This window comes from Nuphar pumila, chromosome 12 (genome assembly GCF_984573655.1).
Source record: "Nuphar pumila chromosome 12, dmNupPumi1.hap1.1, whole genome shotgun sequence".
NCBI lineage: Eukaryota > Viridiplantae > Streptophyta > Magnoliopsida > Nymphaeales > Nymphaeaceae > Nuphar > Nuphar pumila.
Window position 1 is genome coordinate 32,523,892 of NC_143260.1, and position 252,935 is coordinate 32,776,826.

The window sequence follows — 252,935 nt, forward strand, 5'->3', positions numbered from 1 at the left end:
CTGAAATTCTATTTTAATATATATATAAGCAAACTGAACAAACCGGTGGTCCCCAAACCCTATGTTCATAGAACCTAGGGTTTCTTGTGGTCTCCTAACCTCTTTCTCGTTGGCAAAATTTATAGCAATATTTTCGGTGATGGCTAGTTCTAGCGGCACTTAATCGACAACTGTGTGCACTTCATCTTGTGGTCCCCAATAGGTGGAATCCTTCGAGTTTATTCGGTAAGGTCATTTTTCAGTATGGTGCCAGTATTTGCATGTATGGTTCTAAGGTTTTGATGTAGTATTTTTTGGGTAAGATCATTTTTTTAGATTTAGGGTTTTGATGTGGTTTTTTTAGGATGACATAAATGGTTAGTTTATGGATCTAAGGTGTTTTGGGTGTATTTTTAATTACCATTAAGAATAAATCGATGAATATTGTTTGATTTGATTTTGGCTAGAATATTAAAGTTTTTTATTATTTAACATCAATGCATTATTTTTTATGTTTGTTAAATTTTATTTATTTATGTGTTTTATTTTTTAATTAATGTTAGGCATGAATCCATGAACATTACATGATTTTATTTTGGTTAGAATATTAATAGTTTTTTTTATTAATTAACATGCAAGCATAATTGTGATGTTCTAATATAGAAACTACATAAACCATAAACATAGATTTTTTATGTCTCGAAAGGATGGTTACCACTCTTTCCACGTACAAACGAAAAAAAAATGAACACAAACCTATATATATAGGTAAATTTGCACCTTAAAATAGAATCTTACATATTTTAAAGTCAATTGCATGCAAAAGTTCATCAATTCTGCAAACTTTTCATGATTTCTGCATCGAAAGTACAAATTTTCAACTACCAACACAAAATTATTGATGAAATTTATACATAATGGATTTTTGCAAGGATTGACAGGATTTTAATTTTATATTTGCAAAAATGTGAGGGATTTTTGCGAAGTTTGTCGAGAGTTTTCCATCGAATATTGTGCAAAATTAGTGATTTTCATGAAATAGTGTGCACATTTCATTTTTAGTGATATTTGTCGTACAATACGATTAGTTTTTGTTTAAAATCATTCTTAGTTTTTTAATAAAATAAATTATGCTAATTATTTATAATCTATTGACGATGATAATTATCGTCGTCAATGTGATGATTATCTATAATTTAGGAACGTCAATGTTAGTTTAAAGCCGATGATAAATGTCATCGGCTATATGATTTTAAGCCGATGATAATTTATCATCTATATAAGAAATATAGCCGATGATTTTTATCATTGGTTATATCCATTTCTTTAATTTTGAAACTAATATAGCTGACAATTCATTATCATCGGTATAAGAAATATAGTCGACGATTTTTGTCATTGGCTACATTCAACTTTTGTTTTTATTTATTTTTTCTTTTGAAACTAACATAGCCGAGTAAAAATCATTGGCTATTTTCTTTATACCGATGATAATTTATCGTTGGCTATGTTAGTTTCAAAATCAGATCAACTATTTTTCTTATAGCGATGATAATTGACTATCAGCTATGCTAGTTTTAAAATTAAAAAAAATGAACATAGCCAACGCTAAAACTTGTCAACCATATTACTAATATCGTCGATGAATATTTGTTGGCTATGGTAGTTTAAAATTGACGATAATGATCATCGTCTGATAATTGGAAATGATTGATTATTGTTGTAATTACATAGGTCAGAGTGGTTGATTATCGTCAATTTTAAACTACCATAGCCAACCTATATCCCTCTTAAGGGATTTCAGCGGGATAGGGTGGGCACATGCCAGCCCTCCCGTTAACGTGGCACGATCGCTAGTTTGAGCACATGACCACACTCCTTAAAAATTTGACTACAATGTACTATCGAGAAAGACATGAAGAATTCTGCCATTGTGTCATCCAACACATCTCAACGTGATCCGCCTTCCATTTAGGAATGGCAGTGGACCGGGTGATAACGGGGCTCCGCCCCGCCTCGCTCCGTTTGGATAGAGGATGAAGGGCATGAAACAAGGATGGAGGTGGGGATGAAGGTTAAAATCTATCCCCGTACGGGGATGGAGGTGGGGATGGACTTACGCTTTTCCCTGCCCCGTCTCAATCCCCACCTTTCCCCGCCCCGCCTCACCCCGTTTGAACCGGGAATGGAGGCGGGGATGAAGGTTCATATTTTGAAACGGGGCGGGGGTGGAGACCTTGTCCCCCGCCCCCGCCCGGGTCCACTGCCATCCCTACTTCCATTGCACATGTAAAAACATGTGCTACATATTTTATCGAGGTCTCTGCCTGTTCTTGAAGAGCATTGCAGCAAGTCACAGGGCCTTCACTTTTAAGCTCGTGACACTAGTATTAGATCCGCATGGTGGGACGTTGCAGGTTCAAAACCCCAGTGGGTATGTTCAATAATAATTGGTTGGGGTCTACCTAACCCCAACTTGCTTTTAGAAAAAAAAAAACTACAAATCAAGGATCCTCAAGAAAGTGTCTACCATTTTCCACTCCCTTGCTGGTTTTGAAAAGTCTGACTGGGCAACCCAAACAAAGAAACCATCCATTACTATTTCTCATTATTAGGTGTGTCAACGGGTCAGGTTTGGTTCGAACCTAAGACGAACCAGACTTGGAAAAGATTTTCGGGTATGATATCGTGTTCAGACCTGGGTCTAGTATAAGAGAAACCATACCCAAACCTGATAAGAACTACATGAGCCCGACCCGAACCATACCCGATAAAATAGTAATTTTTTTATCATTTTTACATTGGAAAATTGTGGGTCTTAATCGATGGGTGGGGCCGTGTCTGGTATAAAATTTCACAAACTATACCCCGTCCCGGGTCCATGTACTAATTGGACCTTCGGGTCCGGACCTGGGTCTTAATAGGGTCTTCTTATTTGTTACCATACCCGAGCCTTTTAGGGTTTGGTCCAGGTAAACCTGATCCGTTGATACCCCTACTCATTATAAACCCCAGATCTTATCAGGACAGAGGCACATCTGACAGTAATATCTTCAGATGTGCCTTGGATGCCGTTCATATATATGAGATGAATGACAACCCAAACACTTCATTTTTGTGCTCGTAGATGAATGGCTCTGAAAATTTTGGTGGGACCCATATGAGAGGTAAAGTATCCAACACTGGTATTTGGGTAGCCGTTCATCACATGGATTAGCGGCATCCAAGGCACTTCTAACCTGATTCCGTCTCTATACGACCGGCCCTCCACCTATTATTGATATGGGAATCCAGAACCGATCCGTATCCGACCCGTTTTCCACAATTTGCAGACTCAAGCTCAACCAGTCATTGCAGAAAGACCCAGACTGCCTGCGTCCTGGCTTGGAGAGTCCCCGTTCCAGTTCCCCAACCCAAGCGAGTCTCTCTCTCTCTCTCTCTATCTCTTTCTCTCTTACTTGCCCATAATTGCAAGGATGCCCTTGCGAACTTCTGTACCCGCGGCTGCAGAGCGCCCATCCTCCCCGTCGGTGGCGCGCTTCTGTCCTTCCCTCAGACGCCCCCCTCTCCTTCCCTATAAAAGGCCAGAGCGAGCCCTCCACCCCCCTCGATCTACTCCACCCAGCGTCGGATCAGAGCTCTCCTCCTCTCTTCCCTCAACAAGGTACAACGATTCTTCTGATCCCTAAACTGTCCCTCGTTTTCATATTTTTCGTTTTCGATTATGTCCCTGTATTTCCGGAAAATCCTCGATATTCCTTTGATTCAAGGGGGGAAGAGGAATCGGGGCATATTGGTTCTGCAAAATACTGAGAATTGTATTTCCAAGCGTTCGTTCCTCTCGTCCCTCTTTTTTTTCCCTTCTCGCGTTTGATTGATGGGAAAACGGTTCGTTTCGATGTTTTTTGTTTGTTTTCGCTGTTGGGGCGGACAATCTTGGGATCAGGGAAGAAGGTTTTGTTGGAAAAGAAAAACGTGCTAATAAACGGATGATTTAACGGTGTTATTTTTTGTTTTGTTTTTATCCTTTGTTTCTGCTTTATGGTCTTCGCTTTTATTTTGTTCAACTACGGTTTATTTATTTATTTTTAACACATAATTTGGGATTTTATTGATTTTATGAATTGGGTGTTCACCATATTTGTGTAAATCGAGATTTCTCTGGTGTCCTGTATTTAATTATGTTCAATGCTGTTTGTTTTGAGCTACCAGTTGGGATTTTATTGATTTTATGAATTGGGTGTTCACCATATGTGTGTAATTCGTGATTTCTGTGGCGTCATGTATTTAATCCTGTTCAATGCTGTTTTTTCTAAGCTACCAGTTGGGATTTTATTGATTTTATGAATTGGGTGTTCTCCATGTTAGTGTAATTCGAGATTTCTGTGGCGTCATGTATTTAATCATGTTTAATGCTGTTTTGGCATCATGTATTTAATCATTTTTAATGCTGTTTTTCTTTAAGCTATGAGTTGGTGTTTTATTGATTTTATGAATTGGGTGTTCGCCATGTTAGTGTAATTCGAGTTTTCTGCTGTGTCATGTAATTAGTTATGTTCATTGCTGTTTGCTTTTTTTTTTTAAGATATAAATGGGAATTTTAGTGATTGTATGAATTGGGTTTTTACAATATTAGTGTAATTCGTGATTTCTGCCATGCCTTGCCTGTATATGATGGCTGTTGTGAGCTTCTTCGATGTGTTTGATAAAGTTATATCTTTATGTTATAGAAGAAACGGGAGAATTCTTGCAGCAATTTTTGTGAATTGGCATCTGCTGTAAGCCTGTAATGGATCATCATAGATCATCATCCAATAACGTTGAGGATAATGTGGGCATTCTGGAGGATTTGCGGTGCAAGAGGTCAGATGGCAAACAATGGAGGTGTAGCGCATTGTCAATGCCAGATAAAACGGTGTGTGAGAAGCATTACATTCAGGCGAAGAAGAGGGCAGCAAACTCTGCATTACGTGCCAGCCTGAAGAAGGCAAAGAGAAAGTCCATGGACGATGCTGATGTTTATCTGGAAAGAAAGAAGGATGAATCTGATGTACCTATCGGAAGCACAAAGACGGGGCAGGAATACGTGGGTTCAATGAAGAAGTCTAAGGGGAAGTCTTCCAAAAGCCAGCTGATGAATTCTCCGGAGGTGGTACATGTGAAAGGTTCGGCTACTCGCACGGTTCAAAAGTTCAGTGAAGAGACGCCAAAAGATGCAGTTCTGAATGATGATAACCAGACTAAGTTTGTATACACTTCGGGGTCTTCATCAAGAAGCAAAAGCCAGAAGAGCCTTATGGGAGGGGCTTTTGTGGTGGGTGCTTCTCTTTTTTTTATTCTATTATTTTTCATTTTACCATATTCCACTGAATAATGTGCATTCAATCTTTAGGAGCATTCTGGAAGAAGCACCGAGTCGTCTGGGGAGGCTAGTGGGCAGACCTGCCATCAGTGTCGAAGGAACGACAAAGGGAGGGTAATCTGGTGCTTGAAATGTGAAAAGAAAGGTTATTGTACTAGTTGTATTTCTAAATGGTAGGTCTTAGTTCGTAAGTTTAGATTGTTCATATCAGTTTACAGATTTGGTGGCATTGTTTGCCTGGTACCTGTTTTGATTGTGTTTTTCTACAACATAGGTATCCTGATATTCCGGAGGAGGATATCCAAAAGGCCTGCCCAGTATGCCATGGAAATTGTAATTGCAGAATGTGCTTATCTGGAGATAATCTAATAAAGGTACTTTTAGCGACCGAGTGAATTCTCATGATTGATTTACCATCTGTTGCTTAGTTGGATGATGGTGGAATATGGCTATGCAATGGGTTACCCTGTTTCATTTTCCATAAAGTAGTAGGTACTTAATGTTTTGTTTTGATTTATGATTTCAGGTCAAGATACGTGAGATAGAAGCAAAGGATAAGCTGCAGTATCTCCACCATCTTCTTTCATTAGTCCTTCCGGTGCTTAAGCGGATTCATCAGGAGCAGTCCTTGGAAATGGAGATTGAGAAAAGGATTCAGGGTGTGTTAAAAGTTAAAACTTTCTCTGAAATACGTGAATCCTCTTCCTTGTCATGGCCACTTACTATGTTTCTTTGTTCTAGGAGTTAATCCGGATGTTCCCAGGGTGAGGTTAAGTGTAGATGACGAGCTATGCTGGTACTTCATCAAGTTTCATGTGTACATTTCATATGTGCCTGTAGTTTAGAAATTTGACTAACCCATTTGTGTTTCTGGACAGTGACTGCTGCAGCATGCCTATTATTGATTATCATCGGCACTGCACAAATTGTGCATTTGATTTATGCCTAAATTGTTGCCAGGATCTCAGGAAGATGTCCCAAGTTGATGATAGAAAGGAACTCGCAAAAGGCGATTTGACTGAGATAGGAAAAGATGAAGGCACCATGAAGGAACCTCCTGAACCACATGGAATGGCCACAGGGCAAGAGCAATCTTCTATGTCTATGGACAAGCATGTGATTAATTTACCTCACCTATTTCCTGGTTGGATATTGAATAGTGATGGCAGTATTCCATGCCCATCTTCGGAATGTAGCGGCTGCAGCTATCAGTCTTTATCTCTGCAGCGAGTGTTCAAGTTAAATTGGCTTGTCAAGCTACAGAAAATTGCTGAAGAAATTATTAATGGTTGCAAGATCAATTCAATGGAAGATTCAAACTCATGCGTTGCTTGCTTGGGGGATTGGTCACCTGAAACCAATAGTTTCAATGATAAGGTCTGCAAATCAGCACACATGAATGATAGCAATGACAACTACTTGTACTGCCCATCATCTCAAGATATAAATTCTGAAGGTTTTGGTCATTTTCAAAAGCACTGGGTTAGAGGTGAACCGATTATTGTCCGGAGTGTATTCTCTAGCTCATCGGCTTCCTCCTGGGATCCAATGGATATATGGCGGGGCATCCGTGAAACTGGAGACGAGAAACTGAAAGATGGTAACAGAGTTGTCACGGCCATAGATTGCTTGGACTGGTCGGAGGTATATATTCTTTGATGCCCTCTTCTGGTTAGGAAATTATGTGCATCTGAGCCCCCCCTATCATGATTGTCTCATTTGATGGCGCAATAATCTTGTTCAGACCTTTGTGTGCATCTCATAGTCACCTATATCGTTTAAGTTATTATCTCGGCGAGGATATTTCTCGAAGAGATTTTCAAAAGTTGAAAATTCTCGGGGAAATCCCAGGTCTAAAAAATTGAAAAAATATAAATAACAACAAAAAAGCTAAGAAAATAATAAGTTTTGCATTCTTTTTCTTCCAAAAATATAAAGAAACACGTTTTAAAGGTTTTAAAATATAAAAGAAACAAAAAAATGGGAAATGCAAACTTAACAAAAAGTTTTTCCCAAAAAATATCGTGATATTATTGCGATAATAGTGCGATATTTTGTCTTATGATGATATTTTGAAAATATCGCGAGATATTACCTTTAATATTGGCTACCTTAAAATATCAGTATTTTTCACTATATTTTCGAAATATCACCGATATTGGTGAAAGTGGTGCATCTACACCAAACCGCTTTTGACCATAATGATTATATATGGTTGTCTAAAATCTTCGAGAAGTTCTCTTGTCCTATCTTCTGATTTCTTCTTGCTGAATAAGGTATCAGTATTATCAGGCATGATCAGACCTCCAAATTCCAATCAATTTAATTTTTGTTCAACTTCTGGCACTTATCATGATAATTACTTGGGTAATCTTTGTAAAACTACTATATAGAAGAGTCATGTATGATTCTCTTGATATTCTAAGAAAATATATAAGTAATACGTGACAACTGTTCACATAAAAGGGTTCTCTCTTCCTGCTGCCATGATGGATGACAAAGTCACCCTTACACTTATGGATCTTTGAATCCAACTAGATCTATGTTTTGGGTAGGCTGATCCAATTGAACCCTGATTGAACAAACATATTGGCATTGATTGAAGTTCACGATGTAATTTGATGGAAACGAAACTACAAACCAACAGAAAATAATAACCTACAATAGCTTCTTCTATAATCATAGGGAAGCATAAGTAGCCAATTATGCTTGCCCATTAAGAAGCAGATTAAGTTGATGGAGATGAAATGAGCAACCCACAGATTAAGTTGCCTATCAAGAAAAAGAAGAAGAGAAAAATGGTGTATACATTGCACATGTCGCCTTCAGATTAAGTAGTCACTTATTCTTCAACAGAAACACACATATACACACTCACCAATTTACTTTATGTTGTTGAATTGTCACTCGTACTTTATCAACCAAACTGTATTTATGCTTGTATGATAATGCACAAATATGCTATGAAACTTCTGCTGGGTTGTAATGGTATCTTTCCTGCTGCAGGTTGATATTGAACTTGGTCAGTTCTTTAAGGGCTACTCTGAGGGACGCATCCATGAAAATGGTTGGCCGCAAATGTTGAAATTGAAGGACTGGCCATCTTTTCGAGCTTTGGAAGAATTTTTGTTATATCAGAGAGCAGAATTCATCAGTTCATTGCCCTTCCTCGAGTATGTTCATTCCAAATGGGGTGTTCTTAATCTGGTAGCAAAGCTGCCTTCAGGATCATCGAAGACCAACTTTGAGCCTAAGGTTTTTATTTCTTATGGGACATATGAAGAACTAGGAAGAGGTGATTCAGTGACCAATCTCCATGTCAATAGTGATGATGTGGTAAGTGCCTTTTTTTGCTTTTGAACCATGTGATTAGTGTTCCTTTCAGGGAAAAGAAAAAAAGTCATTAATGCACAATTTGTTACTTTCACTGTGCTGCTTTATCTAGAGAGTCCTGGATTGTCCATTTCTTGCTGACATCTATCATTATCTTTAAATATTCATTTCCAAGGTTGCATGGACCTGCCCTAAAGGGTTTGGTGTAGTGGATGGGGCCTAGGCCGCAAGGCGGGCGGTCTAGGTTCAAATCCCATGGCTGTCATCCCTTGCACAAGCCGAAGCGTGGCGACTTCCTAGGGGCAAGGGGTAAGCCCACAGAGTTTTATGCTGCCAGGACAGTGATCATAAGTATGGCAGGCAGAGGCAGTGCGGCTAGGTCTCTGATCTTGGGGGTGGTTTCTCCGTGTAAATATTAGAAAAAAAGGTTGCATGGACCAGCAGACTTGTTTTGATGGTTACTTGCAAAAGTTTGTTACTGGAACTTTGATCATTAACCATCTGATGTCATATATGTAAAAAATAAATGATGTGGGGGTAGAAATACAATTACTGGAGCTGCGAAAACATCTACTAAATTGAATTTAAAATTTTGGATTATTAAGAAAATGACACCTTGTGTACAATTTGGGACATGCAATTGAACTTAGAACTGAATTTATGAATATCAATAGAAGTGCCACTTTTCTTCATTTTGAAACACCCTGGTGTTAAAACAAAATGGGATGCCGGAAATTTTAGCACATGCATTTCTATCTAATTTTTTTGGTCAGAATCTCAATAGTATTGTGTCTTATTTTCTCGGGTGGAAAGATTCATGATATTCTTCTTCATACGCATATGAAAAAATGACACAGCACACACTCTCTTTCTCACTCGTGCTGGGAAGTTTTTACATTTTTTCTGTTCTTTAGGTTCATCTATTGATGCATACATCTGAAGTGAAATTTCAAGGATGGCAGAGGGCAAAAATTGAAAAGATACAGAAAATGTTTAGGGCGATGGATGCAAAAGATAATTCAGGGGAGGGGAAAACTTCTGAAGCTACCGAAAGTCAAAATGAGAAAGAGAAGTCAGCTGATGGGGTGACTCCAGAACAGGGTAAACAGAACCGGAACGTCTCTGATTTAAATGTGAAAGGAGTTGAGGTCATGGATGACCGTGCAAGTCATGGGTTCAAAGCCAGTTCAGGTGAGAGAACTGATGCTTCAGAAAAGCCACATGCTGAAGTTCGCTGGGAGGTTTTTCGTCGACAGGATGTCACTAAGCTGAATGAGTATTTGAGAGTTCATTGGAAGGAATTCAGAAATCGTACTCTGTCAAATGATGTAAGTGCTGACTCTGGTTTTGTTTGTCATTTGGCCAAATTCATATGGTTTTGCTTATTACTCTAATTATTTTTTGCTTTTCACCTGTATCTCAGATTTTGCATCCTATCTATGATGAAATAATATTTTTGAATGAAGACCATAAGAGAAAGCTCAAGGAAGAATTCAGTAAGGATATTTTTTTACATCTGTTTTGGTTGCTGCATTTGAGAAAGAAACTGTTCAGAGAATTATAAGGATATTGACATTTTTTCTTCTACTATATAGGATAAAGAAATTTTTTCGTCATTGACTTCTGCTTCATTTCTGTTTGTCTGAAATTAAGGGAGCGACCTTTTTGTGAACTTAGGCAATTCTGTTTCATTATTTATCCATATATTGCATCTCAGAATTGATGCAGTGTGTTGTTCTCTCAGATGTAGAGCCATGGACATTCGAGCAACATGTAGGTGAGGCAGTTTTCATTCCAGCTGGGTGCCCATGCCAAGTCAGGAATCTTCAGGTTAGGTATCTTTGATAGTCTGAGCCTACTGCAAGAATCTCTCATTGCATAGGAAATTCCTACTAAAACTGGTAATGATGTTACTAATGCAATAGATAAAATGGTTTTCTTTTCTATTATTGTTTCTTCGTTGATCAATCTCCACTCTCCAGCATATAAGTGTGTTCTATACATGATTGAGCAACCGGACCTGAGTTTAGATGTTGTAACTAGCAAGAAATATTTCATACATAAGTTAAATTCAATAAACCATTATCTGGACTGAATCTGCATAGGTGAAGAATCCATGAATTGGACATGCTATGCAAAATTTTGCATCTCTTCTTGTATCAAACTAGTTATTGTGCCTTTTTTGTTTGGCATGGCCTTTTAGTATTCTTTGTTTGAATTGGATATTGAGAGTGCCAACAAAACAAACAGGGAACATTGCTTCCTTCTGAAATTTGAATTTTTATCTCTTGGTCTAAAATTTTATGACTTTATTAGGAGTGTTATTTCTGTTAGGATCAACTAGTTGGTTTTGTTGAAAGAAAGGTAGTTCTTTTTTTCCCATCATTGAATTGTTTTCAGTGGCTGGTTCCATTAAAATAGGATAAAAAAGCAACTGCCTTCATACACCAGTCATGAACTAGTTGAATTGTTTCCAAAGAGGGAGGGAGGGAGGGAGGGAGGGAGGGATTTTTTTCGACCTTATAAAGAAATTATTTATGTTTCATCTAGCCACTTGATGAAACTTGTAGATACTTTGCTTATAAGCTATCATTTGATGGAAGCTATGCTTTGAGGAGTTTTATGATGCCATACCATATGCTGAACATCTAAATCTTCTTATTCAAAATTCAGTCCTCCGTTCAACTGGGCTTGGAGTTTCTATCCCCTGAAAGCTTGCAAGAGTCTGTTAAGCTGTCACAAGAAATCCGTTGTCTGCCAAAAGATCATGAAACCAAGAAGCATGCTTTGGAGGTTGTATGCTCAGACAGCTTGTATTATATTTTCTTTCTACTTTGTTAACTTTGGAACTTTATTTGGTCATCTGTAATATTTTTCTCTTGTTGTTTAGGTGGGGAAAATGGCATTGTATGCTGCCAGTTGGGCTATAAGAGAAATTCAGAAGTTGGCACTTGATCCCAGGTTAGCAAGCACTTTCCTTTTCTGCAGAAGCGAAAAAATAGACATATTTTGTTATGTTTTGCACGATGAAAAGTACTTAAAACAAGTTTTAATAAACATTTCAGGCTCGATTCTGATATCCGAATCGAAGACAGAAACCTTACATCTCTAGTTTCGGGGAACTTGGAAAAAATCACAAAACAAAGACAAATTACATGCAGCTGAGCTTTCATTATTTGAGTTTGCTAGTGCTTAACCTTATTGGCAATGTATTATATGTAAGCTGATAATCATGATGGTATTTTGTAACATAGATTACTTACTGTTGATGTATGATATATTTCTTTATGTGGAAGTTATATTGGTGAGAAAATTAGTACAGTGCTTGTGAAGTTGGCTTTTGATTTTGAAATCCTGTTGGTTTTATTGCTTTTCCTTCAGCAAAAACATGGAAAATAATTTAAAAAGTTTTGTTCAGACTTAAGCCTAGAAGCCTTCACACACCTGGCTAGGGTGGTAGTAATTGCTTTGAGCATGTAAATGGTTCGGGTTTGTGTTGGATATCCAACTAAATGCAAATCCATGTGGTTAGCTTGTTATGCAAAGCTTGTATCCAATTACTAATCGGATTGGAACTCAGTTGTAGGACTTCCAATCTAAATCTGAATCTGAGTCCAACTCAAAATCCAATAAAATCTAACCAAGTTACATGTAAATATGTATATGATTAGGTTTGGGAAATTACCCCAAAAAAGCCAAATCATGACAGTATAACACCATTCACCACAGATCTACCCTGTGCCAATGGACTTAAACGGTTTGGATTCAGGTCAGATGCTGCCATTCCAGTACTAGGTCCGGCTAATCAGATGATGGTCAAGTGGATTCGGTTTTCGATGGTGAAAAGCTCCTACTAAATCCGATTTTTCGGATTCTGATGGTGAAAAGCTCGTAACCTCATACTAAATCTGATTTTTTACATATAATTGGATTTGGATATCTTGTCCGTTTCAGTAAGAAAAGATCAAAAACCGTATCTGCATCTGATTATAACCGGATATAGGTTTGGCTTACCAAATCAGACTAAATGAACTCGGATTCAGTTAGATATGGAATAAAATCCAATCCATTGACCATGCCATAGAATAAACGCATACAAAACCTGTATTTTTCAGTTGGAAATACAAAGTTTGGCATCTATTTTTAAACTGACTTGAGCGTTAGGTAATCACTGTCATCATATTCATATCATTTCTTTTAAATGAGGGTTTTGTCAACCTGTCAGATCTTGTCATGCATCTGACCCGACCCGGTCATGAAGTGTCGGGTATGGGCATAAAAGTGCCGACTGATAACCTCAACCCAATCCAAATAATATGCGGGTTTGGTTTGACCCAATGATTTCTCTTGGCCCCAGAATCTAAGATCTTCCGTTTTCGGATCAAATCCTTGGATCTCAGATTCGAGAATTCAAACTTCTTATTCGGGGCGTGGAGTTCGGGTCAACCCGGTATCCGATGTAAACCCTTGACGTTGACATCCAGAGGACCAGACAGAAGATTAAAATAGGGCAATCCGCAAAAAGCTGCAAAACTATCAGCTATTTACAAAAGCAGCTGAATCATTTGTTTATTACATTCAACTCCTTATTTTAAATTTCACAAAATAACGTTTTTCTCCTTCATGGAAATGAGATGAGCCGCTGGTGGCTTGGCTCATAAAGAGCTTGTTCAAACTCATGAAATTGGCTGACAAGCTTGCACACCAACAACCAATGTGCATCTAGTCTCGGCTAGTAGAGACTCGTTTATTAATAATAAAAATATTTTACATATGTTTTATATTTTAAAATGAAAATGGTTAAAGTGTATGGCCTAAGTTTAGAGCTTAAAATGTTAAAGTTTATTGTTTACAAGTTTGAAACAATTTATTTATTTTGCAAATAAGCTAGTTTGAGCTTGGCTTAGTAGGTTTAGGGTACAAATTCTATTGTTTATATATATATATATATATATATATATATATATATATATATATATATATATATATATATATATATATATATATATATATATATATATATATATATATATATATATATATTGTAAATGAGTTTGCTCATGCAGATCATTTAGCTCGGACTTCTCATGAGCTCAAGCTTAGCTTGGCTCGACACAAGAAATGAACCAAGATTGAACACCCTCTGTTCTGTTGGTTTAACTCGTTTATCAGCCCTATTCATGATAGAACAACTCAACTCATTCCTTTTTTATTGAAAAAAAGAAAAATCATAATGACGGCATTTTGCTCGTTGTTTGCTAAACAAAGTTCAAGCGTGCCTTGGAATAAGAACGAAAAAGCAGGCAGCTGAATGTAATAACTGAAATGCTAGTAGCCTTAATAAATATCTCGTGAATTATGAGGTTTTTCGTAAATCATGTAAATATTAACATAAATTATTAATAAATTATAAATAAGGCAAGTATCGCGGGAGTTGCCACGCTCGGACCTCTTCTCTCTCTCTCTCGATTGCTGATCTCTGCAGGAGAGGGAGGAAGCAATGGCGACGGCGAGGGCGAGTTCCGGCATCGCCTACCCGGAGAGGTTCTACGCGGCTGCCACCTACGCGGGCTTCGACGGCGTAGGCGGATCGCAGAGCAAGCCCGCCGCGATTTCCCGCTTCCAGAACGACGTCGCCCTCTTGCTCTACGGTCTCTATCAGCAAGTAAGCAATCACGATCTCGATTCACTCTCTTTCGATTCGTTTCTCGGGAATTCTACTCCGATCCGCCGTTTGATTCGTCGAATCTGCGTAGAAATCCTTTATCGCGGCAGATTGCTTGAGATTCGCGGCGCTTGAGATTCGCGGCGAAGTCGTCGGGTTTCTAGTGTTCCTGAGGTTTTTATCCGTATTCGTTGCTGGAATTGGTTGAGATCTTGGATCTAGGAATTGGATATGCGTGAGATCTGGGGGAAATGACGAAACTTGGAGTGTTGTTTGTTGAATTCTGCGGTGTTCTTGTGTTGGAGACGCGTGTGGATCCCCATAACTGGATCTCGCATTGGTTTTGGTGTTTTTTAGGGTTTGCGTTATTAGAAATGTGAAATTGAGTTCCATTTTCTTTTCCTTGTACTTGCAGGCTACCGTGGGACCTTGCACGATTCCTAAACCAAAGGGGTGGAGTCCCCTTGAGAGCAGCAAATGGACAAGGTTAGTGTATGAAAGGATATTCATAATCATGAAATTCTGCTTTTGGTTTTATACGTCTTTGTGTCCGTGTGATTTAATGTGCCTTTGTGCGTTTCTTCAAATGCATGACTTGTTGTTTGGATGTGGTTAGCTGTGAACTTCGATTATAAGTGGAACAATTCATTCTGATTAACTAGTAGAATCATATGAATTGGTATTTTCTTTTTTACTTTTTATTTTATTTTATTTTCCAAGTTGCTTAAAATCCATGAAGTGATGATGTGAGGTGTGCTTCGTCACAATGATACGGGTACGACCCGACACCCAACGTGGGTTTGACTCGCATGTGCGGAAGTTTTTTTTGGAAAATAGGAAACGAGGATATGGAGATTTTTTATTTTTAATCAAACTATTTTTTGACTTTTAATAGTTAAAGCATATTTTATTGAAATGTTTATTAAAAATAAAAAAAAAATGTACTAAAAATATTACAATAATATTCGTATGTATCCGTGTCCATGTCAGCATGTTTGGTCCTGTCCCCAGGGGCACACAGCCAAAATGGTATGTCCCTATAACATAGGAGGTCATGATCAGAAACTGGTTCTCTTGATATCTAGCTGACACGAGATGAAAAAATGTAAAGAATCGAACTCCACATGGTCAAACAGAGTCTCCATACTCCACAGCTTGCAGTTTCACGATAGCCAATTTGGTGATTTCATTTTCTTTTTTTCTTCTCTGCTTTTAGTATGGCGAGGGTTTCAATGAGTTGTGACTCTCCCTCGTGTCTCTATGCCATAGCTAGTGTTGACTGGTGGGTCTCATGATCCACTTGTTTTAAAAGGAAAACGACTACCCAACAATTCTCCTACAATTGTAATTGTATCATTCTTCACTGCATATCTTACATATCTCCAATTGTTTTAAACGAAAAATGACTAGTCAGGAATTCTTTGTCATGGACATGAGCCATCAACTCTCACTTGGACATAAGGGTCTACTGCCTATACCTTGACATAGTTCTTGAACTCCCATATAGCTGGATTATGCTGCTTTGTGGTATAGTGGCTGGTCATGGGATAGTCCACACAATCTCTCTCTCTCTCTCTCTAAATTTCTGGTATGCAACTAAAATGTACAAAGTCAAGACTTCAAGATGTTAGAACATACTAATATGCAACTAATATGAATGTCATGGTAATGGCTAATTATGAAAAAAAATGGGACACTTCAATTTGAGTCAGGAGTTATATCATTGTTAGAGCATACTGGAAGTCATGAACATATTGTTAATTGTGTCCGAGACATGTTTTTAACCATGTCCAGGAAGTGTATTGTCTTGTGAATTATTGTTGTCAGGCTCATCTTGTGGCCACACAAATTCATGGCTAAGTGAAGTGTCCATGTGACATAGGTGGAGATGAATGGTAGCAGCAGTGGGGGATCCACTTGTCTCATTAGGGTTAGTTTTCCTCTCTCACTAAAAGAAATCCTTATTTAGCTGCCTTTAAATAGGCATGCATCCCTTCTCTTGAAACCAAACCCACTTTTTTGGTTGAAAACTTGAAAGGTTCTAGCTTATCATATCGAATGGTTGTTCCAATCTACTTTCAACATAAAGGAAGGGTTAGCTGATTGGAAATGTGTTAAAAATGGGATTTGTTGGTCTTAGGTCACCATGAGCTTCAGACATACCTCCTCTAATCTGCATCATCTGTCCTCTAAATTTTGTAATATAATTTCTAACCACAAACTTAGCATTTCTGTCTGACAAAATTCACCATCTTAAGGAACACTCTTCCCATCTTAGAAAAATTTAGAGCACTTCAGAAACCTTTAAGGTTGTACTATCACTCATGTTTATCTTGGCTAATTACATTTCCAGCGGTTGCATTGGGTGGGCGTGATATGCATATGTTTAACAGGAGCTGGTATCTCCAGAAAATTGATCATTGGCTGGGAACCCATTTTTTGTTCCTTAACAAACTTAACACCTATATCTTCACGTGTTATTGGTTGGTATTTTTAAAGGAGCTTTTAGCATCATACCTTTTTGGGGAAAGCTTTTAGTATCACATTCAACAGCGAAATTTTGTTAACAGTATTATGTGTTATGTATTATGAACTTGGAAAACTACTGTCATTTGATACATTTTTATAATTCCCCTTCTTGCATTGAATTGAATCTTTGTTTAGTTCTTTCTTTCTCTTTTTCTTGTCTAACATATGTTTCTGAATTTTATTATGTAAACTTTCCTATGGAAATTTACTGTTGATCCTTCACAAGAATTTCCAATTAAGGCTTTTCTTTGTTGATCTTATGCACCCAATGCATGTATGTATGTGAAAAGTTATGCTTTTGTCATTCCTTATCATTCTTGTTATGTCCTTTGGAATATTTTAAAAAATTACAATTTCCTTACAGCTGGCAAGGGCTTGGAAACATGGCACAAACTGAAGCAATGCGCCTCTTTGTAAAAATCCTGGAGGTTGTTATTAACTACAATTCATGCATCTTTCCAGATTTTCTTTATTTAAGACAGCTGCTGACAATATGATCTGTTTCTTACTGTAGGAAGAAGAACCTGCTTGGTATTCAAGAGTACCTGAATTTGTCACAGAGCCTGTTGTGGATGTGGAAATGAATGTGAGTTCTGAAAACTTTTTGGGTTTTTCTAATATTTGTTTCCCCATATTTCATGCTATATTTGCCATGACTGCTTACCAAGCACGACTCTACTGACTTGCCTGTGTTCATTTATTGCATAAGTGTTCTCTCCATGATAGTCTCATTATCTTCCTCTGAGAAGAACTATCTTGGTATAGTAAAGTTGTTGATGCCATCATTTAACCTCATGCTGAGTTGTTTCTTTACGGTCCTTGTGTAGTATGATTTGCATTGTCATTCATGTTTACTTGTTTACAGTCTAATCCGGTAGGTTTGTTTTGGCCAAACAAAATGTTCCCTACCACTGCCATAGGGATGCTCATTTATGATATTGTATAATTCAATTGAGTGAACAGCCTTAGATACCTGATGAATGGTTCCTTTGGTACCCTAACACTCCCATAGGGATGCTCATTTATCATATTGTATAATTGAGTTGGAGACTCTTGCCAACAACTCCTTGCATGGTTCTATTGATGTTTCTCATATGTTTTTATTTTTTACTGTGTGAAAGATTTTCTACGATTCTACTTTTTCCTGTCCTGATGGTGAACATATGTAGGGCGTCTCAAGGAGCTCCAGCAAATGTTATTTTTTTATGCTTTTTTTTTGTCCTTTTCTCTAACACTACAGTCCATTGTTCTGTAGGTTGTTGGTGTGGTTTTATATTTTATATAAATACAATCTTCTTAAGCTCCATTTGTAAGTCATTATTTTTAAATCTGGGCAGTGCACTTGCTTCCATAATGCCTGCTGCATAGCACCTTCTCCACCACCATACTTGCTCAGGCACTGTGTATTTAAGCTACTGAATAACTCTTTCTAATGAAATCTGATTAGTTAGTAGATTCTGAAAATGTAACACGATTCATATGGGTTGCCGATAAAATGGCTTTTCAAGTGAAAGTTCAATTAATAATTTCTAAAATTAACTTGTTTTAGCTGCTTCTATTTTCTATATTCATTCCTGTTTTCCGTTGATCTTTTCTTTTGTGGATATCTGCAGAATCCAAGAACAGAACCAGTCACGTCAAATGGAAACTCTGTTGCAGAGCCAAAGACCATTCCTGTAGAAAATGGGGCTCTGGAGACACAGGATAAAGATGTTGTTTTGGAAGGATTTGGGTCCGTTGGGGTTTATGACAAATGGGTAGCACCCTCAATATCTGGTCAACGCCCAAAAGCTCGATATGAGGTCCGAACACAAAACTAGCAACACGATGTTAAATTATGGTTATGCCACTGTTTTATTCTATGAAATTATTTTGTAGTTATACCTATTGAGTTTTTCCTGCTGTTTTTTTTCAGCATGGAGCTGCTATAGTGCAAGACAAAATGTACATTTTTGGTGGAAATCATAATGGCCGTTATCTTAACGATCTTCAGGTATCCCTTTCCATAATGATTTGTACCCATAATGCTGTAATGAAAGAAGTAAAACAATGCAATAGATTGCCTCTTATGGGCTTACAAGAACACAATAGCAAAAGCACAAGAACCTCTTATGGGTCAATACAATAATATATGCACATAAACCACTCACGGGCCAAAACACAATTAAAAAATATAGAGATTTTTTAGAAACAAATGCTTGAGAAAGCATCAAAATACAAGGGGAACTCCCTTATTTATACACAACACACACATTAAAGAGCCATTGGGACCTTCCCCAATGGCTAAAAATACAGAAGTTGGGGAGGTCCCAACTACTCTAAATACCTATTACCTAAATGTCCTCAGCCTAATATTTAATTACAGGGTTATCAAAATAAAAGGAACAATAATAAAAGACCATTGTGCCCCTAACGGGCATAGCCTATTACAAAACTGTGAAAAAACTGAAATACCCTCAATGACTATTTTCTATTACAGCACTGTAAAAAAGGAATATATATATATATATATATATATATATATATATATATATATATAGAGAGAGAGAGAGAGAGAGAGAGAGAGAGAGAGAGAGAGAGAGAGAGATGGGTAGGTGCTTAATGATATGTGCTTAATGGGTTTTTCTGTTCTTCTGTTGTTTTTTTCGCAGTTCCGACCCCATAAATGTGTTGGGCATGGTCGATTTACGAGGAATCTACACCTGGATCATGTGTTTTCGATGAAAAAAATGATATTTGGAGCCTCAAAAATTTACAAAGATTTTGGACCTTTGATTTTTCGAACCTTATAAAAACCCACCCATGTGTCGGAATCGAACACTTCAAGAGCTGATCCCTATAAAATCAAGTACATATATCACATATGTACGGCCAAAATTTAAAAATAAAATGAAAAAACCCTGAAAAACCCATTAAACAAGTATCATTAAGCACCCACCCCATATATATATATATATATATATATATATATATATATATATAATGTCACCTAGGTACGCCGGTATGGGTGTGGGTACGAGTACAGAGGGTACTGTTAGATTTCACTAGGATCCATCACACGTGAAAAGTGAGATGAAAGAGAAGGGGAGGAGCTGCGGCTGTTACGATTTCCAATAATGAAATCATGACCTAAAACATGTATATATATCATTCGTTTACAGTATGGGTTGGGTCTGATATATTATCCAAACATGGAATACAAAATAACAAATACAATAAAGAATACACAGACAAATAGACTTTTTCACCCCCCCCCCCCTCAAGTTGATCATGGTTTTGAACCATGAACAACTTGCCTTTAAGTGTCCAAAAACGATCCTTGGTCAAGCCTTTTGTGAATATGTATGCAACTTGTCTTTCAGTGTTAACAAATTCAGGCTCGGTCTCCTTTTCTTCAACCTTTTGTCTCACAAAATGTTGATCTATCTCAATGTGCTTGGCGACTGTGATGAACCGGATTGAATGACATGTTGATGGCACTTTGATTGCCGCACAACAAGATAGATCGAGATATCACTTCTCCTACTTTAGTTAGCAAATGTCGGACCCATGTGACTTCAGTAGTAGCGGCAACCATGGATCTGTACTCAGCCTCAATACTTGATCTAGCAATGGCCTTTTGTTTTCTACTGCTCCAGGATACTAAGTTTCTTCCAATAAAGATGCAATATCCTGATGTAGACCTTCGTTCATCTGGATCCCCTGCCCAATCTGCATCACACTATACAGTAATCTCGCGCATGTCCTTGCCAGATGGTTTTGGAGAGTATATCAATCTATCCCCAACTGTGCCTTTCAGATATCTGAGTATCCTTTTAGCAACCTCCATATGCCCAGTACGCGGTTCATGCATGAACCAGGACACCTGATTGACTGAATAAACAATAACATGTCGAGTGAATGTGAGATACTGTAACATCCCTATTAGGCTGCGGTATCTGGTGGGATCCTCACACAAGTCTCCATCACAGACACTCAGTTTTTTGTGAAGAATACTTGGAGTCCCTAGAGGTTTACAATCCTTCATACCTGCTTTGGTTAGAACGTCCATCGTATACTTGTGTTGGGTGAGAGTCAACCCATCAGCTCGGCTATCAACTTCAACTCCAAGAAAATGCAGGGCTCCAAGGTCTTTTATTTTGAATATCTGACTCAGTAGTTTCTTTACTTCTTTGATATGATCCTCAGAGTTTCCTGTGATGACAATGTCATCAACATAAATTAGCAATAAGGTGATTACATTTTGCCCTCTAAAGATGAACAATGAGTGATCTAGTAGGGAGTGAGTAAAGCCATGCTTCTGAATCTCAAGAAAGAGGTTGTCAAACCAAGAGCGAGATGCTTGCTTTAGACCATAGATAACCCTTTTTAGTCTGCATACATTTGTCTTACCATCTTCCTCATAGTATCTAGGTGGTTGTTCCATGTAAACTTTCTCCTTCAAATCTTCATGCTAAAATGCATTCTTAACATCAAGTTGACTCAGTGTCCATCCATGTTCAACAACTAAGGAAAAAATGATTTGAATTGTTCCCATTCTCACCACTGGACTAAAGGTCTCATCATAGTCTTGTCCTGTTTCTTGTGTGAAACCCTTTGTTACGAGTCTTGCCTTGTATCGTTCAATGGTCCCATCTAGTTTATATTTTATTTTGTAGAATCATTTGCATCCTACCACATTTTTATCAGGCGGTCTGGGAACAATTTCACAGGTTCCACATTCATGCAAGGTTTGCATTTCATCATTCATGGCTTCTACCCATTTCTTAGAAGTGGTTGCCTGATAGTACATAATAGGTTCACCCTCCTTGTTGAGAGTAGTCAAAAAGAGTTGAAAATCTATGGAGAAATTGTTGTAGCTGTTAAAATGTAAAACTGTACATATATGTATATATAATAATATTATATTATTATATATATATAAATACATTTTTCATTTCTTTCTTTTCTGTAATTTTTTTCCTTTATTTTTATTTTTTGTCTTTATGTCATCTAGTTCAGTTTGAACTAGAATGACTGTTGCTAGTCAAGTCCTGTCCAGACTTGACTAGCAATAGAGTTGTTGGACTGACAGAGTCCAACAGCTCTAGCTGTTGGACTGACACATTCCAACAGCTCTAAATAGAGCTGTTGGACTGTGTCCAACAGCTCTATTGAGTCCTCTTTCAGCTGTGTATATAAAGGGGTGCAGCCCCTCTCTTGTATTTCATTCCAATGCTTCTTAAGCAATTGGTTTTTCATATCAATAAAGAATACATTTTTTATTTTTATTTTGTTTCAGTTATACCCTTTTTAAGGGTTATGCTTTAGTGTCATTCTTGACACTTGCCCTTGTTAATCTAAGCTCGTGTTTCGAAGATCCCCATTTCATTGCATGGTATCAGAGCCGCGGAAGTACTAAATCTTGAGGAAAAGCTGCCTCGGTTTCCGTGCCCGTTTGCAAAAGTGTTCGCCACTTGAAGAGAAGTGTTTTATCACTTCATTGGAGAAGATTTCACATCTTGTTGTATTGTTTTTTTTTGTTTTCTTTCTTTTTCATTTTCCTTCTTGTTTCTCTTCTATCCCTATTCTTTCTCTCCTTGTAATCGATGGATGACAATGATAAAGTCACCATCATGCCTATGAAACTAAGCGATACGAACTATGTAACATGGGCTTCAATCATGAAGCACCATATATGGGGAAAAGGCTTATGGGGGATTGTGGATGGTTCCGATTCGGAACCTAAGCTATCTCTTAGTAAAAAGGAGGGAGATAAAGAGGTCCCTCTATCGGAAGAAGAGAAAATCAAGGCTATTGCCTCATACGAGAAGAAATGGAAAGAATGGAGAATATCTCATGCGAAGATAATGTCATGGCTTATCAATAGCGTTGACATTAAAAAATGCTCAAGTCTTGCCAAATTTGATCATGCCGATAAGGCATGGGAATACCTTAAGAATATGTATTCCCTTAAAGATATTGCACACGTGTGCAACCTCCAAGAAAAAGTTCGAATGATGACACAAGGAGACAAAACTATTCGTGAATATTACAATGTGTTGTCCGAACTTTGGGAAGAACTTTCCCTTTTAGAACCAAAGTGGCATTGTGCCGAAGACATCGAGCTTCGTCAGAAACAACTCGATGTTGAACATTTTTACCAGTTTATCACTGGATTAAGGCCGGAATTTGAAACCACTAAATCGACCCTACTTCACCGGGGAAAAATTTCTTCTATTGTTGAAACTATTGAAGAGTTAACAATGGAAGAAAATCGTCTCCGGAAAGGTTCTTTAAAAATTGAAGATGATTCTGTTTTAGCCGTGTCTTAGACCAGGGAATCATGTTCGATCATATAGGCCTCCTCACTTTAACCGACAAAATGGTGACTATGATAAAAAGAAAGTTATTTGTCATCACTGTCATGAACCGGGACACTACAGGCCACAATGTCCCAAACTTAAGGAGCTGAGAGAAAAAAGAGCTGCAATTGCTGGATCGGAGCCTAAAGATCAGGATGCACCAGTTTCCCTGGCCCAACTAATGGAGATTCTTCAGCCTCTCATCAAAGGTGTCTCTTTCTCATCTGAAGCTTCAACCGGCGCAACAGCCTCATCTTTTTCTGATCTAGGTAAAGTTTCTTGGCTTCTTGACTCTGGTGCATCTTTTCATATGACCCCAAATAATCAAAGTCTATCCAAATGTGTTAAAAATAAAACAAGTGTGTCAAAGGTCTTTACTGCTGATGGGACTTCTCTTGAAATAGAAGGAATAGGAAATTTTGAAAAAAATTATAAAACAAAAAAATTTTTTATTCCAGAAATTAGACATGTTCCTTAATTAAATTTAAATCTTTTATCTGTATCTCAAATTTCTGATTATGGGTGTAATATTTCTTTTTCTTCTCATGGTTGTTGGGTACAGGATCGCCAGTCAGGCAAGCTGATTGGGGAAGGTCATAGAGAAGGACTCTATTACATGGATTTTTTGGAAATGCCGAAGAAAGCTTTTTGTTATAATATTCAAAAATAAGAGTTGAAACTGTGGCATAAGAGACTTGGTCACCCACATTATAGCCAAAATCCAACATTTTCCAAATCTAGGGAAATTTTGTAACTCTGAATCAGATTGTAAAGATTTTATTCTCGGCAAAATGAAAAGATTACCATTTCAGAACAGAACATTTTTCTCTTCAAGACCACTTGAATTAATACAGTCGGATGTTTGGGGTCCTGCACCAGTAATTTCTAAAGGAGGATTTGTTTACTATGTTATTTTTGTCGATGATTTCTCCCGACATACGTGGATGTATTTTCTCAAACATAAGTCTGAAGTATGTTCATACTTTCAAACTTTTCATAATATGGTTAAAAACAAGTTTCAAAATGATATTACTATTTTTCGCACAGATTCAGGGGGAGAGTTTTTATCCACAGATTTTCAAAATTATCTTAAATTGCATGGCATCACACATCAAAGATCTTGTCCTTATACACCTCAACAAAATGGACTGGCAGAACGAAAACATCGCCATATTATAGAAACCACTAGGACTTTATTAATAGCAAATCAAGTCCCGAAAGACTTTTGGGCAGAAGCTGCCTTAACTGCCACCTATCTCATTAATAGGATGCCATCTTCTTCGTTACAAAATATCACTCCCATTGAAAAACTTATGAACATTTCTCTAGACTACTCTAGACTAAGAATATTTGGGTGCAAATGTTTCATATTTACTGACAAAAATGATAAACTTTCCCCTCGTGTGATTCCCTGTGCCTTTTTAGGATATGCTGAAAACCAGAAAGGTTATAGATGTTTTGACTTCAAAAATAATAAATTATATGTGTCTAGAAATGTTTCCTTTCTTGAAAAGGAGAGCTTCTTTGATTTTAGAAAATTAAAAGACGTCACTGAGTACTCCTTTTTGCTAGATCTAACATCAACATCTGATGAATATGACCTTAACTGTAACTTTGATGATGATCAAAGAATTATTGATCTTAATGTTGGAAATGAAGAAGTTCATAGAGATACTAGTATTCAATATTCCAGGCGACAAGAGTCTAATCCTCCATGTGCACTTGAGAAATATTCTAACATTCCAACTAGACAATCATCCCGAATCTCGAGGCCTCCAGGAAAGTTTGTATCATACGAGTCTTTCTCACCCACATATAGGGCAGTTATTGCATTAATTCACTCATATGAAGAACCATCCACATATTTTCAAGCAAAAAATGATATCAAATGGATAGAAGCCATGAAAGCTGAATTAGATGCACTTGAAAAGGCTTCTACATGGAATATTCAAGATCTTCCTCCAGGGAAGAAAACTATAGGATGTCGATGGGTTTATAAAATTAAAACCAAGAGTGATGGTACTCTTGAAAGATATAAAGCCCGTTTAGTAGCCAAAGGTTATGCCCAAGAATATGGGATTGATTATGAAGAAACCTTTGCTCCGGTGGCTCGTATGACTACTGTCCGAACCTTAATTGCCTTAGCTTCTATAAAAAAATGGTCTATTTTTCAAATGGATGTCAAAAATGCTTTTTTAAATGGAAAGCTAGTGGAAGAAGTATATATGGAACCCCCTCCTGGTCTAAGTATTCCTAAGGGTAAAGTCTTTCGCTTAGAAAAAGCTCTTTATGGACTTAAACAAGCACCAAAAGCTTGGTATGATAGGTTTAGTCGTGTTATGATTGATATTGGTTTTCAATTCTGTTTAACTGACACTGCTTTGTTTATTAAGAATTCTGATGCAGGGATCATTGTGCTTCTTCTCTATGTGGATGATATGATCATCACCGGAAGCGATAAACAGGGAGTTGAAACAATCAAAACACTTCTTAAATCTTATTTTGAAATGACTGATTTGGGCTTGTTGAGATATTTTTTAGGCATTGAAGTTGCTTATTCTCCTAGAGGATATTTATTATCTCAGACTAAATTTGCTTTTGATATTGTTTTCAGGTCTGGTATTACTGATGATAAGAAAGTTGACACTCCAAAAGTTGTTAATGCTAAAATGAAGATTGATGATGGAGAACTTCTTGCAGACCCTACTCCTTACAGACAGCTTGTCGGGGCACTTTCCTATCTATCCATTACCCGACCAGATATAACACATGCTGTTCATACAGCAAGTCAATTTCAACATGCTCCTACTTTTGTTCATATGGGAGCAGTCATGCGTATTATCAGATACATTAAGTCCTCTCTTTCACGAGGACTTTTCTTATCTTCCTCCTCTTCTCTTGATTTAATTGCATATACTGATGCTGATTGGGGAGGTGATCCCAATAACAGACACTCAACCACTGGCTTTTGTGTCTTTTTAGGGGAATCATTGATCTCGTGGATGTGTAAAAAGCAACAGAAGGTATCTCTCTCATCCACCGAAGCTGAATACAGAGCCATGGCAACCACGACCATGGAAGTAGTTTGGCTTCGACGACTGCTTGCTGACATGGGAGCTGAAGCAACAAAGGCTTCACAAATGTGTTGTGACAACAAAAGTGCGATCTACATTGCCAGTAACAGAACATTCCACGAATGCACCAAACACATCGAAATGGATAGTCACTACGTCTGAGAGGAATATCTACACGGGATAATTGATCTGCCATATGTCACTTCAGAATATCAGTTAGCAGACTTCTTTACAAAGCCCCTCGCTGCTCCCCGATTTCACTTTCTCTTAGACAAACTTTCGCTCATTGTACCGTAAGTTTGAGGGAGAGTGTTAAAATGTAAAACTGTACATATATGTATATATAATAATATTATATTATTATATATATATATAAATACATTTTTCATTTCTTTCTTTTCTGTAATTTTTTTCCTTTATTTTTATTTTTTGTCTTTATGTCATCTAGTTCAGTTTGAACTAGAATGACTCTTGCTAGTCAAGTCCTGTCCAGACTTGACTAGCAATAGAGCTGTTGGACTGACACAGTCCAACAGCTCTATTGAGTCCTCTTTCAGCTGTGTATATAAAGGGGTGCAGCCCCTCTTGTATTTCATTCCAATGCTTCTTAAGCAATTGGTTTTTCATATCAATAAAGAATACATTTTTTATTTTTATTTTGTTTCCAGTTATACCCTTTTTAAGGGTTATGCTTTAGTGTCATTCTTGACACTTGCCCTTGTTAATCTAAGCTCGTGTTTCGAAGATCCCCATTTCATTTCACTAGCTAACCCACCTATCAATAGGATGCCGCATGCGACTGGACCTCCTGACGTCAAGGGTGTGTGAGGAGGTAGGTGCAACCTCTTGAGCCCGATTTAGGGGTCCTGAAGCAGCCGTTCTTTGTCTGGTGTAGGAAATGCCCTTGTACCTTCCCGATTCCAATGGTGGTGTTGCTTCACAACTCTGTGATTCCGATGTACCAACGATCTTGGGACTCTCTTCTTCGTGTTGCACACAGTCCGAATGACATTCTTCATTCGAACTATCAAAGAGCTCTGAATTCAGTCAAGGGTAATAAACTTCAACAACTGAGGTAGAGGACATGTCACCTGTGTCAATTTTATGATCGAAGTTCAGCTCATCAAAAACAACATTTCTCAAGATTTTGATGCATTTGCTAATGGGATCATAACATCTGTATCCTTTGTAGTCATCCACGTATCCCACAAATCTACACTTCTGAGACTTATCCTGAAACTTGTTTCTTAAGGATTGATCAATATGCACATAACAAATACATCCAAAAACACGTAGGTCATGACAATCAGGATGAATTCCAAAAAGGCAGTGATAAGGAGACTTGTTTTCTAAAACAATCATGGGCAGTCTATTTATCACATGTACAACAGAATGAAAAGCTTCTGACCGCAGATTGATGGGAAGATGACTGTCATGAAGCATACTCATCGCACTTTCAACAATATGCCTATGTTTGCGCTCAGCAATCCCATTATGTTGTGGCGTGTGTGAGCATGACACTCTTCTTTCTATCCCATTATTTTGAAGAAAAGAAATGAAGTCACTGGACGTGAACTCTCCTCCTCCATGACATTGGAAAAATTGAATGGACTCGGAGAATTGATTTTTTACTGAGGATAGGAAGTTCTGAAACAAAAGGAAAACTTCAGACTTATTTTTCATGAAGTATATTTAGGTGTATCGAGAGTAACTGCCAACAAAAATTAGATAGTACTTGCTTTCAGATCCAGAGATGACCGGAGCATACCCCCATACATCAGAACATATTATCTCAAAAGGCTTTAAAGCTCTCTTATTAATGGAACACAAAGGTAATACATGACTCTTACATAAAAGACAACTGAAATACTTTTGACTTCTCTCTTCCACATTGAGACTTTCTTTTGGAATAAGATCATTAGAAACAAGTTTCTCAATAAAATGACTCCCACAATGTCTTAAACGATTGTGCCATAGAGAAGGTTTATTAGATTCAGAAATACTAAGAACATTTTCAGAAAGACATAACTCTAATAGAGACTTCAAATCCGGGTGAGCAGGACAAGCCGAATGACGTGGGTCTTCTTGAAAAACATACATATTGCCTTGTCTCTTTCCTTCAACGAATGTTTCCCTCGTGCGAAGGTCCTTGACCTGTACAGAGAAGGGAGTAAATTCGATTGAAGCATGATTATCATCAACAAGTTTAGAAACAAAGACAATATTTTTCTTGATATTGGGAGCATGAAGGACATTAGAGAGTTCATGAGTAAAATGTGACATGGGGAATGATAGACTTTCCAATATGAGTAACAGGGTGGGAAGATCCATCTCCAGTGACAATCATACTTTTTCCAAAATAGTGAATAGATTTGAAAAGTTTACCTGCATCACTGGTCACGTGAGTTGCTGCCCCAGAGTCAACGAACCAAGTTTCTTGTTCATTTTGCTTTAGATTCAATCCGGACAAGACATATATTAATAACTCTTTTATCGCTCCACTGTCTTTGGTGCTGCTGGACTTCCTTTTGGATGTTGTCTGATGGGACTTTCCTTTATTTTCAGGATTATGCCAACAATTCGCCTTGATATGCCCCCTTTTGTTGCAAAAGAAACATGTGGGAATGGGTCTTGATCCCTGAGTAACGGTGGGTGTAAGAAGTAATCCACGTCCCCCGTGTCCATTTTGCCCTTGTTCTCCTCGCCCTCGTTCTCAACCATAAGTCATTCATGTGGCAAAGACCTCTTGGGTATTCATATGAGTGCGATTATCCTCAGAAAAGCCTTTCAGAGTGATTTCATACTGAATTAATTTAGCTCGAAGCTCATCAAAGGTGGGAAGAGCTGGCAAACACAATAATGAAGTAACAATCATGTTATATTCTGATCCCAATCCACTCAAGGTTTGTTGCACCATTTCACTGTCGCTCACAACACATTCTATAACCGCAAGTTGATCTGTGATGGTCTTCATCTTGTTTAGATATTTCATGATAGTCATGGAGTCTTTTCTCAGTAGCTGAAATTCTCTCATGAGAAAAACCATTCTTGCTTGAGAAACTTGTGAATATGTCTGAACCAGTTTCTCCCAAAGTTGCATGGCTGTGCAATTATCAGGAATTGCAATAAGTACCTCTTGAGAGAGCGTAAAGATAATGTATGCGACCACTGACTGATCTTTCTTTTCCCAGTTGAGATATTTTGCATTTTTGATATATACACAATTGAGATTGCCCCTTTGTCATCATTCTCTTCTCGCGCAACGAATTCCAGTGGAGCTAAATCGATTCCATCCAGATGACCTAAGAGACCTTGACTCCTTATAAAAGGAATGATTTGTCTTTTCCAAATTAAGAAGTTTGAGGTAGTCAATTTTTCAGAAACAAGCTAATTGAGAAAACTCGAAGAGAGACCTGTATGAGAATAATGGGGGGAGTCCATAGCTTAAAAGTTAACAAGGTATTCACGAGATGCACAGTCCACTACTTGAGAAACTTGTTAGTCGTCCCTTCTTACCTTTTTTTTACGGCTGTGATAGATGCAGGAAATGGAGCAGATCAGCTCACGCTGAACAGACTTTAATAAATCGCAGATGGAAACTATGCTGGTTCAAGAACAAAGAGTTTCGTGAATATGGAATTTGACAACAGGTGTATTTCATGCACAACGATTTGCAGGCACAACGACATACAGGCCCAACGATTGCAGGCACAATGATTTATAGACATAACGATTTATAGACACAACGATTTACAAGCACAACGATTTACAAGCACAACGATTTGTGGACACCGTGATTTATAGGCATAACGATTTCTAGACACAACGATTTGCGTGATTCAACAATCAAGAAATATGGTATTCCAGATCGGATACTGATGGATGATCAGATCCGATTGTTTCAGACAAGGTTTGACAGAAATAGGAATTGCGGGACCAAGAGTATTTTCGATCAGATATGAGTATTTCAGATATGATAATATGATGAAGTGCGAGACAGAGAATATTCACGATCAAGAAAAATTGGGATCTAACGCAATGATTGAATATTTCAAATCTGACGCATGTACACAATCAGATCTGAATATTCAAGACAAATCGTGAGGCGAGAATAGAAAGAAGAACGGGGAGAAAGAAGAAATGTAGCCTTTTCTGGTCTAACGCAGATTCACGTCAAATCTGAATACTCAGACACGAAAAATAGTAGAGGAGTAAAAGAAAGAGAGAAGAAGAAGATGAAAGAAAAGTGTGGAAGAAGAAAACCTCTTGATTGGATGCATGTCGATCTCTCAGGTCAGACCTTCTGGAAGCAGCTTCGAAGCCCTAGATGGATCTCTGCTCTGATACCATGTTAGATTTCACTAGGATCCGTCACATGTGAAAAGATAGATGAAAGAGAAAGGAGGAGCTGCGACTGTCACGATTTTCAATAATGAAATCATGACCTAAAACATGTATATATATCCTTCGTTCACAGTATGGGTCGGGTCTGATATATTATCCAGACCCGAAATACAAAATAACAAATACAATAAAGAATACACCGACAAATAGACTTTTTCAGGTACAACATGGAAATTCTAAAAAATGTAGGTACGGGGACACAACTAAATATATACTGAAAAATATATATTATATATCTAAAATATATACTGAAAATATATATTATATATCCTTTACCTGTAATATAATGTAGGACATGCAAAATGTCGTGTCCGGTACCCATACCCGTGTCGACATGGGCACGACACCCAAAGTGTCGTGTCATTGTATCTTAGGTATGTACGTACAATATGGAATCAATACATACGTGTAGGTATACATATATGCATATATCTACAACCCAAAGTGTCGTGTCATGGTATCTTAGGTATATATGTACAATATAGAATCAATACATTTGTGTAGGTATACATATATGCATATATCTACAACTTAACAAATGCATCATCTAGATTTTTGTATAGAGCAGTCTGGCATATTGCTTGTTTTCTGTGTTTAAGGTTTCTAATTGCTGGTTGAAGCAATCTCCATCCAAAGTTTCAAATTGGCAGTACACTGATGAAATTTTAGTGTAGTTTGGTCAGCAATAGGAAGCATTAGGAAGTTCTAGGTGGAGGGTAGTACGAAATATGGATTACCCTATGGCTGAAGCATCTTACATTAATTTTGCTTGTTATGTACTCTTTGTTTTGAAAAGCTTGTTATTTGACCAGATTTGAGGGATTATAGTTCTCATGTGCTAAGTTCCTATCAAGTTGTGACAGGTTCTGGACTTGAAAACATTGACATGGTCCAAGGTTGAGCCTAAGGTGGCAACAGAATCTCAAGAATTTTTATCTCCTGTGCCTTTAGCTCCTTCTGCAGGTCACTCTTTGGTATGTAATATGAATAATTCTTTTCTGGAAACCTTCTTCCGGTTATTGCTCAGGCAATTCATTTGATCAGTCACCACTGAGCGCTGTCCAGATTTCTTCTAATGTATATTCCCATTTTGGTTTGGAATGGTTAATATTTTGAACTTTTTTTCCCCTGAAGATAGCTTGGGAGAATAAACTTCTTTCTGTAGCTGGGCACAGTAAAGATCTTTCTGAAACTGTAACAGGTAGCAGTCCATCCATATTAATTTATTTTTGTTTCACAAATACTTTCAAATAACTTCCTCTCAACTTGGTTTTTATTTTTTCATGGCAGTAAAGGAATTCGATTTGCAAACATCTACCTGGTCATTCTTGAAGATATATGGGAAGCCTCCGGTATGTAAGGGATTGTAGCCTAGATAATATGCAAATATGTTATCAAAATTTCAATCTAGTTTAACAAGGAATTCTGTTAAAAAACAAGTGAATAAATGATTTTTTGAAAAACAACGTTTGTTGGGTTTGATTCAGAAGACAAAAGGAATTTATGCTGTGCAGAGTTGATGTTAATGGTCTTTCCTTTAATACTCCAGGTGTAAAAGTACCACACAAATTGTTCAACTGAAATTCCTTGATTTTCAGAAATTGTTTGCACCAGGAAACCCAAAATTTCCTTTCTGTGATCTCTGTTTAGGACTCATTTTTTTTCTTCAATTCTTTTCCTTTAAAAGGGCCAGGCCATCTGACTTTCTATGCAGTATCATGCTCTGACACTATCATAGTTGTTGACCAAGTGAGACATCCTTTAAAATGAAGAATGTTGTTTGATATTCCTTTCCTTTCAACATGTTTGTTTTAAGTTTTTATCTTCTAATGTTCTATGTCTTCCTCCCAGGTTTCCCGTGGAGGTCAGTCTGTTACCCTTGTAGGATCAAGCTTGGTCATGTTTGGTGGTGAGGATCATAAGAGGTCTCTTCTAAATGATCTACACATTCTTGATTTAGAAACAATGACCTGGGACGAAGTAGATGCTGTGTAAGTTCATTCACGGAAATTATTTAGACACTGAAATGATTTCTGGCTTCTGCTAATTTTCTAGAGATCCTTTATATATGTACACTTGTCTGTTTTGCATGATTCTGGAAGGACCATTACTAGGCTTCCTCCCCCTTTACTGTCATAACTCGAGCAGTGTAGGGCACTGGAAAATGCCACCCATATTGGTCTCTGACTTCACCAGTGCTGGAATTGTGCTAAATAAGTGAAAAAGCTTCCTTCCTCTTGTTTTAAGAGCATCGTGTGGTCAAGTGATCCTTGACTGCATGGTTGGTGTCATCCATGCAAGCTTTTTGCATCACTGACGGCAGAGCTGTACTGGAAAAGGCACACACATACACATGCCACACTACTTAGATTGGATGTTAAGAAGTTTCTCAACTCGACCAGAAAGGAATAAGGTTTATATACATTTTCATTATGTTATGAGAAGGGGTCATTCAATTGTATGAAAATAGATACAGATGAATCTCTGCATCATTACATTCCATTTAGGATTAGGAAGAGGCATAACAGAGCCTACTTGGAACTTTTTATTTCATGTATTACAAATGCAGAAAAATGCACTTGTTGACTCCATTCAGGGCAATACATTGATGCGGTAAATTGGTCCAATATATGCCATGCACATTAGTAACAGGATACATGCACACTTGCATACAATAAAGTTGGGGAAGGGCAGTCTAATGCAAATTTGATCGGCACTATATTTTTTTTAAATGGTGTTAGTATCATGTCTTTTCTTTTCTTATTTCTGTTAGGAGTTCTTGAAGCTTTGTGGGAATATAATGAACATTAGATGGAGAGATACAGATCTTTTCATTTACTCTTAGATTAATTTTTAATGAAAAACAGCTGGATTGTACTCTCTCTCTCTCTCACACACACACATGCACAAATGTTGGACTCTTTAAATATATCATAAGCTAACACACAGATTTTATTTTCTAAACTTTGAAAAGCCCATCACCTTTACTCTTTAATAAGAACCCTCCTTTAGGAGGGTGATTTGGCGTGCATGTGTGCATTCCTCTGTGTGTGTGTGCTTGTTTGCATGCAGTAAGCTTCACAAAAGCAATAAACAGATTACAGAAACTTAAAATACCACGTAAATATTCAGTCATCAAGTCCATTCTTTGCATGTGCCTCATGCACCTATTTTGTATGCTTAATGCCAAAGGTGCATTGTCATTGCCTACTAAGCCATATTGTAGGATTTTTATGTACACTAGTTGTTTTGAAAACTTTTATACATGCAAGTGGAATAATTCAAAATTATTTAATTCTTTATTTGTAGGGGGATACCTCCTTTACCAAGGTCAGATCACACTGCTGCTGTGCATGCAGAGCGTTACTTATTGATATTTGGTGGTGGCTCACATGCTACATGCTTCAATGATTTGCATGTTCTTGACCTGCAGAGTGTATGGGACATTTACTTGACCAGCCATAATTCATACTAAGGAATCTGTAGAAGAAAAACTTTTTTATACTGGTTTTGTTGCAGATGGAATGGTCAAGGCCAACAGTACAAGGTACTATCCCAACTCCCAGAGCTGGGCATGCAGGTGTAACTGTAGGAGAAAATTGGTTTATAGTTGGTGGAGGAGATAATCAGAGTGGTACGTCTTTGAACTTGACCATTTAGGCTTTTGGTAGTTGGTCCTTTCTTTCTCGGTGCTTTTATCTGCTGGCAATCAAACCACATCCACACCTTGGCTATGCTAAGTAGCTGCCTGAAATATCTTGATGGTTCTTTCTGTTAAATGGTGCAACCAAGTTTATAATTCCTAATGTGATTATTTACAATTCAAGAAAAATGTCCTTGTTGAATTTACAATGGAATCATACTGGGCAGTTGCGTTTTTATAAATAACTAAATGAGACAAATGATACTATGCTGTTTAACTTGAAGGAGCCATATGTTACTCTATGATTCATTAAATTCACTTAATTTAAAGGGTTTGCAACATACTAAATGCTTTTCCACTACTTATGAAGAATCCATTTCCAAGGGAAAGTTGAAGCATTTCTTTTTTGGAGTTAATATCTATACATGATTGATGTGAAATCTGTGACATTGGGTGTCTGCGTCAAACATGCACACACGAACACACAATGCACCCACCAACTGTCTCCCACCAGTTGGTGGCTGGAGAATGGTGTTGGCAGTCCCCTGGTTTCAGAAACTATGTTGCTGACCTATATGTCGAATGTGTATATGTATTCATATTTCACTGGGTGACCTCTTGGTCAGGAACCATGAGGATGTAGGAGTGTAGGGGTATCTAATTGTTTGCAACATGTTGCATTCTCTCCAGAACAGACTAGTGCCACTCATTGATTTCAACTTGTCCTGTTAAGAGGGTAACTTTTTGGACCAACTAAACAACTGTGGCATAAGATGGAGTCACTGAAGGATATGATATGAGACATTATGTTAAATGTTGGTGACGGCCCTGGTTTTATTTCAAACATCTTGGCAACTTTGGCTTTCATAAATTGGAATGCACTTTGTATTGTCAAGCATATCATCATCCCAATCTGGAGGTGTATCTTATTTGGTGGGTGTGCCTCTGATTCTTTTCAGGTGCTACATATGGGTGGTTAGAAATACAAGATAGAGATTTATAGGGGCATCTGCATCATACGCTACTATAAACATGGTCACTGGATGCACCTCTTGTATATATGCCTAAGTAGTTTTGTTATTCATGCAGTTGTGGATGCACCAAAAGCACATCAGAATGCTACTCTCCAAAATTGCAATACTTCATTGCTCTTTATCTCCTGGAATTGATGATAACCTTGCAGGTGGTTAATTTTGCAGGGGCCTTAGAGACGGTTGTTCTAAACATGTCTGCACTCACGTGGTCTGTTGTGACTACTGTTGAAGGACGTGTCCCACTTGCAAGTGAGGTAAGATCGGTTGCCCCTGATGCATGGTACTTTTTTGTATAGAATCATTGTTGGAGTAAAATTAAGGGATGTGGAACCAATAGACCGGTCCATGTATATTTAGTGTTACATAACATAGATATCTTGTAATAACAAAAACACTCCTAAAATTTTCATATCCTATAGAAGCTTTCCCCGAGGTTGACTACAAAAAAAGAGGAAAAAGACTGAATTTCTTCCATGTGATATTGCCACCTTCTGCATCTTTTTCAAATGATAGTCTTATTCCAAAATCAGATCTTGTGGCAAATTTGTCGACTTCAACAACCAAAGCTTCCCAGTTATGGTAACATCTTATTTGTCTCACAAAAAAATCTAGCAACTATAGCCAATAGTACTGGAAAAGTAGTATCTTCAAATTGCAAATAAGTAAAAAAAATTTCTTTTTCATAATGACAAGGAACACCATCTTATTTGTCTAATGTCCAAGTGACACCTAAATCTTTGAAACAAATTGTCCTGCTAGTTCTTCCTGATAGCAGCCTCAACTTTCTTCATGCAGTTTGCTAATCATCACCTGTTGGTTGTTGCCAATGTCTGGATTTCATTGTGTTGAAGGGTTTGAGTTTGGCTGTGAGCTCTTATAGCGGGGAAGACATTCTTATTTCATTTGGTGGATATAACGGGCGTTACAACGATGAGGTAAATCATGCGATAATATTCCTCTAATAGCAAACCTCTTTTTAAGGGCATTTTAACATGCATCCTCTGTTTTGTTAGGTTCATGTTCTTAAACCAAGCCATAAATCAACCTTACCATCAAAGATGGATGCATCAGCAACAGATAGCGTTGCTGCTTTGCTTCCTACAACAAATGCAACAAGGGATGTGGAGTCCGAGTTTGAAACTACTCAAGATGGAAAAATACGAGAAATTGTTATGGACAATGCTGAACTAGACACTCTGGTAGTAAGATGTTTCATGCATAATGGTTTTTTTTTTTTCAGTTGGATGGATGCTGATAAACAAATCATACTGGGTTTACTTCCAAATGATAATTCCACATTAGCTGAAATATGTTTTCTTCCAGAATGTTAGCAGTGAGGAAACTGGAGAGCGGCTCATTGCAACCCTCAAGGCCGAGAAGGAAAGTGTAGAGGCAGCTCTAACCAAGGAGCAGTTGTTGACCCTCCAGCTGAGGCAAGACGTGGCAGAAGCTGAGATACTCAATGTAGAGCTTAACCAGGCAAGAAATTTTGCTTTTCTGTGAAGCTGTACAAATTGAACACATCAATCAAATATTGGAACTTCATTCTGATCCTTGCTGCATTATGCAGGAACTTCAATCTGTTCGTAGTCAGCTTGCTGCTGAACAGTCAAGATGTTTCAAGCTCGAGGTTTGCACTTATAGCATTTAGATTTGTTTTTTCCAAATATGTTGTGTGATGGAATGTATTGGCTGAATCTATATTTACTTGCAGTATAAGCAAAAACATACCCAAATATAGCTGAAAACATAAAAGTTTATAGATAACAAATCTGAATGTGGAAACATATATTACATGGCAATAGTTGTTGTCATGAAGAAAACTCGAGACCATTGATTGTTTTTTCAAAAGTTAGATGTATACAGTAAATAAACATCCTGATTTTAATTTCAAAGAGTTTCCGGAGCTTCACAATTAAAAATGAGGATCTAGAAAGGGTAGTGTTACTAGAAAATTAGAACGCTTGGTTCTTACGTTCAGCAATTTCCATCTATTTGCCAGCCATTTAACATGAGTCCCTAATTCTGTATTAATTATTTAGTTCTTGTGATCTCCCTTGTTCTGATGATGTGCACCACCTTCATGCTTATAATTGTCGTATGTTGCATAGCCAAACCCTCCAAATTCACTATAATACAGCAAACAAATATTATTCAGTATGGTTTCCTCTGATATGATCTTATGCTTCACCTTATGCAATTTTCAGGCATTGCCTGTTCATTGAAGGGTTTGCCATTCCATTTTCGAAAATCATTTTTGGGTATAAGTAATATCTTTACGTAGAATGTGAGGCATGTGAAGCTAATGCTTTGCGATAGTTTGAATAAACTAGTATTCTGAAAACATTGGAAAGTCTGGCTCCTTTAGATTTCAGGAATCCAAAATAAGACTAGAATACAGAATTTGTTGTTTTAACCATGTACCAGTTATGATGAGGAAAGCCTCTCTCTAAAGGTTTTAGACTCGCTCATTACTAAACTCTCATTTGGTTGAGCAGGTTGATGTGGCCGAGTTACAGCAGAAGTTACAGTCCATGGAAACATTGCAGAAGGAAGTAGAACTGCTTCGTCGACAGAAAGTTGCATCTGAACAGGCCGCCTTGGATGCAAAACAGAGGCATAGCTCCAATGGGTTGTGGGGATGGATTGCAGGAACTCCTCCCGATCAAAAGTCCGATGCTTGACTGTTTTTTCGGCTTCCTTTTTATAAATATACATGTTTCTGTATTCACTTTAGATTTTCATGTAAAAGGGAAATAAGAGTAACCCATACCTTTTTGTTTCTTTATCCCCTTCCAACCCTTTTTGTTGTCTTAAAATTTGATTGCATTTTCCAGATACAGCAAAGCAATTGTGGGAATATCGTAGGGATATTTGACTTTTGATTTCTTAATATGTTGTAAAATTAATTTAGATGAACCTGGCAGATGGTATATTTCGGAGTGACATGAGCATTTAATATATGTTTTTTTTTTCGCTCAATTATCTTAGGCAATTGAATCCCACACAAGGTAATCAAATAGTAAAGTCAACAGAACAAAAAGACTCGGATTTTGAGAAGTAGAAGGCACCGCTTGAAAGACCAAACAAAACGCCATTATTCTCGTATGCGTGCAACCAAAGTTGTATGGCCGATCAGAATCGTATCGGCCATTGAATCATTTGGCCAAGGATTCAGACGAATCAGCTCGATTCTCAAATTAAACAAATTGATTAGGCCAACTTTCAACCAGCAGATGAAACAATATTAAGTACTAGTTTATAGCATTTTTCCGATTTAATTGAAAACAAAAACAAACTGGGTCAGTTGCGAATCAAATATTTACCGATACGGTATGCCAGGTTGATTTGCAACGATACTAGCAACATTGGTAACAACCCAAAGTCGATACGAAGCACGGCTGATTCAGCTTATTTTTCAAAAACGCCAAAAAATTGTTAACAATAATTTTTAATATTTTACTGACACTTGTCATCCCCTGGTTGAAAACTGGATTTCGGTCAGGGGATCGAAATCGGCAGATTTCCTGAATGGCTTTGAAAATCGATTTCGGGGCCAGTACCGATACTGACAACATTGCATGCAACAGAGATATGTGGAGCTTTACCAGTTTGACCGTTTAAGGCAGATGTACATTTTTTATGGAACAGTAGATCTCCCAATACATCCTGATCTCTAATTGGTCGAATGCCTAAATAATTGTCGCTTGAAGCAATACAAGAAATTGATTGTTTTTATCACATTGTTCTTTAAGTTTTTTTTTTCCTCCAATACATCCTGATCTCTAATTGTTCGAATGCCTAAAATAATTGTCGCTTGAAGCAATACATGAAATTGATTGTTTTTATCACATTGAGCTTTAAGTTTTTTTTTCCTCCAATACATCCTCAGCTCTAATTGGTCGAATCCCTAAATAATTGCCCCTTTAAGGCAATAAACGAAATCGACTGTTTTTTATTACATTGAGCTCTAAGATATATATAGAGAAAATAAAAATAAAACGGGTGTGGTGGAGATCAGGTTCAGAGGTGTACTCATAAGCATAGTGACAAAAGTAAAAAAAAAACTGCAAAATATTCGCAGCCAAAAACTAGTGAGAAATTGATTTTTTTTTTTAAATCTCATGTTTTTGGTGCAAAATCTTGGCAATATTAAAAATATAAAAAATACAAGGAAATATAAATAAAAAATATTCGAAAATAAAAATCACATTGTTTTTTCATGATAAATACTCGATAAAAACATACACTGTGTTTAAAATGCGATATTTATGTTTTCGATGAAAAACTTGTGAGAAATTATAGTTGTGAACTTTCGGGTATTTCTCGCAATATTTTCATAAATCTCGCGCTATTTGTCACTATGCTCACAAATTACAGCACCTGCAGGTGCTGCTTTAATTATTGAAGGGAAAATGCCCTTGTAAATTCCCTCCCAACCTTCTTTTCTTTGAGATCCTACTCAGCGCATCCCACATGTTGTTCTTATATGCTTCTTTCTCAGCTCGTGTCCTAGTCCTTCAACCTGCAACAACAAATGGTAAATAAAAATGCTGCACCTGTGGAAATAATTCATCTCCTGTTATTGGAGAAAATGGACGAGCCTTTGGTGCGGACAAGCATGCTGTATCGATGAACTGAAACTCATAGGTGTAAGTTGTTTCAACTCAATCTGACCTCACAGATAAGTTCAGCACAGTCAATTTATTAAGATCTCTGTTTTTGGATTTATAACCCGAAGAAATCGCACTGGGCACGAAGATCGCTCTTGCGGGCTCAGCCTGCGCGTAAAACTCCAAGGCTAGGACCCCTGCCCCGGCCTATGCTACACATTGGCTTGCACAGAGGGGCAACACCCATGAGAATCAAACCTTTTCAGCTAAAAAGTACCTTGTTAAAGTCATATGAATTTGGTGCATTTACAGATATGGATTTTGGAATCACCAAAAAAACTGTGCACACACTAGATTTCGGTGATTCAAAAGTTGACCATCAAACAGACCGTGTGGATCATAACTGTAAAGTCCGAGTCACTTAAAAATATGTGAGAAAAAAAAATAATGCTCATTTCAACTCATTGATACCGTATGCACGTCCGAACCAGAAACACACACACACACATATATATAAAAAATCTGGTGCTGCCCCTTTTCTGGTTCAGACTTTCAAAAATAGTAGTTTTTTAAAGTTTTTTATCACATCTAACACCATAGATGTGATCTATAGGTTTTCTTTAGTGGGAACCAGCTTTTGAATCACCAGAATCTGAGAAGCAGATTATGTCATTTCTAAAATGACTTTAAAAGTTATTTTAGCGTTCATTGTGGGTTTCCGATGAACCATAGCTTGTTTTTTTTGACCTTTTCTGTACGGCGTCGCACCGTTAACTATTTGAATTATAAATAATAATAATAATAATAACAGTACGGTCCTTGAAAGACTAGACGCCTTTTGGGGTCCGTCTATCTCTCCCTTCTCCTTCCTCTTAGGGATGGAAGAGGAACGGGGGCGGGGGACAAGGTCTCCACCCCCGCCCCATTTAAAAATCTGAACCTTCATCCCTGCCTCCATCCCCGCATGGGGATGAATTTTAACCTCCATCCCTGTTTCATGTCCTCCATCCCCGGTCCACATGGGGGCGGGCCCCGTTTCCCATCAGTCTTTAGTCATCCCTTAAAGGAATTGGAATGGGCCGGGGCGGGAAAAGCGGGGCGATGCAGGGTGATAGATTTTAACCTTCATCCCACACGGTGATAGATTTTAACCTTCATCCCCGATTCAAACGGGGCGATGCAGGGTGGAGACCCGTTGTCCTCGGGTCAACTGCCATCCCTACTCTCTCTCTCTCTCTCTCTCTCTCTCTCTCTCGTCCCCACCTGCCCTTCCCCTCCCTCTCTAGCTAGCTAGTTTTCTGTTTTATCTTTTTTCTTTAAAAGTAAAAAAAAACGTGCTTTAACTTTTGAAATATTACAAATACACGCTTAGTAACAAAGCAATTCTCAAAAGTTAGGTGCATGTTTGTTCTGAAAGTTAAGCGGGTGTTTGTAAATAAGTCAAAAGTTAGTCATGATTTTATAATTATTATTATTATTGACGAGGAACCTTCCTAAGGACACATGTCACTTAATGAGCTTGTCTCTCTGCCGGTAGTCGACCGGCACCCATGCGCACGGAGACTGACCGGTGAAAGCGATGAGGTACATCTTGTCAGGATTGGGGTTCGATCTAGCTCTTCAACTCCAGCATCTTCAAGGCCAGGTGTGCTCAATCCCGGTGTAATTTACACTTATTAATAGAGTGGTTTAATCTTAGAACAGTTTGCAGTAATTCGTGGTTTGATTTATGTGGATCACATTAGAGTTGCATAACTTTTACTATATGATTAGAATGTAATAATTCAACTTTGGGAAAGAGTCCTGTGTCAAGCTGAAGGCCCAGGATCGAATCCCTCTGTCACGTCCGGCGGATCTGCCTAACCCCAGCTTACCTTTCAAAAAAAAAAAAAAACAGAGTTACGGTGCGTGTCATGGAAGACACTAGTGAAACATGTCATGACACGTTGACACAATTATCTAGAGGAAGAACTTTTGACACGTCAGCAGATAGGGGATCAAGATGGCATCGGCTGGGCCCATCATTTAGGGGCATTTGTTTTATGAGAAAAAGGCCCTTTTCCCATGGTAAGTGAAACAAACGCCTCCATATGATAACGGAAGGTCCCCCCATGGCCTTGGCCTGCTTGAGGCCCATATTTTCATATGAAAACCCTTCCATAGGTGTCCCCTAAGGAAGTATTTTCTTGCATGAAACTGTGGGGTCCATAAGGGCGCTAGTTGTTTCTTGACGGGTGTGCATTTCATACAAAGATCTGAAAAAATAGTTGTTACTGCTACGGGGTTCTATTCTATGAGCATGTTTGGTTGACACTAAGTGAGAATCATTATCCCACAATGTTGAGAGAAGAAAATCTTCCCCACTTCTCACTTACAAGCAAAGTAAGAACAAGAGGTAGATTCAAAATCACACCTAGGGTCATTTCATTTGCTTCTCATTTCTCTGTTTGGGAACTCATGTTAGAAGAAAATGGGTGATAAGAGTGGACTTGTCAACTATATCTTTGAGAAGTACCAACGGGGGCCTTGGGGTGGTTGGCAGGCGCTGTCATTGCACGTCTCCTTGTGGTGGGACGTTGCAAGTTCAAAACCCAATGGTACCACGAATAATAACTGGTGGGGGTCTCCCTAACCCCAGCTTGCCTTTGAAAAAAAAAACTTCACATAGGAGTTAAGAGTCACGTCACGTGTGGGGGAGGTGTGACTGATAATCTTACAAAAATCACTTTCACCAGGACCTGTTTTCCAATTGACTTAGAGAAAATAGACCCCTCATTTGGTTAGTCTTACATGAGAAAGTGTTCATTTTTTAATATAAAAATAAATCTCTTTCTTGCTTTCTAAATGTGTCCTTAGGATTTTTGAAATTTTTATTATCAACTTTAGAGGTGCTTTTATATATATATATATATATATATATATATATATATATATATATATATATATATATTGCCTACCACCAGTCTATCGAACTTTTGAAGGGTCTTTTCTATTATTTTATAATCTAACCATTCAGATGTGATCTACACGTTTGATTTTATATGAATAGACTATTGGATCTTTTGATTCCGGCACACATATAGATCTTTATAAGATTTAAAAGTTGATGGTATATAATTTTTATGAATATTCAATACTTAAAATCATATTTTGTATAAAAAAACATGATCCAAGTATCATTTTCTAGCAAATCAATCATGCCAAACACATTAGGGTCAGATTTGCAAAAAATAACTCAAAAACACTTATTTAATGGTGGTAGGCATCTATCACTTTTTTATATATATATCAATGCAGTCAATTATGTCTCTTCTAGAAGTTGGTTAGCTTCCTCTCATTTTGTTTTAGGATTCTTCTTTTTTTAGGTTATTTGTGGCATGCAACTCCAACAAGATTTTAAAAAAAGGGAATCGGTCACTATTTTGAACTTGTTCATTTTCATGACTCCTTAATTGAGACCCAAAATAAAATGCATGACAAATTTGATTCCATTATACATATTGAAATAGAGTCATACAAAAAGTATTCAACTACCCCTCTTCAACTCATTTTGATCTGTTGCTATGGTTGGTTAGGGAGACTGCCATATATATATAAGGGGATTGAAATCTTAATCCAATCTAGAACAGTCGAAAATTACAAAACCTCCATCCTAGATCCAACCCATTTGCATCCTTACTTTATAAATTATAATGGCATGATCCAAACTTTATAAATTAATTTAACTTCAAGCGATAGTGACATTTAATCTAATCACATGGTTTGACTTTGTTTGTCTTGATAACCAGCACCCGAAATCCAAGAAGTCAAATAACTTGTAAAACTAACCCCCAACAATAAAAGTGAAAACAAGGTTGAGTTATAAACATACTTAGCAAAGCTCCGTCAAAATATTTCTTTATCGATAAAGCTTTTTAAAACCAAAAAAACAGTTGAAACTCCATCCTTTTGTGAAAATTACAGTTGAAACTCCATTCTTTTGTCAAAATATTTCTTTATAGTTGAAAATGTTTAGAACACAAAAAAATTTACATTAAAAAACAAATACTTTTCAAAAAATACTCAACAATGGTTCCCATTTTATAGGTTCTTGGGTTTGGATCAAGTCTTAAAATCTCATATATATATATATATATATATATATATATATATATATATATATATATATATATATATATATATATATATATATAGAGAGAGAGAGAGAGAGAGAGAGAGAGAGAACTGAACATATTAGGCCTCATTTTTACTTCTGCCTCATGGTTTTGAAGTGTTTTATGATAGATTGGAACTGTTAGATGTGTTTATCATGCTCGATTTAGTGGGAATAGACTCCCGGATCATGTTTTTCGATAAAAAACATGTTTTTATGAGCCAGACTGGTGCCTTCATAGCAATTGATTTTGGATCACTGGAAAAACCTGTATACAGGTCAGATTCCAGTGATCCAAAAGCTGGTTTCCACTAAACAAAACCTATAGATCACATCTATGGTATTAGATGTAAGAAAAAATACCAAAAAATGAAATTTTGAGAGGGCAGAATGAGAAGGTGGACAGCATATATATATAGTAACATGTATCATCAAACACTTAAATTGTTTGACATAGTCGGATGATTTTGTGCTGCTGATAACTTGCGCGATCAGTGGCGCAAAATTTTCTTGATCTGAAAACAGTTTTTAGTAACGATCTTGACCACCGCTAAAGTCCTGGAGAAAAAATGTTTTTAGCTGCAGTCATGACAGTCGCTAAAAAGACTTTTTTTTATGTGCAGCACGAGCATTGTGACGGGTTTTCCTATATATATATATAGTGGTACATGATTTACATAAGTTTGAGCTCTAAATGCAAAATTTATCCTTTAGATCGTGTTTAACATGTTTTATTTATTATTTTCATGTGTTAAAATGGATTGAAATGTGATGTTTTGTATCATTTCTAGATTATCTTTATTTTCATGAATTGTGATCTGTTTTGATTATCAATTCACCAATATATATATATATATATATATATATAGTTGGTTTTAAGCTATGTTACAGGTTACTCAATTCTGTGTCACGTCCCCTGTATACTATTCTCAACAGAAACTGCACAAAAATTATATGTTCCGTATCCTTTTAAGCGTATCCATGTGAAGTAGATTTTAAGTATGCGGTCCCATTTTAGGTATCTCGGCGGACTCGTTGAACGCTGTCCGCTGTGTCCATATACCTATGTTATTTTCGTTCCACCCCACCCCCGTTACAAAAAGAACATGGATGGAAGAATAAAGTTGCCTCGACGGGCACGCCTCTCTCTCACAGGAAGGGGCACCCACATGGCTTCCCTGTTGCGAAGGACGCAGAGAGGATGTCGGTGGCGCGCACGGCCTCCCTCTCCTTCTCCGCTTCCCTCCGGTCCTCCTCATCCAAACGCGGTGATTGTACGCTTCTTCTCCCACCGCTACCACTCAATGAGAGAGAGAGAGAGAGGAGAAAGAGAATTTATAGAACTTAGAAAGGTTTGTTGATTTGAGTCCTTGCGGACGCTCGAAGAGAAGAAGCTCTCCTATGGCATGCATGATGTTGATAGATTTCGGCAATAAGTCTGATTGGTGCGTTTTCTATCCCAAATTGAATGTGACATTTGCTCATTTTCGAGTCCTTTTATCTATTGTTTTCGGGAAAAAAGAATGGATTCGATTAATGTTTTGGAATTGGGTGCTCAGGTTCGTCGAAGCCAACCCAAAAGGCAAAGTCCCGATGGTGAAATTCGAAACCAACCCGGAAGGCAAAGTACCTGTGGTTTTTGTTGTTCAACTGTTTCAATTTTTTTCACCTACCTATGTACACCATTTGTTCGATCAAATGCTTCTGTGAGGAATTTCATTTGTCTTATCACAATTTTTTTGTTTCGAGATGACTCCTTTGAAATTGGCTGTAATGTTAGAAGAATACAAAGTTACCTCATTGTTCTAAAGCAATTGGATGTTCTCGCACCATCTTTTGTATCAGGTGTTATCTTGAAGGTCCAAATGAAGCTAAAAGGAGAGAATTCTGTGATGATTATATTAGGTATAATTGTGGGTTAGTTGCACCTAGAGTCTGTAAGGATTTATATATTAGCAGAATGGGAATACAAATGTCATTTTTCTCTTCCATTTAATTCTGTTATCAAATATGATTGCCATTCAGAAGCTAAGTAGCAAATGCAATGTGGTGTATAAAGATGCTTAGGATGTGAAATATTGATCAGCTTGATGTGGAGCACTGGATAACCTTCTAATAGAAATATAAACAGTTAAGACTGAATCCCCATGGCTGTAAGTGAGATCACAGTATCTTGTGATTTGCTAGTAAGTGAGGACATGTAACACAAAAATGAAAGTAAATGATTTGCTAGCATGATAGTATGTATGAAACAGAGTTGGTTTTTGGCTTGATCTTTTTTGCTCAGTTTTGATGAATTTGAAGCTTTGGTGGATTTTCTCTTGTTGAATTGTTGAAAGATTTTAAAAGATTGAATTTTTCTTTGAGTGAAGGGTTCATGCCATAATATTTCTTTTTCTGTTATCAACTTGATTTCTTTTAGAAATTTGTTGCATCCTCTAATGAAATTGTATAATAGCATCTAGTTTTTAAAGTGGTATACTAATAACCATGTTTTTAAACATTTTAATATACATTTTTTTAATATTTTAAATATTTTTCAGTTTTTAGATCCAATTCGAGATTTTAGATTTTAAATATGTTTTTATGTAAAATAATGGGTGGATAAGTAATCCAACCTATTATCCATGATTGTCCAAGTTGTTCGCACTTGGTATAGTTGTTACAGAACAGAACCAGTGTGTTATTCCGTCTTTTTTATTCTTTTAGGCCAATCTTGGATCCCTATCTTTCACAAAGAAAGAGGAACCAAACTCAAAGAGACTGGGCTTGTCAAAGGACCCCTCAAACCGAAATATTATGAGCGTCCTATAAAAACCTAGGGCGCCACCCAACGAGCTGGCCGGTATGGGTGGTTAGTCTTCACTTGATATTGACAACCATACAGTAACAAGCATATTGCGAAATATCTAAAGGATGAGTAACCAGTTCGGATTATGTTTGTCTGTAAAAGTATCCAAATCAATAGAATAATCACATAACCGGTTCCAGGATTTTGATCAAAGTTGAATCTGAACCTCACCGTATTAGGTAAACGATTCAAATACTGAATTTTCTGTACCCCGTAAGATTTGATGACTCAACGTGAACCAAAGTCCAGACCTCTCACATTAAGATTTGGCAACCTAAAAACCATACCCTATTACAAAATGGGTCCATTACAAAAAGGTTGAGCTCATAATTTTTACACCCAACTGGCCCATTTCCTGAAAAGGTCTAGGTTTTGTTTGTTCCAACCCTACCCATGCGTCAACTGAGCATAAGTCAGATCAGCTCTACACGATGCGGATTCTTGAACCAAGTTGGCTGTACCGGACCCGTTTACACCCTTAACCAGTTAACCCCTGACCTCACCACACCAGGTAGGGCTTTATATCTATCAAAATATAACACAAATTTCTTACCGAAAAAAACACAGATTAAAGAATCTAAACCAAAACAGCAGTTATCCATATTAATAGAAATCCGTGAGATCCAAATGTCAACCATGTTCACCTAATAGATCCAGAGTCTCCTATGTACACAAGCACAAGCGAACAACCAAATCAAAGGGCGGAAAAGAGCGTGAGGGAATCGTTGCCCGATATCAGAAGTCAAACCCGGCATCGTAGCTGGACTCGGCCGCGTCGGATACCATGTCGCCGATGATCAGCCCGCCGAGGGCTCCCCCCAGCAAGCCCGCTCCCAGACCCAACCCTAACTTGTTCTTCTTCTGCGGCTGCTGCTGCGCCACCGGAGGGTACCCATATGGCTGAGGCGGCGGGGGCGGGTAGCCGTAAGGCGGCGGGTATGCTCCCGGAGGAGGAGGAGGCGGGTATGCTCCCGGAGGAGGAGGAGGCGGCGGGTACGCTCCGGGAGGCGGAGGAGGCGGGTACGCTCCGGGAGGCGGAGGAGGGTAATTCGGTGGTGGGTACCCTGCCGGTGGAGGAGGGTACGGCCCCGGTGGTGGGTATGGCGCCGGGTACGGCACGGCGGAGCCGGACGCCACCGGGTACGCCATCGCCGGAGCGTCCGCCTTGGCGGTGGACGGTTGAGACGCTGGTGGCGCTTGGTAGGCCGTGGCGGCGGCGGAGACCCGCTCGCCGAATTTGTAGGAGAGGTTGAGAACGCCCTTGGGCTTGCCGCTTGGGGTCCGGACCTGGTAGCTCACGAACTGGGCCGACTTGGAGTCCACCGACTCGAGCAGTTCCTTGACCGGCACGCTGACCTCGCCGACGTCCTTGTCGCCGAGGGCCTTCTCCGACTTGATGAGGAAGTGGAGGACAAGGCCGCTGCTCCGGGCGGCCGACTCGTCGACGTTGAACCGGACGGTGAAGTTCCACGACGGGTTCTTGCCGCCGTCACGGTCGACGGGGGTCTTCAGCTTGTGCCTCGGGTCGTTGCTCAGCCACGCCACAACGTAGACGTCCATCTTGCCGATGAGGTTGACATCCTTGATGTCCTTCGCGGAGATCACCGTCAGCTCCAGGGGAAGATACTCCATGGCCGTCGGATCCTGAAATCGAAATGTCAGAAACGGATCTCAGCGACGACGGACTCAATATCGCATCAAAACAACGCCGGAAAACAAAGAAACACGAAATCCGGAGATATCGGCCGGATCTTTTATCATTTCCACCGGATAAAAGGATAAACGTCCAGAAAATATGTGAAAAAGGAAGATTTCGACGAATTTAGCGCCGGAGCGAACTTATCCCAAGGATTTTTCCCGTAAAACAGCCGGAGAACGCGAAACTCCCGCGAAATTCAGGGAATTCCGTTCTGGATAAGCTCAAACCACTCAGATCCAAAACATAATCTAAAAATTCGTCACAGAATCCTAATTTTTCGCTTGAAACACTTCAATCCACCAAAATTTTCCCAAAAAAAACTCACCGAAAGGAATGAAAACACGAAGACCTTCAAGAATCTGACCGCGCAGAGCTCGGAAACCAGAAAATTAAAGAACTAAGGTTTCTTTTCAAAGGAGAAAAACGGAGAAGAGGTAATTCGTTACTCTAGACGAAGAGGGAGAGGTTCTTGGGCAAAAATTTTGCAGGAAGAAGAGAAATCAACAAGCCAGAAGAGCCACGAAGAAAGAAATAAAAGAATCTATACAAAATCGGATGACGAAAACTGAGGATTCAGAAACGAATATATATAATTATATATAGTGAAAATAAACAGAAGATTTGGAAGAAACTGGAAATTTCGCACCTCGATCGTCGCCCTTCTCGCGCTTGGGTTTACTTTCGCACACCGTGGGGGAAACGCGTAGAGGAAAACGCCAAGAAAGAATAAAGAAACTATATTCTTCGGATCGAAGGAGAGGGACCCCACCGCCGATGAGAATCCGAATGGGAGAAAAAAAACTTCAACGATATTCTTTTGGAATCCGTAGCCCACCCTGGCCAATATGTAGCTCCCCCACTACCCGTTCACGTCCTGCAAATGCCAAACAACCGAGGTGGGTCTACATTTTCCCATGGGCTGCGCCCTTTTAACGTGAATGAGCTTTCTGAGGTGTCCTTTTGGAAAGTGTTTTTCTCATGGAAAATGACGGTTTCCTGAGGGGAGAGCCTTCCCTTCCTACTACACCTTAATTCCAAAACAATTGGGGTCGGTGACATGAACAAAAAAAGAAAATTATTTTGGGTCTTCCACATGAATCCTTCTCCTCCAATCATTTTTATCTAATGCCATGTCCTCGGTCAGGTTCAAAGCATTTGTATACTTTCCTATCATCTCCATCTAAGTCTTCTTAGGTCTACCTGACCTCTTTTAACTAATATATTTTTCCATTTCTCCATCCTTCTAACTGGAGCATCATTAGGCCATCGTCGAATATGTCCAAACCACTGTAAACGATTCTCTCATCTTATTTTCAATGGATGCAACACCTACCTTCTTATGTATTTTCTCGTTTCGAATCTTATCTTTTATTGTATTTTCGCACATCCGTCTAAGCATACGCATCTCAACTACACTCATTTTTTGAATATGATGTCTCTTGGCAGCCCAACATTCCGTACCATATAGTAAAGCGGGTCTAATTGTCGTTCTATAAAACTTTCTCTTCAACCGCAATGGCATTCTACGATCGTACAACACCCCAGTTGCACTTTTCTATTTCATCTACCCAATCTTTATCCTATGATTTACATCTCCATCAATTTCAACATTCTTTTGAATGATAGATCACAAATATTTGAAACAGTCATCCACCGATATTTCTTGCTCACCAAGCTTCACTACACTCCCATCACTACTTCGTTGCTTACTAAACCGACATTCCATATATTCTGTCTTACTCTTACTCAACTTAAAACTTCTTGCTTCCAATGTCTGTCTCCATCATTTTAACTTAGCATTAACCCCAGCTCTAAACCTACTTGAGGTTAATAAACACTAATAATATTAATAATATTTGTACTTAATATCAATTTAATAAGTAAAATTCTATCACCCTTCCTACGGACCTCAACTACATTATTTATAAACTCATGACTAATAACAATCTCTACTTCATTTCTATTCTTATTTATTTGTGTATACCAAATCTTATATATCATTTTTGTTTTCTCACCTACCCATTTGGTCTATTGTAGACAAAAAATATTCATCTTTCTCCTACACATAACATCTGCTAACTCTACCAACTTACCAGTTAAATACCCTATGTTCCAAGTGGCTAGCCTAATTTTATAGTCTTGAAGTATCTTTTTTATCCCCACCTATCCAACAAAGTGAGAGAACCCTTACCTATTTGACACCACACTGGGACGCCGATGTGACGTGTCACTTCTGGGCGACGACCTAGCAACCCTTGCCCATTTATCACAGCCTCCAAGCCTATAGAGTACAGTGCGTCGCTTAGTAAAGAAAAATTCTCATATTGGTTCATATTCATAGGGTGTGACTAAGTTTTTATGCTTACTGTCACTGGCTTAACAGCTCGTTTGCAATCTGAAAAAATATTTTGAAGAAAAAAACAAAACCGATAAAATTTTCATCCAGAAAAAGAGCTGGATTTCCTCACATCTGACTTTTTGTTTTCATTAAAAACAGGCCCAATAGACAACTAAAATAATAAGGTTAATCGGAAGCCCAGCAGGACCCGATTAGGGCCTGACAGGCCTGACCCACATCCTAGCCAGAGCCCGGCCCATGTCACATAGAAGTGGGCCTGGGTTGGGCTCGGATCGGGCACTTTAGGCCAGACCCAGTTAACGGACCAGGGCTGAGCTGCATTTTGCTGCCCAAACCCAACCCGTTACAGACCGAGTGGCCGACAGCCCATCATGCAGCAGGCCCAGCTATCCCTGCTCATATCTGATCCCCCAGATAACATAAACCTAGATGAGTCTAACCATACACATTTCAATAGAAGACCTCGATTTTCTTGCAGAAACAGTTTAGTTTTCACGGCGTCAACGGTTTGGGTTTGGTTCCGACTCAGGTGAAACCAAACCCGTCGGAACCAAACCCAGACCAGATTTGAGATGATGGTACCAATCAGACCCACCATAAGAGAAACCACATCTGTATCCTATAGGTCTTACATGAAACATACCCGAACCATACCTGATAAAATAATATTTTGTTTATCTTGTTTACATTAAAAGATTACAAATCTTAGTTAGAACTCGGGTCAGGCACGAGTCTGGTAATAAATTTTACAAACCATACCTGGCTTCATATATTAATCCGACCCTTCAGGTCCAACCCAGATTCTAATCAGACCTTCCTATTTATCACTAGGGGTGGGCAACCGGCTTGGCAGCCCGATGGGCCAAGCCCACCCAGCCCGCCACGATTTTAGGCCTGGGCCAGTTAGGTAACGGGCCGAAACCTGGCCTGTTATATATGTGGTTCGGGCTCGGTCTAGCCTGATCGGCCTGAGTTATTTATTAATTATTTTAATAATACAAAATTTATTTAAATTAACTATTACATAATAACTTGAATAAATATTATTATTTACATAATTGGTTGCATAAAAACTTGTTATTTGTTAATTATACTATTTACCTAATCAGTTTCATGGAAACTTGCTATTCTCTCATTAGCTCATAATTTCAGTCAACCATTTATGCATTTTAAGATTAGGCCAGGCTGGACCCTACCGGCTTAGCATTGGTCCATTGGGCAAATGGGCTGGGCCATGAGCTTCTCTTCAAACCAGAGCCTGTTAAGAACAGGGCCAAAACTCAGCCTGGTCAACGGCCTAGACCAGGCCGGGTCAGTCAATGTCCTGGTCCATTAGCTGGCTGGGCCAGCCCGATGCCCACACCCATTTATTACAAAACCCTGACCCTATAGGGTTTGGTGCGGATCGGGTCCAAGTAAAACCCAACCCATTGACAACCCTAGTTATGTGTTATGCCGAGTTTTGGTATTTCATTTGGGAAAATGGGTTTGAAATTTTCCAACAGAACAGGTGGCTTGCAAGTTTAGGAAGAAATTCTCTCTCTGACAGACTTTGAACATTCCTCACCATGCCGTTCTTTGAATAAATGGGGATCTACTCGTTGACAGCTTGGGGTGGGCATCGGACTGGCCCAGTCAACAGACTGGCTCTTAACAGGCTCAGGTTTGAAGATAAATCGGTGGCCCGACTAGTTGGCCCATGGGGCCAATGTGAAACCCGGCCTGGCCCAATCTTAAAATGCATAAATGCTTGACTGAAATTATGAGTTAATGAGAGAATAGCAAGTCTTCATGCCACTAATTCCTAATTAGTATAATTAAATAAATAAATAGTAATAATTAACAAATAGTAAGTTTCCATGTAACTAATTAGGTAAATAATAATAGTTATCCAAGTTAATATGTAATAGTTAGTTTTTAAAAAATTTATATTATTAAAAAAATAATAATAAATAACTCAGGCCCATCAGGCTGAGCCTAGCCCAGGTATATAACAGGCTGGGTTTCGGCCTGGTAGCTAACAGGCCCAGGCCGAAAATCATGGCCCAAACCCGGCCCGGCCGGTTGCCCAGCCCTATTGACATCTTGAAAAGATCATGTGCAATATGATTGCACAAATACTTGTGCAGTAAGCACATGATCACCCTCCATCTTGGGGGCAGGGCCTGTTAATTGTGGGCCCTAGGCCAGATGGAGGGGGCAATCAGGTGCTTAATGCCAGTATTGTGAGAGGCGTACGCCTCAGAGGTGAGGCGCACGCTCAAGGTACTGAGGCGTTGCTGTGATGCGCCCCTCATCAACCTCCGACCAGTTGTGACCACCGACCACCGGAGTTGCTGTGCTGCAGCTGCTGCTCAGTCTTCTCCGACCACCGGACGACCGGAATATCCTTCGCTTCCGTACCAGCTGGGCGCGTGGTCCTTCTCTTACTGCCTCCCCTCCCACCGCTTCACTTCCATACCAGTTGTGAGAGGCGTACGCCTCAGAGGCGAAGCACAGGCTCAACGCCTGGCTTCGCCTCATCGCATTTAACAACCTTGCTTAATGCACAATTTTTTTGCCATGTGATTACACTCAATGCAGACTCGTTGACAACAGCCACGGGCCATGGCCCATAATGACAGGACCAGGGTGACGATTTTTATGGTGGTAAAGATGATCCACCAACGGGTCTCCACGTGGTTGGTAGGAGCTGTCAGTGCACATCTCCTTGTGGTGGGACATTGCAAGTTCAAACCCACAGTGATACCCTAAAAAGTAACTGGTTGGGGTATGCATAACCCCAGTTTGCCTTTCAAAAGGTAAAAAAAGATCAGCCAATCTACAAGAGCTCCGCAACCGATAGGGGCGACTTGTAAATGTCACAAAGTTGACAAAAGGTCATGAGCTCGAAACGAGGAGTGTCCCTTGTCACAAGGTCAAAGCTGAGTGTACTCCCCAGGCAGGTAAGAGGACATCAAAAATGTTACCAACCGGAGGCCTGTCAATATATGGTTTTACCTGGGCTCCATGCAGCTTTCATGATTCAGCTGATTTTGCCATTCAACATAAAGTTGAACATTGACATGCACTTTTTTTTTGAAAGGCAAACTGGCGTTAGGCAAATCCCTACCAGTTATACAACTATACCATTGGGTTTTGAACCTGCAGCGTCCCAACACAAGGTGACGTGCACTAGCTGATCCTACCAGACGAGCGGATGCATTTTAGATATACATGAAACCATTTGTCTGAATCGCCAGTTAAGCAAACAGATTCGATCACAGCGCTACAATTGGCATCATCATGCCAATTGTCCTTATGGCTCAGTTTAGGGGTGCAACACAAAGGACTGGACTTGCAAGCATTGGTAGGTGCAACCATACAAGTGTGTGTGTGTGTGTGTGTGTGTGGGGGGGGGGGGGGGGGGGGGGGGGGGGCGAATATTTGGCCTAGCAGATATGAGCAAAGCCTAATTTTTTGTACGTTGGTACCCGTTTGTTCAACAGCATGCACAACGGTATCTGATCACTGCTCAAATAGAGAGCACAAACACACAGAAGAGGGAGATCACTAATTCATAAATTGTACAAGATGTTATACTCCTCTGAGGGGATACAATAGCGATTTTATTACATAAAAGCGGTTATATGCCCCTTCAAGGTTCTCTCAGATTAAAACATGTGATGCATACCCAGCACTGACACAGATACAAAGGGTGACACGGCCATGGTCTTCTACCACTGGCCGGCTCACATGAACCGGTTCACAAGCCACGGTTCGCAGCATCACCATCGTCCATTAATACATCAGTCCGCAGCATCACCATCGTCCATTAATACATCAGTCCGCAGCGTCACCATCGTGCCTGTTTCAACGAACCACTTCACAAGCATTGGTTTCATAGCATTACCATCACCAGCACTAGTTGGAGCACCTTTATTTGGATTCAAAGAGGGTGGTATGGTACATATCCTAATGTGATCTTGACATTGGTAACTATCTCGTTGCATTTTAACAGAAGGCTTAGCAGCTGATGCGAGATGTCTATGGAGGCTTTGCCTTCTGCTACTTGGTTATGTTGATAGTGATTTTGGAGGGCTTCTCTTGGAAAGGGGAGAAGAGGAGTTGGAGGAAGCGGAGCAAGAGGAAGAGGAGGAGGAAGATGAACCATTTTCGCATTGTTATTAAAATCCAATGCAACAACAGGTGCTCCATCTGCACTAGAGGTACCACCTACTGACTGCTCACCCCTAATACCACTCTCTTCACCACCCAACATGAATTTTACACGAGGGCTCTCCTTTACCATACCACCATTCCCACCAGCATCTTCTGATGAAGGCTTCTTTAGACAAGACTTCAGCTGAGTGACTGGATATTGCCTCCACGCCACCGACCTCGGGTCGCCAAGAATTCCTGCACCGGATCTCAAAGGGACCGTATCGTCGTGACCGTCATCTGCCTGTTGCTTGACAAAATCAAGCTTGGAGCCCGTCCCGGAATCGTTCTTTGATGCATTGACCTCTTTCAGGCTGTAACGCACACCCTGGCCAAACAACGCACTGCGTGTTACATGGGCATAAGCAGCCCGTGCATCGGACTTGTACTTGAATACCACACGGCAGGTGCCAGACCGGTAATAGATCCGCATACCAGTGAGATCCAAAGGGCCAAATCTAGCAAATCTGGCTTTCAACTGTGACTCAGATGGTAGTGCCGTTTCTGATGGGAACTTCAAGTTGATTGCTGTGGGTTCAGGTACCCTGGGTGCTGGTGCAGGTGGTCTCCAGCCAGGATCTAGCTTGCTGGGCTTCACTGCTGTGGTTGTACTTATCTCTTTCCTTTCCCCCTGTGCTCCTTCTGGCATCTTCTGGATGGGTTTCCTGTCTGGAAGAGCAGCCTTCATATCATGTGGTTTCTTGAGCTTCTTCACAGGCACATCAGACTGCTCTGAGAGACTCCGCTTCCGAGCAGGCTTCAGTGCATCATTGGTTTTTGCTGCCTGCACCTTCAAATTGGAAGATTGATACCTCCCAACCTCATCACCAGAAGCACGAACATCTACAGCACCATATGCATGTCTAACAGATTTATGTTCTGGAGTTTCCATGCCACCCGCTGACTGTGTCAAGCCTCTACCCACAACATCAGGGGAAGGCAGCACTAAGCTCTTCTGATAAACCTGGGACCGGAATCTAAGGAATGCCTGCCGTATAGTCGCAGGACCATTGCGTTCAATTCCATGAAACGGATCTAAGGCTAGAAATAACAGGTCACTGACCAACTCACATAGATTTAATTGATCACCATATCCTGTCTCTGACTTGAAGGAAGTACTAGCATTAACATAAGGACTATCAAGGCCAACATTTTCACTCTTCAGTTGTAGATCGTGTTGTATCAGTGAATTTTCCAGGGAAAGCAAGTTGTTTTTGGCCACCTTCTCAGGTGCAATGTCGCATTTATGGAACTCTGCATGCCTTTGTGGATGATTTTCCTCTACATCCGCCCTCTTGTTCTTTTTCTTCTTTATTTTAACCTCAATGCCATCCAAGTTCATGGCATCAGGGCCGCTAACCTTGAAACTAGTCTTCAATGGTCGCTTGAGGGAGTTGGCCGCCTTCATTTCTGCAGCCCCTGCAGAACCACTCAGAAGAGCACCAGGTTGATCTAATTCTGATGTGTTTGTTTCAGTGGAAATCCCAGGCATAACAGACGCTCGAGCATCCACTATCTGGTTGGTTGCAGGCTGACCCTCTTGCCGATAACTTGCATCAGAACTTGGAGTTACAGATACAGCTGCATGCCTTTGCGGATGATTTTCCTCTACATCCGCCCTCTTCCTCTTCTTCCTTTTCTTCTTTATTTCAATCTCAACGCCATCCAAGTTCATGGCATCAGGGCCGCTAACCTTGAAACTAGTCTTCAATGGTCGCTTGAGGGAGTTGGCCGCCTTCATTTCTGCAGCCCCCGCAGAACCACTCAGAAGAGCACCAGGTTGATCTAATTCTGATGTGTTTGTTTCAGTGGAAATCCCAGGCATAACAGACGCTCGAGCATCCACTATCTGGTTGGTTGCAGGCTGACCCTCTTGCCGATAACTTGCATCAGAACTTGGAGTTACAGATACAGCTGCATGCCTTTGCGGATGATTTTTCTCTACACCCGCCCTCTTCTTCTTCTTCTTCTTCTTCTTTATTTCAACCTCAACGCCATCCAAGTTCATGGCATCGGGGCCGCTAACCTTGAAACTAGTCTTCAATGGTCGCTTGAGGGATTTGGCCGCCTTCATTTCTGCAGCCCCCGTAGAACCACTCAGAAGAGCACCAGGTTGATCTAATTCTGATGTGTTTGTTTCAGTGGAAATCCCAGGCATAACAGGCGCTTGAGCATCCACTATCTGGTTGGTTGCAGCTTGACCCTCTTGCCGATAATTTGCATCAGAACTTGGAGTTACAGATACAGCTGCAAACCTTTCTGGCATACTTGATGAATCCCTAATTGTAGGTGCAATACTCTCAACTGGGCTGTGGTTTTTTACCAAATCTTGCAGGCTACCACTTGTCATCTCCCTTTCCTTGGCATTGCTTCCGCAACTATTGGCCACCTCTGCATTGATCATGGCTTCTGCACCATACCTCTTTTCTCCAACCAGCTTTCTATTTGGTGCATCAACTGGAATCTGAGTAACCATAGCTGGAACTTGGTTATGGTTTTGCTTGACCAGAGCCAGCTTTTTCTGTCTATGATGTTTAGGATCTCGTGCTGGCGGCTTCATGTGACATTCTGAGTGGTTATCTTTTTGCTTAACCAGAGCTAGCTTTTTTTGTCTATGATGTTTAGGATCTCGTGCCGGCAGCTTCATGTGATCTTCTGAGTCACCCTGCTTTTCTGTCATCTGTCTATCCGACATGCTGGCTGAGATAAACTGCTTATCCCCTGGCATCATTTTATCAGGAATCCAACTAGCAGTAGGACTGACACTGTGCTGTGGTTCGACAAGAGCCTGCCCTTTTTCTTCATGGGAAAATTGCTCCTGCTGCTCATTTTTTGGTAGAAACGTATGTGGCTTCTCCTTAAGAGATGGGAGTCTCTGTTGGAAAATGAACTCAGCTCCAGATGAATGTGAATTTTGGGTTTCCTTTTCAGAATGTTGAGCAACAAGATTCTCCTTGAAGGCAAGTTTCTGATCATTTGGTTCATCCCTTCTCTTGAATAGATACTTATCTTTCTTTGAATTCTTGGGTTTAGCAGGCTTTGAGGACCTACTCCTCTCGGTCAAAGTTTCAGCAATCACCAAAGGCCCACTGAGGGGAGCTGAACAAAATCAAATACCAGAAAAACATAAAGAGCCCATTTGACTAAAGAAGGCCAAAAGGCAAAAATATTGATAATAACTAATACTAACAGCAGAAAAAGAATCAGCAAGCACACAGCAGTATGCATAGAAAAAAAGGGATTTTGTCTTGCAAGTTTGTGTCATCCAATGGTCAAAGCCTTCCAAAAGCTACCATGAAGGGAAATAAATTTATAGAAACGATCAGGATCAAGCAGACCACACATGCACAGCAGTATGCATCAATAAAATCAGGTTAAGCCTCTACTATACAATGACTAAAGCATTCCAAAAGCTACCATCCAGGGAAATAGATTCCTAATACAGTCGAGGCAGCAAAAAATTGGGCCTATTGCATCATGTTCAGACTCAGAGCAATATGAAACTTATTGCCATTTTGATTCAGAACACCCATGGAAGGCCAAAGAATTCACTTGACCCAGAGTTGGTTGTGATGTAGTATCAAGTCTGACTTGAAACTAAAATTGGGAAAAGATGAGGAGCACACCAACATAATGTTTCCAGGGATGGATCCAACTTGGATAAAAATCAAAAGTATTACAACCTAGAAACTTCTAGAGTACTGCATTTGTGTGAGACAAGTTAGTTTTTATCTCTTTCAGAACCTTGCTTACCTTTCTATATTTATCTCACACATTACCAGTAATGTTGCAGTTGCATGAGTTTGGCAGAACCTATACTTTATCTCATCCCAACATGGGGTTCAAAGTTCAAACACAAAATCTCCATAACTATCAAAAGCTATCATAGGTACATTTAAGCATGAAGAATATAGTTAACTCCAGTTTTCCTTTGAAATTAGTTGACCACTCATTCAACCATTAGGGCCAAATTTACCATCAATATGTGGAACTTGATCTACCAAATAGAATACTTAAACCATCTAAGCATACCAATAAAAATATAAAACATGACCTGCAAGCCCTGATTCACATGTACCTTTGCCCACAATCCTTTTAAAATTTTACTTTGTCCAACAAGCCACAATTATTAATTATTTTTCAAGGCCCAATTCCTTCAATTTAAATTATTTTTTCAACTATAAAGAAAAACATATCCTACTTCATATTGTCAATTGAGTACTCATCTAAATAAGCTGGTAGAAAAGTATAAGAGATCCAACCCAAATAGTAACACATTAACATATATATATATATATAATTTTAAGTACTTTCTTATGTTAACAATATTTATCCAACCTTTAATGAAACACTATCTTACTATGCTTTGCCTTCACGAGAAACCATGCTTACAATTTACAAAGTAGGAACAAAAGTAGGCAGGATGGATGAAACTTGAAGCAAACTCATTGTGACCAAGAATTATATCAGGAAAATAACCTATTTCAAAAACATATACGTAAAATATTTATTATGGATCAGGAAGGATCTGCAATCCATTTTACCACATTTGTAGCCAGGGTATTGTTAGGAAATTAGGATAAAGGCAAATCAAAATATGAATTAGATCTTACTTCTACGCTTTCTATAAAGTGGGTTCAATCTTGGATTTGAATCTAGCTCAAGAGAATCGAAGACCCAAATCAAGATTTCACCAAAAATTCATAACAATAGACCAGTAAAACAGGTTGTCTCTAATTATTACCTTCTTTTATAAGTAAAGGGTATGCACCTATGTAGTAAAAAGTGCTGACTAGGCACCTAGTTGGGCTAGGCATCAGGAAACCTAGGAATCGGTCAGATTCCTAGGTTTCCAAAATTAGGGTACCATTTTGGACAACTAAACGTCTAGTCGGCACCTAACCTGCCCTCACCTAGGCGCAAGGGAAGTAATCTCTCTCTCTCTCTCTCTCTCTCTCTCTCTCTCTCTCTCTCTCTCTCTCTCTCTCTCTCTCTCTCTCTCTCTTGTCGCCCACCAATGTTGACCTCTCTTTGTTGCCCTCACTTGTCGCCCACCAACCTTGACCTCACCCACACCCACCGTCGTCGCCCCCGCCTCCAAGTACGCCTTCCCTCTCCCTTCCCCCGCCTCTTCTTCTCTCTTCTTCTTCTTCTCTATGTTTATCTTTCTCTCTCCCCATTCCTGAGCATCCTATGCATCTTCTTCTTGAAAAGATGTCACGACTGGGTCTAGATCTCAGGATCCATACCCAATTCGTTTTTATTTAAACACATGCTCATTAATGGCAAGTGTTGTAATTTTCACACATTATGTAATGGGTATTCTTGTACCCTAATTGTTGTATCTCTATATAGTTAATGAAATGCAACATCGTAGACCCTAATTTGGGTTTTGTGCAGCCACAGCCGACTCTCTCTCCTCTCAGCTTCTGTCCCTGTGAACGTATGGTGGAATACCAATATCTAACATGGTATCAGAGCTCTAGATCCATCCTTGAAGATCACGGTCACCTTATGAGCATCCAGCCAAGGCTTCTTCTTCTCTTCTAAGGTACTTTCCTATCGGTTCATCTCATTTCTTCTCCTTTTACAATCCAAAAAAAATGATTTTGCCCATTAATCACCCATTCTCCTCTTCTCTTGGTTGTTTCTTCCCTCATCTTTCTTTCAAAAATTTGTTTGACGTGTATTTCTTTCCTTATCATTCTTTCTTTCATATTGCCTGAAGATCATTGTTCTTTCTCATAAAAATTTGTTTAATGCTGCACGTATTCTCCCAAAAATTAACCTTTCACGATCGCGCAATATCGGATCTCATATTTGCGTGAGTCAAACTTGTTTTCTTCTGTTTGACGTTAGAACATATTCTGATCTGGATACAGTCTTGTTCTCTGTTTGACATCCCTTTGAATTCTTTTCTTTTCTGTTTTGGATTTTATCATTTAAAAATGAATACACATTATTCTCATAGCAAGTGCTTCTAACTGATTAGATTTTGTTTTTCCTCCAGAACAGTGCTTTCCTTGTTGCAAAGTTTTTTTTTGTCACGGGTCTGCTTAAAAAAAAAGGTCGAGCTCTCTGAAATTCGAATATATGTTCTAAATCTTTGTTTTCTTTGCTCTCAAGTGAATTTTCTTTCTGACCCCTAAATCTCCTTGGTTTTTCTTTTCCATCGACTATGGAGTCATTTTCTTCTTCTCAATCTAGCCTTTCTTCCAATTTTCTCAGTCAGCTTGTGTCTGAGAAACTAAACAATTCCAACTTACAAATCATCTCATTCATAAGAAGTCAGGATCTTTCTGGGCATCTGGATGGCTCTGTTCCTGTTCCTCCATAGTTCATATCACAAGAGAGAAAGAATGGTGAGGGTGACACTTCAATTAACTTTGTTAGAAATCCAGAGTACATGTCCTGGATGAAGCGAGACCAGGCGTTGGTTGCCTACATCACTTCCACTCTGTCTCAGGAGGTTCTTGTGGCAATCCCAGATGACTGCTCAGCTATGCAGTTATGGCATCATCTTGTTCAGACGTATTCTCAAGTTTCTCAGGCTAGAGTTTTATTTTTAAAGAAAGAGTTTCAAATGCTGAGAAAGGACTCCATGACTGTCATGGAGTCCTTAAACAAAATGAAGACTATCACGGATTAGTTGGTCATCGTGGGTTGCACGGTCAGTGACAAAGATATGGTGCAACAAACTTTGAACGGATTGGGATACGATTATCATATGATGGTTACTTCTTTATTGTGTTTGCCAAACTTAGCTACATTTGATGATCTTCGTGCTAAGTTCTTACAGTACGAGATAACTTTAAAGGAATTCTCTGAAGGTATTCACGCCCCTATTGGAGCACACGACGTTCTTGCCACAGGAGTTACCTATGGTCGAAGACGTGGCAGATATAAACCACGAAAAAGAGGAGGTCAAGAGAGAAATGGACAAGGACCTCATAGAATATTACCTACTCTCAGTACGGCTCCTAATCTGCAAAGGCAAAGGACAATACCTACCTGCTTTCTCTGCAACAAAAAGGGGCACATCAAGGCAAATTGTTGGTTTAACCTTCAAAATAGAGGAAAGCAATTGGAGACAAGAAAGGGCACAGATACATTAAAGAATAGTAGAGAAGTCAAAGAGTTGTTATTATCCGCATTGGCTGAATTAAATATCAAACAGAATGACCAAGGCACTTGGTATGTTGATTCGGGTGCAGCTACTCATGTCATTGGTGATGCTGGTAAGCTCCTCAATCATGTTCCTTGTGTTGGTAGAAATAGTATAGTCACCGGAGATGGGTCTCACTACCATATTTCACACATTGGAAATTTTGTAATTCCTATGTCCAACTCTTCTCTTGCTCTTTCAAATGTCATCCATGCTCCTAATATCAAGAAAATATTGTTTTTGTCTCTAAGCTTGTAGATGACATTAATGCTTCAGTTGAGTTTACTCCTTTTTATGTTCATGTCAAGGAACTTCACACAAGGGAAACGTTCGCTGACGGAAAACGACAAGAGAATATGTACGTGTTCCAAGAGAATCCTTCCTCTCGTGTTCAACCTGTTGATTCCATCTTGACACTCACATCATCACCTTCAATCCCTCCTAAGAGTGTTTTTAATCTTTTTGAATATATAAAGTCAAATCTTTGTCATGGTCGTCTAGGTCATTGTAGTAGTAGTTTTATTGATAAGTTTGTTTCAAGTAGTCTTATTCACGAGTCAAGTCTGACTTTGAGTGTCGATAATAAAAAATGTTCTAGTTGTCTTTAGTGTAAGAGTCATGTTCTTCAATTTCATTTCATCAATAAAAGACATTCAAGACCATTTGAAATTATATGTTCTGATGTTTGGGGTCCCGACTCCAGTTCCTTCAATGTCTGGCACAAGATATTATCTCATTTTTGTTGACAGTTATTCTCGATATACATGGATCTTCTTTAATGAAAAGTAAATATGAAAACTTCAAGTTATTTCAGAATTTTCATTGAACAAAATCAATTCTCTGAGAATATTATTTGTTTTCAATGTGATGGAGGAGGTGAATTCTCTTCAAATGACTTTATTAATTTCATCCAGACAAATGAAATAAGTAGGCAGGTGTTTTGCCCTCATACACCTCAACAGAATGGGATTGTTGAACGGAAGCATCGCCATATTATCGAGAGTGCAATGAGCATAATGCATGATAGTAATCTTCCAGTTACCTTCTGGGCATAGGCTTTTCATACAGCAGTTTATGTCATAAATCGATTGCCCATGAACATCTTGGAAAACAAATCATCTCATTACTCCTTGCATGGTATGCATCCAAATTATCATGATTTGCGTGTATTCGGGTGTGTATGGTATGTTCATGTTGACAGTTCAATGCGGCACAAGTTTCAGAATAAAGCCTTAAAGTGCAGATTTGTGGGGTACGTTGATGATTACAAAGGACACAGATGCTATGATCCCATGAGCAAGCACATCAAAATATCCAGAAATGTTGTGTTTGATGAATCAAATTTTGATCATAAAGATAACACTCCTGAGATTGAAGTTTACCACCCTTGGTCGAACTCAGATTTCTTTTCTAGTATTGATGATGTTTGTTCTTCAGAATGTAATCAAAGAGATGAGGGAAACGTGTTTACTGCTACGCAAAGGATTCAGGAAAGTATGATTTCTGAACCACTATTGGCCCCCGACAGGTATAAAGGCATTGTTTACTCTCAACGTAAGAAAGAGATACTCCCCAACTCTAATCAAAATTCTTCTTCTGTTTCCATTCAATCACCTGCTCACAGGAGGTCTACCCGGCCTCGACATCCTATTGATAGGTGGGCTAGCTATGAGAACTTCACAATGGATTTTCAACTCTTCTTAACCTCTTTGGGCAAGGAAGATTAACCCACAACATTCTATCAAGCAATAAATTCTAAGAGATGGATCCGAAGAAATGGAGGCTCTTCATGAATGTGGCACTTGGGATATTGTTCCCAGACCACACAATCGAAATGTGGTTGGGTCAAAGTGAGTGTATAAGATAAAGTATAAGTCGGGTGGTACTATCGAGTGATACAAGGCTAGACTGGTTGCCAAAGGCTTTACACAGGAGCCAGGACAAGACTATGATGAGACCTTCAGTCCGGTCGTGAAAATAGGCATTATCCAAATCATATTATCATTGGTTGTTGAGCACCAGTGGACTCTCAGTCAACTGGACGTGAAAAATGCATTTCTACATGGAACTCTGAAGGAAGAAGTATACATGGAGCAGCCCACTAGGTATGCCAAAGGGAACTCTAAAGAATACGTGTGCAGGTTAAAGAGAGCTATATATGGTTTGAAACAGGCATCTCGATCTTGGTTTGACTATGGCTTTAGTCAGTCTCTTCTTACAAGATCTTTGATGAAGAATACCATGACTTTCAAGATAATTTTTTAATTCACTTGAAAGGTATTCTCCACCAGAGTCAGTTCTAAAAATTTTTAGATCCCCATTGAATTGATTTTTAATCATCATATGATAGGTTTTAAAAGTCAAAAAAACTTCATATTTGTGTTTAAGAAAATAAATCCAACAATATCTCATGTAGTCGTCAACAAAAATGACATAATATGCAAAACCTCCTTTTGACAAAACAGATGTCGGTCCCATAAATCCGAATGGACGATTTCAAAAGGTCTTATTGTAAACATAGGTCTTTGACAAAAAGGTAATTTTTTCATTTTCCCAAGTATACAATTGTTACAATTGAAATCACTTTACATATTCTTTTAACAAACGGTAAATGAGAAATTTTTACAATATTTGGATGTCCAAGTCTTTTGTGCCACACATTAATATCTTTTTGTTGGACAACATAACAAAATGTGTTCTTTAGAATTTAAAGAGAATCGACGTAGTAAAGATCGCCCTTCCTAGAGTCTTCCCCAATCAACCTCACGGACCAGCGATCATGTATCGAACATTTGTTAGATGAAAATTTTATATCACACACATGATCCGAGAGTTGAGAAACCAAAAGTAAATTTAAATTTAGTCTAGGTATAAATCTAATTTTTGGAATAAAAAGCCTTGTTTTCAAAATTTTCAATTCCTTTTACTTCAAGAGAAGTTTCATCTGCGGTTGAAACAAAGGATATGGAGCGATTATTTGAGTAATCAGAAAAAGAACTCATACTTGGGGTCATGTGAAATGAAGCACCCGAATCTAAAAGCCACGATGTCTTACCAGGAGGTGAAGAGGTTGACATGATGGCTCTGAAAATAGCCCATTTGAGAAGAGGTTGAAGAGCATCCACAATTCGTTGCAATGAGAGAGCTTCATTTGAAGATGATGAACACTCTTTTTTTGAGGTTGGGATGTGGTAGCCATGGTTAGCAACTTCTTCCATTTTGGACATATTGGCTTGATATGCCCTGGTTCCTTATAAAAGTGGCACATGAGCTTGCTATAATCCTTTTTTCCTCCTTGTCAGCTTGAACTTTGGTTTTGATTCTTGAAATGAGGAGGCTTGTAGGTCCTTAAATTGCTCCCCGGCCTTGAAACAACATTAACACCTTCATTTTCTTCATTATTGGAAGGTGTTGTTAGAACACTTGGATTATTCTTACTTATTCCCCACTTAGTTTAGTAATTACATCTTCAAGAGAGGGGGAAGTGAAGGCGGATAGGAGAGATGATCGGATTTGTTCAAATTCGGGCCTAAGCCCGTTCAAAAAATTGAAAAACGATCTTCTTCTAATTGCTTGTGCTTAAGCTCAATAGCCTCTTCGCTTTATTTGGGTTCAAGCATGACAAACTCATCCCAAATGGAAGACAACTCCCCGAAATACTCTAATAGTCATTTCATTTTGTTGAAGGTTCAAGGCCCTTTTTTAAAGATAGTATTTGTGGGACAAATCCCTTGAAGTGTACATTTTTTCGAGGTATTCCCACGCTTGAGAAGCTTTCTTGAACTTTATAATGTTGGCATTGATTCTTGTCTCCACGGACGAGAAAATCCATGAGAGGATTTTGAAGTTCCTTATCTCACATTCATTCATGTTTTTTGCTATCCTAATGGATCCAAACTCATTTTGGTGGAACTTTCATTTCAGAGGAACCTAATTTTAGCTCAGTTAGGGCAGCGTTTTGGCATCTTTCCTAGTGTTGGCCTAAGATAGAACCATAGATGAACTATTATTAAAAAAAAATATTTTATTTACTGATCTAGACATGTTAAGGTTTGAGCCCTCCAAAAGGTTTGACTTTATAACATTATATGTAATCCAAGATGACAGACAATAGCATACTTCAAAAACCTGATGAAACCCGACAAAATATACAAACTTTAGACCCAAAATAAGCAACAAAAAGGGGCCTCCATTCACCGAAACTAAAATTAAACAACAGACACAATCGAAAGACTCGAAACCAAAAACCTACAGGCTTATATAAGATAGGAACAGGCTGGCCATATCATGCTACAAAAAGGATCTCCAAATGAAGTCAAAGCATCACAGACCCTAAGGACAACTCTAGGGAATTTACAAATAACGGTTTTTTTATTTCTCCCTTCTGGACTTTGCCATCTCTCATTCTCTCCCTATCTTTATTTCAAAGGAGGGTTCCTGATCTTTGTTACACATTATTTTATCCCTTTATACAATATAATACATAGTCCTATCTGCATATAACCTTTTAGACCAAGAAGAACACTCCAATTATTGTCCAGGAAACACAGCGGATGCTGGTCCAACACAAAGGCAGCTTTAATGTGATATTTTTAGTAATTTATAAGTCTGAATTGCTCTATTTATACAAATGTTCCCCTTTCACGGCACTTTAAAATAAGACTAGCTATAACTTAATGTAGAAGCATTACCAAGGAGCAATAAATATTAACAGAATGTAAGAGGAATTGTTGACAAGAACAACTAGATGTGATAACCAGAGAAAGCACCATTTACTCACTACAAAAAGAAATTGTTGCTACAACCACCTTTAACCCTCATCAAGTTCATTAATTAGCAAACTTATACAATTATTATATAAGAAAGTTAACATTAAAAATTAAAAGACAAATGCAACTATTGGTTAGAACAAAGTTTAACGGTTGCAAAAATTGATGACAATGAAAAATGGAAGGTAAATTCCTACAAACAACTGCAAAATTTGTTGGGGATGTCCATTCAAGACCCAAGCTGATGGAACACGAGTATTCCAATCACACACACACACACACACATACACACCAGAAGCCAACAGCAGTGAAGTATGTGAATTTTCCTTCAGAAATTTGCATTCTGTTCGGTTTCTCTTTGATGGTGTTCACTACCAGTTCAACTCTTATTTTATTTCAGTTATGTAAGATTGCTGGAAATTGTAATTCACTTAGTTCTAATTGTATGATAATTTCAGGCTCAGGTGTTTTTTTCTATTTTAACAGTGTCTGCTCCGTGAATTTGTGTTTTTCAAGTTAGCATCTTCTTGCTTCCCCGCGGCAGGGTGAAATGTTATTGATGTGAAGGTGTAAGATGTACTTGAGATGTTAGAAAAAATCTAAGATGGTACTCTGGTTTTTTAGGGCCCACTTTGGTAATCTTCTAAAAGGCTCCAGTTTGGATTTGTATATGCCATGGTTGATGGTTCCCATATTTAGGCATCTTTGAAAGTTGTTACTTATTTCTCTGTGCTTCATGGTGAACTCTCTCTCTCTCTCTCTCTCTCTCTCTCTCTCTCTCTCTCTCTCTCTCTCTCTCTCTCAAGTATGCACAGTATACATATATATATAGTAAGTGGTAGTTGCCTAATACCTATTTGAGCCTACTGCCAGCCTACCAGGCTTTGAAAGGGTTTTTCTATTTTTTCTAAAATCTGACCATACAAATGTGATCTACATGCTTGATTTTATAGGAATCAACTCTTGGATCATCCGATTCCCACACGCAGTTAGGCTTTTATAAGATTTAAAATCAATGGTCAAAAATTTTTAAAAATATTACAACAACAACAAACACAACTACGCATTCATCCCAAAACAATTGGGGTCGGCGATATGAACCAAAAAAGAAAATCATTCTGGGTCTTCCACATGAATCCTTCTCCTCCAATCATTTCTATCCAATGTCATGTCCTCGGTGAGGTTCAAAGCATTCATATCCTTTCCTATCACCTCCATCCATGTCTTCCTAGGCCTACCCCAACCTCTTTTAACTAATATATTTTCCAATTTCTCCATCCTTCTAACCGGAGCATCATTAGGCCTTCGCCGAATATGTCCAAACCACCGTAAACGATTCTCTCTCATCTTATTTTCAATGCGTGCAATGCCTACCTTCTTACGTATCTCCTCATTCTGAATCTTATCTTTTATTGTATTTCCACACATCCTTCTCAGCATACGCATCTCAGCTACATTCATTTTTTGAATATGATGTCTCTTGGCAGCCCAACATTCCGTACCATATAGTAAAGTGGGCCTAATAGTCGTCCTATAAAACTTTTCCTTCAACCGCAATGGCATTCTACGATCGCACAACACTCCAGTTGCACTTTTCCATTTCATCCACCCAACCTTTATCCTATGATTTGCATCTTCATCAATTTCTCCATACTTTTGAATGATAGATCCCAAATATTTGAAACAATCATCCACCGGTATTTCTTGCTCACCAAGCTTCACTACACTCCCATCACTACTTCGTTGCTTACTAAATCGACATTCCATGTATTTTGTCTTACTCTTACTCAACTTAAAACCTCTTGCTTCCAATGTCTGTCTCCATAATTCTAACTTAGCATTAACCCCAGCTCTAGACTCATCAATCAAAACAATATCATCAGCAAACAACGTACACCACGGCACATTTTCTTGAATTGATCTCGTAAGCTCATCCATCACTATAGCAAATAGGAAAGGGCTTAAAGCAGATCCTTGATGTAACCGAACCGTTATAGGAAAATTGGTTGTCACCCCTCCACAAGTGCGGACATTGGTTACTACTCCTTCATACATATCCTTAATTATACTAATGTACTTGAGAGAAACATCTTTCTTCATCATTGTCCACCAAAACGTCCTTAGGTACTCTATCGTATGCCTTCTCCAAATCAATAAAAACCATACGCAAATCTCTGTTCCTCTCTCTATTTCTCTCAATAAGTTGTCTAAGAAGATGTATAGCTTCCATAGTTGATCTTCCAGGCATAAAACCAAATTGATTCTTTGATATCATGACAACCTTCCTCAACCTAGACTCAATCACCCTCTCTCAAAGTTTTATAGTATGACTCATGAGTTTTATACCACGATAGTTTGTGCAATCTTGTATATCACCCTTATTCTTATATAGAGGCACCAAAGTACTCTTCCTCCACTCATTAGGCATCTTATTTGTCCACCAAATCTTGTTAAAAAGATTTTTCAGCCATTCTAAACCTTTCTCTCCCAAGCATTTCCAAGCCTCGATAGGTATACCATCTGGGACAACTGCCCTTCTTGATTTCACTTTCTTAAAAAAAATTAAAAATATTCAATGCTTAAAATTTTATTTTTTTATCTGAAAAAACATGATCCAAGTGTCATTTCCTAGTAAATCGACTATGTCGAACACATGGGTCAGATTTGCAAAAAACAACTCGAAAAACCATATTCGCTGGTGGTAGGCTCAAAAAGTGTTAGGCAACTCTCTCTCTCTCTCTCTCTCTCTCTCTCTCTCTCTCTCTCTCTCTCTCTCTCTCTCTCTCTCTCTCTCTCTCTCTCTCTCTCTCTCTATATATATATATATATATATATATATATATATATATATATATATAGGAAAATGAAAACCTACAAAATGGGCAGCGTGCAAAATGAAACATGATACTGGATTTTTGTTTTTTGTTTTTTTGTTTTTTTGAAATTCCGGTCCCATAGATGTGTTCAGCATGATTGTTAGAATTTGTTCATGTTATACAAAAACTTTTTAATAACTAAGTCACATGGGTACTATGTGCTGCACTTCTATTCCCCCTAATTGCATCTGTGTGTGCTATTTTCAAGGGAAAACACCATAAATCATTACTAATCTTGTTGTTGTATTTATGTTATATAGTTTAACAGCAAAACTTTCTCTATAAAGGAGAGGATAATGGTGCATTCGGACATTCACAACCTAGCAATTTGCATAATTCTACATAAACAGACACATCTATGTCCATGTGCATGAATATTTGTTTGAGCATAAAGCATTCAACATACTTCAACATAAATGAACACGCATTTCAACAAAACTGATAGTGTAAAAACGATCCATCATCAGTTTCTTACATATGAACTTAGCTAATATATCATATGTTGCTACTAACAGTAAAAACTAATAATTTTCTCACTTTTATTTCATGACTGTCACTTCTTCCTATTTGGAATTACAGAAACTCAATCATTATAAGGAACTAGCACTATCTAAGAACAAACTCACAAATTTAATTTAAAAAATTGGAACACAAATTTGTACCAGACATAGGCACCTATCCACCAGTAGTAAGGTGGATAGCACCGGGAAACATATTTTATAACCTCTTGAACCAAAAGAGTACTAAATCAAGTTAGCTCAGATCAACAGACAAACCAACCCAAGTGAGAGCTAGATTGGGGTAAGAGCAATTTATACCCATTCCCAAACTTTATAACTACTCTCTCTGCATAAGTATGGACTTCAGACCACATGCAAACTATAGGGTTTCAAGCAAACAATCCCAACCCAACAGCAAAAGTAATACACAATATATATTGGCATTTATGCATGTGTGTGCCTGGTGAATAAAGGTCTTACTAGGAATATACCTCTAGGCACTCTCACAGCTTCATCCAATGACTGCACTGAGGCTTGTGATGGGCGTACTGGATTAACCCCAAATGCCTGTGGATAAGTTTCATCAAATTCCACGAACATTGCTCTTCTGTATGCAAGAATTGTAGCAACAGATCTTATGCCTTCAATAGTTCGATGTTCACCAGATTGAGGCATAAGTGCCATTTGCTGCACAAAAGAAAGAAACGCGACTGGCCTAAAGCTGTCTCTAGCATCCTTTATTTGTCTCTCCGAATAAACCCCCCCTGGCTCATAGTCAACAACATCCACTGCGAAATATCCATCTACAGCTGAAGGACGAAAAGTGTTTGGATTCCGACAACAGCAGGCTACACCCAAAGCACACCGCCTACTCGCCTCGTCAACAGCCTCCTCGACAGCTTTCATAAAATTTCTAGAGCTAGTCTGCTTAGACTTTTCATCAAAATGGGGTTCAAAAGGTATTAGCTCAGCAGGATCAAACCATCCATAACTGCTATCACCAAAAAAGGCAACCAAGAAATGACCTTCTCTCTTAGTTCGCCTGACAGATGCAGATGCAGATGCAGATGCAAACGCTTCATTGAAGATGTGCCCTGGCCACCATGGATGGGATTTAACCTTTCCCCAGACCATGTCCCCTGGTTGGAACATATGGGAATTCAAATGAAAATTGTTACCACCATCTTCCTCTTCATTGAACTCATAGTCTCGTTCACTGCCTGACAAATATTTATGTCTCGTATTCTTTGGCATTTCCAAACCAGATTTATGGCTGACATTACCCATTTCTCTAGACCGGAACTTTTGACCTGCTTTCTTCAGTTTTTCCACTGACGTTAAGTTTTTTTGGCTGGATTTCTCCAAGGTCTCAGTTTGACCAGAAGTTTTCATAGACTCCATCGATTGTATGCTAATTTTCACCTCTGATGGTGTGATTTCTTGATGTTGAACACTTGACAGAAGTTCCCTGCCGACATCAACTTCACATTTAGTCGACTGCAACTTTTCATCAACACTGTTTCCGATGGTTTCTTCACGAAATTTATTCAACCTGGAAACTTGGTATGAATCTACTCCTGCTTCCGCATGCCAATCCATGTTCTCATCCCCTTCTAATGAGGCATTTTCACGACCACAATGGTTCGATGGTAGCACCTCTAAATCACTCCCACCTAGTACAACTTGATGAACTCTATTCCCACCATCCAACGACGTGCTTTCCTCATTGGGGCTTTTGGATGACAACTCCAGCTCGAGAATACTTCCGACTTCTCTGGACTGGTCCATGCATTCCTCTCCTTCTGATGAAACAGATTTCAGGACACGACTAGCTGACGGCGGATCCCATGCTAAATCACTTCCTTCTATAGCATGCTCCATGCTATCCCCTGGTCCGAACACACTAATCCCCGAGACAGGATTCTTGGACGGGGAATCATCCCGGCTACCGTCGCTTCCAACCTCTTCAAGAGATCTCTGACCCATGAAATCTTCCGATTCGAAAGGCACGTCCCCTCGATCGGAACTCTCCGCGGGGACCCCCTCGTCAATATCATTTCTCATTCCAGAAGAAGCTACCCCCTCGCCTGACGCTGCTGCAAATTCTTCCAAGCGTTGGGACAAATTCCCCACACCGCTAACACCCTCTTCGCCGTGCTCGAATCCGACACCCCCATTCGACAAACCATCCATCTCTGAAGAAACCCTAGCTCTCTCGAGCCCAGTCACGTCATTCTCGGCAGCGTCATCATTTTATCCCGACATGTAGCCAACCCAATCTTTCCAATGCCTCTCTTAACAACCTTCCTCTCCGCACGATTCTCAGCCAACCCCACTCCAATCACCCATCGAATCCATGAAGGAATCGGTCGATTCACAAAGACCTCATAAACCCAAACTATTAAAAAGAAACCCAGAAAAAAAACCCGAAAATCAACACTCAGATGTAGAAAACACCAAAAGGTAAACGAAAACCGAAAATTGGAAACACCATCAATTAAACGAACAATCGAGGAGGAAACCCTATTTTCCCCCAAAAAAAATGATAACTACGGAAAATCTGAAAGAATGAAGGAAAGCTTAAAAGAGTTGGGGTTTCGAGGAGAATACCTCTAAGACGATCGTGCTGAAGCAGAGCTTCTGGGGAACCCTCGATTCGACGAAACCTTCTTCCCTTCGGATTTGGAATAGAAAGATAAGAAGGAGAAAGGAGGGAAAGAAAATGGAATGCAATAAAATAAGAAAATTTCAAAAAAAGGAGAGACAAAAAAAGGCTAGGGTTTCGACCGTCTTACTGATTTGGCCTTGTCGAAAGAGATAATAAAGGGACGACAAACGGGTCGGATATGAACAGTACCTTTCTTGACAATGACCCGGAGAATAGGCCCGGTTTCAGATCCGAAATTGCGTCGGGTCTTATGTTGAGATCCGTAACAGATGGACGGATCATGGGTGGTACCCAACAAAAGTTAATGTTGTTTGTATTCTTTTCTTTTCTTTTCTTTTCTTTTTTACAAGTCGTGGTGTTCTTTTTTTTGCCCCAGAGAGGTTTGGCATAGATCTGTAATCTTGGGGGTGGTTTCTCACAGTAAATATTAAAAAAATTTGTGGTTTATATGTTTGACCAAAAAACACTTTGTTATGCCTAAGAAGATTTGCCATGATCAAATACTAATTTATCTTAACAAAAGTTTGTTAGAAAAAATTCCACACTACCTAAACGAGTGTTTGACTGTGAAGACAGCACTGTCCATTGTGCATCATTTGGGAAGTGCAAGGAGCCCATGCACCCACACAAAAGTTGGTCGTATGGGACACTACATCACGCATGGCCTTTTTTTTGGTGTCCAAAGAAGTTTCACCCTCTCCTTGGAAGAGGGTGTCCAAACACCCATTGACACCCTTGAAAAAAATCAAAACAAAGAGATTGCATGAACAGCCTTGGACAAGGTCACCATGCAGACACAATAGGACATGGTGAATTGTCCATGGCTGTTTGTGAATCAAATGCGCCCTGAAAGATGAGATCAAAGGTGTTCTTGCACCAATTTGCTCTATAATTTCTTCAAAACTAAAGCGCAAGTTATGCTTGATTGGATGGTCATTTTTATATGCATCAACCTACCAATATGGGTTGTATACGTAACACCTAAGATTTTTTCATAATTTTTTTAGAATACTACTCAAATCTGATTTGAATTTGAATTTAGGTTTGAATAATTACAATTCAAATATTTGGAATTATATTTTAGTATTTGGATCTGCAAATGGATCTCAGCAAAAATTAAAAATAAGATTCATGGGTGGGAAGCTCATTGGGTGTGGGACCTTCTTGGAAAGGGAGTCCAAAATAGGATGGACTGAAGACAAGTCAAGGTCAGGGTACATCCTTACCTACTTTCCTAATTCTCCTACTTAGTTTAGTCAATAAGCTTTTCTTAATTAATTAGAAAACTCATAAAGCTAAGATTAGCTTAATTATATTTTCACTGCATTGGGACTCCTAATTAGTTAGAATTCATAAATTAGTAGATATCCTAAATAGCTAAGATGGTTTAGAAGGTTTCCTTGATCAATTCTAGAATATCACGAGGAAGCAATATATAGTAGCATTTTCCCTCGTCTCTATCACATGCCCCTCCCCAATTCTCTCTTTATCTTCCTCTTCTCTTCTTCGTGCCCCTCTCTAGTGAAGAATGGCATTAACGTCTAGTGTAGCTGCATGTTGGTGCACCTCGTGGGAAGGAGGATCGGCCAACCCTTGCGTACGACCATCATTGTCTAGGTAAGTATCCATTGGTGGTGCACCTTGCGATTTTTTTTAGTTATCGATCGTATTAGTCGATCATATTCATGGTTTGAGTTGTTTTTATGTTTGGGGTCTAATGCATGGATTGTACCTTTTAGGGGGGTGTCAACGGATCAAGTTTGGTTCAAACCCAGGTAGAGCCAGACTTGGACCAGATTTTGGAGCACGGTATCAGGTCTAGACCCGGGTCTAATCGGGTATACTATAAGAAAAACCGTACCCAAATCTGATAAGAACTATGTGAATCAGACCCAAACTATACCCAATAATTTTTTATTTTTTTTTTCATTAAATTTTTATGGGTCTAGGTCTGGTATAAAAATTCACAAACAATACTCGGGTCCATGTATTAAACGAACCTTTGGGTGTAGACCTAGGTCTTAATCAGGTGTCCTTATTTGTCACCATACCCAGACCCTATAGGGTTTGGTTCGGGTCAGGTTCGGATAAACAAGACATGTTGACACCCTTAGTACCTTGGCCTTGGAGGGACACTATATATGTGTGTTAGGAAAGATCTCTTTCATGTTGCACAGGTGCTTCCAAAAAGCTACGCTATGATTTGAGCTTTGTTTTCGTGTGTAGTGTTTTAACAGAGCAAAATTGCATTAAGGTACAAGATTTTTATGTTATTCAGCATATACGGGTTGTAACATAAGCTAATCAAACATTGAACCTTGTTTTATGAATTGTGTATCAAGGATCTACGTTGGATTAAATTTTTAAAACCAAAAACCAACTTTCAAAATAGAATATTTCAATTTATAGTAAAGAGCAAATGAGTTCTCTTTGAAAATGGTTGAATTCGGATGTTAGATTCATGTATGTGTTTTATTTTTGTATTTACAACATAGTTGTATACATGAATTTGGTACATTCTTGATGGGTAAAAAATTATTAGATGTGTTTTCTTAATGTTCTTGTTGAAATTATGTTCTTATTTGCTTTTTGAAAAACTGTACTTTTTTCTATGTATTTTGATTTGACCAGTCAGTAAGATGAATTTGTTTCTCTCAACCGTAAACTCATAAATCCTAAAAATTTGTGACGATGTTTAAGACATGAAAGTAATCTCAGTTCAAATCTTAGGCTCAGATGAGGATTGAGAGATATGTCTTATGCAAGTAAGCACAGTTTTTATGTCCTGACACTAAATATGTGGAGATAACATATTTTTATAAAAATTATCTTTCATAATGCTCAAGATTTGTGGTTGAGATCTTAAGGTATGTTAGTGTAGTTATGGAAGAACACATGGTTCAAATCTGAAAAACTTAGCATTTAATTTGTTTTGTATGATTTATAATTGTTTTTTTTATTGTAGAGACAAAATTTGACAAGATTGTTATGTAAACAAAAAACAATCTTTAATTTTTGGTTTGTAATGAGTTAAGATATGGGTTTTTACTTGTATGCATCATAGTCTAAATCATTTAGTATAATTTATGATAGAATTTGCAATGATAGGTAAATTTTGTGTTATCAGCCCCGAATTATGAGATTGTATTTGAATGCATGAGATGGTTTCATAAATGAACCAGACAGACTTTGTGACATGTTGTTCAGCAACATGTAGGCCTATTGAGTTTGTGTGCTAGTGTAATATTTTATTGAAAAATATATTGAATATAAAGTTTAGATTTTGTCATAATGCATAGGATGGATGCCATATGTTTGCACACACCGGCACATGATGAGTATATTACTGTGTTTGAACGGGGAGATTGCAAAAATGAATGTTGCATGAGATGATATGCATGTTTGAGCTGAATATGAAGCTCATATGACATGAGTGCATGCTAAAAAAAATTATAATTTTAGGATTGTTCTGTGTGAAAAGAACTCATAAAAGTTAAAGATATAAAAGATACTCACATATTATGCTAATTTGTCTCCTTGGTTGCCTTTTGAGAATGTGGGATCCTTAAATAGCTGTCATAGAGGATATTGTGGTGTTGAACTCCGTGGTGTTGTTTTTTTCAAGAACATGATATTGGGGCTCATATCATCAAGCATGATAGTAGAGGACCTTTTCTACCATTGAGATCTGAGAATGATGTGATTAGGCTTCAACTGTTAAGCATCATTGGTATACAAAGCAGTGTCGTCTAGGGTAGTAATTCTCTGACTGTGGTCATCTAAGGTGGTGATTTTCGTTGGTGGCCCGAGAAATATGTGCATATCATGTTAATAAAATATAAATTATTTGTGGGTGAAAATACCTATGGTATTGTCTTGTATTTATTTTTTTGCATATGTACAGTACCTACAGAAGGATCAAGAGAAAACTTGAATTAATTGCATGTAGCATGTTCATGCATTCAAATGTAAATGTCAATAAGAAAGATAAAAGTTACATCACACATTATGTATTCGTTCATGTACTTTATGTGATTGTAAGGATATTTGAATTGTCTTACATACTTTATCATTTTTTTAAGGTTGATGTTTATTAGATTGATGCTTTATATCATACCGTCGGATTATTTAAAATTTCGTACGAGAACCTTGATTCTCACCTATTGTTAATTTTTTCTCAGGTGATGTGACTCAGATATAACTGAGTAGCATGATGGTGGGATTGAGAATGAAAAGGGTAGATCTATTGATTATATGGTGCGTGTTTTTAAACATTGTGAACTTAATTTGAAGTTTATTAAGTTTTTTTTTTAAGTTTAAACTGTTTTATAAATTAGAAAATCACAAACTTCTTAGAATAGCTACTAAGTACAAGACTAGATCATCTATAAGATAAAGTATCTCACGAGTCTTGTCTGTTTCTCCACCTCTATTGAAAATAGTCTTTCACTTTGAAACAATAGTTAGAAATGATGGGTTTTTTATTTAGACCATGTTTGGAAACTAGCAGCTAAATAGGAGTTAATGCATTTGGTAAAACTTTGTCAAACTACCTTGTGGTGGTCATTTGGAAAGTAGTAGCTAGGATGGGTGTTTATGCATTTGAGATGGGAAGTGAGGTCCTCTCACCTTTGTATTTACACTAAATTATGGAATCCATAGCTACCACAATTCTCACTTCCTCATATGACACTTTTTATCTCAACTATTAGTTTATTCTATTTTGGTGAAGGTCGCTCTTTCTTAACAAGATATCCCGTATTTTTCTTTTCTTGCACCTTTGCCTATGGGACCACCCATTCTCTCTTCACCATGCATGTTTGAAATCATATTATTGTGTGTATGTTTTGCATTTCTATGTTAATTTGATGGGATTAGAATGAGCCACTTTTCTTTTTCAATATTTTAGAGTATTAAAAGGGTGTTTATTATTTTAAAGTAATTGAAATGATATAATGTTATTTAAAAAAAATGGTATAGTGAAAATAGTGGCATGGGTTTTCAAAGTTTAGGCTAGTGTTGCTCATACACTGTTTTTTTATTTCAAACGCTGTTTTCAATTCTTTTAATATTGTTGGCATTTTAACACATTTTTTAAATTTTATTTTGTTTATGGATGTCGTGGTGTTTCTTGTGCCCACAACTCAAAGGGTGGGTTTTTTTATCAACCCCAAGAACTGTGATTATTCATTTTATTTCTATCTTTATTTTTTAATGTTCAATTTTTTTTGTAATTATTATACAAACCGTAATTAAAACAAAGTAAACCACAAGATAAAGAGTTGAAAATAACAAGAGAAACACAAAATTTATATGGTTTGATACTCATGCCTATATCAATATGCAAAAGAAGAGCAAAAAATCCACTAACATGATGCAAAATATAATGGTGAGACACTGAGTTGTCGAAACCCTAATCTCCAATACACCAAAAAACTCGTATACCTAACTATCAAATGTGACAACTATATATATGGTGAAGGGAATAAAACCCTAGCCAATAAAAAAGAGAAAATTATAAAACTAGACATGTATGATTCCCCCACCACCACCATAAGCCTAATTGAAATTTTTTATATTACGATCACTAAAATATTTTTGGATAATATGTATGGCCAACCAACATAACAATAATAATATATGACAACCTAATTTCTCTTTTGTATATGGCTCAGCATAAATGTTTTTTTTACCAAACACACATTTATTCTTTATTTATTTTTTCTATGAAATGGACTTCAATCATCTAGTTTATCTTTATATCACTCGGTTTGGAAAAAAGGTATTTTTTTCTTTAGTTTTTTTACCTTTTTAACAAACTATTTATAAATTTATATTTGTTTCTATTATCATTATAATAGATTCAAGATAAACTTCATATATTTGTGGTTCGGTAAAATAAATAAAGTTGTCTGGTTGGCATGTTAATGTATGTAAATATATGATGGTTTAGTTGCTTTAAGTTATGAATGTTCTTTTGGTTGTTTAGTTAACTTTATTTGATCAATGTTTCTTATGTGAAGGTGGTGTTTTTTATTAGTTTACGTAACATATGTCCTCTTTTTGTGAGTTTTGATATTTGTTTATGTTGCAAATTAGATTGCTTGATTGTGTCTTTTTAAATTTTTCACTTTAAATGGTACATGTGACCACCTAGGGTTGGACTATATTTTATATTGTTGAAATTAAGGTTTTACATTTTCTCAATTCTTTAAAGAAAACAATGTTACTTGTTTTTTTTTAGTTTTTTTTAATTAATTTATTGTATACAAAATCTTTGAAGAGTGAGGTGGTTTACTTTATTAGCACAAGAATAACATATAAAATAACTTATCATATTTTTGTCTAGCAATTTTTGCAATAGGTTAGTTTTCTCTTTTCTTTTTCTTTTCTTTTTTACATGTGGGAATTTACCTAATCTTTGACAAAAAAAACTTTGTTTTTAAGGTTATTTTTTGTATTGATTTACTCACATGAAACCAATGTTTTTAAGATATAAAAGATATATAGCTAATTTAAAGTAACTTCATCTATGTCAGTTGTAATTAGTTTAGGTTCAGATTGATAAAAAAGTGGTTATTGTTTATAGTGACATGTTTGGTAAATGAATCTTACAAATTTTACTCATAAATCTCATCTATTGACCCGATGAAATGAACAAACCCATCTCTTATTATTAATTATGTCTCTTGTCCATATTAGATTTTTGTAAATCTTAATTAAAAATATTTCAACTTTAATAACCTATATAAGAAGTTGTGTCACATTAAAATTTGGTATAAATCGAGTCCAATATTCATTTTTCTTCATTAATATCATTGTTGTAGAAAAGAAATATCTTGTTCAACTAAACTTCATAAAACGGATCTCCCATTTATCAATAAACTAACAAGGTGTTTGTAAAAGTTTGAAATTTTCTCCAAAACAATCTTGCATACATAAGTGCACCATTAATTTATATAGATAATGTAGTTGTTGAATTGAACAAAATATGTGCTTCATATTCTATGCAATGGTATTACCTTGTTTTAATAAAATATATTAATTATGATATTAATGTGTAAGAATAACTGTTTTGTTTATTAAATAGATAAACATTTATTGTAAAATTTTATTTATCCTATACCAAGAAGAGAACTTCATTAATATATACCAATATGCATTATAGCTGCTAAATGTGTAGATAATATATAAAACAATATGCATATATAATTTTATATTAAACTTGTAGCACGACTTATGGGTTTTTATAATGATATAATAACTTAAAATGACGATGATTGGGCTAACTAACCATTTTTTGTGGCTTAATGCCATTAGGTGTTACAAAATTTATGCACGTAAGTGCACCATTAATAGATCTAAATAATTTAATTGAAGTGAAGTCATAGACAGAGTCACATGTGGGCCAAGGTGAGCAAGTGTCACCTTAACCCTGAAATCCCCATAAAGGGGTTTAGGTTAGGGTGGGTAGTGTCACTATGTCTCAAATTATGTGCCTCGCCATTCAATTTAAAATAATTTAATGTTGGACACATACTATGATTCAAAGGTTTTCATAATACTAAGATAACTTGTGTTGATGATAATTGAACTTCTTCGAGTTACTTCTAAGTGACTTATTAGCATTAGATGACATAAATTTTGAGATGTATATGTATTACTACTAGATAAAAATAATGTAATTGCAATGTGTTGAACAAAATGTGATGGCACACATTAATGATAATATTTTGTTTTAATAAGATATATTAACTATTTTTTTTTATTTTGTATGTTTAAGTTATGACACATTTTGTGTTTCATTTTTGTCTATCAAGGAAAGAGCTCTACTAAATAGTTATTTTCAACATACGTCATAGTTACCAAAAGTACAATAAATGCAGAAAATAGTTAAGAAATTAAAACAAGAGTAGCAAAAATGGACACAAAAGAAATGTGATAGTAAAGTATTTGTTCATACAACTCCACTAGGGAACTATCCAAAAAATAGATGATTCGGTTACCAAGTATAAGAAATCGATTAATGAAAACAAGGTTGACAATAAGAAGATCAAAAAAGAGGTGAAATCTATTGCTTCTTTTTTTAGTCCCAGCAAACTAGACCCTCTATGGATGGTAGACACTTTTATCAAGTTTTACAAATTTGTATTTAAATTTTAAAAGATAATTGTTAACACTACAAAAAAATAGTTGATTAGCGACGGAGTTATATCGTCGCTACTTAGCGACAGATTAACGAGAGAAATGAATCCATCGCTATATTTGTAGAATTTTACGAAACTAGCGACAGAAAACATTCCCTCGCAAAATCCGTCGCTAAGTAGCGACGGATTTTGCGAGAGAATGTTTTGTCGCAATAAATACGACAGTTAGCGACGGAATTGCGACGGCTAAGATTCCGTCGCAACATAGCGACGGCCTAGGCGACGAAATATTTTCTGTCGCCTTTTTTGTTTTTTGAATTACGATGGCTTAGCGACGGAATTAATCCGTCGCTAAGCCGTCGCTATATGTCGCATTACCCCTAATCCCAGCCCTCTTTTTCCTTTCTCCTTTCGCTGCTCCCGCCCGCCGCCCTCTCCCTCCTGCCGCCCTCTTCCTTCCGTCAACCTTCCGCTGCCGCCGTCGCTGCCCGGAGCAACCGCAGGTACGTAAATGGATTGGAGGTCGACCCCCTGCTTTTTCCGGCAGGGGGTCGACTCTGCCAGGCGGTCGACCCCCTGCGTTTTCCGGCAGGGGGTCGACTCTGCCAGGCGGTCGACCCCGGTAGGTGGTCGACCCTCTGCCGTGTCCGGCCGGGGGTCAACCCTGGTAGGGGGTCGACCCCCTGCCGTGTCCGGCCGGGGGGGGGGGGTCGACCCCCCGCCATGTCCGGCCGGGGGTCGACCCCCCGCCGTGTCCGGCAGGGGGTCAACCCCGGCAGGGGGTCAACCCCTTTTGATGTCCGGCAGGGGGTCAACCCCCTGCCTTGTCCGGCCGGGGTCGACCCCCTTGCCGTCTCCGGCCAGGGGTCAACCCCCTGCCTTGTCCGGCAGGGGGTCAACCCCTTTTGATGTCCGGCCGGGGGTCGAACCCCTGCCGTGTCCGGCCGGGGGTCGACCCCCTGGTTTCTTGCTCTTTTTTTTCTTTTTTCAGAAATTAGGGTTTTTATTTTATTTTTATTGTTTAGTTTTCTTTGATTTTCATTGATTAGGATTTTTTATTTTGATTTTCATTTATTAAGCAATTGAATCAAATTTCTTAAATTAAGGCTATTTGTAGTTAATTTAATTAGGGTTTTTTATTTGATTTTGTTTTATTAGGGCTTTGAATCAAAATTTAAAAATTAGGGCATTTTATAGTTAATTTGATTAGGGTTTTCTTGGATTTGATTAGAGCTTTTATTTTTATTTTCTATGATTAGGGATTTGAATCATAATTTTTTTAATTAAGGATTTTTAGTTAATTTGGTTAGGACTTTAAATCAAAATTTTTTAATTAAGGCTTTTATAGTTAATTTGATTAGGTTTTTTTTATTTATTTAGAGTTTTTATTTTTATTTTCTATAATTAGGGATTTAAATCACATTTTTTTAATTAATACTTTTTAGTTAATTTGATGAAGGATTTTTTTGTATTTGATTTTGGCAGGTTTTTTCCTTGTTTGATTAAGGTTTAAATTGTGGCTTTTTTATTTAATTTTATGGTTTATTTTTCTTATAGTTTATGATGTTTTGGTTTATTTATAATTTATTTTCTTGTATTTTAAGGTTTTATGATTTAATATGGTCGAATAATTTCATGGTGACTTCATTTTAAAACATCATTTTTTTTTGCAGATTTCTCAACAGAACTTGCTTGTGCCCCGCCACCCGTGGTAAGTAAGTGACAAAAACAATGCAAATCGGGTAAATACCCGTGGTGAGTAAGTGATGCAAGCGCATCACATGTTATTTAATTTATTGAATATAACACTTTATTGTTCACACACTCACTTAGTTGTTGATATCTATGACTACTTTGTTGGAGTTCGGAGATCATGCTGAGCATGATTTTAATGTATGAATATGGAAGTGTTCTTATTTTTGGAGTACGGAGTCCATGCTATGCATGATAGTAGTTAGTGGGATATTGAAGTGTGTTTGCTGCAGGTACATGTTTGATATTTGTTTGATATGAATTATTTCGATGTATTGCAATGTTTGATGTGATTGTATCCATGCTTACATGTAGTTACTTTCAATTTGATTATGTCTTCCATGTGAAATTGTATACTGAAAGCATGCTTCAAATGAATGTATCGTGTCATGAATAGTTTGCACATGAAAATATTAAGTTATCAATGCATGCATCATAATTCTTGTGATTGTATGACATCATATATTGCATGATAAATTTGATATTTTCTTCATCATAGTATTCTGATGGTTCTCTTTTAACTGGTTAGGATACTATTCGTAACATCATACGACAGAATGACTGCAAACCGTGAATGGATGTACCGTAGGATAGTAGACAATGAGTTATCGCATGAATATATGGATGGTGTCGACAGTTTTATTGAATTTGCAACGGCAAGTGTCAGTACGGTAGATCCCACAGGTCGGATTAGGTGTCCCTGCAAGATTTGTAAGAATAATCGATTTGTAGAACCTCATGGCGTTAGACATCACCTATACAGGAAGGGTTTTGTGAGTGATTATCAGAACTGGACGTTTCATGGAGAAGAATTTAGAAACGATTTTGATGCACGGGTGAATGTGGTGCACGATAATCCATATACGAATTTGATATTTGATGCTGCAGGAACAGAACTGGGTTCTGCTATGAGTTCTAGTGATGTAAGAACTGTCGTAGATGAAGAATCACCAAACGATGCAGCTAGTAGATTTTATGATTTACTTAGAGATGCTGATGAGCCACTTTGGAACGGTTGTGAGAGTCACACTATCTTGTCTGCAGTTCTTCAACTAATGAATTTGAAGTCCGAGTATAATTTGAGTCAATCATGTTTTGACCGTTTGTGCATGATTGTGAAGAGTATGTTGCCTAAAGATGAGAAATTGCCACAAAATTTCTATCGTGCGAAAGTTATGGTCAACGCTCTAGGTATGGGTTACAAAAAGATTGATGCTTGTCCAAATCACTGCATGTTGTATTTCAAGGAGCAGGAAAACGACATATCATGCCCGTCATGTGGGCATCCTCGGTTCAAGCCAAAGACAAGAGGCAATGGTAGCACGAGATCAAAGGAAGTTTCATACAAGTCGCTCCGCTACTTTCCTATCACTCCTAGATTGCAGCGATTGTATATGTCTTCAAAGACAGCTAAACACATGAGATGGCATGCAAATAAAGTTCGACACGATGAAAACAAGATCACGCATCCTGTTGACGCTGAAGCTTGGAAGCACTTTGATCGTACTCATCAGAACTTCGCAATGGAAGTGCGAAATGTTAGACTCGGTCTATGTACAGATGGATTTAATCCATTTGGGGGTAGATCAACTCCATACTCATGCTGGCCAGTATTTGTAACTCCATACAACCTTCCACCAAGCTTGTGTATGAAACGTCCAAATCTTTTCTTGTCTCTGTTGATCCCTGGTCCGACCTCACCTGGCCAAAATCTTGATGTATATCTAAGGCCATTGATTGATGAATTAAAAGTACTGTGGGATGACGGTGTTACCACGTATGATGCCCACAAAAAACAAAATTTCAACATGAAGGCCGCTGTTCTATGGACAATCAGTGACTTCCCTGCATATAGTATGTTATCTGGTTGGAGCACACATGGGAGGTTGGCTTGTCCGTACTGCATGGAGGATTCCAAAGCTTTTAGATTGAGGCATGGAAGGAAGCCTTGCTAGTTTGATTGCCATCGTCGATTTCTACCCAGCGATCATCCGTTCCGACGTCAAAAGAATGCATTTACAGCAGGCACAACTGAAATGGAAGGTCCATCCTCAAGATTGTCTGGCATAGAGATTTTAAGAAGATTGCGATACTTTCCAAATGTATTAACAGATGCCCGCAGTCCTACACCCTTCCGTGGATTTGGGAAGGAACACAATTGGACGAAAAAATCTATTTTTTGGGAACTACCGTATTGGCCGACCCTATTGATACGACATAATTTGGATGTGATGCATGTAGAGAAAAATGTGTTTGATAATGTGTTCAATACAATAATGAATATTAAAGGAAAAACGAAGGATAATCCGAAGGCCCGTATGGATTTAAAATTAATATGTAAAAGACCAGAATTGGAACTCAAAGAGTATAATGGCAAAGTACTGAAACCAAAGGCGAAGTACGTGCTCGGACCTGATCAAATAAAACATGTATGTCAATGGTTGAGACAACTGAGATTTCCAGATGGATATGTCTCTAACATTGCTCGGGCTGTGAAGATTGACGATGGATAGTTATATGGGTTGAAGAGCCATGATTGTCATATCTTTATGCAACGATTGATACCCCTAGCATTCCATGATATGTTAGACAAACCTATATGGGGGGTATTGTCTGAGTTGAGCGGATTTTTCAGAACATTGTGCGCATCGGAGGTCATTGTATCAGATGTAAAGAATCTCGAGGACTCTGTCATCACCACTGTTTGTCTGTTAGAAAAGATATTTACGCCAGCATTTTTCGATGTTATGGAACATTTGATCATACATCTGCCATATGAACTAAGGGTTGGTGGCCCTGTGCAATATCGATGGATGTACCCATTTGAAAGGTATATGTTTTTTTATATTTGTCTCTTTAATGACAGATATTTAAAATTTGAAATGTATATTCTTGTCAGATGCATGTTCGACCTAAAAAAAAAGGTTCGTAATAAAGCAAGAGTAGAAGGCTCTATTTGTGAGGCGTACACTTTAGAAGAGATTTCAAATTTCTCATCTATGTACTTCGAACCTCATATTTCAACACGTTACACATGCCCGCCCCGTAACGATGATGGAGAACAAGTAACTGTAGCTGACAAGCTGTCGATATTTCAACGACTTGGGCATGCATTTGGTAGTTGTCGATCAAGGCTATTGACAGATCGAGAGCAAGATGCAGCACACATCTATATTCTTTTTAATTGTTCAGCGATCGACCCATACATCGAGTAAGTATATGTATATGCAACTCAATTATAAATCCTTTTATGTTCTATATGTGGATACATGGCTCGGTAATATAAGTATTTGTGGTTTGCAGACGATTTGATCTGGAGTTGCAAAGCAAAGTTTCACATCTCACTAATGCAGAAGTACAAAAAGAACGTGAAACTAAGTTTGTGGAGTGGTTGAAACAGTTGGTAAAGAAGCTAACATAAATTTTGTACTTATAAACAACACTAAGTTACTTAATTGATCGTGATCACAATAATTGTTTATGTCTGTGCGTAGGTTCGCCATGGTGATGTTAAAGATCAAGGAATATGTGATTTAGAAAATGGTCCGACCAAAGTTGTGCAATGCTACAACGGGTATATCGTAAATGGTTATCGATTCCATACAAAAGACTACGGTATAAACAAATCAACGATAAATAGTGGCGTGTGTGTCAAGGGTAGCAGCTACGGTGAAAATGAACATGATTACTACGGTGTTATAGAGGAAATAATGGAGTTGACTTACTTAGGCATGAATAACAGGGTTACGGTATTCAAGTGTCATTGGTTTGATCCAACTGCAACAAGACTCGACAAAGCTTCAGGCATTGTGGAGGTGAATCATAAATCCAGGTTTGGAACATATGAACCATTCATATTAGCCTCGCAAGCTCAACAAGTTTATTATACTTCATATCCGAGTATAAAAAAGTCAGATAGAAATGAATGGTGGGCAGTTTGCAAGGTGAAATCCAAACTATACCCCGAGTATGATCAGTTACAAGAAGATGAGTTAGCTGAAGACAGTGATTACTATCAATCAGATGATGTCTGTGACTTCGCTTATGGTCACGATGTTGCGCATGATATGCATGTCATATCTCCATTGGCTGATGAAACATTCATAGAGGAATGTGATCCAAATGATGTACCAAGTGGATGGGCAAACAATGAAGAAGAAGAAGAAGAAGAAGAAGAAGAAGAAGAAGAAGAAGAAGAAAGTCAAACTAGTGACGAGGAAGAATTCTCAAGCTAGTGAAAAAAATCTTATACTACAAACCTCTATTTAAATGCATTGTAATACTTGATGTGAGTTGTATTGCAATACTTGGTGTGAATGATTAAAAATTTTATTTCAATGTATTGTAATACTTGATACGAATGATTCGAATGCATTGTAATTTATCTGAATGTATTATAATTTATGCAATTAACGAATGATTTGAATTAGTGCAATACTTGATGTCAATGATTTGAATTATTTGAATGCATTGCAATGCTTGATGTGAATGACTTGAATGCATTGTAATACTTGATGTGAATTATTTGAATGTATTGTATGACATATGTTATTTGTTAGAATATGGTTCGTGGAGGTTATAGTGGTCGCTCATCCAGTAGTAGCCAGGCTCAACCTTCATCTTCACGGGCTCCTGTGATAGGTATATCATATAACTAATTAGATGCTTGATTAGTTCAAATGCACATTCTGAGAACTTGGTGTGTATTTTTTTACAGATGATGTTGCGCCTGTATACGACCCACCTACACCAGTTGATCGCACAAGTCAACAGCCAACACAGGAAACAGGGTCTTCACAGGCTGGCACAAGAAGACTCATTCGAATAGTGTATATCGATAATCGACCGTAAGTATTTTGTTTTCAATTATTGCATATCTTTTAAATATTTTATATTGATATTTACTGTATAACAATTCATGTGCAGCACGAGGTTTGAGCCACAAGAAGTAGTACGGGAGATTAGGAATTCACTTCTTCAACATCTACCAGGACCAGTTGCTCAATGGAAAGAGTACCCAAAGGAGGTATTAGACAGATTGTGGTCCTCATTCATGGTATACAGTTGTTCCTCATAGTTAATGTGTTTCATATTTAATTTATTTAAGCAATGTCTACTAACTTTCTGAAAATATTTGTAGGCTTCGAATCGCTTTGCAACTACGGTGGAAGAAAATGATGCAAGGAAGGTGTGGCAGAAGGTGGCTGCCAATCGATTTGCAGACATGCTGCACACTATGAAGACTGCAGCAAAAAAAGCATCTGGCGTAGTAGATGATCCATTACTGTGGAAGGGCCATGGTCCTATTACTATCAGGAGAGATTACTGGGATGAAATGTGCGATATGTGGGCGGGAGATGCATTTAAAAATCGCTCTGCGAAGGCTTCACAAAATCGATCGAAGATGCCCGAAGCCCATCTACACACAAGTGGATCTAAGACATTTGGGAGCCACCTAAAGAAAATGGTAACTCATCAATATATAATATTAATTTTATAAGTATAGTTGCAAATTTGTGTACTAAATCTTTTGTCATTTAACTTCGCAGGAAGCAGAAAAAGGAGGCAGTGTACCATATAAGGATGTGTTTGTAGAAACACATAAACGGAAGACCACGGGAGTCTTCGTATCAGAGAAGGCGAGAACGACAACGGTATGTATTAATTCTATTAATAATCATTGCAATATATATGCAAGTCATCATAATGTTATCATTAATTATTAATGAATACTTTAAACATTATTTTGTAGGAGGCATATGAGCAACAAATGGTAGAGCGATATGGTGAAGACGCTACTCAGCATCCATCATTTGATCCTACAGCATGGGTGACTGCAGCAGGTGAACCCAAAAAAGGTCGCGTGTTCGGGTTTGGGAGTAATATGAACACTTCACCAGTTATTGGTTCTTCCAGTTACGGCTCACCAACTTCTTGCGCCGACATAAGCTCCAAGCAACCGACTATTCTTTCCGGTGATGATGTACGCGAGATCATTAATGAATCACTGAATAACTACTTCCAATACACCGTCGCCCCCTTTCTCCGAAATGAGATCAAGGCCGCTGTTCAGGATAGGGGATCTTCGATTCCAGGTCCCTCTCAGGTATAATCACATATATAGTTTTTTTGACTATCTTAAAGCACATCTGAGCATGGTAGAATCACATATAGAGTTTTTCTAGATGCCTTAGAACACATATGAACATGCTATAATCACATATTCAATTTTTTTACTGCCTTAGCACACATATGAGCATGATAGAATCACATATATATATATTTAACTTTTTGTCTGTCTTAGAGCACATATGAGCATGATAGAATCACATATAAAGTTTTTTTGATTGCATTAGAACACATAAGCATGCTATAATCACATATTCAGTTTTTTTACTGCCTAAGAACACATATGAGCATATTATAATCACATATTCTGTTTTTTGACTGCCTTAGCACACATATGAACATGCTATAATAACATATAGAGTTTTTTAACTGCCTTAGAACACATATGAACATGTTATATATCATTTATGATAGAATCACATATAAAATTTTTGGCTTTGCCTGCCTTAGAGCACATATGAGCATGCTATATTCACATATTCAATTTTTTTATTGCCTTAGAACACATACGAGCATGATCGAATCACATATATAGTTTTTTGCTTGCCTTAAAGCACATCTGAGCATGGTAGAATCACATATAGAGTTTTTTTATATGCCTTAGAACACATATGAACATGCTATAATCACATATTCAATTTTTTGACTGCCTTAGCACACATATGAGCATGATAGAATCACATATAGAGTTTTTTTATTGCCTTAGATCACACATGAGCACATGATAGAATCACATATAGTGTGTAATTTATTTCATTATATTTTGTTTATCAATACTGACTGTTCTTTTCTTGTGTAGGCTGCTAGCGATAATCAGGGTAGTGGAGCTGAAGGGACAGATAAAGACAATGAACAAGAAGACGCACAAAATCTTGGCGATGATTATAGGACTGTGTTGAAGAAGTTCTATTTTTTTTATTTTTCCTAATTGTAATTGTTGAATTGTAAATAATTAAACTTTTTAGTTTTAAGGTGGAACGATTAATTATTATAGATACTTGTTATATGAATTTTTTTGTGTGGTTTGTTTTTTATTTACAGGAAATATAAATTGTACAGGAAATATAAATTGTACAGTTCTCCGTAATTAATTTTTAAATAAATTTTTTTTGATTTTTTTTCGTTTTTGCGACGGATTAGCGACGGATGATTCCGTCGCTATTCATATTAATCTAGCGACGGCTTAGCGACGGAATTAAATCCGTCGCCACGCCGTGGTCGCCGTTTAGTACCGGCGGATTGGCGACGGAATATAGCGCTCGTTATTCCGTCGCAATTAGCGACGGACTTGGCGACGGAATAATTCCGTCGCCAGTTAGCGTCGAAATATTCGCGACGTAAGCATACTGTCGCCGCGTTGTCGCTAATCCGTCGCTAACATGGTTAGCGACGGATTAGCGACGGATTAGCGACGAAAGGTGGTCGTCGCTAATCTACTGCTCTGTTGTAGTGTAACTCTAAAAGACCAACATGTATTTTCAAAAAATAGTATTCTTGCTAAGAACATTTTGGTAATTTCAATCAATTGAATACATTTAGTAATGCACAACAAGTTTAATTGTAGATAAACCATATATATGTGTCATTGATAATTTTGGTTAATGTAATTGTGGATCTATAACAATAGTAGTATATTGTTTTAACAAACGATTATAACTATTTATTTATTTTTATATCAATAATGTTTTTGTTTCAATTTAAGACGCATTTATGCATATTTATAATTCTTATACTATAATTAAAGATCAACTAAATTATAATTTACTAACCTATATCAAAGTTGTTGAAGATAAAACTAATGTAGAAAATAATATACCTAAAGGGTTTAATGTTGAACTTTTAAGTTTTTCTAGTGCTATAGTAACCTGGTTTGAATGGTGACCGAACTTGTTTCTTATCACTTTTCGTTGGCTTAGCATAAATTTTGTAGATATAAGTGTATTGTTAACACTATTCATTCTCAAAATGCAGTGGATGTCACTAGGAGTCATATTTGAAACACTATTCATTCTCAAGAAGATTCTCAGGATTGGTACAAGTTTGTTTGAGCTAAAAGAGTGCCACCTAAGGTGTCTTGGGTGGTTTATCTTGTCTTTGTCACTACAAGAAAAACGATAATTAACAACAAAAATAATCCGTCGCAATTTTGTGATAGATTAGTTACAAAAAATTAGATATTCCAAAAATAGAATTAGTTGCGGAATTTACGACAGAAAAAATATGTCTTAAAATCCATCGCTAATTAGCGACAAAAACGTTCTGTCTCAAACTTCATCGCAACTTCACGATGGATGATCGACAAAATTTTCCTGTCGCTAATTAGCGACAGATTTTGAGACAAAATTAATTTGTCGTTAATTTTTTATGTAGAGCGGCCCATCTAGAGCACAAATTTAACTTTGCAAAACTGCTCTCTTCCCTTTTTCGACGACCGCCCCCCCGATGCTCGCCATCTCCGCCCCGTTCTCCGGCGACCCACCGACAGCTCCCTCCGGAGACCTTGTTGGCCACCTCCCGTTCTCCTCCCTCAGTCGTTCCCCCTCTCTCGCCCCTTTCCCTCGCGCGAGCCCTCTCTCTCACTCGCCGCATTCTGACCACCCACTGTTGACGACCACCACTCTGCGTTCGACCCTCTTAGGTGATCTCTTCACCCCTATTCGTTGTCTTCTTCTTCATATTCTTTCTTCTCATCTCTTGTCTGTCTTCTCCATCCTCGTGTTGGTCTGCAGCTCACCGTCAACCCCACCCTCTCTCTCCGGCAGCCTCGTCGGGCATCCGACTCCGGCCGTTCATCTTAAGTTTTCGTCAGGTAGGGGAGAAGCCCCTGACATTTCAGAGTTCCAACAGGCAAGGGCTTTGCCCTTGCCTCTCTGTATTCTGTCAGGCAAGGGCGAAGCCCCTGCCATCGACTTGGTCAAATTGGGAGGGGCAAGGCCTATGCATGCTCTGATTTTCGGCAGGCAGGGGCCTAGCTCCGACCCCTATTATCCCTTCGGCAGGTAGGGGTGAGGCCCCCTGCTGCCTTTGGGTTTTCGGCACGAGGGATTCACCCCTTGCCCCTTTTCATTTCTCTGCCCGACAAGGGTGTGTCCCCTGCCCCTTCTTCTTCTTTCATTTTTATTATTTAGCATGCTAATATATTGTGCCTTCGCAACTCGCACAACGGAGCCACACACACTCTGCAGCCTAAGACCTTTAGCTCATATACTCGAGACGTGTGCAACCCCGAAATTTCCAAGGTAGGAGAAAGCGGATACAAAAATGCTAAGAAAAATGTACACCTTTAGCTCGTATATAAATGTGCATTACAAGTGCGTAGCAAAGCAAAATACGTGATGCTTAATGCTAAGCATCACATGCAGCTTAAAATGTCATGCGAAAATAAACAAGAAAAATGCAAATGCAAAAACATGCAAATCGAGTAAATATCTATGTTGAGTAAGTGACGCAAGCACATCACATGTTATTTACTTTCTTGGATACAACACTTTTCTGCTCACACACTCACTTAGTTGTGGATATTTAGGACTGTTTTACTCGAGTTTAGATAATGGGTCTGATAACTTCATCTTGGATTGTACTACTCGATCATCCCTACCATATGAGTGTTCTAACATGTTTATTACATATTTTAGCACCAAATATGGAGTTGAGATTAGATCTAAATACCAAAAAATATTTAAAATTTGAGTAGTTTGAGAAAAAATAAGAATGAATATTTGTTGATATATAAATGCTTTAAACAATGTCATTATGAAAGTTTATAAAAATAATTTAGATTTTAGCCCCGAATATGGAACTCAAGCTAGAACTAAGTAACAAAAAATGTTTAAAATTTGAGAAAAATAAGAATTCATAATTTTTATATATAAATGCAAAAAATAGAATTAAATCATTAAACCCTAAAATACAAGAAAATAAATCATAATTAAACTAAAAATCCTAAACTACAAGAAAAATAAACCATAAAATTAAATAAAAACTTTAATTCAGACCCTAATCAAAGGAAATAAAAAAACAACCCTAATCAATTACAAGAAAACCTTAATCAAATTAACTATAAAAGGCCTTAATTAAAGAAAATTTGATTCAAAGCCCTAATAAAAAAATCTAATCAAATAAAAGAAAACAATAATCAAATTAACTATAAAAATCCCTAAATTTAAAATTTTGTTTGGCATGAAAATTGATGTTTTTTATAAAATCTCATATTTTGGCAAAATCTTAGCAATAAAAAATAAAATATATATTTTCATAATAAAAAATATATTTTCATAATCAAATATAAATAAGAATACCCAAAAACAAAATCTCATGTTTTTTCATGATAAATATCTGATAAAAGGAAAAATTATTGAAACTCACTATAAATTAAAAATATCACAAGAAATTACTATTTTTAACTTTCAAGTAATTTCTCATGATATTTTCGCAAGATTTTCCTAAATCTCGTCAGATTTGTCACTATTATGGTGAGCAACCCTAACCCTTCTCCATGTTTACATGATTCTCTTCTCCTATTTCTCTCGTGGTTTCGATTTAGTTTTTTTTTTTACCTTGTTTGCCCTATGGTACGTTGCAAACAAGTAGGATCTTAACACGATTGCGATCGAATTGAAAAAAGTACAAATGGATATAGGTCAAGGACACAAACTCTTTGTGACAAACTATTCAAATTATGAACTTGCTCATGTCGATCCAATAGAATCTAGATAAAAAATGAACAAATTAAAAAGTAAACTCGGATTCGATGAGACCTACTTAGTAATGTAGAGACATTAACACATTTGCCATAAATTTACTTATTTAATAACATTATGTCATACATGTGAATCACAAAAGGTTATTAGATAGTGAATGCATTATTAAAAATAGTTTTATTTATTAAAACAATAAAAATAGAAAAACATGCAAAAATATAAATTAATAAATGCTATGTATAATTTTACTTATATTCCATTCACAAAGACTTTGTGATGCAAAACAAAATCTTTGATTCTCCAAGAAAACTAGTTATGCTACTCCTATGCATGAAATCAAAAGAAAATAGGAAAACATAAGAAAATTACATAAAATTCAGGATAATAATAATTTTAATCATTCAACTCCAACTGTCCATCTACATAACTCCTCATCTATAAATGGATGAGTTTCTTTAATTCTAATTCAAGTAAACTACCTTATCTGATATCCTTTTAAGAAGAAAAACTTATTCTAATCTAATGAAATTAGGATATTGGATCTAATACATAAATTCAATATCGAGTATAAATGACTCAAATGCAAAATGATCCAAATGATAAAAGAATGTCCAAAATATAAATTGGATCTTAATAGATTTTTATGGACCCGTGTCTTATGCTATGATCCTGCATCATTCTCCCCGGGTTGGAGAGGACTTGCCCTCAGATTTGGATCTCTCTTATGTTCCTTCCAATCCCTTTTCATCGGTTATGAGCCCATAATATGAAAATGGATATCATTGTTAGTCCACAAAATTAATAGATCGAATTATTCTTTTATGTGTATGGGAGACCGAAATATTCTTCCCGAACCAACTATAGCCATATGGGTCCTGATACTGATATGGATTGAATGTTTCTAAGGCTGGTTTGATCCAATATGAAAAACTTCATGAACCAATGATCTGGACGTCTTGCTCTAAATGTTATTGTCATGTCGCCCCAAATAAATTCAAGGCCTCAGGAAGATCTCTTGATCCCAAAACTAAGAGACTTGGGGTTTGGATAAAAAAAGAGGTAAAGCTCAAATCCAAATAGGAGTGAATCGCGTTATAAACTGGGTCCATTGAATAGCGATTTGGGATTTGAGGGCCCGAATCATTATGTATGGTGATTGGCCAGGTCCGATTAGGACCTGAACTGGCCAAAACCAATCCCGACCCGGTCTGGTGCTTAGAGACATCATGTTTAGCAGGTGTCACAGAGCCAAACCAGTTCAGGGGGTCCAAAGGGCTCCCTCCCTAGTTGGGAACACAGGTGGAGGCACCCTCCACCGCCTCTAGGTGGGGTAGAGTTGAAGCCTCCTCTTGCAGCCTGGGGGGGGGGGGCATCGGTAAGTGAGTTTTGCCCGACGGACGATCGTCAGTCGGGATCCCACCGATGATGCATTTTTTATCGGTGGGGAGTACTCCTCGATGAGGTCAACGATGGAGGCCCCCTCCACCGCCCCTGTGCCATCGTCGACTGCACCGCTTCTGTTCGGTAGGAGGTCGCGCCTGACTGGATCGAGCCGGAGAACAAACTCTAGTTGATATCCCACTGGCGATGTGTCTATCGATGGTGCACTATTGCCAATCGATGGTGGGGGAATCAACCACCACCTCACTTGCATCGACATCAACTCTGGCAGGAAAGGGAGGCACCAACCAGATGGATCTGGCAGACAAGCGAGCATCGACCGGTTTATCCAATTTAAGGCTTGCCAACATCAATTGCACCAAACAAAGTCAAAGAAAGAATTTGTTGGACCATTAGAATATGTTAATTGGAAATATGTGAACTGGATTATGGAACACCATTTTCATGAGTTATTTTTATTTTATTTTTAAAATTTTATGATAGAAATTATAGTAACAAACTCTTGGAACATCTATTTTAAGACTTGAAAATCAGGGGCTTAGAATTTTTATAAATATTTAAGCATAAAAAAATCACATTTTTTCATTGAAAATACATGATCCAACAGTTGATTCCTAGCAAATAGACTACCCCAAATGCCTATGCAGGGTTGGGTTTGCAAAAAAAAAAAAAGATGCCTTGTTCACCTTCCTGTTCACATATTTCGAGTTAACATGTTCTAGTAACACCAATTCGTACACATAACATTTCTTAAAAGTTAAGGTATATGAACCATGAGGTTCAAACTCAATAACCAATGTGATTTAAATAAAATATTATAAAATTAGATTCGAGAATATAAATTTTGCTTTTCATCTAAAAAACAGATATATGAAGACACGTTTTAAAAAGACAATTTCCATTTGTTTCCAAAGATTTGATGAAGACATTACAGTTAAACTCTAACTCAGCACGACTGGACCCAAAGGCGAAGCGGGGGGGGGGAGCATGACTAGGTTGTAGCCCAGTCCTGCCTCAGAAGCCGGGTCGGACTCGACCTAGATCCGAACCTGGTAGGGTTTTAAATCAGGGCCCGATCTCTTCCTCTTTCTCCCCCATCTCTCGCTCCCTGCTTGCAGCAGTCGATGACGCTGACAGAATCCAGGTACATCGTCTCTTTGTCCCTTTGTTTTCTCCCTCATCTTTTCCCCTCTATACGTGCGTCGGGAGGTCGGCAGGGAGCCGACGACTGCTCCCTACTGTGATTCCCCTCTGAATCACGATCGTCGAGAGGCTGACAGTATTCAATGTATGTTTTATCATCCAGTTGCAGAAATTGACGAATAATAACTTTCTAGGCTTTTTCTTTCTAAAATGTTATGGTTCATACATCTAATATTTGACCTGCAATATTTAGATTTCACTGCTTTAGTTTGCTGGATTACTTCCGCCATGCTATGTAATATTGAGAACACTTTACATTTTATAGAGTCGGCGGTGAAGGCAGGTATTTTTTTCAATCTGATGTGATCTGTTATCTTTTAATCACTTCGCATTTTCATTTATTGAAAATGAGTACATGTTTCAAGATAATCAGATGAATTTGCCTTGATTTTTAATGCCATTAAAAAAAAATTAGAAGTATAAATGTTTGTTGTTGGTTGGTGGCCTCTCAATTTGTCTTAGCCAGACGTGGTTTTGGGTTCATTCCCATGCTCATCTGCCAAAGAAAAAAATTAAACAATGGCTGTATTTTTTTATTACTGTTACTGCCTTTCAATTTGATGTTTTTTCTGTAGACATTATGAGTTGTGTAGTTATAATGTGGTGCATATTGGACATAATCCATGCCTGCTTGGATTAACACATGCAAACATCATGTGGGGTGGCCCTTTATTAGGCCATCCTGGTATAGGATCAAAATTCACCTGCATTAAAGTCCACTATTTTGACCCCGCATAATTCTAAGATCAATCTTGTGGGCTTTAGATCAATGGTCTGGGTTCAAATTAAGGATTTTAAGATATGAGGTTCTCAAGAACTGACTGTTGGTCTAACCCTCTCCCATGGAGCCAAAAATCTTGTCATTGAAAAGGGAATTTAAATATCTAAAGTGAGGACTGAGACCCCTGTTTGAATGGTTTGGATCTCTGTGCGAACCCCAGATAGTGGCCCGTTGTTGAATCTATAATCTGAGGTATTGAAATGCTTTCACAATTACCCTAAACAAGGAACAATCAAATACAGTCTCCCATTTTTTTCCATTACCACCTTCCTCTTAGATTCTTCTTCTGAAACTGGATTTGATGATGACCATGTGTTTGCCTCTGTGGCCTATGTTCAACATGATCCAGTGTTCTTGGAGTCACATGGAAAGTTTTATCACATGTTGTTCTAAGTAGAATGTTTTTGAGCAACTTGTTTTGATGTCTTTTTAAACTTAGTAACTAACTTCTTTTGAAAGTTCACCTATTTCCTGTTGACCTACACTTTCCTTCGTCTTAATGCAGTAGTAGAAAATCATCGTGGAGGAATGAGCTAAACGTTTAAGCTTCTCTCATGGCCAAACTTCTTTGTGTTGTTCCTTTCCACCTTTAGCTCGAGTTGCCAGACAATTGGGATATCTTTTTCCTCTATATCTGAATATGTACTTGCTCAGCTCAGGCGAGATTTGAAAGTGGATCGGTACTGCTCAAGAAAGTGGAATCTGTAAGTATGGCTATTTAACTTTTTTGGCAGTAAGTTGCAAATGTAATCTGAGTTTTTGTTGAGGCATCGTGCAAAATCTTTCTTGAAGATCTGCCCAAGTAGATGTCTTGATTCTTTTGGTAAATACATGGATATAGTAGGGATGATGTTTCTCTCACTTTTGGTGTAGCATGCATATACACATGCGCAAACGCTCGCACACTCTAAGCCTATTGTTTGCTTTGATTGAGCTGTCAGCTCTGCTCATTGGATTTTAATTAAATCAGTTGTTGTCATAATGCAAGCTGAAAGATTGTTACTCGCTACTGCTTTTATGTTTCTGCATGCCTAACACTTATAATTGTTGCATGGAAAATTCTTTAAATGTCATACACTTACTGATTGCTCATGTAATATCTTATTTATTTATAGAATTTGAAATGGAAAGAGGATACTCTTCGAGCACTAAGAAAATAAAAAACTTGTTATCATTTTTTTTCAAAGTTCGACAACTCTTCAGATGGACAAGTCGAGGAAACTCCAAGTCCTACTCCAACCATTCCTTTATCACCTGAGCATATTACATCTCTGAATCCAACTTTCGAATCTGATTTTCATATTGAAAGAGATTCGGGTAAAAGAAAGCATATGTGTGATCACCCTTTTAATGAAACAAATCGATTTAGACAGGCTTATCTTAGGGAAGAATCTTTTCAATCAAAACTTGCACAATACCCAAGTAGACAATGTGGTAAACAAGTGCGTCGATGTCAAGAACATTGGTATGATAAGTTTCGTTGGCTAGAGTATTCTCCGACAGAAGATAAAGCATATTGTTTTTATTGCTTTCTTTTTCTTGATAATAGTCATTCTTCAAATCTCTCAACATTGACAATAGTTGGGTTTAATAATTGGAAGAGGGTTAGTCAGGGAGAAAAATATGTTTTTCTTACCCATGTCAGTTCTTCACCGTCTTTATATCATAATGTATGTGTAAGAAATATATATATTTTGATGAGTCTGGGTCATCACATTGATATAGTGATGAATGTTGTATTCCAAGAGGAACGTCAGAAAGCTCGTTTGAGAGTAAGAACCTCAATGTTAACTCTTCAGTAGTTAGCGCTCCAAGTTTGCACATTTAGGGGCCATGATGAATCTTTATCCTTATTGAATCATGGAAATTTCATTGAACTGGTTGATTATTCTGGAAAAAGGAATGCAGATGTTGGTAAAGTTGTTTTGGCTAATGCTCCAAAAAATGCCACATAGAGTTCTCCAGATATCCAGAGGGAGGTTTTGCACATTATGGCAAACCGAGTACAAGGTATGATTCATAATGAAGTTGGAGATGCACCGTATTGTATCCTTTTTGATGAAGCACGAGATGCATCTAAACAAGAACAAATATGCATTGTATTGAGGTTTGTTAATGAAGAGAGAATTTTAAGAGAACGATTTTTTTGCAATTAAAAGTGTTAGTGATACTACCTCGTTGAATCTGAAAAATCAATTTTCTGATATTCTTAGTAGTCACAACCTTCAAATTCATAATATGCGTGGATAAGGGTACGATGGTGCTAGTAATATGCAGGGTGCTTGGAATGTGCTTCAAGCTTTATTTCTGAAGGATTGTCCTTATGCATATTATGTTCATTGTTTTGCGCATCATTTGCAATTAACATTGGTTTCTGCCGCTAAGGATGTTTGTGACATTTGGCAATTTTTTTCTCATTTGGATACTATTGTTAACATTATTACTTCTTTGTCTAAGCATGTTGATGAGTTGAAAGTTGCACATAGAAAAGAAATTGAGTATTTGTTAGAAACTGGGGAACGGTCGACAGGAAGTGGGGCTAATCAGATTGAGAACTTGCATAGAGTTGGAGCTACTCATTGGAGTTCTCATTATGAATTTGTAAAGAGCTTGATGGATATATACATTGCAACATGTAAAGTATTTGAGTGCCTGATTGAAAATTCTCCAAGTGCTAGATCTCAGACTGAAGTTGATGGTGCATACACTTGCATTACAAGTTTCAAATTTGTATTTGTCTTGTATTTGATGAATCAAATATTTGCAGTTACTGATATTCTATGTCAAGCCCTTCAGAAGAAAAATCAATATATCTTGACTGCTATGAGATTTGTCTACAGTATAAAGATTGTGCTTCAAGCATTGAGAGAAGATGGTTGGGAAGAATTTCTTCAAGAGGTAACATCATTTTGTTCAACAAATGATATTTGCCTACCTAACTTCAGTGGTTCATATATGGTTGGTCGATCTCGTGGTCGTGAGTATCCCTCAGTTGAGCATCACTATCATTTTGATGTTTTCAATAAAGCTATAGATTTTTTGTTAGTGGAGTTAAATACTATATTTAATGACACATCAGTCAAACTTCTTTCTCTCGGTGCGACATTGGATCCTAAAAACTCATTTGAATCCTTTAATATAGCTGATATTTGCAAGCTTGCAGAGAAGTTCTATCCTCAAATTTTTACACCACAAGATATATTTTACTTGAAAGTAGAGTTACAACATTATCAGATTGATGTGGTTTCTGATCCTCGATTTCAAGTACCTATTCTACCTGATTTGTATCAAAAGTTGGTTGCAAGTGGAAGGTCAAAAAGTTATGTCATGTTAACTAAATTATTTCGTCTTGTATTGACATTACCAGTTTCTACGACTACTACAGAGCGAGCATTTTCAGTGATGAAGCATGTGAAGACAGAAATTCGTAACAAAATAGACAATGGTTTTCTTGCTGACTGTATGACATTATACATCAAACGAGAATACACTATGACTTTAGTTATAGATTCTCTTATAGATGAATTTTATGTTGCGGGTAACCATCGGGGTCCATTTTAGTTGGTACTTTTGTATTTTGATTTATTTTGTCATAAATAAAATTTATGCATTTTTATGAACTTCATATTATCGCACCAATGTTATATATTGCTGTTAGATAATGTTTAAGAACTTTCCGTTGAGGTTGAGAAAGACTTCAACATATAGTTTGATTTGTCCATATGAAATAGATTTTTATTAATAATTGTAGCCATTTTTTATTTTATCTCACAAAAAAAAAATCGGGGTGCCCCGAACCCCCAACTACTGCACCGTTTTTTTTTTTTTTTTTGCTACACCCCTGTTCCCCCCCCCCCCCCGGTCACATGAACCCTAGCTACGCCCTTGGCTGGACCTCCAGTGGACTTAAACCCTTCAAAGCCAGGTCCAATCAAACCCGGGCCTGACCCAAACTTTGAAACTGAATCGAGGTCAAAACCGAACTAGATCATGACAGAGCTTATCATGCCTGGGTTTGACCATTTTACTGAAGATCACCAACTACCTATGTCACAGGGACACACCATTATGGTGGATTGTCTCTAGTGGCATGAGCGAACACTTGGACACTAACACGTATGATGAATATTTTTAAAAAATTTCAATAAAAATATATTTTAATATTAAAATACAATTTTTTTTTTTGCTACTGATTAAACATTTTTTAAAATCTGTGTCCTCGTGTCCTATGTTTCATTTTTTCCCAAACTTTCAAGTCAAATTAGCATCACGCTTCCTCATGTCCATTTGTCTTTGTGATATAGCCAATTACCCACACAAATCGCAACCAGCTGGATCATACCCATACAGACCCATCCATCACCACGAGCCAGGGTGCAAACGGGTTGGATTCTGAACGGATCTTATCTGATTCGAATTTGAATACAAAATGCAAATAGTAGATCCGAATATTGATCTTAATTCAAATTAGATCCGATGAGGTAAGGTTGAATCTGAATCCGAAATACATGTGGTAACACTGTATCCCGAATAGTTGAAAAAAAAAACTATTTACATGTTAAAAGGAAACAAGATAAAATCACGATTTGGATCAATTTTACATCTAACTTAAAACTCTGATCAGAATCTGACCCAAATCAGAAAGTAATCCAAATGAACATATCTAAATGCACATCTGAATTTTACTTAAAGGATCGAAATCCAAAAATAACAGGTTGGACTCATGTCAGATATCCAACCATATTTGATATGTTTGCGGCCCTACTATGAATCCACAATTAAGGGTGAGCATTGGGCTGGTTAGGGATGGCAGTGGACCGGGGGAAAGCGGGGTCCGCCCCGTTTGGACCAGGGATGAAGGGTATGAAACGGGGATGGAGGCGGGGACGAAGGTTAAAATCCATCCCCGTCCGGGGGTGGAGGCGGGGATGGATGTGCACTTCTCCCCGCCCCGTCCCCGCCTCATCCCCGCCCCGACCACTTTTCCCTGCAATATCCCCGCCCCGCCTCATCCTCGTTTGAACCGGGGATGGAGGACGTGAAACGAGGATGCAGGCGGGGGTGGAGGATAAAATCTTGAGGCGGGGCGGGGGTGGAGACCTTGTCCCCCGCCCCGCCCCACTGCCATCCCTAGGGCTGGTCCAGCCTGGCCCATGCCCGTTTAGAGCTTGGCACATCGGACTTTAAAAGAGGGCTGACCTAGAAATGGTCCTGCCCATTTATTGATAGGTCGGGTCTTGACCTGGTTCTTAAAGGGCTCCGGTTTGAAGAGGAGCTCATGATCCAACTCATTAGCTCAATGGGTCAATGCTCAACCGGTCAATCCAGCTTCGCCCAAACCCATCTGTAGGTTACTTTCAATAAAGTTTATAAATTAATTTTTACAATACCCAAATTAATATATTAAAAAAAAATTAATACACCTATCTAATTATCTTTTTATTTATCATATAATCAATGCAACTAATTAGGTAAATAATAATAATTACAAAGTTAAGATGCAACCAACTACTAAAACTTTAATTACGTAGCTCAATCTCATAAGGTCAGCCCTATGTCCCGTGGGTCAACCCAAGCCCGGCCCATTTATATAACGGTCTGGGTTTCAGCCCGATAGCTAATGGGTCTTGGCTTAAAATCTTTACCCAAATACGGCTCATGGTGAGCCGGATCGGCTTGGCCCACAGGGCCGCCAGGCCCATTGCCCACCCCTATCCACGATAACCTTCTCGGATAAAGATCTAGACCCGATCCGTTCATTGAAGCAGGCAACCAACCAAGGAAAGGATCTTACCCTACGACATAGACGTCTAGGGTTCTAGCAGCACTACATAACCTCAGTGGATTAATCCTGTCCATCAGTTGGACGGCGAAGATCTAGATATGACAGATTTCAGTGATAATCCATATGATATGATCCAGTTCATAAGAGAACTCTCGATAAAACCAGGCGACACTTCGACGACGCCAACGATCGATGGCGACTCTCTCTCTCCTTTCCTCCTCCCCTCCCTCGATTCCTTGGTCTAACCCTAACCGGGATTCTCTCCATTTTCCGTCCGAGGAAGCTCCCGCCGGCGACCGGATAGCCGCCGGAGGAGTCGGAAGAGGAGGAACCGACGGCTACGATGCCTCGGCATCTCCGGAAGGTCAGGCGATCGACGGCTCGAATTCGGCGGTGGAGGCTTCCTGGCTCTCGATTCTGTCCATCTCCGCCATCTTCCCGTCCTCCTCCAACCCCAATCCCAGGAGGTCGCCCTCCTCCCTCTTCCACCTCGGCTTCAACCAGGACGCCGGCTGTTTCTCCGTCGCCACATACTGTGGCTTCCAGATCCTCAGCTCCGACCCTCTCACCGAGACCTTCCGCTGAGACTTCGACGGAGACGGCGTCGGCGTCGGCCTCGTCGAGATGCTCTTCCGCTCCAACGTCTTCGCCCTCGTCGGCGGCGGCCCCTCTCCGCTCTACCCCCCGACGAAGGTCATGCTCTGGGAGGACGACAAGGAACGGTTCATGGCCGAGCTCTCCTTCTGGGCCCCTGTCCGTGGCGTCAGGCTCCGCCGCGACCGGATCGTCGTCGTCCTGGAGCACTGCATCTTCGTCTACAGCTTCTTCGACCTCCGCCCGCTCCACCAGATCGAGACGATGTCGAACCCCAAGGGGCTCTGCGCGGTTTCGCAGTGTTCGACCTCCGCCGTCCTCGTGTGCTCCGGGTTGCAGAAGGGGCAGATCAGGATTGAAAATTACGGGTCGAGGAGAACCAAGTGCATCACGGCGCACGATTCCCGGGTGTCGTGCATCGCCCTAACGCTCGACGGGCAGCTGGTGGCGACCTCCAGCTCCAAGGGGACGCTCATTCGGATCTTCAGCACCGCCGAAGGGACGTTGCTTCAAGAGGTAATCATGGGTCGGAAGAGAGTTCTCTATTTTTCTTCTTCTTCTCTCTCTTTCAATGCTCATGATGTTTATGCAATGTTCAACTGCTAATATCGATACCCATCATTGAATTGTGATTAATTTTGGTTGTTTGGTTTTAATTTACACTCACTAAGACAGATATATGTCTCTCTCTGTGCTTGCGTCGGGTATAAGCCATAATTGCTTCGTTCTATGGCAATTCGCAAGTGTGCGTCGAACTGCTGTGAGATTTTCATTGTGGTCGAATGTGTATCCTTAGTGGGTTGAATTGAGTTTCTTTTCTCGAGAGAGTAAATTCACTAGTACAACTGGATATTTTTTCAGTGGTTTTGTGCACTCTGTTAAGTTCTGGTACGAGCATGCTATTTTAGCCTTTCAATTTAGCTCGATTTTCTGCACCATGGAACCTGAGAGCATGGAAGTAGTGGACAAAGACCTGGATTTTGATAAGCTTCTTCGTTTCACAGGATAGGTGGACAATTTGACTGCAGGTGGTTTGCTGCAACAGTTGGTACATATTTCTGTATTGATTTGTAGAGAAATATTGGTGAAGTGAACTGCTATTTATTTGAAGAACATATCGTATCAGGGGGATGAGCTGAGACTGTTGGAAGCATCCTGCCATTGCAATTTATGTGCCTCCACAACTTAGATTGTTATTTTAGTTCATCGTGGTGAGGGTGAATAATTGGTATTTCGGATCATGTCAGTCAGTCATTATTTACAAAGGTGCTCATGTGCATATTTGTCAAATTTACTGTACATGGGAACACTGGGATGAATACAGCAGGTGATGTCAAAGTCTCTGATGATTATGGAAATAAACAAGCGGGAATTTCTTTCTTTTGTTGCGATGATTATGGAAATAAACAAGCGAGAATTTCTTTCTTTTGTTGGCTTTCATGAAAATACAACGTTGTTGTTTGTTGTAGGGCTGAACAGGCCTTGGTTTAAGTGGCATGATCTTTTTTTGATTTGGTTGCCATCTGGCCTAGTGATTTATGAAATTTAAGTTTCAAACTATCACCTTACTGCCATGCTCTGTATTTGTGGCAAAGCTCGCTTTAAATATAAGACTTTAGTGGCTGTTACTATTAGAAAGAAAAATGAACAGCTTTAGGGATGCCTAGATAGCTAAATGAGACTTAAACTCACATTTTAGTACTGATAAGATAGAACAGCATGCTAAGATGATGGCAGTAAATTCATATGCAGGGAGTTAAATTCTCGTAAGAAGGTAAGAGATTGAAATATTATACTCTTAGTTGTCAACAATGGTGCCTAGGCTTATGGGTCTAGGTGGTAGGACTCTATTTTCCACCTAGGCTACCTAGGTGGTGCCTAAGCTGTCCCCACCTAGGATGCAGGGACAAAGTTGCATTTTTTTAATTTATTTTTCTCATTCCTTTCTTTCTTTCTTTTTTCCTTTTAACTCCTGCCCTAAAAACTTTTTTTTTGTTCTCTCATTTTCTTCTTCTTTTGCTTTTCCTTTTTACCTTATTATTATTTTTTCCTTGTTTTTTTCTTCTTCCTCCTTTCACCCGTCCGCCTTCTCTTTTTCTTCCTCTTTCTCTTCTTCTTCTTATTTCTTTTTTCCCTTTTCTTTTCTTTTTTCCCTTTTTTCTTACTTTTTTTAAATTTTTTCTTCTTCTTCCTCCTCTTGCTCCTCCATTCTCTTCTTTTTTGTTTTTGTTGTTTGCATGTCTTTGACACAACACACACATCTATAAAATCTATTTTTTCAATTATCTATTTATCTATGTCTATATATATATATATAGATATGAGAACGAGGTTCATCCTGTCCCCTTTTTCCTATGTCACATGGCTACGGGTACGAGGGTACGACACAACAATTTGTAAAATTACGGGGATGGGGACATGACTATATATATGTCATTGTCACATATATCAGTGATATTTTGAAAATATTACGAGAAATACCGATATTAAAGGTAATATCTTGCGATATTTTTAAAATATCGCTAGAAGATAAAATATCACGATATTATAACGATAATATTGTGATATTTTTTTAAAAAAAACTCTTCAATTATTTATTTTAAGTTTGCATTTCGTATTTTTTAAATTTTTTATATTTTAAAACATTTAAAACACGTTTCTTTATATTTTTGAAAGAAAAATATGCAAAACTTATTATTTTCTTGTTTTTTTTGTTGTTATTTATATATTTTCAACTTTTTAAACTCCCAAGATATTCTCGAGATTTATCAACTTTCAAAAATCTCTTCGAGAAATTACCTTTAACGATACAAACAAATATTATATATATATATATATATATATATATATATATATATATATATATATATATATATATATATATATATGAAGAGAGAGTTTGGGTTTGGATCTTGCATTGATCCATATTAAGATCCATGTTAAACAGAAAAGTCTATAACTTTTAAAAAAAGTCTTTTTTAAGCTTCGTTGATCATATATTATAAAGGGGGAAGGAGACGAGGAGGAGGTACGCCCCCCCCCCTCTCTCTCTCCTTCTCTTATTCCTCCTCCTGCTACTATCGAGTGTGCGCGAAAGTGAGGGTTTTGACACGAAAAAACAAAAAAACTTTTCTTCTTCCTCCTTTCCTTTCACTCGAGAGAAAAAAATGGGTATTAAAAAATTTAGTTTGGGTTGGACCCGACTTGGAGTAGTGCGGGACCGGCGTAGCCGCACTGCATCTGGTACCAGCATCCGTGTCATGTGTTGACATGGGTACAACAACAAAAGTGCCGAGTCTATGTTACATAGCCTTTTTCTTTTTTTCACCATTAAGACCCTCCAAATATCAAAATTTTAGGTGTTTTATGCTCAATTTGAACAATTAGATATGTTTATCAATACTTATTTATTGAGAAACAAACTTTATTTCAAATTGATTTGTTGTAAAAATGTGAACATTTTATCATGAAATTTTAGTACGATATCAACAGATGATTTTTTTACCTTTTTAAAATACACATTTGAGCATAAAAATGATTAATCAATTACATGTTCTCTATTAAGCAATAATCATAAACACATCTAACGGTTCAGATCGAGCATAAAACATCTAAAAACTATGATTTTTGGAGGGTCCTAACAATGACCTCTCTCTCTCTCTCTCTCTCTCTCTCTCTCTCTCTCTCTCTCTCTATATATATATATATATATATATATATATATATATATATATATATATATATATATATATATATATATATATATATATATATATATATATATATATATATATATATATATATATATATATATATATATGGGCAACGGCTGGGCCGGGCCAATAGCTCCGTTTGGGCTGGCCCGCTGGGAAAACTCGGCCCACGTCTTGCCCGTTAGGGCCATGTGCCTAATCGGGACAGGCTTATTATATTATGTATAAAATACATATTTCATGTTATATACATTATATATGCATATACACATAAAATATATACACACGGGCCAAGCCGGGCTGCGGCCCAACCCGTGTCGGCCCAGTTCGGGCCGAGCTTGTGCCTAATTTGTAGGCTCGGCCCATCGCCCACCTCTCTCTCTCTCTCTCTCTCTCTCTCTCTATATATATATATATATATATATATATATATATATATATATATATATAGTAAGAGGATGGTGTGCCCCAAGTTTTGGTGTATGTTCAATATTATGCAAATTCATGAATTTTACGATATGTTACGCTGAATTACACACTTTATCAATAGTTACAATCATATGTTACTAAATTTAACTATTTGTTGTAATATTTTTGTTTTTCTTGATGTTTTATTTTTTTGGTCCTACCTATGCCGACTACTCCTTTTAGGGGTCTTCCGCCTATTAAAATGTAAACTTGTAAACATATATATAATAATATTATTATATTGTTTATATATATATAAATAATATTTTTTCTTTTTCTGTTTTTTGTATTTTGTCATCTAGTTCAATTTGAACTAGAATGACATAACTAGTCAAGTCTTAGTTAAGACTTGACTAGCAATAGAAGTCCCTCATTCTCTCCCTCTCTCATACCCCCTATATATAGGGGTACAACCCCTCTTGTAATGTAGGTAAAATGCTTCTTAAGCTTTGCTTTCTCCTTGTTCAATAAAAGAATATTTTTATTCCTTTTATACCCTTCTTAAGGGTTATGCTTAAATGTCTTGTTAAGACATCATTTCGAATCTCAATTCGTGTTTGGAAGATGATCATCTCATTTCATGGCATCAGAGTCGCATAAGTATTAGACCTTGAAGAAAAGCTGCCTCGATTTTTGTGCCCGTTTGCAAAAGTGTCCGCAACTTGAAGAGATGTGTTTTATCACTTCGTTGAGAAAGATTCCACATCTTGTTGTATTATATCTCTTTCTTTTTCTTACTTCTCTTCTTGTTTCTCTTCTATCCCTATTCTTTCTCTCTCCTTGTAATCTATGGATGACAATGATAAAGTCACCATCATGCCTATGAAATTGAGCGATACAAACTATGTTACATGGGCTTCAATCATGAAGCACCATATATGGGGAAAAAGCCTATGAGGGATTGTGGATGGTTTCGATTCGGAACCTAAGCTATCTCTTACTAAAAAGGAGGGAGATAAAGAGGTTCCTCTATCGGAAGAAGAGAAAATCAAGGCTCTAGCCTCTTACGAGAAAAAATGGAAAGAGTGGAGAATATCTCATGCGAAGATAATGTCATGGGTTATCAACAGCGTTGACATTAAAAAATGCTCAAGTCTTTCCAAGTTTGATCATGCCGATAAGGCATGAGAATACCTTAAAAATATGTATTCCCTTAAAGATATTGCACACGTGTGCAATGTCCAAAAAAAAAGTTCGAATGATGACCCAAGGCGACAAAACAATTCGTGAATATTTCAATGGTTTGTCCGAACTTTGAGAAGAACTTTCCCTTTTAGAACCAAACTGGCATTGTGCCGAAGACATCGAGCTTCGTCAGAAACAACTCGATGCAGAACATTTTTACCAGTTTATAACTGGATTGAGGCTCGAATTTGAAACCACTAAATCGTCCCTCCTTCACCGGGTAAAAATTCCTTCTATTGTTGAAACTATTGAAGAATTAACAATGAAAGAAAATCGTTGCCGGAAAGGTTTTTCTAAAACTGAAGATGATTTTGTTCTAGCTGTGTCTAGACCAGGGAATCATGTTCGATCTTATAGACCTCCTCACTTTAATCGTCAAAATGGTGACTATGACAAGAAGAAAGTTATTTGTCATCATTGTCATAAACCCGGACACTACAGGCCACAATGTCCCAAACTTAAGGAGCTGAGAGAAAAAAGAGCTGTAATTGCTGGATGTGAGCCCAAATATCAAGATGCACCAGTTTCCATGGCCCAACTAATGGAGATTCTTCAACCATTCATCAAAAGTGCCTCTTCTTCATCTGAAGCTTCAACCGGCGCAACGGCCTTATCTTTTTTCGATTCAGGTAAAATTTCTTGGCTCCTTAACTCTGGTGCATCTTTTCATATGACCCCAAATAATCAAAGTCTATCCGAATATGTTAAAAACAAAACACGTGTGTTAAAGGTCTTTATAACCGATGGGACTTCTCTTGAAATAGAAGGAATACAAACTTTTGAAAAAATTTATAAAATAAAGAATTTTTCTATTTCAGAAATTAGATATGTTCAAAAATTGAATTTAAATCTTTTATCTGTATCTCAAATTTCTGACTATGGGTGTAATATTTCATTTTCTTCTCATAGTTGTTGGGTACATGATCGCCAGTCCGGCAAGCTGATTGGGGAAGGCCATAGAGAAGGAAGACTCTATTACATGGATTTTTTTGGAAATGCTGAAGAATATTTTTTGCTACAATATACAAAAAATTGAGTTGGAACTGTGGCATAAGAGACTTGGTCACCCACATATAGCCAAAATCCAACTTTTTTCGAATCTAGGAAAACATTTGACTGTAAAGATTGTATTCTTGGCAAAATGAAAAGATTACCATTTCAGAACAGAACTTTTCTCTCTTCAAGACCACTTGAATTAGTACACTCGGATGTTTGGGGTCCTACACCAGTAATTTCTAAAGGAGAATTTGCTTATTATGTTATTTTTGTCGATGATTTTTCTCGACATACGTGGATTTACTTTCTTAAACATAAGCCTGAAGTATTTTCATTCTTTTAAACATTTCATAATATGGTTAAAAACATGTTTCAAAATGATATTACCATTTTTTGCATAGATTCAGGGAGAGAGTTTTTATCCACAGATTTTAAAAATTATCTTAAGTCACATGGCATCACCCATCAAAGATCTTGTCCTTATACACCTCAACAAAATGGGCTGGTAGAACGTAAACATTGCCATATTATGGAAACCACTAGGACTTTATTAATAGCAAATCAAGTCCCGAAAGACTTTTAGGCAGAAGCTGCCTTAACTGCTACCTATCTGATTAATAGGATGCCATCCTCTTCTTTACAAAATATCACTCTCATTGAAAAACCTATGAACGTTTCTCCAGACTACTCTAGACTGAGAATATTTGGGTGCAAATGTTTCATATTTACCGACAAAAATGATAAACTTTTCCCTCATGCGATTTTCTGTGCCTTTCTAGGATATGCTGAAAATCGGAAAGGTTATAGGTGTTTTGACTTCAAAAATAATAAATTATATGTGTCTTGAAATGTTTCCTTTCTCGAAAAGGAGAGCTTCTTTGATTTTGAAAAATCAAAGGAAGACACTGAGTACTCTTTTTTGTTAGATCAGACATCAAAATCTGATGAATATGATCTTGACTATAACTTTGATAATGATCAAGGAATTATTGATCTTGATCATAATGTTGACAATGAAGAAGTTCATAGAGACACTAGTATCCAATATTCCAGGCGACAAGGGTCTAATCCTCCACGTACACTTGAAAAATATTCTTACATTCCAATTAGATGATCATCCTGAGTCTCGAGGCCTCCAGGAAAGTTTGTGTCATACGAGTTCTTCTCACCTACATATAGGGCATTCATTGCATTAATTCACTCATATGAAGTTATCTACATATCTCCAAGCAAAAAATGATGTCAAATGGATAGAAGCCATGAAAGATGAATTAGATGCACTAGAAAAGGCTTCTACATGGACTATTCAAGATCTTCTTCCAGGGAAGAAAACTATAGGATGTCGATGAGTTTATAAAATTAAAACCAAGAGTGATTGCACTCTTGAAAGATATAAAGCCTGATTAGTAGCCAAAGGTTATGCCCAAGAATATGACATTGATTATGAAGAAATCTTTGCTCTTGTGGCAAGCTGAATACAGAGCCATGACAACCACGACCATGGAAGTAGTTTGACTCCAACGACTGCTTGCTGACATGGGAGCTGAAGCAACAAAAGCTTCACAGATGTGCTGTGACAACAAAAGTGCGATCTACATTGCAAGTAACAGAACATTTCACGAATGTACCAAATACATCGAAATGGATTGTCACTACGTCAGAGAGGAATATCTACATGGGACAATTGATCTGGCATATGTTACTTCAGAATATCAGTTAGCAGACTTCTTTACAAAGCCTCTCGCTGCTCCTCGATTTCACTTTCTCTTAGATAAACTTTCGCTCATTGTACTGTAAGTTTGAGGGGGAGTGTTAAAATGTAAACTTGTAAACATATATATATATATAATATTATTATATTATTATATTATTATATATATATAAATAATATTTTTTCTTTTTCTGTTTTTTGTATTTTGTCATCTAGTTCAATTTGAACTAAAATGACATAACTAGTCAAGTCTTAGTTAAGACTTGACTAGCAATAGAGTCGTTGGACTCTAGTCTAATGGCTCTATTTAGAGCCGTTGGACTGAGTCCAACGATTCTATTGAGTCCCTCATTCTCTCCTTCTCTCATGCTGTGTATATATAGGGGTACAACCCCTCTTGTAATCTAGGTAAAATGCTTCTTAAGCATTGCTTTCTCCTTGTTCAATAAAAGAATATTTTTATTCCTTTTTATTTTCTTTTGTACCCTTCTTAAGGGTTATGCTTAAATATCTTGTTAAGACATCATTTCGAATCTCAGTACGGTTTGGAAGATCATCATCTCATTTCACCACCTAGGCTTTGACTAGTGTTTTTGACAACTAAGATTATACTAGAAAGACATTGGAAGGAAATAATATGCTGAGCCCCTGGACTTCCTGCGTGAGGTGCAGCATTCATGTTTCATTTATGTAGAAATCATAAATTATAATAGTGCTTTAATCCCAATCTAAATGTACAACCAAATACTACTCCATAGTCCATACCATAGCTAATTCAATCAAACATACGATATATATACAATTATTTATGTAGATGCTATCCTTAAGTGGCTCCGAGAATATACCTGGAACTGGGATGATCTGAACTGAATCTTTTTCTGGGCCCTGTATCCATTCTCTTCTATTAAGAGGTGCTTTTGTGCTGCTTTGAACTTGTCCTTTCTAGTTATAATCTCATTTGTTATTAGAGGATGGCGGTGCAAAAGCACTCCTAGTTATAATCTCATTTGTTATTAGATGAAAAAATCGTCAAATCAAAAGGGTGCCCTTTGGTTGAAAAGGTCAGTACCTATTCAAACTCTGAAGCCTAATTACTTCATGCAGTAGCCTAAAATGGCATGGATATGCCCACTAAAAGCATTTGAGACTAGGATAGTATATGATCAACTAATATATGTATTTAAGAAAAATCGACCCATAACTGCTGGTTCTTTTTAAATGAAAACGTTTGGCTGTCCTAATACCCTTGTCAAGGCGGTTGATAGTAAACAACATGATAGGACATGACAGAGGGAGAAAATGAGTTGGGTATGTAAAAATGTATCTACTAAAATCATTTTTGTAAATATAAATATATATTAATATATATAGAGATATATATGTACATATAATATATTATATATATATGTATCTCTCTATATATAAATTTATACCTTTTTATCTTTTACCCGAAAAGGGTATTTTTGTAATTTTCTATCTTACGCATATTCCATTTGGAATATGTTGTAATTTTCTTATTTATTTTTTTGTAATTCTTTTTTTACTTTTTTCTTTTTATTTTTATTATTTAAAGTGCATTGGGGGTCCCCCAATAGAGTCGTTGGGGCCCCCCAACGGTCACAAATGTGACCGTTGGGGGCTCCCCAACGACTCCTTTGGGAGCCCCTCCTTTGCACCGTTTGACACTTGTATAAATAGGGGTGTTCCCCGTTTGTAATCCCTAAGCTTGAGAGTCTCAAGCATTTGCTCCTTTTATAAAATACATGCATTGTTGCATGTTTACTATTTTTACGCTTTTTGCGTATTTTGTTAAAGTGTTGTGAGAGTGCTTTCGTGCACTTCTTTTATAAAGTATTTATGCTTGTATGCGTATTGTCTCTTCATAGACAATTTCACATGGTATCAAAGCAAGGTTGGTGATAGAGGATTGTGGATCCTCTTCTTTTCAAGTGCCTCAAAAAGTGTGCCTTCGGATCTTTGGAGGTTGAAGTGGTGGATCTTGCTTCTCAAATATTTTAGAAGAATCTTGCGCAAGCTAACATTTGGAATATTGTGTTGGTACGCCATTTCTCCCTTTCTCTCTACTTCATAATGGGCGAAAAAGAGTCTCACTTTACTATTGGTTTCAAATTAAATGGGTCCAATTATCATATTTGGGCCGGAAACATGGAGGCTCACATAAAAGGGAAGGGGCTATGGGGTTATGTGCAAGGCACGATTCCGGAACCGGAACCCAAAATAACCGTGGTAAACGGAAGTGAGATCAAGATTCTTGAAGGAGAAGAAAGGGTTAGAGCTCTTGAAGAATATTCTAAGAAGCACGATGAGTGGGAAATGAAGAATTTCAAGATTCTTTCTTGGTTTTTTTCATCCGTTGAAACTAAGATTAATGCCAACATTATTAAGTTCAAAAAGGCATCGGAAGCTTGGCATTATCTTGAGAAAATGCATACATCGAGGGACCTATCTCATAAGTATTATCTTCAAAAGAAGGCTCTCTCTCTTACTCAAGATGAAATGACTATTAGGGAATATTTTGTCGATCTTTCCTCCATTTGGGATGAGCTTGCCATGCTTGAACCAAAATGGAGTGGAGAAACAATTGAACTCCGTCACAAGCAACTTGAAGAAGATCGGTTCTTCAATTTTTTGAATGGGCTAAGACCCAAATTTGAGCAAATAAGGTCTTATCTTCTATCCTCTTTTACTCCTCCCTCTCTTGAAGATGTACTCACCAAATTAAGTGGTGATGAGACTCGTATGAGCTTATGTAAACAAGGATCAAGTGTTCTTGTGGTTCCTTGTAATCATGAAGAAAGTAATGAGGTCAATGCCGTATCAAGACCCAGGAACAATGTAAGAACCTATCGTCCCCCTATATCTAGTGATGATGATGTATCATTGAATCATAATGAGGAAAATGATGGTGACATTGGTGAACATAACTCACTCAATGAACAAGAAAGTAGATTTTCAAGTGATCCAATAACCTACTCTCGTAGAAACCAAGACACCTTTAGAAGTGCTATTGACCAGGGTTACCGGAAGCGCCTAGCTAAAAGGGGAAGCGCGCTTCGGAAGCGCGGAACGTCGCGCTTCCGAAGCGTGGGGGGAAGCGCGTCCCCCTTTTTTGGGAAGCGCGCTTCCCTTTAATGGGGGACGCGTTTCCCTTTAATGGGGGACACGCTTCTTTTTAATGGGAAGCACGCTTCCCCCACGCTTCCCCTGTTTTTTTTCAAAATTTTTGTATTTTTTATTTTTTATTTTATTTTTTTCGCTTCCCCCTCGCTTCCGAAACGCTTCCTATGTCACTTCCGAGATGCTTCCTAGGTCGCTTCCGAGACACTTCCTGAATCGCTCCTAAGTGGTCCCACGCTTCCCCGCTTCCTAAAATTTTGAAAGTGCCTCGCTTCCCGCTCCCGCTTCCTCAACTGGCAACCATGCTATTGACCAATATAGTGAGCTTGTTCCTACTATCGATCACCGGAGATCTGAAAGGAATAGAAGACCTCCAACTCGTTTTGTTTCTTTTGATTCTTTCTCACCCCGATATAGGGCTTGTCTTAGTGCCATTCACTCTTATTTTGAACCAAGGAATTTTGAAGAAGCTAAAAAATGTATAGAATGACAAGAAGCTATGCAAAATGAACTTAATGCCCTTAAAAGGGCTGAAACTTGGGATTTTCAAACTCTACCCATAGAAAAGAAAACTATAGGTTGTCGATGGGTTTTTAAGGTTAAAACTAAGAGCGATGGATCTTTGGAAAGATATAAAGCTCGTTTAGTTGCAAAAGGGTATGGGCAAGAGTATGAAATTGATTATGAGGAAACTTTTGCCCCTATAGCCTGAATGGTTACAGTTAGATGTCTTATTACTATTGCATCTATTAAAAATTGGAACATTTTTCAAATGGATGTGAAAAATGCTTTTTTAAATGGTGATCTTAACGAAGCAGTATATATGGATGCTTCACCAGGCATGGAGATTCCTAAAGATAAAGTTCTTCGTCTTCGTAAGGCCCTCTATGGTTTGAAACAGGCCCCCCAAAGCCTGGTATGACAGGTTTACCAGTGTAATGCTGGAAAATGATTTTTCCTCATGTTATACTGACACTGCTCTATTTACTAGAAGATCTAATGCAGGAATTGTGATTTTATTACTCTATGTTGATGACATGTTAATTACAGGTGATGATGTTCAAGGAGTCAAGGGTATTAAGTCCGTCTTGACTTCAAAATTTGAGATGTCATACTTGGGTTTTCTGACATATTTTCTTGGAATTGAGGTTGCCTATTCGCAACGTGGTTATTTTCTATCTCAGTCTAAACTTGATTGTGAGATTATTGACAGATCAGGAATTTCTGATGACAAAGTATGCGAAACTCCAGAAGTCGTGGGATAAAAAATGAAGATTGATGACGGTGTTCTCCTAACCGACCCTACTCCTTACAGGCAGTTGGTAGGCTCTTTAATGTACCTTAGCATTACTCGACCCGACTTGTCACATGCTATTCACATCGCCAGTCAGTTCCAGCACGCTCCTACTACCGTTCATATGAGTGCTGTCCTTCGCATCATCAGATATTTGAAGGGAACAATGAATAAGGGAGTATTTCTATCTTCTTCCTCTGAATTAAAATTGCTTGCTTATACTGACTCAGATTGGGGAGGTGATCCTAGTAACCGTCACTCCACCACTGGTTTTTGTGTTTTCTTAGGTGAATCTTTGATCTCATGGCGATGTAAAAAGCAACAGAAGGCCTCTTTGTCATCCACTGAAGCTGAATATAGAGCCATGGCATCTACCACCATGGAAATTGTATGGATTCGACGCTTTTTGGAAGATATGGGAGTGGTTGTCGAAGAACCAACAAAGTTATGTTGTAACAATAAAAGTGCAATCTATATTGCCAAGAACCACACCTTTCACGAGCGAACAAAGCATATAGAGATGGACTGTCATTATGTCAGAGAAGAATACTTGAAGAAGGTTATTGATCTACCATACGTGACGTCTGAGTATCAACTTGCCGACTTCTTCACAAAAGCTCTATGTTCGCCCAGATTTCATTTCCTTCTTGACAAACTTGCGGTTATCACATCGTAAGTTTGAGGGGGGGGTGTAAAAATGTATCTACTAAAATCATTTTTGTAAATATAAAAATATATATTTATATATATAGAGATATATGTACATATAATATATTATATGTATATGTATCTCTATATATAAATATATATATTTATATACCTTTTTATCTTTTACCCGAAATGGGTATTCTTGTAATTTCCTATCTTGCGCATATTCCATTTGGAATATGTTGTAATTTTCTTATTTATTTTTTTGTAATTCTTTTTTTACTTTTTTCTTTTTATTTTTATTATTTAAAGTGCATTGGGGGTCCCCCAATAGAGTCGTTGGGGCCCCCCAACGACTCCTTTGGGAGCCCCCCCTTTGCACCTTTTGACACTTGTATAAATAGGGGTGTTCCCCGTTTGTAATCCCTAAGCTTGAGAGTCTCAAGCATTTGTTCCTTTTATAAAATACATGCATTGTTGCATGTTTACTATTTTTACGCTTTTTGCGTATTTTGTTCAAGTGTTGTGAGAGTGCTTTCGTGCACTTCTTTTATAAAGTATTTATGCTTGTATGCGTATTGTCTCTTCATAGACAATTTCACAGGGTACTCCTAGATCTGATACATATATCCCACTCTGTGTGTGTATGTGTGTATGTGACAACAGGAGAAAATATGAGTTGCAATTATATAAAGTGCAGAATATATCACCTGTGCAAATATATGTTTAATGTTATCCAAATGAAGTGAATGGATGTTTTTCAACATATAAGAGCAACTGCAAGGACCAAGGCTGAATCAGCCTAAGTTGGCCGAGGTGACTGTGAGCCTACGCAGCAGATGGGGCCAGTCACAAGCAGGGGTTCATGATGGGCAGCGTGCTTATCCTCATCTCACCAATGCGTTTGCAAAAGTAGACCAGAATGAAGACGTATGAAAGGGAACAATTCACTGTGTTCGACCCGGAATATATATTATTTTATGCCCCAAAATATATTCATAGCTAACAATAGCCTGACTTTTTAATCTTACAAGTTTGTATTTGTTAAACTTTATCCCAACATTCTTGTCTTGTATTGCAAATGATTTTGTAGATTACTTGAAAAAAATATGATCTTCATTTTTAATTTTAAGTATATTAATTACTTAAATAGACCCCATTTTTCACATTGACACGAGTTTCAATATGGAGAGAACATTGCCTCTCACCAACTTCCAAGTCCATTGTAATCAAGTTTGACTTAGTCCATTACCTCTTACCAAGTCCATTGCGATCAATGTGGTTGTGGTCAGGTCAAACTAAATCTAGACCCTAGGATGCTAGGGCCTATTCGTTCTGTGTTACCTTGATCTAACTCGGGTGACTGCTCATTGAATGCAATCTATAAAGATCTTGACAACGATATAAGTTCAACACAAGCCAAAGGCTGCTTCCCCTCAAGTTAATAGCCCTGGCTCTGCTAGTGTTACTATTCTAGCTGTCCATTTCTTGGGGCTGATGTGTCTTATTTCACATGCAGTTGTGCACATGCAACCTTACCTGGAGCTTCCGATTGTCTTATGAAATAAGTGCAGCTATTGTCATACAAATCATTGGTGTGCATCTGTAGCTTTGGGCTGGTTTTAAACTAATAGCTGATTTAATGCTTTGTGCTATATCCAATTTCTGTTGTTGATTATTGCCCCACTCGTATTCATCACTTTTCTGCTTTCCCATTTTATCCTTTGTTATTTATTGATATTCTTTCCTGGGGAATGTAGCAGATGAGGTCCAGAGTGTATAATAGTTCTTTTCTATGTCTGATATCATGATTTATTTATATCCAAAATCAAGGTTCGAAGAGGTGCAGATCGAGCAGAGATATACAGTCTGGCTTGCAGTGTCCAGCGACAAGGGAATTGTTCATGTTTTCAGCATCACGATTAATCAAGGATCACAGGAGCAGGAAAATGCATCTGTTCCAATAACTGATGCTAGCCTTGTTCCAACCACTGGCCACAATCCTAGTTCATCCCTTTCTTTTATTAGAGGTAAAGTCTTTTTCCTTATTCCATGCTTATTTTGTATCCTGTGAACTTGTTTTATTGGTCTGCTGTAGAATATGGGGATGAACACAAACTGGTGTTCTGAACTGCAAAAGATGCTAATGGAAGGCATACAGTGTTTCATGAGCCCCATGGTTTCTTCCGGCATCTGTATTCAACTTTTTTCTTTTTCTCTTTCATGGCCTTTTTTTTGTTAAATTTAAGTGTTGGTGTGAAAATTTCGGGCTTTCTCCTCTTATTCTTAGTTTTCTTTCTTTTAGGTATTATTTCCTGCTGCAATATTTTTTCCCTTTCTACCTGCCACTGTTTTAATTCCCTTCTAATCCTCCCTCACAGCTGTGTTCTTGATGGTTCAATAGAATGAAAGTATTCTGGACCAGAATTGTAATAATATGAAAATGGTTTTGGTTAGGTGTATTACTAATGAACATGTTGGTCTTTAGGGATGAATTTTGCTGCTAAACTATAATTGCATCATCTGTTTTGGAGTTAACAAGAATAGAAAGTAGAACCTATATGCTTCTACTCGGGTTCCAGTTTGCTGGGGATTTTGTAATTTATTGGGCATGCTTACTGTTCAAATCCTTGTCTGAGTTTGATGCTTTGTCTAATGGCCATAATTATTCTCTGTTCGCTTCTTGTAAGTTCATGTACATTTTTAAAGATTTTGATGATCTCATCCTTCCTTTAGGTGTGTTGCCAAAGTATTTTAGTTCAGAATGGTCCGTTGCTCAGTTCCGTTTACCAGAAGGATCCAAGTGCATCGTGGCTTTTGGCCACCAGAAGAACACTCTAATGATTCTTGGCCTTGATGGGAGGTAAAGGGCTACTGCTGAACATTTTGATTTCTCCATTGACATGGTCTGGTTGATTTTGAATGTGATTGCTGGAATCATTAAGGTTTGCATATTTCTTCATTGAGGCATCTGGATCAGACTCTAAATGAACTTAAACTTTTGACTTTCGTTCCCCACCCAAGTCCATTGCGATTTGGGAGCTTTACCTTGACCTTGCAGACTTCTTCAGGGCACATACTTGGCCTTAAATCTACGTCTCATTTTTTTATCAATTGCTTTTACTTTGAAAAGCTTGACGATTTATCTGGCACATTTCAATATTAGGTTACAGCAAGTCTGTTGGTACAAGTGAGGTTCCAGTGTCACCAACCGGGGCTCCACTTGTATTGTAGGAGCAGCTAGTTCACGTCACCTTGTGTTGGGACGTTGCAAGTTTGAATCCCAGTGGTATCATTTTATAACTGGTAGGGGTCTGCCTAACCCCAGCTTGCCTTTCAAACTATGTTACCGTGACACGGCACTTAGGATGCCGTACCCATGTCGACACCGCTACTGGCATCTGGACATGGCATTTGCCTATATTATATTTTCAATATATAATATATATTTTAGATATATTTTCAGTATGTATTTAGTCGTGTCCCTGTTTCCACATTTTTTGGAATTGCCGTGTCATACCCTCTATACCCGTACACGTACCCAGGTTACAGCTTAAAAAAAAAGTAAGGTTCCAGTGTCTAATTTTGTGATATCAGTGAGAACTATTCATGCATTAATCAACCTGAAATCTGTGATGACATTCAGGAGATGCTCAGATCCATAGTCCAAGTGGAGAGGGCCAAAATATTCACTAAGACTGAGAGCTGCTTATATATATATATATATATATATATATATATATATATAGAGAGAGAGAGAGAGAGAGAGAGAGAGAGAGAGAGAGAGAGAGAGAGAGAGACATAACTTCATATGAACTGGGCGTTTTTGACACTTTTCCCACAAGTCCAACCATGCAGATGTGTTAAACATCATCATGGTTCAGATGTTAGGAATCTACACTTGAATGGTGTTTTTTTTATGAAAAATAATGATTTTGGAGCCTTAAAATTTATGAAAATGGTGACCCCTTATTTTTTTTATGCCTTAAAAGAAGCTGCTCATCTGTCATACTTTAACGATCGAAGTGCCGGTTCTTATAAAACCTATCACATGGATCACATCTATACGGTTAGATTTGAAAAAGAAAAAGAAAAACCTGATAAAAACTTCCAATGCACGTGGCACTCTCTCTCTATCTCCACGCATACACAGACAAAAAGACAGTGATCCTCTTTCCTCTAAGAACGACTATAAAGAACAGGAAAACACGTATCTAATCTACTGATGAACTTGTATTTCTCTGCAGCTTCTATCGATGTCAATTTGATCCTGTTGCTGGTGGCGAAATGGTTCAAATGGAATTCCACAACTTTCTGAAAGGCGAAGATGCCTCGTAGTATCTCAAAACATTGGTAGTGTCCCTCCATATTTGCCTCATGTAATATGCTCTCTAGCTTGCTAGTTGCCGTATATGACTGTAAATGGGTTTTTCACCATCTTCCATCTGATGGATTATCTGTAAATATGATTTGAATATTGGACCCACTCTCCCCTCTGCTGAAGGAGGGACACTAATTAACTTAATTGCTTAACCATTTATAAAGTACGAAAATTATATCTGTAGGTGAGCTTTTAGAGTTTACAGTCAAAAGTTTCTTCAGTGGGTATTAATTATACAGGGATGCTTCTAGTATGGGTTTTATTGATTAATCGTACTGAACTTTTTTTTTTCAACATATAAAGCTGGGGTTGGGCAGGCCCCTACCTGTTTATTAGAAAGAGTTTCATAAATTTACATTGGGGAGCCCTGCAAGGCTCATATTACACTCGTCTCACGGCAGGGGCCCTACGGGTGCATTCCACCTGGGCCACTACCAAACGAGTGGGCTATGGTGGTCAGTTGCCGAATGGTTCTGGAGATGCGGCCTAGTCTGAGACACTGTCGGCTGCCTTCCGGCCAGCGGGACTGATCTCCGGTCATCCTGCTCTCCTCTGCCCACACAGCATTAGGCATGAAAGGGGAAACACAATCCATTTGGGTCACGATGGAACGGGTGCCCTGTGGTGGGCCTTTACCCACTAGTTCTGTAGACGCTGGTCTCGCCTGTCGCGTTGCCGGCTTCCCTGCCGTTCAGTGGGACTGATTTCTGACCGGCATGCTCTCCTTCTGTATCACTAGATGAGCCTGTGGTGGTGAGGTAACGTGAGCGGTTGACCGCTTCACCATGTTCACATTGCCGTCCGCTGGTGATTAATCTTACTGAACTTTCATCTACATCCGGAGGATTGGATTAGTATGTTACCCTCGACCGTGCTGACTTCTTGATCCAAGTAAAAAAAAAGTTTAGTGATTGAGAAAAAAAAAGTGATATTTACGTGAAAAACTTCTTGATCCAATTTGCCGTTCCTAATGATAAACTAAGGGGAATCTACATCTTTGGGTTCCAACTCTATTAAAATGTATGACATTTTGAAAATATAAAAATAATGTCCATAGTGTCAGAGTGGTGTTGTCATGTTACAGTGTGTTCCATGGACGTCAACAATAACCTGCTGTCTAAATGGTGTGTCACTCTGACATACATCTGAACCATCAACCCTTTACTCAATATCTTTTTTTTTTTCAAACAGATCTGGGTTATTAGGTCCTCTCCCTTTTACAAACAACCTTTAGGCCAACACAGAGGCCTGATCAAACTATCAGTTTTTATCAGTAGGGTTCGAACTTGCAACGTTCCATCACATGGTGACCTTTCTTTTTTTCTTTTTTTAAGAAAGGCAAGCTGGGGTTAGGCAGACACCTACCAGAACTCATTAATATATCAAAAAATTGTTACAGGAACTATAGATCCTCCCTTGCAGGATACCAATCTGGGGGGGTGATCCTTCCATGACTTTATGATTCCCCCTAGCCGGTTTTGCTAAACTACGAGCAATATGATTAGAAAAATTCCTAGATCAGTTTTTATCTCCTGTGGGATTGCTTGACCTCCCGCCCTCCCTTCAAAAAACTTCAAAATGTTGTTCCTGCTCTGCCTGACTACAGAATCACTTTCGCATCTGGTTCAACCAGCTTGAGTATCTCACTCCATCCCTTCTCCTGAAGAGCTTCATCCTTTGCAGAGCAACCTGCATACCATTAATATGCCACAAATAGAAATCAGCATCCATCCTGAGTTCGGGGGAAGCCAATCACATGGTGACTTTGCACAAACTGCTATTTACAAGATGGTCAGAGCTCCTGCTGGTGTCTACTCAATATCCTTATACAAGTCTACAATAGCTACACGAGATGAACCAAGGTTTGTTGAATTGAAGTTGACCTTAGGTGTTGGTCCCCACATCCTCACGAACCACATATTGGCAGGCCTATGGTTGACAAGACCCTTGAGGTCACTCAACCCATGGGAGAGTATACCCAAGGGATGTTGCTTGTGAGTTTCAAACTCGAAACATCCCATCAACTTGGAGATGTTCACAAGTTGTCCCTACCAGATGAGGAGCTCGTTAGGGCTATGGTTTCTTGTTACATGTGATTTATGATTTTTTTTTTTTTTGAAAGGCAAGCTGAGTTCAGGCAGACCCCCACCAGTTACACAACATACCATTGGGTTTTGCACTTGCAACGTCCCAACACATGGTGACGTGCACCAACATCTCCTACCAAACAAGCGTAGGGATGACAGTGGACCAGAGGGAAATGAGGCCCCTTCCCGTTTGGATCGTCGATGTAAGTTAAAGTCAAAACCCATGTGGGGATGGACTTACGTGTTCTCCCATCCTGCCTCATCCTCGATCCTTATTAGTAAAATAATTAAAATACTCTTCGACGGAAAGTGTACAAACGCTAGAGAGTCTCTTGCCTCACCTTGAGGGAGGGGTGTCCACATGGGGATTCGAGCTCAGGGTAAGGAGAATTCTAAACTTATCTTTAACCATGAAGCTGACTGGTGGTGTTTGGAGTAATATTTAATCACTAACTTTTAAGCTATGTCACAGGGACACGCCATTTTAGCTGTGTCCCTGGCAACACGAGCGGACATGCCAACACGTATGGCAATATCTTAATATTTTAAAATACTATTTTATTATATTTCCAATAAAAAGTCATTTTTAATGCTAAAAAGTTTAAAAATAAATTTTTTATTGGTTAAAAGTAAAAAATTGTGTCCTCGTGTCCCATCTTTTGAGAAAAGCTTCGAACTTTTGAGTTGAATCCGAATGCGTGCTTGAATCCACAAATCATTGTGACATAGCTTTAAAAAGTTATATAAGTGGGTTTAATAATTCATAATTTCATACTATAGATAGCCTTTTTAATACATTCAAAATAAGAACATTTCAAGAATGAAATATGAATGCCCATAAGCACTCCCCTCATCTGGTTGGGGCTACTTGTGGATGTCACCAAGTTGATGGGACATCACAAGTTCGAAACCCATGGACAGTGTCTCTTGCCTTAAGGTTGAAGCTGGGTGTAATTTGCAGTGGGCAAGGGGGGACCTCAAGGGTTTTACCAACTCTAGGCTAGCCAAATTGTTTTATGATAGATCTGAACCATTAGATGTGTTTAACATACTCGATTTAGTGAGAATCAATAAAAAAATGTATTTTTATGAGCCAAAAAAATTGGTGCCTTTCTAGCCATTGATTTTGGATCATCGAAAAAACCAGTATATAGGTCAGAATCCGATGATCCAAAAGCCGGCTCTCACTAAACAAAACCTATAAATCACATCTATGGTATTATGTTTTCCTATGTATATAAGGACCTGTTTGAAAACCCGCAGGGAGGGGAGGGGGAAGTTTCACCCCAAAATCCACGCTCTTATTTTCCAAAGAAAATATTGGACACACTTATCGGGTTTCAAGCCAACTAGTGAAAATAATAATAATAATAATAATAATAATAATAATAATAATAATATTTTAATGAGACCCTCTAAATGTGATCTACCTGCTTGATTGAGCAGGTAACCGGCCTTAGGTCATGGATCTTTAGCGTCTACGCAGGTTTTTCCAATCGAGAGTTGAAAAATCAATGGCCTATAAAATTACCAATATTTTACCCATCAGAAATTAAGTTGCACTTTTAATTCACAAAAACACGATGAATGAGTTGAGCCTTTTTAAACTGATCATACCCAACACATCTATGAGTTCAGATTTAGTCACCACAGCTTGACTTGCCTTACTAGTTTGAACTAAGAGGTTTGGAACGGGGAGGACAGCTAATATTTTTCCCTCTTAACCACCATCTCACTCTTTTTCGACAGAAAAAGCTGGGGGTTAGACTGACCCCTACCAGTTATACAACCATACCAATGAGATTTGAACTTGCAACATCCCAACACAAGGTGACGTGCATTAACTGCTCCTGCCAGGCAAGCGGAGCCCCAATTGGTTTAACCACCATCTCACTTTCACACTTCATAAATTGCTTTTGCACATTCTTTATACTCTGGTAAGCAAGATTCTAAAAATCTATATTTGTTCTGCTTAGATATCAGCTGGGTCCAAGGGATTTACCATAGAAACAATGCAGTTTCATACTTTAGTAGCATCTATTTAAGACCTTTTTGTGTAAGTTCAATGGTATGCCCCTTCAGAAAAAAAAAAAGGTGCAGTTTTTTTTTTGCAGAGAAACCTCTCTCAGGATCATAGGCCTAGCCAGGCTCTGCCTGCCATACTTACAGTTGCGGTCTTGGCAATGTAAAACTCCATGAGCTTACTCCTTGCCCCTAGAAAGTCGCCAAGCTTCGGTTTGCGCAAGGAGTGATACCCATAAAATTTGAATCTAGACCACCTGCTTTGCAGCCTGGGTCCTATCCCACTACGCCAAACCCCTTTGAACTTGATTGTAAAGTCAATTTCACTCGAATCTATCACGTTCATATCACATACTCCTTGTCGAAATATTTTTAATCATTCTAAAACGAATATAAAAATAGCACACCATTCTTATAAAAAATGCAGAAATACAGAAATACTGTTGGCAAGTTTCCTGGCAGACATCATGTTCAGGGGAAGCATATGCTCAAATAAATGTTTTTCTTTTTTTTTAAAGGCAAGTTGGTGTTAGGCAGACCTCCACCAGTTATTATTCAACCTACCACTGTACTACTGGGGTTTTGAACCTGCAAAGTCCTACCAGAAGGAGACGTGCACTGACAGCTCCTACCAACCACGGGGAGCCCTTGGTTCAAATAAATGCTCTTTATTGATTTATTGATGAGAATTAACAAAAAAAAGGGCCCATTTGTCCTTAAAAAATGTAGTACACTTTAGGTAAGTTACCCATCATGTGGACATGAAAAACTCAATTAATTTTTTTTTTGAGGAAATGGTCCTTTTTTTCTCATGAAAATGGTCCCCATGAGTTCATGTAAATAAAAAAAAAAACTTGGGCAGAATGCTTTACATAGTAAAAACTTTCCTATGAAGATTATACAAAATTATTTTTTATTAAGTTAATTGTGTGTTTGGATGCACTCTTAGAAATTAAAGATAACCCCATAATGAAATATTGTGATATTGGGCCTTATTGTACTTCTCTACCATTCACCCTTTTTTTGTTGACAGTTTGTAATGCAACTTTAATTTTTTTAAAGGCAAGCTGGGGGCTTGGCAGACCCCTACCAGTTATACAACTATACCATTGAATTTTGAACCTGCAACGTCCCAATACAAGGTGATGGCAGTATCTGCTCCTACCAAACAAGCGTGAGCCCCCTTGGTAATTCTCATTCTCATGTTTTATTTTATTATTTTATTTTTTGAAAGACAAGCTGGGGTTAGGCTGACCCCAACCAAAACAACAGCTGCCTCATGTGCCAGAGGGATTCGATCCTGGGCCTTCAGCTTGACTCAGTACCCAGCTTACCACATGGGATACCACCTTGGTCATTCCCATGCTTTATTGGTCACCCATACTGCTCCGTTTTCATACCCCCTCTTAAATCTTATGATGCAACTTGTTTTGATTAAATCTGATGTTATACATCAATACATGGATCCGGCACCGTAAACTTAATAAGAATTGATCCTTGTGCTTTGTCGATCATCCATTTTTAAATTATCAAAAAAATCCTAGTGGGATTTAGGTGATTTAAACGTAGATCTTTCCTAAATGAATGACATAGATCACATTTATAGAGTCCGATTCCATAAAAAAAAAAAAACTTGAAACAATGAAATCTGAAAGGGGAGTATGAATATAAGAATGACGTGGGATGAGTGAAACCCATTTGCCCAATGCTGTCATTGAATGGTAGTAATCTTTTTTTTTTATTCCTTAAAAGAATAATCAATCTTATCATATTCTTGTAACACGTAACACACAAGATGAGATCCGATTTAAGCTCCAGGATTTGGTTGACTCTTAGCTGGTATTAGACTAAGCATTTTTGCCCCACGTTTCTCTCTCTCTCTCTCTCTCTCTCTCTCTCTATAAATTGGATACCCAAGTTAGAAGATACGTTCTATCTTCAGGCGAGGGAGGTTCTGCAGAGAGAGATATATATAGAGAGAGAGATGGGTCTGAAGGTGTATGGGATGCCAATGTCTACATGCACAGCCACGGTTCTGGCCTGCTTGGCCGAAAAGGGCCTCGACTATGAGCTCGTCCCAGTCAACGTCCGTGCTGGTCAACACAAGCAGCAGGCTTACCTCTCACTCAACGTAATTACAAACCCCTTTCTTGCTCTCCTTAATAACCAAGCTCTTCCTTCCTTGCTCCCAAAGGTGTTTGGCCTAGTGGGTTGGGACCTAGGTCGTTAGGCAGGTGGTCAAGCTTCAAATCTCGTGGGTATCACCTGTTGCACAAGCCAAAGTGTAGCGATTTCCTGGCAAGGTGTAAGGCCACAGAGTTTTACGCTGCTAAGATAGTGACCATAAGTAAGGCAGTGGCTAGGTCTATGTTCCTAAGGGCAATTTATTGGTGTAAATATGAAAAAAAACTCTTACTTTCTTGGACTGTATCATTTATATATTTTATCCTCTTACTTTTGATGATAACCTAACAATCTCTCCCTCTCATTGCAGCCATTTGGTCAGATTCCTGCCTTGGAAGATGGTGACATCACACTTTTCGGTGAGGTTTTATTTATTGAATAGTTGATTTATTGGTGGCACACACTCTTGAATCTTGAATTACATGCATCTGATCCCCCAAAAGCAAAACCGCAACATTGAGGTGGATCTATTTTTTTTATATTTGCACGAACCACCCTAAGAATTAGAGACCACCCTAAGCAAATTTATAGTTTCATAAGTTTGGGCCATTTTTTAAATCTTAAGCCATCCTAAATCTTCATGAATTGTGAGGCCTCCATTTTTCAAAACCTTGAAACTAAGTTGAATGTAGTGGTATGTTTGACACGATTAAACCTACAAAGATATTAAAAAGACTTTGTTAAGTCCATCTGTACCGTGAGATCTAACAATTAGAATAAACAGTTGGTATCCGAACCACACATCTATTGCTCTTTACATTTGTATCTTGCAAACCAAGTTTTGATGCCAAAACATGGTTTGACACCCAAAACCAGGTTTTCAATCTGGTTTTGGGTGTCATCCAAAGTCCAAACACTACCTAAGGGGACAACCACCCCAAAAAAACAGTTTCCAAAATGAGAATGGGGTTGCGTGGTTTTTTCACAAACCAGGTTTTGGATAAAACTGGTTTTGTTGTAACCCAAATAGATACAAAACTCGGTTTAATTTCTAAATCTGGTTTGACATTTAAAACCAGGTTTTTAACTTGGTTCCAAGTGTCATCCAAACACACCCTAAATTTGAACTGAAAGCCCATAGGATAATAGGCCACCCTAGCTAGGTCAGGTCTTAGAAAAAAAATTGCGCCCACGGCATATGCCCATATAAGGTAGAGGCACAGATGGATAAAATTGGGTTGGATCCTGCCCAGTCTTCCAATTCACATCTGAATCAGAATTTTGTTCAGTCGACTTGAATCCAAATAAGACCCATTAGCATTGAATCTAGATCTGAAATATATATGGTGATTCCAGACCTGGTAAAAAAAGACCAAAATCAAGGTTTTTACAAGTAAAATGCACAAATGGATCGGATTTGCAAGATGCAAATGCCATATAAGTGGCACCATGGCACTAGAGGTTTGAATGTTGGATTATTTTCACATGATTCACAGCTTTCTGTTTCATGATATGGGATATCAATTGAAGGAAAAACATGCTTTGAATATACGGCACATGTTTGACACCATTTATAATGGTTTAATCATTCGGGATAATATTGGCTACATTTTTTTTTTTTGAATTTTAGTCGAAGAAACCACCAGACCTAGCCGCACTGGTTCAGCCTGCCATACTACAGTCTCTGTCTATGTCGGCGTAAAACTCTGAGGGCTTACCCCTTGACCCCAGGGAGTCGCCAAGCTTGGGGCTTACGTAGGGGGTGACTCCCATGGGATTTGAACCTAGACTGTCTGTCTAATAGTCTAGGCCCCATCCCACTGCATCAAACCCCTTGGGTCTATTTGGCTACACTTGTGGGTAAGGAACCCTCTAGTAAAAAACTGTAATAATTTTTTTGATGTTTTTTTTTTTCACATCTGACCCTTCAGATGTGATCTTCATGCTTGGTTTACTAGAAATCAGTGCTTGAATCATGTTATTTTACCAGGTATATAAGATTTTGCAGGGTTGAAAAATCAATGGCCTATACTGTACTAAAATTTCAACCATCATAAAATTATATTTTTATGTCAAAAAATATTTTTAAATATTAAAACCATTTTTTAAATCTATAACCCAAAAAACCCGCACCCGGCACGATGACCTGATCGCGCCGGCTCAGCCTGCCATATATACCTACAGTTGTCGTGCTGGCAGCATAACAATCAGAGGCCAGGAACCCTGCCCCCGGGGCCTATGCTATGCATATTGGTTTGCACACAGGAGTGATGCCCATGAGAATCGAACCTTGACTGCCCGTCTAGCAGCCAAGGCCCTACCCACTACGCCAACCCACCTTGGGGCACATTAAAACCACTTTCATATATTGAACATGCAAAAAAAAAAGTGCCTTAATGTCCTACTTTTTTGTAAAAATCACAAATTCGTGTCTGAAACCCGTGTCGCATCCTGCATCCGTACTTGACACACAACTGTGGTCTTGATGGACAGAGTCCAGAGCAATTACCATGTACATAGCACACCAATACAAGGACCATGGGACAGACTTCCTAAGGGCTGCCCCTGCTGAGATGGCCAGTGTGGGAGTGTGGAGTGAAGTTGAGGCTCACCATTTCTACCCTGCAATCTCCCCTCTGGTCTTTGAAATCATCTTCAAACCGATGTTTGGCGGGACGGCCGATGAGAAGGTGATCACGGCGCAGGTCGAGAAACTCGGCAAAGTGCTAGATGTCTATGAAGAGATCTTGTCCAAGAGGAAGTATTTGGCTGGGGAGTTCTTCTCCCTTGCTGATCTGCACCACCTGCCTTACACTCACTACCTCATGGCCACTCCCCATGCTGGCCTTGTTACTTCACGAAAGCATGTCAATGCTTGGTGGGAGGACATATCATCTCGCCCTGCTTGGAAGAAGGTATCAGCCAACATGAAGTTCTGAGGAATTGAAGGTCTTGTGTTAGCATATTGGAATAATGTTCATAACTTAGATGTGATCTCTATGTCACTTAGGTGTGACTTAGTTGGAAGGTGTTGTTTTCCATGCCTTGGTTTCTTTGTTTGTGCTTTCTCAGTAATGTTACCCTAATGTTAGTTGTCTTTGATGGTGAAGCTAAGAAGGGCCCAGTTTATGTTTTGGGTCATGGGATATTAATCTCTCTCTCTCTCTCTCTCAATTCTATTTTCACATCATACAAACAAAAATAATTTTTTTTGAGAAAAATTCACTTAGGGGATAATCATAGTTACAAATCTCGTGATATTTATGAAAAAACTTGCAAAAATTATCACGAGAAATTACTCGAAAGTTAAAAATGGTAATTTCTTGCGAGTTCTTAGTCAAAAACATAATATCACATTTTAAATGTGATATTTATGTTTTTATCAGCTATTTATGCTGAAAAACAGCATGGTTTTTGTTTTTAAATATTTTTATTTAGGTTTCCTTATAAAATTATTCTTTTATATTTTAAAATTTATTTTTATTGGCAAGATTTAAAGAGAAAAATCAGTTTTTCATGAATTTTGAGCTGCCGATATTTTAATGGTTTTAACTTTTGTCACAATGGGAATAACCTTTTCCCCCTAATTCCAAATAAAATCATTATGTTTCTAAAGTTTGAAATATGGACCTGTGCTTCACTGGAAACTACCAAAATAGGGACTACATCTATTTGACCTTTAACCCAGGTTAAATCACCACTACAAGAAACCTGTGGATTAACGACGACCTAAATCAGTCGCTAATCCGATGCTAATTCATCGCTAAACAGTTTAGCGATGGATTAGCATCGGATTAGTGTTGGATTAGTGATGGATTAGCGACGAAAATGATTCATCGCGAGTTTGCCACTATTTTAAATTAACGATAGATAATATCCATCGTGAGTTCTTCGCTATTTTAAATTAACGACGGATAATATTTGTCACTAATCCGTTCCTAAATTAAAAAAAAAAATTTCTCCCTGTCGGACAATATTTTGGCAGCAAAAGGCCGGACTTGGACCGATTCATCGACGGCGGCGGAGGAGGAAGACGACCCACCACCAGATCCCAGCAAGTCGTACTCTCTCGGCCCCAAGATCTCTGTTTGGGACTCGTAGAGGTCGGAATGGATCGCCTGCCACCCACATTTCCCCAATTTCGTCTCGTCCGGCAAGCCCAGGGTCCTCGTCACCAGCTCGTCGCCGAAGGCATGCGAAAACCCAATGGGCGACCATTACCTTCTTAAATCGATCAAGAACAAAATCGATTATTGTCGCCTCCACGTCATCAAGATCTTCTACAACATGGCCCTCCTCGATGCTGAGATGGTCGGCTTCTGGGCGAAGCTCTCGTTGATTCAGAAGATCCTACTCTTGCACCTGGAGGTCGAATTCCTCTGGTGGATGGACAACGACGCCATGTTTACTGACATGGTCTTCAAGCTCCTCTGGGATCGCTACAAGGACTCCAATTTGGTGATGCACAGGTGGAATGAGATGATCTACGATCAGAAGAACTAGATCAGATTGAACACCGGTAGCTTCCTCTTGCCGAATTGCCAGTGGTCATTTGACCTTCTCGATGCCTGGGCTCCGATGGGGCCGAAGGGGAAGATCAGGATGGAGGCAGGAAAATTGCTCACAAGAATGCTCGTTTGGGAACAGTTTAATTCTCACATCAGTTTAAATTTCGAATGAGGGAAAGAGGAAAATTTTGCGCCTTAGGTGAGACGGTTTAAATCGAAAAGTAGCGACAGAATTAATGAGAGAAATATTTTGTCGCTAATCTACAGTTTTTGCAATGAAATTTTTTTGTCGACAATTTGTCGGTAATTAGCGATGGATTTGAGATGGAATTTGTACCGTCGTTAATTTCAAAAATATTTCAAAGATTGGCGACGGATAATGTTCTCTCGCTAATTTATGACGAAAGAAATTCATCGCAAATATTTATCGCTAATCATGGTTTTTCTTGTAGTGCAGGAGTCAAATTCTAATAGTAACTTTCGTTATTATAAGAGTTCAAACTGTTCACTTTGCTTTGGAGATGAATGATAATTTTTTTATTTTTAAAGGGCAATGCAAGAAACCAAAAAGGAATCACGTTTTCCAAAGATGATAGATTTTACCTAAGTTCCTTATTTGGCTGTTTTCAGGAGAAGCGTGGTGCATACCTGGAATTTCAAAAAAAGTATGTCCAACTTTTCAAATTATATGAAAAAAATTGGCGCATAAATCAAATTTTCTCAATTTTTTTTTCATATGGGACCTTCGCATATGTCAAATTTTCTTTTCATACGATTTTTTTTTCTTACTTCAAAACGTGGCCTAAAATGCTCTTGGGAGGGAAAAGCAAAATTTAAAAAGAAGTGCCAAGTACACACAAGTGAATTATGAGCAAAATAAAACATGAAAATGTCTAAATTATATAAAATTGCAAAAAAAAAAAATTTAAACTGATTTTCCATATAAATATCATAATCTGTTTAAATAAACTGGTTAGTTTGAATATATCCAATATCTTCAAGAATGTGTCACTCCATAATCTTAGAAACATGAGCAAATATTGCTCAATCTATTTCATGCACATTGATTATCTAGTTGTGAAGAGAGCTTCTTTTAATGGCTAGGCCAACCCATTTGTGCCCAGAGAGGATCTGGTACAATGTAATTGCATACTTTTAGTGTGCTGCTGCACCTGTTCACCTTACACCATTGCCGGTGCCTCACAGCTGACAGACTGTATTATAAAGATAAAGGGTAATCAGCTGCAGCATCACACTAAAAGTGTGCAATCACATTGCACTTGATCCTCCCTAGTTTGTGTGGCTTCTGAGCGAGACCACAGTTCCAGTACACATTAGTTCGGGAAAAGTACTTGCCCACGCTGAGTGCGTGAACAAATAAGAGAATCACAGGACTTTGTAAAAGGCTGCTCCCCATTGAATGCAACATTAACTGGGTCACCTAATGAGCCTGCCCCCCACGCGAGTTAAACCCGGAGTGGGTTCACCAACACCTAAGCCCCTCATGGAGGTCACCAATTTAAGGCACCCACACACTTGGTGGGAGTTGAACTTGGGATGAAGGGGTCAGCACCTTTTCCTCAAACAGGCTACCACTACGGCGACTACAAAAGGATTAATGTATTAATAGAAAAGGGTTTTGGAAACTAATGTGTATTGGTAGCTAGTGTGCTGTCACGTTGTGTTGGGACGTTACGTTGCAGGTTCAAAACCCAATGGTATAGTTGTATAACTGGTAGGAGTCTGTCTAACCCCAGCTTGCCTTTAAAAAGAAAAGGTATTGGAAAAGACCGGTAGCAGGTCAAAACGTGGTAGGTAGTTGATGGACCATTATAGCAGCCCTTCTACCGTTCAAAACCATGCTCGTGTGTGCATAAATATCACGATTGCTAAGAGTCATGACAGACATTTTTAGAGAGAGAGAGAGAGATGGGTCTGAAGGTCCATGGCATCGCAAGGTCGACATGCAGCACAAGAGTGCTGGCTTGCCTTGAGGAGAAGGGAATCGAGTACGAGCTGGTGCCTGTGAACATGGCTGCCGGTGCCCACAAGCAGCACCCTTTTCTCTCACTCAATGTATCACTACAACCCTCCCTCCCATTTTCTACCTTGATCTGTTTATTGTATTTTTTTTCCCTTATCACACCGGTAACCCGAGGTCGAATCACCAACCGCGGCTCTGGTTGTCTGGTAGGAGCAGCTAGTGCACATCACCTTGTGTTGGGACGTTGCAAGTTCAAATCCCAATGGTATCGTTGTATAACTGATAGGGGTCTGCCATGAAGAACACGCACCATGCCAAACGCTGGACGTGGCGGACGCACGTTCCAGGAATGGTGAAAGACCATTCCACCTCCCCTCGAACGGGGTGGGGGGGAGAGAATGTTGGTAACACGGTTAAAAAAAATCCGGCAGAGGGGATGTGCATGCAGACGGGGTTGCCCCGCCATCCTCGCAATATGTGGTCCCTTGCAAACATTGGACACATGGACTAGCGGGACAATTTTGAAAAAGCATTTCTGGGGGAGTTCCACCCTAACCCTAGAACAGGGGAAGACAGGACAGGGAAGACACTTAAAAAAAAAAAGAACATTTTAGTAGTGTCCACCATCCTTGCCTAGGGCTGTCCTCGAAGGGCGTTTGACTAATGAATAGTGCTGGATAAGAACACCTTGTTTAATTTGTCTAGTCTTGTTCTGACCTTGTTTAGAACAGTTACAAGGTGTCCTTGTCTAGCATTTGCATCGAGCACACTATTGTCCATGTGTCCTGCGCCTGATTCATCACCTTTTTTGTGCTCGTTCCTCCCTGTTCCGTCGAAGGAGGGACATCAGAGGATTATGTTTTTGTGTCCGTGGGATGCACTGAAAAAAAGCGTCCATACTTCTCACATTTGTGTGAGGGCACGAACATGCATGGGGCCCACGTGCTATTTTGTCCCATGGATGGACGGGGGACAGCGATGCAAACGCTTCAGTAACTAGTGGCCTCTATTTGGCTCAAAGAGTTATCTCAAGAAATTATACATGTTTAAAATCTTCGCCTTTCTTATGCCATCAAAAGCTCAAGTCTGCTGCAAACAGTTGAACCAAGTTAGGGACTTGGGCTCCTTGAGATTCGAGAGGAATGATAACTGATATTTGTTTTTCTTTTTTCTTTCTTTTTATTAGCCGTTTGGCCAAATTCCTGCATTTGAAGATGGCGATCTCAAGCTTTTTGGTAAGTTATTTCTCAGCCATAATGTGTTTTGGGTGTATTATTAGGAATTTCTAGATTAGAACAGTACCCTTTACTTTCTGTCATTAGCTTAACAAACCATGCTTAAGTTCGCTTAAAAAGATGATCAATTTCTTAAAATCCAGCATTTCTAGTAAGTACAAAAGTTGGACTTCATGAACTTAGGGTGCGTTTGCTTGTCACGGAAGAAGGTGCCGTGGCACCGTCTTTTTGTGGAAAACATATCAGATCACCCCTCACCCGGAACTGAATCCGTGGAAAGGGGGGGTCTAACGTGTAAAATGGTGGCTGATTTCCGCGAGAAAATCAGCTCCCATGTTTGTGTTTTGCATTGTGGGGCTAGGGGAAATGGCATGGGCGCCTATGCATTTTCGCAGAAAACCCCCTTTTTCCATTACATGCAAACGGGCTCTTAGTCACAGCCACCCTGGCCAAACATGGATAAGTGACAACGAGTAAATATCCTTTATAGGACCACAGATTAATTTCTTTCAGCCTAAAAGGTGACCAATTTCTTGAAAACCCAACATTTCTATAAGTAAAACACTAGAGTTCATGAACTTGGTCACTGCCACATTATGATAAAAAATAGCCAAGTATCACCAAATATATATGCCATGTCCACCGACTTTTAGAAAATAAGCATAATGGAATATTTACTTGCATGCCTCGTTCTTAAAACTAGTGTGACTAATGTCGGCAATATTTTGAAAATATATATCACAAAAAAAGAATGATATTTTAGGTTATCGTTTTATATGTCAAAATGTCGTTATACTTTCAAAATATGACAATATTTTCAATAAAACACAGATATCATGATTTTATTGTCACATGTACACTTTTGTCTTGATGTTTTTTTTTTTTTATGAAAAATGGTATATTTATTTTTTATATACTTATAGTTTTATTTCTTCTTGCAAATCTTTTTTATTTTTTAATTAATTTAGTTTTGCTGATAAATATGTATAAATATGAAAATATTATTATTTAGCCAATTTAAAAGCATTTATCACCATGCTTAAAACCATATATATTCCCTTGATTTCATTCATTCTGAGGCCAACCCTTTTGAGTAGAGAGCAGTTATGTCATATTGCATATAACCCATCTTTGGCCATATTCAATCCCCACCTCACATCTCACCTGAAAACGGTGAGATGTGTGAGAATGGGGCAAACATGGCCCTTCATCAAGTGAGACATGCAGTGGTGATGAGATATAAGTTCATATACAATACTGCTCTCCTCAGAACCGTGAGATGTGTGAGAATGGGGCCCACATACACATCCCATCCAAATGATCCCATTAATGGCCTCCTTGGAAACCGTGAGATGTGAGAATGGGGCCCACATTATATTCAATCGCTACCACACATCTCACATTTCCCAGTGGCCCCACGTACACTTCGATTAACTGAGATATGCGGTGGTGATGAAATATAATGTCATATTGTATACAATATGACCATAATTAGTTTGGGGTAACTAAAATATGTTTACCAACCAAATATGTTTATTGGAATGAACCACCAAGATTTGTATAAGTTTTTTTACTTTTTTTTCAAAAATTTACAGTAAGGATATGATCATGTAGATGCTTGGTTTTATAGAAATATAGACTCTTGGATCATCCAATTAGGATGTATAAGAAGGATCTTTTAAGGGTTGAAAATCAACTAATTTTCATAAATATTCAAACATAAAAAATCTTATTTCTTGATCCGATTACGATGATCCAACAATCGATTCCTAGCAAATGGACCACACCGAATGCATTTGCATGGTTAGATTTGCAAACAAATCTATGAAAATTAATCACGGTTCATGATACCATACAACATATTTGGTATTCCAGTTTCACATTAGTATGGTGCTTAAAATTTCAAGCAATGTTGTCATTATCATTACCAATAGGCTTGAATTGTCAGATTCCTATCGTATCTTCAGCAAATTTATACCGAACTGACCTGAACCGGAAGTCTAAAAACTGGTCAAAATATTTTTCAATATATTAAATATTATTTTAATATTTTGTAACACGTGTCTTTTTGTGGTTGAAAGTTGGCCGATTCAGGATCCGAGACAATTCTTACAACATTGATTTCAAGCCCTACCTTGTTACTTCTCATGAGCTTTCCTTCCTATTTGTTGGCTAATGAAAATTTGCAAAATTGAAGTGAATTTGTGACATATATGTATTGGTGTTTACAGAGTCAAGGGCCATCACAAAGTATGTGGCACATAGGTACAAGGACAGTGGGACAGATCTCCTAAGGACCAACCCAGTAGAGATGGCTAATGTGGGAGTGTGGTTGGAGGTTGAGGCTCACCAATTCAACCCTTCAATCTCCCTCTTGGTCTATGAATCAGTAATCAAGCCATCCATGGGAGGGACAACTGATGAGAAGGTGATCACGGCGCAGGTCGAGAAGCTCGACAAAGTGCTAGATGTCTATGAAGAGATCTTGTCCAAGAGGAAGTACTTGGCTGGGGAGTTCTTCTCCCTAGCTGATCTGCACCACCTGCCTTACACTCACTACCTCATGGCCACTCCCCATGCTGGCCTTGTTACTTCACGCAAGCATGTCAATGCTTGGTGGGAGGACATATCATCTCGCCCTGCTTGGAAGAAGGTATCAGCCAACATGAAGTTCTGAGGAAAGGGCAGTGTGTGTGTGTGTGTGTGTGTGCATTGTCGCAACGCATGTGAAAACGCACACTCATATATGTGTATGTGTGTATCTGCATGCATGTGTAAGTGTATGTAATTCTTGATGCAGCTAAGCAACTTGGTTGGTTTACTGTTTACCCTATTTGGTTTGCCATGTACAACAAATCTAATGGCTCAGACCACTCAGGTGGTATCCCATGTGGTAAGCAGGGTCCTATGCCAAGCTGAAGGGCCAGGTTCGAATGCGTCTGTCACATGTGGCTTAGGAGTATATTTCCCACATTGTACAGCAGGTTGCGACTGCTTGAAACGCTACGTCAAACAAACAACGGCTTCACTGCCTTGTTCAGGAACTCCGTTGCCCCTTGCACCCCTTCAACCCCAGCTGGTTGTTCTGCCTGTTTCCATCCAAATCAGCAATGCCCAACCAACATAGAGCGGTAGAAGGTGTGTGTGTCCTGCCTAACTGACTTAATTTGCCCTCAACCATTTTTTTTAGGTTTTTTTTTTTGAAATTAGGATTTAATATTTTTATAGTTAATTTGATTTAATATGATTTGATATTTTTATGATAATGTAATATGACAATTTTTAGTTTCAAATTTTAAACAATTTTTGTATAAAATTAAATCAAACCCTACATGTTTTTTTAGTTTTAAATCCTATAGGAGATTTAAAACTATCCGAGTTTTAAATCCAATCCAATCCGAGATTTTAGTCTCAAAATATCAATCAAAAAATGGTTTGCATATTTGTTTTATGATTGTTTTATTTTTTTCATATTTGGATTCAATTCATAAAATCCATAATAAACTTGTTAAAACATAGATATCGATGGGTGGATTGAGTCGTACTATAAAAAATGAAGTTATCTAACCCATTATCCATGTGTGTTCATGTTGTCTAAGCAAACATTGAATGTTGTTCTGTCTGTTTTATTTTTCTGTTTCCCATCAAACAAACCCTAAAGTCCTCTGGTTCTCTTAAGGGAAGTTTGGTGATGTCTCTTGAGCCTTTTATATATATATATATATATAACTAGGGGTGACAATGAGTCGTATCTGGTTCTAATGCAGGTAGGTCCAAACTTGTATCTTGACTTTGATCTGATCCCAAGTCTAGTCAAGTCTACCATAAGAACAAACAAACCCTAGGGATTACATAAACTAGACCTAGTGAAAATATTTTTTTAAAACTTTTCTACATTGAAAAATCAAGAATCCTAATTGGAACTCGGGTTGTTGGACTCGAGTCTCATAAACCATATCTGGCTTCATATTGTAATGGAACCCTTCGAGTACAACCCAGATTTCAATCATGACCAAACCCTAACCCTATAGGGTTTAGGGTCCAGGTCAAACCCCACCAACCGACACCCCCATGTGAGCACAAAGATTCCTTTTTTATTATTCATTGTTTCCAATATTTCTTTTTCTTAGCAGTACAGAAAAATATGTGAACTACATTTTATTATATGATTCAGTAAGTCACAAGGATTGGTTCATCAACGAGTGCTGGTAATATTAATATCACATTATCTATGTGACCGTCCGTACATTAGGCAATTTACAGCTATACGCTGCTAGGGGGTGTCCCAACCCTTATCAAACTCTATATCTGATATTTATGAGAAACCATCAATCATTTACTTACAAAAACCACTTTTTTTTATCTGATATTTATGAGAAACCATCAATCATTTGGTTATTACATTCATCTGCCTACTTTATTATGTGAATCCATTTCAAACACCCGCTATGAGTCAGCTGATAGGGATATTTACAAAAAAACATGATCCATAGGTTAGTTTACACTAAACTTAATATATAAATCACATCTCGAGGGCCAAATATGCAAAAAAAAAAAAAAACTGAAAAAAATATATTAAAATATTACATTTTTTAGTAAGAGGTTTCTTACCCATCAAGGTAGCAAACATTATCCAAAAAGACTTTATAATATATAAATAAATATATATGTATACATAAAGAAGGCATGTAGTTGACTGTAAAGTGAAGTAGCTTTCTGAAAATATAGATGAGCTTAGGGTGTTCTCTGTAATTTTTGCTTCAAAAGAAAAAAGAAAGAAAAAGATAACGAGAGAAAAAGCGAGAAGCATCTAGAAGAAGCCAAAAGGATCTATAAAAAGAAAGCCTTGGCCCCAGCTTCCTTCATCCTTCTTTCTTGCACTCAAAGAGTCCCCTTGTCGATCGTGCGGTCATGGCTGAGCGCAAGGTGTACGGAGCCACCCTATCGACGGCCACGATGAGGCCTATCGTCTGCCTCTACGAGAAGGATCTCGACTTCGAGTTCGTAACGGTCGACATGAAGGCAGGCGCTCACAAGCAAGAGCCCTTCATCTCCCTCAACGTATCGTATCGCTTCCTCTCTCTCTCTCTCTATGCCCGTATCGGGACTCGGTCTTATTTCGCATCTTCTTTGAACGTTCAGCTCCGGATCGGTCGATAGGCTTTCGACTCGCCGTTGCATTTTTTCGAGTCTCGTCTGCGAACATAGACGAAACGGATCGCGATTCGGTCTCCTTGATCAGTCTCCCTTCTCGCTCCCCTTCTTCCCGCTGCCACCAAAACTCAGGAATTTCCTAAAAAAATCCTAGAATTTTGAATTTCTTATTTTTAGTTGGGAGGAAAATTGAGGAAATTTCAGGATTTTGATCGCAAAAAATCGAGGAACTTTTTGTTTAACGAAATGTTTACAGCTGTTTTGGAATACCCAAAAACCTGAAATTTGTGGATTTCCGTTCAGATAGAAACATACCCAATTTTTTTTATTTTTGAGGGGGGGTTGTGTGATGTTTCTTTATTTCCTAAACATTGTTTTTGTATGAGAAATTGAAAGGTTTATGTTTGGTTTTGTCAGCCGTTCGGACAAGTTCCAGCATATCAAGAAGGCGATATCGCGCTTTTCGGTAAATATTCTATTCTCTTAACGCAAATCATGATTTCTGTGGGGTTTGGATCTGTTTTGAACTTTTTTTTTTGTACGCGACCAAGTTCGTGAACTCATGTGTTCCTATTTGTAGAAGAACCCCAAAAGCATGGGAGTGCACGAACTTGTTCAAGTTTTTTTAGTGAATGATAATAAATCTAGTTAGCCACTTGCATTAGCAGAAGCCCATGAACTTGTTCATGTTTTTTTTTTTTTGAGAATTATCTTACGTGTTCAGTCAACGAGTTCACGAACTTGGTCGCGCTCGACATGATTCCCAAACATGTCTAAGAACTCATTGCCCAACAAACAAGTTGGCCAGTATCTCAATTTTCTCCGCTTTGATTGGACAGTTTTGTTCAAAATCTTTGAAGTTACTGATAGAAGATATACTCGATGGATTCTTATTTGGATTTCTTAAATTGTATTTGGATATTGAATCCCTCGTTATGTATTAAGAATTTGGGCTTGTTTATAAGTTTTTTTTTTTTTAAATATTTTCACGGCTAAACCACCTTGAAGATCAGTCCAAACGGGGTGAGGCGGGGCGGGGTCCGTTTTCCCCGGGTCCATTTTCATCTCTAGTTTTTTTTTGGATTATAATCGAAAAAATAAGATTTATGATGGACTTTAGAGCACTCTTGGAAGTGAAAATTTGATAAAAACTGTCTATGGAAGAAAAAGGGTACAGTTTTTCTAATGGTTTCTAATGAACCAAATTTTTCTCACATGAAAAAAAAAATAAGGGCTCGTTTGCAGGTAGAAAAAAATTCAAAGAAAAAGAAAATTTTCCTTATGAGAAGTTTTTATACGAGGACTTTTCTTTATAAAGAAATTTCTTTTTTGTATGACACTAGAAAATCGTATTGCAAAAATATTAACAAGGGTCTTTATGGAAAAAATTTCTCCATCTCCAGAATGGAGAAATTCTCCTTTCAAAATCAGGGCAAAATGAAAAAAAAATCTTTAGAAAATCTTCTATTTTTTCGAAAAAATAAAAAAGTTGCCACTTTTCCTATACAACTTGCATGCTTTTTTTTATCGGGAAGGGTGTTGCTTTCATAGTGACAAAAGTTTTTCTTGCATTTTCAATCTTCTAAACGTGCTCTTACTAGGCTTTTCAAATGAAAAACATGTGAAAATTTGCCAAGTCTCTCTCTCTCAATTATTCTGTAAAACATTGATTGTATGCAATAATTTAAGTATCTTTTTTATTTCTTTATTTCAATATAATATTAATTTAATCATAAATTAGCATTCAGTAATTCGTAGTTTGTTCGTTCTTTTGTGCATTTCATTTATAGTATTGGTATACAGTAGTTCGTAGATCGTAGCATGAAAGGCTATCATAACCCGTTTGACATTGGTGGGATACTGTAGAGTCAAGGGCCATATCCAAGAGCATAGCCTACAAGTATGCAGATAAGGGCACCGAGCTCATCGGCAAGACCCCGGCTGACTCGGCCTTGGTTGGTGTGTGGATGGAAGTGGAAGCCCACCAGTTTGACCCACCGGCTTCCAAGCTGATGTTCGAGTGCATCTTCAAACCCATGTTCTTTGGAGCCCCGACCGATGAGGCCGTGGTTACAGAGTATGAGGCTAAGCTGGCCAAGGTCTTGGACGTCTACGAGGCTCGTCTGGCCAAGACCAAGTACCTCGCCGGGCCCGAGTTCAGCCTGGCCGACCTTCACCACCTGCCGGTCATTCACGTCCTCCTCAAGGTCCCCAAGGCGGTCGCACTCTTTTCCTCTCGCAAGCACGTTGATGCTTGGGTCAAAGACATCACGGCCCGTCCATCTTGGCGCAAGGTGGTTGAGACCTACAACTTCTGAGCTCAGTTTGGACTCAAATAATGGTCAGATGCTGTCTCACCAGTAGGTGTGAGGCCTTAGCCACTGAATTGGAAAAAGAAAAAGCTGTTTGGGTGGGTGGGTGGCTTTTTATTTGGTCAGATGTAGTTGCTTAGTAGGTGCATACTAGCTTTGTGTGCACCAGCCTTATGATATTATAATGTGTTTGGTCTAGAATCTTGTGGCATGGTTTCTTATTTTATTCGCTTGTTTATTCATTTATAGGGATGTCAACAGGTCAAGTACCAGACCCATCAGGGTTTGTATACTCGAACCCGCCCATATAACAAACAGCTAGGTTCAGGTTCGGGTTTTACTGGGTCAAGGAAATGGAACCTCAAACTTGGACCCACATAATTTTAAAAATTTACTTTTGATGAATACATGTTCATTTGGTTCAATCCTGAACGAACCATTTGTTTAACCCATGTTCTTTGGAGCCCAGCCAGACTAGGCCGTGGGTGCGCGAAGCTGGTCAAGGTCTTGGACACCTACGAGGCTCGCCTGGCCTGCATATTGATCAAGAATCTTATTCGGGTTGACTCTATAATTATTCAAGTCAACACTTGTCATGCTTATACCCAAGAATTTGGGTTCGAAGTGGGTCAGTTACCCGACACAAATTCGAACCATTGACAGCCCTATTCATTTAATTAGTATGAGTTGGGATCTGGGGATTGTTTAGCTGCTCGCTTATGTGACATACAAGCCAATCACATCTCCAGAACTGATGAACTGAACAGCCAAACCAACATCCCATGCATGCTAACAAAGTGGAAGTCACTTTGCCAAGTTTCAGTTGTGCATTACATCTCCAAACATGGCTTATATCTGTAATCGTAGCCACTTACGTGTATAGTCATATTTGAAAGCAGCAGTGTGGTGGTTGTGAAGGTGTTGAGTTGAATACCCCGGGATCAAACCCGGCTGGTGCATGAGTGTATTCGTAGTTTTCAGAGGTGGGTCGCGTAAGTCTGGGTGGTCATCGGGCCCCATCGAAAGGAGGAGTATTGTCAAGTGAGAATCGCAATCACAGCATGCACTCATCATGTTTGTAAAAACTTGAGAAAGTGTTATTATTATAATTTGTGTTGAGTAAATCTAATTTTCACACGGCATTGCAAGCATGCCCAAAGCTTCTTGAATAAATTGCAAAAATGCTTTAATTAGCAGGGAAGTTGTGATGCAGGAGTGGGAGTGAGCCACCACCATGTAGAGAGGATCCTTTTGGATCTATTTTTTATTATTTTGGACTTTTTGTATTTACTTAGTTTAAGATCTTATTTAATATGGGATTTATCTCAGATCCATAATGGTTCTTGAGTCATGTTTGAGTCATAGTTTCATATTAGATCTATCTTAAAACTATAGTAGAATTAGGGTTGCTAGTGTTTTCCTCTCTTTATTATATATATTCATTGTTGAGACAGCAAGAGAAAAAGATGTTGAATTACAGAGTATTTTTGTGTTATTTTCTTTAATTTTATGTTAATTTTTTGTTTTTCGTAGTTTCATAGTTGCAATAGGGTGTCAATTCGTGATGGGATAAGGCGCCATCTTCATGTCCACTGCATCAAGTTGGTAGAACCAGCTTGAGTGGTCAAGACCAACATTGTTTCAACTAAGAATTGTGCTCTCTCTTGTGATATGATTCAAGAAGTTGGGATAGTTGCCTACTTAGATCCATTTATACTGGGCTTCTGAACAATTTTTGTCATGTTTTTTCTCAAATCTGGTCATAAGATGTGTTTTGTTTTACATGCTTGATTTTATAAGAATGGACTCTTGGATCATTCAATTCTGACAAGTAGTTAAGTTTTTACAAGATTTGAAAAATGATAGTATACTATTTTCATAAATATTTATGATGAAAATTCAGAAAATTTTAATAAAAATATTATTAAAGTAGTAAATCGACTATGTCGAACACACCTGAAATGTTAGATTTGTGAAAAGCACCCCGAAAACCTCTGTTTGCTCATGATAGACACCTACTCCCACTCATCAATCAGGTTGCTTATAATATCGTTCAAATAAGACCAGCCAATGGTTGGACCTCAGCCAAGAAGAGCTTTTTGTTTTTATTTTTATTTTTATTTTAATTATAGCCAAGCTTGGAGATAACCCCATTGGGATTCGAACCAGAGCACCCTCGGTTATCATAGTGTGACTTAGGGGTGGGCATCGGGCCGGCCCGCCAATGGACCGGGCTGTTGACCGGGTCAATGGGTCAGGTTTTGGCCCAGTTCTTAACAGGCTCGGTTTTGAAGAGAATCCCCGTGGCCCGGCCCATTAGCCCAACGGCCAGACCTGGTCCGACCCATTAGCCCAACAGACAGGCCTGGCCATTTGTAGGTTATTTTTTTAATAAAATTAAAACAATAATTCTTAAATACCAAAAAAACAAATAAATGAAAAAACATAAAATTAATAACTAGTAACAGTTACCCATTCTTAAAATTAACAAAAAAATGAATTAAATGTAATAGTTAATTTATAAAAAATTTATATTATTAAACATTTTAATAAATAACTTAGGCTGGCTGGCTCGTAGGCCGGGCTGGGTTTCAGCCTGGTACCTAACATGCCCGGGCTTAAAATTATAAACCAAACCCAGCCCATAACAGCCCCCGCCCATAACAGGCTGGGTCTGCTTGACCCATCGATCGGGCTGGTTTGCTCACCCCTAGTGTGACTTGAGCATCCAGCTATCTCATTCAACCCTCAAAACTAGGGGTGGCAAAATCTGACCCAACCCGTCAACCCGCTTCTTAGCCGGGTTAGGGTTTGGCTTAAACGGGTTAGTGTCATAAACGGGTTGACCCGTTTAACCCATTTATTAAATGGGCTGTGTTCGTGTTAGGGGTATGCCATTCCGCCAACCCGTTTGACCTGTTTAATAAACGGGTTAGGCGGGTGGGTCAACCTGTTTACACAAACCCGTCAACCCGCAACCCATATATATATATATATATATAAACTTATTTAACCCTAACTCCTAACTTTGCACTTTAGTCACCCACCTAACTCCTTCCTACCCAGCCGCAGCTGAGAGCCCTTCCCTCTCCATTGGTGGTGTGCGCCTGTGCGGTTATCGTGTCTACGTTATCGGGTCGACCCGTTTAATAAGCGTGTCATCATGTTGTGTAATCGTGTCGTGTCGACCCAACCTGTTTATTAAACGGGTTAACCGTGTTGTGTCGGGTTACCTGTTTAATAAATGGGTCATGTTCATGTTTGCCACATCCGACCCATTTAATAAATGGGTCGTGTTCGTGTTGAGGTATTCTGACCCGCCGACCCAAAGGATTCCCACCCCTACTCAAAACTAGTAATGAATATGTGAGACATGAAACAGCAGATATAATAAAAAAAAGATACTTGTAAAATGTTGTCTAATTTTAAAACGTGATGCTTTCATCTCGATATTAAAATAATAAAATGTTTTTTAATGTTTTTATGCTATTTCCTTTTATCCTCTTTATATAAGTTGTATTTATATATGCCAATAATTTTCCAAGATTTTTTTCAAGAAAAACCCAAATCTTCAATATATTGTGAAGCCCATAAAACCGCATTTTCCTTACATGGTTCCTCAACCATCAAACTACACCACCCAAATCCAAAGTCAACCAAATATCAACTTAGCTCTTCCTAGGTCCTGTTTGAATTGCAGGCCGAGGTAAGTAGAAAGAAGGAAAATTTTCATTTAGGGCAAACTTTTTTTTATAATTCTAAATATGGTCTCTACTTTCCTGAAATTCTAGAAGGGTCAACACCTATCATCTTGGAAAACGTGATCCTATATTGTCCCTTAAATTTTGAAAAGCACTCGTTCATTCTCCATAAAAAATTTGGAAAATTAAAAAATGCGCCGTATCTGGTTTTCCTATATTCTCCCTTAAATTTTGAAAAGCATTCGTTCATTCTCCATTAGATAAAGTGAAAATTGCGCATCCGGGGAATCGAACCCCGGTCAGTACCGTGGGAGGATACTATGATACCACTACACCAGATGCGCTACTTGTTCTGACGATCTTGTTAATTAATATATAATACAAATAGATGCGGTTTCCACATTCCTGCTTAATCGGCGGGGGTGTCAATGGGTCGGGTTTGATTTGGACCCGTCCTGTACCAAACTCTATAAGATCAGGATTTGGTGATAAATAAGAAGGCCCAATTATAATTCATGTCCGACAGAAAGGGTCCAATTAATACATGGCGCCATGTATGGTTTGTGAAATTTTATACCATACCCAGGCCTGACCTGAGTTTCAATTAAGATCAGCAATTCTTAAATGTAAAAATGATAGAAACTACTGTTTTACCAAGTATGGTTCATGTAATCCATATAGAATCCGGGTATGGTTTCTCTTATGGTGGGTCTGATTAGACCCGAGTCCAAACTCGGTACCATCATCTCCAATCAGGTTTGGGTCTCGTTTTACCTGTGTCTGACTAAATCAAAGTAGACCCGTTGACACCCCTATTAATGGGTTTTGGCCTATTATTCAAGAATGCAAACTAATTTCAGCTTTCTAGTTTAATGGGTGCATCCAAGGCTCGAAGCACTACCCAAAAGTCAGCGCACTTTTTTCTTTCTTTGTTTGCATTTACCTCAACATCGGGTCTCGGGTCGGTACCCAATAGACTTTTCCAATGTTGTCCCCTTTTTTTGGGTGTTTTTCTCACATCTAACACCATGCATGTGATCTGCATGTTTTACTTTGACATGATCCTCTCTCTGATACCAATATGATACGATTATCTCCTGAGCTCTGCAGGATTCTATATTGAACTATGCTAAACAATTATAAAAATTGAAGAAAAAACTAGAAAAATGCAAGAAAAATCACTAGAAACAAGAAAATAACTAAATTCAATATTTCTAACAAACTTTACTTTTAATTGTTCATATACTAAAGTTTCCTCATCTATAAATAGATGAGATTTTTTCTAATTCTAATCCAAATAAATTTCTTAATTTGATAACCTATTAAAGATAAAACTTATTATAATATAATAAAATCTAGATATTAAATAGTCTAATATTTATTACAAATAAATCAAATACTAAAAATGATTCAAATGATAAAAAAGTCTAAAATATAAATTAGATCTAAATGAATCCTTATGAACCCTTGTCTTCTGCTCCACTGCTGCATCAGATTACAAAGGTTTGTTCTTATCCTCGATAGTGGCTGGCAACAGAAAGAAAATCTCACTTTTTTAAGAGGGATAACTTAGGGAATTTTATGGTGGCTGTGGTAGCTTGTTGCAGAGGTGACATTTTGATTTCGGAACTGAACTTACTGGAGATGATATTCAACCTTCTAGAGATAGACACAACCAGATGGCTTCTGTAACAGAGCCAGTAGGATTTGTTAAGAGCCATGTGAGGGTGCTTGAGTCAGCACCTAATATCCAGACCTTTCTCTTGTTATGTTGTCATTTGAGAAGTAGGATGGGAGATTGTGGAGGAATAAATCTTCAGGGTGGGATACACAGGCTGAATGCAGAATATTGATGTCAAATTTTTGTAGAACCTTCCCTTTTTTTTATGTATATAAGTTAATAAAAGAAGGGGCTTAACCCCCAACACTTTTCTTATAGAAAAAAAATAAAACGTAAGATAGGTTAAAGCAACAATAATTAATTTGAAAAGCGTATGATCCTTCTAAAAATGTTCAAAAGTTATTATTTTTGAATTACACCATAAAGACAGACGCCTATTTGAAAAACTACCCCCCCCCCAAAAAAAACTTAAAATCCAGCTAAATGGATTCGGGTTGCATGTATATTCGATCCAAGATACTGAAGTTCTCTTGAAGGGAGACCCTATTTAAGATGCCCACGCAGAGAGAGAGAGAGAGAGAGAGAGAGAGAGAGAGAGAGAGAGAGAATGGAGGGAAGCGATGAATCCGTCTCGGTCGATCGAGTTCTCGCGGAATTAGTGGAGATGGGATTCGAGTTGCAGGCTGCCCTCGACGCCATTGAAGAAGTTGGTCCTCGTCTCGACGATGCCTTGGACCGCCTCCTAATGCCTTCTCTTCCTCCTCCTCTTCTTCCCAACGCCACCAAGCCTGCAACTCACGGCGACCACCCTCAAGAAAACGTCGCCATTCTTCATTCCCGCGATCCCACAACCTCCCAACAACCCCAAGAACCGAAATCACCGCCATCACCTTCTTCAGCGCCTCGAAGTTTTGAAGAATGCGACAATCTGGAGACGAATTGGGAAGAGAGGGCGGCCGTTCTTTTGCGCAGGCATTTCGGGATTTCGTCCCTCAAGCCGTTCCAGAAGGAGGCGTTGCAGGCGTGGGCATCGAATCGAGACTGTCTTGTTCTCGCGGCCACTGGATCAGGTTTCGCTACCCATTACAGTTCATCCTCCTCCTCCTTCTTCTTTTATTCGTAGGTCTAATTTGTGGTTTGTGATTGGGTTTGCACTGTTTTATTTTAGTTTCTAATACGATGGTTGTGCGCGAGTTTTGTATATCGTTGTCCTACATTTCAATCTATGGTTTCTGATAGATCTGCAGGTTTTTTCAGTGTCGTATTATTTGTTCTTGGTTTGATGGTTGTGCTTCAGTTTGGTGTTTGCTAATGATAATCCTCTTAATTTGTAGTTTCTTGTTCTTAGTTTGATGGCTGTGCTTCAGTTTGGTGTCTGCCAATGATCATCCTCTTCATTTTAGAAAATAGTTTCTTGTTGGTTATGGTTGTTGCCGGTGGTGTACTTTAGTTGGATGGTCGTGGTTCGCTATCGTGCAGTCTAATGTTTATACAACCAGGTGAAATAATTGATGGCGTGGCCATGGTAGTTTGTAATAAAATTGTCACCAAAGTGGTCTGTTATTCGATAACTGCCATAAGGTTATCAAAATTCTAGTGCGAGTTGCCAAATCCAGAAGTTTGTGGGAAGAAAAGAAAGCTGAAGTTATAGCTCTAAGCAACCCATAGTGTCGATTTGGATGTGTTTCGATCTAAAATTTGTTGTATTTTCTTTTGTTTGGTACCGTCCCAAATGTGAATATCCTTCAAAAGTGCGTGATGCTTTATAATCTTTATAGTTTCTTGACTTGTTTGAAATAACAATGTTGAATGCAATAGGATAACTGGACAAGGGTGCCCATGTGCAACCTTACAAGGGTTCATCTTAGTGGAAGGTGTTGGCTGATGTTGCACTGGCACATGATAAATAGAATCATTTATGTCATAGTTCAGGCATATATGTTTAAAGAAGTGCGATTCTCTATATTCTTCTTTTTCTTCCTCATTTTTCTCTTTAGATGTCATCTTTAAGTTTGTTACCCCAGCTTGGGTTCTGTAGCAACTGTTGTCTATGAGACTATTGCTGCTGCTGCTAACTCCACCACCATCACCACTACTATTATTGCTATGAGAATGATGATGATGAAAATGACATCTATAACTGCTATTTTGGTTGTTGGCGTCATTTAGTTTTCAGGGTTGTTGAAAATGTCCTAATCAACTTGATGATATATGCAGGAAAATCCCTTTGCTTCCAGCTTCCTGCTTTACTGACCAGTAAGGTGGTTGTAGTTATCTCACCTTTGATCAGTCTGATGCATGATCAGTGTTTAAAGCTGGCTAGCCATGGAATTTCAGCTTGTTTTCTTGGATCAGGGCAAACCGACACTAGTGTGGAGCTTAAAGCCATGAATGGCACATATTCCATTATTTATGTTTGCCCTGAGACAGTGTTGAGGTTAAATATTTGCATTTTTGCTTTTTGCTTTTTGCTGTTCTGTTCCTATATTGTTGAGACAGATTATGATCTGTTTTTTATTCTCCTGCAGATTAATTGAGCCATTACACAGGCTTGCAGAAAAACGTGGTATAGCTCTTTTTGCTGTTGATGAAGTTCACTGTATCTCTAAGTGGGGCCATGATTTCAGACCCGATTACAGGTTTCTGGTTTGTTCTTTTTTTAGTGCTTTTGTTTCATACTATATGAAAATGATGGAGCTTACATTGAAGATATGATTGATGTGATGGTCAGACGACTATGCGCTCTGAGAGATAATTTTAAGGCGTGCAACTTAAATTCTGTTAAGTACGATATCCCGCTGATGGCATTGACTGCTACTGCTACGATTAGTATCCGCGAAGACATCATAAACTCTCTACATATGTCCAAGGATATAAGGATTGTGCTTACTTCATTCTTTCGGCCAAATCTTCGATTTTCAGTAAGTTTATTCTTAGTTTTGCATAAGCTGCTTCACTCCTTTTACCAGCAATGAATGAAGACAAACATTTTTTGTTTGTCTTTTTTTTTTCTTAAAAAAATTCTACTTCCGCATCATTAAGAAATAGGATACACCTGCATCATATATTGAGTTTTCTATGCCCAGTTGAAAGACAGTATAACCAACATAATTAGGTATGAACTGAATTACCTGGAGAAGATATCTCAGATACATGTAATCTGATATTTGTCGTAAGCTGATGTTAATTGCACTGAAACACAGTTTGCAGCAAGAAGCTACAAGCAACAATATTAATCTTCATGAAGATGCTAACATCCTATACTGAATGCATTGCAGAATATATTGAGCTTAATTGACCCTTAATGATGAAAAGAGTGGTGTGAACTTTCCTTTTCATCCTCTCGCATCCATTCTCACCAATAGTAGCAGCCATCAGATGTTTGCTTTTAAATAGCTACATTTTGTTGTCATGCAAGAAAAAGTGTGCACAAACACATGCATAACAGATGCAGATACAAGCATGAATGTGCACATGTACACACACACACAGAGGCGCGAGTGCTTATGAGTTGTTACTCTATGTAAAACCTGTGGGGCTTATAGTTCTATTCAGTACTGAGGATTGTTTTTGTGCTCGGTGGTTAGCTATCACCTAGATACACTATGTACAGCGCCTAATCTCTTCTGGGTCTGTATTCTGTGATTGTTCTACTTAAAAACTATTTCCAGCATAAACATAGTAATTTTGTTTATTTTAGTGTTTATTCTGATCTTGATACCTTTGATTGCCATATCGATATTTGGAATTGCACATGTTTGTTCTGTTGTATTTATATGGTGATTGATTGCATCATAGCAACTTGTGAATCTTTTCTGTCCTATGTGAACAGGTTCAGCACAGTAAAACGTCCAATATATCATCTTATGAGAAGGACTTCCATGACTTAATCGATAATTATTCTACCAAACGGACAGGTGGAACTTTGGAGAAAAAAGAATCTTGCACTATTGACCTTGAGAAAGTTGGAGATTTATCTGAAAACTCTAGTGAATATTCAAGCAGATCTGATGTGGATTATAGATCCTCAATTCATAGCTACAGTGATGCCGAATGTGATGGATTTATGGTGGAAGTTAGTTTATCAAATGATGCTTTGGTTAATGATTCAAAGGAAAATCAGATGTCAGTTGAATACCTGGAGGATGAGCTAGACGTCCATAACAGTGTTGATGACATGGATGGTATTGATTTTTTTAATCAAGTCCAGGCTTTGAAATCCTTTAATTGATGAACTGTTCAATGAAATCATCCTGATTGATAAACAAAATTGAAATTCCATAACTTGCTTTATAAGGAAGATCTTTGAAATTTCACCTTATGTTCATGCTTTCAGTTGTTTGCGGTGAGTTTGGGGCTCATCCAATTGCTGCATCAGAAACATCTAGACTACAAGGAGAGTCTATGGTTCATGAGCCTTTAGACAAAGGTCCAACTATAATCTATGTGCCTACCAGAAAAGAGACAATAAAACTTGCAGCCTATCTTTCTCATTCCGGTGTAAGGGCTGCTGCATATCATGCTAAGGTACGCAATGTTATGCTTGCATTGGAAGTTTTTAGGGAACGAGTCAATGACATTTAAATTGCTTTTTTTGTTACTTTACTACTAGGAAATACTTGTCAGCTATCATACTTTCAAGTACCATTTCAATTTTGAATGCCAAGACATAAAGTGAGCCAACAGGAGCACATAAGACACTGGTGAACAATTTTTTAAGTTTGTTAAGCATATAAAATATGAAATGGATTCAAGTGAACATTTTATAATCTTAACATATAAAACTTCTGGGATCAGCCATTGGATGATAGTACTTGATGGACTGTGAATTGGATTTTGTTCTGGATCCAGATCCAGTATGCCATCCACCCATCCAACTACAGGATGTTACCACTTGCAACTCTGGTGGCATGTGCAGGGGTTAGGGCTGCACAACGAGCTGAGCTAGCTCGAGCTTGGCTTGTTTAAACCTGACTCTGGCTTGTCCGAGTAATTAAACGAGCTGATCTTGATCAGGCGTTCGAGCTTGATTGAGCTCGATTAGCCCGATTAAGATCGGCTAATAGAGATATATGGGAACTACTTTTACGATATGTAGTATTTTTGTTGACTAATAATCATAAAACTTACCTTTAGCTAAGTGGGTAACGTGCATGTGTGAGGTCTTGGGTTCAAATTGCGCTCTCTACACAATAATTTTTTTTTTAAATGTAAGTTAGTGTGTCTAGAGCCGAGCCGGGCCTGAGCTTGAACTCGAGTCGATTTTGTACATAGCCTTTCAAGCTCGGCTAGATTCAAGCTGAGCTATGTCACATGGGTGCGGGTGCGGGTGCGGGTGCGGGTGCGACACGGGTGCGGCGCAATTTCAAAAATTTTGGACACGGGGACTCGGCTATATATATATATAAAGACTCGGTCAAAGTTGTGCCCATTAGGGGACAGGTGATGAGTTGTGAAGGCATTCTGTACACTTTCTTCATACAGGAATAATTCACTTTTGGGCACTTTCTTCATACACTGTAATAATTCACTTTCTTCATACAGGAAAAAACCACAAAAACTTGAGTTGTGCCCATTCTGTACTTAAAACTTGAAAGTGTACAGGTTTTTTAGTTGTGATGGGTTTTTTTCCTTACAGCGGTAGCCCAGAAAATTTCAAAAAAAAAAATTTCAAATTTTTTTTTCCAAAAAATGGACCAAAATGACCCTGGGTGCGTTGACCACACCCAGGGTCGGGTTGACCGAGTCCGAGCCGCACCCGTGTCCGCACCCGTGTCGGTGCGTGTCGACGCGGGTGCGGCGACCTTGGAGCCGAGTCCGTGTGACATAGGAGCTGAGCTTTTTGAGCCTGAGCTTGGCTCAAGCCCGCCTTGTGTGAACCCCTAGCAGTGGTAACACGCTGCTTGAGTGCAGCGGCAACCAATGGGTTTGTGTGCCATTGGGGGCAAGCTCGGTGTGAGCAATGGGCAGTGAGGGAACTGGAGTGCACATGGGCTGCATTGGCTCTCTGGGTAAAGAAGAGTGTGTGCGTGGCACCAAGCCGTGCTCAGTGGGAATGTGCGTGGAGTGGTAGGCCACCGCCATGAGTGGGATGAATAAGATAGAAGAGATGGAGTTGTGCCAAAGGAAAATCTTCACTTCAAGGGGAGGTGCCTCCAAGAGTTCTTCTCGTAGACAATTGACCCATTATACTATCTCTAATGGGGTTATTTGGGCCCAACCCCGATATTGGACCTCCCGGATCCCAAACCCAATTTCTTAATCCTTTAACTCTCATATATGCAATTTTAAGCCTCATGTATATGATTCTAAACCTTCTTTGGGTGTTACTGGCCTCATGGCGAATCTCAACCCGGTATCCTGAGTTTAGGATGGTAACAGGTCCATATAAGGACTCATGTTTGGACATGTGTTATGTGCTGGCCATGTTTATGCTGCATGTTTCCCTTAGAAAAAAGGTCTTTCATTAATTTTGTGGAGAATTTTAGCATATTCAGATTTTGATTGGGCAGGATATCTCAACACATGATGATCCACATCATGGTATTGTGTTTATCTATGTGACCACTTAGTTTCATGGAGCAGCAAAAAGTAAAGGATGGTAGCTCACTCTAGCATGGAAGCAGAATACAAGTGTAATAGGATAATGGTTGCAATTAGTTCAAAGATTGCTGGTATGAGGATGAACTTTCTTGGGGTTCATATCTTCAAATTAGATTTATATTAAGAAACAAGAGTTTCATAGTTATTTTTTAAATTCAGTCCAGTACAATAACATTAAATATGCTAGATAATCATTTTGTTAATGAAAAATTACAAACTCACATGATATATTTATGGAAGGATCAAGTTGCTGATTTCTTGACAAAATTTTTAGTAAGTGCAAAGTATTGGCCTTTAAAAGGCCTTGTGAGGGGTTGTTGGACTGTATGTTGATGGCATATTTGTAATAGTGAACACTGAGAAAGTTGTTTGCATTATAACTAGTGAGGCAGTTATATAATTTTGTGATGAACTGTCCAGGTTTAATCCTACAAGGGGGCTAGGATCTTCGCTGCCCAAACTCTGCTTGTTCTCCTCCCCTCTTCTTTCCTTTCTTTATTCACAATTTCTCTGACCTATGTTTATGAATCAACACTTACTGCATAACACAGCAAAAATGCCATGGAAACAAGGAAAGAACACACTCATCTAACATTAACTATGAGATTGATCTTGGTGCTTTGTTGTAAAGAGGTTCATTCTAGTATTCTTGATCCTATTCTTTTGTAATGCAGTTGAAAATGGTGTTGAGGATCAATTTTCCTACCAATGGTTATGAATCAACAATTTAATGCAGTTCAGTGACTGCTAATCTCATGTGCAATGGTAGTGAATACTGATACTGCAATTACATATCAAACTCCCCCCTGTTCAGGTGACTATAGTCAGAGACCCAAAACCTGAAACTCGAGTAATAAAGCAGTAACAAATCCAAACATGAAATATCGATATATGAAGTTACTGTAATTATCTAGCGCTTGATCAACATGGCAGGCTTCTCTTGAATTATTCTGTAATCTTTATTGAAACTGCTTTTGGACAACTGTTGTTAGCATTTAAACCTATAGTGAAATGATTCCCATCTAGTCAAATAGTCAAGTTAACAAGTGCTTCTTTATGCAGCTGCCAAAACGACACCTGAGAAGTGTCCATGAACAGTTCCATCAAAACAATTTGGAGGTAAAAAGGCACTTCAGAAATGGGAATAGACTTCCCCATTTATGTTTCAATTCCATGTTAGATTCCCTACTTGACAAGTTTTCCATTTCCGTTTTATTTGCTGATATTTTTTTCTAAAAGCAAAGGATGCAAAAACTGAAATATGTAGTTAAGTAAACTAGTGAGTCGGTTATTCCATTTATATGATGCATGTGACCTTGTTTGAGTTAGTCACTTTTGTAAAAGGATTAAAATTAGCTAATAAGTCTTCACAATCTAGTGCGGCAGTTCTTGGAGATGCATCATAGCATAATGATGATATTCCATGTTCTGAGTAAGACGCTCTTATGCAAAAAAATGATGATGTGCAGTACTGGCATCTCCTTCCTTTCCATCTTAAGTAATTTTGAGCTCCATGAAGGAATTTGCGATTCAAATGGATCTCATGGAATTGACACAGTTTCTTATCCTATGTTAATTAATTATGCCAGTGATAGGTTGATCTGTTAGCTGTTTCTGCTCTGACTGCTCATCAGTTGCTTATTTTTCCACTATATAGAGATTCATGCCTTCTAGTTTGACCTTGATATTACAATATTTTCTACCTATTAACATTGCTTTGTTTTTGCTATATTTTTGTTGTTTAACACACTCGTTTACATGTTCTTTCTTTCTGTTGTTTGTGTTGCATGGTTTTGTGGGATTTGCAATGCTTTCTTTGAGAAAATTCCAGCTTTTAAACTTTGTGCAAATTCTTTTGCCATCACTTGAATCCAGCTTGTCTCTTTTGGCTTTGTTGTAGTGAATTGACATGTTGAGATCCGAAAATTTGTCACCTAGAAGTCTGAAACTCAGTCGCCAAATTATTGTTGCTGACCCATCTTTTTTTACCAAGCTACAGGTTGGTTGGATTGCAGACATCCATGGTTTGCTGTCCCTGGTTTTTTTCTAATTCATTAAAGAAAAATGTGAATTTACTCAAGAGGTGGCTGGTTTGAATCCTGTCCCCCTCTACAATGCATTTCATTTTTTTTTCCTTTATTGAAGTCAGTCAGCTTGAGCTGAGTGAGCCTGACTCGAGTTTGCTCTAGCTTGACCAAGTCGAGCTCAACCACCCTGGGCTTGCGAGCTCAGCTTATCTGCTGCCCTAGCAGTGACAATGTTCTTTTGAGGCATATAGACCTCATGAGTCTATAACTCTCCAAGGTGACTGCTTTAGGACAATTTCCCATACTGCCTTTTTCTCTTATATGTAAAGATTTTAATGTTATCAAACTGGATGTTCCCTTGCCAGTTAGCATTCATTTATTTAGGGAAACCATAGAAATGAACCAACTACCAAACACCTTCCCAGAAAAGATTACTCTTTTTTTGTAGGTTCGTTGATCAGCTTGTTAATTTAATAGTACTTAAAACAGATCCTTGAATCTGCCTTGGAGTGAACCACCAAAGGTACACTCGCACTCCTAAAAATTCTGATAAACATAATAAAATATTTAAAAAATGAGAAACATGAGGTTCTGTTCTCCATTTTATAATGGATTTTTCTCCCCTTCTTGTGAAGTCATTCATGGTGTTAATGGATTTGAAATGGAATCCTATGCAACAGAAGTTGTTGCCAATTTGACCTGAAAATACTAATGAATTTCTTTCAACATAATATTGTATGACAGTATTATATGCTATCTTCTTTCGGTTGAGTTTTGTTTATTCTTGTCTAATTGTGGTTGTGGCATCCCGTTGGTAGCTCATAGTATTCTTGTTTTTGAATTCATATGTCAAGTAGGGAACAGTATCTTTGACATTAATTGTCATTTATCTAACTTTGGCTTTTCATTTGCCTGAAGTGAAAATGGCCCTGCCTTTGTTTTTCTTTTGATACATGTTGTGGTCACATTTGATACCTCCAGTCAGACATGCTTGGGTTTTACTGCAGCATCAATCTTTTTACTTATTTCTGGTGAAAGACAGTTTGAAGATTCATACTTTTATGGAAGTTCATTTCTGATGCAATTCATTATTCAATATATTTCTCCCTAATTGTGATGAACAAACTTAACCACAAAGATGTGTTATTTTCAATTTCAGGTAGTTGTTGCTACTGTAGCTTTTGGAATGGGAATTGATAAGTCAAATGTTCGTAGAATTATTCATTATGGTTGGCCACAGGTATGCTTATGATATTCTTTTGCTCTTTTTCTGTATGTTCACTTCCATGTGACTTATTCAATCAAGAGAACACCTACTTATACTAATTGGAGGTTTAATAGCTTTCTGATATGTTCAACTTGCGAGTAATTATGCACTTTGTCCTTTAATATCAAGACTTATTTTACAGTCTTATAACTATCACACTAATACTGCAGTTAAGTCAACTGCAATTGGCGTGTCATTAAAGTTTTATTTATTAATTTGATGGGTTAAATTACTCTTCTAGGTTCCATAAACTAAAAAGTTTCCTTGTGCCCATCAGATAAACCGTTGCTCTATAGAACCAGGGGAATTCAAGTCAAGAAAAAAATATTAAAATTTCTTGTTGGTCTTTGGCACCTTGTCTTCTTATTTTATTCTGGGTTATTTTCCAGGCCTTCCAAGCTAAAATTTAATCAGAAAAGCTATAACAAAAAATGTCAATCTTGGATCATTCACAAGAGTATCCATGACTATATATTGCTGTCAAATCAACTTCAGGTAAACTAATAACTCCATAATTTTTTCAGAATAGACACTGACCTTCCCACTGATGCACCAAGTCCGCTTTCTATAGATTTAATTCGCTGTTGTTGAGCATGACATATGGTACCAATGCTTTCTCACCATTGTTTAGAGTCACTGTTGTTCCTTCATGGAATTAGTTGCTTATTCTTGTAATAATGAGCCTTGTATTTGGTGTTTTCATGTCAACATGGTCTTTAAATCCTTAAAAATTACATGGTTATTATCTAATATCTTTTAATGGGATTTCTAGAGAGGTTTTTAGTTTAATAAGTCAATGATGGTAATCATGGAGATGCCAGTTGGCTAAAAATCATTTACTGTCTCTAGTAGAGTTCCTTTCCTTTGTCTTATTTGACATTATGTTGTTTTTGCGGTTCTTTTCCACTTAGGTCTAACTGTCAACATTTTTTTATGGTGAATGTTCTTAAGATTTTTGTAGTTTCATTTGTGAAGAAGAGAAGTGGATTTTTTTTTCGCAACCTCTGTTTCTCTTTCCTTAGCTGTCAGCATTTTGTTTCATAGGGAATGCTCTTGACATTTTGTAGTTTCATTTGTTGAAGAAGAGAAGTGAAATTTTTAAGTGTTTAATTGTTTTTGACGATACGGCTATTAGTTTGTGAAAGATCTAAACACTTTTATGTTGCCTCTAGTAGTTAGAAAGTGGAATCTTTCTGTGAAAATCTTATATGTTCATGCCCTTTTCTCGTTATGCCACTACTATTGCTTTTGCAAGTATTGACAGATGGCTTCTTTTTTCTCATTTTATCTTGGAAATCTAATTCATTCTAGAGCTTGGAAGCATACTATCAAGAAGCAGGCCGGGCTGGAAGAGATGGAAAGTTAGCTGATTGCAGTAAGTTTGTGACTTCTTTGCTTACTAATGATTTTGTACATACATTTACATTTATAGATGGATAGAGTAGGTACGAAGTACAAACCATCATAGGTGTGACTTGGTATGGTCCGTATGGACAGACATTTCCTTCGTGTGTTTTTGCATCAGACCCACAGATGTGTTCGACATGCTCCATTTGCTAGGAACTGACAATAAGCATTATAAAAGTTTTTTATTTTTTCTATCCTTCTTTCATGTTATGGTTATTTTGTGTCTTGGGTGCTTACGAGCAGCGGTTTGTTTTAGACTACATGAAAATAGTTGGTTTAGTATTGTTGGATTTTATGTACTGTTAATTTTTATGGAGTCTCTCCTTTCATATATGGATCTGAGGTTATTCTTAGCTCATTCTCAGTTAGTCTTACTATTCATGTTATATGTAGCAATAACTGGTTTTGTATCATTGGGAGTACTCTGACATTCAGTATGTTCTATTGGTAGCTTTATATGCTGACCTGTCAAGAATACCAACGCTGCTGCCTAGTAAAAGGGATAAGGAACAGACAAAGCATGCAATCAGAATGTTGACTGACTGCTACAGGTATGTTGTGGTTGCAAATAGGGCTGTCAATTGGTCAGGTAAAGCAAGGCCACAGGCCTGAGGACAACCTGATGTTGGACTTGGATCAAACATGCCTGAGATTCTAAAGGTCAGGCAACAAGGTCTGATTATCAGATGGGCCTGGGCGTGGTTTGGGTGTTATACAGCAGTTGCACCTCTGAGCTGAAACCTGATTTATATCCATTCTTTTCTTTTCTTTTTCCCACAAATTATGCATTTAGTTTGGTCAGCTCTGGGAGCCAGACCTGGACCTGGGCCTTTTATGGGCAGTTAAAATTCATATTCGGGTCCATACTTGGCTGGACTGGCTAGAGTATGACTGTGTGTGTGTGTTGCTCAATTTTTAGGTTTGAACAATTTCAGATATGCGATGGGCACCAGCTGTTGCCGAGCTAAGACACTTGTGAAGTACTTTGGGGAAGATTTGATTGGTGATACATGCCATTTGTATGTCATTTACCGTTTAATTGCTTGTGGAAGAATTCATTCTTGTTTATGGCTATGCTCTTATGTGAATAACCTATTGTTCATAGCTTATGGTATTTTTTGTGTGAATGCTTGAATGTATTAGGAACAACTTTCAATAGCTTGTTATAGGTAGAAGTTGTAGGCTGTTTTTTAATCTTCTGAATGTGTGTAGTCATTTCATTTTTCAAACAAATGACCTATGACAAAAGTTGCATTGTCTTGAAAAGCTCTCTGCTGTTTTCAACATGCACTTTTTTTTCAATATTGGATGTCCAAATGGTACATGATTTTTAGTTATATGATGCCAAAATCCATGCTATTATATAGACCAAGCATACTCTGTATCTGTGTGTGTGTATGTCTGTGAGCATGTGCATGTGTCTGTGCATGCACGCACGCACCTGCATGCACCTTAGCATATTGCATCTTGTATGGTCTATTGTATCTTTGTTTACATGAGATATGTTTTTAGACTTATTGTTATGTAACACCAAGCACATTATAGGTGTGATATTTGTGTTGGGGGGCCTCCCAGGTTGCAGAATTTTAAGGAGGAGGCAAAGATCTTTTTACAGGTTTTATCTTCATATTCAGTGAGTATTTTATTCATACTATTTGACTGTTTAATTTGAGTAATCTTTTTTCCAGTATTCACTATTTTCCTTGAGAAAGATAAATGTAATCTGATCTTATTGCTGCTATTTGTCTATTTGTTGATTATGGAAACTCCATCCCTGAATCCTTTTATAGCATCTTCTATCCAATTTCAAATATAACGAATGATTTAAATGTCATTAATCTTTATGCTTAAGCATCAAGAGAAAATGTATTCATATTGCTAAGACATTTTCAAATGCATAGTAGGAAACATTTATGTTTTTTCTGTCTGCCATCTCCAAATTTTATGATGAAAATTTCAAATGTTTGATAAATAATTTTTTAGCTCAGCTGAAAAAACAATTGTAAATTTGGTCCTTGGCCTTGGTTTGGCAAAGGTTGATTATTGACTTGTGCGGCATGATTATGGTTATTTAATCTAGTAGAAAAGAAAAAATAATAAATAACAGAAATATTAAGAAAATTGAAGTTAATGTAGTTTGTATAGTAAAATGGAAAAAGTGGTCTTACAAGTTATAAGTACGCTCATCCAATTTGTATAACATAAAAATAAATAAGGAACAAAAAACTCACTAGAAAGCAAAACTGAAAAACAAATGTATAATGCATGATTTCTAGTTGCCCAAGTTGAAGTTGACTAAGGGATGAGCCAATACATGATTCTGCCTAAGCTTGGCTTAAAATGAAAAAAGTGGTCTTACAAGTTATAAGTACGCTCATCCAATTTGTATTACATAAAAAATAAATAAGGAACAAAAAACTCACTGGAAAGCAAAACTAAAAAACAAATGTATAATCCATGATTTCTATTTGCCCAAGTTGAAGCTGACTAGGGGATGAGCTAATACATGATTCTGCCAAAGCTTGGCTGTGTCATTATCGTGTTTTTACAAGAATCAGTCAAAACATGGATTTACTGAGTCAAATTACGCGTACAGTCCACTATTTTGACATATTCTCCTTATGAAATGAAAATACTGCATCTAAATTTCCAATTTTTTAACCATTATGGTAGTATAACTCAGTTTAAATTTTCATTGTTCATCACTGAGAAAAAATTTCAGTCCTAATAATGAAGATGCAAGAAGAAATATTTTGTTGCAGGAAAAATGCTTTACTTGTCTTATATGATGTGCCAGAATTATGTTTACTTGAATTTTTTTTTGTAGAAAGCAGCATGTGCTATTTGATTTTCTTCTTCATATGGTGGGGATTCATGTGCATGTTGTTTATTTTCACGTTATCAGATTCACTCATTAGCTTTCAAATTTAACGTATTGCATATGCATGATATCAACATTTATGCATATGATACAATTTTCTCTTCATGGTGAAACACTGGAATTCCTTTTTTTTTTTCTGCATATGCTTTTCCAGGAATCTCACAGTGGTGGAAATTTCATGCATAAATACTCAGTATCTTATAAAGTTAAAAAAGGCAAACTGTTGGAGAAGGCAAACTTCAGGATGGTGATTGCTAGAATACAGGAGCAGGTAATTTTTTCATTAGCCTTTCTTGTAATGCTGGGCTACTGCACTTTTCTTGGGGAAAAAATTAATACCATAGATGTGGAAGTGTTTATCTGTATTCTGAAAATGGAATCTTATGATATTGGTGGTCTAAAGTTTTGAAGTAGAATCTGTATGATACATGAACATGATTGCTTCAAACAAACTTTATTGTCCTGAAATCAGTAGTACAGAATGGTGAACCATTTACTTCATGTAAAAGTTTTCTTTTGCGTTCATATCAAAGTTATTGATCCATTTTCTTTAAACTTGTAAATTCTGTTTAATGAGTAGTAGTGGTTTATATCAGATGGTTATTATACTTGCAATTATTCTAGAAAATTAGGAACTCGGTGACATTTATAACATAGCTTATGGTTAGGATTCAACAACAACAACTACGCCTTCATCCCAAAACAATTGGGGTCGGTGATATGAATCAAAAAAGAAAATCATTATGGGTCTTCCACATGAATCCTTCTCCTCCAATCATTTTTATCCCATGCCATGTCCTCGGTGAGTTTCAAAGCATTCATATCCTTTCCTATCATCTCCATCCAAGTCTTCTTAGGCCTACCCTGACCTCTTTTAACTAATATATTTTCCCATTTCTCCATCCTTCTAACTGGAGCATCATTAGGCCTTTGCCGAATATGTCCAAACCACCGTAAACGATTCTCTCTCATCTTATTTTCAATGGATGCAACACCCACCTTCTTACGTATCTCCTCGTTTCAAATCTTATCTTTTATTGTATTTCCACACATCCATCTAAGCATGCGCATCTCAGCTACACTCATTTTTTGAATATGATGTCTCTTAGCAGCCCAACATTCCGTACCATATAGTAAAGCGAGCCTAATAGTCGTCCTATGAAACTTTTCCTTCAACCGCAATGGCATTCTACGATCGCACAACACTCCAGTTGCACTTTTCCATTTCATCCACCCAACCTTTATCCTATGATTTACATCTCCATCAATTTCTCCATACTTTTGAATGATAGATCCCAAATATTTGAAACAATCATCCACCGGTATTTCTTGCTCACCAAACTTCACTACACTCCCATCACTACTTTGTTGCTTACTAAACCGACATTTCATGTATTTTGGCTTACTCTTACTCAACTTAAAACCTCTTGCTTCCGATGTCTGTCTCCATAATTCTAACTTAGCATTAACCCCAACTCTAGACTCATCAATCAAAACAATATCATCAGCAAACAACATACACCATGGCACATTTTCTTGAATTGATCTCGTAAGCTCATCCATCAGTATAGCAAATAGGAAGGGGCTTAATGCAGATCCTTGATGTAACCCAACTGTTATAGGAAAATTGGTTGTCACCCCTCCATAAGTGCGGACATTGGTTACTACTCCTTAAATATCTTTAATTATACTAATGTACTTGAGAGAAACACCTTTCTTCATCATTGTCCACCAGAGAACATCTCTAGGTACTCTATCGTATGCCTTATCCAAATCAATAAAAACCATATGCAAATCTTTGTTCCCGCTCTCTATATCGCTCAATAAGTTGTCTAATAAGATGTATAGCTTTCATAGTTGATCTTCTAGGCATAAAACCAAATTGATTCTCTGATATAATGACAACCTTCCTCAACCTATACTCAATCACCCTCTCCCAATGTTTCATAGTATGATTCATGAGTTTTATACCAAGGTAGTTTGTGCAATCTTGTATATCACCCTTATTCTTATATAGAGGCACTAAAGTACTCTTCCTTAACTCATTAGGCATCTTATTTGTCCGCCAAATCTTGTTAAAAAGATTTGTCAACCATTCTAAACCCTTCTCACTCAAGCATTTCCAAGCCTCGATAGGTATACCATCTGAGCCAACTGCCCTTCTTGGTTTCATTTTTTTCAAAGCCTCTGCAATTTCTTTCTTTTGAATCTTGCGCATGAAGTCATGATTCATCTTATGAAAATGAATGGAGAAGTCTCAAGATCCTAAGCATGACTTCCATTAAATAGCTTATCAAAATAATCTTTCCATCTCTCCTTAATCTCCTCATCTTTGACTAAAACCCTTTGCGTTTTATCTTTGATACATCTAACCATACCCAGATCTCTCGATTTCCTATCTCTCATCTTTGCAAGCATATAAATATCCTTCTCTCCCTCTTTGGTATCCAACTTGTCATAAACCTCCTTATATACCTTATTCCTCGCGTTTCAAACTACTTTTTTAGCTTCCTTCTTTGCTATCACATACTTCTCCAAATTCTCATTATCACGACTCTTACTTAGATTTCTATAACACTGTCTTTTAACCTTAATAGTTAATTTGACATCTTCGTTCCACCATGGTGTATCCTTACCTAGCGGTGCACTACCTTTAGACTCACCCAATACCTCCTTAGCCACCTTTCTGATGCCACCCGCTATCTTATTCCACATTGATTCTGAATCCTCCTCGAGACACCAATCAACTTCTTTAACTACCTGCTCTACAAACATTCCTTGTTTAGCTCCTTTCAGTGCCCACCACTTAATTCTAGGATCTATCCTATGTCTATCCCTTTTGCGGCATTTTCTAATTTTAAGATCTAAAATTAAGACTCTATGTTGTGTAGCTACACTTTCTCCCGGTATAACCTTACAATCGATGCAATAACCCCTATCTCTCTTTCTAATTAGGAAAAAATCTATCTGACTCGTATTAACCCCACTTTTAAATGTTACTAGGTGAGACTCCCTCTTCCTAAACCAAGTGTTTGATAAGATCATATCATAGGAGAAACCAAAATCTAAAATCCTTTCTCCACTTTCGTTTCTTTCTCCTATACTATAGCCTCTATGGATACTCTCAAATCCATCCCTACTAATGACTACATGTCCATTAAGGTCACCGCCGATGAAAAGCTTTTTCTCCATAAGATATCCTTTGTATTACTTCATCTAAATCTTCCCAAAATAGACGCTTAATGGAATCATCTAAACCTACTTGAGGTGCATAAACACTAATAATATTAATAATGTATGTACCTAATACTAATTTAATAAGTAAAATCCTATCGCCCTTCCTACGGACTTCAACTACATTATCTATAAACTCACGACTAATAACAATCCCTACTCCATTCTTATTCCTATTTATTCCTTAATACCAAATTTTATATCCCAAAGGTTTTATCTCTTTTGCTTTCTCACCTATCCATTTGGTCTCTTGTAGACATAAAATATCCATCTTTCTCCTACACATAACATCTACTAACTCTACCAACTTACCAGTTAAAGACCCTATGTTCCAAGTGGCTAACCTAATTTTATGGTCTTGGACTATCTTCTTTACCCCCACCCATCCAACAAAGTGAGGGAACCCTTGCCTATTTGACACAACACCCGAGCACCGGTGTGACGCGTCGCTTCTGGGCGACGACCTAGCAACCCTTGCCCATTTATCACTGCCTTCGGGCCTATAGAGTACAACGCGTCGCTCAGTAGGGAACGTCTCGACAAAATTCTCGTATTGGTTCATATTCATAGGGTGTGACTAAGTTTTTATTCAAGATTTTGGAAATTTTGGAAATAGATAGCTTGATCCTCTTATATTGATTAGCTTTCCTTTACTAATCAAGACATGGGCCAAAAGGTAGGTTGCCACTCTACATGAACAATATTCTTGGTTTGACGAGCAGGTTGTAATAAAGCGATGTTTGGTGAAATGCATTATCCAAAAATAATCCTTCCTGATGCTGTGATAAATGTATCCTAATTGGCAACATCTGGAATTGGATGTGTAATTGGAAGTTCAATGGTTCCCTTGTGAATTCAATTTTTTTGGCCTGACCGTGCTGTCTTGTATTGGCAAGTGACATGAAGTTGAGTATACAATTATTATGAGATTTAACTCAGTGTGGCAATGATTTACCAACCACTACCCAGCAATTGTAAAGGACTGGACACATTGCACTAACCTGGCCTATATTCTTCATAATCCATGCAGCCTGTTTAATTTATTATACAGCATTTGAGATGCATTATTTTGCTTAAAAGCTGCATCTTTTAGCTGTCCAATGTAACATTCTTCAGGTTTTTTTAGTGGTCTGTTTTGAAGCAAAACTGTGACTATCAGAAGAATTGAAAGGCATCTAGGGGATATTGTGAACTTTGTGTGGTGTAATAAGTTCGTACTTGGATGTGTTTGCCCATTGCTCATTCTCTAGAAACTCTTCAAACTCACCATTCACAAGAATGGATGAGGACAACATTCCTTCTAAAACGGAGAGCTGCTTGGTCCTCACTTTGGGAACGTGAATCTGCATAGAGTATGAAGAAGTGGTTTGCCTTTTCAAATTTGAGACTATCTATTGCATGGTGGGCTACATCGAAAGAGGGAAATAATAAGATATTCAAAGAGGACTTGGAGCATTCTCTTTGTGTACATGCTAAATGAAGAATGTAATTATTTGGGCAAACAAATGGTTGGAGCAGGCAAAGTTTGGATCATCTCATGCTGCATTGGTGGGCCTTGTCCTCCTTTGCAGTATTTTTGTACTTTGTCAGAGTAAAACCTTGTCTCTCCTCTCTTTTATGCCCTACTATAAAACTCTCTCTCTCTCTCTCTCTTATATATATATATACACACACGCCTACATGTATGGATAGATGTACATATCTGAACAAATTATGAGCTGTAGTAATTTGTCATGTGCAAAAGGAGCCTCTTTATGTTAAAAAAGGAGAATCTCAATGATATCTTTGTAGGTGAAATGCTATTTATGTTGATTTTATAGATTAACAACCTCGACTTAAATTTCTTGCCTTTATATATCTATCTATATATATATATCTATATATATGTTTGATTCTATTGAAACTATTATGATAAACCTCTATTAATTTGAGTATGACCTAAACAGAATGGAGGACTGCTAAAAGATCGAGTATGGTGGAGAGGTCTTGCTCGTATTTTACAAGATAAAGGTTATATTAGAGAGGGAGATGATATGGTATGCATTTTGAATACCTCTTTTTCTTTTCCCATATCAGTGTATAATAGTTGTATAATTGATATTTCTTTGTCTGCATTTTAAAGGATAAAAGGTAAGGTATTCTGTGCTGGTCTAAGCCTCTTGTTGGAAATTATGCATAGTATGTCTTTGTATGGAAGTGCATTCTACTTCATATTGACTTAGCAAACATTACTTGTACCTGTTTCTGATCACCATATGTCTAGCTTTGTGCTTCTATTAACTTAAAGCAGCAATTTTTGACCTTTCACTAGTCTCCTGGATGCAGTCTCTTGGTCTCCACTAAATTTCCTGCTGATCTGTCTTTTTATTACTGCATTGGCAAAAAGTGTGATCACGTAAACCAACATTGAAATAACATCTATTAGCATTGTGTAAGCTTGCTGTCGATGTAATTTACGGTTCTCTCATAGGAATATCCATAACTGCTGTTAATTTGCATGTTAATCTTTATGCAAACCAGGATTTTGAATGTTAGTAGCTCCATGTTTCAGAGTTACACCGTAATCGAACTTGAGTGCAGTCTCTTCATTCAGCATTTTGAGATTTGAATTATTCTCCTTGTTATGCACAAATAAAAAAACTTATAGATACAATTTCTCTTACTCTTGGTTAATGTGCAATATGCAATTTGTGCAAGTGCAGCTCCGAGTGTCTGTGAACTACCCAGAATTGACTGCCTTGGGCTTGAGTTTTATTTGCTCTGAAACAGAGCCAGCGCTGTATGCTTACCCAGAGGCAGACATGTTGCTGGCCATGCAGACGAGACCACATAATCCCAGCACATCTGAATGGGGACGAGGTTGGGCAGATCCAGTGATTAGGCAGCAACGCCTAAGTCGAAAAAGGGGGAGGAAACGAAAGAGATGCCCAAGAAAACGGCGTCAAGATCTTGGCTCTGTTAGAGGAAGGATCACAGCAAAGCTATTGAAACACAAGCATTAACTCAAGAAACACAAGGCATTTATTCAGTGAAGGAAGTATCACCATAGAATAGGTGATATGATCAACCCCTCCTTGCCTCATACATCTTCACAGGTAGGTGGCACCATTGCATACCATTGAGATCAACGTTCACGGAACACATGTAAGGTTCTTCAATTGGTTTCAGTGAAAATATAAAAAAACATTCCATTCTGTTAATACATTTTTTTTTTCAAAATGCCATCCATATCTTAGTTCTGTTAGAGGAAGGATCACAGAGAAGCTATTGAAACACAAGCACCAACTCAAAAAAACACATTTATTCATTGAAGGATTTATTATTGCCATAATATATGTAGATGATATCATCGGCACTTCCTTGCCCCATGCATCTTCACGGGTAGGTGCCACCTTCACTGCTGCTGAAATACCATTTTGGATCGAGGTTCACAGGTCATAGGTAGTGTTCTTCAATTGGTTTTATTGAAAATATAGAAAACATTCCATTCCATTAATAGAGTTTTTTTTTTTAATTAATGTTACTATTTTTTATTGGTTGTTGTGTATACACTGTTCTCTTGTGGATGAACTATGGTGCAGGTTAATTCTTCCATAAGTTCGTACCAATTCTTTTGGAAACTATATCAATGCCTGTTTAAACCTTCACGTACTAGTACCAGTACCCGTACTCTGTTCCCTTCTTTGAAACTATGATGGGGAAAACTTTCTTGCAAGGTATTTAAGTCTTTCAATAAGGTCAAAGACTCTCCCTTGTGAGGCAACTTTGACACCATAGTCACAAATGTAAGCCATTATTTAAAAATCTTGCAATTTTATCACGAAATTTTCAAAACCGATCTCCTTAACAAAACATGATATTTTCAAAATATCATGTATATTTAAAATATCTTAATTTTATTGCAAAATTATCTTGTCAGTATTGTGATATATGTAGGGTTAATCTAATATTAAAATAGTTTTATTTAACATCATATTGGTTTAGTTTTATTAAAATGATTAAAATACCTTTAAAAGAATGATATTTTTTTAAATGTATGGTTATTTTTTTAGTTTAAAAAGGTAACTTTGGTAGATTCATAAAGTTGTTTGGGAAAAAGTGTGTAACTTTTCCAATTCCCTCTAAGTTGGAAAGACTTCTAATAGTAGAAAAAAGTAACTATGTATTTTAAAAAATACCGTTCTTTTAATAGTATTTTAGTCATTTTAATAATGTTGCATCCATCTAATATTATATATTAGTTTAATGTTATATATATATATATATATATATATATATATATATATATATATATATATATATATATATATATATATATATATATATATGTTTGCTACCCTCATGGGTGAGGCGAACCTCCTATTGAAAATTATATAATATTTTTATTTTTTCAGTTTTTTTATCCAATCTTCCAGAAACTGACCTTTGGATCATGTTTTCCTGATGTATGTCAGGTTTTAAAAGGGTTGATAAATCAACTTCTTAAAATGTACCAAATTTTCAAATCTCAAAAAAAATATATTTTGTCCAAAAACTATGATCCAAGACTTGATTCCTACTATTTTGGTGACGCCTAAAACACTTATGAAGTTAGATTTTGTGAAAACAACCACCCTATGAGTTCTAACTAAGGGTAGAGGTGGGCACTGGGCCAGGCACTGGCGGAGCCAGGGGTGGACGGTCGCCCACCCCAGAATTAGAAACCAGAAAAAAAAATTCTGTTGACGATGTTAAAGAAAGAATATGCGTCCATGTGTGTTTTCTTCTGACAATGGTTGTGCTAATCTTTTCCCTTAATTTTTTTCACCTATTGAATTGTGTAAAAACCGCATAAGAGATGGGTTATTAGTTCGTGGGAGTTGGAGTTCTCTCTTGTGAATATTCAACGAAGGTCTGTGTGTTTTTCCCCCCACCTTCTTTTGTCATTTGTTCTTTGTGAAACAGTGTAACCTACGTTTATGGGGAACCCGACTCCACTCATCCCTATATCATCCTCTGTGGTCATAACTCCCTCTGGGATTGGGATCTCATTGGTACTGAGTTGTTTTGATCAATCTGGCCCTATCGATGGGTTCAACAGGGTTGATTTATTAGAAATCAATCTTTTGATAGTGTTTTTTAACAAAAAAAAAACATGATTTTCAATTTATTTTGACAGTGTTTTTTAACAAAAAAAATCATGTTTTTATTAATGGTTATTGATTTTTGAATCAGCAAAAAGTCCTCCACATAAGTCGGATTTTGTCTATTCAAATGTTGATCTTCACTAAATGGATGATGTAGATCACATACACAGGGTCCAATTTGATGCATCGGTGAGGTCCTAATGACAGGAATGGTGATATGGATGACTGGAACCTAAATGTGGTTACGGGTGCCATGCAAAATACTATGCTTGCTTCACTAAATGGAGGAAAAGAGGGATTGAAAGTGTGTTGTAACCTGGCCACGGGCAGGCCGATGCCATGAAGGCCCTCAGAATGATGAAACCAGATGGTACCATCAACTTGATGGCCATCGCCTTTTCCGAACATGGAGGCCGCTTCTAGAAGAGCATGTCAGATTTATCACTCACAACCAAAATTTCTTCTGACGATGGTGGGCAAAAAATTTCTGGCTCCACCACTGGTCCGAATAAATGGATTGTCCTTCAAGACCATAGCATTGTCCCCGAGACCCGAAGTCTGCCTACCCAACGAAAAACTTCTGGCTCCGCCACTGGGGCCAGGCCGACACAGGCAGGCCTGGACCAGCCTGTTATTATATATATTGTATATATAATACATTGTATATATTTTATAATAGGCCCAGCCGGGTTAGGCCCATGGTCTAACGGGCGGGCTGTGGGCTAGGGTTTTCCCAACAGGGCTTCGGCCTGATGCCCACCCTTAACTAGGGGTTCCTTTTTCACGGGGGTAGCAAATGTTATCCCCCTATGATATGTATATTAGACATTTTAAATTACTGATATTTTCTCATAATTTTCTTGAGAAAAAGCAACTTTTTTAAATTTATCGTGCGAATTTCTTTTGCCACTAAAATCCCATTAATGAGATTTGTGACAATGTTTGACACTCCGAATTGGATCGAAGTAAACTTGCCCGATGCACCGCAACGATCCATGGCATTGCCCAAAATTACCTTGACTACTTCGGGAAGGGTATTTAAGTAAATTTCAACTTTCAGTCGTTTTCAAATCGTGGAACACTTGAGTGTCTGTGTGCCGTTCCTACCACGACGCTGGCATTGCCCAAATTATTTGATATCTGGTTTTTCTTTGAATTACGAAAGTGCCATCTACAGCTATCCAAAATGCTGCGTCAATTGTTGATGGCAGTCGATTAGGCATCTGATTCATTTGGGTGATTGGGAGCAATGTTGTCAGTATCGGTGCTTATAGGTCGCCGATACGCTTCACCCCTGAATCGGTTATTTTTTAATAAATGTGAAAACTATTTAAAATTAGTTTTCTAATATTATTTTAATGACACAATACTTTTTTTATTTTTTGACTGATTTAGAATGATTCACTTTAGTATGAGTATCGGTATCACCCGATTCACCTGAATTGGTTTATCAAATGATACAGGACCGATACTGACAACCCCATTTTAATGAGGTACTTGTGAACATGGTTATGTCGACAGGATGTCACGGGGTGGTCCCCTCCTTTTCCCCAAGGTTAAATCTGAGTGTATTCTTCAATGAGGAGGAGATCTCAAGGGTTTTACCAACCGGAGGGCAGTGATAGGGAGATTTTATTTTCCCTTGGCCTAACAAAAAAAAAGTTGGCATTTGACACATATCAAACTAGTTTGATATTTGGTAGCCATGCAAGAACGTAACTAGATTGCAAGAATTCTTCAACTTTGACTAGTCATTGTAAACACCTCAATTTTAACCAATTAGTTTTTTGAAAAAAAAAAGCTTTCTTTAAAAAAATTCATTTTTAAGTCAAAATAAGTTTAAGTGAAATTTTAATCGTCAAAATAACATTCTTTAAGAGTTTTGACTAAAAAATGAATTAATATAGAGAGTCTTAGGTTTCAAATAAGACAAAAAATAGGCCGATTCAAAATTAAAGTAAAGGGCTATGACAAAACAAGGTGACACGTCTTATACTACAAGGTGGTATCCCATGTGGTAAGTGGAGTCTTGTGCCAAGCTGAAGGCCCAAGTTCAAATCCATCTGCCACATGCGACTTAAGAGATATCTAGTAGGGGTGTGCTTAACCCCAGCTTGCCTTTCAAAATAAAAAAGATGACATGTCTGATCAAAATCATGTTAAACACATTTTTTTACCAAAAAATATAGTTTGCTTTTGAACTTAAAAGAAAATTTAAAATAAATGATTTTAGCTTTTCAACAAATAAAATTGTGTCAATTTGACACTTAAAAAAGATATGGTCAAAACAATTTTTTTGATAGATTACTTGATTTGAAATATAAAAATCCAAAAAATTTATATTTTGTTTCCAAGAAACTTTTTGAAGCTTCGTCTATGCTCTTAGATTCTTATCTTTTTAGAAAACCCTATAAGCCACCTAAAAGTTTTCGCTTTTATCTTAATGATAAACCTTCTTAATTGCTTAGTGATTGCTCTCACCTTAAATTTATTAAACTTGATTAGTATCGTGTTGTTGAGTTCCTAAGTTAGGTAACTCCAAGCAATAAGATTTAACATATTAACAAAAAGCAATCAGGAAGAAAACTCAAAATTTCAGCCAATAAGATTGTGTCACATCATCAAAAGTTGAATATAGATCTTTGAACTCAAAATCTATAAGATTGAAACCCAAATTCATTTCAAAATCTATAAATAAAACGGAATCCGCCCTTCTAGTTTAATCATCTAAAACTAAAGTAAGAAAACCTTGTTGTATTGAGAGTCTAACTCAACTAAAGTGTCTTCACTATGTTGAACAAACCTGCCAAATATAAGTCTAAATCACCTATCATAGAATCTATTATGCTATATTCAAACTTTCCTGAGCTCATACCATGTGAAAGTGTTGTCTATTTCATCTCTTCATCAAAGTCAATGTCGTAGGAGAGCTACCTAAGCCCACGGTGAGTTCACTTATGTCTTATTTTTATTTTACTTATTTTATTTAATTTATTTAGAATGTGGTTGTCTCTAATTTTCATATATTTGCTTTTGTTTGTGCTTTTTCGAGCATTGGTTGTGCTTAGCACCATCAACCTCAATTTTTTTAGGACCTGTGTAAGAAATACTAGTCACTTGCAAGTTAAATCCCAACTATTGAAGATTTTGAAAATTTTGGAGCAGTTGATCCTTGTTCAATGAAAGAGGTAAAACCCTCTACTTGAAAGGCGAACCCTACATTCTTTTGCATCTTCTAAAATTTAAATTTGTTTTTTAATCCAAAACCCTTTTTCAAATTTATCCTTATTTTTTGAGGATCCACAACTCTTGAAGCCGCTTCAACCTGCAATATAATTGCAAATGTTGCTAATATTTTGAAAACATTGTGATTTATAAATGCTGATATAATACCAAAATGGCGTGTTATTTTCAAAATGTCACTTATTTTGGAACATCATGATTCTATCGTAACATTAATATGATGACAAGTTTTTTTAATGTTTATTGTTATATTTTGTTTACATATGTTTTACATCCTCATATGTGAAAATATTTTGGACTTTTTTTATGTGGGAAACAGATTTTTGTGATAAGGGAGAAACAAATAAATCTTCTGCGATCTAACACAATCCGTAGTGGCAATTTCGTTAGAAAGTGATTCGGCTGAGGGCTTTTTGGGCTCGCACCCTTTTTAAGTACCCCATCGCGAGTCTGAACGAGGAAGACGCCAGGAAACCGCAGAGAGAGAGAGAGAGAGAGAGAGAGAGATGGCGGAAGAAGGCCGGGCAGGGGAGTGGGAGCCGCCGCCGTACGGGGCGATACTGGTGGCGGTAGTGGGCGCGGCGGTGGCGCTGCCGATGATCCTGGGAGACCCGAGCTCGGTGATTGAGGCGATCCAGGAGATGGTCAGCCCCACGGCTATCCTGCTCGTTCCACTCCTCCTCCTCTTCCTCATCCGGTTCCTCTCCTCCGAGCGCTCCGCATTTCTCGGCGACGTTATCTCCGCCGCCGGCGAGCCCAACTCCATCCACCGAGCCGGCGGATCCCCCGTCGGCATCGCCATCGTCCTCCTCGTGCTCCTCCTTCTCGTCTACTACCGCTCCTTCCTCCTCGGCAGCGGCGGCGACGGCAACGGCGACTAGTTTCCGGTGACTCTCCGGCCGTCTCTACGTCATATGCCTCGCTTATCTCCTTGTCGTCGTCTTCTAAACGGTATAATTACGAAAGCGCCCCCCTACGGCTCTGGGTTGGCCGTGAAGAGAAGTTAGATTACTGAAATAGCCCTGAATTTTCTGTTAAGGGTGGAGAGGATCTTCAGAATTTGTTGGACGAAAATGCCCCTGATCGTTCGGTGTTCCTGTGATGTGGAATTTGGATATCGTTATTTTTTTGGTTTGTGGATATAAGAGTGTTTTTCTTTTAGTTTTTTCTTCTACTTTGTGGTAATATAAACGGTTTGGGTGCAACAGGATACCTGACCCGAATTAAGTCTACTAAGTTGGTTTGGTGTCCAAATTTGTATCCTAATAATAATAGAATTTCCGTTTGGTATTAAGTTTTGCATTCAAACCCAAACTCTAATAGGACTAAAACCTAATTCCAACTAAAATCTCTCCTGGATTAAGTGTAAATACCAGTTTTTAACATTGTTGTGAGAGGCGTGCGCCTCAGTACCTGAAGCGTACGCCTCAGAGGTGAGGCACGCTCAAGGTACTGAGGCATTGCAGTGATGCGCTTAAAGTAAATATAAAAAGTTTCTAACCCAAATCTGGGATTTCTGGGTTAGAAGCAGCCATGTTCACCATAATAATGATGAAATGTTTCACTAGTGCGAGGCGTTTAGTGTGATGCCACACATATTTTTACGATATTTTAGATAATACCATGGATACTTGAGAGTCTCATGTTGTGAGAGGCGTACGCCTCAGAGGCGAAGCGCAGGCTCAACGCGTCGCTTCGCCTCATCGCATTTAACAACCTTGGTTTTTAAGTTAGTCAGATCCGGGTTTGGTTTTATATTTTTATCCGAATCGGATTCCGAGGCCGATTAAGTTGGGCTTGGCAACTGTTTACATCCTATATGGTATATTTGCAAGAAAAAAATCCTGAAATTAAAACTAGTTTTTTTTTGTTGTCTGTGTGAACTGTGAGGGTTTCTCTCTCTCTCTTCTTTTCTTTAAATTGCCATGTACCTCTCCAAGAGCCAAGAGCGTGTGTGGGTCTTGCTGTATCATTTTGTCTTTGTTCAATTTATGATGATGCCCTCCCCGGTATTCAGGGGTAGTTTAGTAATTCATAACTACCCAGCAGGCTTCGTTTTGATTGGAGGATGAGGATTCTCTTTCTTTTCTAGATCACGCCAATCGTGACTAAGTTCGTGAACTAAAGTGCGTTTTTTCTTTTAATGATGAGGAATCCCAAACGAGAATCGGGTCTAAATGGGTCTGCCTCCCCGCGGGTAAACCTCAGATGAGATCACCGACACTCAAACCCGCCGGTAAACCTCAGTTGAGGTCACTGACACTGAAGCCCTTAGGAAATCCATCAGTTAAAGGCACCTTCACACCTGTAAGAGTCGACCCTGAGATGAAATGATTAAAAACAAGTGGGTCGCGGGTCTGTCCCTGTGGCCGACTTTCTCAATAATGCCACTCACTCACACTTTCTCAAGTAGGTTGCAACCGTGCCCTATGACTTACCTGTGTTTCCGTCCATGATTTTACGGAACAATAGTGTTATTGGACTAGATATTTAATACAAGAAGCCAAATAGGTTGATTAGTTAAAATAAAAAGGGAAAAAAAATTGAACTGAAAAACTTTTATGGAGGCATTTATTTTCTTAGAGAAACAAATAAGATATCCGGACACATTGACATCGTTATACAAATGTTGTTAAAATTGATTCACTCGGTAAATTATTTAAAAAAAATGAATTGAATTGAATCATCTTGAATTGGCCTTTTGAGCATCAGATGACACATGCCATTTAAAAATAAAAAAATGTTACAAATTTTAATACCTTTAAAAATATTAAAAATAAACTGAATTGACCCCTTTTGAATCATCTTTAGGCCAATTCATCCGATTTTGACAACATTACTTTATACCACCATGATAAAAAAAAGGAATTTTTGTTTCTAGTAAGACTCACATGACATGATTTAATTTTCGATAATCCAAGGGATAAATTTAGCAGAAATAATTTCTAACACCAAGTTGTCATTTACATCCTACAACTTTCCTATTTCAAGAGTTTTTATATGTTTTTCTTAACTTTGACTGTCAAAATGTGTTTTAAATTTTTTTTTTTAAATTTATAACGCGAAGAAACCACACCCAGCACAAAGACTTGGTCGCGCTGGATCAGCCTGCCATACATATAATTGCTGTATAAAACTCTAAGGTTAGGATCCTGCCCCCAAGGCCTATGCTATGCATTGGGGATTGCCAGAACATGCATGTTTATATATATATATATATATGAAAAAATGAAATATGTTTATTGGTATGAATTGAGATTTTCATAGTTTTTTTTTTTCAAATCTAACCCTGCAGATGCATTCGGCGTGGTCCATTTGCTAGGAATCGACTATTGGATCGTTGTAATAGGATGAAAAATATGATTTTTATACTTGAATATTTATAAAAATTCTAAGCCATTGATTTTCAACCCTTAAAATATCTTTCTTATGCATCTTAATTGGATGATCCAATAGTCTATTTTTATAAACCAAATGTCTAGATAACATCGGTACGGTAAATTTTTTGAAAAAAAGGTAAAAAAACCTATAAATTTTTTGGTTCATACCAGTAAACATATTTGGTTAAACATATTCAGTTATCATATATATATATATATTATATCACATATATATATATATATATTAAATTTATTATTAGATAAATTAAAGCTTATTAAAATAACTAAAATACTCTTAACAAATATCATTTTTTAAAATGCATAATTACTTTTTTAAGGTATAAAAAGTAAGCTATTGATTCAGTGTCCTGTTAATAGCTAGTCTAGTAGTCTAAATAATGTCCAAAAGCATGCAAAAGCATAGAAAGCTATGTGGTTGCTTAGTAAATGGCAGACACTCTTTTAGTAGAGTTATATTGGCAATATTTTTTTCTTTTAAATAATGAAGATGGACCAACATTATGGCTCAAACATGCTGTAATAGGCTGAAAGATTCTACCTTGACCTTGTTTTGGTGTTTATGATGTAAAACCAGGGGCGGAGCCAGAAATCCTAATGTGGACACACACACACACACACACACACACACATATATATATATATATATATATATTGAGAGAGAGAGAGAGAGAGTAAAGGGTAGGAGACTGTCGGTGATCTACATGCTTGATTTTGTGGGAATCAATGGTGTACAAATTTTAAAAATAATCAATGCTTAAAAATCATTTTTTCCTCAAAAAAACATTATCCAAGTATGATTTCTGAGTAAATCGATCATATTTGTAAGGTCAGATTTTTGAAAAATAACTTGAAAACCATATCGAAACTCGATAGACACGCAAGAGGCACAAAAATGTCAGACACTTACTTTTCATATATATATATATATATATATATATATATATATATATATATATATATATATATATATATATATATATATATATAGAGAGAGAGAGAGAGAGAGAGAGAGAGAGAGAGAGTTGGGGGGAGGGGGGCAAGGAGGGCACAATATTCAGGTCAGGGTGGGTACTACCCACCCTCACCCAAACAGCCTTATTGGGGATTTTCGGGTCAGGGTGGGCACTAGACCACCCTGGCCAGTATATAGCTCCGCCCCCAGTAAAACTCTACCAGTCTCTCTTCTTGCTCACCACTAAGAACAGTTTCTATTAGCTTCAACCTTACGACAAGAATCAAGATGTATACCTCAAGCATTGAACTTATGTCACCCTTCAACTTGAATGCCTAAAGCTGACCCACTTAGTCAGGTGTGCAGAGCCCTTGTGAGCTATTGGCAAATCACTTTGCAAGCATGTGTATACTTTTTGGTGCAATATTGATCCACAATGATAAGAGCAGGTCCAGTACTCGGCCATGTACCTTGCAAATGTACTCGGCCAAGTTTATGGATGCTATGCATAGCGCCCATTGATTGGACCGACTAGGTCCGATCATCGGCCCTTCTCTCAACGATGACCTGATACGTAATTACCAAATTCATGAGTGTCTCACATTGATCTCTTATCATTGTAGTGTGTATAGATCCATGTTGACTTTTGGTTGGTTCGCTTTGCTTGAGCCCACTTGCACTATATCATGGAGAGGGGATCCAAGTAGAGCTTAAGTGAACCGTCTATGTGATACAGCCAATCACATGACAGCATTCCATGTGGGGCCTATAATTTGTTGTTGTGGGCTTACCACAATGAACAGGATAATTGCTTGAATCTCACAATATTCAATATCGAAACGTAGACATACTATAAATGATTTGGACAACAAACTTAAATTCTTGGCTCGCTTTGCTCTCTCCATTGCTTGCTTTTTTTAGGCTCGGGTTTGTAATCCTAGATAAGCACAGAAAGGCATCCTAACAGACCGAGAGATTTGAACCTAGAAATTAAATTAACTTGGAATTAAAAACTTAAAAAATAAAACAAATAACAAGAAAAGAAATAAAGCTAGATTTGATCAATCTCCAATAAACTAAATTACTCATCCTCTCTAAAGTATGTATAACAAAAACTAAATAACATATCTAGATAACTTCATTGATCTAATGCTTGCTTCATTTGTCCTTCTACACACAGTAACACCCTCTGGACTAGGCTTTAAGCAATTTCAGCTCGACTAGGCTTTAAACAATTTCAGCTATGAACTAGAATCACTGTGGCAATTTAGATATGGACCCGGATTTTGAACCACTTTCTTATGGATCCAAAGTATCATGGATACATGATGATTATAAATTTAAGATTTGACCTGCTTTAGGGATCCAAACTGGTTCACAATACTCTAGATATCCTGACCACTCGATTATTATAAAGATGGACCTATGAAACAAATAATGGTAATATGTTGAAAATACAAACATTTGATTCTCTATTATTAATTTTTTAGGAAAAAATTTCAAAACAACACCTAAAGTTTGAGTGATAATAAAAAAACATACCGAAGTTTTCATTATTGTCAAAAAGCACCTAAACTTAATCATGGTTAATTAAAGAAACCTAGGGTTTACTTCCATCAAAGTTGTGATTAATCGTGTGTTGTAATTTAGGCGTGTTTTTTGTTACCACCAAAATTTTAAGTGTGTTTTTGAACAATTTTCGAAATAAAAAAATATTTCTTTGGAGGCAACTTTAGCCTGTTAAGTCAACTTGGGTTAAACCAAGTTAAATTGATGGAAGTGTTTTTTTAATTAATGGAGCATAATTCTAAGTGTGTTGTTAACAATACCAAAAGCTCAAGTCCTATGTTACAAGGATTCTTCAACTTCCCCTCGTGTCGTGTCCTCTTTGTATAATATTTTTAATAAAAATCTACACAGAAATGGCTTGTCTCATGTCCTTTTACCCGTGTCCTTGTGACATAGCTTAAGTGTACTTTTGATTATTGGCAAAACTTTTAAGTGTTTGACAAAAATATATATTATTCTATATACTGATGTTTTACCAAAATTTCCCACCAAAAACAAAATTTCGTAGTCATCACAAGATTTTCCCGATACTGGGTTTGCGTCACTCATTTCTAAGGTCAGATCTACCTGGTTAGTCATGGATCGGATCGTGACCCGATTAGGATCCATTTAGGAAACTTCTCAATACTCGCTGTAGTAGCATCCATGTAATTAACGGAAGTTTTGGGGGCATTGTCTGAGAAGATGCGTGGTTTTGAATAGCGTCCGTGAGCGGGAAAGCGAAAACATTCTCTTCAAAAACAATAGATAAACTAAAAAGACGTAACTACCCTTATTTAAAATAAACAAAAAATCCTCAAAATTGATCACCTAGACCGGATACCTCTTCAAGAATCCGATTATTTATGCTGTTTTCAGAGGGTATTTTCGTCACAATACTTTATACGAGCGAGGGAGAGTTTCCTCTTTGCTCTGAGAGAGAAAGAGAGAGTTTGATGGCGGAACCAGAAGGGCCGATGGATGAAGAAGAGGAATCGAGCGTACCCATGTCGAGAACTCGCATCCTGGAACTCCAAACCATCGTCTCCGACGCGAATGGCGACTACCCATCTGAAGAAATCCCCTCAAACCCCGCCTCCCTCGTCCACTCCCTCTCCCTAACCATGGATTCCGGAGGGAAGATCGGTCTCCTGGCCGCCGACGTCTACCTCTCCCTCCTCCTCTGCGAGGACTCTCCAATTTACACCCTCTTCACCCCCATCGCCTTTCTCTCCATTCTCCGATCCCTCCGCCTCGCCATCAAGCGCCGGTCGGACGCCCAATCGAGCCAGGCCAATCGGAGAAACAACCGAAAGAAGAGAACGGGCCCCTCGTCTTCTCGCGCGTTTCTGGCTCCCGACGACGAATTCGAGGCAGAAACAGAGGAAAACGAGGAAATTGAGATCAAAGATTTGGTTTCGGTTCTTGAGAAGTTGGATTCCGTCGTTGGTCGAATCAATTTGGAGAGGTTCCCTGACAGCTTGAAGTCTTTGATTGATGTACTCGCGCAGGTATTGGTGGCAGCTGCCGACCTTGAGGGCGAGTTTGCAGGCAAGGTTAGGAAATCGTCCACGAGCCGACTTCCTTTTGCTGCGTGTGACCGGTTTTCCGATATGTGCTTCAAGATTTTGATTCGAGCCTTGCACCCGCAACACGGGGACAGGATGAACACTTGCGTGGATGTGTTGAAATCGCTCTCCCCGCTGCTCCTTTATCAAAATTCTCAGGTTCGGAGCTCTGCAATCCAGTTCGTGACATCGAACTTGATGGAGATAGCCGGGGAATGCGGAGATGTCAGGCGAGCGGTGGTTTCCTTGCCAAGGTACTTGGCAGTGAAGGCAGAGACGGACAAGATCGATTCACGGGCAGTGGCAGTTGATTCGGTTATGAAGGTGATTCGGGCGCTGGGAGCGACTGAGCAGTTGGAGTTCGCCGGGTTTGTTGTTAAGATGTCAATGGGAAAGGCTCGATTGAGAATCATGGCCATCGATCTTATCGTTGCAGTACTCAGTGTGTTGCCTGATCCCCTGGCGATCAGAGAAGGGTGCTCAGAAGGTGCTGATGCAAGATTGTGGGGATTGAGGTGCCTGGAAGCGTTGGTAAATCGGTGTTCGGATAAAGTTGCAGGAATTCGTGCAAGGGCATTGTCCAATTTGGCCCAGGTGGTGGAGCTTCTCTCAGCCGACATAAGAAATCGAGCTCGACTGCAGGAAACTTTGGTCTTTGGGAACGGCACGAGGGCAGCTCCAAATGTCCTGCAGAAAGATAAGGTGGGGAATTTGAATTTGGAGTTGGGGAAGCAGGGCTTGTTTTTCAACACGGAGACAATTTCTCCAGATATCGGTCCGGGGCCTACACCGATCACGCCCGGCACAGGCTGTAGAGATTTGAGTTTGTTGTTGAGGAGGAGATGCACAGATGAGAAGGCTGCTGTGAGAAAATCGGCGCTGCTTGTAGTAACAAAGTCCACTGCTCTTCTTGGAAGGGTTGTTGATGAAACAATGGTCAGAACTATTGGACTTGCTTGCTCTGATCCTCTTCTTAGCATAAGGAAAGCTGCCCTTTCTGCGTTATCAGAGGTATCGTTTATGTCTTATTCTCATTGTCTATATTCTCTGTTTCTGTAATTCCTACTGCATTCTTCCCGATTCTGAACTCTTACTTGGTGGGTCTCCTGATGTATGCTTTGTACTCCTCCGAGCAATGGATATTCCTAATGGCTTTTCTGCAGAACTTTCTGATGATTTTGTGGTTGTTTTCCTTTTCTTTTGCTCGGCCTATCTCACGTTGGTATCATATTTATTGGGCCCGGCCTGAGACTTTGATCTTAACTTGATATACCTTCATTTTCAATGACCCATTTGAGGTTCTTTCTTTAAATGCCTGTTGCCTGCCGATGACATCGCAGATGAAGTACAGCATATAGTCAGGTTTAGGTTAGAGACCCGCAACTTGCATGTTTAATGGCTTTGACACTGGACGGTTCCAAAATAGATAATATTGTACCGGATTAATCAGAGATGCTGGATTCTTATTTTTTGAATCATGCTATGTCAGCCATGATTTTGCATTCATAGTAGGAGTGTGTCTGATTGCAGGTTTTCAAGAGGTTCTCGGATAACTGGGTGATAACTGAGTGGCTTCACTCTGTTCCTCAAATGATATTGGACAACGAGTCTAGCGTCCAAGCCGAATGTGAGAATGTGTTTCTGGAATTGGTTTTGGATCGGATTTCCAGGGTTGCTGCTGCCAGTGCTAGCAGTAAGAGGGCCAAATGTTTGAGTGAGGAAGCAAATGCAAGTTTGGAATTGGAGCTGGAGTCAATTTTCCCAGAGGGTGTGCTGTTTTTACTGAAGGAAATGAGTGATGCTGAGGTGTCTTCAAGTGTGAAGAAGGTCTGTGCAAATCTTGGGAAAAAAGGAAGGCTTACTGCTGCCGTCGCACTTGCTCTGCAGAACATCATCACCACGTCGGAGTCTCTCTGGTTGAGCAGAGGTCTTGGTGTTGAAAAATGGGTTGCTCCCTCTGGTGTATGGATGCTTCTCTCAGTAGTCTCAGAATTCCTCCCTAAGGCTGTGGGTTGGAAGTTCCTGCAACACCACTGGCAGCTGCTTGACAAGCCTGCCGATGTACAAAGCAACAATTGTGTCACCCCTATGCAAAATTGCAGAAATGAGATGATAGATGAATCTGATTTAATGCCCATTTCTTGGGCTGGAGATCGTGTGTTTCTCTTGCAGACAATATCCAATGTTGCTGTTGAGTTACCTCCCGAAGCCGCTGCCAATTTGGCACATGACTTGCTTTCTAGGCTTGAGGCATTTGATATGCATCCCACAGAGGTAGTTTGCAAATTCTTCCATGGATTTTTGCTCTTCTTTCTTCCGCACAGTTTCTGATGAAAGTTTTTTTATTTTCTTTTTCTCTAGACATGAATGTTGAATTCATATTGTGATTATTGAAACTGACAACCATTTGATAACTTTCAGTGGGATACATGAACACTGATAATACAAAAATACGCCTGTTATCGTTCACTTTAGGAGCCTAGAACTTTTGGTGAATTTACTACTTAAATTTTGTTAAAGGTTGATGCTCATGTGCAAGCTCTCAGAACCTTATGCAATCAGAAGTCTGTGACCTCAGCAGATGGAGATAAGCTGGTCTCTAAATGGGTAGAACAGCTGCTTTCAAAATCCCTAAGTATTCTTGAGAACCATCTTTCGGAGGTATCAGAAGCTCGCAATACTGGCGATTGTCAAACTCCATCTAGAAGTAGAAGCAAGAAGAGTAAACACAAAGGAAAGAGACGATTAGGAACTTCCAATTCATCTTTGGAAGCTGTTACTGCAGTTTTTACTGTTGGCTGCCTCGTTCTGATCTGCCCTTCTGCAGATCTGAAAGGTACCATCCCATTGTTACAGACCATCATCACTTCTGGGAACTCTGAGCGTAGGCCCAAGAATCTTGCTGGTTTGAACTTTTCAAAGAAGCAGATTTCTTCGTCCTTGTACATCCAAGCCTGGGTGACGATGGGGAAGATCTGCCTTGCAGATGACAAACTAGCAACGCGTTACATACCTTTGTTTGTCCAGGTTTGATTCTTGATCCCTCTTTTCTCTCTTTGTGTCTTTCTGCTTCTTCCCCCTTCATCTGAAAAACTAAATGGTTGATTTGTTGTGCTTCAGGAGCTTGAAAAAAGTGATTCTGCACCTCTTCGGAATAATATTATGGTGGTGATGACTGATTTTTGTGTTCGGTATACTGCACTAGTTGACTGGTATATATTTGTTTGATATCCTGTCCATATCACGATCTTTTTGCTGAAATCTTAAAAACAATATTTAGCAGAGGCGTATCCTGTAAATTCAAATATCAGTAGGCTTGATTACTTCTATGTATCATGGCATTATTGCAATGTTATCATGATAATGTTGGGTGCTTATTTGTGCCCCCAAACTTGGGAAAGCAAAAATTCTGCACTCAGAAAGAAGTTTGATTTTACTGAACATAGCATGATCTTTTTGCTGAAATTTTAGAAGTGACATTAGTTCAGGCATATGCAATGCTATTATGACGACGTCAGACGGTTATCCTAATTTTGTTCCCAAAATCTTGGAAAATTTTAAAAAATTATGTTAAACTTTGTGAAGACCTATCCAAGAAAAAAGAAGAAGGAATCCTTGAAATCTCTTTGGATATTCACTTGCTGAGATATTCCTTACAATGACATTTGTGACATATGCTTCTCATTGTTGCATTTCAGTTTGTATTTCCTTTGCATGCAGCTATATCACAAAGATAACCAAATCTCTTCGCGATCCCTGTGAGGTTGTTAGAAGACAGACATTCATTCTGCTTTCCAGGCTGCTTCAGGTTTGTTATTGTCCCGAATAGGAAAAGAAATGTTCAGTATCTGAGATAAGACCTCCATCAGGTTGGATCCACATTATTCATCATCACACACAATTTCAAGAATTTCAAATGCCGTTACAACCTGACACTCAGACTGGGTCTATGACCATTACTAAGACTTGGGCCATATTTGGCCGAAGTACCTGACTATAGAATTTGATCAGTGCTCTCTTCATTGGTTATGTTATTATGTACTGGTACCTTTAGTCTTCCTATGACACATGGATACGGCTGTAGATACAGGGACATGACCATTCTTATGGTGTTGCCTATTATCAGTATCACAGAACCAGATAGAGTGTAAAAGAAAAAAATGGAGCCAACATACATGAAATTTTGGCTTTGCTTGTTAGATTATCAGGCAGGTTAAGGTGGTCTTTTCTTCTAAGATGGTTCGCTAATGTTTTTATGCAGAGGGATTATGTCAAGTGGAGGGGAGTCCTCTTCCATCGATTTCTTCTAGCTTTGGTTGATGAATCAGAGAAGATCCGGACACTAGCTAATTTCCTTTTCAGCAGCTTCTTGAAAAGTGAGGCACATATGCATAATTTTACTCAAATCTACCAGAATTTTTATAACCAAATGGAAGCTAATGCTGTCTGAATTTGGAATGGTGTATGCGTGCAGCTAAGGCACCACTTTTGGCTTACAACAGCTTCATTGAAGCAATTTTCTTGCTGAATGGTTGCAAGGCCCATTCTGGGCACAGTGAGACACAGACTGGTCATCGTCTTTTCACTTTAAGGTTGAATTTGTAGCCCTATTTCTACTCATGCTCCAGTCAGTTGGACTATTACTGAAGGATTTTGTGCTTATGCGATTTTTTTTCTTGCAGAGGAACCGACGATAAATCCCAGTCACAAAGAATGCACATATACACATCCTTACTTAAACAAATGGCCCCGGAGCAACTCTTGGCAACATCAGCAAAGCTCTGTGCAGAGATCTTGGCTGCTGCTGCTGATGGCTTGCTTAATCTGAATGACCCTGCAGCACAGTCTGTTCTAAAGGTACTCGAAAGGATGACCTTATACTGCCACCATGAAACACCAGAGTTGCAATTGGGGCAAGTAGCAAAATGTGTCATGCAACTTGAGGCAATTAATCATCTCAAATTAATGTAGATCACCTTAACTTGATCAGTTCAACCTGTTTTACTAAAGGAATAGTTTGCACTTGCCTGAGTGTCTTCAAAACCTTGTTCACATTGAATCTTGTGCCTATTATCAATTTTTCCTTTTCAGATTGAACATCTTGAATTTATGCAGCTTTCAAGTCCTCAATCTGCTCTATGATCTTCACATTAGCAACTAAGAGTTTTCTTGGTAGGACGCTCTGCAAATATTGGCCTGCAAAGAAATGAGAATTCAACAGAACCGTGGTGTAGCATCAGCAGCTGATGCAACAGAGATGGATGAAGAAGGAGGAAATACCAATGGAGCATTTGCGGCAGCTAGAGGTCGGGTTGTCAGTCAGGTGGCAAAGAAGAACCTAGTTCAGAATGCAATTCCGATATTCATAGAGCTGAAGAGGTTGTTGGAGAGTAAGAACAGCCCCCTCACAGGTTGTCTGATGGAGTGCCTGCGAATGATCCTCAAGGAGTATAAAAATGAGATTGAGGAGATATTGGTTGCAGATAAGCAGCTACAGAAGGAGCTCATCTATGATATCCAAAAGTCTGAAACAACTAGGGCGAAGTCCGCTGTTTCAGAGGCAGTGGCTAGTGTTCCAAGATCCCTCAGTCACCGCTCTCCTGCTGATGGTGTTGCGGAGGCAGCTGCTGCTGCTGTTGCATCTGGTGGTTCTGGTGCACATTTTAGAAGTGGCAGTGCTAGCAGGGTTGTATCTGCAGTGGCTGATATAGCTGCTTCTGCAACAGCTGGTGCGGTACTTAAGGATGTCAGCAATGGGGTGCCCACCCCACCACTTCATTCAATGAGCATGCCTAAGGTCAAGACAGTCTTGGGGACTAATGCTAGTGGAGGTCGTGCATCTGCTGTATTGGAGTCCTTGAGGAGAACAGAGACTTTTAGTGATTCAGATGGTGATGACTAGTCAGTCTTATAAGCAGTCACGGCCTTAAGCTATCTTGCTAATAACCGTAAATTTTCTGCTCAGTTGTCTGTATCATATAATTTTAAGCTTCCAATGCTTAAATAAGCAAGCATGTTCCTTGTTCCTACACTTCCACACGAAAAGCAAAAGCCCATCACAGAGCCAACGTCTTGCAGTATTCATGATCATTGACAATTTATGACCAAATAAATCAGAAAGGATCCATAACGCTGAAATTTCAGATAATACAAACTTCTTAGCATAGGGCTCTCAAATACATCAGATTCAACTAATATATAAGTTCAATCTTTTTTAACTTTTTTTATATCAGACCCTACAGATGTCATCTACATGGTTGGTTAGTGCAAGAGGGTGGTGGATCATGTTTTTGCAACATGTAAGCAGAGCTTGAGAGAGAGAGAGAGAGAGAGAGATGAACAAGTATGAAAGGAAAAGAGAAGGTTTAGTAGTTCACTGACTCGTCTCTTCAACTAATCCAAATTAATATTGGGCAACTGAGAACTATGAGTCATGGAGACACAACGCATGTTAAACCAAGAAGATAAACTTCTTGTTTGTTCAGACCCAATGTCTAAATCAGCTGCAGCAGCAGCAAAGCTGTTAAACCAAGACGTATAAAAGCCAAATATATAGAGAAGCTTCTTTCGTGTATATCAAGTAAAAAAAACTAACTATTTAGAAAGTAACATGAAAAAGAAGCTGCACCTCTGATAGAAACCAGAGTAATTGATATAAAGGAGAAACATGAGAAAAAACAAAGTTATCGCAAAGGGAGAACCATCAGTAAAAAGAAAAAGATGAACATAATCACTTCATGAAACTTCTCCAAAACTGTATAGCTTATCAGTGAGGAGTTGGATAGTTCCTTGCCCACTGTCGCCTTTGCAGTTCCATGTGACTACCGTGTGCTCTTATATTCCCTCACAATATGGTCTTCTAGATTTGCTCTAGACAAGCTTCCGGGCGGAAAATGTCGATCAAATTTCCATGACCTGACGCAGAATTCGATTTCATGTTTCTCGGTGACTTTGGGAACCTGATATGCAAATGTCTTCTGCAGAGAATACTCTGGCTCCGAAAATGGCAAGTAAGCGAACAAGATGATAACAAGTATAGGCAAAAATTTCAGGATTGTCATGAAATTGAAACCAGCACCAACTTCACTTCCCCTTTGCTCCCTTGCCATGTGCCTGGCCCTATAAATGTTTGCAGTATGAAACATTTCTGCTTGTGAACCGAAGAACGATGTAAAAATCTCGTCCGGATCGAAATTCTCATCGAAAAACTCATGCCTAGTTCTTCTCCTCCTCCTCGTTTGGTGGTGCTGGCTGAATTCAAAATCCTCAACCAATCCCATTTGGTCGTACTGCCTCCTGGATTCATCGTCACTCAAGCAGTTGAAAGCTTTTGAAACAATCTTGAATGCCTCGACCGAGCCGGGGGGTTTGTTTTTATCAGGATGAACCTTGAGCGACAATCTGCGGTACGCTTTCCGGATTTCCTCCGCAGAACAGGACATCTCAATCCCGAGAAGCTAGTAGTAGTCCTTGCTTCTCTTGACCTGCCAAATCAACGCAACATGCTCCTCGTCGAAATCACGATTCCGGTTCGAAGAATCGGCGAAAGCTTTCTTTTCTTGATAATTTGAATTCTGATCTGATTCGGAATCATGAGTCTCCCCGGGAATTGCTTCTGCAGAAGCCTCAGAATCATGATTCGCGTTCTCGCAGGCTGTAGCCAAAAGATCATCAACCTGCAGATTACCATCAAGGCGCCGCGCAATCCTAATGAATTTCAGTGCGCGGGATTTGTCGCCGGAAGTGAGTGCCGCTTTCGCGACGCCGATGCATCTCAATGCTTCATCCTTGTTACCATCCATGGATCGCTCCGTCCAAGTACTTCAATCTGGATTCCTAGAGTAACTATACACTTAAGGATTAAATTTTGAGATACCCATCAATTGGAAGAACACCGAAATTCAATCGAATTGGGCAAATCAGAGAGAATTCCAAACACCCAAGTACAGCAGAACGCACCCACTAAACCCTGACTTTGGACATGCACATGAAGCCAAATCACCCAAATTCTAACACGATTCAAACAATACAAACAATAAATCCCCAAAAATGGAACTCTCCGATGATCCCAAACGCCCAGAGATACGAAAATTCCGACCTATACATCCAACGAAACCCTGATTCTTGAATTCGCCATGATTGACAGAATTCGTGAAATTCTGCACAGAAATCGAGATTTCGGGGCCGGTTGTTTGAATATGTGATTTAGACCCACCCGTGAAGTCGTGTCGGTTCGGGTCCATGGGCACAGTCCATGAAATCAAAATCGAATCTAGTTGGATCCGGATTTGGATCTAAAATCCGATATAAAATCACAAAATTGAATCTCATTTGAATAGACTTGGGTTCAGTTGGATTAGCTGCTGACTCAAACCCATGGTTTTTAACATTAGATATTTAAAAACCAGAGCTACTTTTGAAGATGTTTTTGTCATTTAAAACACAACTTAGGGGTGTTTGGGTGCACCCACTTTTCCAGATAAACGGATAAGCTGAGAAATCTCATTATAATATGTAATAGAAAATCTTGCCTTAAGTACGGCTGGCAAAGTCAGCGCGGTTAGATCTCTTGAAATGAACACTGCACCCCGATCTTGAGAAATACCCACCATGCAGGTTGATGTAAATGGTTTGGTTCAGACCTAGGTGAAACCAGACTTGGCCCCTATTTTCGGGTATAGTATCAGGTTGAACCAAGGTCTAATCTGACCCACCATAAGAGAAATCATACCCGGGCCTGATAAGAACTATACGAACCAGACCCGATAAAATACTATTTTTATCATTTTTACATTAAAAATTTGTGGGTCTTAATCAAAACTCGTGTCAGGCCCGAGTCTGATATAAAATTTCACAAACTATACCCGGATTCATGCATTAATCAGACCTTCGAGTCCAGACCTAGGTCTTAATTGGGTCTTCTTATTTATCGCCATTCCCTAAACCTATAGGGTTTATTGAGTCAGAAATCATATGTGGAAGCAGTATCAACACAATTTAATGACATAGATGTGTTCAACATGGTTGGTTTGCTAAGGATGACACGTTGGATCATGTTTTTCAAGTGCAAAAAACATGATTTTTTTAGTACACCATTTTGGTACATTGTGAGTAGGGTGTCAACGGGTCGGGTTTACCCAAACCTTATAGAGTTTGGGTATGGTGACAAATAAGAATACCTGATTAAGACAGGTTTGAACTCAAAAATCCGATTAATACATGGATCCGGTCATAGTTTGTGAATTTTTATAACAGACTCCGGCTCGACCTGAGTTCTAATTAAGACCCGCAGTTTTTTCAATTTAAAAATAATAAAAAATATTATTTTACTAGTTGTGGGTCGGGTCTGGTTCATGTAGTTCTTATCGAGTCTGAGTATGGTTTCTCTTATAGTAGACCCAATTAGACTTGGGTTCGGACTTGATACTATACCCAAAAATCTGATGCAAGTCTGGTTCTACCTGGGTCGGAACCAAACCTGACCCATTGATACCCTAATTGTGGGCAGTGGATTTTTTAAACCACTTAAAAAACTTGCTTACTTGCCATAATCACATGATTAAAAACATGTTTCTTAATAAGATTTGATCTCCAAAAAATTAGATAAATTTTGAAAACATGATTGATTTTTACTCAATATTTTCGTACCTTCAAAATTTACTCTTATATTTGTGTATAAGTTTATTTTAATTTTTATGCAGGCTATATTTTTTAAGTCTCACAATAAAAGTTTAAATTCTAATTTATCGGGAGATATTATTCGTCTAGGTTTTTTGTAATTTTAATTTGTCGCACAACGAATCTAACGACAGAGCAAAAATCATCAAAATTTCGCCCTTGCTTCACCGCTCCTATAAATACCAATCAGCCCTCGGCCGCCTCACCCTTGTGTTCGTTGCTGGAGGCAATTATCGGGTGAGCCATCTCTCTCTCTCTCTCTCTCTCTACCCTAGCCCTATCTTCGAGCGTCTCCCCTCCAGTGGATGCATCTCAGGTTTTCCCAAACGGTTCGAGATTTTCTTTATTTTTTCTTGGGTTTTACTGCTGGAACTCTGAAAAATCGTTTTTTTCCCTTGCTCCACGAGTTTGGTGTGGCGGGATGGTCATGGGTGCCTCGTTTCTTGTGTTGGTGTTTTTGTTTTTCCGATATTGGGGTTTCTGATGGATTTCCTACTCGAACGATTTGTGGTTTATTCACATATTGTACACGGTAGATTTTGAGGGTTCGACGGTTTAGGGTGATTTGGACGTCTTTTGTTTCTTTCGAATTGATGCCCATTTGCGAATTCTAGGTGCTTAGCAATCTAAGGTTTTGTGCTTCAGTGTGCCCCGGGCCTGCTTGTTCATCATAAGTAATACTAACTAGGTTGTATGTTTTTGTCTTCTAGTTTAAAGATTGATTTTTGTTGCCATTGCCATTGTTCTTTCATTGTCGTGGTCGTCGCTGTTGTTGTTGTTGATTTTGCTTATTTTCATAGGACTAAAGGAAAAATGAGTAGTCGATCAAGCCGCACACTTTACGTTGGTAATCTACCCGGAGATATTCGCGAAAGAGAGGTCGAGGATCTCTTTTACAAGGTTTGCAGAACTCCCCACATTTTACTTCTTTTCAAGGATTATTGTGCTTTTCGTTTTGCATTCTTACCATCTTGTTTACTTTTATTATCGGAAGGATTAGCTCCTGTCTGTAGTTAGTAGTGAATAGCATCATCTTTTTGCGAAAAAAATATTGTTTCCGTTATAGTGTTGAACGTTCTTCCGTATGTTTTCAATTTTAGTGTTGTTTCATGTTAGGAAACCAATACAAGGAGAAACTTACGTTTCCGTCATCATTCATTGGGGAAATTCACATGCTTGCATGCGTATTTTTTTCCGTTGATTTTGTTCTTATCATTTTAATATTTGCTTCATTGTTGCTCAAGATGGTTGCAAACTAATTCCTATATTGCCGATTTTCAGTATGGGCCCATTGTTGACGTTGATCTGAAAATACCACCTAAGCCTCCAGGATACTGTTTCATCGAGGTAGGGCGAACTGGTACTCATGCCTGATAACTAGTTAGTTGGGACCGTATCAAATCCAACTTACAGTTTCTTATTTAGTTGGTGTTGCTTCTTTTGCAGTTTGAAGATGTCCGGGATGCTGAAGATGCTATTCGTGGTCGTGATGGATATAATTTGGATGGGCACAGGCTGCGAGTGAGCTTCTGTAGTTGATTTCTTATTTTTATATGTTTTCTGCAGTATCATCCATTGGATATATATTATAACTTTTAGCTTTTACTGTTGATGTATTGTTTGTTATCTATTACTTGATCTGGGTTGTTCAGCATCCACAAGTGTTTTGGTGATTTATTTATCTTTCATCTGTTTAGGTGGAACTTGCTCACGGTGGTCGTGACCATTCTGCATCGACTGATCGGCGAAGCAGTTATAGCAGTGTGGGAGGTGGACGTGGAGCTTCAAGGCGGTCTGAATACCGGGGTGTGTGTTTGAAGTTCTTATGTTTGTTATGGGATATATATTATCTTCATGTTGCTGTTGTTATTATTATTTGATGTTGTGACACGTTCTATTGTTTGCATTCCAGTCTTGGTTACTGGGTTACCCTCATCTGCTTCGTGGCAAGATCTTAAGGTGAACCTATCTTTTTATTTCACTCCGCAGTTCATTTTAATGAAAAACTTCCTTGATATTCATTTTTTACTATCTTTGTTAATACATACTTAAGGTCTTTCTTAACAGATCCCACTGTTTTTCTGTGACATTAGGATCATATGCGTCGTGCTGGTGATGTTTGTTTCTCCCAAGTCTTTCGTGAGGGTGGTGGTAAGCTTTTGTTATTGATTTATTTATTTTGTGTCCTGTTTATTTTTTCAGAGCATTGAAGTTTCATTCATGCAAATGTTTTTATTGTATTTGATGCTATAGCAGTGGGACCTGTCACTGTGCGACACTCATCACTCAACTGTATGTGAAAATGAGCTAGATGTAGAGGCTTTTTGGCAAGATTACATCAATGACACAAGACACTTGTATTTCATTACATGAGGTTATGCAAACTAGTGAAGTCTTCTTGAAATTGGAAGTTTTAACACTTTGGGGAATAAAAAACTAAAAACCAAAAGCAAACAACAACAATAACAATAATTTTTCTAGTACCACTATTACTTCCACCACCACGACTGCTACTACCATCGCTACTGCTAATGCTGCTGCTACTATTACGATTCAAGTTACTTTTCCTGCATGTCCAAGTTAGTTTAACTGAAAATTTGCATAGATGAACACTGCATATGTAGTTAAGTTGTCTTACGAAAAGAAAAGTTATTTTACAGCTAAGATCATTAAGGTAACAATCATGTGGTTGTGTGGCGTCAAAGGGATGATGAAATTACACTGCAAGGTTGCCAAGATAGTTCTGATTCTCTACAATTATTGCCTGTTCACTGAAAAATATGCAACCATTCCGATCTTGTGAAGTTAAAGTGTGACGTTGTCCACTACTATGTCTTGAAAAAGTGAATGCCGATGAGCTGATGATTGTTTATCTTCATTTTTTATTTTGATTGGTGCTTTGGTCTGTTCTAAAACTTTTCTTTCTTTCACTTTATTGGTTTTGTTTTTCTGATACTGCTAGTGAATTTGTGTGACTTTCCTTGTGATTTGTAGGCACAACAGGTATTGTTGACTACACAAACTATGATGACATGAAATATGCTGTAAGTAGCCAATTTATTATTAGATAAGTGAATGTGAAATTTGAAACTAGCATGATTGACATCTTTTGATTATTATAGAACAAAGAAGTTTCGTTAACTGTGCACTTGGTCATGGGCTTATAACTTTGTACCGCTTGTGTTTGTTCAGATTAAGAAGCTTGATGACTCGGAGTTCAGGAATGCATTTTCACGTGCCTATATAAGGGTATCTTCTACTGCAATACTAAAATCTGTTCCTTTGTAGGCTGCTTTTACCCTTGTTGTTGGCTTTTTTTTCTTAGTGTATGTGCTGTATACATTTTTTAAGGTAAGGAAATATGAATCTTCGAGTCGTAGCCGTAGCAGATCCTATTCCAGGAGCAGAAGCCAGAGTCCTGCAAAGCGTAACCGCAGTTATAGTCGAAGCAATAGCCGTAGCCGGAGTGAGAGGTTTGTCTTGCTCTTTGAGTGGTTTTTTATTTTCTAACTTAAATTGTCGGTGGCTCCTCTTGGATTGAAATTAGTTGAGTTGATGTGCAGCAAGTCTCCCAAAGCAAGATCTCCAGCTCGATCTCCATCTAGATCACGATCAAGGTCTGTCTCATCACGTCCTCGTTCTGGATCAAGGCATCGCACTGTGTCGAGGTATTTTTTTCATCAGTTGTAAGTTTCATATGTTGTTGATTTCTGATTCATTTTATGTTCATATCATGTATTCCAAAATTAGCCTTTGGCCCTTTGCCAAACGCAAGGAGCAGCAAGAACTTCCCCATTTGCAATTTAAAACCCTGCTGCGAGTAAATTCTGTTTCTTCACATTAGCTGAATAGGATTCATAATTTCATATTGAAGTGGGATCACTCGCAAGAAAATGATTATGGAAGAACATGTATACATCAATAGGATATGCTTGAGAGATTTGTGATGAACTAGATCATGGAATAGGTCAGGAAATTGGAGTTACTCAAGGAGATTATAAAGATCAGTCACAGTTATTTGCAGCAGTTTAAAAATATCGCAATTTTACCATGATCTGCTCCAGAAAAAGTGTACTTTGAAAAATAGCCTACTTTTGTAATAGGTAGATTTTTTGGATATTTACTTTTCAAGAGTTTTTTTTTTCACTTCTTTAAGGTTTCTCTTTAAATTTAATATATTTTCTATGTTATTGAAGATAATATATGCTAATTCCCAAAAATCAATTAAAAAATGTGATGATTTTTTTTTTCGTTGCCAGGAAAATTTCAATACTGACATTTTGGCTAGGTAAAAAAATCATATGATTTGGCAAGAGGTGTACCTATAAATGGGTCATATGTTATGAAACAGGTTATGTTTACTTTCTATATATGTCTTAACTTCTTCTAATCCTGTAAAAATGCCTAGGTATTTTGAGACATAAAAACATTTTAAATTAATTAGGAACCAATCATGTTCGACGGGATTAGTTATTTTTTTATTAAGATGTAGAGGGCTGCTAAGTTGGTAGAATTGATGAAAGATTGTATGTTAAAAAACATAGCAAACAAGGTTTCTGTTTGACTCGACGAACCAAAGTCTGTTAAGAGACTCCCATGGTCCTATAGTTTACTGTTAAACTGAACATATGTATAGGGGATGGCAGTGGACTGGGGGAAAGCGGGGCCCCGCCTTGTTTGGACCGGGGATGAAGGGTATGAAACAGGGTTGGAGGCCAGTTAAAATCCATCCCTGTTCGGGAATGAAGGCAGGGATGGACGTACACTTTTCCCCGCCCCGCCTCATCCCCGTTTGAACCGGGGATCGAGGACATGAAATAGGGATGAAGGCAGGGGTGGAGGTTAAAATCCATCCCCGTGCGGGGATGGAGGTTCTAATCTTGAGGCGGGGCGGGGGTGGAGACCTTGTCCCCCGCCCTGCCCCACTGCCGTCCCTACATATGTAGTTGTGTCTTATTTGGGTTTTTGCTAATGATCGTTCAATGGTACCTTTTTGTTCACGAACCACGTTAGGAGCAAGATGATGCTTGCCTTTATGCTCCCATTTCTTGATGGGATGAGATGTGAAGCCCCTCAATTTAGTGGCAATATTGTATTGCATGAGAGGAGGCTCTAGATGAAGCTCCAAACTTTGTGTAGAGCTATGTCACATAGGTGCGGGTGTGGCGATGCGACACTTTAAAAAACTTGTGTGCAGGAGGGTATATATATAAATTTTAAGTTTTTAACAGTGAACACCAGTAACACTAATGAAATAAAAAACAATTATCATAATATCATAAAATCAATTCATCATCATGCATGCAATAAATCAAATTAACAATCTACAATTCTATTCTTTATCATAAAAACTAATACCACAATTAAATCAACCTAAATATATTATAGAAACAATCAAATAAGTAAATCAGAAAAGAAATAAATTGTACGGTATACTAATAAAAGAAGCAAACAATGCATAATTACATATCAAAAGTATATCCCACACAATGTATATGACGATGAGGTAATGAATCCTTATAATTTTCTGCTTCGTCATCAAATTCATCATAAGAAGGAAGACTGAGATCAGATAAGTCCATGTTTGTAATGTTGAAATCATGCTTTCCCTCTAAGTCACACTCTTCTAGGTTTACATCCCAAAATTTGGATGATCCTTGTCTGCATTACAAACTCAATTTGAAAATGTTAAATACAAGTATATTTAAATAAAAAAACCAAGAAATAGTCAAATAATTAAGAGAGCAATTAGTACCAGTATTCATCATTGGTTCACGAATGTAGTCGAAGATTAGAATGAATATATACTAAATCCTCTGCACGCTTGCCGGTGAGGTTGTTTCTCTTCATGTTGTGGATTTAGGAATATGTGCTTCAATTTCTTTCACAACAGGATGAACTAGCAGGCTGAGATAACAATCTCGATGCAAGACGTTGAAGAAGAGGTGTTTCTGATCCAAATGTTGACCACCATGTGATAGGATTTGTATTCTCCTCCTCTCTCGCTAGTAATGCCTGTTCATATAATCTCAAAGATGAAAATTTTTCAAATTCTTGTGTGACTTGATTTAGAATATGTGATTCTGGATAAAGTCTTGTCATACACGTATTTTTATGCCTTGATAGTTTTGGGTCTAAATTTTGAGGGACATGACCAATACCACTTTTTTGGTATAATATTTTGGATTGAGAGAATGTGTTATGCAATGCAAATGAGTGTTGCTCTTATCCCATCTTCTCATTAAAATTGAATGAATATGATTAAAAAATTCTAAATCATCCAATACAGGATTTTTTCCTTTATGCTTGAAAACTACAAATCGTATTTTTTCAATTATATTGTCTCATATTTGATAAACTTTGTGAAGCATGGGTTCATCCTTATCAACTTCTCTCAACATTCCCCAAATAGGTTGTGTAAATTGAAGGAAGTATATGACTTTATCCCAAAACTCATCATAAAAAATGTTGTATATTATATAGGTTTTATACATATAAAAACTTTTTGCCCTAATCCCCCTCTCAGCCCATTTCATCGGTTTTTTTTAAAGTCCAAAAATTGGACATTTATGTGCACCCAGGGTCAGTTTGACTGCACCAGGTGCTGCACCCGCACGTAGCATCGATGCGGGTGCGGCACCTGGCTGGCTGAATCCCAGTGACATAGGTGTGGAGCTGATCTGATTGCTTCTCCACCATGGGGCCCACGCTTAGCCACATTACCATCATCACTATGCCCGTAATCTTAAGAGATTCATTTTATTTGAGGGAATCCTAACACAGGCTGCTGGTTTGGGCTCTGGAGGATTTTATTTACCACATGACCAAAAGTTCTGTTTTTTTGGCACTAAAAATATTGCGATATTTTTAATATATCGGCAAATTATATATCTCATGATAATATTGCGATAAATATCGCTACAAAAAAGTCCCAAATTTATTAAAGACAAAAATTGAAAAAATCACTATAATTTAAAAAAAATAACCTTGGCCTCAAAATTTGGTTTAATTCGGTTCAAAAACCAAATCAAATCTATGAGGTTTGCACATTTCGTGAATTTTTTGTTACTTAGTTATGTAGTTAGTTGTTACTTGTTATGTAGTTACTAATTTATTGTTTGTTAGTTGTTAGCTGCGAACTTAGTTGCTCATTTATCAATTTATCTTGTCTATTTTAAGGTCTTTATCTTATTTTTCTTTCATTTTTACTTATTTTTTTTGAATTTTTATTTAAGTTTTATATATTGCCAAGATATTCTCGAGATTTATCAACTTTTGAAAATCTTTTCGAGAATACCATCGCTGAGAAATTACCTTTAATGATACAGGTGACTGTGGGTAGGGATGGCAGTGGACTGGGGGAAAGCGGGGGCCCGCCCCGCCTCGCCCCGTTTGGACCGGGGATGAAGGGTATGAAACGGGAATGGAGGCGGGGACGAAGGTTAAAATCCATCCCCGTCCGGGGGTGGAGGCAGGGATGGACGTGCACTTTTCCCCGCCCCGACCACTTTTCCCCGCAATATCCCCGCCCCGCCCAGCCTCATCCCCGTTTGAACTGGGGATGGAGGACATGAAACGGGGATGAAGGCGGGGATGTTGGATAAAATCCATTCCCCGCCGGGGATGAAGGCGGGGGTGGAGGATAAAATCTTGAGGCGGGGCGGGGGTGGAGGATAAAATCTTGAGGCGGGGCGGGGGTGGAGACCTTGTCCCCCGCCCCGCCCCACTGCCATTCCTAACTGTGGGTGGAATAATAAAATTGTTTCCATATAGATTTTTTTTCAGTTTGAGCATGTACAAAACAAAAATATTGAATTTGTATTTTTCTGAACCATATCCCGTCATTATAGTCTTTTGATCATGTTTATTTCCTTAAGATATTGTCTGGAGAATCATGCTGTCCATTTCATCTGGCTAATAATTTGTTATTGTGTTGTTTCTTTGTCTGCTTTTGAGATTACAATAATCATATAACTGCATTTATTTTAAGCGTGTCCCTTCACTCTCCCCATCTTTTTTTCTTGAGTATTTGTTGTAAAACCAAATTCTGTGTTGGTATTGTTTGTCTTTGACATGGACATTGCTTGCATATCCTTTTTTTTAAAATTCTTCAGGGAATACATTTGCTATGTGGACACTGCTTGGATGTCCAATCCTGTCTTCAGTACATCTGCTGCCATCTTACTGTATTCAGCCTTGTTGGTTTAAATCGTCTGCACCTATCATGCCACTTGGATGTTTTCCGTTTATTTTTTGTTTGGTATATTTTCCTCTACTGGTTAGAGTTCCAGACGTTCCTCTCGTTTGGCTCCTCAGTTTTAAAAAACTAAAATTTTTCCTCTCGTTTGGCTCCTCAGTTGAACAGCTGAAATTTGTTTTCATCATCAGTCCATTGTGAGTTCATACAACAATGCTATGTGTAGTCTGCCGTGTTCCTTTTTCCTGCTTGGGAAATGCTTAATATATCAGATGTGAAGACATGGTGAAGGCACAAACAAAAGACAGTGATGATCTGTCTTGACATGTAATGCCATGCTATTCTTTACATCTGCTATTTTTGACATATTCCCTATCCTTAACCATTAAAATGTCTCTGCTAGAAGAAGAGGATGGAGTGTGAATTTAAGCACCGTGGTTCTCGCCATTATCACCCCGTGTTTTTGAAAGCTGTCTTGTTTTCCTGTTTATAGATGAGGGCTTAAGCGGCGATTTGGGATTGCTTATTAGGAACTTGAAGGGATTCGTGCAAATGCCTGCAACTCTTTTTGGTTGTGGAGGTATGCTGGTTCATAAACCGAGCAGCTTTGACAATCAGGAATGAATGTTAATACTTTGTACATTTTGGCATAGTGGCGTGCTCATAGGAGTTAAGTGACACGAGGAATGGATAGCAACACTGAAAGTGGCATTGAGGACTTGCCAACTTAATTATCCTGTCATCTTCATGCTAATAGTAGTCAAGCTCAGGATTGCGGGGTCGTACTGGGAGAAGTACCTCTCTTTCTTATCACGGGATTCCTACTCATCATTTGATTATGGATAATTTAGTTGCATCACCAGTGAGCAGTACTGCTGTTTATTTTTTTTTTTTGACGTAGAGTTGTAGCCAAGTCTTCATTTTGTAGACATTGGTCAATGCTACTAAAGCATATCTTCCCCTTGTTCAAATTGGTGACTGTGGAAGCTGCCTCGAAGCTTTTGGATGAAGGTCTTAAAGCTACTCTGTGGATATTAAACTCAGTTATTTGTGGAACTTTTGCAGATCAAGGTCCAGGTCAAGGTCCCCATATGCATCTGTAAGTGATTGTTTAGACTTTAGATTCTATCCTCCGTTCTCGTTTATTTTCTTGTTTTGGAAGTGTTTTTTCTTCACTGTGGTTTGTCAGCCTCAACGTCGTAAGCTAGTGAGCAAAAGCCCAAAGAGGCGTAGCCCGAGCAGAAGCCGGAGCTTATCCCACTCTCATTCGCCTGCTGTGAGTGTAATCTTGGAATTTAATGGTTCTTGTTTTATGGTTTTTCCATGTTATTGGTGACACGCTAATTTATTTTGCAGGCAAAATCTGATCGGAGCCCATCTGTCGATTCAAGAGGCCGTTGATGGATTTGGTAGGCTAGAGTTTATTCAAGTTGGAGTCAAGATGGGCGGTTAGAGAAAGGCATTTCTGGCCGATGTTATTGCATATTAATGAGATATTGATGCTTTTGAATTCCAAATTGGGAACTTTTGAATATTTGCATCTCAGGCAGGTGTTTGAAAGTAGGCCTTTCAAACATACCGCTTGTTTTCCTGATTGGTGTTTCTGCCTTTACCGTAGTTTTATACTGTATTTCGTTGGATGTGGCTGTTGAACAGAATAGTAGATCATATACGTGCTAGTGTTATTTATTAATGCTCTGGTATTCTGCAGAAATTCCATTGCTAGTGTTTTACTCGGTGATTTGAAATTGCTGGAGGTGATTGTTATGTGTTTGGCAGAGTCGTCTTTGTCTTGCTCATCTTTTCTATGTTTCTTCTGATTTTCACAAGTCATGCTTCTTGCAATTGCATATACACTTCCTTTAGATGGTGGATTTCATACTTTGATTGCTAGAATTCTCCTTGTGAATTTAATTGATGGGGCAGGAGGGATACATAATGTCCTAATGAAAATGGATCTAGATTGCTTGCTCATTTGAGTTCAGGTAGTGCAATGCATGTACTGGGCCTGATGCATCTGTGATATAACATGCCTGGGCTAGGTCTAGACTGGACAGCAGGGCAACTGGGTCTTGTCTGGCTCAGGCCTGATGGTATTATATTGTTGCGCTGGTGTCCGTGAAGGCCCAACGAAATTTTTTTGTAGAGCCTGTATGATACATAGCGCTGGATGATATTGTCCTGTCTACCACAAGTGATCTTGATCACCTTTATGTGATCTGTGGGATCCCAATGAATTTCCTGCCCTAGAGGGCTTTGTGCTAGTAATTTAGACTCGTATCTGGATCCTATAAAGTTGGTTGATTGGTACTTGCAGAGGCGCCCCCTTTGTCCGAACCTAACTTTTTTTGGATGATCCAAGGGAAAACCCTCCCATCGCTGACTTCACATTGGCTGGCCTCCGGTTGGTAGTATACCCAGCTTTGACCTTGCAGTAAGGGATGTCACCCATGGGTTTTGAACTTGTACGTTCCATCAACTTGGTGACACTCACAAGTCGCGGTCTGGATCAGGTGCAATATGATTGCACAAAAATTTGTGAATTAATCACCTGATGGAGGGTGTTCAGGTGCTTAATGCACATTTTTTGCTTTATCATATTGCCCCCCTGATCTTTTCACCAACTGCCCCTACCATATTAGGGGAGCTCTTTTGGGCAAGGCTCCATTTGAACTTAATGACCACCAACTCCAAGTGAGCACGATGATAACCATGTATGGTCAATCTAAAGTAGTGGTTGTTAAAGATTCAAAAAATCATATATCGATCGATACATTTTGAACTTCATCTTGACCTTAGTCAAGTTTACCGTGTACATGTTGAAGAACCGAAAGGCTTGGTTCATTGTTTGTAAAGTAAATAATCCAAGAGTTTGGTTTGCAAGCAATATCTTTTTTTCTAAGTTGGCTTTAGATTGGCTCAATAGGTCTGGTGGTCAAATCATATTACTTCTAGCTTTGAATCTATTCAGCACTGGCGCCCTCAAGTATTGAAACAAATAGCTCATTTATTTATATTTGAGATATTAAAACAAATAACTCATTTATCTTTTAGACATCCAAACCATGGTTTAAACACTGACCAAGTCAACCCAGTGAATGACTCAGAAATGAACAAAACTGGCTGAGTCAGTCAAGTTTTAGCATGATTTGGCCAAGTCAGCCCATGACCAATCCGGGTCATACATATATATTATATTTTGTATTTAATTACATATATTATATAAAATATAATATAAATATTATATATAAAAAATTGGTTATACATATATTAATAAAATTAAACATAAAATATATTATAAAAATATTATATAATGCATATTGTATACAATATATTAGTAACATACCATAAAATATACATTGTATATGCATATATTTAAATATTTTAATAAAATATAAAATTAATATTACCTGGCCGAGTCACAAGTCAATCAAGAATGAGCCGAGTGACTAGTCATTTGATTTTAAAACTATGATGGAAACAACTAGTTCATTTATTTATTTATCATTATAATTATTGTTTTACGTTTTATCAATGGGCTCCATCCGGTGGTATGGGATGATGGAACAGAGAAATTCAGAGTAGTGCAACAATAGGTTAATATTTGGTGCTATTGAAAGAACCAAATTATACGAAACTATTGAGCTGAAAATCACCGGTTCAAGCTTTATCAACTCAATCTGGCCACATAGATGTGTTTATTAAGGTTTGTTTGCTAAAGATCAAACCTTGAATTGTGTTATTTTGATTCAAAAATATGATTTTTTTAGTCATTAAATTTTAGTGTAATGTGGACTGTTAATTGAAGCACTTAAAAAACCCTGCTTATATTTAACAATTATAAGATTCAAAACTTGTAGATCATCTATGATTTTCAGCTCAATAGTTCCATTATAAATTGGTACCTTCGATAGCACCAAATATTAACCCCTCTTAATATACATAAAAAAAAGCAGTATTGTCAATGTCGATGCAAATCAGCTTGGATCGGCCCATGCTTATCCTATTGTCCCAAAATTGATTCGATACGGGCCAATTCAGTCTTCAGCGTATTTTTAATATTGTTAAAATGTTTTATTTTTTAATGAATTTTATATTTAAAAAGGTAAAAATGGCCGATTCAGCTTTTGATTAGGTTCGAGTCTGTATTGACTGTTTGTTTCAAAATTAGATTGAGACCCCAAATCGATACTAACGACATTTCTACTAATGAATCAGTTGAGATTGTTTGACCTTTCAGTCTTAGGGCCCAAATGTGATTTCAAATACACTCCTCGCTTCACTCATTTTGTTTTGAAAGGCAATCTAGGCTAAGTCCGACCCCTACCAGTTATACAACTATACCATTGAGTTTTGAACCTACAACGTCTCAACACAAAATGACGTGCATTAGCTGCTCCTACCAGACAAGCGGAGCTGCCGTTGGTTCTCTTCACTCATATTCACTTCAATGTTTCTTTATGCGACACAAGCTGGGTGATTATTGGATTTTCTAAAGATCTTGTGACTGCAAACCACAAGCCACTTTCTCAAGTTATTGAAGCATAAAAAAAGCTTCCTTGTGATTTGTGATTTTCACTTGAGAATGTTTATCTTTTTTTATTTTTTTTTGATATTTGCACAAAGAAACCACCCGTAGACTCGTACTTACGTACGATTGCTGTCCTGATAGCGAAAAAATCAGGCCGGTCCCATCCTGCTACGCCAAACTAGACCTGAATCCTCGGACCTAAAGATCGCAAGAACGCTTCCACCCAGAGCCCGAATCCTCGTCTACTCTTTTCTTGATTTTTCATCTTGAAAAACCATAGATTGCAAACTCTATACTAAAATAGTGAAAAGATCGGGAGAGAAATCGGTGAGGCGGAGAAGAAATGAAGATCGGCCGCCCAATCTGCACGTTTGATCAAGCTACCGCTTTTCTTTTTGGCCCTCTTCTTTTGATGCCCTAGAGTCTCAAACCAGAAGCCGAAAATCGAAAGTAAACGAGAGAGTAAAGGCCCAAAAACTTGCCGTTTCTCTACGGGATTAGAAATCGAACGAACCCATTGGCTCTTCCAATTTCCCCACTTTTTTTTCGTTATCGGAAACCCTATATTCCCGTCTTTTGATCAGAAACCCTAGACTAGAACCCTTCATATAGGATTTTTTTTGGCTTCCAACGTCGTTTCGGGTGACTATCAGTGTAACCCAGAAGAGATAAAGTAGGAATCGATGAGATTTGGGCTGCATTTCTCTACTGGGTTTCTGAATTTCTTCCTTAGAGGTGGAGATTGGTGAGTGGAGGGCTCGGAAGAAGTAAGAAGAGGTGAAAATTTGAAATGGGTAGGAGAGATTCGGACGCAATCGCAATCCCCACCTTCTCAAATCTCTCCGACGACATCCTCCTCAACATCTTCTTCAGATTGGAAGACGACCCGCGCCACTGGTCGCTGCTCGCCTGCGTCTGCGCGCGATTCAACGCCCTCATCCGTTCTGTCTGCTGCAAAACCAAATGCTCGTCCACCATTCCTTCCATCGTCTGCCATCTCTTGCACAGCTCCAGTTCTGATCTGGTCACTCTTTTCTCTCTGCCTCGTGTCGATTGCGACGGCGGAGGGGAAACGAAGCAGGAATCGGAGGCCGAGCCGCCTTGTTGGTGGTCTTCCCTTCAGAAGGTTAATGTCTGCTGCCCGGGCCTTCTTCATGCTGGTGTCCTTTTTGATTCCTGTGACTTTGGATTGGAGAGAGCCATTGTCCCAGATCATGGTTACATCGTGACTCAGAGGAAGTCCTCTAATTCGTCACCGTCTTTTCGCGAAGGATCGAGTGATTCTGTAAGCCCCCCGTGTTCTTCTGATGGAAGCATGTCTCGGTCTTTATTTGCTGATATTTTCTTTGATACTGTGCATGATGAATCTGAATGTAAGAAGATGGATGATGGGTCGCGCAAAAATGGCATGGTTGAATCGGATAAAAGCTCCAATGTGCATGGCAAGGTGGTGTGTTTTGATGATTCGGAGATTGGCGGGTGCGAACCTAAGAGGAGGAAGAAGTTTCGATCTGTAAATGCTCATTTGGCAAGTGGGGTTTGGAATTTGAGCAGAGAGCAGGGAAATAAACTGTTAGCTAGCAGGTTTAGGGGTGATTACCTCTACATTTGCGATTGGCCGGGTTGCGAACATGCTGAAGAGAGGAGGAACTATAAGGTTTTCAGGGGAGTATTTAAGAATTTTAAGAGGTCTGGGGTGTGGAGGAGTATTAAGGACTCAAATGCTAGGAAGGTTGGCCTGAATTGTGCATTCTGTTCATGTGAAGGCACTTGGGATTTGCTCTCTTGTTTCTGTTTGAGGAGGCTGCGGGAGTACCGTGACGATGCGGAACCAGTTGTGCGGGCATATGTATGTGAAAACGGGCATGTTTCTGGTGCATGGACCGACAAGCCTATGTACACGTAAAAGTGGAATATCTTATTGTTTGATGGGGACCTCTCTGGTGCTTTTGAGTAGATCTTCATTTAATTTTCGAACAACATAATATTAGATGTGCCATTGGTTTCAAGGGAGGGTTACGGTTGTGTGAGATGGCAATAGTTGCATGTTGTCTTTTCGTTCTTTTTTCGGTATTGTATTATGTGAAAATATCAACTGCTTGCTGTTGCTGGTTTCCTGGTGGTCATGCAATTCTTGCCGACTAAGAGGATTTTTTTGTTATTTTTCTTCAGTGGATGCTTTGTTGCATTTTTCTTCAATGATTTATTTGCTGCTCAATTGTATTAGAGTTCCTTTCCTATCATTGTATGTCTGCGGGCTTTTGGTTTATCTCTCTCTCTCTCTAATCTTCTATGTCTAATTTTTTAGGCCATGATGTGGTAAACACTTTATATATTTCATCATGCCAAGAAGAGCAGGTTTAGGCGTTTTACTGGGGATTGTTCTGTTGTAACGAGTTGCTTTTGTTTGATAGTCTTGGGAATATTCCCTGGTGACCACTCCAAGGCGTGGTTATTAGTTTAGTTTTTGTGTTAGTAAATATGCACTATAAATATGAGTTTGCTTTAACATAATTGTGAGGAAAGGATTGATATGAAAAATCATTCTCTAACAAAATTATTGTTCCTCATTGTTACGAAGATACTTTTAGACATCTGGATTGGTTTTATACTGTGTATTTGAGCTGCTTAGGTTTGGTTGTAGCAATATCTCTGTGTGTGTGTGTGTGGAAAGAAAGGAAGCGTGATGAAAGAATCGGACTCTATGAATCAGTAAGCTTAGTTAAGAATCCTCTATCTGAAAATCTGCACTCATCTTTGTTGTCCGAATGCTTATTATCCTATTGGAGAAGTTCTCATTCCTCATGTTCTAAAAGACCAGTGCTGTAATGAGATACCTCTACTGGATCTAGCAGTTAGTTTTCAGCCGCAAGAAAGATTTCTAATTAAGCTGCAGGAACCAAAAGTCAATTGACTGTAGATGAGGGAACAATTCTGTCTAAAGACTCTAAACAGTTCTTATAAATAACTATTGTTTGCATTTAGAATGGGTCATGCGAAAATGCCTATTGGTTTGAGTAACTACATCAATATGTAGTGACTTATGTGGATATAATTTTTTGGCAGTTTAAACTAGAGTTACTGAAAGCTTCTTAGGTAAGTGGGAAGCATGCTTCCCAGAAACTCATGTAGGAAGCACAATAATCTTCGCTTTCGAAACTTCATGAGAATCTTGATTCATGCTTTTCACATGCTTTCTATATGCTTCTCTCGTGTTTCTTTTCATAATTTTCATGTGCTTTGATAACACATGAAATGCATATCATTTTATCACACATTCATTATATGGTTTCATGGCATAAGTATCCATGTTTGTGATGTTTTAGGTGTAAAGAGGCTTTAGTTCGAATTTTGCTCAAGACCAACTTAAAATGAGAGAGAGAGCTATTTCAAGGTAATGGGTTTGATTTTTGAGGAGATTTAAATCCAAATATGACTTGAAGCCTTCACCATGGACCTTAGATCAGATCGATACTCAAACCCATCCAAGATCCAAAGATCTAAGGTGAGAAAAGTCTGAATCACCCTCAAAGATGGCGTCAAGAGGTAAATTATAATTTTTAAAAAGTTTAAGGTGGTTCTTGAAAATAACTTAACTGATGGTTGTTTTAGAGAATAGATGAAAGTTTTTATATAAAAAGAAAGCTACAACAAACCTAAACTCGTCCAGCAACCTTGAAAGTCGTGCTTTTCTTTTTTCATCGTCTTCTTCTTCACGTTTTTCTCTTTTTGTTTTCTGCTGAGCATGATTTGAATGTATGAAAATAGAAGTGCTCTTATTTTTGGAGTTTGAATTCCATGCTAGTCATGGTAGTAGTTAGCGGGATATTGAAGTGTGTTTGCTTTTGACATTGTTGTGGTATGAATGAGTGATTGTATTGCCATGTTTGATGTGATTATTTCGAAATGTGAATTCTGGCTAGACAAAGTGATGTTCCTTGGTCATGTAATCTCAAAAGAGGGTATCACAGTGGATCCTGCTGTTATCATCGCAAAATTTTTTCCTCTCTCTGCGAGAGAGAGAATCGATTCTACGAGTCAAACATGATACATTAATTGAAACATGTTTTCATGATACAATTTCACATAGAAGGCATAATCAAATTGAAAATAACTTCATGCAACTTGCTGCAGCCCTCTTTTCTACTTATAGAAGGATCGAGATTGACATTTTATGTATAAATAAACTATACGGGAATGTCATCGATGCCGAAGTCAGTTTTCTTTATTTGTAATTCGGGTAGAATAATTTAGTTTTTTTTTTATTATTTTTGGGTGTTGCTTCATGTTATTCAATATATTAGTGTTAGTTAGGTCTGGTATGTGTGTGTGAGCGTTGTTTTTTCGTCAAGAAAAATAAAAGTGTTTTTTATTTAGTGGTGATCGGTAGCACAATCTTTTTATATTGACCGTTAGTATAATCTTATTGTTTTAGTTTTAGTTTTTAAGTAGTGTTAAATTAGATAGATTTATTGTTGATTATTTGATTAGTTGTTGATTTTTTTTTCAGTTCTTAATTTTAGTTAGATTTAATTTGTATGAGTTTTTAATTGTTAGTCTCACGAGCTTTTTGTTATTTTGATAATAATCTTGTTAGTATATGTATAATTGTATTATTTTGTTTTGCAGGTAGTTTCTCTTAGAGGTTGCTTCCTTGAGGATATCTACCATTGCCTCTTTAATTGTCTCGAGCTTAGTTTAGGATTTGCTTTCATTTTAATCGTGTTTACTTTTATTGCATTGTTATTGCAAAGATAGTGTAATTCTTTTATTTTCTTTTGAAGTGTTAATAAAGTGAAGTTTTAAGTAAAATAATATACCTTATTTCTTGTTTTTTGAGGAGACAATTTGATTTGTCATTCTATACGAGTGCAAGGTCTGGTTTTACATTTATTATTTGGTGAGCAATTCTTGTTTAAAAATAACCATTTGCAAAATCACACCATGCTTCCTCTTTTGCTTCCACTAACTTCCCATGTGTTTTCTCTAAATTGGTAGCCTGTGAGATCTTAACAAAATTTTTAAAATCAATTTATTTTTTAAAATTAGAAAGAAATTTCACAAGGTACAAAAAAATTTCAGTTTATTTTTTTAAAATTAGAAAATAATTTGGCTCTTGTATTGCAAAATTTTTTAATTGCATCGCGCTAGTATTGTAATTTTTTTTCTTGCAAAATCTCAAAATTCCTTTTGCAGAAAATTCGTTGAAAAAATCTCTGGATGGGGCCAAATGTAATACCTACGATTTTTTTTTTATAATTATTTAATGAATAAAGATGAATTTTATATTACAATTGTAGGTTTACTTTTAATTTTTATTTGAATTAGATTTTAAGTTGAATGCTAATTTGAGTTTGAATCTCAATTTGATAGGAATTTCATTTGAGATTTAATTTTCATTTGAAGTTGAATTAATTTTCAATTTGAGTTTTCATTTAATTTGAAGTTGGATTTGAATTACACATGAAATTTGAATTTGGTATTAAATTGAATTTGGATTTAAATTGAATGTGAATTTAAATTTAGCAATTTAATTGGATTTAGATTTGAATTTGACGTGGAAGTAATTTGGATTTCATTTGAATATGGATTTAGTTTAGGAATTTAATTCTTGGATTGGATTTAATTTTGACTTAATTAGGATAGAATTTTAATTAATTTAATTCAATTAAGTAAATGGGATCTCTAGGGTGGGGGCACCCCCCATGTGGGTCCACCCTACTTGTTCAATGTCCACTACTTTCTCAACTCCTTTCTACCTTAATTAAAGTCAAAATGTCAAGTTAGTTGCCTAATTTAAGAAATAGGTTTATTAGTTAATGTATTTGAAAATTTATTTGGATTTTTAATTTGTACTTAATTTGGAAACACATTAAGAATTTGTTAATTAAGATAAATTCATAGGGTGGGACACCTCCTAGGTGGGCCCCTCCTACCTTTTTAGATGTTATACATTAATTAAAGTCAAATGTCTACTAGTTTTCTAATTTATTAAGGAACCTAGTTGGCTAAGATATTTAGAAGTTAGTTTTGAGAGTCAAATTAGCTTAGGATTATTAACATATACGTAAATAGTAACAGGGGAATAAATTTGAGAAGCTTACCTTATGGGCCCCTTCACATTCACCCTATCTGTCTCATTAATTTTCTCTTTCTCTCTCTTGCCCACCTCTCTCCCTTTTTTTTCCTTCTTTCTCTCTATCACACGCCCTCCTTTGAAGGTGTTTGAAGGCTGTTGGTGTTTGTGCACATAGGAAGTGCACATATGTAGGAGAAAATCTGTCGATGCTCACGATTATGAGAGAAGCCTTTTTCCAATTATTTTTTGAATTCGAAGCAGGTACACTTAGCCTTGCTTGTGTACATAATACTAAGATACATATGCATGTTGTAGTATGATCCATAAATGCTTATCAATATATATATATATATATATATATATATATATATATATATATATATATATATATATATATATATATATATATATATATGTCGGCTAAGCATAATGAAAAGGCTGATATCATATTAATCATGAAGGTTATCTTTAAAACGATTTTTGAGAAAATCAGTTTTGGAGAAACCAAATTGTTCTTTCTTGAAAAACATTTTTATGAGTGTTTGATTTTATATTATGCGTGAGGTTTATAAATAGTCCATGCTAGAATTGATATTAGTTGTGTGTGATTGAATTTATATCTAAAAGCCTCAAGTGTGAAAATCTGTTTTAGTGTTCTTTGATGTTTTCTTTTGAAAAAAAATTGGTTTATGTTATTTTGATTTATTGTTTAGCATGACATTCATGTATGAAGAACATATATTAGATTAAGTTTATGGTAGATCTAATATTAGCTGTTTATGTCTGATTTAAAAATCTAAGAATAAGATCTATTTATGAGAAATTGATGCCTTTGAAGAAAAACGTGTTGTTCCTATGCAAATAGGTTAGATTCTTGTGGTTGCTTCATGTTATGAATTATATTTCTATAACTTAAGCATACTAAGATCTGTACATGTATGTATATAATGTGTTATGCTTTTTATGTTTCCTTTATGAAAAGTATGAAATTCTATATGTGCTTCTTAAAAATGCATGTTATTCTATTATTTTTATTTTGACAAGTCTGAAAGAAATTTATGGTTCTCCAAAAAAGTGAATCAATTTTTTTTTTTTAAATTTTAGAGATGTTCTAAACATGTATGAGAAATTTCAATTTTTTTTTTGGGTTCGTTTAAGGTCTAAATTGAGAGATATGACCTTTGCAAGTCAACATGATATTTTATGATGTCTGCATATTTTTGTTGGTTTTATTGCTTCTAAATTATTTAAGATTTATGGTCAATATTTTTATGTGCAGTAGTTTATATAATGATAAATACAAAACAAAAATCTTGTGCACTGATTCATTAATGGTTAATTATTAAAAATTATAGAAGTTTATTCCAAAACTTAAAATTTTGGAAACACAGTTTATTCAAAAACAAAAATAGACTACAGTAAATGAATTTTAATTCTTTGCTGATATGGAGTTTAGACTTGATTTCTTTTGAATCTTGTGTCAGACACACCAAACTAACTACAATAAAAATTATAAAATTTATTTCATTTTGTAAATTCGTTGGTTGATATTTTTTCAAAAATATCGAACCAGACAGGTCTGTTATATGAACAAAAATCTAGTTTAAGTTAGAGATTTATTATTCCTTAGTTCAGAATGAGTTTGATGCTAAGTTTTCTCCTGTAGACAACTAACACATATATGCATTTATAGTGAAAATTTTAGATTTAAATTTATTGTATACAAGTCATGTCAGAATTTATACTGACTGATAAATTATGTTCATGTAGTTCCGAATTTGGAATTCTTGTTTGCGTATATGTCATTATTCCGAAAGTGAACTAGTTGGACATGAATGTGTTTTAAGGCTGAACTAGATGGATACACACTGTTAGAGTGTAGTGTGTGGGCTTAATGGTGTTATATGGTTATGCATTTAATTCATAGGATATGATTTTTTTATACAATGTTAAAATGAATTGCATGCTTTGTTAATATGCTTGTATGATGACATGATATGAAACATAATGATTTGACATGTAGTATGAGGTTATGATATGCAATATGATATGATGATATGCATATTGATGAGATATATTGTGGTTATGTGCTATGAGACATGGAATGCATGTTTGCATATGTGAATGCTTATGAATGAATTTATGGTTCAAAGAACCGATTTAGTGCTATAAGAGCACAAATTTGATATGTTGCATATGCTTATAATTAATGTGCAATAAGACATGAAAATACATGCATGCACATGTTGACAAATGAATTTATGATTCAGGAAATAAATGTGGTGCCATGAGTGCACAAAAGTATGTATGTGTGACATGTGATTTCAATGCCAAATAAGAGTGTCATATGTTGTATACGTGCATGAAATTTTGAAAATCATATGTATGCATGCATGCTCATTAGTACATGTTGAGTAACAATTCAAAAAAAGAATGAGGACATACTGAATGAAATGAGCTATCTATGTAATAAGCAGCATTGACCTATGACCTTAATAAAGATAACCATAATTTAGGGTATTTTGGGTATATCTGGTAAGGATACATGTTACCAAAAATCCTAGAACTACCTTGGAGAGGTTAGGTGATACAAAACTCTTATGGACCGTTGAGATATTATTATGCTTTAAGTAACAATTACTCTGTTGGTCCCTAATCATCGTAGTTAGTGGGCCGAACTACCAATTTTGTCCTAAGTGGTATGTTCATAGACTCTGCAGAATTATAAGATCAATCATGTTTGGTTTGCGCCACGGTGAGAGATTCTCTTGGTCGTAGACAACTATCATGGGCACCCATCATTCGAAAAAATTAAAATACATAGCATAATAAACCCTTGAGTGGTCTCGTTTATTTCGTGATCATATCTTTCAAGTACTCGATAAGGTTAGTAAGCAAGAGAAATAATACATTGATTAAGTAAATTCACTTTTCGATTATTCAAGTACATTTATGTTATGTCTTTGTTGAAAGCATGCACTTGATGATGTTGATGTTTAATTCATGACATGTTCTAGTAATATGTTACATGAGCATGAGTTTAACTACTATAGTTATCCATGTGAATGCATGTTGATTGCTAAATTGTATTATATATGTTCTGAAAGAAGGTTGAATACATGTATGTTTAGTACTATGTATGCATGCATGGTTATTGTGTTTTTTACTGAGACTCAATGAGTTTGACACCCTATTTTATAAATATACATGTAAAGATTGAACGAGTTAGAGCGATTGCAGGATGCTGTAGGTGGTGTCAAGGCCCAACTATTTGAATCTCGAGGACTTTGCTTTGAATAATTGTTGATTTTTTACGACTGTTTTTATGAATAATTTATTTATTTGATAAATAATTTAAATTGATTTATAAAAGAGTAATGATGTGTTTGAATACCTGTAACCTGTCAAAGTTCTAACTCAAACCAAAATAAGTATTTATGTTGTATTTCTAACTTTCATGATAAAAGGTTCTTGTCCTTGGTTGTCTTCTTTTCGAACTGAGTTCTAGTGGGCTATTAAATGTTAGTGCTTGTGCACAAGCTGTATCTCTAGAGCGTAGTTCGGTTGAAGCAATGCCATGACTCCTTATAGTTTAATTAGGTTGGAACAATGACATAGATAAGACTTTTAATAAAAAATCATGCATTTTTGGGTTAAAATTTTTGGGTGTTACACTGAAATTCAGAGCTTGCGAAACAGAGCATTAAGATGCAAAAAGGGGGTTAAAAAATGAAGCATGCATTTTAACAACATGAAGTCACTCATACATTGCATTCATTCCAATTTTCACAAAATGAAGTTGCTCATACATTTCATTTATTCCATTCTTTTACAAAATAAAGTCACTCATATGTTGCATTCATTTCATTCTTTTACAAGAATGTTATTACTCACTGTGTCTTTGATTGGTAGAAAAAATATCCCACCCATATCTCGTGATCGAACACTGGTTGTAAGATACGTCGACTTTGTGTTGATAGGAAGAAAAGACATCTATCTAGTTATCACATTTCGTTAGAGCGGATGACCTCAAGAATATTGTATATCCCACCAATACCACGTGATCGAACGTTGACCGCAAATTTCATTTTCTATTTCAACCGTACCATAAGATGCCCTTACCGAAAGTGTCGCTGATCTTCTCACCGTCGATAATTTTTCACCGATTTTCTTGCCTTCAATGACTTTTCGTCGATGAAGCGTCGTCAATGTTTGTCTGTGAAAAAATGATCATAATTTCTCATTGATTGGATACCACAAAAACCTAGTTTTTGTGAAACCCTAGCTTTCCTTTTATACTATTCATAGAGAATTTTACAATACCAGTGCGAAAATTGTTTTGAATTTCGCAAGATACAAACTTCTCCAACACTAGAAAGGATTTTTGCAACGTGCGTTGCAAAACTTGTCCCGAGCCACAAATTGTTTAAAATTTCGCAATCTTTTAGGAATTTCACAATCATTGATGCGATTTTGTTAAGGAGTTTTGTGGGTGTATTATTTTAGCATCATGATGTCTAAAAATAAAAAATTCACACTTGCGAGGGGTAAAAGCGATAAGAAAGAATTAAAAACCTGCGATATTGTCCAGTCACCAGATTTGGTAAATTGTGAGGCATTTTAAAAAACACAGCATTTTCGTCATGCAGTATGGTAATTTTGTGTGATACTTTTTGGTGTTAAGGAGTGTCAATGTACTTGTGCTTCCCTTATAAAAGTTTCATTGCCACCTTAACTTCCCCAGTTTTTTTTTTATTCCCATGAAAATCTGTCACATTGCTTAAATGGTTCCATGTTGCCGGTCACCTTATAGATCATTCTGTTGCGTTTAGAACATGGAGAAATCTATTTTGAGAGGCGGTTCCATGGCAGGGTTTAAAAGATTTTGCTATTCTGCCTCCAAATGTGGACATTGCTGCTTCATGTTGAGTTACAGCTTTAAAAGCAAGATTACTATGTTGAGATGAATGTGGAAATAGTTTTGGCACCCATGAGTTCAGGGCTTGGTTATGCATGGAAGGTTTAATCTGTTCAGGTCTCACAAAAGATCCTCTCCTGTTGATTGCATCAATATCTTGTGCTTTTTGTCTCTCAACATAAACCTCTAACTTTTGGAAGGTTGAATATGCTAGAAAGACATTCTTAGTCTTAGCTATCGTGGAACAGGAGAAATAGGCTAAAATGTATTCTTGTTCTTTGATGAGGAGAAAAATTGTCAAATGGGAGGAGAAACTTTCAACACAACTTTATCAGAGAGTACTCGTTTCTCCCCTTTCATGAAATTCAGAATTGTGGTTAAAAGTAAGCCACTTCAATAGAAATTGAAAATTTGTCAAGTTGGGGGATTGATACTGCGTGTTTCTTCTTTTGTCTTCATGCCTCTTTCATTCTCTCCACAAAAAAAAAAAGTGGTCCAGATAAGGATATGGTTTCATGATTCATTTTTTCTTGAAAGCTTTGGTGATTTTTTCTTCTTCCAGACTAGGCTATCTTATCTGGACCAGAAAAAGTGGTTGTATTGCATAAATCCCTTCCCCAAGTGGTTGTATTGCTTAGAACCATTTCTTTTTTGCTTAAAGGCAAGCTGGGGTTAAGCAGACCCCTACCAGTTATACAACTTGGGATTTGAACTTGCAACGTTCCAACACAAGATGACGTGCACTAGCTGCTCCTACCAGACAAGCGGAGCCCCCAGTTGGTTGCTTAGAACAATTTTTTGTTAATTGATGTTCTTGTTCGCCACCTTTATCCAAAAAAAGTGGGATAATCTGGCCCATACTGTGTGAGAGTTTCTTTTTTCTGAAAGGCAAGCTGGGGTTAGCCCGACCCCTACCAGTTATACAACTATACCATTGAGTTTTGAACCTGCAAAGTCCCCACACAAGATGACGTGCACTAGCTGCACACCTGCAACCAAAGGCATCCTCTTCTTTTTGTCATTCATGACGTCAATGGCTCTAATGCTGCCAACTTACAGTGATCAGAGCAATGTTGTCAATATCTAGTCGTTATCGGGCTTATGTTAATTTGATGCAGGGCTGATTCTAGTCGTTATCGGGCTTATGTTAATTTGATGCAGGGCTGATGTAAGCCTTTTATAAAATTGGCTGATTCAGCCCCTTTTTTGCTGCATCAATGAGCGAAAATGGCGTGACACAGCCTACACACACACACACACACACACACACACATATATATATATATATATATATATATATATATATATATATATATATATATATAGAGAGAGAGAGAGAGAGAGAGAGAGAGAGAGAGAGAGAGAGAGAGATTTTTCGTTAACTCATTGTTACTATCATTAAACACACACACACACACAGTTTTAAGTATTTTATGCTATATCCAACCAATTCATGTTTTATTTGTCGAAAAACCAATTCTGACAACAATGGATCAGAACAAGAAGTGCAGGTGCAAGAAGTGATGTGCCAAGCAAGAAGCAAATATTTAAGAAATGACTTAATATGCACAGTATGAAACATTTAAGTAAAAGTGAGTAAGAAACAAGGAGAAAATTGAGTAAGAAGTAACTTTAAAAATAAATAAAAACCTATTTTTTGACTTAATATATTTTCAGCTTCTTTCAACAAGTGTTTTTTTGGATAGTTCAAGGGAAAAAACCCTTCATCACCAACCGTACATTGGTTGGCCTCCAGTTGTGGTAAAACCCTTTGGGGTGCACCCTGTCCAATGCGGACTGCACCCAGCTTCGACCTTGCAAGCAGGGGACGCTACTGATGGGTTTCTAATTTGTGACGTCTTGTCAACTTGATGACATTCGCAGGTCTCCCTTACCAGATGAGCGGAGCCATTGCGGTAGATATTATAATATGAGTTTTATAGTAAAAACTTTAGTCCGCCTCAACTCTTGGATCTCAACGGATTTAGCTGTTAATATAAAGGACTAGAGGCCCGGGGGGAATTAAAGTAGGCCATCCAACTGTTGGTACACGATAAGAGATGGGGCGCCTTTCTTCTCCACCGATCCTCCTAATTTTGGTAGTTGGGCTCTTCTGTCAAAAGACCCTCCAACTTAGCAGGAATGATTTCCCACCAGACTTTATATTTGGTGCTGGGACTTCAGCTTACCAGGTGGTTTCCCTTCACTTTTTAAAATCTCTGTTCCTTCTATCCACTTATCATTATTACAGACAATTCAGAACAGTTTGGGAGTTGAGGACTCTTCCTTCCTAGTTAAGGGGTGTCCTTGGTTTGTTCTTGGAATCGTCCCTTATTGTTATAAGGTCGAAGCTGGGTGTCTCTGCAATGGGCAGGGGTGCCTCAAGGATTTTACCAACTGAAGTCTTGCCAATTTTCGGTCCTTGATGGGGTGGTTTTCCCTTAACTTGGCCAAAAAAAGAAAGAAAACAATTTGATTTCCTTAAATAAAAAAAACAGAGTTTGGAGAGTTATGGTTGGCAGTGCAGGTTGAAGGAGCTGTATCAGAGGATGGGAGGAGTCCCAGCATTTGGGACACTTATGCTCATGCTGGTGAGCTTTCCGGTTCTCAAATTCAGATATATATACTCTCTCTCTTGATAGTTGATAGCTTTCCGGTTCTCAAATTCAGATATACTCTCTCTCTTGGCGAGCTTTCCGGTTTTCAAATTCACTCTCTCTCGGTGAGCGTTCCGGTTTTCAAATTCACTCTCTCTTTTGATGAGCTTTCCGGTTCTCAAATTCAGATTCTCTATCTCTCTTTTGATGAGCTTTCCGGTTCTCAAATTTTCTCTCTCTCTCTCTCTCTCTTGGTGAGCTTTCCGGTTCTCAAATTCAGATTCTCTCTCTCTCTCTCTCTCTGTGGTCTGGGCAAGGTAACAATAAAAAATGTCACCTTGTGGGTTGGGAAACGATAAGGCTACCGCAGAATAGAGGGGGTTTGGGGATTTCAGACCCTAGGTTAAGAAGTATTGTTCTGGTTGTTAAGCAAAGTTGGCTTGCACATCAATCGGGGTCCCCTTGTGCGAATTTCCTTCAGGCTAAATATGGATCAGTGGAGTCTTTGTTTGGGGGTCAGCACGCAATTAGGTCGCCCATTTCGCATCTGCGGAGATCGTGGATTCAAGCTTGGTCTGCTGTGTGGGGTGGTGAGGGCGATGACGTCGCTCAGAGCCAGTTCCTTTGTAGAGCGATCACCCCGAATGGCTCCGTCCGCACTAAAGCTACCTACCTTTCTCTCCTTCCGGCAGGTGTGAATCGGTTTCATATGAGAATTATCTGGGGCAAAGGTCCTCCTCCGAGAACGCGCTTCCTTGCTTGGCTTATTTTGCATGATCGGGTGCAGACGGATAGCTTCCTCAAGTCTATAGGTTTCTGTATTGTGAGTAAATGTGTTCTCTGCGAGAGGGCCGAGGAAACTGCGTTGCACCTATTCTGGGAATGTCAGGTCTTTCAAGATATCTTTAAGGTTACCTGGAATAAACCAGTCGTGTCTGTGCGCCAGGAGTCTTTCGCTGTAGACCTCTTGTGGGGACCCCAACCAGTTCGTAGATGTAAAAGTTGGCGGATCATTTGGAGAACTTGGTTGCTCTCTTTCTGGTGGGCCGTTTGGATGTCGCGCAACAATGCTATTTTCAGGCAGACCCCGGTTAATTTCAACAAGTTAGTAAATTATATTTTGGCGGATGTATACGCATCGTTACGCATATGCCTTCCGGATCTTCAACGCCACTTGCCGCTAAGGCCTCCCCCGGATCCAGACTGATCGCCTCGATTTTTATCTGTATTTTATATCTATTTTTGGCTTATGTGTTCTTTGTCTTGTTTGTCTTGTTTGTCGGTTTCAACGGCTGTTGAACCGGTCGTAATGTTGATATCTTTGATTCGGCTCTCTCTCTCTCTCTTTCTCTTGGTGAGCTTTCCTGTTCTCAAATTCAGATATACTCTGTCCCTCTTATAAAAAAAAATCTTCATACCATGTTAAGTTTTGGTAGTTCCATATTTATTTGTTAAATTGTTGCTTAACAAATAAATATTTTTTTCTTCAAAAATAAATTATTTGTTAAGCAACGACTTTCTAGCTTTTGTTCTGTTGGTTGTAGCGAGATTGATGTATCATATATGTTGTCTCTCCACTTTGGGGACAAAAAAGAAATTCATGTTAAATAAAAAAGCTGATGAGAATATGTAGGTGCATTCATTTAATCAGAAAACATTGATTTTGAGAACAAAAGAAAAAAATTGAAGGGTGGTCATGAATGGCAGGAAAAATGGCGGATCACAGCACAGCTGATATAACTGCTGATCAGTACCATAAATACAAGGTATGCATTAGTTTACGCTGCGTTCCTCGCATGAGGAGGGACCTATGTAACAAGTATCGGTGATATTGGATTAAAAATAAGCTCAATCAGCTCAATTTTGCATCAATTCTTTGCTGATTCGCAACGATACTGACAACATTGCTGCAAACATATGACATGATGGTGTTTGCTTGGTGTTTAGTAGGGGTGGGAATCAGCTCGCTAGTCCTGGCCCAGCCTACCATGGGCCGGGCTTGGACTTTCATTTTAGACCCAACCCCAGCTCGAACCGGGCTTCTGACCCAGCCTGGCTTGAAGCGAGCTGACACAGGCTGGCTTGATCCAGCCCATATATATGTGTAATATATATTTATGTTTATATGTTTATATAACTGTATTTATAATATATAATAATATATTTTTATACATATTCACAGGCTATCTTGACCTGGCCCAGCCTAATTAGTACCATGGGTGAGCCGTGGGCTGGCTTAAACCAGGCCTAGGCCCAGCCCATCAATTGATGGGTAGGGCTTGACCGGGCCCAGCTTGGTCAATGGCCGGTTCGGTCCATTGCCCACCCCTAGTATTTAGATGCCATTTGTTGTCACCATGTCACAGGCCCAAACATCACACAGACATGAGACAATAGAACTTACACGTTACAAATATTGTAAATATTTCAAAAATATCATGTTTCTATAGCAACACAATTTGTAAACTAATTAAATTCAATAGTAATTTTATGTCAATAATATTTCTATTTATGTTTTTAAATGTTGTACGCTTTTTATATTTTCATATATATGGCAATATTTTTTAAAGATTTCTTGAGAAAAAGTCAAAATTTTAACATATCAGGAGATCTCCCTGGTCGAGATTCTATTGCAATAGTTTGAAAGGCCAATGTACTACATTAAAAATATAAAATTTCTAAAATATCATCTATTTTTAAAACATTACATTTTTTATAGAATGGAAAAGTACTTTTTGATCATTTCTACTAACTTTAAGCCCTCGTTATGACTCCTTTTATGTAAAAAAATATCGCTTTAGATATGTTATCCCATTACTAATCTTTTATGTACCTTGGTGTTCCTAACTGTCCACTCAATTTTGTTTGATCCTCGGTACGGTAATAAATACAATAGTAAAAACTCCATACAGTCGATCTTACTAATTGATATTAACATGACACAACAGTATTCCGGTATCTTTTGCACTGTTTATATTTTTATTTATGCTTCCATATATCTTTTATATTTGCATATACGCTGATATTTTCCTAAAATTTTCTTGAAAACAAAAACAAAAATTTCAAAATATTGCAAGTTTTTCTAGAGAATGAGATTTACAATATTGCTTATGAACAGATGTATCTTACACAGTAACTGCAAACTAACAGGTGGATGCGAAACTCATGAGTGAGATGGGCCTAGATGCTTACAGGTTATCAATATCGTGGTCAAGGCTCATACCAGGTAATTCACTTACCTTGTTTTTCCTTCAAGAGATTTTTTTTTTCAGAACCATTTGAATCCAACATAATCTAAATGTCACCATATCTTAAACTGCAGGAGGAAGAGGAGCAGTCAATCCAAAAGGCTTGCAATACTACAACAATCTTATAAATGAACTCATTAGCAAAGGTACATCCACTATGATATTTTCCAGAAAAGGAAGGGAAGTTCAAGCCTAATGTACCACTTGGCAAGTTGGCATTGGTCATACAAAAATACAACGCTTGATGGGACCTGCATGTTAAATCATAAAAACAGAATGCTCTATTGTATTTAATATAATATTCTACCTTATTTGGCACACACACATATATATATATATATATATATATATATATATATATATAAGCCCGTAACAGTGAACACAAAGTATCCTGTTAGTGAACGCTTCTCATATAAGCCCGTAACAGTGAACACAAAGTATCCTGTTAGTGAACACTTCTCCACCGCTGATCCCTGCATGGATCAGCGGCTCACGACGTCCTCTAATGCTCTCGATTTCATCAAATCGGATGCGCCAGGCACATTTGACACTTGTTCAATGGAGTGGTCGTCTACTTGTTACGATCTCTCATATATATCTAAAAGAAATTGGTGGTGTTTAAACAGTTTTATGTCGTAAACATCTTAAACATTTAAAAAAATGTAGTTGCAGCCAGGGTTGTAAAAAGTAACCCGTATCGGTCGGACTTAAAATAAGATACATAACATATCCTAAAAATAATAACTTTTTTTATTTTTTAAAAAAAATTAAAAAAATCTGATAATCTAATAAAAATCATAGAATACAAGAATAAAATATATTTATGCAGTAACATTAATTAAACATTCGTGACTTAACTAAATACATGTGTCCCTGCCATGTGTCCCTTGTCGGTAGGGGCTTTTGCCCCCTGCCTTTTCCCCCCTACGATAGGCTGGTAGGGCAAGGCCCTGCCTACCCTCACTCTATCAGGCAGGGGTTTCGGCCCTTGCCGCTCATTTTTCTAACAACAGAGCAAGGGCAGCGCCCCTGCCCTTTGTGATTTGCTGGTAGGGGTGATGCCCCTGCCCCCATCTCTATCTCACTCTTTCATTTCGGTCGGCAGGGGCGATGCCCCTGCCATCGTTGGGGTTACTTCGGCAGGGGCTCTGCCCCTACCTTTTGTGATTTGCCGGTAGGGGTGATGCCCTTGCCCCCATCTCTATCTCACTCTTTCATTTCGGTCGGCAGGGGCGATGCCCCTGCCATCGTTGGGGTTACTTCGGCAGGGGCTCTGCCCCTACCCTTTTTTTTCCCTCGGTAGACAGGGGTTCGCCCCCCTGCCATTGTGTCTGCTCGGCTGGCAGGCGGAGGAGCCCCCCTGCCACTGGTATTTTTCGGCAGGGGCGCGAAGCCCCCTTGCCCTTGTTTAAGCAACAACGGCAGGGGGATCCGTCCCCCTGCCGTTGTGTTTGCTCGACCGGCAGGGGGCCCCACCTTTGTCTTTGGCCGTCAACCTATTTTCTTCTGCTTTTCCTTGTGTCTTTGCCTTTGGCCGGTAAGAGTAATATGCATTGCAAGTGCGTAATATAGTAAAATGTGTGATGCTTAATGCTAAGCATCGCATGCTGCTTAAAATGCTATGCGAAAAGAAACAAGCAAAATGCAAATCGGATAAATATCGTTGGTGAGTAAGGGATACAAGCGCATCACAGGTTATTTACTTTCTTTGATGCAACACTTTTCTGTTCACACACTCACTTAGTTGTGGATATCTAAGACTTCTTTGCTGGAGTTCAGAGATCATGTTGAGCATGATTTGAATGTATGAAAATATAAGTGCTCTTTTTTTTGGAGTTCGGATTCCATGCTAGTCATGGTAGTAGTTAGCGGGATATTGAAGTGTGTTTGCTGCAGATACATGTTTGACATTGTTGTGGTACGAATGAGTGATTGTATTGCTATATTTGATGTGACTGTATCCATGCTTGCATGAAGTTATTTTCAATTTGATTATGTCTTCCATGTGATGAATGTGATTTCATCATTCTAAATATCCTTATGATGAGTGTAAATATGATGTGATGCTTTTGCGCATGAAAATATTAAGTTATCAATGCATGTATCATAGTTTTTGTGATTGAATGATTATATATATATAATATATATATATATAATATATATATATATATATATATATATGTGTGTGTGTGTGTGTGTGATATATATCAAATTATTATATCTACCATGAATGCAAGATAAATTAGATATTTTCTTCATCATAGCATTCTTATGATTCTCTTTTAACTTGTTAGGATAGTATCTCTAACCTCATAAGACCAAATGACTGCAAACTGTGAATGGATGTACCGTAGGATAGTTGACAATGATGTATCACTTGAATATATGGATGGTGTTGACAGTTTTACTAAATTTGCAATAGCAAGTGTCAGTACAGTGGATCCCACCAGTCGGATCAGGTGCCCCTGCACGATGTGTAAGAACAATCGATTTATAAAACCTCATGACGTTAGACATTACCTATACAAGAAGGGCTTTGTGAGTGATTATCATAATTTGACGCTTCATGGTGAAGAATTTTTGAACAATTTTGATGCACGGGTGGATGTGGTGCACGATAATTTATATATGGATTTGATATTTGATGCCGCAAGACCAGAACTGGGTTCTGCTATGAGTCCTAGTGATGTACCAACTGGGGTAGAGGAAGAAGCAACAAACGATGCAACTCGTAGATTTTATGATTTACTTAGAGATGCTGATGAACCACTTTGGAATGGTTGCGAGAGTCACACTATCTTGTCTGCAGTTCTTTAACTAATGAATTTGAAGTCCGAGTATAATTTGAGTCAATCATGTTTTGACCGTCTGTGCTTTATTGTGAAGAGTATGTTGCCCAAAGATGAGAAATTGTCACAGAATTTCTATCATTCGAAGGTTATGGTCAACGTTTTAGGTATGAGGTATCAAAAGATAGATGTTTGTCCAAATCACTGCATGTATTTCAAAGATCAAGAAAATAGCAAATCATGTTCGTCATGTGAGCATCCTCAGTTCAAGCAAAAAACAAGAGGCAATGGTAGCACGAGGTCAAAAAAAGTGTCATACAAGTCTTTTCGCTACTTCCCTCTCACCCCTAAATTGCAACAATTGTATATGTCTTCGAGGACAGCTACACACATGAGATGACATGCAAATAAAGTTCGACATGATGAAGACAGGATCATGCATCCTATTGACGTGAAAGCTTGGCAACACTTTGATCATACTCATCAGACCTTCGCAATGGAAGTGAGAAATGTTAGGCTAGGTTTACGTATAGATGAATTTAATCCATTTGGGGGTAGATCAACTCCATACTCATATTGGCCAGTATTTGTCACCCCATACAACCTTCTTCCAAGATTGTGTATGAAGCGTCAAAATCTTTTCTTGTATCTATTGATCCCTGGTCTGACCTTTCCGAGCCAAAATCTTGATGTATATTTAAGGCCATTGATTGATGAACTGAAAATACTGTAGGATGACGGTGTTCTCACGTACGATGCCCACAAAAAAACAAAACTTCAATATGAAAGTTGTTGTTCTATGAACAATCAGTGACTTCCTTGTATATGATATGTTATCTAGTTGGAGCACACATGAAAGGTTGACATATCTGTACTGCATAGAGGATATAAAATCTTTTAGATTGACGCATGGAAGGAAGTCGTGCTGGTTTGATTATCATCGTCGATTTTTACCCAGCGACCATCCGTTCCGATGACAAAAGAATGTGTTCTGAGCAGGCACAACTGAAATTGAAGGTCCACCTATACGGTTGTCTGGCATAGAGATTTTAAGACGATTGTGATACTTTCCATATGAACTGACAGATGCTCATAGTTCGACGCCCTTCCTTGGATTTTTGAAGGATCACAATTGGACAAAGAAATCTATATTTTGGGAACTACCATATTGGCCGATCTTATTGATATGATATAATTTGGATATGATGCATATGGAGAAAAATGTGTTTGATAATGTATTCAATACGGTAATGAATGTCAAAGGAAAAATGAAAGATAATCTGAAGGCCTGTATGGATTTAAAAGTAATATGTAAAAGACCAGAATTGGAACTCAAAGACTACAATGGCAAAGTACTGAAACCAAAGGCAAGGTACGTGCTTGGACTAGATCAAATAAAACAAGTATGTCAATGGTTGAGATAGTTGTGTTTTTCAGATGGATACGTCTCTAACATTGCTCGGGCTATGAAGATAGACGAGGGACAATTATATGGGTTGAAGAGCCATGATTATCATGTCATTATGAAATGGTTGATTCCCCTAGCATTCCATGATATGTTAGACAAACCTATATGGGGGTATTATATGAGTTGAGTAGATTTTTTAGAATATTGTGTGCATCGAAAGTTGTAGTAACTAAGTTAAAGAATCTTGAGGATTCTGTCGTCACTACTATTTGTCAGCTAGAGAAGATATTTTTCCTAGCATTTTTCGATGTTATAGAACATGTGATCATACATTTGCCATGAACTTAGGGTTGGTGGTCCTGTGCAATATCAGTGAATGTACCCATTTGAAAGGTATATATTTTTTTATATTTTTTTCTTTAATGATATTGAGAATTTATTGTATTACGAGATGTATATTGTTGATAGATGCATGTTTGACTTCAAAAAAAAGTTCAGAATAAAGCAAGAGTGGAGGGTTCTATTTGTGAGGCGTACACTTTAGAAGAGATTTCAAATTTCTCATCTATGTACTTTGAACCTCACATTCCAACACGTTACACTTGCCCACCTCGTAATGATGATGGAGAACAATTTACTGTAGCTGACAAACTGTTGATATTTCAACCACTTGGGCATGCCTTTGGTAGTTGCCGGTCAAAACTCTTGGAAGATCGAGAGTAAAACGCAACACAAATCTATATCCTTTTTAATTGCTCAGCGATCGACTCCTACATCGAGTAAGTATACTTAATATGTAATACTAAGTTCTATATGTGCGTACATGGTTCAGTAATATAAATCTTTGTTAAGTACAGACGATTTGATCTGGAGTTGCGAAGAGAACTTCCACATCTCACTGATTCAGAAGTACAGAAAGAACGTGAAAATAAGTTTGTGGCATGGTTGAAAGAGCTGGCAAGGACGATGACATACATTCTTTCCGTGTAAAGAACAATAAGTTACTTCATTGGTTATGATCACAGTCATTGTTTATGCTTGTAGGTCTGCCATGATGATGTTAATGACCAAGGAATATGTGATTTACAAAATGGTTCGACCAAAGTTGTGCAATGTTACAACAGGTACATCGTAAATGGTTATCGATTCTATACAAAAGACTATGGTGTAAACAAGTTAACGATGAATAGTCGTGTGTGTGTCAAAGGTAACAACTACGGTAAAAATGAACATGACTACTACGGTGTTATAGAAGAAATAATGGAGTTGACTTACTTAGGCATAAATAATAGGGTAACTTTATTCAAGTGTCATTAGTTTGATCCCACAACAACAAGAGTTGACAAAGCCTCAGGCATTGTAGAGGTGAATCATAAATCAAGGTTTGAAACATATGAATCATTCATATTAGCCTTACAAGCTCAACACGTTTACTATACTTTATATCCAAATACAAGAAAGTCAGATAGAAATGAATGGTAGGCAGTTTGCAAGGTGAAGTCTAAACTATACCCCGAGTATGATCAGTTACAGGAAGACAAGATTGTTAAAGAGGGTGATTACTATTAATCAGATGATATGTATGACTTCTCTTATGGTCACGATGTCGCACATGGTATGCACGTCATATCTTCATTGTCTGATGGCACACGTATGGAAGAATGTGATCCAAATGATATACCAAGTGGATGGACACCCAATGGAGAAGAAAAAGAAGAGGATGTGGTCCAAATAATACATCATTCAAAAGACAAATTGTTTTCATAACTCATTACAAAAGTTAAAAGTATAATTTTTAATTACAGATTGCTATGCTAAAAATAAAGACATACAAGCTAGAGTTCGAAAACATGTTTATATATAAAAGTCATTTTCAGTATTTGACTTCAGCTCAATGATTTTCTTTGTTTATTGCATCGTTCAGTAGCATGAGATGATGATGGGTTATCTTTATCTTCTAAACTAGCGACCATATCTAGCAATTTTTATCTGACAAATATTGCATGTACTTTTAATTTTTTTATCTTCTATAAAACTAGTAAGAAGTTCAATATGAATATAAGGTGAAATATGATAGATACATAATTACACGGTGGAGTTGTTATGCCCTTAAATCTATACAATCTTCCGTGCGTTATAAAACCACAAAAGTTACACTTTACTATTTCTTTCAAAGATATTCTCAAGTCAACTCGTATACAATATTTCAGTGCAGGGTTATTTGAGATGCAACTTCTAAGAGCTCCACCCTCCATTGACCTCTTAAGACATGGTAATTCTAATTACCATAAAATATAAAATTATGCTAAATAACATACCTAGGAATAGATTTTGAGTTTTATAAGCACAAAAATGAGATGAAGGGTGAAAAAGAAGAAATACCTTCTAAAAACATTAAAAAGAAAGATCATACCCTTTTCCAATTTTAATCTTGCACAAATGAAGTAAAAAACAAATATATATATTTTAAATCTTATCTCACTTCTTTGAAAGAGGAAATGCACTCTTACATGAGAAAGTCACAAAAGCCGCAAAATCCCTCTCGTTGCATAAGAATCAACCCTCAAAATGCTCTCAAACTTCCTAGAGTGCATGTGTTCCTCTCTAATGGCCTCTACATAATGAGAGAACAAACTTCAGGCAGGGTTTTAAAACCCATAAAAAATGTTTAAGCCCTTTTTAAATCGCACTAAGGGTGTATCATGCGATACACCTCGTATTGTAATGTATCACACAATATGGAGGTGTATCATATTATATACCCGACACAAATACAATACATGTTCGTATCTCAATATGAGTGAGTATCATATCGTTATGTCCAATAGTAACGATATATATCATATTGTATTCTACATTATGGTACGTACTTACAACCATGGTTGCAGGTGTTTTTTGCTTAATCCAAAGCTATGGATGTGTTCATTAACACTCATTTACTAAAAACTATCTAAACAATTTAATGAAAGATTTGGTTTTTATTTCATCAAGCATATGCAATATGAGCAGTTGATTTTTGTCACTTGAAAAACAAGTTTGAACATGAAAATTGCATAACCTATTTCATCTTTTCTGTTAAGTAATAGAAGATGCTTCTAAAAGTTCAGATTATACAAACACCCAAAGCTTTGGGTACACCAACCTAAGTAAAAGCCATAGGTGTGGGCAACATCTTCTCAATCAGACCCAAGGTTATCAGACTAGAAAGCAAAAGTGGGAAATGATATGGGAAGTAAAAGCTAGAAGTGAGGCATTTTAAAATTTATAGAAAGTGATAGCCAAATATCAATTTAAAAGCGAAACAAGAATAAAAAAAGAAACTGATAGAAATAAAAAAGAAGCAAATAAAAACTAAAATAACATTGATTATTCTTATATTTTATATTTTTTCGGTATTTTTTTTTTAAATCTAACTAATTTAAAAAAATCAAATGGGAAGTGAGTGAAAGCGTGAGAGAAAGCACATGAAAAACATGAAAAGAAATGTGAAAAAAAAACATATAGGAAGCATGTGAGAAGCATAGAAAAAGCATTGAAGAATCGAGATTCCCATGAAGTTTCAGAAAGGAGTATCGCGCTTCCGAAGTGAGTTTATGGAAATTATGGTAACTCCGGTCATACCTCATGGATGTTTTGAGCTGTGTTTGGTGGGAATCATACTCGAGATCATTCTTTTTGTATGTAAACATAAGATTTTCAAGTCATTACATTGTGGTGGTGTGTGTGCGGAAACTGGACACTAGTATATGAAATCTATGACACTAGTTATAATTTATTGTTGCACTCTTTCTCAGCTATAATTTTGCTTTTGGAAAAACCAAAGCAGGAATTGAGCCACATGTTACCATCCACCATCTGGATCTACCTCAAGTACTTGAAGACGAATATGGAGGATGGTTGAGCCCAAAGATTGTGTACTTTCTCAACCCAACACCATTTTTCATCCTCCAACTTGCTGCATAGTACACTTTGTATCCCATACACCACTTACAGCTTCATAATGTTGGCTTCTATAACAAACTCATGCAGGGAAGACTTCAAGGCATATGCAGATGTGTGCTTCAGAGAATTTGGTGATAGGGTGACCTATTGGTCCACCCTGAATGAGGCCAACATATTTGCTGTTGGTGCCTATGATGAAGGAGTAATTGCCCCTGGACGCTGCTCCAGTCCCTTTGGCCACAATTGCACAGCAGGAAACTCATCAGTGGAGCCTTACATTGTTGCCCACAATGAGTTGTTGGCACATGCAGCAGTAGCTGAACTTTACAGGCAAGAATACAAGGTGAGTGATGCTGGTCACAAGTCCATGTGAATACTTCACATAATATGTTGTCTCTTGTTTTGCCTCTTCTTAGTCCAAAAGATAACTGGTAGGTGAGATGTATATCTGTAGGCCAAACAAAATGGTTTGATTGGTATCACAGTTTACTCCTTCTGGTTTATTCCTCAAACAAATTCAACTGAGGATGTTGCTGCAGCACAAAGAGCCCTTGATTTCATGTTGGGATGGTAAGAATATACATTTACATGTATAAGTTCTATCTAATGCAATTCTCCCTACTGAAATATACAAACCAAGTATGCAAACTGGGTTTTTCATTATTTTTTTTAAATTCTAGCTATACAGATAAAGTGTGCATGCTTGATTTTATAGTGATTGACTCTTGGCTTAAAACGTGAAAAAAAATGTCCACCATTGATCGCAGGTGTTCGGTCCGATATCATCCGACAAAATTAGCGTCTGATGATACACCACACTCTCTCTCTCTCTCTCTCTCTATATATATATATTTATATATATATAGGGTCACTAGAATATGTTAACTGAAAATATGTGAATTGCAAATCCAACCCTGCTAATGCATTCAGCGTGGTCCATTTGCTAGGAATCGACTGTATTTTCAATGAAAAAATGCAATTTTTGAATGCTTGAATACTTACAAAAATTCTGAGTCATCGATTTTCAAGCCTCAAAAGATCCTTCTTATGCATTGTAATCGGATGATCCAAGAGTCTATTTCTATAAAACCAAGCATCTAGATCACATCCATACTGTGAAATTTAAGAAAAAAAATAAAAAAAACCCATAAAAATCTTCATACTCCCGCCCGCGCGCACACACACACACACACATATATATCAGTTTTGTTCCCTTGTCAGAAGTTGATCTGATAAATTAGGTGACCAGGTTTCTTCATCCGTTGCTGATTGGAGACTACCCTGACATCATGAAGAAGAATATAGGCTCAAGGCTGCCAAGATTTACCACAACCCAGTTGGAACAAGTGAAGGGTTCACTTGACTTCATTGGGCTGAACCACTACACCACATTAACTGTGGCCGATGCACCCAGAAGTTCAAAGCTCACTCAGCGAGACTGGGGAACAGATATGTTTGTCAAACTTCTAGGTCTGTTTTTAACAGTAGATTCAATGGTGAAAATTTTTATATTAACATGGTTGGTTAAGATAGTATTACACTGACTCCGTCAATTGACCTGCTGTGCAGTGGCTGATAATAATTCAACTTCTGAGGTAAGACTAGAAGCTCTCTCTCTCTCTCTTTGGGGGTGCAGATTATGGCTAACTTGGAAATTTGGTTCAGTTCTCATTCTTCAACATGCCAGTTGCACCTTGGGGCTTGCAAGGATTATTGGAGTACCTCAAGAGAACTTATGGCAATCCTCCTGTCTTTTTTCATGAGAATGGTAATGTCTCATTAAAACTCTGTTTTTTTTTTTAATTTTCAAAAACTAGAATTATGAGTAGAGATGTCAATAGATTGGATTTGTCCCGGGTGCCCCCGATCCGACTCAAACCCAGATACCGGGGTATGGGCATAAAAATGCTGATCCAAATGTAGGTTGTGTATGGGCTATGCTTTTTTGCTGGATATCTGACCTGACCTAGCTGACCAGCCCAAGTGCTTTTTTTAAAATATATGTTTAAGTAAAAAAAATGTATTCTAAATGCCCTCTAAATTATGTGGGTCAGGAGAAAAGTGTGGGACCCACCACCGGATCCCACGGAGCCGTTTGTTTCATCCCCAAAGGGAAAGAGACGCGTTTCACATGAAACGCTGCCTACATTGTCTTTAAGAAAATCCATTAAAAATGCTTCACCCTGGGTCGCCAATTGGCAGTGGGGCTTGGGGGAGAAGGTGCTGACCCCTTCGTCTCAGGTGTGACTCCCACCAGGTGTGCGGGTGCCTTTAACTGGTGAGCTCCATAAGGGTTTGGGTGTCGGTGACCCCACTCGGGGTTTTCTTCGCAGGGAGGCGGGATCATTTCGACAAAAAAACCAATTGAGTCCTCTTCCTGGATGCAGTTACGGTTATCTTGTATGTAACCAAGGCTAGGTCATATTTACCAGCGGGGGGGGGGGGGGGGGGGGCTCCAACCATCTGGTAGGAGCAGTTTGTTCAAGTCACCATGTGATGGGACGTTGCAAGTTCTAACCCCACTGGTCTGGTTTGGCTTAAAGGCTGTTTGTAAAAGGGAGGGGGTCCTAATTCCCCAGCTTTGTTACGGGAAAGAAAGGCTTGGTCATTTTCAATTTCCATCGCACATCTCACTTGTGAACGACAGATGTATGAGGGTAGGCCGACACTTACCTCCATCAAGTTGAGATGTGTGGTGGTGATGAAATGTAACATCATATACAGTATTTGTATATGACCATAATATCTCGCCCTCTTCCTTCCCAAGGGTTTCTTAGATGAATTTTGCACTGATAATTTTGAGCACACCGCACCCAAGGGAGAGGGAGGTGTGAACCCTTTTTGACAGGAGAGTTGTTTATTTGCATTTATTGTGTGGGCTACCCCACATTTATTCTCATGGACATGTTTGTTTCACCCCTTAGGAAAGCTGCCCTCTTCCCTATGAAAGAGGGGATCTTTTATAGGAAAATGCATGAAGCAAACACCCCATTTTCAAGAGTGTGAACCATGGAGCACCTGCTATCAGATTTGCTAATTTCATGCATATGTGCCTGCAGGTTATGGAACTCCACAGAATGTGAAACGGAATGATACTGCTCGTGCAGCTTACTTGAATGACTACATTGAGAGCCTACTCAGTGCTGTAAGGTATGGTTCATTCTTAGCAAGATTATATCTCATGCACTATTGACACCTGATTTTGCCCATATTTTGGGAATTCTCACTCATTGTGTTGAAACTTGAGAGTGGTACTCACTCATTGTGGCAGTGTAGCATTTCCCATCTCAATGACAGGCGCAGATGTATGTTGTGCCAGTGAAAATAATGTTTTTTCAGCGCAAATTGAAGATGCACTGGTGCAGTATAGGCTTGTGCCAGAAAAGATGTTTTCACTGGTGCTGGGTTCCCTGGGCCAGTGTAAGCCTTTTCTTTGACACAACCCCTTTATGCACCCAGTAAAACACGTTTTAAACTGACACTACCACCAGGGTGCACTAGTAAAACACAGATTTCTTGTAGTGAGGATATATCAGATACCATTCTTGATGTCTTGACCTATATCACAAATATAGCCCATAATTTGAAAATTCACAAAGGCGGTATAATACCAATAAACATATTTCTTCTTTGTATCACTACTTTTCAAAAAAGCACATATTTATCGCGATATTGATGCGATAAAAGCATTTTTTGCAAAAAGCTGGTACTCTCATGGCAAACTTATAATTTCTCTTATCAATAACGTGAGAAAACGGAGCAATTCTTGATATATTGACCTATGCCACAAATGTTTGAGAATATTCAAATATGAATTATAATTATGACTTATTTTGAAAATATATCATGTTTCTATCACAACATTACTGCAATAAACACTTTTTTTGCTTTGATTTATATAATTAATATTTTTACATGGTCGATACTTCTGCAAAATTTTCTCGAGAAAAAACATAACTTTCAAAATGCCTTGAGATTTTTCCTTAAGATTTTCCCGAGAACGCAATTTGTGGGATTGAACTTGACTGGCTTAATCTCATGTTAGAATGTTCTTTATGTCCAGGAATGGATCAAACGCTAGAGGGTACTTTGTGTGGTCGTTCCTAGATGTCTTTGAAGTGTTGACAGGCTACCAGGTCAGATACGGCCTTTATGAAGTGGACTTCATGGACAAAGAGCTCACAAGATACCCCAAGTACTCTGCTCTTTGGTACTCCAACTTCCTCAAGAGGAACCACACCAGCAACATCAAAGAAGGGTTTAAGCTGTCCGCTTCATCTCATTCTACTCAATAGGCTCCTGTTTCTCAATGCTCACCAGTCTTAGTTCATGAAAATGTTTATTGTAACTACTAAAAATATGTTGAATGATATTTTTTTTGGCTTTTCTTTCAATTTTCCAACTTTTGTCTTGGCATATTACTCCATGTTGACACTTAGTCTTGTGGTTCAGAAGTTCCGTTAGGGGGTGTTTGATTGCATGGACAGAACTGTGTAGAACAGTCTTGTTTGGGTGCTGCTGATCAGGTGAAGAAGTGTCCCGGACAAGTTGAGTTTTTGTCTCAGGTGTTCTGGTTGTTTTTCTTTTAATTTGTGTCCCAAGTATTCTAGGCATCACTGCTCCAAGGGAGGGGTGGAACACTGTGTCTCACTGGACGCATAGGATGATGTATTCCTGGTGTTCTGCTTGTTGATGTTTGTGTCAGACGCATGGGGACAGACAGCAGAGGCCTGCAGACACTGCTGTCCATGCAATCAAACGCCCTTATGGACCGAGAGGTGCCACATTGATTATGACCCTGTTTCTAAGTCAGTGGTGTAAAGTACCAAAAGTATTGCTTTAAAATTTCAACATATTAGACAGCTTAAGGAATTACCTAAATAGCTTGAATCTAAAAAAGATATTGTTAATATAGAGACAAACTAATTTATTTAGATAACGGGTTAAAGCTATTTTTTTTCATAGGCAAGCTGGGGTTAGTCTGGCCCCTACCAGATATCTGTTAAGCCCCATGTAGCAGAGCAATTCGAACCCAGGCCTTCAGCTTGGCACAGGACCCCACTTACCACATGGGATACCACCTAGGTGGTATATCGGGTTAAAGTTTGCAATAATCATTTGTGCGTGCTCACGACTTAGCGAACTTTTTTTTTTTGTGGTGATATACATGTTATTTTTAGTGGAAACCGGCTTTTGAATCTCCAGAACCTGACTTATGTAAAGGTTCTTCTGGTGATGAAAAAATGAACGGGTTGTAAATGCACTGATTTTTTCGACTCAAAAGATATTTTTTCATTGGAAAAAACATGATCCAATGGTCCTTTTCCACTAAATCAATCATGTTGAACACATCTACGGGTTAGATGGATTCAAAACTTGCATCGTGAGATTTCAATTGTACCTACAATCGAATGCGTATATTAAATATAAACTCTTAAATAACATAGCCACAAATATCACCAATATTTTGAGATATTTTCAGGCTGACAGAATACCAACAAAAACATGATATTTTCAAAAGAAAATATTCTCATAATTAAGGGCAAAACTTGTATCTCCTAAATCAATTTTTTTTTCTGAAAAGAGAGAGAGAGAGAGAGAGAGAGAGAGAGAGAGAGAGAGAGAGAGAGAGAGAGAGAGAGCCGAATCAAAGATATCAACATTACGACCGGTTCAACAGTCGTTGAAACCGACAAACAAGACAAAGAAAACATAAGCCAAAAATAGATATAAAATACAGATAAAAACCGAGGCGATCAGTCTGGATCCGGGGGAGGCCTTAGCGGCAAGTGGCGTTGAAGATCCGGAAGGCATATGCGTAACGATGCGTATACATCCGCCAAAATATAATTTACTAACTTGTTGAAATTAACCGGGGTCTGCCTGAAAATAGCATTGTTGCGCGACATCCAAACGGCCCACCAGGAAGAGAGCAACCAAGTTCTCCAAATGATCCGCCAACTTTTACATCTACGAACTGGTTGGGGTCCCCACAAGAGGTCTACAGCGAAAGACTCCTGGCGCACGGACACGACTGGTTTATTCCAGGTAACCTTAAAGATATCTTGAAAGACCTGACATTCCCAGAATAGGTGCAACGCAGATTCCTCGGTCCTCTCGCAGAGAACACATTTACTCACAATACAGAAACCTATAGACTTGAGGAAGCTATCCGTCTGCACCCGATCATGCAAAATAAGCCAAGCAAGGAAGCGCGTTCTCGGAGGAGGACCTTTGCCCCAGATAATTCTCATATGAAACCAATTCACACCTGTCGGAAGGAGAGAAAGGTAGGTATCTTTAGTGCGGACGGAGCCATTCGGGGTGATCGCTCTACAAAGGAACTGACTCTGAGCGACGTCATCGCCCTCACCACCCCACACAGCAGACCAAGCTTGAATCCACGATCTCCGCAGATGCGAAATGGGCGACCTAATTGCGTGCTGACCCCCAAACAAAGACTCCACTGATCCATATTTAGCCTGAAGGAAATTCGCACAAGGGGACCCCGATTGATGTGCAAGCCAACTTTGCTTAACAACCAGAACAATACTTCTTAACCTAGGGTCTGAAATCCCCAAACCCCCTCTATTCTGCGGTAGCCTTATCGTTTCCCAACCCACAAGGTGACGTTTTTTATTGTTACCTTGCCCAGACCACAGAAACCTGGTCAATACTCTAGAGAGCTTCTTATTTATCCCCACAGGCATAAGGAACATAGACATAATAAATTCTGGCATCGCATTTAAAACATGCTTGATGAGAGTAAGTCTGCCGGCAATCGAGAGGTAGGAGGCTTGCCAAGTCGAAATTTTAGTCTGAACCTTTTGGAGAGTGGCGTTCCAAGCAACTGATGGAATCCGTGAGAGCTGAAGCGGCAGACCAAGGTAGGAGAAGAAATTATCCGAAGTGGCACACTGAAAGATCTTCTGCCCAATGGCCTGCATATGTGGAGGAACATTGATCATGGACATGCAACACTTATCATTGTTTAGCGAGAGGCCCGACATCGATAGGAAGAAGAGGATGATGAGCCTGACTCTTAACATCTGTTCGATGGATCCAACGCCGAACACAATCATATCATCTGCGTAAGTAAGAATATTGCTCTGAAACTCCTGAACTCCTAGTGGCTTAATAAAACCACACCCCACAGCCCTCTTGAGCAAGACTACAATGCCTTCAGAAACGACGTTAAAAAGCAGAGGGGACAAGGGGCATCCTTGCCGAATACCACGCCCAACCTTGAACTGCTTACCACAGGCCCCATTAATCTGAATTTGGGATTGTGCATTAGTGACCAACTCACGCACCCAGCTAGAGAAGCGTCGACCAAATCCAAAGTTCTCCAACATGTGAAAGAGAAACGGCCAGTGCACCGAGTCATACGCTTTGTGGAAGTCAAGTTTAAGAGTAAAGAACGGCCTCCCACTAAACTTCATAGAGTGAACCACCTCTGTGGCCAAAATAAATGAATGTTGCAGCCGTCTATGGGGAATGAAGGCAAATTGAGCATCTGAAAAGATCTGATTAGCGACAGATCGCATCCTGGTAGCCAATACCTTGGCGATGATCCAATAGATTCCCCCTAAGACCGAGATAGGACGGTACCGCGCTATGTCCACCGACGTAGCATCTTTCGGAATAAGAGATACAATGGCCAGATGATAGATAGATGGTAACCGACTGTTGCGGTGGAACTCAGCGAACATACTCAGAATATCACCCTTAACACACGTCCAAAAGGTGCGATAGAAGTCCACAGGATAACCATCAAAACCAGAGGCTTTCCACCCGGACAAAGCTGTAACTGCCGCAAATATTTCCTCTTCTGAAAAGGGCACTTGCAAAGACTTGGATAACGCATGGTCGAAGCAACGAATGAAGTCCGTACCCATCGACCCACCAGCCGAGGGGTTTCTGGCATAAAGCTTGATGAAGAAATCAGTCACCGCTGGTAGAACCTGATCCCCATAGTGGTAAACACCTTCAATGCATATGGAAGGGATGGCATGCCTACGATGCCTATGAGAGGCAACAGAGTGAAAAAAGCGAGTATTTTCGTCACCCGCTTTAAGCCAAATAGCACGAGACCGCTGCCTCCACCGGATCTCCTCTTTCATGCGCCACGACCGTAAAAGCAGAGTCAGCTCTGCAGATCTAGCATTCAGGCAGGCAATACCTGAGTTCGACATGGAGGCTGAGTCTGAGAGAGACTGGTGGATCGACGACAGCTCACGCTCCCAATCCTCTATATGCTGAAATTTACTGATATGCCTCGAGATAAGCCATGATTTAATTGCTCGAGCCAAGCGGCGACACTTAACCACACAACGAGTAGCCGCCCTAGCTGCGGTGCACGAGCCACACCAAGATAGACGGACTACCGACTCAAAATCTGGCTCCGTGATCCACCATTGCTCAAATCTGAATTTGATGTGGCGGGAAAAACCATGCCCCCATCGGATGACCAACTGACTATGGTCAGAGACAGATGGAGGGAGAAGACAACAAGAGAGGTCATGTAGCGAGGCCAGCAGAACAAGAGAGACGAGAACACGGTCAAGCAAGCGGTAGCATGGGCGAGCGCGACGATTGGACCAAGAGAAAGCTTCACCATGATGCGGAACAGAATACAGTTGGTTCGATTGAATGAAACTTTGGAACCCAAGCATAGAAGTCGAGCAGGAGATGAGATTACTCGAGTCGGAGGAGGACAACAGACAGTTGAAATCACCCATGATGAGGTGCTGGTCCCCGAAAGACAGAAGGATCCTATTCAGGTCCTCCCAAAACTCCTCTCGACGGCTCAGGCGGTGCGGACCGTACACCATGGTGACCACTGCTGGCATCGGCTTAGCTGGAAGGGGAATGGCGACGGATAGAGAAAACGTGCCTTCATCCAGCTGGTAGACTCCAAGGGACGGCCTCCCAAGGACAAGGATACCACCTGCAAATAGCAACGATGGCTTGAAGAAAGAAACTGCGTCACGCCAGATCTCAGATACTACTGAGCGACAAACCTCTGCCATCTTGGTTTCACAAATAGCGACAAGATCAGGGTTTTCCTGTCGGATCCAACTAGCAAGGAACATGCGTTTTTGGGGGCAATTCAAGCCCCTGATATTCCAGCATAGAATCTTCATGTCAAGAAATCAGGAAATCCCCGTGGAGAGCGGATCCGCGCCGAACGCCTTGGAGATACCCCAACCTGAGATGCAGAGACCTTCGAAGACCGTCGCCTACCCCTAAGTGAGGCGCCCTCTCGCCCCGACCGAGAGCTCTCTCCGATCGTCGACGAGGACAGCGCGGAGACTGGAGGAGGATCAGAAGCACCAACGTCCACCAACGGCAAATCCTCGAAGATAGCAGCGAACGACTCCTCCATCATGACAGAGATGTTGTGTAATTGCAACTGAGAGAGCGATAGATGAAGACGCTGAGCTGCTACGTCCACTGAACAACCCAAAAAAGAATATAGGTGGTTGCATTGAGAATACTGATCGACCACTGAAGACGCTTGCTGAACGGAAGGAACATCTTGCCCACCGAAACCTGACTCCCTGAGTGGATGTAGCACGATAGGAGATGAGTGTGGTCCAACTGCTGCGAAGGAAGGGGGTGTAGGGATGAAACTGCATGGAATTCGACATAACGGATAGGGGCAGCAACGATCACCGATAGCCGACACCACGAACGAGGACCCCTGTACGAGCAAGCAACGTATACTAGGCGGGGCCAGATCACCATGCAGACGCCGATAGGAAATCCCCACAGATACTACACATGTCGAGACCTGAGTCGATGACCGAGGCAAGCACACCCGACCAGAGCAAACCTCGATAGAAGGAGAGACGCCAAAGCCCCTAGCCCTAGAAGCCACCGAGACGCCAAGGCCCAGAGCTCTCGTTGCCACTAAAAGCAAGGATGCATCGCACCAATCAACCAGTCTCGGATCCCTCAAAAACCAGTTGGGGGGCAATCGAAGCCTAACAGACCTGATAACATCGCCATACCCCCCGCAAACGAGCCCACTGCCTCGAGACAACTCATCAATAGGGAGTGAAACAAAAGGATGATAGTCGCAAACACCACCCCCCAGACATGCCCCAGCTTCCCAAGCACCTCGGGGTGGCCCCCAAAGGCACCAATCCATACCGGCTCTCGAGTCCCTCAAAAGATAGGCGACGAAATCTGACAACAGCATGGGAACTGAATGGGGCAGATAAAAACTGCATGCAGGCCCCAAGAAAGGCTGGATAGTACGCTGCAACATATAAGCCGGCACACGAAACAGAGGACCATCATGGAAAAGACCCACGGGCGATATAGCCTTGAAAGACGAGCGGATAGCGTTCCGCGACCCCTCAGAGATCTCAGCTTGGCACGAGAGCCTAGCAACGACCGAAGACGGCGCCACCAAGGCCAAAGATAGCAACGACCCTCGAGCGACGCTAAACCCACGCACCCTCCCATTGCAAGAACACCTAGCACGAGGGCGAGGGAAAGCGAAGGGGCAACCCACCATTCTCCTGGCCTCAAAGATGCCTCGGGTAACAGAGAAAGGGTTAGCAAAGGAAAAAAGACGCCTGCTAGGAGAGCTCATAACACCCTCAAATCCCACTGAGCACCTAGGCGACCTCCCAAACTTGCAAGAAACACAAAAAGGAGATCCCGAACATCCGGCGGCGTCACACGATGGCGCAAAGACATGCAAAGTATCACATGATCCAGGGGGAGCGAATTGTGCTAGATGATCACCTTGCCGGACCCGACTCGAACCAAGCATAAATCGCTTACCCGTGAACGACATCGGGCATGATAGCGGCATACGCGTTGGCACCCAAAAAGACCCGATCTTGATGGCCAGGACGGAAGATGAGGGGTTCTGCAGTTCGGCAACTCTCACCCAAAGCGAGAAGGAGGCCTTGCACCGTGAGCTCTTAACCTTGGACGGAACCCGATCGCAAGGAGGAGGCTGGGTGATAGCACTAGAGCGCCTGCATACCGGGCGAGGCACAATGAAGGCATGTGTGACGCTTACGAAAATTTAGCGCCAAACAAGCGGCACACCACCAGTCACCCGGCTTAGCCTGAAGGAGACGCGAACCAGAAATGCTTCTTGAGAAGGACCGTTGCCAAGAAGGCGAAACCTCCTGCCAACCGTGGGAGCTGCCTGAACACGGAGAGCAACGGTAGAAAAAAGGAGCTCGAAGACGAGCACCAATGGAGCAAGCCCTTAGTGCTTCAACCCTGACGGCCCGCATGAAGCGACGAACGTCTCGAGGAAACAACGACCCGGAGGCCAGACAAGACGCCAACACCTCCGAAAGCGAAATAAACAAATGGAACGATAGGCGGAATGGGAGGGCAACAAGGACGCCTCGACGACGCAAGGCAAAAGCGAGCCCCCATTCGTTCAAGGCCTCTAGGATTGAAGACAGGGCTAGCTGGTTGGACCGCAGAGAGAGTGAGGGGCATAAGCCCCAGACGAAGGGGGAAGGGGATGGCATTGAGCCAGGCACAGAAAGTTCACGCGAACCTCATCCCAGAAGAGATGAGAGAGAGAGCGGACAAAGATAGAAATGTAGCAAAGATTGAAAGAGAGAGGTCGAGAGGTAAAAAAAATCTTACATAGAGGGTCTCTGTGGTTGTGGCTGGTGGGATACCTCAGCGAGACACAGATCGATGGCACTGCACGAGTGGCTGCGGCCTGGTGGGCGACGACTTCGGAAGACCAAAACCTTGACCGATGGTACGAGAGGCGAGGGGGAGGTCTGTCTGAAGGAAGATCAAGCAATCGATCCTTACGTCTGGGAGGGAGATGAAGCCTCCAGGGCCCGTTGGACAGAATCAAAATCAGCCCCCGTTGGACAGAATCAAAATCAGCAAAGGGGAGCAGGATACGAACAAAACTGGCAGAGGACTATTAGGGGAGCAGCAGAGAGAGAGGATGGAGGCCGCACCAGAGGACTATTCGATGAGCAACAAACCAAATGGAGGAGGGGTGTTTAGGGGTTCAGGGACAAACAGGGAATGGATTGGTCAGGTAGCTAGGGTTGCAGTGGCGGAGGGGTGGGGGTTATCGGTGGGTAGCGAGGGTTTGAGTGGCGGAGGATGTTGGTGGGTAGCGGGAGTTTCAGTGGCGGAAGGTGATGGTTACGGCGGAGGATGAGGGAGGTTCGAACATTTGGGCGAGAGCGAGGGTTTCAGAGAGGGAGATAGAGAACACTGCCTCAGGGAGAGAGGAGCTGAGAGAGAGAGAGAGAGAGAACCTCCGCTTCACTGCTGGCTTTCCTAGAGTCTCCAATGTTGCCATCGCCGGAAAATTCCTCTGGTAATTTTAGGTTTGGAAGCAGGGAGTTGGAACCCGAGAGAGAGAGAGAGAGAGAGAGAGAGAGAGAGAGAGAGAGAGAGAGAGACCTGTCGGAGTGGCCTTCGATGGTCGCTTGGCCTGTTTGGGTGGTAACTGTGGTGGTGGGTTTGTGGAACGGTGTAGCAGGTGAAGAAAAAAAATGAAAGAAATAGTAGAGAAGCTCCACCACCACTCCCCTCCTTCCCTCTGTTATTCTTTCACATTTTCTCACTTTGAACCCGAGAGAGAGAGAGAGAGAGAGAGAGAGAGAGAGAGAGAGAGAGAGAGAGAGAGAGAGAGAGAGAGAGAGAGAGAGATCCTTATAAATTGTGATGCCATCAGATGGCGACACGCTGATTTGTTCATTTTGCATATAAAGACCGTTTGGATGGCGTGAACGTATTGTACTATTTGAAAGAATAGCCAACAGGATAATAAACTTGAGATTTTGCTCTCTTGTTCACCGAGAGGTCGAGTGTTTTATTTATAATCATATACGTACAATTGTTGATAATACACAGATACAAAACAACTAAGATAACCATCAGCTAAGACAATAATCAATTATCGTTTTTGGTAGAATTACCAAAAAATGATAATATCGGATTATCATTTTTGATAGTTCTTATAAAAAACAATAATTAACAAATATTCGATAGATTCATAAGTGTCCTGATTGGTTCCGAATACGCGAAGTCCCATTTGGGTTATCGAAAGAGAGTCCACAATTTCTTGAGGTCTCATTTGGGTTATCCAAAGAGAGTCCATTACTTGTGGGAGTCATAACCGTATTCTTATCATGCCCCTACGCGCTCAACTTAGGGTCAATGACGATGAGTTTATCACGAATAAAAATAAACCTCGAAAATTGAAGAGGCTTAGTGAGCCCATCAGCCAGCTAGTCAGAGGAGGCAACAAATTGGACTTGAAGATGACTTTTTTGCACATGGTCCCGGACAAAATGAAAATCAATTTCAATGTGTTTGGTGCGAGCATAAAAAACCGAATTTGCTGCAAGATATAAAGCACCAATATTGTCACACCAAAGAGTAGGTGGCGAAGAGGGAACAAAGCCAAGTTCAGTTAGAAGAGACTTGAGCCAAAGAAGATCAGATGCGGCACAAGCGAGAGACTTGTACTCGGATTCAGTGTTGGATCGAGCTACGGTCCATTACTTGCTAGAAGACCCAAAAACCAAATTAAAGCCCAGAAAGACAACAAAGCCACTTGTAGACTTGCGGTCAGCAAGGTTATCAGCCCAGTCAACATCAGAGAAGGCACTGAGCTGGAGAGAGGAAAATCGTGAGAAGAACAATTCATGCTGAACGGTGTCCTTGAGATAGCAAAGGATGCTTTTGACGACAGACCAGTGGGTAACCATGAGCTGATGCATGAACTGACAAACCTTGTTGATGGTAAATACAATGTCAGGCCTTGTGATGGTGAGGTATTGAAGACCACCCATGATACTCTGATATAGAGTAGAGTCATGGAAAGAAAGATCATCATCCTTAGATAGCCGAGTGGTGGAGCTCAGAGGAGTGGAGATCGGCTTCACATAAGCCATAGACGCACGATGAAGTAGATTGAGTGCATAAGTGCGTTGACAAAGGAAAAGACTTGAGGAGGTATAATGAACTTCAATATCTAAGAAATAGTTTAGGCGTCCGAGATCTTTAATGGAAAAAGCAAGATTGAGAGGCTGAATCAACTGCTTGATGGCAAGTTTGGAGCTGCTTATGATGATGATATCATCAACATAAACCCAGTAGATAAATAACCAAGTCATAATCTTCAAAAATAAATAACGATGCATCAGAAAGAGAGATCCAAAATTTACGGGATTTAAGATAAGAGCTGAGACGTTGATATCAGGCACGCAGAGCCTACTTGAGACCATATAAAGGCTCGATCCTACTTGCATATATGATTGAGATGAGAACGATCTTCAAAACCTAGATGTTGTGCCATATAAACATATTCAGAAAGGAGACCATTTAAAAAGGCATTGTTAAAATCCAATTAATGTATTGGCCAATCAAAAGAAACCGCAAGAGCAAGAACCATGTGAATGGTAGTACGTTTCACAACTAGACTAAAAGTCTCAAAAAAATTGATGCCTTCTTCTTGGTGAAATCTCTTAGCAACGAGGCGAGCTTTGTAGCGAGCTACATAGCCATCAACATGTCGTTTAATCTGAAACACTCATTTGGAGCCAATGATATTGTAGTGAGGAAAAGGAGGAATGAGGTGCCAAGTGTGATTAATTATTGGAGTACATTAAACTCATCTTGCATGGTTGTGCTCCACTTGGGGTCGACATTAGCCTATTTAAACGATGTAGGTTTGAGTGTGAGTAAAATAGAGCTAAAACAGGCAAAGAAGAGAGGATAGCGGGTAGTGGTGAACACACAGTGTTTAAGAGAGTTGGTCATATATCGAGTGATCATCGGGTGGGTATGGTTAGATGAGCGATTTATGATGGAATTAGGAAGATCGGAGGAAGAGGGCAGCGGTGGAGAAGAGTCTGGTGGGCCAACAACGGGGAAGGGACTCACAGTAGGGGAAGGTGCAGGTGAAGCAGAAGAGATGGGAGTATCAAGTGGAGCTGGCGGATGGGAAGGAAGCAGTTGAGGTGGATCCGGAGGAGGTAGGACGACGATTGGATAGAGACCCCATTCAAAAAGATTGGGTAAGGAAGTACAAGCAGACGGAGAGATGGTTCCAAGAATAGATTCGTTAAAGTAAACATGACAAGAAATATAGGTGTGGTTGTGAGACGGGTCAAAGCAAAGATAGCCCTTATGGCGAGAGGCATAGCCAAGAAAGGTACATGAAGTGGTCTTAGGTTGAAATTTAGATGTATGATAGGGTATTAAAAGTGAGTAGCAGTTGGCACCAAAGACATGAGGATGATGATAGTCAGTCGGTTTGTGAAAAAGAAGCTCATAGGGAGACTTACGGTTAAGTACTAGGGTTGTAAGACAATTAATGATGTAAACTGCAGTACGAAAGGCATCTACCCATAAAGAATATGGCAAAGAGAAAGTGTGTAGCAGACTGAGCCTGATTTCAACAACATGCTGATGTTGGTGCTCAACAAGCCTGTTATGTTTTGGGGGTATGAGGGCACGAAAATCGATAAAGTATTCCATGGTCTTATAAAAAAATTTTAAATTCACAACTGGTAAATTTGCCCCCATTATCATATTGAAAAGTATGAATGAAGAGTTGTATTTGCTTTTCAATGACATGTTTGAAAACTTTAAAACACTCAAACACTTGAGACTTAGTATGCAATGAAAAGAGCCATGAGAAATGAGAAAAACCATCTACTATGAGAAGATAAAAGCGAAATCCTTTACGTGAGGAAATTGGAGCAGGCCCTCAGACATCGGCATGGAGAAGTTCAAGTGGAGATATCATAGAAGAAAAAGAGTGTCCAAAAGAAAGTTTGTGGGCTTTGCCAACAAGACAACTTTCACACACCTTTATTTTGTTATTTTTATTAAGAGAAATAGCATGACTAGGATTTAAGTAAGAAACAATCTTCTTATTTACATGTTCAAGATGTTTGTGCCAAGTATCAAAAGAAGTAACTTTGTCTACATATGCCACCACTTACATACGGGCATCCGATTTAATTGGGTAAAGTTCTACGCTAAATTTCGGTATCTATAGACGAATTTTGCCTGTCTGACGATCCTTGACAATGATTTTAAAGGGAGTGAATTAAAAAAATACAATCATTATCTTCAGTAAATTTGTCCACAGATAAAAGGTTCTTCGTAATAACAAAAACATGAAGAACATTCTTTAAATCAAAGGCAGAGCCTTGAGAAAAATATTCGATAGATTCATAAGTGTCTTGATTGGGTTCGAATACGTGAAGTCTAATTTAGGTTATCCAAGGAGAATCCATGATTTCTTGAGGTCTCATTTGGGTGATCTAGAGAGAGTCCATTACTTGTGGGAGTCTGTATTCTTATCACTATTTTCCTCTTGCTTTCTCTCGTTATCACGTAACCTTCATTTCTTGTTGGTTATCCTATTCTTTCCATCTTTAGTGATGTTACCTTTCAGTCTTTAAAAAAAAAGAGGTAATCAAAATATGTTGTCACATTGATGTTTTTAGATTAAAAAAAAATGACCATTCCTGTGTTTGACAATAATTGAGTACTTTGCACCCGGTGGCAGCTCGATGAAATCATCTACGACACTGGACCCCCTCTAAAGTATCTTTCAAGACAAATGATATATGTGATACACGATGCATACTCCAAAAGACCATACCGTGAAAGCAAGGTGTTTTTGTCATGCAGAGCAGTTGCAGGATAACAAATGGTCAGCATGGCCAAAAAATCTAAAAAATGCAACAGTAAAAAAAAAGGTCCTTATAAAAACAAGCAGAATGGATGCCTACCATCGAGTATCACAAGCCTTAAAGAAAGGGATTCACGAGGTGAGTTGCCTATAAAGCTATTCACATTCACATTAGCTAGTTATAGGCACTCTAAAGCACATTTTTTGAAGCAGGTTATATGTCCCCCCCCGAACAGAGCATCTCATGCTCGGGGGTCCCAAAAAGCACCATGTATTTAAGCATGTGCATCTCGTATCCCCATGTTTGTTAGCATTAATTAGCATTGGAGTTTGATGCGATTGCAAAAACTTAACTACCCTCTCCTCCATTGGTGCCAAAAAAAATATTGATTCTAGAAAAGGAGTGATTGTAAAGACTTAAGTGCCCCAAAGATGATTATTTAAGACCCAGTCTCTACACTGCAGGATTATCCGAGAAAGAAATCTCTCCTAGAGGAGGCCATAAACATCAACCCTCTCACTCTCTCTCTCCCTTCTCTTTCTGCTTCTGTGCACATCCAGCAGAAGATCCTACATTGCTCCATCAAGCACTGACTGACCTGCACATTGACTGTTGTGGAGCCTGATTCAGAGTTTTTACCCTTACAGAAGAGGGGTCTGGGGGCTCCTCTCAGTGTGGGTAGCATCATTCAACTTGAAGAGTTGTGGAGTCAGATTCAGAGTTTCTACCCTTACAGAAGGGGGGTCTGAGGGCTCCTCCCAACGTGAGTAGCATCATTCAACTTGATGAGTTGTGGAGCCTGATTCAGAGTTTTTTCCCTTACAGAAAGGGGGTTTAGGGGCTCCTCCCAGCGTGGGTCGCATCGTTCAACTTGATTCGTTGTGGAGCCTGATTTAGAGTTTTTGCCCTTACAGGAGGGGGTCCGGGGGCTCCCCCCGGTACGGGTCCAGAGTGTCGTGGTAAAAAAATGCACAGGGTGTCGTGGTGAGAAAGACATATGTTTGTTCCAAGCAAGGTTGAAAGAAATCAATAGAAAATCCAACAAGGAGCATACCAGAATCAAGATGTGAATGTCAAGCGAGAATGGTGTTGTGCAACTCAAATAACACAAAATAATAGGGGTCTGGTTTTTAGTTAAAATAGAGAATAAAATGACAATAAAAATCACTGAAAATTTATAGGAATAAACTAGACTTAATAACAAACACACCATTTTTTACGGATTTGGAATATGACTTCCGGTTAGGGAGATATGGCCCTGACAAGTTGGTCTTAATTCGGGTAGCGATTTACAGCGATTTGATTACTGAATAACACTACAAATCGCTATAGTGATTTGCGGAAAACACTACAAATCGCTATAGTGAGACCCAACAACACTACAAATCGTTGTGGGGCTCGTTGGAGACCCAAAAACACTATAAATCGCTATAGTAATTTGCGGAAGACACTACAAATCGCTATAGTGAGATCCAACAACACTACAAATCACTGTGGGGCTCGTTGGAGACCCAAAAACACTATAAATCGCTATAGTGATTTGCAGAAGACACTACAAATCGCTGTTGAAAAGCCGGATAACATTATAAATCGTTGTGGGGCTCGTTGGAGACCCGAAAATACTACAAATCGTTGTAGGAAAGCCTGATAATACTACAAATCATTGTTGAAAAGCCGGATAAAACTATAAATCATTGCGGGATCCGCGCTGGGGGGGGAGCCCCCAGACCCCCCTCCTGTAAGGGCAAAAACTCTAAATCAGGCTCCACAACTCATCAAGTTGAATGATGTTACCCACGCTGGGAGGAGCCCCCAAACCCTCTCCTGTAAGGGCAAAAACTATGAATCAGGCTCCACAACTCATCAAGTTGAACGATGCTACAGTCAATGTGCTGGTCAGTCGGTGTTTGATGAAATAATGTAGGATCGTCTGTTGGATGTGCACAGAAGTAGAGAGAGAAGGGAGAGAGAGTGAGAGGGTTGATGTTCATAGCCTTCTCCAGGGGGAACTCTTTGCCTCCCTTGATTTCTTCTCTAGAGAGAGAGAGAGAGAGAGGGTTTTACAGTGTTTTACGGAGAAGGAAGAAGAAGAAGATGGCGATGAAAAGTTCAAACAGACATTTTTTGATGGCTCAGGTTTGTTTCATCGGATGACCATCGGATCGTCGGCTCACCATCGTTTCGTCGGATCACCATCGGTGAAACAATTAAGGTTCGTTTCGCTGTGTAGACTTTGAAGAGTCAACATCATCCTCGACTTTCTAGATGGAGGACATGTTTGTCCTTTTTTTGAACTGTTTGTTTTATCTTTTTTGAATGAAGGGCATTTTTGTCATGTTCTCAAATCGTCACTTTATGAAAAAAATAGCAAGAAAGGCTACTTAAGTCTTTGCAACCACACCAGACTCCAATGCTAAGTGATGTCAACATAGACGGGAATACAAGCTCCATGTGCTTGTATACATGGTGCTCATTCAGACCCCCGAACATAGACGTGGGATTCAGTGAATCATCGGGGGAGAACATACACCACCCTCCCACATTTTTTGGTTAAATTCCTAGCACAACTAGCGAGAGGGAGGTGACCAAGACTTCCAAAGATCAATCCCAAGGTAAAATTTTGTGTACAAATCTCCTTTACTTTTCGTTCAATGAACAGGTAGGGTCTGACTAACCCCCAACTTAATTATACAAAAAAAATATAGTACTTTCTCATTTCGTAGGAGCCAGGAATTTTATGTTTAACTGCCAAACTTATGATAAAATTACCTTTAACCGGCTGTGTTTCAAAACTTTCTTAATAGTCACTTGAATTTTAGGCATATTGTTCATATAAAAGCACTAGATTATTTTTTATCATTTGTCTCCAGATGACTTATTGAAACGACATTTCTATCATTTCTCATTTACAAACGACTGAATGTCACTTTTCGTAGTTGTATTATAGTTAAGGCTAAATAAGTAACGTTAGCAATTTCAACTCTCTTTAAAACGGCTAATCAATTTTTTTTAATGACTGAATTTGACTTATTGTACATATAGTTAAGGTTAAATTAGTAACTTTTGAAAGAATATGACACAGATGAGCAATATGCTAAAAACACAGACACCTATTTCAAAAGTTTTGCAACACAAACAGGTTAAACGTAATTTTATCATAAGTTAGGTGGATAAACATAAAATTTTCCTTGTGAGTGTCACCAAATTGACAGAACTTCACGAGAACCACAAAGAGTTGAGTGAGTAGAGAAGACCATACGGGTTTTACCAATTGTAGGCTTTTCAATGTTCAGTCAATGATATTTTTTTTTGGGGTCTTTTAGTTTTTTTTAAATTTATAACTCAAAGAAACCGCACTCGGCACTAAGACCTGGTCACGTTGGCTAAGCCTGCCATACTTACGGTTCAGTCAATGATATTTTTTTGGGGTCTTTTAGTTTTAGTTTTTTTTTTTTATTTATAACTCAAAGAAACCGCACTCGGCACGAAGACCTGGTCACGCTGGCTAAGCCTGCCATACTTACGGTCATCGTGCCGGCAGTGTAAAACTCCGAGGCTAGAACTCCTGCCCCTAGAGCTTATGCTACACATTGACTTGCACAAAAGGGTGACACTGATATTGAAAATTAACATTGATGGTCATTTTCAATATCCACCGCCCATCCTGGTGGATCAAGGGTTGGAGGACAAATCCCTCACTGAAAATAATTTTGGGGGAATTTACCATCCGGTGCAAAACACTGAAAGTCATTTTCAATATTTTTTGATCCAAAACCCGGACTACTACCCCCGAGTGGAGGTATCTGCTGATCTCACCAAGGGTATATGACACCACTTTTGGTTCATACTCCATAACTGACCAGATCCACTGCAATTTCATCCTAGTTCAGGTCATATAGGATCTAACCTTATTGGGAAACATACCACCTACAAATCGGGTTGGGATGGATCTTGGGCTGGATCAGGGTTCAGACTAGAAATACACAAACCGGGTCCAGTATTGACCAGCAATCGAGCTGGCTAACCAATCTAATAATTTGGACCAGGACACCTAGATCATGTAGCTCCAAGTCCAAACTAGGTTAGGCCCTAAATATGGGTTATGTTGAGTACCTACACTACATTCAGGCAAGTCTAAGTAGGGCATCACTCGTGCGGTCTCGCACCGAGATACTTGAATTGAGATCAGGTGCAATGTGATTAAACACTTTTAATTAAAATGATCAGGTGCATACTAGACTCGGGTCTAACCTGGATTAAGACCTGTGATTTTTTCAATATAAACAAATAAAAATTATTATTTCACTGGGTATGAACCCAGTATGGTTCACGTAATCCTTAGAACCATGGTATGATTTTTTTATAGGGGACCCAAATCCGGTCACGGTACCACAGATTTGGGTTCAAACTCACCTGGGTTAGAACCAGATCTGACCCATTGACACCCAAGGCTCATTTATCACCTCAAATTATTTATGAGAGACTTTATGAAAATCAAACTTTATGCACACCGAATACTTGTTGGGAGACCAAAGGCTGCTCCGCGTGGTTGGTAGGAGCTCTCCCTATGGTGGGACGTTGCACACCCAATACTTGTTTTAAATAATCTGATTATATATATGAAAACCCATATCTTGGGATGGGTTTTCCTTCGAACATCTTAGAACGCGCGTTCATTTTTTTCAAAAAAAATGGATTTAGCGATGGTTTTTTGAACCATCGCTAAATGTGTGCTTTTTTTTGCTCAGAGCTTTAGCAACAGTCAAGACCGTCACTAAAGCTTTGGAGCACACAACAAAAAAAAAGTATTTAAGTGTTTGAATATATATATATATATATACACACGTGTGTGTGTGTTTTGAAAGAGAGAAAGAGAGAGAGGTATGTATGCACGGTCATAAAGTTAATTTTGCTTGTTATCATCTCAATAAGTTTTTTATGTTTGCTTGTTGCTGCGGCTGTTGGATTTTTTTATAGCTTTGCATAATTTTTTAATGAAATTCATGGATATTTAAATGAATAACTTTACGTTTTGTTCATAAACAATTTCATATTATTACATGCAATTGGGGTTTATACAAGATTATATCATGGTACTAACTGGTCATTTGTAGGATGAGTTCATTTGAAAATCAAATATGGATTATATCAATTTGACACGAGAAAACCTCGGCCCCAAGACTTTTAGATGTATTTTCTCACATATCAGGTTAGGGGTTAATGAGTTGAGATGATGCAATGTGTCTTTTTTTTAGTAGAGTCTTATAAAGAAGAGGCCTTCAAGAGATAGACCTACATACGGTGTTAATATAAAAAAATCACCGGAAAACTATGGAACATGCATTACACAAGCTTGCAAAAGACCCTGTTGTCTCTCTTTATGTTAGACATTTTTATGTGTGAATAACAAGTAGCTCTATAGAGAAACAATGGTTAACAACCATTGTTGTTGTTGGCCTTCGAGTTAAAGTTGGCTAAACTAACTTTGATCTTACACAATTAACATATCAATTATTGGTTTGTATATCCATGTGTTGGGTATGCAAGGCTTTTACAATACTTGTTAGGGTATCTAGTGTGAGCTGAAGCAGATCAGGTCATGCTGAACATGAGCGTTTTTGCTCGTGCCAACATCCTGACCGTCTGTTTGCATTTGGGATGAATGCCACGTGGTTTTGTTGACTTTTGAGCTTTTTAAAATGCAAATCCGATGGCCACGAGATGTTGGCATGAGCAAAAACGCTCATATTCAGCATGACCTGATATGCTTCCAGTGTGAGCACACCATGCAAGTCAAGCCTTTATTACATCTTTTAATGTGAGTTAGATTTAATATATAATAATAATTGATTTTATTGAGTCAAAATCATGATTTGCCAAACAAGTTTTCATAAAGCAAGTTTTTGAAAACGTGTTAATAAAAATCAAAATTATTGAATATTATTTTGGTATCCCTAAAATATGGATAATTGTTTTTTTTTTAAATCTTAATTTATTAATTAATATTATTTAATGAGAGTTTGAATTGGTTTTGAAAAGTGTGGGTGAAGATAAGGTCAACTGAGACTCACTCGTGAGAAGATGTCTCAAACATTATAAATAGAGATCACATCATTGAATAGAGCATTAAAAAATATTTTTTGGTAATCTAGTGCAATTGAGCCAAGAGGCAAGCCCAAGCTACTCCGATGGTGGATACGAAACCTTGAACCCGGTAATTTCAGTAAAAGGCTATAAACTTCAATAATCTAGTGATTCTAATGATATAAATGACACCTAAAACCCATCGAAAAAGAGTGGTTTTCATCAAGATTATCCCTACAAAATTTTTTTGATGCCATTTAATTTTCAGATGAAGGGTGTCAACGGTTAAAAAATAGACGGCGCACATTCATTCAAAACTTCAGGTTTTTTCAGTTTTTTAGTGTCGTTCATCTTGAAGTTGAACGGCATCCAAGATGCCTTGGGCTCTCTCTCTCTCGAGGGAGCATGTTGCATTGATAACTATCTACATCATCCTCTCATCATCTCGCTTGTTTGTTTCTCCCTCCTCTCTCTACAGTCTTAAGTCATAGCAGACGTATTTGACTTCTCTTCTATTGCTATCATGTTTGTATCAACTTTTATCAACCCTCTCTACCATTGGCTCCAAAGGGGTTTGTTTCAGTGGGATGGGACCTAAGCGGATAAGCATACAGTGTAGGTTCAAATATCATGGGTGTTACCCTTTGCGCAAGCCTAAGCTTATCCTAAGGCAAGAAGTAAGCTCATGAAGTTTGTGAAATTTTATGGGGTCCGGTGGTAATAAATAAGAAGATCTGATTAAGACCTAGGTCCGGAACCAAAGGTCCGATTAATACATGGACTTGGGTATAGTTTGTGAAATTTTATACCATACTTGGACCCAACCCGAGTTTCAATTAAGACCCACAATTTTTCAATGTAAAAATGATAAAAAATATGGTTTTATCAGGCATGGTTCGGGTTTGGTTCATCTAGTTCTTATTGGGTCCTTGTATGTTTTTTTTTATGGTGGACCTGATTAGACCTACGTCCAAACACGATACTGTACCCAGAAATCTGGTCCAAGTCTGGTTCCACTTGTGTTCGAACCAAACCTGACCCGTTGACACCCCTATGTGTAAGGCACAATTGCAGGCAAAATCGACAAGATATTCTTTCATGTAGTTGTAGTGTGAAACTTGTTTTATACCTGAATATAAATTTTTAATTTTAGTGAATCCAACTTTGTAGTAAGTTGGTGGAAGGTTAAAGCCTCTACCCATAAGGTGAGGGTTTGGAAATAGTTATGTAATTTTACCCTGGACTCTTGTTGTATCCAACAACACTAGTATACTCCATGTAAAATCCTTAAACTACTCTTATTTAAGTAGGCAATCCTCCTTTGTAGTGTACATTCCAATCAATAAAAAAAAAAGGCTCAGTGTGGTTGTGGACATAGGCAATTCTCGACCAACTACATAAAATTCTTGTTTTCGTGTCCTGCTGTTTTTCTCTTTTTGTTTTTTTTGTACTTTTTGTTCGATCCACGTTCCCTAACATGTGTGATGCTGTGTTTGTCGTCTTTAAGCTCTAAGACACGTTACACTCTTAGGCA

The 252,935-nt window shown here is 38.4% G+C and overlaps 13 protein-coding genes, 1 non-coding gene and 1 pseudogene across 22 annotated transcripts; 11 read left to right on the forward strand and 4 right to left on the reverse strand.

The window, feature by feature from the left end:
• The first annotated feature begins 3,449 nt into the window (after positions 1-3,449).
• LOC149820578 (E3 ubiquitin-protein ligase JMJ24-like) lies at positions 3,450-12,026 on the forward strand. 2 transcript variants are annotated; one of them, XM_089983289.1, is made up of 14 exons: positions 3,450-3,643; positions 4,710-5,293; positions 5,372-5,514; positions 5,616-5,715; positions 5,868-6,000; positions 6,083-6,137; positions 6,220-6,985; positions 8,348-8,677; positions 9,589-10,002; positions 10,098-10,170; positions 10,419-10,504; positions 11,348-11,467; positions 11,565-11,635; positions 11,740-12,026. In XM_089983289.1, the coding sequence occupies exons 2-14, from the start codon at positions 4,769-4,771 to the stop codon at positions 11,837-11,839; spliced, it is 2,916 nt and encodes a 971-aa protein (XP_089839415.1). In that variant the 5' UTR covers positions 3,450-3,643; positions 4,710-4,768; the 3' UTR covers positions 11,840-12,026. The 2 variants fall into 2 exon arrangements, with proteins under 2 accessions (XP_089839415.1, XP_089839416.1); XM_089983290.1 differs by having other exon boundaries at positions 4,713-5,293.
• A 2,097-nt stretch (positions 12,027-14,123) lies between these two features.
• Positions 14,124-38,313, forward strand: ACBP4 (acyl-CoA binding protein 4). The gene is made up of 18 exons (XM_089983054.1): positions 14,124-14,339; positions 14,755-14,825; positions 17,233-17,296; positions 17,383-17,454; positions 18,482-18,670; positions 18,784-18,861; positions 31,554-31,664; positions 31,825-31,891; positions 31,981-32,042; positions 32,542-32,681; positions 34,000-34,126; positions 34,210-34,324; positions 35,533-35,621; positions 36,219-36,302; positions 36,381-36,566; positions 36,691-36,846; positions 36,938-36,997; positions 37,866-38,313. The coding sequence occupies exons 1-18, from the start codon at positions 14,175-14,177 to the stop codon at positions 38,049-38,051; spliced, it is 2,022 nt and encodes a 673-aa protein (XP_089839180.1). The 5' UTR covers positions 14,124-14,174; the 3' UTR covers positions 38,052-38,313.
• A 9,239-nt stretch (positions 38,314-47,552) lies between these two features.
• On the reverse strand, positions 47,553-49,370 carry LOC149820580 (protein SRC2-like). 2 transcript variants are annotated; one of them, XM_089983292.1, is made up of 2 exons: positions 49,330-49,370; positions 47,553-48,628 (listed from the first exon to the last, which is right to left on the reverse strand). In XM_089983292.1, exon 2 carries the CDS (start codon positions 48,614-48,616, stop codon positions 47,720-47,722), a length of 897 nt encoding a protein of 298 aa, XP_089839418.1. In that variant the 5' UTR covers positions 48,617-48,628; positions 49,330-49,370; the 3' UTR covers positions 47,553-47,719. The 2 variants fall into 2 exon arrangements, with proteins under 2 accessions (XP_089839418.1, XP_089839417.1); XM_089983291.1 differs by lacking the exon at positions 49,330-49,370 and adding an exon at positions 49,009-49,311.
• Positions 49,371-54,583: 5,213 nt separating this feature from the next.
• Positions 54,584-73,347, reverse strand: LOC149820581 (PWWP domain-containing protein 1-like). Its single transcript, XM_089983293.1, has 3 exons — positions 73,163-73,347; positions 71,044-72,950; positions 54,584-58,341 (listed from the first exon to the last, which is right to left on the reverse strand). Exons 2-3 carry the CDS (start codon positions 72,743-72,745, stop codon positions 54,971-54,973), a joined length of 5,073 nt encoding a protein of 1,690 aa, XP_089839419.1. The 5' UTR covers positions 72,746-72,950; positions 73,163-73,347; the 3' UTR covers positions 54,584-54,970.
• Positions 73,348-103,310: 29,963 nt separating this feature from the next.
• Positions 103,311-121,353, forward strand: LOC149820582 (autophagy-related protein 18a-like; annotated as a pseudogene). Its single transcript, XR_016426378.1, has 4 exons — positions 103,311-104,228; positions 118,699-118,895; positions 119,602-119,728; positions 121,113-121,353. The product of XR_016426378.1 is annotated as an autophagy-related protein 18a-like (transcript).
• Positions 121,354-127,339: 5,986 nt separating this feature from the next.
• On the forward strand, positions 127,340-130,469 carry LOC149820583 (glutathione S-transferase F13-like). Its single transcript, XM_089983084.1, has 3 exons — positions 127,340-127,486; positions 127,850-127,898; positions 129,973-130,469. Exons 1-3 carry the CDS (start codon positions 127,340-127,342, stop codon positions 130,416-130,418), a joined length of 642 nt encoding a protein of 213 aa, XP_089839210.1. The 3' UTR covers positions 130,419-130,469.
• Positions 130,470-133,916: 3,447 nt separating this feature from the next.
• LOC149820584 (glutathione S-transferase-like) lies at positions 133,917-137,883 on the forward strand. The gene is made up of 3 exons (XM_089983571.1): positions 133,917-134,063; positions 135,158-135,206; positions 137,438-137,883. The coding sequence occupies exons 1-3, from the start codon at positions 133,917-133,919 to the stop codon at positions 137,881-137,883; spliced, it is 642 nt and encodes a 213-aa protein (XP_089839697.1).
• A 2,187-nt stretch (positions 137,884-140,070) lies between these two features.
• Positions 140,071-142,898, forward strand: LOC149820585 (glutathione S-transferase-like). Its single transcript, XM_089983295.1, has 3 exons — positions 140,071-140,267; positions 140,778-140,826; positions 142,227-142,898. Exons 1-3 carry the CDS (start codon positions 140,118-140,120, stop codon positions 142,676-142,678), a joined length of 651 nt encoding a protein of 216 aa, XP_089839421.1. The 5' UTR covers positions 140,071-140,117; the 3' UTR covers positions 142,679-142,898.
• A 3,748-nt stretch (positions 142,899-146,646) lies between these two features.
• On the reverse strand, positions 146,647-146,717 carry TRNAG-CCC (transfer RNA glycine (anticodon CCC)). Its single transcript has one exon. It is a non-coding gene; the product is annotated as a tRNA-Gly (tRNA).
• Positions 146,718-148,593: 1,876 nt separating this feature from the next.
• On the forward strand, positions 148,594-168,610 carry RECQSIM (RECQ helicase SIM). Of its 2 annotated transcripts, none has more exons than XM_089983294.1 (15): positions 148,594-149,064; positions 150,212-150,431; positions 150,523-150,633; positions 150,726-150,915; positions 151,827-152,178; positions 152,331-152,521; positions 155,660-155,716; positions 157,784-157,864; positions 159,203-159,266; positions 159,750-159,849; positions 160,234-160,317; positions 160,844-160,931; positions 162,334-162,450; positions 167,360-167,449; positions 168,116-168,610. In XM_089983294.1, the coding sequence occupies exons 1-15, from the start codon at positions 148,602-148,604 to the stop codon at positions 168,413-168,415; spliced, it is 2,508 nt and encodes an 835-aa protein (XP_089839420.1). In that variant the 5' UTR covers positions 148,594-148,601; the 3' UTR covers positions 168,416-168,610. The 2 variants fall into 2 exon arrangements, 1 of the variants encoding a protein (XP_089839420.1); XR_016426672.1 differs by having other exon boundaries at positions 148,599-149,064; positions 162,374-162,450; positions 168,116-168,161.
• Positions 168,611-180,624: 12,014 nt separating this feature from the next.
• LOC149820588 (binding protein) lies at positions 180,625-187,274 on the forward strand. Its single transcript, XM_089982615.1, has 10 exons — positions 180,625-181,902; positions 181,987-182,262; positions 182,782-183,525; positions 183,772-184,278; positions 184,372-184,463; positions 184,972-185,059; positions 185,513-185,627; positions 185,726-185,843; positions 185,934-186,108; positions 186,428-187,274. Exons 1-10 carry the CDS (start codon positions 180,640-180,642, stop codon positions 187,151-187,153), a joined length of 4,104 nt encoding a protein of 1,367 aa, XP_089838741.1. The 5' UTR covers positions 180,625-180,639; the 3' UTR covers positions 187,154-187,274.
• Positions 187,275-188,072: 798 nt separating this feature from the next.
• Positions 188,073-188,693, reverse strand: LOC149820589 (chaperone protein dnaJ 49-like). Its single transcript, XM_089981830.1, has one exon. The coding sequence runs from the start codon at positions 188,691-188,693 to the stop codon at positions 188,073-188,075; it is 621 nt and encodes a 206-aa protein (XP_089837956.1).
• A 2,446-nt stretch (positions 188,694-191,139) lies between these two features.
• On the forward strand, positions 191,140-200,840 carry LOC149820590 (serine/arginine-rich-splicing factor SR34-like). Of its 4 annotated transcripts, none has more exons than XM_089983296.1 (14): positions 191,140-191,166; positions 191,730-191,829; positions 192,211-192,276; positions 192,376-192,450; positions 192,627-192,735; positions 192,842-192,888; positions 193,023-193,080; positions 193,924-193,973; positions 194,122-194,178; positions 194,281-194,402; positions 194,493-194,597; positions 200,192-200,225; positions 200,316-200,402; positions 200,483-200,840. In XM_089983296.1, the coding sequence occupies exons 2-14, from the start codon at positions 191,743-191,745 to the stop codon at positions 200,525-200,527; spliced, it is 942 nt and encodes a 313-aa protein (XP_089839422.1). In that variant the 5' UTR covers positions 191,140-191,166; positions 191,730-191,742; the 3' UTR covers positions 200,528-200,840. The 4 variants fall into 4 exon arrangements, 3 of the variants coding, with proteins under 3 accessions (XP_089839422.1, XP_089839424.1, XP_089839423.1); XM_089983297.1 differs by having other exon boundaries at positions 191,146-191,166; positions 191,738-191,829; XR_016426674.1 differs by lacking the exons at positions 200,192-200,225; positions 200,316-200,402; positions 200,483-200,840 and adding exons at positions 199,620-199,706; positions 199,780-199,920.
• Positions 200,841-204,322: 3,482 nt separating this feature from the next.
• On the forward strand, positions 204,323-205,814 carry LOC149820591 (phytochrome A-associated F-box protein-like). Its single transcript, XM_089982820.1, has 2 exons — positions 204,323-204,681; positions 204,754-205,814. The coding sequence occupies exons 1-2, from the start codon at positions 204,448-204,450 to the stop codon at positions 205,561-205,563; spliced, it is 1,044 nt and encodes a 347-aa protein (XP_089838946.1). The 5' UTR covers positions 204,323-204,447; the 3' UTR covers positions 205,564-205,814.
• A 10,849-nt stretch (positions 205,815-216,663) lies between these two features.
• LOC149820592 (beta-glucosidase 22-like) lies at positions 216,664-233,127 on the forward strand. Of its 2 annotated transcripts, XM_089983251.1 has the most exons (13): positions 216,664-216,846; positions 217,182-217,245; positions 218,959-219,017; positions 220,402-220,477; positions 220,574-220,645; positions 228,523-228,610; positions 228,726-228,981; positions 229,093-229,208; positions 229,888-230,108; positions 230,208-230,233; positions 230,304-230,406; positions 231,698-231,788; positions 232,702-233,127. In XM_089983251.1, exons 1-13 carry the CDS (start codon positions 216,715-216,717, stop codon positions 232,931-232,933), a joined length of 1,536 nt encoding a protein of 511 aa, XP_089839377.1. In that variant the 5' UTR covers positions 216,664-216,714; the 3' UTR covers positions 232,934-233,127. The 2 variants fall into 2 exon arrangements, with proteins under 2 accessions (XP_089839377.1, XP_089839378.1); XM_089983252.1 differs by lacking the exons at positions 217,182-217,245; positions 218,959-219,017.
• Positions 233,128-252,935: the final 19,808 nt, after the last annotated feature.

Bases quoted from the DNA above. Each gene is read 5' to 3' on its own strand.
- LOC149820588 (XM_089982615.1), top strand. From the start codon at position 180,640: ATGGCGGAACCAGAAGGGCCGATGGATGAAGAAGAGGAATCGAGCGTA. The intron at 184,279-184,371 runs GTTTGATTCTTG...GTTGTGCTTCAG, and splicing joins ACATACCTTTGTTTGTCCAG to GAGCTTGAAAAAAGTGATTC. The intron at 185,844-185,933 runs GTTGAATTTGTA...TTTTTCTTGCAG, and splicing joins CATCGTCTTTTCACTTTAAG to AGGAACCGACGATAAATCCC.
- LOC149820584 (XM_089983571.1), top strand. From the start codon at position 133,917: ATGGGTCTGAAGGTCCATGGCATCGCAAGGTCGACATGCAGCACAAGA. The intron at 134,064-135,157 runs GTATCACTACAA...TCTTTTTATTAG, and splicing joins ACCCTTTTCTCTCACTCAAT to CCGTTTGGCCAAATTCCTGC. The intron at 135,207-137,437 runs GTAAGTTATTTC...TGGTGTTTACAG, and splicing joins TGGCGATCTCAAGCTTTTTG to AGTCAAGGGCCATCACAAAG.
- ACBP4 (XM_089983054.1), top strand. From the start codon at position 14,175: ATGGCGACGGCGAGGGCGAGTTCCGGCATCGCCTACCCGGAGAGGTTC. The intron at 31,892-31,980 runs GTAGCAGTCCAT...TTTTCATGGCAG, and splicing joins TCTTTCTGAAACTGTAACAG to TAAAGGAATTCGATTTGCAA. The intron at 36,567-36,690 runs GTAGTAAGATGT...GTTTTCTTCCAG, and splicing joins ATGCTGAACTAGACACTCTG to AATGTTAGCAGTGAGGAAAC.
- LOC149820589 (XM_089981830.1), bottom strand. From the start codon at position 188,693: ATGTCCTGTTCTGCGGAGGAAATCCGGAAAGCGTACCGCAGATTGTCG.
- LOC149820583 (XM_089983084.1), top strand. From the start codon at position 127,340: ATGGGTCTGAAGGTGTATGGGATGCCAATGTCTACATGCACAGCCACG. The intron at 127,487-127,849 runs GTAATTACAAAC...CTCTCATTGCAG, and splicing joins AGGCTTACCTCTCACTCAAC to CCATTTGGTCAGATTCCTGC. The intron at 127,899-129,972 runs GTGAGGTTTTAT...CTTGATGGACAG, and splicing joins TGGTGACATCACACTTTTCG to AGTCCAGAGCAATTACCATG.
- RECQSIM (XM_089983294.1), top strand. From the start codon at position 148,602: ATGGAGGGAAGCGATGAATCCGTCTCGGTCGATCGAGTTCTCGCGGAA. The intron at 149,065-150,211 runs GTTTCGCTACCC...TGATATATGCAG, and splicing joins TCTCGCGGCCACTGGATCAG to GAAAATCCCTTTGCTTCCAG. The intron at 160,318-160,843 runs GTATGTCATTTA...AGCACATTATAG, and splicing joins ATTGGTGATACATGCCATTT to GTGTGATATTTGTGTTGGGG.
- LOC149820581 (XM_089983293.1), bottom strand. From the start codon at position 72,745: ATGGATGGTTTGTCGAATGGGGGTGTCGGATTCGAGCACGGCGAAGAG. The intron at 58,342-71,043 runs GTATATTCCTAG...GATTTTGTTCAG, and splicing joins AGCTGTGAGAGTGCCTAGAG to CTCCCCTCAGTGGGCCTTTG.
- LOC149820591 (XM_089982820.1), top strand. From the start codon at position 204,448: ATGGGTAGGAGAGATTCGGACGCAATCGCAATCCCCACCTTCTCAAAT. The intron at 204,682-204,753 runs GTCACTCTTTTC...TCGGAGGCCGAG, and splicing joins ACAGCTCCAGTTCTGATCTG to CCGCCTTGTTGGTGGTCTTC.
- LOC149820592 (XM_089983251.1), top strand. From the start codon at position 216,715: ATGGGGCGCCTTTCTTCTCCACCGATCCTCCTAATTTTGGTAGTTGGG. The intron at 219,018-220,401 runs GTATGCATTAGT...GCAAACTAACAG, and splicing joins ATCAGTACCATAAATACAAG to GTGGATGCGAAACTCATGAG. The intron at 230,109-230,207 runs GTCTGTTTTTAA...CCTGCTGTGCAG, and splicing joins TATGTTTGTCAAACTTCTAG to TGGCTGATAATAATTCAACT.
- LOC149820578 (XM_089983289.1), top strand. From the start codon at position 4,769: ATGGATCATCATAGATCATCATCCAATAACGTTGAGGATAATGTGGGC. The intron at 5,294-5,371 runs GTGGGTGCTTCT...TTCAATCTTTAG, and splicing joins TTATGGGAGGGGCTTTTGTG to GAGCATTCTGGAAGAAGCAC. The intron at 10,003-10,097 runs GTAAGTGCTGAC...CCTGTATCTCAG, and splicing joins ATCGTACTCTGTCAAATGAT to ATTTTGCATCCTATCTATGA.
- LOC149820585 (XM_089983295.1), top strand. From the start codon at position 140,118: ATGGCTGAGCGCAAGGTGTACGGAGCCACCCTATCGACGGCCACGATG. The intron at 140,268-140,777 runs GTATCGTATCGC...TGGTTTTGTCAG, and splicing joins AGCCCTTCATCTCCCTCAAC to CCGTTCGGACAAGTTCCAGC. The intron at 140,827-142,226 runs GTAAATATTCTA...GGGATACTGTAG, and splicing joins AGGCGATATCGCGCTTTTCG to AGTCAAGGGCCATATCCAAG.
- LOC149820590 (XM_089983296.1), top strand. From the start codon at position 191,743: ATGAGTAGTCGATCAAGCCGCACACTTTACGTTGGTAATCTACCCGGA. The intron at 192,277-192,375 runs GTAGGGCGAACT...CTTCTTTTGCAG, and splicing joins CAGGATACTGTTTCATCGAG to TTTGAAGATGTCCGGGATGC. The intron at 192,451-192,626 runs GTGAGCTTCTGT...TCATCTGTTTAG, and splicing joins TGGATGGGCACAGGCTGCGA to GTGGAACTTGCTCACGGTGG.
- LOC149820580 (XM_089983292.1), bottom strand. From the start codon at position 48,616: ATGGAGTATCTTCCCCTGGAGCTGACGGTGATCTCCGCGAAGGACATC.